At 41.2% G+C, this 288,358-nt stretch overlaps 1 protein-coding gene across 8 annotated transcripts; it reads right to left on the reverse strand.

Moving 5' to 3' along the window:
* Positions 1-41,705: 41,705 nt before the first annotated feature.
* Positions 41,706-163,553, reverse strand: FAM110B (family with sequence similarity 110 member B). 8 transcript variants are annotated; one of them, XM_072852443.1, is made up of 5 exons: positions 163,422-163,553; positions 132,967-133,094; positions 130,844-130,974; positions 59,010-59,076; positions 41,706-44,596 (listed from the first exon to the last, which is right to left on the reverse strand). In XM_072852443.1, exon 5 carries the CDS (start codon positions 44,292-44,294, stop codon positions 43,182-43,184), a length of 1,113 nt encoding a protein of 370 aa, XP_072708544.1. In that variant the 5' UTR covers positions 44,295-44,596; positions 59,010-59,076; positions 130,844-130,974; positions 132,967-133,094; positions 163,422-163,553; the 3' UTR covers positions 41,706-43,181. The 8 variants fall into 8 exon arrangements, with proteins under 8 accessions (XP_072708544.1, XP_072708549.1, XP_072708547.1 ...); XM_072852448.1 differs by lacking the exon at positions 132,967-133,094 and adding an exon at positions 73,821-73,994 and having other exon boundaries at positions 163,422-163,532; XM_072852446.1 differs by lacking the exon at positions 163,422-163,553 and adding an exon at positions 162,626-162,995.
* Between the last annotated feature and the right edge of the window lie 124,805 nt (positions 163,554-288,358).

The raw sequence follows: 288,358 nt of genomic DNA on the forward strand, positions 1-288,358 counted from the left end.
TGGGACCATATTTCCTTTGAGGACTCACTGCTCCCCTATGAGGTATGTCAGTTTGATGTTACTATTAAGTCCTGTGACTGGTACATGTCAAAATGTTAGTGCTCACTGTTATCATTTTTGTATTTCCCAGCAGAAGGCTGCTTATAGAAGTGACAGTGATTCCAACTTCTTGTATGTGAGACAAACATTGCTGTCTTACTAGAGAGGTTTGCATTTTTCAATCAGAAAAAAAAAATTAAGGGAGACTCTCTATTAGAAGGGCATTAGCAGAGCTTTCCCACTCAAGACTGACAGAAAAGCCCTAAGAATACAAAGGACAACACAAGGCAAACATCTGTTCAAATAAAGGGAGTTAGCGCACTGCCTTTTGTTGCATTGAAGTAATATTCCACCTATAAAAATTAACCACTGTGTTTCTCCTCACACTTTATACCCTATTCAGTTCTCCTTAGGATTATGTTTACTGAAAAGTTTTGCTTGTGTCATTTCTTTTCATAGCAAGCTAATTTGTGGTTCCATGTAGCTTAATCACATTTTCTTCAGCCTTCTATTGACAATACTAGCCTGGGACAAATAAAAAGCCATCATTCAAAGGAATAACATACTTTCTTAACACAAGCTGACATAGGAAAGCAGGCTAGGGCCCAGACAATCCCAAACCTGCTCCATTAAGAGATGACATTTTTAACAATCGATCTGTCGGACCCCACTGGAAATAATGGGCCCTCATCACGGTGGGAATTAGCGTGCGCGACAGGTGATTATGTTCTGGAAATGTTCCAGTGCCAGCTGTGTTGCTGCACATTATTTGTAACCTCTGTAATTGTGGCTTTTCAAAACCATTTTTATTTGGAAAGCCAGTATAGAAGGACAAAAAACCCTACCACCATTTGTTCAGGGAAGAAAAAAATCAGCATATCAAAGCCTGAACAGTAGTGCCCTGTTTTCTGAATTGCTGGCTTAGACTCCCTTATTCTAACAAAACCCCAAACCCTAATGTAATCATTGTTACATGTTTCCCCCTTTCCACACAGTCCAGTTACAGTTCCTGCTTACAAATGAATGGACCAGCAAGCATCTGCTTAATGCCTGCGAAGGCAATTCCTTCCGAAATATCAAAACGGTTGAAAAGCTGAGTCTGTTCACGAGGGTCGCTTGAGCAGTAAGTAGGCAGCCTTCTGTGTGTCTGGGGGTTGAACCAAGCAGGACACAGAGAAACGAGCCATCTAAAGTTGCTCCCAAACGAGCTTCATGTGTATATTCAGTTGCACACGCTTTTAAGTACACTGGCACCATCAGGCTTTGCCTAGGATGAGCCTGAGTAACTGCATGAGCCCACTACCACCAGCTCTGGCCCCTGCTGCTCCTCTGGTTAGGTCACTACTTTTGTCACACCTAGTCACCGTGCGATCAAAACCACCCACGGAGAGAGGATGTTAATTTGCTTTGCTCTGTACAGAGCAGAGCAAACTTTTGGTTGCTACATGAATAATAATTCTTTCACACTGTTCGTCTCGCTTGCCTTGGCACTTTAGGAAAATTCTAGTCCTTGAATTTCTTTCCTTAGATCATATCTGAATATGGATTTAGAAATTGGTGGGAGAGGGTTACTCTGCCCCCCGAAAATTACAAAAATTGCCTGCCCGTTATGCAAGTGATGGATTACTAAGGCAGTAATGTGGGTAGTTATATTCCTGGTGGAAGAGATAATCTAGGCGTGAATCACCTTTTCTCCATTGCTGCATATTCAGAGCAAGTACTTTTATATCTGCCATCCATGACTTCTGAAACCACCAGAGAAAAAAAAAGTATATAAAAAGAAGAAGTCACATGAGAAAGGAAGGAAGTTTTAAGAGCTTTCCTAGGTTTTTTTAGTTGCTGGGGTAACCATTTTACTGGGTAATCAATATGTTTGGCATGTTTCTATTGCTTTGTGACTACTCCCACAGACAACATTGAAAGGTGTTTGGGGAAAACACTGGAAGCGAAGACAACTACAAACTTTGAAAAAAACTGCTTCAGATATGAGAAAAGGAAATAACTTTTCCCCCAAACAGACTAAGGTTGTATCAGATTTTCTTGGGAAGTGGTGGAGTAATTTTCTTTAATAGTTTTGTAGGATTTAAGAGGATCCTTTGGAGTATGTGAGTTTCAGTACAATGCCTGCCAAGCTGAACAAAAACTACAATTTAGTTCTTTCCTATGTTAAATGTACTGCATTGTGCCAATTATTTTGTGGTAATCAGTGAAGCACTACCTTTTAAGTGAGCAACTCCTAAGTTTAAAAAAACACATAGCAAGCCCACCACCAAGCTACTTCAGCAAAATATCTGAGCAATGTTACTTATTTAACTGTATTTTTAATAAGACATTGCAAATAGTAGGCACTGATCCAATGTACATTATTAAGAAATTTAGGAATATCCCTACATAATACTCATGTAGTGTTTTCTATCCGAGCCTTTCAGAGTGTTTTTGTAAATACAGGTAAGTATTATTCTTATTCTAAAGGCAGACATATACTGGCAAAAAGCGGTAAAACTATTTCTTCAAAGCTTTCACAGCAAAGCAGGACGTGATTTGTTGCTACAATTATGACTTATTCCTTTGTAGACATATTTCCATCGTTCGTATGTCTGCAGTTACACGGAACAGAAACGTATGACCCAGTCCCTCTTACTCATCTCCTCCTGCCCTGTTTCTTTTCTTTCTTGGGCTGCTGCATCACAAGGACCACGTCAGACGTCTGTGATGAAGTTGACCTAGGTTAAGGAGGTTGCATGACCTAAAGCCCTGCGTTTCAGAAGGAAAACAGCAAGGGAGCTTTAATATGCTCGTCATTTTTCAGAGCCTCGTCCTACCCCCGCGTTCTGAACAGCTCTTATACCCATGAGACATCAAAATGTTAGAATAACTATTTATTCAGTTCAGCCTATTTTTTCTTGCAGCCTTTTTCAAACAGAGAATCTTCAAAAACTTCACAGCTCAAGATAAAATTAGAAACTGCTTTAAAGAGCTCACTGCAGAGATGGCGAGATTGCGAGAGAGAAGACGTAAGGAGATATGTCAGAACAGAAAAGGAAGAAGTTTTTATGAAAATGAACGTCTCTGTGGATGGGCATTTCCCATAGCTACAAGGCAAAGAGAAAGGTGAAAAATGCAAAAATACTGGGTGTTAATAAATGGAGTGGGCTATTAATTTTATCCATTGTCATTTGCTTAGTTCATAAGGCATTCTTCCATTTGTTTCTGGATGGTATTGTGCAGATTTTGTGGTGGCTGGAGATGCCCCATGTGAAAATTTCTCTGTACAATCAGTTCTTACTGAACTGATCCAAATTTTGTTTCTCTGAAAAATAATCAGAGGCCTTGGTGGTGAATTTAGTGCTCCTGAAAGGTGACAGAGGCCTCTGTCATTGATCATGCCCCTGGTAATCAGTGGTGTGGTAAAGGCTGTTCCCCTCCTGGGAAGTGCTGCAAGGTAACTTGGAGATACCCACGTCAGGTGTTTGCTTCATCTGTGGCACTTGTCTTCCTGCAGCTTACATTATCTGTAAGTAATAACTACTACTGTTTTTGTTTTCTGTTATAATTAATGACCCCTTTTGTGGCCATACCAGTGGGACCAAGAGCTCAGGTACCATTGCCTGAGGAAAAATAAGCCTGTGGAGCACAAGGCTGTCATACCAGTATCTGTTGTTTCTGATAAAGAAAAGGGAAACATTGTGTTTGCAAACCGAACTGTAAAGGCTTCCCATCTCTGCTTAGGAAAAAGGATGGACAGCATGTTCGCTGTGAAGCCACAGATGATGGTCTCAGTCAGCTCCCTCCAGGCAGGTCCACACTGCAGCTTCTGGAGCCACCCTGCACCCAGTGTGCATCCAGCTACGTGAAGTGGTGGGTAATAGTGGGGCTTTTACACGGTCTACTGCAAAATAACCCACTCAGGACTGCACTGAGACATTTGGCAATTCATCTGTGCTGGCCCCTTTGCTGTGACAGCCAGAGCACCAGCAGTACAGAGCTAGTTCCAGAGCTGGGTTGGATACATTCGTGGTGTTTACGGACACCAGCAGTGTTAGCCTTCAAGACCTTACCAAAGTACTTCTTTTTTGTTCCTTAGACCTGCAACTCTTAATGACATAAGATTTGTGAGAAGCCCATCTTGCATAAAGAAAAGAAGGCAAACCCACTTTCTTATCCTCACACTTGCAAACACAAAAAAACCCCAGCTCTTTCCCCCACAATATTTTTTTTTTCAATTGCATGATCAAACTCCTGATGTGGAAGCCTCATCTCATATTTTTTTACTTCTTCAAGTTGACAACGCTTTGCTAAAGTCTGTTCTACCAGCAGGAAGGAACTGGCAACTTAGTGGTACCAATTTTTTCAGGTCTAACCCCTCTTGGCCGCTCTTACAGGGAGGGCGGGAATGTGGACAGGGTACGTCTTTCCCTCAGAGACCCTCCTGATGTCTAATTTCTCTTCTGCACCACATGCTTGTCTATACTACATATCAATTATTTAAAAATACATATTAAACTAGAGTTAGGGTTGTGAATTTATACCAGTATGTTAAGGTAATAAAACCTTATGGGGATATTATAATTATCCCATAAAGAAACATGACAATCCCAGTGACTTGAGATGAAGCATAAAAGAAATGAAATTAGGTTAGAGATAGGGAAAACGTCTCCATATAACCTTTACGAGGCCCTCTAGTGAGATCATGAGAATTAAAAGAAGAAGAAAAACCAGTTTAAAATATCATCTTCATAAGCAAGCAATCATTGCTTCATGTTCCTATATGGCTGAAGTACAGTATACATCAACCAGGCTAGCTGGCGGTGGGCTATCCTTAATTAGTATTGCTGATTGCAAAGGCTGGGTCAGCTCTGTCTTGGTTTACAGTGCTTTTCAGAGCCAGGTTGCAACACACTGGAAGCTCCAGTGAAGACATAAACATGGCTTTTGTTTGGGTGAAGCTTTCCCAGGCTTGTTGAGAGTGTGCTCTGCTTGCTCTCTTCTCTTAGAAGAAATTTCATTGTTCACACTTGACAGTGTTCTGTTGTCTGCAGATGTTTCTTAATTGGTTTCAGTTTCAACGACACCCATATGAGACCTACAAAATGAAAAATAAAATGAAATTTGATTAAATGTTATGGAAAAAGAGCTAAGCATGAAACTGAAAGATTTCATGAGTAAAGCAAGGAAAAAATAAATAAGTCACAGTGGGAAGTAAGATGGCTAGATTATTATGGTGCACTTTCATTTCCATATTGCGCTTAAATTTAGCAGTACTGTGATACGCTGACTGTACAGCTGAGATAATAACAATATCAAACTCAGTCAGACTTCATGGGTTCCAACTTTTCCAAAGGCAGCTTGCAACTGGGACATGATCTAGTTATCCACGCCACTGCAAAGCAACCTGGATGTACGCAAAAGGTGCATAAATGTCACCAAACACCTGTGGTGATTGCCATTAAGTTGGAATTACAGTCTGGGTGGGATGCTAGCATCATGCAGAAGAACCACATGCAGGAAAATGAAAAAAAGGAGATGACTAAATCAAAATAACTTGCTTCTGTGTGTGTGTGTTTATGTACACATGCATGTGTGCCTGAAGTAATGAACAGCATGTTTGCTTGGAGGAGGAGGAATGGGCCAATGCCAACCCAATTTTGACATTGTATTCAGGTACCAGGTAGCTATCAGCTCAGGTTTAGCTAAGCTCAGAAAGCAGCTCAGTTGTAGCCACAGTTCAGTATCCCGACTGATTTTGTGTTAATCCCCCTCTTGTGTATTGATTGCCATCTATTCTCACTACTGTTTTCATGTTTATATCCATCCTTTATTATTCCACATTGCATTACTCTCATTTACTAGTAATTTCAAGATTAGTGTCTTCACAAGACAAGCACTACACTTCCATGACCACTCTCTGGCAGTGCTGTTCCTCTGGTTCTGCCCCATTGCCATGCTCACATATGTTGGAGTATAATTTTACTCATTCTTCAATTACTTTTGTTCTTAGAATGAGGCATCCAGTGAACTCCCTGGTTTATGTGACATATTACATATATTGTTCTTTATTAGATCATACCGTATGATGTAGTGCCTTGCAGCAGAAGGGGCCTCATCTTGATTACCCTTCTGATATTGAGTTTCTGTGTTGGTTTAATGTCCTAGATCAATTGAAGTGTGGCAAGGGGGTGATGGGTTTTACTTGCGTGTTGACCATTTATGCTGTAGGTACTATATATTTTGCTACAGGAGGAGTCTGGGCTGCTGCCCTTGAGGCAGGCAGAGCCCTGGCAGGGAGGGAGAGAAGGCAGCAGGGGAGGATGTTTCTGGAGCCCGAGCTGGGCTGCTCAGGGCCAGACGCTGCAGCAGGGAGCCTGCCATGGCAGCGGGGCTGGAGGCTCCTGAGCAGGGCAGGGAGGGCAGAGATGCAGCCAGACCTCAAAGGTGATGGAAAGAAAGAGGTTCTCCCACGGAGAGACACTGTGTAAAGTTTCTTGCCATTAGGAAGCCACTAAAAGTTGCTGGCCTGCGAGCAAGACTGAAGGAAAGGACCTACCCTGAAGAACAGGGGGTTGGGGATGTGGGGAGGAAAAGATTTGTTTACAAGACTTTTTGTTTTAATCTGTTTCAGATGCAGCTGATTCGGGTTTCCTTGGCTGCGACAGTGACTTTACTCTAGCTTGTCTTTTAGTGAAATGGAGCTGCAGAGATTGAAACAGTTTTCACGTGCCCACCAGAAGGAAAAGGTGTAAGCAGATCTACCTCAAAGCTCTGCTTCACGTTGGGTCGTGCAACATTAATTTGAGTAGAAGTCCTTTTTCCCCTTTTCATATCTAATTCAAAGCCCCTGTATTATGCTCTGCTCGAACAAAGCAGTTGAAATCCAGCCAGGCTTCCAGCACAAAAGCAGCTCACTGCTCCAGAAACCAACATCAGTCCTGGCACTGTTTTTCTCCTTTCTTGGTGGCTTGTGCATGCATCTAAGTACTTAAATCACCCTCAGCTCCCTGCTGAGGACGCTCGAACAGAGAGAAAGTCACTGCAAGAAATCAGTCTCCCTTTGGTTACATTATTTATTCTGATGTGGATACAGATGAGGATTCGCTACATATCCAGACTTTCTAGTGCACGTAAATGCTATATAGTGCTAGTGATGTCATCCACACAGTTTACTTTACTTCAGTCTTAGTTCAAGCTATTCACTGATAGGTAAGCTTCATTTTCCTTAGCCCAGAGGTAGCTGCCAGCTCATACGCTACAGCTAACTCCTGATTTTTCTTCTTTCTCTTCACATCAAAGCTCTGAACTTGTTTCTTTTCTATAACCCATATAGTTTAAATTTTTCTTTCTCCCTTCTTGCCCTTGCCTGAGATCAGCTTCAGTCTGGTTAGCAATATCCATATTGATCCTTCATGATTTCCAGTCACAAGTGCTAGTACTATAGAGGCAGTCTGTTCTCTTGGACATTTTAATAATCATTATCTATAGGAGTAGTTGCATTTTTTTATAGTACCTCTCCCATCTTCTTGTCACATGTAAATGTCAGTGTTGCTTCAGGAATTCAGCTGTCTTCTTTTTCCTGCTCTTCCCTTGATTTGATTTTTTGATCCATCTAAGCCTAGTCCAGACTCTTTCAGTTTGTGCTTACAGCCATTGCCTTTAGTCAGCTGTGGGCTGGTCCTCAGAGCTCTGATGAAAGCTACATTTTAGGTCATGACTGTTCTTTGTACGCCTTCAAATGTGAGGTTATTAGAGCCATCGATCAAAATGCATGGTAAATAAAAAGTATGACTCTCCCTGGTGCTAGATATAGTATTATTGTTTGCCACCGTCTACTTTGCCCTCAGCCAATTCCATGTACCTTTTAATCTCTGTCCTGCAAGCTTCATTCTGTTCAGGTGGCACGTCACATCGACGTGCTAATGAGCTTGTGGCTCAAACAATGCCACATATGTCGCTAATATAAATGCTAAGCACACACATTTGCATGCAAAGTATGTTTTGAAAAATGGGCTGATTATCGTGAAGAGAATGAGGAATGTGCAGATGGCAACTCCGTCCCGGTCCCGCTCTCGGCGAGGTGACCTCTGCTCTGTTGTGCCACGAGAGCCCATTATCCTGGCTAACAATGCTGATACAGCCAGAGTCCTTTCACCCGTATGTAGCATCAGAGGTTTTTTCCTCTGAGTGTATCAATAGCCCTGGATCCTCGATTTCAGAGGTCACTGTGGCTCAGACAACAGGATTTTTATTTACAGAATATGAATGAAAATCAGTGAATGCTTACACACCATTATAATCTCGTTGGGTTTAATGTATTTCCTGTGTGTTGTTTCAGAGATTGCCAAGATACTGGGCTTGGTATGAGGCTCCTGCATGTTCATAGGACACAGAACACTTGAGATCACACAGGCTTTTCTCATTAATGCCACTACGCATTTCCAAGACATGCCAACATATAATTCCTTCTCCACCATAGCTGAAAAGCAGAAGGGCTTGGAGCATCTAATCAAATTCTCAAGTAAGAAATGTGGGCTTTTTTGATTTCCCACTGTTCCATCCCATTCTTCTGCATCTATTTCACCTGCAGCATCCTTGCCTTTCTGGCTCACATGCTGCCCTCCTGCCACAGGTGGGTAATATCACTGAAGTACAAGCTCTCTCTCTTTCAGCCCTTCTGACTTAGGTATTGTGGCTACCTATCACCAGTCGGATGTTTCTTTTTTCTCAAGCTTTTATATTATTTAAGCCTCACATTCCAGTTTTTCCACATAATTCTCACTTCTTGTGCCTGTGAGGATGCTAAGTCTGCCTTCTACATCTTGCTTGAGACAGTATCTCAACTTCCTCTGCCAAAATCCATTTTTCTTCTCATCTGGACAAATCTACACTCTCAGGCTCTGAGCCCCCATTTTCTTCAAAGTCCAGCAGCTCCAGTCAGAGCTAGAAACAAGAGAGATGCACCTTCTGCCTCTGGTGTTGCGACCTTTCTCCAATCAATAGTAAGACCCAGAAAAATACCTCTGTTGCACATGAGCTTCCCAGAGCTGCCCTGCCCTCCTCTAGCCTTCTGGTATCATCTTCTCACCTTGTAAAATTTGTTATTTGCACTCTTTAGCCCCCTGCATTATAACTATTTCCTCACTTTCTGTCTTCAGGATGAACAGAAGATCGTCTGCACTTTCTTCACCATTTAGTACATGAGCTCCTATCCCCATATATTCCCATTGCGTATTCCCGTTGCAAAGACTAGGCTAGATCTGGCCATAGCTTGGGCGAGGTCTTGACACCAGCACAGCTTCTCCTGTCATGTGGAGTGGGGCAGATGCTGCTCAAGCGGACATTAATACTTCATACTGCTGGTGAACCTGTGGTGGTGAAGACCCATCTCTCTGCTCACATGCATGCCAGATATACCTTTCTCTGCACTGCCTGTGCTGGTGGGCACGGGGAAAGAACCAGGAGAGCGTGTCCAATTTAATTTAAATTTTGTGCATATTCCCTATAATAATGAGATTGCAGGTACAGGCATTCTAACCATTATGTTATATGAAAATTATATTTCCATACTTCCCAGATGAAACATCATTCAGATTCCATCTCTCTTTTTCCCCGGAAAGGTCTGGAGGAGAATCATTTTTATAATCTACTTTCAATTACTACAATTGCACAACCATAAAAACCCCACTAAGATAAAAAAACTCTGGAAACTATTACAGAGCCTCCAAAATGAACTCTTAAATTGCTGTGTTACATTCATTACCTAGCTCAGTAGGCTCTCAATGGTTTATTATCATTTTAAACTCAATAAAGAGTGCATCCCTCAGAGGGCAGAAAAATCTTCATACCATTATTTTGTTGTTTATCAAGTTAATGTAAAATCATTTCATAATGAATACACTTTCAGTTTTCAGAATTTTTCTGTTTTTAAAGCAATTTTCTGGGAAAATAAATGATGGTGAAACTGAAAATCTCCACTCTTCGACAGTTTAGTTTTATACTATTATTGTTTGGTTGTTTTCTTCCCTAGTGAGATACTGACCTGTAGAAATACTACAGTCACAAGCACATTTAATTTAGGTGTTCCTATCAGCATTTCTGTATACTCTGTTTAAAGTTATTATTGGAAAGATGATGTTTGGTTTGCAGAATATTTTATTCACAAAAAAAAACAGTTTAAATTGTCCCTCCACAATTAAATCTTTTTATTTTAATAGAATATTTCATTGGATCTGAAATGAAAATTGATTTAACTGAGGAATAAAGGAAGAGCTCATTTTGGTTTTATTTAAATTTATTTTTCTGAACCCAAGCTCAGCTCAGTTCTGTACCGGTGAATCAATCCTTTACAGTTTTACTTACAAATGATACTCCAGTATTGTTAGAGAAAACTTGTGGAGGCACAGTGGTCACATTCTCATATCAATAGTACAGATGCAATTCAGGGAGCCTAATGTACACAGTATATTTTCATGTATTTGGCGCATGTATAAACAAAATACCAAACAAAATACAAATACCAAAACATCTCAATGATGATCCCACTGATTAGAGTACACAACAGTTTAAAGTCTGGTAACTGCACTGCAAAATTTCCTACCAAGTTTCTGAATCAAATTAATCTGATACTGAGATCACTGTTTTGTGAGAAGTATTACTCAGTCTGTGGAAAATGGGTTGGTCTGGTTGTTAGTGGAGGATACACATGCATAGATGGGGAGGTTTCACATTTTGGGCAGGTTCAGCAGAGGAGTCCTGGACTGACTGTATGGATGGAGCCATCTCCTGTTCCACCGGTTGGACATGCAGCTTTCCACCAGGACCCACCCTGACTTGGGAGGAAGGGCATGACAGGCAGAGAACCTTTCCACCAAAAGAATAGATTCATTGTAGAATAAAATTCAGTCGATAGTATTCTATGGACACATCAAAAAATTGTGTGGGTTGATAGCTGAAAACGTCCTTTGAAAAAAGAACTAGCAAAGACAAACGTGCAAAAAACATACTTGCTTTGCTTTTGTCCACAACCAGTGCCATGAGACTGGCAATCCCTCTTGACAGGGAAATCTCTACTGTTCAGTCAGAAGCTTTTAATCCTCAGACATTCACCATGGTGCAAAAGGCTGTAGTCTGGTCTTTGCTAGGAAAGCTAGGGAAAACCATTGTCCCAAAGCCTAAGATGTTCTGCAAGCCTGTGTGCTTATGTGTATGTGATTGTGTGGATACCTACCTGAAAGGAGGTTGTAGAGAGGTGGAGGTTGGTGTCTTCTCCCAGGTAACAAGTGATAGGACGAGAGGAAATGGCCTCAAGTTGCGCCAGGGGAGGGTTAGACTGGATATTAGGAAATTTTACGTCACTGAAAGGGTTATCAAGCATTGGAACAGGCTGCCCAGGGAAGTGGTTGAGTCCCCATCCCTGGAGGTATTTAAAAGACGTTTGGATGAGGTGCTTATGGACATGGTGTAGTGGTGGACTTGGTAGTGTTAGGTTTATGGTTGGACTTGATGATCTTAAAGGTCTTTTCCAACCTATATGATTCTGTGATTCTGTGATGCTGGTGGTTGGGAGGTAGGGATGAGTGAGTTCACAGAAGCCTTGCTCCTGCATGCAGGGTTGATTGCTGATGAAGACAGAATTGACACCTGCAAAATAATCACGGTCGTTTCACTGTTATCCTGTGCTGTGTGCTGTGTTTCACTCACTTGTTGTAGCTCTTAAATCTGCAGCCAGTCTTGGTACTATATGTCAAGAGTGACTGCCAATGTGGGTCTAGAGCCTCATCGCAGCCCTGTGGTGCTGCTGTAGTAGTATCAAATGGCACTGAGCCCCTAAGAGGTGTACGCTATGCATTTGGATGTGTACAGTATAGAGGCTCAGAGGGAGAGTGCAGAACCCTCCTGGAGATGGTTCTCCAAAGGCAAATGCACAATAATAGTGAAGAAACTTTGTTCAGTCGATCAGCAGAAATGTGGATTGGCAAAAACTCACAGTACTTGCTACCCGTGAGTAGCTTTGAAAGTCTATAGGACCATCAGATGCCTTGCCTATACATTGAGAGATTTCCCATTTAAAAAAAAAAAACAACCAACCATCAAACAACAAACCTCTTTTGTACTGGAAGTTTGCTCCCAAAAAAGGGAGACTGAGAGTATCTAGGGGGCAGGGGGAGAAGAAGTTGAGAGTGCTTTTAAAGCAAAAGTGAAGAAATAGCTAGGAAAATTGCAGAGAAGAATAAAAGCTGCACTCTTCCCTCTGCAGGATAGAAGAGTGTCAGGGGAGCAAATACATAGTGAAGGATGGTTACTGCAGAACAGATGACTTTACAAAGTGAATTGCTAAGGGCTCACTACCCCATCATACTAATGCTCTAATTAGCCATTACAATTTCATATTTAACATATTTAATGATGGTGGAACCTCACCCTGCTGTCTTTTTATCCCCAAGTAGGATAAATCACTGGATTAATATTACATCACAGACATCCTCTTTTGGCCCAGGAAGAGGGCACTAAAGTGATATCTTGAATCATAGCTTCACTGCATTGTTCACCTTATGCTAAGCAGTTTTCCCTATGGTTTGCTGTAGGGCAACACAGGAAGGGCTCAGGAGGTTGGTCTGGCTACCTGTGAGCCTCGCCAGGCTGGGTTCTCCTGGTGTGGACTCTGAAGCTTTGTCCAGTCTAGTTTGGAAATGTGAAAAGTAGTTTAGCATAAAGAAATTGGATTAAGTGCATCCTGTGGTGGGTTGTCATCCTACAGCAAACATGTTAGCCTCATGGGAGTTTCTTAGTTGGGCCTCGCAGCAAGCTGTGCCCACCCTGACAGTGCTGCTGGAGGTAAGCCACCAGCCCTGTGCAGCAATGAGTCAGGCAGCAGGAGAAGTGAAATCCCCCCACCTCGTGCCGCGAAGTGACTCCCTTAGTTGTGGGAAGCAAGTTTAAAATCTTAGAAAAGGTTTCCTGCTTTGGAAAGGCTTTCAGGTGTCGGGCCTCGAAACTGGAGGTGACATGCTTTGGTGTTCCCCTCAGGCTAGGAGGATACTGGCGGTGAGAGGCAGGGGATCTTCTTGGGTGCACTTGCGTTTCCTACACAAGGAGGGTTTTTTATTTGTTTCTTTGTAGAGAAAAGATTTAAATGGAAGAAAATGTGACGAGTAACTGCAAGTGTGTTTTGATTATATGTGTTTGCTATGTTAGCTGCACGAAAGAAAGATGATAAAATAAACCTTTTCCTTAAAGGAAGATTTATTTATAAGGTGGGATGCCTGCACTCTTCCTATCTTGCTGCATACATCTTGGTCCTACCCCAGCTCTTTGACTTCTCTTTGTAATGCAATTATCAGAGAGGAAATAAAGTTATCAGTGATTGGTAGTAAGGAAAGTCATTCAGATCCAGATACCTGAGGAGGTTTGGGCATGTTTCTGCTTTACCCCTTATTATTCCATCAGGCTATTCTTTACCATTTACAGCTTCATTCTCAACCACTGAGAAGTGTTGTATTTTGCAGACCACAGATTCAATATCACCAAACAGTAAGGAAGCTGAATGGCTTTAGGATGTCTACATGTCATATAAGGCAAATACCATGGTTTTCTTTCAAACAAAAGATGTCAAATGCAAAAGGTCAGCTCAACCCTAGCAAAACCAATATTATCATGGCCTGTGTATACATATAGGATGCACTGCACATATTCCTCAGATCTTAGCAGCTAAACTGAGAAGTGAAAAGTGAAGAAAGACAGAGCAGTGGCCCCTGGCGTGCCATGATACCATTCCAGTGAGCTCTTGGAAGGAGGCTTGATGTTTCAGCTCACCCCAGGGACAGCTATAACTGGTTAAACTTATTTAGACTGGGTATATCTAGTTTTCCTGCACGGGTGCAATTTCTTTCTTCAACACTAAAAGTTTTCAAGGGGGAGGTCATGACTGCTGCTGCAGAAATCATAGACTTTAAGATGTCAGAGAGCTCAAATGCCCCATGGAATGCAATCAAGTTTCCACAGACCAGGTGCATAACTGAATAAAGAAGATACTGTAATAATTAGAAGAATCATGTAATTATAATCACAAGATGCTAGCAGATAAGAGATGAGTGTGTGCTGGGATGTGATGTCAAATGAAGAACATCTGCTTACTGGCCGTGGAATGTCTTATACTCCTGGATGGATCCTCTGCCTGTTCACAGATTAAAGTTAAAAAAGAGAAGAAGGAAAAACTGAGATGAGTGGATGCTTTGATGAAAGATGGAAAAGAGACGAACTGTGTATAGAAAGAGAGACTTGGCCATTTTCATATAAGTTTGCCTCTGGAAGGAAGAAATGTGTAGCGGATGGCTAGTGTTATGCTTTAATATGTTTACCCTGGTGAAAAGTTCAGTGGGTCTTCCAAATGTTAGAGCTGGTAAGACAATAAATCGCTGTGATGTGGAAAGAGTTTCGCAGGGTTGTCAAAGGAGAAGCAGCATGCCTGGCCAATATTTACAGGCAAGTGTCTCAGAAGAGACTTGTAAAATTGAGAATGCATGCAAGCGTGTACATGTACGTCTGTATGTGTGTGTATGTAAGAAGACTGGGGCAGGCTGTGATCCTGAGTCTTGACTCCAGCCATTGGCAATGCTGCAGGCTGAGCTGTCTCTGCATAGATGATGAGAGTAGCACGGTCTCACCTACTCGCATGGGATTTGGCACCTTGTTATCCCCTCCGTAGAAGATAATGGAAGCACAATCTCCCAGAAACAGCAGGCTTTACGGGGTGACTTGCAAGGGGAGAGGGCATTCAGCTACCCTGTGGTACTCCTGCCCTCAGACTGCTAAGCGTTACAGTTTAAGAAGAGCTCCTCTTTTACCTCTGTGCAGGATCTGTGTATTTATGCAGGCTGTGTGTTCAGAATCGAGATGCAATACTGAGTGCAATGAACAGTTTTCCAAGGCTCAGTGATAATGCTGAAAGCTGATCTTTTCCCCCTCTGGTGGTATCACTGATTCCACTTCCTTCCTATATTTCTTCAGCCGTCACTTTCCCTTGTCACAGAGGTTGCACCTCGGTGTGTCTGGCAAATTAAACTTAAAGGCTTTTTTCAAGCGTTAATGAGGTGAGCTGCTTTTCCCGCTATGAACGCTTGGTGTGTTTCTATATAGGAACCTTGAACAGCTTCAGCACTTTTACTAAGCTGCACTGTGTTATTGATTTCTCCAGCTTCTGCTGTGAGGGGTTTGTGGTAAAAAGCAGTGACTCAGCTGGTGTGCTCAGTGGAGCTGCTTTACATGCTTAGACTGTGCTGCTGTTGCTGCTGAGTGGTTAAAAAAAAATCAAAGGCAAGCCTTTTAATTTGTTTGAAGTAAAGTGCAGGCAGCAGCAAGGTTTTCTGGCAACTTTGCAGAGATTATTGCAAATACTTTTAATGGCAGGCCTGATTCTGGGTGATAACCCTATGTGCTTCTGCAGCAAGAAAAGGGGAGACAGAGACCAGGGCTCCAAATTCCCTCTTGGTCAGAACGTGGTACACTGAAGGAAAGAGCAATCCCACCCCACGAGCTGGGGCGTTTGGAAGGGGAGATGTCTGGAAATGCTGGCCCGTCTGCTGAAACAGTGCAAGGAATAGCGGGGCAGGCTTGTGCTGGTGATCTCAGCTCTCTACCTGAATCTCTTTACTGCCTGCCTGGCTGTGACAGTGATTTACTGAGGCTGACAACCATTCTTAATGCCATCCCACAGGAAACCTGCAGATGTGAAATGCTTGCCATCACAAGCCAGAACAAAGCTCAGACCTCTCTGAAGTTCTCACAGAGAGGAAATTCAGTAAGTGTGCAACCTGAGAAGGGAGAAGAAAAAAATACAGCTGTCCTGGGAGGAGAAGTGGGGATTGTTTATCCTTTTCTGAAAGATAAATAAGGTGTTCCTGCCTGTGATCCTGCTTATCTGTAGAGCAGGACTTCTAGAAGCTTTCAGATCACCACAGATTCACAGAAGTGTAGGTCAGAAGGCACCATTTGGAAGTCTCTAGTTCAGCCTCCTGCTAAAAGCACATTTGTCACCAACACTGCATGAAGTTATTCGTGGCTTCGTCCGATATTTTTAAATATTAAAAACCTCCAAGGATGGAGATTCTACAACCTTGCTGGACAAATTGCTTTGGTGCTGTCCTATCACCTCAGTAAAGATGTCTTTTCTAATGTCCATCCTGAAACTCCCAAGCCAGAGTTTGTGGCCATTGCCCCTTGTCATATGGTCCACCACTACCAAGAATTTGACTCTATCATCTTTGCAACTGTCTTCTGAGTAGTTGTAGCCTGCTATTAGATTCCCCCTAGCCTCCTCTTCATCAGACTAGACAAGCTCAACCTTTCCTTACAAGACGCATCCTCCAGGCCTCTGACTCTCCTGATAACCTTCCACTGGATTGTCTCCAGTTTCTCCACGAACAAACAACTTGGAAAGCCTGAGAGCCCCACCAGTGGAGCAAGACCAGGACTTCTGAGGGTCTCTGGATATGGAGCTGAAGCACTCAGGGCACTCAGACTCCCCACCACAGTGCTAGGAGACTGTGCCGTGAGACCACAGCTCACATCTCCAAATATCTATCTGGGATTCAGGGGTCTGTAGCAGGTAGCCAGATGTACCAATAGGCACTTAGGCAGTTGCACATAAGAGACAACCTGAGTGCATTGAAACAGAACTGTTTTTTTCACCAAGCTTTTATGTTTTGACACCTTGATGTTCTTCTATCCCAGTAAAACTTCTGAAATCATACGGGTTACTTCAGGGGAAGGGTGCTGGCTGGAGAAAGGACTACTTTTGAAGCGCTTAACCCATGCATGCACTCTGAATTGCTCAATGGCACTGCCTTGCAAAGCAGAAATGGAAAAAAACAGAGAACAGACTGACCTGAATTCAAAAAGCCTGACAACAAGGCCAGTTGTTGAAAGACCGCAACACAGAAAGCTCACAGTGGGATCTCTGAAGCAAGGAGACCTCAGACCTTGGGAAAGGAGCATGGACATACTGACTCATTGTTCGCAGCAATCTCTCAGGTATTGCTAGGTCCATTATACGTTGGTGAGACCTCGAACTGCCAAACGCATGAAAAACATTTTCAGTTATATTTAAGAGTTTTGTAATGGCAAGAAAACTCTCTCACCCTTCTGAGTCCTAAGAGAGCTGCTGTGGGGAAACAGCAGAGCTGCTCTCTTTCAAGGTCTGGACTCTCTCTGGATTTATGCATTCAGTGACCTTGGCAGAGGTACAGAAGAAACCCTTTACCATAGCAATGGACTGTTTTTCATTTCTTTCAAGATTAGGCACAAACATACTTTCCCTCATCAGATACAGAGCTTTTGAAATTCCACTTTTTTCCTCCCTCTTCAGTAAAAGGATTTTCAAGTGCAGAGAAAAACCACATACTCCAGCTGTTTGGTTTCTGCTGCCCTCCTACAGCATCCCAAGATAGTAGATAAAAAGCTGCTGTTTTGAATCCTCTTTTCTGAGTCCAGTATTCAAATTGCAATTGAAGTTACTATCTACATTGGCAATTTTAGCCCTCTCGTGATTGAAACCAATTCTTCTTAGCTAAACATGTAAAGATGCTGTATGTTTTCCTTCATCTGAGAATATGCAGGAATGGTATTGAGACGCAGATGATGGGAATTTGGAGGATTCCCAACTTAAACAGAGGATTTGCTATGCTGGATCAAACAGGTTTCCTATCCCACCGCTCTGCCCTCCAATCAGGACCACTGCATTTGGTAATGACTGTGATTCATGTGTCTGAGGGAAATGACAAAACCTACCCGTAACTGATGCTCCGTGCCAACGGTGCAATACTGTAAGTGGAGAGAAGGTGATTTCCTTCTGACCTTGGAAAAGAACAGCTTAAGCAATGAAGTTGCCATTATGCAGGCCAACAGGTGCTGTAGTAAGTTTTAAAAATCGATCCCTTCTTATGGAAAAAAGAAGCTAATACTGCATGTGAAGGCTATAATACTGTCAAGAAACATCAGACAGTACTATTAGTGATAATCAACCAGATTTTGTAGAAGCTTGTGTTTGTTATAAAATGCAGATCTTTTTCAAAGTTGCTTGACCATCATTCTAGCCTAATGCCTCCACACATTTCTGTCTAGAATTATTCCTTCTTGCTGGAAAGCTGCCTGTGGGATGTACCCTTGTGAGCATAACAAGAGCCATCTCTGGATACGACGAGTTCTTTCCCTAGTAACTTCCACCCTGGAGTTACTCTAAAACTCCTTGCAGGATTAGCCTGCAGTTATCCAGAAAGAGAGAGAACTGCACACTTTTTCAAAGGAACAGTCATGTAGCTTGCTCTTATCACTATATTAGTGAAAGCAAGCAGATTACAAAACCTCTCTTAATCTTGCACAGGCTATTATGGTGAATAGCCATATAAATGTATTCTAGATAACTGTGTTCATTCAATCCCTTAGCCCCACCACTTTTCTTTTTAGTCAAGCATTACAGTTACAATGTTAGTGATGGAAATACCTGATGAAGCCTTTAGATTAGAAATTAGGTGGCTTTGCTAAGTTGTCTGCTCTGTATTCATTGCCCTGAAAATGACTTAATTCCTTTTAGATAATCCTGAAAGTATAATTACTGCACTGTATTGTATAAGCAAGTTCATCAGCTGCAAAACAAAATATTGACATTATCCATTTTAGCAACATCAGTTTTTACTCCTCACCTGCACGCATGGCTCTTTATAGACAGTGGCATCAGCATCCACTCTAAGGTTTGTTCACAGAAACACGACTGATGCCAAATATTTACCCACTTCCAAAAGATTTCCTTATTTATCTTTTTGTTAAACCGTGTCAATGTGCTTTTCATTAGCCCCTCTTGAAGGAAGAATCAGCACAGTTTACCTGTGCACACATCGCACTGAGGGACTTATCGGTAGATAAAAGAGGTACCAGAGCTACCGTTACAACAATGCATATTTACAGCGAAGATGTGGTATAATACACGAACAAGTCAAAGCCTTTCAAATTATTGTATACCTCTTCTGGCTCACTTGCTCAGTGGTTTCGCTTCAGAAAGGGTTGCTCTTCCTTGCAAGTGGCATAGCAACATGAATGCAGAATGAAAACAGCCATGTTTCCCATACAGATAAACATCAATGATCTCCGGCCGTTCAGTGATACAGTAGTTCATGTGCGTGTAGCCTACTGTTTTTGTTCCAGGTCTGGCTCCCCCGTTTACCATGCCCCGGCTATTGCCATGCATGGGAGAAGGAAAGCAGGTCGTGGTGCCAGCAGCTTGCCCCACCAGCCTGTCCCTGGACAGGCTCCTGGGGCTTCACACACACCAGCACACCAGCTGAGCTGGCCGGGGTCCAGTAGTGGCTTTTCCTCTCCCTTCCTTCACGTCTGGCATCTTCTCACAAGAGTTTCTGGCAGGCAACGAGCACCGAGAGTCAAAATTCATCACAGAGATGGTTTGCAGAGAGCAGCCTGGCGATCCACGTCTTCCCGTGCAACCCAACTGCTGACAAGAAACGCAGGTGCTCGTTTGAAGCAGACCTGGCTTTAGCCATTCTCTCTCTTTCATGTCTGGTATTGCATTTGCTTTCCTAAAATGCTGTCCCCCCTCCCACGTGGTGGGGGAGAGAGCCATAGCAGTAAGTGCCATGCAAGGATGTGGGCAGAGGTGGCACGGCTGGGGCACGTCCCTGCTCATCCGGGCATGCCGCTCCCTGAGGCTGTCAGCAGAGCAGAGAGCTGTGAGCAATGGGTCTTGGAGCCATCTATAGAAAGAGAGAAGACTGTCAGTTATATAGATTGCTAGCCTTAATGAGAGGAGCGGGACTCAGCTTCCACTGACTTTCCCTGGGAAAGTAGTTCACAGACACTTGTGTATTTATTGTTTCCTCTCTTGATTAGGCCATAAAATAGAATAAATACCAGATAGACAGACAGATAGAGAAACAGGAAGATATTTTGTCTGGCAGGCTTTCACTTTACAAGCCATATATTGGGCTAAGGCAGCTGCTATTAAACTTCAACTCAAAATTCAATTGTAGCCCCATGATAAGAATCGACCTTTTTAAATTTTGTCTTCTGCAGAGGCATTTTTTTCTGAGGAAAAATATTCTGTAATGTCTTTAAGCCATCCAGAGGCAGACAACAAGAAAGCAAGGGGAAGGCTTTCCTCCTGAGCTGACTGAAAGCTCTACTTAAACCTTGCAGTGTGAGGCCTGTTCTGAGCTTGCAGGGACACACCATGGTCCACCTCCATTTAAAACCCCAACACAACATCTACCCAATGAAAATCTCTTAGACATTATATAGATACGGATGGGACTCTGCTAAATCTTCTAAGCACTGACGCAGTTCCGTCATCCTCTGAACACCTCAGCGAATTAATACTACCCTAGCCTCTTACAAGCAAACCGTGGTTCTCCCCATTTCAGGTGTAAAGCACAGAAACAATAAATGGCTTTACATGCATAAAATAATGTCTGGCACACACCTAGACTTTGCACCCAAACGGATGGTGTCCCAGATGAAAGTCTCTCCCTGGGCCCACACACTGGCTCAGTGGAAGAGTGGCCAAGAGCCGCATCCTGCACCTGCTGCTGGGCGCCGCGCCATTAAGCACAGGCCATCAGCCAGGGCTCCTCACCAGGAGGGCAAGGATTGCTGCAGCAGGTGAAAATAATCCTCTCCTGGAGCTCAGAACAACTGGAGTAATACCTATTATTCGCTACACTAGAGTTGTTCAAGAGTAAAGGGCCCAGAAGCCAAACCCATTAAAAACTTAGGAAAAGGACAACAAAACCCAGGGAAGTGCCATTTGCATTCATACTAAATATCATCAAGGAGTCTTAAATTCTTGGGTTTTATACACGCTGAAGCAACTTTGCAGATCTTGCACCCCCTTCCCCTTAGCAGAAGCACGATTAAAAAATATAATTGAGAGATTAAAAAGACCTCACCTTGCATTTTTTCATATATTTGTGTTAGGTGCTGAGTAACTTAAGCTCTTTCTTAACAAGTATCCTGTTTCCTCCAGCTGATCAGAGGCTTTCTGTGAGCACATTTGACTGATGGAGCAATGCTATTACTTAAGAACTGAAACTTTTCACAGCAGGGTGCTGGGTTCTGTGAGAAGCCTTTCAAGCAGGTTCACAGTTCTGCCACAGCATTTCTGCTTTGAGAGGTTTATGCTAGATAGCCCAGCCTCGTTTTACAGCAACCCGGTAGGTTTGGTACCCGTGCTCAAGGCTGACCTCTCTGGGTTTAAGCTGCAACCCATGACTGGTTCAGCTGGCATTGATGGGGGTCCATAGCCACTTGGATATTGTTTGCCTGGGAATAAGGCACTATCTGCTGTGTCTTCCTCTCTCAAATAACCTTTTAGGAAAGAAGGACTCATCTGCCCTGAGCTGATGCTGCTGTGTTTCAGCTGCCGCATCGTGTGAGCTGCAGTGACCTGAATGTACCCAATTCCTGGGGCCAGCCAGCAGGTTTTCTCAGGGTGTTTCTTTTCCCGCTAGCTCTTTTTCTTCCCAAGACAGCTTAGGAGTTTTCTTAGGGCCAGGTTAGGAGTGAGAAGCGGGTAAGGGAATGGGAAGAGGACAGAGCCGCGTTGGCATAGCCTTGCGGCAGAGCTTGGCAGGGGGAGCAGGGCAGAGCACTACAGTCTCTCAGTCCCTCTTCTACCCTACTGTCTTCACAGCAGATTTGGGAAAATTTCCTGGAGGAGGTCAGAAAGTTTCTGCAGGAGAAAGCAATGAAAATATTTAGAAAGTTTGCTTCAGTCAGATGTACTTTCTTTCTCTTTCTCTCCCTCTCTTTTCTTAATGGAATCTGTTGCCTAAACATTTCCGTGCTTTTGTCTCCAGTTCTATTCTGCTCTTACTTGAAGGCAGCAATTTTGCTCAAGAGATTTATAGCAATAGAAAATAGAAGACAAAAGTCTCATTGATGATTTCGGACAACAAAGGAAAAACTGAACAAGAAGGTAATTAAAGTAAAATCCTGAAAGCTCTTCATTCTACAAGGTAAAAAATTGTCTCTAAATCCCAGTTTAATTTTTCTTGTCATGTTGACTATCCAGCTCCAATGAATAGACAAAATGTTCTAGTGTACCTCCCTTTGTGTACATATTTTTAATTCTTTTTTCTGCACTTACATTACAAAAGGTTGAGAAGCTGGAAGTGGTTTTGTGCACAAAGGAAGTGTATTTGCTCTACAGTCTGATGCCTATTAGGTTTTAAACCTGTTTGAAATAATGAATTGCAATCCATTGTAATGAAATATAAAACATTAATTAACTGAGTATTATTAACAAAGCAAACCAAGAACAGTTTGTAAAGTTTATATTTCCTTTTACAGAAATTTCCCTACATATGAGAACAGTCTTCTAACCCTTAGTTAAAGACTCCAAGCCAATCACAAAAGGCATTTTCCAGTTTCAGATGGGAGAATTGCATTCCTTTATGCAATGTAATATTATATTATTATTTGAAGTGTAGAATTACTGTAGGAAGAGCTTTTGCAAGAGTTCTACCAGTAAAAACCATATTTCTCTCATTGCAGGTATATTTCTACACATCAGTTCCAGCAGAAAGATGCATATGAGCAGTATCATTGAATTACTGGAATACACGGAATATACGTCACTTGATAGTCTGGGTCTGAAAAGCCACACCAGAGACTATCTGGTCAAGCACTCTGGCACCAAGAAAATTCTTTCTTACAGCAAAATTTCCAGCGAGAAGGGAGTAGATGAATTTATTAAATGTTTCTCAGATTTTACTTCTTAAGAGTTAATTGATTCTGTCCCACATGGCACTTTGAAGGGCAGTTGATGAATTTTACTTTGGGGCAGAAGGTACTTGTCTCTGGGAGACCTTAATGAACCGAAAGGCTTCTGCAGTTTGGAGAAGCACAACATTGTCCAGGATAGTTATATGGTAGCAGATGATTACTGAGGCAAAACAACATCTTTGGCTGCGTGCTGTTGTGCACCGCCTATTCCCTTCTTTACCATCTCCCTGTTGCATGGAACTTGCTTACTATAACATATCACTGAGCTACAGGATGTGCCAGCCAGGATCCAGCACCCAAGGGTACAAACGCAGGTACAATTGCTCTTTCCTCTTGCACTCACAGTAAAGGCAGCCAGTTTCCCAGGGCCCCAAAGCAAATACAATAATCCCTTAAAACTCAGTAACTGCTGGGCTTTTGAAAGGAAAAATTTGTGAAGGAAAAATATTTCCTTCTAGGCCATGAGGGGAGCGAGAATGAACAATGGCTCCACTGTACCATGAGGATTTGCCTTGCAGCAGCATCCAAATGCCAGTATTCACCAGCAATGCAAATATTTTCTGCACCTTGTGTCAAGCCAGAGGTGGTAAATTAACATTTAACTTAATTGTTAAAGTAGATACTTGTATGAGGACACATGAGAGCACACCCTGCAAAAGTATGTCGACACCATAGCCTCCACCTTGCTCAGAGGACAGCATCCGCAGTACTTTACTAAGCTGTACCCAGAATTATGTCATTTACTCCCTCCTAAGGAGGGTTTTACAGGTTTATCCCCCTCCCTGTGTTAGTGCTATTTCTGCAACATGGACCAGGAACAAAGCCGAAGCTCAGCAATCTCTTTATCCCCTTTTCTCCAAACTTCTCAAGAGCCACTGTCAGGAAAAGATAGATAGGTTCAGGTTTATGTCTTTAGCTCCTAAGTGGAGGAGAGTGTTTGCATGGGTTTTGTGTAGCTATCCTTAACCAAACCCCAGTGTTCAACCTGGTTAATCCTCATAACTTCTCTGGGCACACATAATCCAAACAGCCATCTTTCACGATATTTTACTGTCTTCTTTTCTGTTTGCATAACCCCTGTGAGGTTTGCAGGCTGCATCTAGTTCCCTCAGGGAGGTGGCAAAATCACAGCAAATCAAGCTCTTTGCTCTGTAATTTCCCAAAGATCAAAGTTTAGTTATCATTAGAATGTAAATGTCACAATATTATGAAACTGGTGCATCAGGACACAACATATCTTCTTCTCTGAAAGTGTTTCTATGTGATGTGACATTTTGGTAACATTTGAGGGAGGACTTTTTTTTTTTTCCTTAATGATCTTTCTCAGCTTTTTTGGTCATGTAAGTATGCTACTCCCACCTGCTAAAATAACATTTAAAATAAAGTATTTCACAAAGTCTTTTTCTTTTTCAAACTGGGTCCAACATCCACCTTGTTATTTTATTTAATCTGTTTCTCAAGGCAAGAAAAAAGGTGTTGAGTTCATGAATATTAAGAAAGCATGGCTCCTAATCTGTTTATAAATATTCTCAATTATCAATATACCACAGCAAGAGTTGGGTTGCTGGAGTGTAAGGGAACAGGGGATCCACTTGAGAAAAACAAGAAGATAAACCCCAATAAAATAGTTATTCCTTTGAACAGTAAAATGATTTATCTTAAACTTGCCCCTGTGAATCCATTACAACTACAGCAATGACAGTCCATAAAGTATCAGCTTGTCGAAGGACACAAACAGCTGGTGATCCTGAAACAGTACAATTTCTTGGGCTTTGCTTCTGAACTCAGCCTTAGATTACATCAGAAGTTACTGTTTTCTAAAGCTCCTCTATAGGCGAATTGCATATTGTATACCATATATTGATACAAAATGTAATGTCAGAGAACAGCAGCTAGCATTCTGAACTATCATCAAGGAAATTTTACCAAAGCTACCATCCCCAGCAAGCATTCTCAATGTCTGGATTTTTCCCATTTTTTTCAAGCCCATCAGGGCAATGTAGTGCAGCTGAGATGTTTCAGGAGACAACAAGAGGCAGTTTTTACTAATTTAAGTACCAGGGTGATTTAGTGGGAATTCTTTTCCAAGAAATGGAAATGGAAGCAGAAATGGAAATGTTTCAAAGTGGTCTTCACTAGTCTGCTTCCCTTGTGTTGGAATAATTCACTGAGTGTTTCGAACCCTCTACTAACCAAAATCCCATCTGAAGCACAGAGTGAGGCATGTGTGCAAACATCAGTTGTCTTTGTTCAAGAGATGGGAGGGAAGGGGGAAAAACCCCAAATCTTTAGCTTTATTCTCTCTGGTTTTGAAGGAAAAGAAAGAATATTGCTTTTGTGAGATGCTTGAATCCTGACCTGCATACACCACCTCCAGTGAGATGTAGCACATGTTATCCGCTCATGTTTGTCTGTTTCTTCTCCAATAAGTCAATTAAACCAACAGGACTGAGGTTTCCAGAGATGTATTTCACAAAGCACTGACTGCAGGAACCATGTAGCGATTATATCAGGTAACGCCGGTACATTGGACTATTACTTAAACCCGGCAGCCTAGAAACATTCATCCCCACACCAGCCCAGTTTAATAAATGATTAATGGAGCTAGTTGGTTCGGCCTGAGGTAAGCACTTGTTTGGGGCCCTGGAGAGGCTGGGCAGCCAGTGCTGGGCAGAGGCTGGGCTGCGGACCAGCGTCCCGCCTGCCAGCCCCTGCGCGGTGTCACGGGTGAGCCTCCAAAGCACAGCTAGCTACCTCTCGTTTAGTACGTGTGTGTCCGGGGAGAGGCAGGAGCAGCGCCTGCTGCTGCCTAGCACCCCCAGACAGACATGAGACTGTGATCTTTTAAAAGGTATAGATATGTGTTTAAGTGTGCGTGGGCAGTACTGGCAATTATACTTAACTGGAGCACCTCAGCCCAAGAAGACTGTAAAGGATTACGTTAATACCTCTGAAATTAAGTATTTTGAAACTATAAATGATCCCCGTAATCAAGTGATGCTCTTCGTTATCAGCCAGTAAAAAGGTGACATACAAAGTATGCATCTTATGACAACTGGAAAAAAAAAGAAAAAACCCCAAGCAAAAAGTCCCCACGTCAGTAAGATCTACCAAAACCTTCCACACTCACAAATATCTCTTTTCCAAGAAAGCAGGATCATGCTTGGGATCGGAAACTATTCCAAACACCTTTGAAATTCATTGAATTCATGTTGATTATTTTAAGCTAGTGCACTTTTCCAGCCATAATAAATATGAAGGCAAAGATGGAAAAGGTCAGTGCAGGAAAATAACCTTAGGTGTCAGGAATTTCTCACTGATGGTCTTTTTCTGTAAGCATTAAAAAACATCTGTATTTTAAATTATACCTTTTGGAAAATCAAAATTTGCAAGGCTGCTGAATCTTGGCCTGGAGGTTGCGGTGGGGATATCCCTGCAGGGTCCTGATTCAGGACAAAACTCCTGAAGAGCAACAGCATTTTTTTTAACATTACCACTTAGAGACTCCTGCAATATTCTGTAGCTATGAAAACAAAGCATCTGGAAGCTGATAAAAATCAGCAGAGGATGAGGCGCTTACGGGTCATCCTCTTCATGCATAGTGTCTGGGATTGCATGCATAGTAATCAGAGTATTGCTCTAGCCATGTTAGTCTGGGCATACAGGAGAGACCAGGTTTGTAGAGATTGGTAATAACTTTTCTTAGGTCAACATCAACATTTTAGCATCTTGTCAGACATCATGAGGGGAAGGTTTTCTTTTCTCCAGTCGTGCCACCTGATCTAGCACCTACACGCTAGGGAGAAGGTAAATAATGTAAAAATAACATAATAAGTGTTATAACGTTATAAAATAACATAAGAAGAGTTTTCCCTGCACCTCTGTTGACTGTATTACTCCCAATAGACGTTTTCTAGGCATGCATGAAGATGTGAGTGTGGTCCACAAAGGGCAGAGCCTAAGGACATTTGAGAGCGAGAACCTAGGGCAGGGACACAAGCTACACAGCCTAGTATAAAAATCAACAAGATTAGCGACAAAAAGCAATGCACTGGCTGTAAGATAATTGAAAACTTAAAATTGACAGAGAAATCCCAACTCCACTGAAATCAGTGGTATAACTTCACTGACCTCAGAAGAACCACTATGTTCCTTGGGATGAGTAGAAGGCACCTCACTGAACTCAGGCTGGTCAAACTGTATTTGAAAGACCCTGCAGTACATTGTATTTACTGCCACTTAGAAACAGGCACCATATTGTTCTATAGTGCAAGCTCCCTATAGCAAGTGCAACAGAGTGTGAATTAGAGGGTCACTAAGGTAAATTTCAAGGCATTGCATGTTGATAAATTCTACCCTGTTTTAATACCAAAACCTTTAACCGGAGTGTCAGTGGCCATTAAAGAGAAATTTATTACAGAGCGGTTCTTGTAAAAAAGAAAACAAGTCCAGACTATACTTTTTTGCACATTTTGGCTTGGACATCTTGAGGAATACTTGCCATCTTAACTAGCTAAGGTTGGGTTTTTTTGTTCATTATAGTGCAGCCAGAATTACACCCTTTAACAACCCTGATAAGATTTGGAAAGGAAACAAACATTCAAATGCAGTTTTAACTTTGCTTGCCTTTTTCTTTTTGCTTTTTTTTTAAACCATCTTTCAGATTCTGCTCACCTTTCTGATTTTTTTTCCTATGCAGCTAAACACTATCAACTTACACCATCATATCATCGTTACTGTGCAGCAGGCAACTTACTTAAGTAAAGTCTGGTTTTCAGCCTCTGTTATTATAAACCAAATTCTGTTTTAATATGACTAAATTGGTATGGAAAGGTAGGAATATTGCCTGTTATTGCAGTGCTGTAATACATTGCATATGGAAAACCTAAGTGATAAAGAGCTTAATTAACTGTGATTTATATTGAACTATATGATCATAAAATCACCAGAGTTTGGAGCAACCTAATTTGTTTTTAAAAAGTGTTGCCTGAAAAACTAGTAATTACAGTCATAAACCAATTACTGAATTAAAGTCTAGTAAATTTAAAACCAAAAGCAGTTACAAGATATTTCATTAAGAATCCCACTAAGTAAAAACTAAGTGGGATTAATCCCACTAAGTTAATTTATGTTTATACAACACTGAAACTGCAGTAGCACCCGTGACAGGTGAATTTCCAAGTCTTTTCCCACTCTAAACTCACATTCTTGAGGTTTGCAGAAACATTTATGTTTTGGCTGAACAGTTGTAAGCGTGGTCCCAAAGCCGTCTTGTTGATTTAAGTGGACAATGTTAATATTATTTCTGTGCTGTGTGGGGGTGAGAAATCCTGAGCAGACCCAGAAGTTGGTAGCTGTGGCGAGTCCACAGTTGAAGAACTCTGGAGGGTTTGTGGGTTAAGAGAGTAAGAGTTGCTCTTGGCAGAGTCGACAGTTGTTGACCGATATATGAGCTAGACAGGTAAGAGGCAAAAAAAATTAATTTCACTCTTTCAAGTCAAATAAATTTCAGCAGGAAAAAGCTGACATGCAGAGGTCAGGCTGTCTGAGAGATGATGGGTTCCACAGGAACTGAATGCTCGTACATATATAACACTAGGTTTTGTCTCCCTTATGCTGAAAATAACTTTTTTTTCTTAACGTATTCCTAGGGAACCTCAGAGGAAGTTAAAATGGGATGGCAAAAAGATAGTGAAGACACAACTGTGTTAACATTTCCTCTATGACAACTCTTTGTGGTATACTAGAGGGGACCTAACCTCTCCTAAAAGCTTGTGCTCCGGGCACCATGACATTAGGGCTCCATTTCTGAGGGAAGTGAAGAGAAAAGGGAGCTATAAGGAGAAGGTAACTATTCCACTTGGTGAATGGAGACTGTTGAACACCCTAGCTTTCTTTAAGTGATCTCTGAAGACGACATTGGGGATTACAGATGCGACAGTTCCCACAAATGTACCACTAGGGTCCCCCACAAAAATTTGAAAAGGCCAGATAAAATAACTCACTGAAAGAGAAACTTGTAAAACGTTATTAGTAATAGATCATGCATCTTAAGAATGGCAATTGCTCAAGGACTTCAAAGAATCATTTGGGTTTTTTAACAGATAAAAGAATTAACAAAATCTGAAGATGGAGCAAAATGGTTTTGGTTCCTCCAGAGCAAGCAAAGAGCCTGATGAATGCTGCAGACTCTAACACAGCAAGGTGTGTGGGCAGAATGATGTCTGCTGAGGTTAACCGTCAACTAACCCAAGGCCATGCATATTTGAGGGAGGCCTTGAACATGCAGTTGGGTACTAAGACAGGTGTAAATATTCGGGAAAAAGTGGTTCCTACTAAGTACTGTTCAATGGAAACGTGCTCAATGCACAGCCTTGGACAAAGCAAAGCGAAGTTTTGGCTGAGCTCGGAGACTGTGTCTTGACTATAGGTGACCCAGTGTAGCTGCTCACATCACCTCTCTCCAACCCTGTTCTGTCACCATGATCTAGGTTAGCCTTAACACTCTGAACAATGTGTTGCTGTTTTTCTGTTGTTTTGTGGGTTGTTGGTTTTTTAACGTGGATCACTGCAACTGAAGTGGGTTAGGGGGAGACGGCACGTGGCGGTGTGCTGACTGATCTGGTGACACTCTGCCTCGTGAATGGCTGTGGTAAGGCTACCAGGGGTGACTTGCTTTAGACATGTCCTCTAAAGCTCAACCATTGCTCCAGCGTGTGCAAAGACTGCACAAAGACAAGAAAATATCATTAGCGCTACATCAACGGCATATGCATCGATAATGGACCTTCTCATTTTGACTATGCTACTCAGTTCTGCTAGGACTCACTGGAGCAGGTAGCATGAAAAATGGTTGATCTAAGGGTTGCTTAGGTTGCCCAAGAAAAAGTTAAGGGCAGACACAAGCACGGTCTCTGCACCTACACAGTGAGCAAAACTGTGGTAGTGGGCTCTTCAGCCTAGCAAACAAATGTACAGCAGGACCTCGGGGCTGCTGTTTGAAGCTGGACAAATTCAGACTGGAAAGGAGATTACAATTTATCTAAGCAGGGGGTTATTAACCACTGAAATGATTTAGTAAATGCTGTTGTGGGTTCTCCATCACTGCCTTTGTTCAATTCAAAATAGGATTTCTCAACTGAAATACAGTCTGTAATTCAAAGGGGAATTAATTCATGCCTGGTTATAATTGATGTTATGGAGAAAGTCAGACAAAACAATTACAGTGATCTCATCTGGCCTAAAAATTGATGAGTCTATTTAAAAGGAAAAAGAAAAAAAAAGCCCAACATAACAAACTCAGGAGGAATTCATTTCGGGAGATTGCGTTTCACAATGGCATATCACTTTCCACTAATGCAAATTCATACCTGGGGTGATAGTACTGCATTTCTCAAAAAAACCTGTTTAAGGAAGCAAACTACTCTTTAAAGGAAGTAGTTCTTGTAATTGTTGGGTGAAATCAGAGACTTGGTGGCAGTAATGGCAGGAGTTTCACTTCTACAGGAGGTCAGAACTTTATCTGGTTTTCCCTCCTTTCACAGCCATAAGCATGTCTCATTCCGCAGGATTCTACAGATGGATACAGGGAATTTTCTGCTCTGCAAGTTGTGGTATTTCTTTTGGAAATGAAAATAACCCAGCATACACTGGCTGAGTGGTTGGCTTTGATCTGATGATTTCTCAAAGTCAGGAATTAGATGAACAGAGAATTGTCACTGATATTTTTCAGCTACAGAGGATTGCAGTTACACCTGTGTGGCATCCTCAGCAATAATGATTTGGTGTTTTTTATAGCCTGTCACTGAGAAGGACTCAAAATCAAAGTGAAAAGACAGAGTACATGCAAAGAATCACTGCTACCAGTCCAGAAATTTAACTGCTGATGGAAGGGAACATGATGAGTTTTTAATACAATGAAAGAAAATAGATTAAGTGAAAGAGACAATGGTTAAAGTTTCCAAAGCAAAGGAAGGACAACAATCCTCTTTATAGCAAAGTTACACTATGCTTACTGTGCAGAAGTTGTCAGAAAAATGTTGGGACCTCAGCAACACAAAGCCTGCTGCATTTTGGTACACTGATACGTTATCTCAGTCCACATACTGAATTGCCAAACACATTTCACTCAGTATCCAAGTATCCCAAAGAAGTCTCCTGTTCCAAGCCTGACCAGGGCTGACTGCCAAACTGAAATGAAGCATTTCGATGCTCATGTTCACGTTTCAAGGTGGCATTTCGTTTGAGAAGGCAGTCAATCCAATCCCACCCCTCAGCGGCTGCCAACATGCAGTGAGCTGTTCTGCAATCCAAAACCTAATCTGTAAAAAGAAAAGTCAGTAGCCTCCCTTTATTTAGAGTTTTCAGTGGCTTACATATGACAAACATGTACATATTTTACAATATTTGGTATGAGCATGGACCCATTTTTTTGTAGCGTGAGCACTTCTGGAGAGCCAAAAAAAAGGAGAGGGCAAATAGTTACCTTTCCTAATTATTTTCCAGGGTCTCTATTCCTACATTTTACTATAGAGAACACATCTCTAGGTTTTGCAGATTTTTCTTGGAAAGAACTGAAAAAAGGAGGGGTTGTAACTGCTGTAAATGCCTGCTTGAGCTTACAGATTAGCCTGAAACAACAGCTGGCAGCTGTGCCAACAAAAGCAACCCTGTCTCAGGAAAGAGTCCGCTCCAGAAAAGACTGAGGTCTCAAAATTCAGTTTCCAAAGAATTTGGAAAGCTCCCACAGAGTAGAAAACACCAGCATTTGTGGTGCTGAAGAGCAGGGCCTCAGAGCACAGCATTGTCCACCGAGTCAACCTAACCATGGGACATGTTAATTTTGATGACCATGAATTCTCCAGGCTCCAAAGATCCACCCATTTTAGGCACAAGCCACTTCCTTCATGGCAGGTGTGAACTGGTACATCAGGGGCTACCAGCTGCTTCACTGCCCATCACTGACTGTGTTATCATATTGTGATACAGCACCTTCATGCTTTGCAAAGTCTATGCTCTTACAGGCCACGTAAGCAATTCATCGTGGTGCAAGGGTTGCCAAGACAGAGTGAGACACGTATTCCTAAAGATGACATGCTGTGGCGTGGTTGTCACCAGGTTGTCACCAGGAGAGACAACCATGCAACGGCTGCTGTGGCTTATGTTTTCTGAAGGAGAATCGTCCTTGGGAAGCAGGGCAAAGAGAACTTGGTAAAGCAGCAGCCATCTTAAAGCAGCAACTTGGACAAAAGCCCTACTTATTTTAAAGATGGAGCTAACACTGCTTGGGAGCAGCAAGCCCTGAGTGGTGCACTGGGACAGCGGGGGGGGCTGCAGGCTGCAGCCTCTTCTACCCTGGGTTCCTTAGAAACCACAAATCCCCGGAAGAAGAGATTTACTGCCCTTTCATGACTCACTTGTCAATCAAATTCTTTGCTACAAATAATGCAGAAGTGTTTCAACCAAATTATTTGATTTGGGGTTCCTCTGACTTGAAGGTGGCTTTTTTTATTTCCCCTGTTCCACAGAAAATTTTCTCAACGTCAGTTCTATTATGCACTTTTGAAGAATAAACAGGGATCAAAATGAGTTATTTCTGATGGGAAACTGGTCTGTTGGGAACACATTACACATTCCATTTACTAATCAGAATCTTCTGATAATTTTTACTGTGCATTGCAAATGCAGGCAGCCCGCGTTACATCTGCAGTGCTCAGATAGACTGGAACTGCTCCAAACTGCTTCTCAAAAATTTATTTCTAAAATTTCCCATACATTTACCGTTCCTTCATCCTGGTCACTAATGCATACATATTCAATGGACTAACTAGATGCATATCAATAGTTTAGTAGAGTTACATGTACCATAGTGTTAACAAATAACAGACTGTCTTTCAAAGTACACAGAAACTGTTGCCTACAGAAATAAATGCTTCAACCTGAGGAAACTCAAAGGCTAAAAATATCAAGGAAGAAAGATAAATGGCCTCAGATTACAGTAAAAAAAGCAATGAGAAAACTCAAATTTTAGTGATATGCTTCACAAAACAGCTTCATATGGCTGGTCATAAATAAAGTGGAGACCCAGGCTGTTGTCAGAAAAATTTCAAGGATGAGCCAAACTGGCAAAGAGCTGCAGCTCTGATTTCTGGTTTAACCACTCAACGTCAGAATGATGAGGTCCAGGAGGCAGGATCTTCGGCTCCTGAGTAGCTGACATGAAAACATGGGTCTGGGAAAGAAACAGCAGTGGTGAAGCGTAGGGGGAATACAGAGGCAAGAAGCATTGCTCTGCAGAAGTGTACCTTCCTGCAGCACGGTGGGAAGGGACACGTGAGGACACGGCTCAGCCAAGGAGCTCCTGAATCTGCCATTTCCCCCCCCACCTTACTAAATTGCTGTAGAAATGCTGCTTCTTTGCAGCAGCAATAACATTTGAGGTGCCATACAGGGCAGGACTGAAAAAAGTGGCAATTTGTTCTCAGCAGAAGCTCTGAGGGAGCCTGGGATTAGCATCTTGTTCAAAGAGGCCAGTAATTCCTTTCCAAAATGTTTAAAGGCGGCAGCTCCTGCCTCCACTATTGCACATCAGTGCCTCCCCCAAAGGGGGTGGTTTCTGAAGAGAACAGGCTGAGGATAATTTCCTGGGCTCCTGGACCTTTGGTATCACTCTCATCTCTGCTGTGTTTCACTGCTGAGACTACAAAGACCTCCAGTATTCTTATCTTGGCATTCTCCACTTAGGGGAATAAGAGAAGCGTTACAAATGAGTCTGTAGGGCTGTATCGTGAGAGTGGCAATAAAAACGAAAAAGCTGGCACTGGGGGCCATGGCCAGTCAGATCTTTTGGGAGCACTGAGGGGTGAAAATGTTCAACATCCCTGCTCCGAAAAGCTTGTTCATTTAAACACAGCGACTAGCTCTGCTCCTGCCGACTGTTCCTGCGGAAGACCTCATGGACCGTCACGGCTAATGTTATTTTCAGATCACATTTCTGCTCCTGCTTCTGTTCTCCTGCAGACCATGTGCTAAAGCAGCAGTCTCTCCCCTGGCTGTCCCCCCTCACCAGCCAGGACATGAGCAGGATACACTAACATCAAGGTCGCTCTAAAAATTCATGCTCGCTCCTCTGCTTCCTTGTGTAATGGTTTTATAGACAGCAAGTCTAACACTTATTTTTGGAACCTAACAACTTACTTGTAGCTGTAGCTGACAGCATCAGTCAGAAAAAGCTTCTGTGTGTTTTGTTTTTAATGAGTTTTTTTCTGAAGAGGTTCAATTTATTCATAACCCAGCTAACTACCCCATATTTTTATCTACATGACCTGCTATCATCTGGCACAGGGAAAAAAAGTGCTGGGTGTCAATAGCTGCCAGGTGTTCATACTGAACTGTTTCTCTGGCTTAAAATAATATTAAACAAGTAAAACAAACTGCCACCACTCACAAACACATTAAGCCAATGGATTAGATTTCCTGCGTATAAATACGAGGCCATAAATGGTTCTTAAAAAATGCTGGATTAAAAATATAATTAATTGCCTAGGCTTGGCTGGTGGCATGGTTTTATAGAGTTGGTCCCTCCTCCCAGTGCATCCAGCCTTCCCACGCCTGGCATGTCGGGCTATATCCCAGAAGGAGCTGATGCAGCTGCAGGACTTCATTGCTCCTTGAGTCACACAGGCTCTCTCCTTCAGTCAGCCAGTCGGACCGCTGACTTTTGCCCGGTATCTATTTACTGAATCCGAGTGCTCTGCCATGATTTCAACCATGTGAAATGCCATTTTTTATTCAGCGAAGCACGTGGTCAGGAAACCCCTTTCCATACGCTTTCAACACATTCCACAATTTCATGGCATTACACATCTGTTCACTCAGCAGCCCCCTGAAAACCTGGCGTGTCCCTGAACATCAGCTCTGTGTGGTACTTGCGTGGGAATAAGCCCATTAGAAAAAATCTCTAATTCCACACCACAACTGCATTTGTGTATTAAATCATACATGTCCCCAAGACCCGACAGTGCAGGAGTACCCTGCCTGTGGTGGGGGATTTGCCAGGACAGGGTCCCGAAGTGCTCCCCTTGCTCCCTCTTCCACAGCAGAGCTGGAAGTAGGACAACCACGGGAGAAGTGTACGCCTTTCAACGGTGACCTCCAAGGAGCAGGGTCTGTCCTGAACACTTCAGAAATGATGCCTTGAATAAATAACCTCCCATAAAGATTTTTGATATCACAGCTGACTGCTTTGCAGTTTATTACTTAAATGTGGTTTGTGGTAGGGCGAGTTTGTTTTAACATAGCACCAGTCATATATTGCTCCTGAAACACCTCATTGGTGTTTAGAGATGAGCGAAAGGGGCACCCCTGAGGCTTGAGACGAATATTCATGATGGCTCATTAGTTCCCAGTTTTTCCATAAGCTGGTCGTTAGCAGTCCAGTAAAATTTCAGAGAACATATTATAACATGTGCTACCTATGCGTAAAGAGACCCACCTTGTGCTGGGCAGGTAGGTCCTGACCTTCTCCTGATACCAGAACTAGTATTTTGTGCTTCACCAAACCTCTTCTTTGCCTCATCTCACAGATCTACATCCTGTAGAAAAAATATTTTTCAGTAAGATAGTTCAGTGCAGAACATTATACAATTCTTCTGGGGGTAAACACAGCAAAAGTAATTGAAAAATTAGTGACAGCCTAGGTGCAACACATGCCGCTGCATGTGTGGGCAGCATCTTCTAGGAGGCTGTCTGGCAGCCCAGATGGTCCTCACCAGGGGCCTGAACGGTGCCACCGCAGAGGAATACAGCACGAGGACAAATTTCTGGGCCATGGAGCAGAAGGAGCTGTATATGGGGAATTTCCACACACCTAGCTAGACCGAGGGTGGTTTCTCCTTCCATGCCAAAGGATGAGATGGTGACCTTGCAGCTGCTTCCTTGTGTTTAGATCAGGGATGTGACCTCGGGCACCCATATCAGCCAGGTATCAAGGGTCTGAAAAAGCCTCTTTTGGTGACTAATTTTACTAGACGCCATTTTGGCTACCATGGGACACACCTGCAAGCCAGGAAGATAAATAAGGTCAGAGAAAACGATGTCTTTTTACCCTCTGAACCAAGCCAGGCTGATGGCCCAGGCCAATACTGCTGCAAACAGCGAGTGCTCCAGCCACGCTGCTGTGGGTCTGTCTGAAAGCAAGGAGGGATCTCTGAACACCTGCGAGTGGTTTCACTGCTCCCAGGGCTCCTGCCTGAGGTGCCTGGAGGGATTTCCCCCTTGTGCTGCTTGGGGAGACAGAATAGGCGAGGAAAGCTCATGCACGAGATTTACAATAGGGAAAAAAGCCCACGCCCAAATAGGGCAAAATATTAAGCTCTGACAGTGGGTGAAATCCTGCCCACCCCGCTTCAAATCAGTGGTAAAATTCCCATTGATTTCAATGAGGCCAGAATTTGGGTATCAGTTTTTTCATGGTCTTCCCAAATGAAGCACCCAGCCATGTTTTAAAGTCTCCTCATGCCACTGTGGGAAAACCTGTAAGGTTTTATTAGCTTCTTTGGCTCTGTTTCACTGTATGGCATTTCAGGGAAAAAAAAACCCCGACCCTGCAATTTCATTAGGAAACAACAGCAAAAAAAATCATTTTACAATATGACTTCTTGCCTGCTCTCTACCTCCTGAATTCAATATTGGAGCGTATAGGGATACAAAGCTCCTATTTTCACTCGGTCCGTAGGAGAGGGTTTGAAAGGCCTCGTTTGTCGAACACGCTAGAAACAAAACCATGGGAAATTGAAAGCATTGATGGCTCTTTGTTCAGAGTCCTTCAACACAAAAGAAAATTCAGCAGATGGACTCAAACCCATAAGCTCACAGAAAGCATTTTCAGATGGGATGAGTTAGTTTTGTGCCAGATACATGGAAGCCGGTATGCTCCAAGATACGCAAAACATGGATAAAGGAAATGAAGCCTTTGCCAAAACCTAGTATTATAATTTTCATGCAGTCAGACACATTAACTGAACCTGTGCTTCCAAGTCTTATTTGCAGGCCAACATTAATAAATAAGACTATGTTAACTTTCTGCTGTCCCCCCCAATCTACTTAAAGAACAAAATCACCATCCCCAAAAACTTTAGTAAAATAAAGTTCACGTTCAGCCAAGCACCTTTTTATCCTACTCCTTAAGCCACTCCAAATCACTGCCAGTACATTTCTGAATGCTCTGTGCTGAGAGTAGCAAAGCTTTTACAGTTCAGAATGGCAAGACTAATCATAAAAGATTAATACACTTGAAAAGCAGGTCATTTATTAAAAGATCTTTTAAAAAAAGTTTCATTTCTTAAAAAGCAAAACTATCTACCTACCTCTGCATCTCATCTGAAAGCATTTGCATCCACAGCTGTTCAAATTTCAGCCTGTTCTTTTTTTCCCCTTCTTCATTTTTTAAGATATGACTAGCAGGTATTTATTGAAACAGTGGCATGCTTCACCATATGCCTTCTGCTTTCATACACTGATTTATCCCATCTCCCATATGAACACACAGACACCATTTTCCCGTACGCAGGGTTGAGGTGTCAGACCCTCAGCCACAGGGCTGCACGAGACAGCAGCCTGGGGATTTTAGCTTGCAAACCTGCTCTTCTCTGACCACAGCTGGAAGTCTCCTGCAATAGCCAGGTGAGGACAGACCTTGTCTCTCTTGGATCTTCCACTGTCCTCTTGTTTTACAATAGTCTTTTTAGGCAGTGCTCTTCGGCCAGCTGCCTGGGAACTGAGCAGGCAGTGCAAGTGGTCTGGATGCCACGGGTGTAAGACACACAGGTACCATGATACCGAGTGGGAGAAGGCAAAATTGTAACTATTGCTTGGATAGCAGGCCTGTATCACTCTTTTCACTGGAAATTGTGCCATTTTGCACACCATGGTCCTCAAGCCAGCATTTTGTATGGAGCTAAAGAAGTAGTAAGGGTATGCATTGAGCGAGATACAGCAGAGAAAGAAATACGGGTAATTTTGGACCACAAGGTGGATATTTCATGATATGTTTGGCATCCTGTTCTTCACGAGTGTTTTCAATCACTACTCCTTCCTGAAGAACCACCTCTTGCTGTTTCATCTTGCCTCCAAATTGCATGGCACACTGGAAAATTAAAAAATAATCCATTAAATAGACCACTATCTGTTCAGGACATGGCAGCTCAACTGCAGCCACAGAGTTACTCTCTTGGAAATAGGCTGCCATGAATATGGGGGTTGTAAAAGACAGGACAAGTTGTGGGAAAGTTGCTTTGGGATGTAGGGGCATTAACATAACTGAAGGATGAGGCTGCTTAAGAAGAGGCTAAGCAAGAAGAAGATGATGACCTTGGTCATACATTTCAGAGAAGAGAAGATGAAAACGGCAGACAAGACAAGGAAGGAACATGCAGAAAGAAAGAATGGAAGCTGGGAAAACTCAGAAAAGGCAAGACACCAAGAAGGTGGAGAAGACTTGCAGTGCCAAAAGCAGGAAACAATAATAGCACAGATACTAGCACTCTCTTACTCTTGTCATAAGACCATCATGAAAATTACTTTAAATTTAGAAGAATGACATTTAAGAGACTACAGTTTTTGTTATATAATTGATTGTTTTTCATGAAAACTAAAACAAAAAGTCACCACATTATTACTGAGTTTTGATGGGCAGCCACAACCAAATTCTTAAGTGATCAAATATAAAATATGCTTGAAGGCTGTTCATACCTAGCAGGGCAAGCCAGATGGTGTGGTGTAGGTGTCTCCACTTTATTGCACTGCGCCCCAAATGGACAGCATCCGAGTATTTTAGCAACAACGTACGGACTGTAACGAACGCTAGGACAAAGCTATTGATCACCACTTGGGCTTCCAGGGAGAAAAATAAAAGGTGTTCATGGGTTAATACTTCTGACTGAAATTTGCTTATTTACAGCTTCACTTAACAGATGCCATCATCAGGAGATAAAAGTCCTTACACTGAACAGACAATTTTAATGGCCTTTCCCATTAAGCTATGGGTGATATATTTCAAAGGGCAGATTATTGGAGTCTTTCTGCTGACAGCAAGGAATGTCAGATGAATTCAGAATATCAGTGAACATCTAAGCCTTGGTAACAAGGATTTTAATATAGAGTTATATTACAATTCAGGACAAAACACCTTGACCAATTTATTCTCTTGTACAGCACAAAGGGACCTTACACTATATCTGCATTTATATTCATTGCCAAAATAGGCAATGGACCCTTACTGTTCATGGGAACAAAGCTCCAGATGCTCTTATATTCTAAGCCTAATGTGCTCAGCTACTGGTGTGGCACCATTAATCACATAAAACATGAGTTTTATAGCCTTGGAAAACTGGCACCTCCCAGATTTATTGGTTTGACTACTCTGCTTAATGAAAAGTTTCTTATGAACAAGTTTAGTACTAATGTACTAAACATTATCATCCCATAATCAATAGGTATCAGGAAGACCGTTTTTAAGGTTTAGCTCCTTTCCTGTTCTCCCGCAGACTGAAATTATTCAGCTCTGTACTGCAGAGCTCCATTAAGCACTTTGTTTTTCATTGAATGACTGGAATCAAATGTGTATGGCCTCCATGGATGGATAAACTGCTGTAAAAAGGGATAAGTCAGCAATACTGATTGGCTCTGTTGTCTGAGCGTGTCTTTTGATTTTTGAATTTCTGCCAAAAGCATCATCATTCTGTGTTTACCCTTCAAAAGCCCTCGGTCACTCAGATGGTGCATACGCTCGCAGCACAGCGCTCTCCCTTGCAGAAACAGAATTCATAAAAAAGAAAATTTCAGTACTTGCATTTGTTGAATGTAAATTTGTGGCACAGATCCTATACCTCTCATCTTTCACAACATTGTTACTATAGAATATGAAGTGATTAAAAGAGCAGTTTTACTTTGCTGCCCATCTCTTTCACTCAGAGAAATGGTTTATCTCTGCGCAAAGCTGTACATAGATTTCAAAGTGTACTTTGCCACATCATTTTCCTCTTCCTTTCCCTCTCCAGCAAGTCAAAATAACAGAACCCCCATAAACCTCTGTGGGGGTTTCTTTTGTGTGTGTGTGTGTGTGTGTGTGAGTGTGAATTTACACTAACTACTGAAAACATACTGCGTTTTTCTTCACTTCTGGGGTGCTGGGCTCAGTCCTAGCTTCCACAGGATGCCACAGACTTTCATCTCCCTCAAGAGCTGCTCCTGCAACAGGAGCTGTTGTTTAACCATGGATGCTTGCTGTGTGCTTTGCACCTAGTAAATGCCTGCTGGAGGCAGCAGGAACAAGACCAGAACAGGTCCGTGATGAGGCGTTTGAGTTGGTCACAACTCTCTGCAAATTCAATGTTTGGCACTCAGGAATCTCCTAAGACAGAGATAAACAACAGACCCTCTCGATATGTCTGCAAGGGCAAAATGGTTATTCCCGTTTGAAAACAAAACCAGATCCGACACCAACGATGTGGCTTTTATGCAAACATATAGGTAACAGCAAGACTATAAATAAATAAATCGCATCTGCATAAACTGTAATCAAGTGACAAATGAAGGCAATTGTTATCTGCTTGTTCAAAGCCTTGTGGACATTTTGCAATCTTGTGATTTCTATTACTGCAACCTCACCAGAGTTGCAAGTTCAGCTGACTGCGAAGGTCTGGGTCCTGTAAAATCTTATTCGCGTGCATATTGTAAGCAGCCCAGATGGCGGAGTCAGAGCCTGTGCTGTGGCAAAGGTGCTGCTTAAGATCTCGGGTGAGGAAATGCTCTCTTACAGATAGCTCACAAGCCTAAACCCCTTGTGGCATTAAAAGGAAATGAAATTGATTTCTCAAGAGCCTATGGCTTCCTAACAAACCTTGGGAAACAAGTTCAGAATACTAGTATATGTTCGAACCCATTTTCTAGTTATAAAGGCTTCTTTATTACTGCTTTTGGCTGACAACAGTTGAGATAGCATGTTTATCATAATTCTTAAAACACTTGAGAGAGAACAATGTGAGTGCATTTTTATTTCAGTTTTAACGTCTTTATTTCATTGCTGTACAGCTGCATTACACTTGGCTTTAATCCCTTAAGCATTATTTTCCTTGGCAAAATAGTCACTGAACTGAGTAGAACTTACTATTGGAAAAATATGCTTGAAAAACCAGTGTGATGTCAATGCCAACTGAAACCCATGGAGCTTAAAATGTCAGAAATGTGCCTGTAGCTGAAATACATAGCTCTTCATTTTTTTGACTGAACTAGGAATGTTGTAAGTCTTAGGTTGTGAAGCCAACTGTAAAAACCATAGAGTAGCCTCCTGAAACTGAATGTGTGCTTTTTTTCCCCCCATGAACAACCATTTGGAAAACAATTATATAAAACTTGACGTAGGATAATTCCATAGGCAACAAATGACTGCGTGGCTCCGCTTCCACGCTCGCCTGCATTAACTGTGGCTATCGGTAAGAAGTTGGGCTACAGGCTTCTTAGAGAAAAGATAGAACCCGACTTTGTAAAACTTCTTTAATATTCAAATATATAAATAAGCACTACTGAGGAATAATTCAGAAGACTGCGGTGATTCATTATGAACAGATGCTATAAACGGGAACAGTAACATTGCTAGGTAAGGAAGAAGCAAGCTATTTTAGGAGTCTTGAAAATCTCTTCTAGTTCTTCAGACAGATCATGCTGCTATAGTTACTTTATAAAAAATTATATTCTGAAAAGCACTTTAGTAAAAGAAACCTTTTACTGGAACTATTATTTAACCAAGACCTTCTACAGCACTAAAACACACTGCAATTGAGTTCCCGATATAGTTTTAAGAATGGGAGGGGTAAAAAAAAGAACAAAAAACCTACCATACCTGCACCAGGAGCTATTTATTAGCATAACACTCTTCCTTTTAAAGATTTCGTAACAACTGAAGTATATACAAAGTCTTACAGCATTTACACAATAAAAAAGTTTCCTATTAGCTGATGAAGTATAAGGTAGTGCTGCAATTTACTTCAAAGCATGTATACAATAATAATGAAGCAGACCACTGTACTTTCAACTTCTCCGCTACCACACCACCACTGTCAGTTGAAATGACAGTTAATTAAGCCACTGGGAAGACACAGATTGTCAAAAGATTTGTAACAGGTTGACCTGCAGCACTAACCATCATAAGGAGGAAAAAAAAAAAAAGAAAAGCTACATACTGTCATGTTTCTACACTTTCCTAGAGCTGTAACAAACTTTCACAGCCTTAGATATAACATATGCAAGACAACATAATCACAATTTTTCAGATATAGTTCAGCTACTGAGTGTATTTACTTCTGAATAGGAGGCGTTATATTGATATGGCTGTGTGTTTCCATTTTTGTTCATTAACTGCTCAAATAGGTCTACAAAAGAAATTAAAAGACAGCATGGAGTTTGTAGCCATGATGTGTTTGACTAATAAAGGCATTCAATATCAGCTATAGGATCTAATAATTCCTGTCAAAAGTTTAAGACCAGGAATCTTTAAGTAAAAACCAAACCCGCAAAATCCCGCACCTACAACGTTTCCATCTGTTGACTCCAACCTTCTTTAAGCTTTTCCAACAGGGTAACACAAAATCATTAAAATGCTTATACCAACCCAAATGCAAGACTCATTTAGTTTATGAGAGGTCAAGCAGATTCACTAGACTACTTCTGCTGTAAAATTGAGGGAGCTTACCTAGAAAAAGGAAACCTTTACTGAACAGTCCCTTACTACAAGTAGGGATATACAGTTTAACAACGATACATAATTTAAGAACGTAACATTCTTTGCCTTTTAGAAACAGTTTTACATGTGCCAATAATGCACTTTCTACAAGAGATAAGGCTGCTTTGCCTATCGTCGTATGCCTAAACCTCTTATTTTGGCCAATTTTGCTTTTCTTCCCCCCAAAGGGATTCTGTTTCAACTTAGAAGCTAGTAACGTCAGTTGACAATATCTGTATTAAGACAAAAAGTGACATATAAAATCCACAAGAACCACATAAATACCAAGGAAGTCATATAACCTTTCCATGTAAACACTTTGATTATACTGAAGCCCTAATTAGATTCTCGTCTTAAACTTTTGGCAGATAATGTGTATGCTCAGCCAGGCTTTGTAGTTAGTTATTGTTCAAGTGGAAGCCAGGTCAGCTCACATGTTGACAGGCATGCAACTTGGAAACATTGCACAACAAGCAACACAAAGAGATTTGAGAAGTGTACAAGACTTCAAGTAGACTTCACAACCCTTCACAACTGAATATTCACAGACAAAGATACAGTCCTTGCTTTTTCTACGGTGGATTTTCTCTCACACATGGGACACTTTCTGTGACTCTCTAGCTTGCTTGATGCTATATAACCACTTGATGATTCTGGCATTCCTTTCAATGGCAGAAATGCCATATGGCACACGGTCATTGGCACTGTCATCGTTCCTAAGGTCACTGTTGCTGTCCTGAGACTGTTCACAGTCTGAGCTAATCATGCTTGCACTGCGAAAGTTGAGGGATATAATATCAGAGTTAGCCCTTGCAAAGTTTTCCATCCCGAGGTTTTCAAGCTCTTCAGGATCCAGTCCGCAGTAGTTAAAGAATCGCTCAACATCTGCATCGACACGAAAGTATCTGTCGCTTAAGTCTGATTTTGATCGCTGAAGGGAGGGTCTTCTACTAACTCCACATCCAGACTCGACTGCCTCAATCTCTGGGGATTTCAGGGTGGCAATGGCAGTGATTTTGGGCTTTGGAGGCAGAGGTGGGGCTGAACTACTGCAGGGTATTGCTTTTAAGGGCTTTGCACTAGTTACTTTCCTAATGTCTGAGGAGCTGTGAGAGACATGCAAGAAAGTCTCTGCCGACTGATCTAGGAGCCTTCTGCTGACGTTGGAGCTGCTCTCCTGCGGGCTGCTGCGGCCCTGTGTGGGGTAAACCTTCAAAGATTCGGCGAACGAGTGTCGGTTCAGCTCCGTCGAATCGGCTCTGTGGGGCGGCCAGTTTCGGGGACCATGCTTATACCCTGAACCCGAGCTGGAGCCTTCGGAGCTGTTGATGATGTTCTTCAAAATCTCGAGTTTCAGATTTTCTCTCTGGACGCCGCTCTCGGTCTTCGTGTTGTTGCTGAAGACTTTCAAGGTGGGGCTCCCCAGCGCTCGCTTGGCTGCAGGACAGACCGGCGGCTTCGCCAGCACTGCTGGCTTGACAGGCTCCTGCTTGGCGTTGATGACCTCCTGGCTCTTGACGTATTTCGCCTTGTCGGCTTCTAGCCTCTCCACCGCGCTCAGTCTTTTTGGATTAGGCTCCGCCTGCCTGCGAAAATAGTCGGGTCCTTTGTTCAGGATGCGGAGAGGAACGGCGGACGTGAAAGTGACGGCAGGGCTGACCGGCTTCACCATGCTACCTGTCGGTAGTGTTTCTGTAGGCATGTTTGGTGGTCTTTCCCCCGCAGCCGTTTTGGATTCTTCTCTGGGATCTCCTAAATGCACGGTGCAGAAACATGTACATTAAGCACAATGAATAGCCGATGAATCCTGGGATCTGAGCGTTAGCAGCAGCGCCTCATCTCACAGCTCATTAAATAACACTGCGTTTCTCTTTTAAAGGCAGCCTTTGTAGGGCAAGGCCACCCGACACAAGTCCGTATTAGTCTGCTCCGCCGACTCCTTTCTTCTCGCTGAAAGATGCGGGAGTCTCGCCGTTCCCTTTGTGCTCCGCTACCGGCAGCGATCTGAAACGCAGAATAACCAACCACACGTTAGCGAGAGCGCCTGACATCAGAGCGATAGCAACAGCCGCCTCCCAGCCCTCCTCTCCCACCGCCGGACGGGATGCAGCCGCCAGCGCCGGCGCAGGGGAGGCGGCGCTCGGGGCGCCCATGCCCCCCTCTCGCTCCGCACCCCCGAGCATCTTACGAGAAACGTGTTGCTCGTTGCTTACGGTCTAAGCTTGGATTTAACAAAATTACACTGGAAAAGAAAAAAAATAAAAAAAATTAAACCCCACCACGATACAGCCATGTATTTCTGGAGGGAAAAAGGGAAGAAAAATGTGTCGATTCAGAGACTTAGACCCATCTATCTCCCGAAAGAGCACTTTCAAACTAATATCTTTGGCTTTGATTAGTTGATTTGTGTACACATTTTATCTCTAAACCCCAAACATTCTTCTGCTTATAGGCAACATACTCTGTAAATCTAAGAAATTAAGTGTATTTTCCTTTTTTATGAAATGCTCCAGAAAACAATCTGGTCTAAAAAGCAGAGAGCAAACAGAGACATGTAGCATTTTAAGTGCAGTCCACACGTTTCATTGTTAATCTAATATAAAACCAACAATTAAAAAGGAGGAGGTCTTGCTAAAGCCACCTATTCCAGTTCAAAGTCTGTTTGAACATTAGTCCCCAAAGTACCAGTGCTCCAGCAGTAAAATAAGGATTTCCAAGTTCTTGTGATCACCTTACAGGCTTAACAGAACCACAAAAAGAGGCTTTGTTTTGTGATGAAAGATTTTGGGAGCACACAAAAACATTCTGACTGGGTTTGAAAGAAAAGAACTTGTCTTCACATTTGGATATAATCATTCAAGTTTTCTACCAAGCACTAAGTGCAAATGAAGTTTACCTTCATCTAAATTATTTTAAGATCCTATCACTTAGGATTGTCACAACAGTCTAAAATCCAACACCATGGATGATGTTACAAGTGCTGTAACAATTTTTCCCACATGAGGCACTGAAGGGCACTTATCACTGAATCTACTTTTCAAGCAGTGATTTAGCTAATGGGTCTCATTTGTTTTATTACTGCCCCATTAATCTATGCTGCCCTTTTTAATATCCCACTTCTGTGTTCTTCTGAGAGAGAAAGAAAAGCAGCTGCTACTTCTTCACTCATCCTAAGCAACACAGAGCAGCATCCTTCCCAGGGACGACCTGCTTTTGTGTGTACTGCGATGCTGTGCATGCTCATCCATCAATAGCCAACTTACTAATATAGGGTGTGCCATCAGTATATTGTTTAGACCAAAAAAACCCACCAAAAAATTAAATACCAGCTAAAGATACATTAACAATAAAAAGAAAACAACCTCAAGTACTGATTCCCAGGAATACATGATATATATACATTGAATATTCTCTCTAAATCATCCAAGGTCAAAGCAAGCAAATAAAATACATAAATGCTCTAATAAGATTATAGGAAAAAGCTGAGCTTTCTCCTGAAGGCTCACTGTCACAGCATTCTTCAAACATAAACTAACATATTTAGGTGGGTGATAAACCAGACACGTATTCAGTGCAATTGAAAGGGTAGTGAAATGTTAATTAAGCTTCCCTTTCAATGTTGTTTTATAAATCCTAGCACTAACTCCTCAGCAGTTTGACTTCCTGAATTTTAACTAAGTCCTTCTGAAAGAGAAAAAGCTCGCTTTCCTCATTTGAATCAACATATTTATTGGTACTATTTTGAAATTAAGTATCAAATTTCCAAATGTGCTGAAGGCAATTCCAACACGCATCTGCACACACACATTTCTCTTCCACACACACAAATCAAATCTTTCCACGTCGCCAGCTCAGAGCTTGATGGCTAAATGCTTGTAAAAATACCCCATTGGTGTGTGTATTTGATACTTGTATGCAGAAATCAAATCTATGCGAGAGCAGGGGTCTTGTCAGGAGGAAGAAAATCCCCAAAACAACCAAAACCCCAGTTCTCTGTACTAAACAACACTGTCACCCAACTGAGTTAATACCACTTGAATAAGCAAGACCACAACTCTCCCTTTCCTCCTCGGCCATTGTCATTAAAGGCCACCATGGTCCTGCCCCAGAGGACAGCTGCCAACTCCATTCTCCTCCTGGCGAGCGACTCCATGCAGCACTACGGATCGGAGCTGTGGGAACTGAGGCACTGGACTCGAGGCTGCTTTTGGAAGTCTTTCCCCAGCACTTAACAACTTCCTCACTCAGGACAGCCCTGATCAATGCCAACAAGCATTGCTTAGGAGGCTAAGCATCCATGTTGGCTTCAACACCACACTTAAAAGGAAAAAAGAAGGAGGGGGAAAAAAAAATCCCAGTGTGCATGCATGTTCATCCGAGAGAACAAGAGTGCTTGTTTGCAAGCACATATGGGGCCAAGTGCCCTGAAGTCAATGGAACTATGCTGTGACTGGCAATGAGCTCCAGGCATGCCTAGAAAGAAAAGCAAAGACCTGGTGAAGAGCCAGGGCAGAAATGTCCACCCGGGCCAGCACAGGGAGCCGGGGGAGTAACGGCCAGGTGGTTACGTGGCCAGACACAGAGGCTTTGTACCTGTGGGGCCGCTGGTATAAATTATGATACACGCAGCTACAAAAAAGGATCAACTAAGGCTTTGTGTGTTGTTTAAATTACCCCATTTCACCGAGGTGCTGCATTTAAATATCACAGGGAAGTTTATTCAGTACTCTTATCTCAGAGAGCTGAAAATTATTAACCAGACACTGTTAGAAAAGAAAGTGGGATGAAAGAGAGGTTGGTGAATGTAAAGTGCTAATGAAACAACTTCTCCTGCCTGTGCTGGTGATGGCTGCAGCCCAATTCTGCTGCTAGCAGGGAAAGGGAGCGCAATTCCTACCAGCCTCTCTGCTGTCCACAGGCACCTCAAACACAGCAGCGACACTAGAGAGCCTTGCTACTTATTAATTTCATTGGTAATGAAAAAGGCTGAGCAGCAGCAGTACAGTGTAGTCTCAGGAAGACAAAATCGTGCCACTTAGTTTCCAGCTGTGAAAATCATCATTGCAGCAACAGGGATATAGAAATGGCTTTCTTCTGGCTTAAACTCCAAAGAAACTCACTGCTTAGGCATCTCAAGTTCCTGTTGCGTACAGCTCTGGTACCAGTTTTGCACTGCAGAAATTCAAAGGCAAGTAGGTTTTCTTCACCCACTCCCAGGAAATGTGTGAAATACACTTAGGGACCTAAGAAACGTTCCTTTTACTCTGTTTACATCCAAATGTCTACTCTGTAGGTGTAGTTCTTCTATGGACTGAACTGTGTTTTTCAGGATTCACTCCGGATTTCCGTTATTGCTCTTCCTTATAACTACTGCTAGACTTAAGAGATTATTTAAAGAAAAACAAAGCTAAAAACTTATGCATACATTCAAACATAGTTCATTTTAATACTATGCATACATTAATAAAACGTTTCTTAAAGTTCTTACTAACTGAGCTCCTCTAACACCCAGCGACTGTTCCAGACCTGCTGAGTAGAATACAAAATGTACAAAGGGGTAGAGGGGTTTTGGTTTTTTAAAGCTGGATTTTCAGCCAGACACTTCGATTCAGGATTCCTTTGCGACAGAGGCAGAGGTCCAAAAAGCACTTATTCATTCTAGGCATCGTGCTCTAATCATTCGTAGGTCTGTAATATGTTTGTCAGATAGTCACATTTAAATAACAGACGCACTATCTGCATGATTTAGGGGAACACAATACAGCCTAGAGCAGCAGTAGCTATACAACTAACATTAACTACAAATAAATCCTCTATAAAATATTATTTCCCTGATTTAAAGCCAAGACAGTAGGAGGAGATAAACTATGCAGAAACTTTGGAATTACAGTTCCATATATTCTAAATATGCAGTTTTTTGAAATTTAAAATAAATTTATGAACTGGGCCCATTCTGGCAAGTATTTATCTCTAGTGCTATTATTAATACAGTGTTATTGTACAATACTCACATTTATTTTTTCTCTCATACCTAAAGCTGCATTCTAAACACAGACTGAATGATGCTAACTGACAGCAAACAATGCGCCGGTGCTCCCTGGTTCTGTGTTGCCCTGTAAGCTCCTGCACCTTGGCCAAGTTTCAGCCAGTCTTTGCCTAAGAGTATCCACAGAAGAGCACTACATATTTTAACAGTATTCAAGTTGCAACAAAGCAGCAAAAACCAACAGTGAAAATGTGGCCCAAATGAAATTAGAGGAATTTCTGCTCTTGACTTCGGCGAGGACACAGCTTTACCCGACAAAGCTACAATGAAGCTCATGCTCTTAATTCATCCCTCTGGGACAGCGGATGAAGGGATTGTACAGGAGGTAGGATGAAGCACAGTGGATAAATAGAATGAAGGCTGACAGCCTTTACTCTGCTTTCCTAAAGGCCCGTGTCAATTTTATTTTCCAGATGATAAAATATAACTACCACTACCTCAAGATGCACCATAAACATCACATAAATTCCAGCATAAGTAATCAACAAGTGATCTCAACAGGACTCAAAGAGATCACAAACCAAAATCTGCATAGGAACACAGGACACAGATGGAAAATGTCAGGCTCTGCTAGCGACTAGGTGCACTTTAGAGCTGCAGGTCTCATTATGAAGATGCTGCTTTGTTAACAGTCCCTGCAAAGCCTATAAATGAGGGCTTCACAGAGAATGACTTGCTACAGGTCTATGCACTAAGTTGTACTAATGTGTATGTCTAAAAGTGACATGAGTTCTTCTGTGGATAAATGTCATTATAAACCTCGTATATTTATATTACTAAGTTCAAAAATACAGGCTAAGCCTAAATAAACTAGGCTGAAATTGACACAAGATGATCCACATCCGGAATGGCAGCAGTATTTCATTTCTGAAACCAATTTTAGATAAACATGTGTATGGGTGTAGACTTGGTCTCACATAATATTAACTGTCAAGATAAAGCATGAGGAGATGGAATAATCTTTCAGATCTACCATGACTCAAAATACTAATGGAAGTGCTGATTTTCAACTCTGCTCCCCCCTAAAACATGAAACAATGAACAGTAAGTGAAGAGCAGGACCTGTTCAAGCAGACATTTAAGCCTTCAAAAGGTCATAAAAAAATGTGAACTACAGTGACCTAAACCCAAGAGTGGCAGAATTACGTAGACATGGGAAATCTCCATCAAGTGGGAAGGTAATAACTTTGGCGAGGGCAGCCACTTTTCACTGCTGATGTATTACTTCCAACCAAAAAACCCCAACTACAACTGGCATTAACTTTGTAATAACTTGCATAGATGAACGTACAATGAGGTGATAAATTTACGCTAATTCTGCTTTGCTCTTACATCACACTCAAAGACTTTTAAGATAAAACTTTCCATAAACAAAACACTGCCACCACTTCGCACTCTTTCTATTTCACTGTGCAGTTGAAACGATGAGGTTTAAAGCAGGATGCTGCCATAACCTGAAATGTTAACACTGTTACGGGGAAATAGCTTCTGGAAAATCCATGGAGGTACAAATGCCTGGAAAGCAGGAAAGCAAGTTAGCAGCTATACTTACATACTGCCCCTGTAATGTATGCTTAGTGCTCACTGGGAGCTGGATAGAGATGACTCTTTGAAAGAAAAATCTTCAGAAAGTATTTTGCTTCTTTTTAGTTCTGAAATCCGGCACTGTTACATTTCCTACCCAGCAGCAATAATCCACTCTCAGTGATACTTGCTTCTGGGTAAATACTGCCCTATAGATGGCTCCCAAACATGAAAACTCTGATTTCTTTCAAAAGGCGCTGACAGCCGCACAAATGCATAAGAAAGCTCAGAAATGAAATTTCCCTTTCTTCCAACTAGATAGTAAAAAAAAAGGCCATCTTATTATTTACAGCGATATTACATGTTGTGTTTGTAAAAGCTGTAATGGAAATCAATAGTTTTCTTTGGACCCCTGTGTTGATTACACCGTATTGTACTCTAGAATAATTTCAGTCTCTCATTTAAACAAAAAAAAGCCAGGAAAGGCCCTAAAAAGTATGGTAAGGAATGTAATTTTTTATTACATTTGGAGCTTTAGCTTTATGTGAATACTTCTATTTCAGTGTGCATTCTATGAGAATGACTCTCTAAACACTTTGCAAAGCCTTAGGAAACACCTCTACTTCTCGTTCATCAGCCAGTGTCAATGGTCTCAAGTCCAAACCACTTTTATCCTTTTAATTCTGCACCTCTCCATAACCATCACATTTAAATTTATAGCCTCCTCCCTACAACAAGATCCCAATTCCCAATTTATCCTGTGGTCTCCTGGGCCTACACAATTTCCCCAGGATCCTCTCTGCACTTTTAGAAATCAACACAGCCCCCTTCTTCAATACAGGATACTTGGTCCTGGTGCTCCATCACATTCAGAGGTTCATCAGACCCCGAGACAGGCCCCTGCTGCACCAGGTCGCAGCTGTTTGGTCCCTCTTCTCTGGGAAAAGGGGGATTCTTATCTCTCTGCTCCTTCATCACCTCCTCGTCAAACCGTTTCCCCATTGCACCATCCCATTTTTGCAAGATGCAGTAACTCCTGCTCTGCTCTGGTTGAAGGCGTAGTGCTGTCTGGACTACGCTTTTCCTTTCCTCTTCTCTACTGATAGGAAAAGCTGGCATCTCATCTCCTTATTCCTGGCAGCTGTCCTTCACAGCCATGCTTGGCATCCTGGAAAACCACTTTTTTTCCTAGCGGTAACATTTTCATGTGTAAAAAAAATAATAATTAATTGGGCAGCTTTATGTGTCATCACTGCACACTGGGAGAAAACAGAGGGAGGCAGAACAACAAAACAGTTTTAATTATGAAGCTCAGCAAAAAATGTTTGAAATGGAACACTATTCATTTTAGTTCACATCTCAAATCCGTGGTAATTCTTAACAAGCCCATTTTAAGTGTGAGCTGTATTTTAAGCTACCCAGATCTTTGCAGTAATAGGTTCAGTAGAAATCATATGCATTAGTGAAGAAGGAAATCAAAATCTACCTGCAAAAATGAAGAGATACACCTGTAAAGCACCCTCCTTCTAGTATTACCACACGGATATGCCACCTCACTAGCAGGATTTGCAGACTCCATACATCAGTCACCCGCGTGGCCCCTGGCCACAGCCAAGGCTGATCCTCTGCCCCACAGAGAACAACAGAAGCACAAGCGTGATCAGTAATTAGGCAGCTGGGCAACAGCTCAGTAACTTCTGCAGCATCCCTCACCAAAAAACTGATTATCATTAACTCAGCTACGGAACATACATTTAGGTCGCAATATTTTCAAAATGCCAATTCTGGACTATTTAACACACTGAGGTAAATAAAACGTAGTCCTAAATCCTTGGAGTGTTTGAAAACTTGTATGAATGTTAAAGCAGTCTACTGCAGCATACTCGTCATCACCAGTGCAACTACGAGATCAGACTTGGTCTTAACTTACACTGTGGAGTGAGCCCTAACACATAAATCACCTTGGCTTAGAGGAACTTCTGCACGTAAACTTGGAAATACTAAGAAATCAAGCCAGATTTAAATGGATAAATTGAAAAGTATAGATTTTCAGAATGAAAGTTTCTGTTAAATGTGCAGCATGTCTACCAACACGGCCCTTGTAGTCAGACTTGAGGACCCGCAACCAGGTGACTTCAGTAGGTTCACCTCCTTCATAGCTACTGCAGCAAGGCAACGTGGCTTCACTTTGAGATTTGGCAGCTCACTTGATGCAAACCTATAAAAGCAACCTCAAGCTGAGCAGTCAAAACTAAGGAACGCTGAAACACGCACACCTAAAGTGGCAGATTCTGTAGGGAAAGACAGTCTCTATGTTCACCATTTAAGTGTCAGCAGTCTTCATAAAATCTTGGGTAGCTGATGTTTAGGTTTATATCTCGCCTTGAAGTACATGTTCCTCTGCCAGTACTTTTTTGCTTAAACTAATAAATTGAGAATCACTTCTGAACACTTCTGTCTGGGTATAACATGCCAGCTATGTCCTGAACACCAAACCAGGTCAAAACCTGGACGCCTTCCCCATCTCCCATATTTGACTTCCATGGAAAGGGACTGTGAGAAATCTGGAAGGAACATGAGGATGTAGGACAGGAGGGATGTTCAGGGAAAAAGGCCCATGGGTACACCCTGCACACCCAGGCCACCCAGCATAGGTGCAGCCCTGTTGTTTCTACTAACAGGCATGCACACATCTAAGCTTGATAGCTAATTCCCAAGCTGTAGAGGAACCAGGGATTTCCTTGCCCATCTTGCTTGTTCACACCGCCTTATCCGGCAAGTACCTGCCGGCCCTAAAAATGCAGTCAGGGATGATTAGGATGACAAAGATAACACCTTTTCCTCTGCTTGACTTGGAGTGCAGACTGGAAGCAGCCCTCCAGGGCAGATGCTCAAAGTACTAGGCTATACCACATGTAGAGACAGATCCTTCTCCAGCACTTCTTTTTAAAACTAAATATTTTTATAAACACTTTTAAAAAATAAATATTTGCAAGCTTTCTTTAAATGAAGGAAAGAGTAAAAAAGCCCACATAGGGTACTTGGCGAGGAAATCAGGTTACTAACCCTGCTCCAGTGCAATTACGTCATTTCTAGCAAGTAGGACATTTCAGCCGAAATAGGAAGACCCACTCAATATTCTGCCAACTGGGTTCTTCCTCAGGAGGTGGGAAACTTGCCTCAATTCAGGGACTGGGGATTTGATCCAGTCTCCCATTTCTCAGAAGAGTGCAGCAATCTCTGATCTTATGGACATAAATGGCTACCTGCTACTGCTGCCAGCTCGTTTTTGTGGGAAAGGAAAAAATTTACCAGACTGTATAATAAGAAGCCAAAAGCCCTGAAATCTCAAGTTGCCATGTTTAGACTCCTGTTTATTGAGAAAAGTTTTCTAAAACTGTTTACAATGAGAAATATATTAAAGGAAAATAGTATCATACCTATAAACAGATTTTATTTGAGAAATAACAATAAACCCACAATGAAAATAGCTGCAGTTAGACATTCCCTTGCAGTCAGTATCCCTGCAAAACTCCAGAAATGTTCAAATACATGAAGACCCAAAGTAAACAAATATAGCCCAGAAAAGAGAAACAATCCCAACAATTTATGCTGTGAAAAAAAAAGAAACCATAAAGAGCTACTATAAATGGAAAAAAATCTATCACACCTAAAATTTCCTTTCCTTTAGTCAGAGATTTAATTAGTAAGAGAAACTTTTTAAATACTTATTTTCAAAGTTTCAAAACGAAGCTTAATAGCATCCTTCTGAAGTTTCTTACCTGTTGTGAAAATATATTTGAAAGAAATAGTGCACAAGTATATGGAATATTTCTTATAATACTTACCAAATTTTTCCAAGCAAGAAACCAGAAAGTCACAGAGATTATATAATTTAAATCTTTTCTCTCTTATTTTAACAGCTTACTCTTATCTTGTTATATGGAAAATTCTTTTTAATAAACTCTATACACAAACACAACCGTTTAATCCTTAGAAATAAATATTAAAATATAGCCAATGAACATCTGTTACTGACATTAAGAACCTACAAGACCACCTTTAACAGGCAGTACAGTAGGCACAATTGAAAACTGAGTATGCTAAACCCAGTACCATTAGAAAAATGATAACGTTCAGCCAGTGGAGTACAATAGAGTGGCCTAATTCTGACAACTGAGGACTTTGAGCCACTCTTCTGATTAGCTGTGGGGTCTTGTTTGTCAAAACTCTTTGTATTAAACAGCCTGTTCTGTAACATGAGATATTACTGCAGTAAGGTCAGCATGGCTATTTAAAAATAGTTTCTACACCATAATTGCCCTGAGTTAACCATTTCTAAGCATTGAAACTTTACATACATGAAATACTGCCCATTTATTTTTTCTTAAACACATTGTAAAAGTTTTGAATATTGTAAAAACAAATCAGTTTTTTTAAAAATAATAATAATAATAAAAACCCAAAAACAAACCACACATGATTTACAGCAGTGTTCCAGGGCACTGCAACCTTCAGAGCAATTCCATGAATGGTATCTTTTATTTTTGACTGGTACAGCTATATTTTCTCTAGATAAGCGGACATTTTCCCATATCACAGGATAGTTCATTCCCCTTTTCTCCAGCCTCAAGTCTAAAGATATACGGTGTTAGACGTCAAGAAAGAAAACAAAAGGAGCACATAACACTATGTCTTGAAGACATGTCTGTATATTTGAGACTTCTTCAAGCAGATGGTTAAAAATACCAATTTTGGCACTGGAACATAATCCAGGTTAGGTCTTCACTGTTATTACAATGTTGCAATCAATGATTGTGCTGGTTTTGGCTGCGATAGAGTTAATTTTCTTCATAGTAGCTAGGATGGGGCTATGGTTTGGATTTGTGCTGGAAACAGAGTTGATAACACAGGGATGTTTTAGTCACTGCTGAGCAGTGCTTACACAGGGTCAAGGCCTTTTCTGCTCCTCACCCCACCCCACCAGCGAGTAGGCTGGGGGTGCACAAGAAGCTGGGAGGGGACACGGCTGGGACAGCTGAACCCAACTGACCAAAGGGCTATTCCACACCATATGGTGTCGTGCTCAGCATGTAAAGCTGGGGAAGAAGGAGGAAGGGGAGGACGTTTGGTGTGATGGCGTTTGTCTTCCCAAGTAACCATTACATGTGATGGAGCCCTGCTTTCCTGGAGATGGCTGAACACCTGCCTGCCCATGGGAAGGAGCTAATGAATTCCTTGTTTTGCTTTGCTTGCGCGCACGGCTTTTGCTTTAACTGTCTTTATCCCAACCCATGCGTTTTCTTACTTTTACTCTTCCGATTCTCCCCCCCATCCCACCGGGAGGAGTGAGTGAGCGGCTGGGTGGTGCTTAGCTGCCGGCTGGGGTTAAACCATGACAATGGTATAGCTGTATAATCCAACACAAGTACTACATTGTATGTGCATGGCTTGATCACACATTTGCGTGTGTAACCCCTTAGACTATACCAGATGTATTTATTAGAGTTGTTGAGGTGTTACCTGTTAGAATACACTGAGTGTATTTTCTTCTTAATTGCTGTATTGAAAGCATGTGCCCATAGAGTCCACATGTTAAAACTACAGATCTTCACAAACTGTTCACAACCTATCTAACTGAAGATGAATATCCAGTTAGCTCCTTGTTAATGAGCATCCAAACTTTTGTTTAATATCCAAGTTTGATGCTCTAAGTGTGTTTTCGTATTACTGACATTTAATGTAATGACTCTCCACTAAAACAATGTTCTTAGAAAGATGCTTTTAAGAAGTCAGATTGCCCAGACAGCACACTGAATTGTTTTTGCATATCTGAGGGCTCTGATGAAGTTATGATGATGAAAATTCTTCCTGGCCACAACTTTTAAGAAACCATAAAAACCTCACTGTCTTAAAGAAAACAAAAGCTGTATCGAGTCATGAGCAGTACATTTAATCAAGTGGAGAGGGAGGCAGTGCAGGGAGGGTTGAAGCATCCCAGCTCCAAGAAAAAAAAAAAACAACAACCAAACCTGGAATTGGGAGCATGGGGATAGACATAAGAAGAGCGAGAAATGGCAAGACACAGAGAGGTAGAGGAGAAATGCAATTACCAGCAAAAAGAGCACAGAGGAAAAGGTGTTGGGAATAAAGAAGGGGGCACCAAACAGTGGGTTGGGAAGCAGAAATAGATTACAAGGACAGAGAGGGATTAGAGGAAAAAGGAAGGACAGTTCGAGTGCTCTTCCTCATCACCTCTCTTGCAGCTCCTACGTCCCGTAGAGGGAACTGAGATGGCGTAAGGGTACAGTGGAGAAGGGTATTGCCCAGTGAAGCTCCTCCTGAAGCAAAGCTCCCTCCAACCCAGGCCACTTTTGGGTTGCAGTCAAGAGATATGTCCTCTCCTTTCTCCTGCAGTCTCCATTCCCAGGGCAGGCTGTCCATCAAGCCTAGCAGGCTGGTGGTGGAGGAGCTGGCACCGGGGTGGTTGGCAGGAGGGGATCACAGAAGGATACCAGCCTTGGAGCCTCGCACATTTTCAAGAGGAAAATGAACAGTAGAGGAAATCCAGTCAAACAGAAACACCCGCCGGTCAATCGAACGAGTGCCGAGGTTTGCTGTAGCCTCCTCAGTAAATCCAGTTCTTCCTTTTCGCATCGCTTCAGCTCACTTTCATGTGCTGTTTGCATGCCGAGACACATAATAGGCTTGCCTCTGGGGAGTCCTGAACCCGGGATGCTCTCAACCCTGTCCTCAGAAGTGCCTTAGACTCTTGCTTAGAAAGACTGCTTAAATTATTTCTCTATTCCTATCCCCCATTATAGTATCAGACTACCTCACCGTTGCTATGTACCTGTTCTCCCCTCAGACCTGTGATATACAGCCACATTAATAGGCCTCCCTCTCCTGTAAACAAAGCGAAATCTCCAAACAGGGAATTAAATACAGGACTGAGTATGATTGCCCAAAGGAACAAAGGAAATTTTTTCCAAACTCAGAAATTGGATACAAGTATCCCAAGCTTGTAGCTACTGCTTTACCCCAATAAACTGTTACTTCTTTAGAGACAATTATCAGCAAACTTTTTAAGTAGGTGGACCTAGAGAAACTGAACTTGAACATCACAGGGCCAAGCTGCCTAAGCCAGACAAATCATGAGATGCAGCAAACAAGGTGCCGAGCATCAAGTGAGGACACGTGGTGTCTGTTTTTTCATCCATCCGTGCCTGCTGCATAAAGGTCACCTCTCCCAGCCAGCTGCCCTGCCAGCACACTGTCCCTGTCACTGCTGGCGAACCAAGTCCCTCCAGTGAAGATGTCCCTCACTCACTAGCACCAGCTCATCACTGATCTGGACTGGTTTCAAGACATTCTCTAAAAGCTAATAATGAGGGAAGGCTGGCTGTGTCACTGCAGCCAGGACCAAATGCTGCTTTCATCATAAATCACGGACCCAATCTTTTCTGTTTGTGAAACGAGCAATGTATCTCCAGCAAAACTACAGACCTCCTGGAGCATCTGTACGAACACCAAACACTGACTTCCCTTTTTAAGAAGGCAGAAATAAAACCCATACAGCATGACATCAGGAAGGTAAAAATACGAAATGTGACTGTGAAATTAGTGTAGGTTAACTTGTGACCACAAAAACTAACACAGATCACTTACAAGGCTTTGAATGTTCCTGGTGTCAGTCCTTGGCACAGCCAAGACAGTTTTGCTGCCTTTAATTTCATACTACAATGTATCTGGAATTTCAAGCTCCCAATTTCCTCAGCTGACAGAAACGGCTTCTGAGATGATTTCTACATTCTGGGAACAGATTTTTACCCTTAAATTAGCCATGCATACTCTCAAGACTTAACATTTTTGTCTTGAAATAAAACAGCAGCAATAATTGTTAATTTAAGACCCCACACAATGCAAATTTACGTTCTGGAGCCATATATGGTAACTGGAAACAGATGAACATGAAACACCTTCTACTGAGCGGAATTAAAACTAAATATTAGTGAAGCGTGTTGCTGATTTGATACATGATGCATCAGACATTGATTACTGATTTTTTCTTTGCTACAGCACAATACCAGAAGAGTCCTACTAGTCTTTCAAGAATTGTACAACCGTTGGTACAAAGCGCCACATGTACAGCTCCTGTCCCCTCCCGCCCTCTTGCGTTTCAGCTGGTTTCCTTGTACTCACCAAGGATGAAGCTACTTGATATATGACATTCTTTTCATTATTCCTGACACTGGATTTCCCCCTTTTGTTTAGGAGCTTTAACGATGAATAAAAGATTTTAAACTTTAATGCTCATCTCCTGCTCAGACCTTGAAATCAGGCTCAGAGTGTTGTGGATGGGCTCAGAGATGTTTAAGCTTTCTTCTGGTTTCGAGTGCATTAGTAATAACAAGATAAATAACAGAAGCTCTGGAAGACTAAGGCTAGAAGCGCTCACTTGCACTAACAGTCTCCATTATAAAAACTTAATGCAATCTACTGAATGGAAAGAATGTAACCGAAGTACAGGTTGGGAATAAAGGATGGGGAAAAGCCTGGAAGTACTGGACTATTTCCAAAAAGGATTCTGCCACGTTGACACATACATCGCTGTGTGACTGGGGCCAGCAAAAGCAAGCCTCAACCTTTCTTAAACAGTACTGAAGTATATATTTGCAACTAATGAATCTGCCAACCCAATTGATTAGTAAAGGTCAAGGAAGAGGAATTCATTACCAGAACATACCTCCCAGGACAGCAGAAGAGGACATGGTAAAGTCCTTCTGGAATTGCCCTCCTTTTATCAAATCCTGGGAAAAAAATGTGCATTTTAATTCAAAAAGGTACCTGTAAAAGCGCAATGCCAAAGTCTTGTCCACGCTCTGAACAGGGGAATGTAACACTCCAGGGGATTCTGAAAAAAAAGAAGAAAATGAAACATGAAAAAAGGCATTAGAAAAACCACAACAGAGCAGTAATACGGCAGGCGTGTACATGTCAGTGCTGCTGTGATGTTGGAGGTTGTGGAAACCAGACGCCAAGGCTGGTCCACGCCATGAGAAGGGAGGGAAAGAAACACAAGGCAGCCACAAGAGCAACCAGGACTATTTCACATGAAAGACCAGATAAGTGATGAAATCAACATGGCTGCACACTGGAAAACTACAAGCTGTGTAATAATAACAACTAATTAAAAAGTCATTTGGGAAGCCTCAGAACACAAGCTCACATATGCTGCAGTATGCGAGGTGCGAGACGAGATGCAGGCATGCTGTGGATCAATGTATAAATGCAAACAGGGCCAAATTTCAAAATGAAATTTTTAATTCACTGATGAAGGACAACACAAAATTCTGCATTTTAAGTTCTTGTTATAGATAAACAATCCCTTTTGTTTTGGCTTTTAGTATTTCCAGATGAAGAAGAGAGAAAATACTGTAAAAAAACCCCAAAACCACTCTATTTCCACGATACAGCTTTAGCAGGGCGTGGAATCAGTGTTAGCTGCTTTGCAAGTAACTGAGGAAAAATATCAACGTGTAAAGGTTAGTGTTATTTCAGGGCAGCTGCTAGCTGATTTTGACATGAAAATACGGAATCTACAGTGATGATCTGTTTTTAAGTGACCTCCCATATTCAGAGTTAAGGTCTCTTAATTTTTATATGTCTATTAGGAATTAGTCATTTACTTTTCAACACCTATTTGAAGTGATTATTTGTGTTATTTGTGGAAGAACTATAATGTTCAACTGGTGGCACAAAATTACTAAAAAAGTAAGAATTTTGCTTTTTTTTTTATTAGCCTCTTCCCCTTTCCTAAAACACTTAGACAATGCTTTTTTAAACTATGGCAGTAGTGTATTTACAAAACACTACTCCTATCTAGCCAATCAATACATGTTTCATTTCATATGCAATATCTTCTCCTTTTTCTCTCCAAAATTATTAGGTACTTTTTGGGGATTTAAATCAGTTATTAAAATCCATGCAGAAAAAAATCCAAACCTTTGTATTTTGTGTCACCTGCTAAAAATATTTGTAAATATCTTCGCAATACAATAAGCTGACAGAAAAGCACATAATTTTAAAATTTTGAGATTATATTCCTGTAATTAAGTATTCGTATACACAATAGTTAAGGGAAAAATAAATCAAGTGTATTCATTTGGGAGGAAAAAGGCTCTGCTGCAGGACGCAGCCTTTCTCTGCACGCTTTTATGTGCAGGAGGGCACTGATGCAGTACGAGAAGCAGCAGTTTTCCTAACCCTGCGATGAGGCCAGTGACACCCAGCTGAAGCGTAGAAATGCCAAGCTGAGGAAGACTCTCCAGCACAGTGTTTTTTTAAGAGAGCTCCAAAACACAGACACCATGTAAGGGCATGCACCAAAAAGTTTCCTTCTTCCCATATCAACACGTATATACCTTTATTTTTTTAATGACACAAGTATATAGACATAAAAACTCACATATATATGGTTTACTCCAGTACTAGTAATTCAAATGGACTTGAAAACTATTCATGAGGTAGTAGCTATAGACAAAAATAAATACTTTCAAAATTTTGGCAAGACTAGAAAAGTTTCTATCATTTCCTCAAAATATATAATGCTTATTTTAGATCGTTATTCAGACAGCAACAGGGATCAACACATTTCTGATGTGCCTGTTAGTGTGAACTGTATAGTGGAATATGTTCTTCTTTAGTGAACAGCAGTGTATACTATTTAAAAAATGTGTAGCCTACTGCACCTTCTAAGTGCTAGAAAGAGGTCATGGTCATAAAAAGTGCAAGTATTAATACTGGAGCAGCGCTCGTACAGTGGGTTGCCATAATCCTCTGGTTCCTCAATAAGCATACTGCTCCAGATCTCAAGTGTTTCTTGAGAGCATATGCATTAAACCGTGAGATCACTAGGAAAGGATACACCACATAGGCTTCACTGAGCTTGGATCTGGACCCAGGACAGCAACGACCGAGGACAATACACAAACACAACCCAAGCAGATTAACGTTCTGAGGAGCTTTTAAGCACGACTGGTTTCAACGTTCATGCTATGAAACAAAACAGCAACAACTCCATTTAGCATCCACAAAAGGAGTGTGCAGTGACAAAACTGTTAATGGATGAGGCTGATAGAGTAATATGGAGTCAGACCAAGTACTATGTAAGTTCTTCAACACGACAGCACAATATTCTCCAGTCTACGCATCTCATATGTAGATGGGACCAACCATGAAGCATAACGGCGGACAACCATCTGTGAGGGCTCAGGTGCCTCCACCAGCAGAAAAGCAAATCCTCAGGCAGGCGGCACTGGATTTTGTAGGTGCAGGATGAACAACCCAAGGCAGAACCATACATTAATTGCCCTGTTTTAAGTAAATGAACTGTTCTGGTAACAGATCTCCACTAGCACTTAGTGGAGACACAGTGCCCTTCAGTGACACATTTCAGACCAACTTCTTAATTAACACAACACCCTTAACACAGTTGAGAGGGACCAGGTACACTGCAGTGAATATTTTTAAACATAAACACACAACTGCAAGAAAAAGTAGAAAAAACATAGAATATACAGTAAATCTCAGTAGAAAACATGAGCAAGGACTCGTTGGGACAGCCAAAGGCACCAAATCCTCCTTTCTCAGTTAATTGTACTGTTTTAGAAAGAGGTGTCATATGAATATTTCTCAAGTTCTAATTGCTCACACAGGTATAATTCTAACATCTTTAGAAAGCCTCAACCCTTCTGCATGCACTATGCCAGATCTCTGTCACAAACTTTTGGTTGACCCACCTATCTACCTGTCCAGCTCAGCCCCAATGCAGAGCAACCCAGAAAGGCCACCACCAAATAACGTGTGCTTGTCTTCTCCACAAAGCAGAAGGAAGGCAATAAAAAAACAGCTGTGCTTGTCCCACACCTTCTGGGGAATTTGTAGTACAATATGTGGCCAGCCTTAGCTTGGAAGAGCCCATGTACTTGTGAGTAAACCACTACCAAATGCCTGGCCTCCCAGAAGGCAACAGAACATATAGTTGATTCTTTGGTGCTTCTTAATTCTTTCTTGGATTTATTCCTGGACCTCCAGGTCCAGGATTTAATTTCTCTTGCAGATGTACAATTCAGATGAAAATACAGCTAGGTATGTTGCCATATGGTTTTACATTGGACGCACAGTAGAGTTTGAAAATGTTTGCTAGCGTGTACAACTATTGAGAGCTCAGTGCTTCTTTCTGGTGATGCACAGACCTGCTCCCTGCAGGCAGGGTACAATGGGGCACCCCCCTCAGCATGGCTGCCACAGTGTGCACTGTCAGCTGTGCACAGTTACCACGCCATTTATTTCTCATTGCCACTCTTTTTTAGATTTTTTTTCCCTTTAAGTAACTTAACAAGACCAGGGCTAGCAGATACATATCACCTCAACAGGAAAGACTGGTCTCCACAATACTTTCTTTCAGGAACAATAAGTGGTCCCCCAGTACTTCTCTTAAAAATCAATAATAGATATGCTGATACAGTGCCAAAGACACGGTAGCTGAGATCTGTGCAAAGAACTGATCGGTCGCTGGCTTACTAGGCAGGTGCATGGGATGTAGTTGAATTCTGGCCTCAACGTGAATCATTAAAACAACTGTCCTTATCTTTCCAATTCTCTTTAAAAAAAAAAAGAGGGAGAAAAAAGAAAGAGAAATAAAAAAGACAAAATACTTTCAAACATCTCAGATCTAAAACAGCACAAGGAAAGCTGATGTCGGACTTCTCAAAATCACAAAAATCTATAAAACTGAGCCATGTACACAAGCCAGTTTTATCTTCAGCTGGAAGATTCAACCTCCTTTGTAAGGGCAGAAAATGCCTAACACCTAGACAGGAAGCACCCAAACCAAGACAAAAAACTCTGGACTAGAGTCAGATTGTAAAAAACATTAATTTCTTCAATATTTTTCAAATCAACCAATTATATGAGTGTGAAATATCACATTCTCCTCTGAACAGACATTTCTCTACAGTTTTTTTCTTATAAAATCCCACAGCCTCATTCAAATTTCTCTCATAAAAATTGTTTTGGAATGCCTAGAAAAAAACACTCCACAATGGCCGGGCAGCTGGCATACTGCTATTGCTTGTTATCCTAATTTCAACAGTCTCTCTCATCTGCTGGTGAAATCAAGGTCAAGCGAAAAACATTAACTACCACTATAAGGAGATCTGGGGATCTCAAAATTAATTTTGTAGCTAAATAAATTCTAAACATTTCTACCATTTTCAGATTTTTTTTTAATCATTTGGCAAGCAAAAGGATATGCAAACTGTTCAGGAAGGAATGATGCTCCTTTTCAAGACTGACTGACTTGAGGAAATCCACATCCAGGGTGGGTGCTGGCAGGACTGAAGCTCTCCTTCCATCTGTAGCACCAGGACGTTCTAGTAACACGCCACGTTTAGAACTCATTAAATAATATATATCTTTGTATATGGGGTTGATACCTTTAGGACTAAGACTCACTGAAATGCAAGAGTAACATATGAAAATAAGGATTTTCTTCTCTTTCTGGCTAGCCATCCCTACTTCTTTCTGTGGGTCAGCCTTATCTCTAAAGGTACCTGATGCTTCTGAGGTCATGTACACTTCCAATCAGTGGGGCCAGAAAACTCCACTTTGTCCCACCAGTGGTCCCTTTAGTTGGCTGCTTGTCAGTTCAGCATCCTTACAATAAAAAGCACTATGCTACGAGTAAAAACACTGTGAGGCCCAGATCACTGAGTATTGCGACTGATATTGCATATTTGAAATTTCAAAATCTCAAAGGAAGGAATGACCAACTTGTCTGCCACGCAAGCAAGACCCCGGTGAGGATTTTAAAAGGGACAAGAGGCCAGCCTAACATGTGGATTACTTATTTGAGATACACCTGAAGAAAGCAAGAGACATCTGGCCCTGGATACTCGTAACAAATTCTCAAAAAGGCATTGCCAAGGATGTATCCTCTTCAGCAGCTCTTAACTGAAGAGCATGATGAGCCCCGCACCTGGGGTAAGCGTACAGGCACCGTGGTGAGGATTCAGGGAGTGTACCTGACTCTTCCCACTTTTACTTGCTGGAAACCAGGCAGTTTGTTTACTGAGCTAGAACCTGGCTTTTACTTAGATATCCACAACCACAGAATTGCCAAAACTTATCTCAGTTTAGACTCAGAGATCTTAAAGAAGAAAAATTAATCTTAAAGAAGAATAATTAAAGCAAATAAAAGGAGCGTTTCCCCTTGCTAATGAAAACTGAAGCAAAAGAAAAATGGAACAAAATTATTATAAAACAAGTTTCAAGTATTTTCTTAGATAACATCATACCAGCTGAAAGCATCTTAGTGTTTGCAGTCTGCCTTCTTCACGAAAAGCTAAAATATTTATACCTAAATATACTTTCCATAGCTGTTCTGCTTTTTGCCTTCATCCAGGTTCAGTGAAGTCTTGACCCCGAACAGTAAAACCACAGAAATACCACAACAGGAAAAGTGAAAACCACACACGCAACTTTATTTGAACTACCTGGATGACAACAAATCTTAATCAGGATGCCACACACTGATGCGTGCAGACACACAGAGAGGAATGCTGTGTGCCCAAGCTGGCCAACCTATAAATGAACAGAGAGGGAGCTCAAAGCCGCAGCCCGTGCTTCGCTGAGGAGCACACAGTGCATGTACAGCGGGTGGCTGGAACCACAAGTTGTGTAACATATAACAGCTTGCTTACAACATGTTTCCCGTGATTGAAAACAAAAATTGGAAATTGTGTTAAACACCTCCCAACCATCTTTCTTTGTAAAAATATTCATCTCACTGTTTTTTTGCAACAATTACCATAATAGAGGGAAACAAAAAAAACCCAACCAACCCAAGACAGTTACAGAGCCATGAAAGCTAAATGGAAATTTTTAAGAGCATGAAATTCAAGTCATCACTGACCTTTGCCTGCATGAATCATGGGGAAACGCTGCTGGCTTTGGTACTGACAGAAAAAGGTGACTTACAAGGTTTGATGGTTTATGTGAAATACTCACATCTGGATGTGCCACTTTGTCATCTCACTCAAAAAGTGTACCTGGTGTTTTCCACAACAGAATCCTCCAGTTCTCCACTTGCATAGTTGTTTTGGTTTTGTTTTTTTTAAAAAAGGTCTTGCAATCATTATGATTAACAAAAAATTGCAGGTAGTGTCTCATTCTGAGAGTTAATGTTGAATAGACGTTTCAGCACATCTAATTGTACTCAATTTTGCTTAATCTACCACAAAAGAAAAACAGCCCTTGAAACAGTGTAGTTGGAGCAGTGTAACTGGAGCACATCTGAAGCATATTACCTTTCCCAACAGTTACTGTATATAATATAAATATTAAAACATTTTTATAAACAGATACTTTTTTGTTTTCTACAAAAGGTGAATTCAGGTACTGAAAAGGTTAGGCCTATATTTTTCATGGAAAAGGTTAATTAAGCCTAAATTCAGAGACTTCGTGTATCCTTTCAAGAGGTACTTAGCATCCACAAGTCAAACTGTGATCATGAAGAAGTAGGTGCTTGGTATCTCTGAAAACCAAGTGTAGCAATTCAAACTGGAACGTACAAAGTTAAAGGCTACCTTTTGAAAAATTGGACCTATGCACCTTTGCTGCACAAAGAAGGCACCATGCAAGATGTAAGGAATACAGTCCATTCCTCCTAATATCCCTGGTCCATCACCCTTGGCAGCAGATCATACATATCTGTCACTAACACCTCTTGGTGAAGAGGAGGAGGTGAAAATAGGACTCAGCTACATATGTGCTCTAGTACCAAAAGGGGATTCTTGCTTCCTCTCTACAAAAAAATCCCTTTCATTTTTATGCAGTTACCTAATTAAATTTCACTGTGCATATTAAGTTTTCTGATGTCTAGCTGTTTTATGTGCAGTCCAAAATCAAAAGAGCACACACTCATAAATGGCCCTTTCATTAAAAGAAACCAAACCAAAAATTAAGACAAGATTTGTCGTATCTAAAGATATCCCTCGCTCTACTTTTTGTTTCCTCAGTTCAACCAAGGAGAAGAGATCATGCACATAACTCCTAACTAGGTTACAAACTCTACCTTTCTAATGTTTTATTCATGTACCTTGTAAAGGGATGCACATTATGTCAAGTTCAAAAAGGAGCATCATGCTATGAGGAACAGCTCATCAAGAATGGATCAATATTGTGTTGGTATTTTGGCATTACTCTATTTTAGGGAGGGAGAGACAGATCCAATTTTTTCAGTCAGTGAGAAATAACAACATAAAATCAAGTTATCAACCTCCTGACATACTATTTGTTTTAACCTACAGTCAATAGTTCCTTGAAGAATCTGCGGATTATTCCAGAGGAATTTTCAAAAATACCTGTAAGAAGAAAACATATTGTGCAAAGTCTAAATTAGCCATATAGAATTCATACATATATTAGACAACATGTAATGGTCAGCACATCAAAAAAAAGTTGAAACCTACTGAATCACTCAGTTTTCAGAGTATTATGTACTCTGAAAACCATAATGCTTTTAGAATACATACACAGAACAACTGCATGTGAATTTTCAGCTGAGAGGTAATGGATATCTTAAAAAAATCACATGAGAATTCATCAGTTGCTGTAGCTCTCAGCTCATTAACCTGGATGTTTACAATATGCGTAAGTTCTGAAATCATAAGATCTAAACCCATGCTAACTCTCCTAGGAGTCCATCATTGGTGCTTCCAAGCAAGCATATAGCATCTAGAAATGAAGGCAAAAAGCAGAGACCAAATCTGTGTCTTCCCATACACTTAGATAGTTGACTCTGCACAGTCTTACAGAGGTTAAAAATGTATTATACAGATATATGGAAATTACATACTTTGATAACTATCAATTACAATAGTCTGAATTCAACCGCAAGCTCAGAAAACTACTGGCTAATGCTGGAGTAAGGAAGGCTATACTAAGAAAAGAATTACCCTCCATGTTCCCTGTTTATAATGTTCTTTTCCTAAGCATCTGCTCCTACTGGCTGCTATCAGAGACACTGCAATGGGACGGATGGGGCTGTCTGGCCCATTTGCCAAGTACTGTCTCCCACAGCATTCTCCTGGAGAAGCTGGCTGCTCATGGCTTGGACAGGTGTACTCTTCGCTGGGTAAAAAACTGGCTGGATGGCCGGGCCCAAAGAGTGGTGGTGAATGGAGTTTACTCCAGTTGGTGGCTATCACAAATGCTGTTCCCCAGGGCTCAGTTTTGGGGCCAGTTCTGTTTAATATCTTTATCAATGATCTGGATGAGGGGATCGAGTGCACCCTCAGTAAGTTTGCAGATGACACCAAGTTGTGCAGGAATGTTGATCTGCTTGAGGGTAGGAAGGCTCTACAGAGGGATCTGGACAGGCTGGATCGATGGGCCAAGGCCAATTGTATGAGATTTAACAAGGCCAAGTGCCGGGTCCTGCACTTGGGCCACAAAAACCCTACGCAGTGCTACAGGCTTGGGGAAGAGTGGCTGGAAAGCTGCCTGGTGGAAAAGGACCTGGGGGTGTTGGTTGACAGCTGGCTGAACATGAGCCAGCAGTGTGCCCAGGTGGCCAAGAAGGCCAATAGCATCCTGGCTTGTATCAGCAATAGTGTGACCAGCAGGAGTAGGGAAGTGATCGTCCCCCTGTACTCGGCACTGGTGAGGCCACACCTCGAATACTGTGTTCAGTTTTGGGCCCCTCACTACAAGAGAGACACTGAGGTGCTGGGGCATGTCCAGAGAAGGGCAATGAAGCTGGTGAAGGGTCTAGAAGGACATCCTGTTTCTTAGGATCTTTACAAACTGATGCCCTCTTTCAGGCCAATACTTGTAACATGTGATTCACTAAGATTTAGAAATTCTATCCTGAAATTTTCTTTTTCTCTTCCCTGGTTAGAAAATGTTGGATATCTACACCACATTCGGCACTGCTGAGAAAGAAAAGGGCCTTTGCAGAGGTTAAAAGTAGACTCTGGGCACTGAGCCAGTCTCCAACTGTGCTTTGCCCTGCTAAACTGTGTTTGGATTTGCTGCGAGAGTATACAGTATCTGTATAAAGGCTCTTGAAATACAAGGGGCAACCTAATCTAAAAAAAACCAGAGAAGCAGCAGAAGAGACTATTTAAGCACCATTTTTCCACTTCAGTCACTAACAGAATATGATTTACAGCCAGATCCTGGATCTGGAGTAGCATCCATCTTTTTGGGTTGGATGTTTGCATTTGACTGCAGAATATTTAATTTTATACTAGACAACACGTTTTAAGTTCTTCAAGAAGTCAGGATCAAGACTTGCTGGATGAGGATAGTTGTAAGAATGGACATTGCAAGAGGTAAAAACAACCGAGCTAAGAAATAACAATTGCTTTTCTCTTTTCTATTGCCATACATAGAATCTAGTGTGACATCATACTATATGCAACTATCTGAAAATGTTACTTTTTTGGAGATGTTGCACAAAAAGGTAGAAAAAAGGGAGAGCTTAAGGCCAGTTGATGTGAAAATAGGAGCCAGTCTCTGGAGTACATCTAGGATGCAGCACAGGAAAAAGAGAATTCGTCCTGTAGACACGCTGCCTGGAGCAGCGCTGGCTGCCCAGTGCCAGACCCATGTTGACCCACCAGAGCGAGCTGCGGGGCTGGAGCATAGGAGGAGAGGCTGAGCACTGTGTTTGCTCAGCCCGAAAAGAGAGGGCTATAGGGGCACCTGCCTTCTCACTACCTACTCTCACCTACCCACTCTCTGCTACTTTCTGATGGGAGGGGACACAGACTGGACTGTCCTCAAAGGTGCGCACAGAGAGGGAGGGGAGGAAGGAGAGGCATTGGCCAGAGCTGCAACATGGGAAATTCCAGCTCTATACAGGGGAAAAAAGTCTTTTTATTGTCAGGGAGGTGAAACACTGGAACAGGAGCCCAAAGGGTCTGCTGGACCTCCATGCTTGGAGATACTTAAAACTGCCCTGCGCACGGCCCTGAGCAACCTGACCCAATGGGACACAATTTGGGCAACAGGATGGACCAGGTGACCTCCGGAGGCCCCCTCCAATCTACATGATTCTCTGATCTCATCTTGCTACCTCTGTTTCAGTGGTACCAAAAATCAGTGTCTCTTCGCCTCACCCCATCCTCAGCAGTAAGTAATCCAAACGTGGGAGACACAGTAATAAATATTACAATGTACATGTTAAAATCCATCACTATATATATCCATTTCTTTCTATCACTCCTTTTTTCCATTCTTGAAAGACTAAGATATTTCCTTCTCAGTATGCACTGGGCATTTCCTCTGCTCTTCTGCCTTTTGCATCTCTCAGTGATTTACTTGTCAACAGCACACAAAACAGGATGACTTGAGGAAATCAAGAAAACATGCAGAGGCAGAAAAAAGACTACCTAGGAAAAAAAAATGCATGATCTCTCCTTTTTAGCAGCGGGCACCTGTAACATATTCAGCAAGGCAGTTAGTTAACAGGCAGTGCTGTGCAGGACTTCTTTGTGTACAGCATTTAGGAATCAGTTCAGGAAAGGGCTGAGAAGGACAAGAAGCTGCTGATGCCAGTGTTTAACTGTCAGTAGAGGCTAAACAGAAGGCTGATGGGCTGTGCCATTCTGTGCAAGCCTGGCTGGCATGCTGTAATATTCATTATGCTACAGGAGCCCCAAATATACTGTACTGGTGATACAGATATGCAGGGACATGCAGGATACGTTGGGACAAAACTATGTGGTGGGTATAACCAATACGGCTATTTAGAAACTGTCTAATCAGAGATCTTCTGGTGCCACAAAACACATACTAGGCAGCGAAATAACTGAGGGTCCCACACAAAGTTCTGTGGTACATATCACATGAACTGAACTAGTCAGTTTGATAATAATGACGTGATCTGCTCCTTCCAGCTCACAGAAGATCATGTTTAGGCAGAACTGTGCAATGATTTTGTCAAAAGAAAATAGATGATGTGCAAACAATCTTGATTTAAGCTGTTTGGCTCTCCCCAATGTTTCTGCCCACAGTACAGGCAGTAACACACAAATATTTGTAGTGATACAACTCTGAGGAAGTATTCCTAGCAGACATTGAGCAACAGAGATCACCAAACTCATTTTTTCTGTTTAGTGGAAATAAATAATAGCATTATTAGAAACTGACAGAGAACAAACAAACTAAAGCAACTCAGCAAACCCACACAGAAACTGGCTAATTAAATGAACTTCCATTTTTCACAGCAAGGATGCTTGGAATCTCAAGATTGTAAAACATGCAACTCTCTTCCCCCATGTCATTTTCCTTAAATCAGCTCTTTTTCTTCAGTATCTCAATCAAACACAAACTACATTTTAAAAACATCCATCTTAGAGACGTGCACAACTTAATAATGCAGCTACTAAAATCAAAGCGCAGTCCCCTGGTATTGTCACATAGCTCCTGGGAAACACTGCTGGGAGAAGGGAGTCATTAAAGAAGCAAGTCCTCTCAGTGGCTGCGCATCTTAGAGACGTTCGGTGCAAGATCTCAGGGTCTGGATTCATGGCTATCTTATCTGCTAATTGCTAACGCATATGAAGTGAACTTCGCAATGGTAATATCAACGTGCTCATCAATGAACCTCCAAATGGCTTTATGCTGCAGATGTTGTCCACCTGTATGTAAGCCATGGTATTACAAATGTGGTTCGGTGAGGTTTCTAACCAGTGTCTCTGCACTGCCAACAATCTCTTCTTCAGTTCATCTTCTCATCATGTTGTCTATGCTGACATTATCCAATGCAATTATCACAACAGTATACCAGGAACCCATTGAAAAGGAGTACTTACGAGGGAGGAACTGTTTTACTTTGAATATTTCCTATGAAATAATAAATTTATATGGCTCCCACCACTGCATCTTTGTTTTCAGGTTCTGAGCATTATTACCAACTCTTTTGATAAGGGAGTTATTATTATGTTTGCACAATAAGAGGTGATGCTAAGGATTAATAACATATATGTAATGTTTATTAATTGTGTGCTGACAACTTATTTGAATTTATAAGCTATACCTCAGTTACAAAGACAGCACAGCTGGCCTCCACTAGTCACTACAGCCGTGTTGCTTTCATCCTACAATCCCTCCACCAAAGCTCATGGTAAAGAAAAGCATGACAAACGTAAAATGCTTCACTTCTGAATTGCTGTTTTATAAGTTATGGGAATGCTATAGCATCCACAATGTATTAATTGCAAAGCACTGAACCTAACTACTGAGTTCTCCTTCAGCAAACTGCATAGCTGGTGGGGCCAAGCACCACAGCAGCAATAGTAAGGGGCAGCCAGAAGCAGTGTGTGCCCTCCCAGACGTTTCGGCTGTCTGGGATGGGGCGGCAGGTGCGCGATGCTGGTGGACGGCTCACCTGTTAGACGAAACCAGCTTAGGGTACTATTGCTGATGGATTATGACAGCTCTCAGCATAGCCAAACGCTGGAGCGCTTGCTTTGCAAAGGCACTCGCTGCTGTGACAAACCCTGGTGCAGCTCCCGGAAAGCGGGAGGGGAGAGAGGCAGGGCAGCCCAGCCCAGCTCAGCCGAAGCAGAGGGTGCTGCTTGCGCTGCAGGTCAGCTCCTGTTCCCCTGTCTGACAATGGCAAATCTCTTAGTCACTTCACAGTTCTGGGAACAGAATATCGTCTTGTGAAATTACAATGCCGTTTTAATGCTACCATTATTAGCATTGTCTTTAGACAATAAAATGTTCTGTCGCAGTCACTGTGGGATGACAGCAGTGAATACACACTGAGTCACCCCACATTAATTTAAATAGCACAACTGTGTGAACACATGTTCTTTAGTTAAATCCACACACACATACTCAAGAGTAAAAATAAGCAGATCTCCAAGGAAGAACTCACTTTCTACACAATGCAAAAGCAACCCTCGCTGATGTGCTTCTACAACCTCAACAAACATGTGCCAAAGGGCTTAGTAAGACTACTCCTATTTTCTGATCTGATAGTAGACAAGTACACAAAGCCACCCCCAAAAGGTTATGTCATTAAAAATGTATGTGCCTAAACCTGGCTTTATTTGGTGACCTCCACAATGCAAGTGGAGACGGTACCCGCAAGCAGGCACTCAGCATCACGATGTTGACACAGAGAAGCTTTGGGTTCCCCTCCTCCCCTTCAAATCCGAACAGCACCTCTCAAGAAGAAAAAGCACTCAGATGTTTTCTTGCTATATGTAATAACATACCTCCCAGTTATGTTCAATCCCATTCAGAGCAGGAGATATCCAGAAGATTCAAGTTGGAGCACAGGGAGGGTCTACTGCTCAGACATTCACTCTTATCACAGGACTTGCTGTGCTGCCAATTCACCACGCACTGCTGATACCAATGAACATTAAAAACAAAGCAAAGAACTGCTCTGTGTTCAAACTTGCCCGTGTTTCTGCGCCTTAACTAAACCGTGACTAGGAATAGAAACTGGATAAAGTACAGCTTCTGTACTTTGAAATGAAAGTACAGAAGGCACAGAGGGTTAAAATGAGCACTCATTTTTTTGTATTACACCTGTGAAACCATGCTCCACAGTCTTCCTCACACCAAAGCTGCACAGCTGCCTGAAGACACATTATTTTACACTTCCTAAAACAAAACCTCCTACGTCTAATGCTTCTAACATGCAACCAGATATACTCCAATCAGGTATCATCATTATGAAAGGATTTTGCTATCATGCACACTCCCAAGACTGGCCACTTGAACAACTGTCCTGCCTGATAGAGCATGACTTCAGTACAACATGGATTCAAAGCACATAAATTGAGGCCAATAGAGTATTCATATCACCAAACTTAAGATACCTTAATTCCCTTTCTCTAGAAGGAGCCCTGGTGTGCCCAGCTGGAGCCTGTCCCTGCCTTGCTTCTTGGGGGAACTTCTCTTCCTCTCCAGTAATTCCTTCTGGACAAGAGCTAGGGAAACAAGTGCCCGGCTGCCTGGCAGTTTTAAGCTCAAGTTAGACAACATGAGTAAACAATACAGCATGCAAAAGTGTTCAAGTAGATCTTGCTATAGTAAAAATAGTACTAATAAAAAGTCTTGGGTTTTTTTTCCATGGAGGATATCTGAAAGGGACTAAGTTTCACAGGCAAATCCCTCCCTCCCTCAAAACAAGTGTCTAATGGAGAGAAAAGGGATTTTCTTGCCTAACTGTGAAGAACGCTGTAGACCATAGCTTCTTAAATATACAGAATGTAGGAAATACCTAAAAATTTGAAGAATCATTCCCCCCCCCATTTGAATCCTTACACAAGTTTCTGCAACTGCCTACGGAGAACAACATTAGACAAACAGTTAGTGCATCTTAAACCATGCTTAGGGCCGTGTAGGAGCCGGACAGGAGGAGCTGGCAGTTGGTCACCTCACCAGGGACCAAGATGACAGCACACGCTATCCTTAGGAGTTGCTTTTATCCTACACTAATTTCCCCTTCTTCTCCTGGCAGGTCTCTTGTGCACCTGTGCAATGCAAGCCTAGTTACTTCTGCTGGCCCAGATAAGCACGGCACAGCCCACAGTGTCCCTTCCCAGCAGCTGAGTTACATACAAACTCAAAATAACGGTGTGCCGTTGTCCAAAATGTACGTTGTGTGCCACAGATTTCATGACTGCTGGGGCTCCCTCAGGTCCGCACGGTGTGGTTTATGTGGTGGGCAGAGACAACAGCTTCCCCAATTCTCTCTTCTTCGCCCAACAGCAACCAAATGCCACGCAACATGCCCTGTGCATGGAAATGGCGAGGAACAGCAATGTCAGACATGCTCAGGAAACCACGACCTGGTAAAGAAGGATAGCGTGCTACCGTCACCAACCCTTGACCCTCTGAAAGCTTATTATACCTCACTAAGAAAACTAATGTGACTTCAAGCCCACAGAAACAGGGGAAGGAGGATGGCAGAGAGAAATTTGTAGGTCCTTGCTCCAGGGTCCCTCCCACCCTTATGTTTATCGCTCTTAAACCTATTTCCTTCCCCAGAGGAGGCCACTGAAAGCCCTGCTGGCAGGTCACAGCTGGGCTGGCTGTCACCCTTGCACGTGGTATCCCGCTCTTTTCAGATGAGACAACCGAGCCAGAACCAACTACTCTAGTAGTGAACATAACTAGGGTAAATTACAAAGTAGCGTGGGGACTGAGGGTAATTTTAATACAGTATTCCTGAGCCAAAATTTTAATTGGTCTTGCATCACCACCACAAACTGAAAGGAGCAAAGTTTCTGAGAAGGGTGTTACAGCAGCCCTGCGCAGCCTTGCATCAAGATCACTTAAACGGGAAAGCACAGCACGCTGACTAATGGCTAACCTGTAGTGTTACTCACCTCTGCTTATGTGTAATCAAGACGTGTATTTTTAAGCACTCTGCCTAACCGTTCGCATTTTCTATTTATGTTGCCAAGCAGGTGAATCCTTCAAATGATACTATGCAAAAACTATGTAAAAACACAAAATTTCAGGTCAGACCATTTCCTCTCCTGCTCATCCCCAGACTTTTTAAACAAGGAGAGACTTGCAGTGCAGAGGGGCAGTCTTCCAGAAAAGCTAACTTTCTGAGACTTACAGCTCATCCTTTGTAGCTCATGGGGCTTGCGCTCTAACCATGTGAAAACGTTGTTAGTTATTATTACACTATGTTTCATACTAAATGTTTATGCCCTTTTCTCCAGTGCCAAATGCTCATGTTGATACTTTAAACTTTACTGTGCAGATGCCAGTCTTGTATTTCTGGGTTGTCTTTTTTTTTTTTCCTCCTCCTTTTCTTCCCCCCCGCCTCTTCCCTCAGACATGAAGGTAAGCTTTAAGATTTATTCCAAAATGCAAGAACAATGAAATTGTGGTGAAAAAACATCTAAGATGACAAAATGCCCTGAGCATTAAAATATATTAAAAACACCAATTTTTTTTATTTCACACATTCAATCCTAGAGTGATTTTTAGTAGCCTACAGAACACTAAAGCCTTGTAAAGTCAGATTTACAATAGAACTTGAAACAGCCCCATCTATAGCCTATGAAGTGCTGTTAGAATCCAAACTTTAAAAGTGTCAGACTTCAATGAATTATAAAACTCAGCAGTTCCCCTCTTTTTAGTTGTAATCTTATATGGAAAGTGGTTATCACAAAAACTGCCTGTCCTTGTGCTGTAAAGATTTTATTATTTTATTTATCTTACAGCTGTTATGAAATTAAAAGTGACAAACCATGCACTGAATCACTGATTTTGTGAACTTTTTTTAAAAGCCTGAATATCATTATGAGTTCTGGATTAAAATATGCAGATAAAAGCAAAAGGGATAAGATAAAACAGGAATAAGTAGAAACATAAAAAAGTCAAGTTTTTAAGTTTCATATTTTAGAATATATGGGAGGCGAAAGACAGAACAAGAAAAATCTGACTATAACACAAATTTGGGCAGTAATGATATGAAACTTAAATTGAACAACTGTTCACTCATTTTTATTCCTTCTTCCCCGTTTCTCTTAGATTTCTGTATTTGCTACAGGACTTCAGCAAAAACACATAGTATTCTGGTTTTTTTTGGACATGGTCTTTGGGTAAATTTGTTCATTTTATTCTCAGTGGATCAAAATAAAATTTAACAAGTATCAATTTATACCTATTTTCCAGGGTGCACAAAGGTGAACAACTACTGGAATTGCAAGACCTAAACATATATGTGCATTTCTCTTTAAGCATATAGAAGCACACTAACGTGGAGGGGGGGGAACACCAAACTGCTAAATAAATCTGTATGTACTACATTTTCACAGTGAAGGGCCAAATTACATCAATGTAGCAGACTCCACCTTTTTCATGTGACGCCATGCATGCACTGCAGGATAAACACATTCTAGTGAAAATTTCTCTTTTTCACTAGAAAAGTTTCTCTACAACTTTTTGATCTTTTTTTATGGTATCTTACTAATCCTTATAAAATAGCTTTTTTTTTTGCGCTTGAATTCATTTATCTTCTTTCATTCATCATCAGTAGCTATAGTAGAAAATGAATAATTGAGATGCCAAATGTTGCCATTAATTTCACTATTGCATGAGAAAAATAACTTAAAACTTCAAGAGAGATCACTGGAAATATAAACCTTTTGATACATTACATATATATATATATATATTTAAAATGTGTTTATAGTATTTATTTATATATTTTACCCTGAACTCCAGAAAAATCACTGCTTTCCTCCCCAGTATACTTTTCAATTCCTGCAAAGAAGGATGAAGATCCTAAGTAAAATGTCATTGTTTATGATGTAAAATATTTTATAAAGAGTAAGCAGAATTTACCTCACAGCAGGGGAAGAATAAGTGAGAAACGTCAGAAATACTGCCAGAGATAGAAAGTGAACCCATTCATTGAAGAAGTTATTTACCTCCTAGAGTAGGACACCAAAGAATAAAATAAACAGAGGATCAGCATCCCCACAGATTACTAGGATTTGGAGAGAGCAGAACAAAACACTTCTAGACTGACTAAAACGATAGGATATCCAATGTAGCCATCAAATTTCATGAAACTTTTCAGTTTTTTTTCTCTGTGATGCACATCAGATCCCCTTTCCCCCCGCAAAACCTTATCTTTCAAGGCCTTTTCTGGATCTGCTCCAGGGGAAGGGAGAAGTGCAGATGAGCTAAAACAAGTAACCCAACTTATTAAAGCCACTGCAAGACTGGATGCATATGGAAATGAAGTCTCCATTCCCAAGCAGATAGACTAGATATGTCAGTATGTTTTTGCCATCTCTGGTACAAAAATAGGTGTCAGCAAAACCCAGTATAAATTCTTGCAAGCCCATGCAGGAATGCTGCTGTTTTCCTCTGGACTGTTCAATCAGCACAACCACCCAGGAACTTCTCATAATCGAGGAAAAGAGGCTGGAGGCAGGGGGAGGAACCCACCCCAAACCCTCACTTCTGTTCTGTTCAAAACCCCTACCAAAACAACTAAAGCTATTTTTCTTATTGGTTAGACAGACCTTGCAAAAAATATTCCTGGGTCATCACTGCTGACCCAGGGTTTGTCCCTTGTCCAAGAGGGAATGACAGGATCTCTTCCCTGGGGTACTGGTGCCATCACTGGGGGTCAGGAAAGAAGCCAGGAGCATTTTGTGGCCTGGAAGTAAACCAAAACATATCTGCTTTTAACAGCAAAAGCAAAACGAGGCGTGCTTCTACAAGCTGCATCTTACTGTTCCTCAGGAAAACCTCCCTGGCTTTTTCTGTTCTGTACTTTTCTATGAGCAGACATCACGATCGGCATGTGCGGGGGCTGTTGCCAAGTGCTCCTAAAACTTGCACTCCTGCACCTCGTATGTGTGTGCCCGTGCTCAGGCACGCATGAAAAACAGCTGCAAACTGTGGCAGCCGTGATCTGGAGGAAGCACCGAGCACAGTCGGCCACCCGCTGAATCAATTAATGCAGACTGCAAAGATGCTCTCCATCATCAGTGTGGGCAACAGCAAAACATGCAATAAAAAAGAAGCTCTTTCAAAAAAAGAAAAAAAAAAGGAAATGTTTTGCCTTCAGGCAGCTCTTGGTTTCTCCTCGCTCTACAAAATGTTGCTTTTGTAACCCATTATCATCGTCCATATACACAAATATAGTGATTTCATGCCTGTTCTAGAAAGCGAACGAATTGAACTGCCGAAACACACCCCAGCATATGACCAAAATGCAAGCTCTTGTGCTTTGGTCAAGCTTCTGAAGTACAGCTTCTCCTTTTTTGCATTTCTTTCTCTTGCTTTCTCTAGTTCCCTCCATTTTGTCCAGATTTCTGATGTCCAAATTTCAGTAGATTAAACTGGCAGAGATCTTGCTCCTCTATAAAAGCACTTCTCAGTCTGCAACTGCAGCAGACAGACAGGCAGCAGCCTGAGGACACTGGATCAGCCACGGAGTATGGAGCATTTCAAATTTAGGTCACCCATGCCACTGTGATCCCAGGGAACGGCAACAGTGTGTTTTGCCACACTTGTCTGTTTTCCTGCTGACCTGCATCTCAAATTAGACAACAGTCCTGATGCAATTTAAAGAACAAAAGTCAGCATAGAAGATATTTAATGCTGAAGATGACAGGAAAGGGCTGAGGTGATTGGGAAGAAGAATTAACTTTCCTGAAGTTTGCTGCTGGAGGCTGAAGGCGCAAACACTAACACGGCATGAACGTGCATCCTTCGGCCGGGTTCACTGCCTGCGCGACCGGGACACACTGGGGGGACCGACGGCAGGCAGAAATTGTCACCATGTCAGGAAAAGCGGAGCTGAGCCAGCAGCACACACGATAAGAGTTATCTCTGCTGGAGGCTGCTCGCTGCTGTGCTGGCGCCTCGGCTCAGCGCTGACAAATGCCGGGGGGGAGCTGGTGCAGAGGCCGGACCTCGCTAATGATAAATATGGTGCTGCAGGCACTGAGGCTGTCAAACCGGCAGCCTACCCACATTTCTGCAAATGAGCCAACCCAGCCATATTCAAGAGAGTAAAGCTCCTTGAGGAAGTAACTGCTTGCTGCAAGAAGGTGAGAAATGTAGCCAGGTCCCGTGCTAGTGGAAGGTGAAAGGGGGAAAACCCTGACCCTCTTCCCTTGGGGCTCTGCTATTCCCCAGAGGGCTGGAGGGGGAGCAATCCCCAGCACCCAGCCTCCTGCCGCAGCTGAAGCCATCCCAGAGCAGCGTGGCAGGACAAGCTCTGACGGCTCCTCTGCACTCACACCTACTCAAACTGCTTTCTAGTTGTTGCATTCAACGTTTGCTGGTTTTCCCCCTGTAGTTCCTTAAAATAAAACACAAACAAACAAACAAAAAAGGATTATATGCTCAGCACAACACAGCAGCTAGCATGTTTTTACAGAAGAACGGTTCCTACATGACTGCGGTGTTCAACTACACGTGAATCCAGAGGGGAAAAGCTTAATGGATAGCGATATGAGGTATTTTAGCTTGCCCTGTAATTCTTATCCTACTGGTTCAAAGCTGCATCGCTCCCCCATGGGTGTCCCCAAGCACAGGCGGCACAGGCAATCCAAGGGAAGACGACTTGCAAGGTTTTTTGCCCACTGGCTGTGGGCTTACCCAAAGAATAACAGAGGGACCACCGGAGAAGCTATACCTACTGAATATTCACTAGCAACTAAAGCAGCCAAGCTTGTCATCAGGCATTGCAAATCATTCACAAAGAAGAAAAACAATTTGGATGGGTCACAGTATGAGAAGAAACTTTATTTTAAGGAGTTTTGGATGAATCTACAGATTAGCAGATGTTTTACCCTGAGGATGATTTCAAATTTTAGAAAAGATAGTAAGGAGATGTATCAGAAAAGATCCAACTTAGGGGAAAAAAACCCCCACTTTATGTAAATGGAGATAAGTTACACAAAAGAGATGAGAGTGAAATTATAAATGGAAGAAAACCCAGTACCATCTCTATATCATGACAACAGAAACCAGACCTGTCATAACAAGTAGAGTTCATATCGTCTAATTTAGTTAATAGGTTTTTAGAGAAACAGCAAAGTTCATTCATGGGATACAATTTTTTTCTCTGATGAGAGATTTGCAGGAGAATCAGTGCAACAAGCAGTCTTATTATAACCTTCACACATATAAAAGGCTAATAAGCAATTAGGAATTAAAGACATTAGGAAAAAGAGCTGATCCCTTCTCCAGTCCATTACCCTGCCAACTGAAGGTTATTCTCTACCATGTCTTAGCTAATGAATTGCTAGATCTAGTACTAGAGACCACAAGTGCTAAAGCCTCTTCCCAGTTTCTGTAGGAGATCATTCCCTGGGTTTATGCATCTACAAAATTAGTATTAAAGAAATTTTGTTTATATTTTTCTCTGTTAATCCCTGATTCTTGTTACAATCACCTATGTTGAAAATTTCTTTTGTACTTCAATTTTATTTCTTGCAGTTGTGCTTTTCTTTGCTGATATCCTTCCAATATTATTGATTTCCTCCAAGGGATAAAGCGTCTGCAACTGACTTCCCATTCGAGGTGTCCACGCAAGAGAAACACAGAGCTTGTTGCAATGCCAACCAACATCAATAGGGATCCTCCCCAACTTCAGTGGGGTCAGGATCAGGCCTTCAGAGCCACTACTCCCCCCTGTAGTATGCTCAGTTGGGCATCTTTATACAGCCAACAGCTGTAAAATCCCCCCCATTATATTTCAGACCCTTGCTGGTATTATTCCTAAGTTTTTTCCGGCATTACCCTTTTTGAAGTCTCTCCATTACTTGCCATAGTTTTATTTGGGATTATCTTTCGTAAAGTTAATTACAGTTTTGCATTTTGTTTTATGTTCCTGACCTCTTTAGATTCTTTTGAACTTTAAATATTTGTCCAGACTTGTATTTTCAGCTCTTCCTAATTTGAATGTGGTTCGTACAGCATCTGAATTCCCTCCATATCATCAGTTTAGTTTAGAAAGGACAAAACTAAAGTCTTTTGGAGACGCAAAGCAGGACAAAGCTTTTGAAGAAAGATGCAACAGTTAAATCCTGTTTTATCACACTACCCATTAGATCACCTTTGCTGAAGCAATTTTGACTTAAAGCCCTAAAATACTGGCACAAATGAAATATAACCTATTTTGAAGAAAAAAGCCCCAACAACCCAGAATTACAGTTATATAAGCTTAGACTGACTTCTTTAATAAAGCAATGGGAAGCAGCAAACTGAGGCAAAACAACAAGGAAAAACATCAGTAACAGACCCATGGTTCAGAGATTATATTGCCATATTTGAAAAAAATAGACACTTCAAGAGATGCCAACCTACTGGGAATATGAAACAACATTGCTGCTTAAAATGTACGAAGTAGTAGAAAATAATTCTTTATAGAGTTACAGTTAGGTTATCTTTAGCACCTGAGGAGTTATTTTTTTTTATTTGCTGGTCTAAGAACAACAGGGCCTCTGCACACATTATGCATGAACCTAGGGAAGAAAGAGAAACAATTTGCACTGAAGACTTGAGTTTGAATATAAAAGACACTTTCCAATAATTTTTCTGCAGTAAATAATGATACAAGACAAAGGTGATATAGACACCATATGGTATGTTAATTCCAGTCCTGACAACAGCTCTGTTTTCCATCTATTCCTTTGCTAGACTGCGAGAAAACATGCAACTTGTGTCACTGACACCAACAGCAAAACCCAGCCTTATCAGGCATGGCAAATATTAATGCATAGGTAAATAAAAGCTTGGGACACTGGGAACAAAAATTGTGAATGAGCAGCCCCGCAAGCCATCTCTCTTCTGACGAGGAGCATCGCTGGGTGGATAAAGTACCACAGTAACTTCTTCTTAGCTGTTCAGGGAAGCTAGGATAAATGAGACACAAATACACCCTGGACTGAGGAGCACGCATGCTACCTTTGCAGAAAAACATACAACAAAAAACCTATCCAAATAACATGCTTGGAAAAGGAGCCTGGGCCATTCTTCTATAAATCCAACAAGTCTGTACTGCACCAGCGCACAAAACCAAACCTTAAGCGCTGAACAGGACACTGGCACAGGGGCTGTGGGTAAGAGCACCTTTGTGGGAAGGGACAGCCCCAACACCCCGGTGGTGATGCGCCCACATCTTCCTTCCAGGGGAAGGGATGGGAGAGGACAGGGCCGAGCTGCCTGTACCAGCAGTTCACAAACTGGCCCACAAACAGCCTGCATCAGGAGGCTGTGAGCGGGCATTTGGATTTGGGGTGTGGAAAGAAACAAAACAGCCTCTGCTTTCACGTTCTGCACCGCAGCACGGCAGCAGGTGGTTGCTTCTGTTGGAGGCAGACCTCAGCTTTGTCTTCATGCATTAGTCCCCTTCAACTGGCAGGCAGGCAAATAGTACACTTCAAGACAAAAAAAACCCCAACCAAACAAAAACCAAACAAAAACCAACAACAACCCCCCCACTCACAAAACCAAAAGAAAAAAGGACACCACTCCACCCTCCCAAAACCCTCTGAAATCAATTAGACGATGGGTATCTGTGCCCAGAATCACTCTAATGCTATTTCAAACTTGGAAAACCTTGGGATACTGGTCCTCTAGCAACCACAGATGAGAAAAGCCTCTCAGACATCCAAAAAATACATTTAGTAGCAAAGGGAGATGGACCTGGGTAAACTAAACACAGTGCTCAGGCAGGACACAAGCTCTTCAACCAAATCACTGTTGTCAGAATACAGTTTAGGTAGATAAGGTCAGATAGACTTACAATTTTTTTTCATCTCCAGATAATTCCCAAATGCTATTGCTGCTGTTACTGAGTTATAAGGAGCGAAGCATGTGGCAATATGAAATTGTTCTTGCTAGGTGATGCAATTCAAACTCTAAATACTTATTTACTTTCGCAGGGGGAAGGGAGCAGTGGGCAGCTGAAACACAGCTGGGATGGCTCAGCAGCACGTGTCACCACGCGCTCCCCGCGCCATGGCGTCCAGCTGGGACAGCACGCTGCAGGGGCAGGGGGAGCACAGCCAAGCTGGAAAACACCACAGCTGCGGTCTCAGCGGCTGAGGCTCGCTCTCGCCAGCGAGCACGGAAACTCGGCCATTAAGACATGGTCCATGTTTCACCCATACTGATGAGGCTGAGGAGAGGAGGCTGGGCTCTTACCCGCTCCATCTCCCTCCCCACCAGTGCTCCCCTCTGCGCTACCTCCAGCATCAAAGTGCCCCTGGAAGGGGCCCATGGGTGTGCGCCCCAACCTCACCCCGGGATCTGGTCTGCAGCCCATCCCAGTCTGAGACCAGCTTCCTTAGGTACTGTTCCAGCACTGATCTGTTACCCCTCTCACCTAAAATGAGGCCATTTTGGCCTAGCAGCACATCACCATGACGCTGTAGATCAAGCAGCTGGGCAGGGTCAGGCTGCTGAGAGAAGAGGTATGGTGACGAGGACGGGTCGCTGCAGGCACCCTCTGCACTTGAGTAAGGCTGCAGGGAGCCATACTCCAGCAGGAACGTGGCTTTGCCTGCCTCTCGCGTGGCAGCGAGACCTTTCTCTCTCCTCCGAAACATCCCTCAGGTTACACTGGTACAACTGCTTGTAGGGGCACAGCAAAATCAGGATCGAAAATTGATCCAGGATGAAAATAATGTCCTCTCCCCAAAAGGAGGGGGGAAAGACAAGGAAGAGAAGCACCATTTATAGCCTAGCTCAATTCTGGGTGCATTTAATTGTGAGAAACATGGATGCTTTCCTGTAGGTTTGTTCAGTTTTTCTTTAAAAATCTTCATGTTAACTATTTTATTTAATGTAAGTATCTGCATCCAACATGCCCTACTCACAGCTCTGGCTACTGCTTATAAATTCATACCTGCACAGCATTAACCGTTATGGAAAAGCTTGAAATCCTGGCACGAACACAGCATGGCGTTGTTTTGGTTTGGGGTTTTTTCCCCTCGACCTGCAGAGGAGCACTGCAGGCAGGCACGCTCGCTGCATGTTCAGATGATAAGATACAGCAGCCTTCAGACACGGGCTGCAGTTGTTCTGCTTCAGAGTCAACACTCTCTGCAGCTGGTACAGCAGATGAAACATCTCCAAGCTCTGGGTAGTACAGAGACACGTGAGGATATGACTGCTTCAGCTGCATTCTGCTTGCAGGTTTAATGGTAATCCTTACAACCAGAAGAGCTGGAAATGCCTTTTTTCTTTTTCTTTTTTAATAAAAGCTCAGAATCTAGAACAGCCTAGATTTTGGCCAAGCTGGTGTTGCAATTTAATCCTAGCTGTTGATTTCCAGATCTGTCAGTTTAGTACCACTTAAAAAAATAAGATTAAAACCTACCTCTGCCCCCAAAAAAGGATGTAAGAAATTATCATGAAACAAGAAGCATACCAAGTCTCTACAAAGCAGATTTGGTTAAATATACTTCTGCAAAGGAGGTTACTGTTCAGTCAACTCTGTTTTAACTGTATTTCTTGATATTCCAATCTTCTTGTCACTTCTTTTCTGGCAAAAGTCTTCTTTAGTTAGACTGCAGAATCAATTTAACTGAGATCTAATAAATACCACTTATTTCCCGTGCTAAGATTGGCTTCGTTTAACATAACTGAGTTAGGTAAACAAGTGACAAATCCAGTTGTGTGCACATATATTGATATGCAACAGAAAAGCATGTGGTATTTTCTACTGTGAGTGAAGAAACGTTGCCAGAAATCCCCTGTGATGAGATCTGGTGAAAAGGCCATAACTTACCAGCACCCCAGGCATACACACCCCTCCCTTGTCCCACACAACCACAGTTCTCGCCAACCTCGGCAAGAAATAAGTGCTCACAGCAGCCTTAGAGGGTGTAATGAGAACGGGTTCAAGGAGTTGAGCCTACAAATTACTCCACTGTATAGGAAGTTACCCATGACAGGGAGTATAAGAGGTGATTTTGTTTGTTTATTTTTTTACAATAAGATAATGGAAATGATAGGTGTAGTAAGAAACAGTGACATTGACACATCTCATGGAAACCTTGCATTTGCATTCCCAGTGAATATTTCATCCTCCCTACTGCTGGCGATTTTAAATTTTTTTTGTTTATTAATTGAGAACAGGTATAATACTAGTTACATAGAGTTTCAATAGGACATTTGAATCACTAGCTTTGTTGGGTTTTTTTTCACATATGAAGAAAAAAAAAAGGTAGTAAAACTCCCCAGTATAAGTGCAGCTGATATAAATCAATACCATTGGAAAAAATCTGTGATCGCACGCAAATAAGATGATGCAGAACCTCTTAATATCCAGGAGTCGGAGTGTGATATACAGTCCACGTGTTGGGAGCAGGAAGCACGTACCCCTAATAACAGCCCCCTGTAACCAGGGGGCTAAGCAGTTGCACCTTCCATGGCTTTCACAATGGGACTCCAAAGGTCCAATTCCAAGAAAGAAATAAAACAAATTAATAAGAAAAACAGTGCAACCATTAAGATAAATGAATATTAATTTGGTTTTGGTCACAGATCTTTTTTATAATATAAACAATGTGAATCCTAATAGAAATTGAGGGGAAAAAAGTCCACATGTATCTACAGGGCTCATCCTAAACATTTAGCAGTTACTTTGACAATAAGTCTTTTCATGTTTTGGTATACTAGTGCAATGTTAGGGTTCTCAAAACCCCTGAAGGGTTTCTAAATTAGTAAGTCAATGTTACCATGGTAACATAATGTACTACCAAAATGGACCACTTTTTATACATCCACTATAATCAAGTTAGTGACCAAGCAAGTTCTAAAAATTCTTGCTTTTTCAGTTTTGGGGGTCTGGGTTTTTTGGGATTTTGTGTTTGTTTGTGTTTGTTTTTTTTAAACTATTCCTACAGCTTTTTAAAAATTATTAAGATACACACAGAATTTGTTTTGTTGATCATGCAGGAATAGATCCTGTGTAAGCAGAAAAAGAATCACCACCACCAGCAACAAAAAAGCAGTTCTTCGGACTTGCTAAGCATCTCTGTAGTTTCAGTTCCCAGCCATACAAAGTTTTAACACCCCATCTCTAGTTTTACTTTTGCAGACTGCTTACTAGCAGATGACACTCTTTCCTTGCCACAATACTATTTAAAACACAGTGACACTCTCAGAGCTTCTTACACACCAGGATCCTGCCCATCATACTGTCTCAAACGCCCTGGGGCATGTTAAATGGCACTAGATGCCCTAAAAGTCAGCCTGCCATCCTTGATCAGACAATCTTCAAACTGAGAATAAATATTCTAGTTAAAAACATTCTCATATAAAGTTCAATGTTCAAAAGACATAGAATCATGGAATGGTTTGGGTTGAAAGGGATCTTAAAGATGGTCTAGTTCCAACAACCCTGCTGGGGAAGGCAGGGACACCTTCCACTAGACCAGGTTGCTCAAAGCCCCATCCAACCTGGCCTTGAACACTTCCAGGGATGGGGCATCCACAACTTCTCTGGACAACCTGTTCCCATACCTCACCACCCTCACAGTGAAGAATTTATTCCTTATATCTAATCTAAATCTACCCTCTTTCAGTTTAAAGCCATTACCCGTTGTCCTATCACTACATGCCCTTGTAAAAAGTTCCTCTCCAGCTTACTTATAGGCCTTTAGGTACTGGAAGGCTGCTGTAAGGTCTCCCCAGAGCCTTCTCTTCTCCAGGCTGAACGACCCCAACTCTTTGCCCGTCTTCATAGGAGAGGTGCTCCAGCCCTCTGATCATCTTTGTGGCCCTCCTCCGGACTCGCTCCAACAGGTCCATGTCCTTCTTATGTTGGGGGCCTCAGAGCTGAATGCAGTACTCCAGGTGGGGTCTCATGAGAGCAGAGTAGAAGGGGAGAATCACCTCCCTTGAGTTGCTGGCCATGCTTCTTTTGATGCAGCCCAGGATACGGTTGGCTTTCTGGGCTGCAAGCACACATTGCCAGGTCATGTTGAGCTTCTCATCAACCAATACCAAGTCCTTCTCCTCAGGGCTGCTCTCAATCCATTCTCTGCCCAGCCTGTATTTGTGCTTGGGACTGTCCCGACCCATGTGCAGGACCTTGCACTTGACCTTGTTGAATTTCATGAGGCTTGCACGGGCCCACCTCTCTAGCCTGTCAAGGTCCCTCTGGATGGCATCCCTTCCCTCCAGTGTGTCAACCGCACCACACAGCTTGGTGTCATTGGCAAACTTGCTGAGGGTGCACTCAATCCCACTGTCCACGTTGCCGACAAAGATGTTAAACAGTGCCAGTTGCAATACTGACCCCTGAGGAATGCCGCTTGTCACTGGTGTCCACTTGGACATAGAGCTGTTGACCACAACTCTGAGTGTGACCATCCAGCCAATTCCTTATCCACCAAGTGGTCCATCTGTCAAATCTGTGTCTCTCCAATTTAGAGACAAGGATGTCGTGCGGGACAGCGTCAAATGCTTTGCACAAGTCCAGGTAGATGACGTCAGTTGCTCTTCGCTTACCCACCAATGCTGGAACTCCATCGTAGAAGGCCACCAAATTTGTCAGGCACAATTTGCCCTTAGTGAAGCCATGTTGGCCATCACCAACGACCTCCTTATTTTCGATGTGCCTTAGCATAGTTTCCAGCAGGATCTGCTCCATGATCTTGCCGGCACAGAGGTGAGACTGACAGGCCTGTGGTTCCTCAAGTCTTTTTTTTTTTTCCCTTTTTAAATATGGGGGTTATGTTTCCCCGTTTCCAGTTAGTGGGAGCTTCACCAGACTGCCACAACTTCTCAGATATGATGGATAGTAGCTTAGCAACTTAATCCGCCAGTTCCCTCAGGACCCACGGATGCATCTCATCAGGTCCCATGGACTTGTGCACCTTCAGGTTCCTTAGATGGTCTTGAACCTGGATCATCTTCTACAGTGGGTGGTTCTTCATTCTCCCAGTCCCTGCCTTTGCCTTCTGCGACTTGGGAGGTGTGGCTTGAGCACTTGCCAGTGAAGACTGAGGCAAAAAAGACATTGAATACCTGAACCTTCTCCATATCCCAGGTAACCAGGTCTCCTGTTTCCTTGCAGAGAGGGCCCACATTTTCCCTAGTCTTCCTTTTATCACCATCATACCTATAGATGGGGTTTTTTTGTTGCCCTTGACGTCCCTGGCCAGATTTAATTCTATCAGGGCTTTAGCTTTCCTAACCTGATCCCTGGCTGCTCAGACAATTGCTCTGTATTCCTCCCAGGCTACCTGTCCTTGCTTCCACCCTCTGTAGGCTTCCTTTTTGTGTTTGAGTTTGCCCAGGAGCTCCTTGTTCATCCATGCAGGCCTCCTGGCATTTTTGCCTGACTTCCTCTTTGTTGGGATGCATTGCTCCTGAGCTTGGAGAAGATGATCCTTGAATATTAACCAGCTTTCTTGGGCCTCTCTTCCCTCCAGGGCTTTATTCCATGGTACTCTACCAAGCAGATCCCTGAAGAGGCCAAAGTCTGCTCTCCTGAAGTCCAGGGCAGCAAGCTTGCTGTATGCCCTCCTCACTGTCCTAAGGATCTTGAACTCCATTATTTCATGGTCACTGCAGCCAAGGCTGCCCTTGAGCTTCACATTCCCCACCAGCCCCTCCTTGTTGGTGAAAACAAGGTCCAGCATAGCACCTCTCCTCATAGGCTCCTCTATCACTTGGAGAAGGAAGTTATCATCAACATATTCCAGGAACTTCACAGATTGCTTATGCCCTGCTGTGTTGTCCTTCCAACAGGTATCGGGGTGGTTGAAGTCCCCCATGAGGACCAGGGCTTGTGAATGTGAGACTGCACCTATCTGTCTATATATAGACCTCATCCACTTGGTCTTCCTGGTTGGGTGGGCTGTAGCAAACCCTCACTATAGTGTCACCTGTCCCTGTCCTCCCTTTAATCCTGACCCACAAGTCTCTTGCTCAGCTCCTCAACCATCCCCAGGCAGAGCTCCATGCACTCCAGCTGGTCATTGATACAGAAGGCGACACCTTCTCCTCATCTCCCCTGCCTCTCCTTCCTAAAGAACCTGTATCCTTCCATTCCAACACTCCAGTCATAGGAGCCATCCCACTACATCTCTATGATGCCAATAAGACCATAGCCCTGCAGGCATGTGCACATCTCTAACTCCTCTCGTTTATTCCCCACACTATGTGTGTTTGCATAGAGACATTTAAGTTGGATCCCTGATGAAGCTGACTTTACTGGCTGGAATTCCTTTGTGCTGCTCTTCAGGTGCTCTCCTGCTGACCTGTCTCCAGGCTCTGGGCATCTATTGCTGACACTGGCATCAAACTGGTAGGAGTGGGACGGACTGAGGTTCCCCTCCCCCGGCAACTTTAGTTTAAAGCTCTCTTCACCAGCTTGGCAAGCCTATGACCAAAGATGCTCTTCCCCTTCTCTGACAGATGGACCCCATCAGTCCCCAGTAGACCAGGTTTCTCAAAGTGAGTCCCATGGTCTAAGTAGATGAACCCCTGGCTGTGGCACCAGTCCTGTGACCATTTCTTGATTTGCCAGATTTGACTGACCCTTTCAAACCCCTTCCCTATGACCGGGAAGACTGATGAAAAAACTGCCTGCACTCCAGAGTCCCTTACTGCCGCTCCCAGGGCTCCGTAATCCTTCTTGATACTCCTCAGACTGCTCCTGGCTGTATCACTGGTGCCCACGTGAAACAACAGCAGTAGATAGTAGTCAGTGGACTGTACGAGGCTTAGTAGTCTCTCGGTGACATCCCTGACACGAGCTCCCGGTAAGCAGCACACTTCTCTAGAGAGTGTGTCAGGTCAGTAAATGGGTGCCTCTGTATGTCTCAGAAGACAAATCGCCTACTGCTATCACCCGTTGCATTTTCTTAGTTGCGTTGGTTGTTATAGAGGGAGCAGATCGGGCTGCCTTACTCAGCTCCAGCATTTCTGCTGGTGTGACGGGTCTTTCCTCTTCAGCCTGCAGAGTGGTGAAGCGGTTCTGCAAGGGCACCTCAGGCTTCGGGGGAAGTCTCTTCCTCCTGCTGGTCCTTGCTGTTGCAAGCTTCCATTCTTCTGCGTTATTGGCCCCCCTCCCTTCCGTGTGTGCCGGTGGGGAAGTTTTTGGCTGTTTGGCTGTGGGTCCACTGCAGACTGGGCTTGGAACCAGCTATCTAACTCCTTTTCAGCCTCCCTGATGTTAGGCAGCCTTCTCACCGTCTCCTGCAGCTCAGCCACCTCCTGCAGGAGGTCCTCCACCTGGGCACACCTTTTGCAGGCAGGTCTGACATTTGTCCCTGCCCCAGGAGAAAGGTCTAGGCACTTCATGCAGCTCGAGGTCTGCGCTGCACCTTCTCCCTTCAGCAGCTCCGTCTGGGTGGAGGCATCAGACACCGCTGGGTAGATGGTGCAGACCCCCCAGCCGGAGCTGCAGCCTTTGCTCTCAGACGAGTGCCCACCCTTCTGCCTTGAGGGTCAGGTAGGATGAATGCCCTTGACCTGTGCAGATGGTCACAGAACAGTGCCCAGTTGCTGGGTTATGTGTATTCAAGTCTCCCACTCGGCCAGTGGAATGGCTCTCCTTCAAAGAGGCACCCTCCTGCACCATGCCCTGTTTGCCCGCCCTGGTCGCAGTGCTCCCTGGGGCTGCCTTTTGTGGGAGCGGGGGTGGCTGCCGTTACTCCCGGTCCTGCCCGGGCCTCATCAGCCGCTCTTGTGAGAACTGCTGGCTCCTGGCGGGTCTCTGCGCTCTCCTGGGGTCTCCCTGGCTCAGGAAATGCCCCTGAACACCGTGATCCCCTGCTCCGCTGTGGAACGTGCCTGCACCAGAGCTGATGGCCTTGGCGATGTCATCTTCACAGTCATCACATCCACACAGACCAGAGTATCTACCCTACATTCACACAAATTATAAAGAAACTCATATTTTTATCAATCTCAAAAAAACCAAAAACAAAAACAAAAAACCAAAAACCAAACCTCATCACCCTGAGAAGAAATGCTCTCAGTACGGCCAACCCTCACCAATCAGCCACACCATGCAGCACACCTTCGTACAAGGGCTACCACAGGATCCCATGAGGACAAGGAGCCCCGTCCATCCCAGCAAGTTTTCACGCAATGGTCTTTATTCAAACAGCATCAAGTATTTGAATTAAAATCTTGAAGACTTATATTTGGATACTTTCTATTAAAAGATAGCATCTCATTGTACATAAATATTTTTTGTCATAAGACTGCTGTAACAATCTCCTTGGGGTATTCCTGTGGTCTTACCGTTCATAAAAATCTTTGGAAAAATATTGAGATTATATGAACTTTTTCTGACTCTTGCTGCGTTAAAATAAAAGAGAAAAAAGTAATTGGTTTATGATTATCAATGGTTATCAATAAGAGCTAGGTGTACTGGTTTATAATATCACTTGCCAATAGCACTAACATTCTAAGTTGATCGCTGAGTTCAATGATTTGTGAAATTAGAGATTTTTTTTATTATGAAAATTAATAGGAATTTTTATTAGCTTTTATTAGTGGGAGAATACGTCGAATATTCAACTTCTCTACTTTTGACCTGGCTGACTAGTTTTTATTCTTTTAGATGATGCTATTATTTATAGTTGAGAGGTAATGCCAAAGCATTTTTGATTAATTTACTGAAACAACTGGCTATAATTTATATTCCTTTCAGAAAACCGGAGGGAAAGGAGGAAACAGCGTCCAAAGATACTATGCAAATCCCTCCAAAGAGACTTATACGAACACAGGATTGCTCCTCGCCTCCCTTTGCCACACGAAGCAGCAGGAATTGAGCCAGGAACCTGGGATCCCTGTCCCCCTCCACCCCCAGCTTTCCAAAAATCACATCCAGAAGATGTAAAGGAGAAGCTGCTCTCCTGTTCAAAGGATCTTCCACTTGGGAAAATACATCAGTCAAAATATACTCTATATATGTGTAGAGTGGCATATATATATATATACACACACACTGCCTCTCTATGTGTGTATATATGGCACTACAGTTTAACTCATGTGATTTCCAACGTGGATGCACTTATTTAGGTATGAGTGATTTCCTGTATGTGTGGAGTTTGGGGGAAGAGTACATTATATTCTTTTCAAAAAACACACATGCGTGAATGGGCCACCAAAGTGAAACTACACATAAAGCTCTAATCTAGCACTGACCATCTTTAGCCTGCTTGACTTCCTAACTGTAAATGGCTGGTTTCGCATAGTTGTACAGTATGCAATACATTGCAATGATTTGTGTGAGTGGCTTTCTCTCCTGCTGATTACCATTTATAGGCTATAACTAAAAGAAAAGGTGGGTCAGGGATTTTTCACATACAGCACTGAACACGTTCCTCAGCAAAAAAAAAGAAGTCTAAAACCCTGCAAACTTATCTGTTCACTAAAAAGTAAAAAAGCCCTGTGTCTGAGAGTGCTCCAAATGTCACAAGAAAACTGCAAGTTCAAAGGCATTAGCAAATGTGCATTCCCCTATTATAAAAGTTGCAGTGTGAAAAATCCTTTAGGATAATCTTCTACAAATTATTAATTCTCTTCTATTTACATGAGAAAAGAAACACCAGATCTTTTTACATAGACTGTCACAAAAAAATCACAGCCCGGGGTGCTTCTCACTAAACTTTGAGGTCTCACAATCTGGTCTTTTCCTGGCTGTTTTGAAGGACAGATCCTTACTTTAGGATGACTCCCTTTACAGCATTAGGTAAGATAATCTCCCCACAGTCTAAAGGTCCCAACAGCTGCATCTTAATTGGAAATAAAAACTGATAAGGACAAGAACCAACAGTTGTTACTGCAAACTAATGGCTCTGGATCATCAAAACCCCATGCAGCTGCCTTTCTGCCAAACAACAATACATGAGTTGTACAACTAAGGTGCTTGAAAATAAATCAAACACCAAAACTAAATTACTGCCAACAAGGACATTGTATTTTAATGATAAAAATGCACAAAGCACCATCCAATTTCAAGCTGCACTAAGTTAACATAATCCTTACATGTAAGTCATAATTTATGGGAAATAATAATTTGAAACACCGGCAGTAGAATTTATATCTTAATAGCTGGCATGCTGACCGCTAAAATGGTTCACAGAGCCAGCTGTTTTTATAGCATGTGAACTGCTGGGGTAGTACAAAAATTTATTTTCATTGATTGCAAAAAATTTATTTTCATTGATGCCCATGCCGAGAGCGTACCCATCCTCCGAGGGCAAAGGGCACCAGAGCTCTCATTTTACATCCCTTTGCTGCACGTCTGATTGCCTGCCTTAAAATACCAAAGTTTTAGTGAAGAATTTCACTCCTTGTCAGAGGAACATTTAAAATACAGTGTCGTCTCAGTGTTGAGGATAATATTTATGCACATAAAAAAAAATGAAATTGCTGTGACTGTAAGAGTTGTGAATTTGCGAGGGGAGCGCGGTACAAATCTGGGCGCTTCTCCATCACCTTGGCAGTAACATGTGGAAGGAAGGACAGCGGCTGCTGAGCAGCCACCCCACTATGCTCCTCACTCCCCCTCTCCTCGCTGCAAGGACAGTCCCAGGGTAAGGAAGAAAAATACCATTTTGAAGTGTTTTGCAGTTGCTTAGCAACTGCTACAAAAACCTAAGAGATTTCAGTCGATGAACTGGCACGTACACCTCTAAACATGTCAATGGTGACATGAGGAGCACCACCATGCTGTTAGACATCGCAGCCCTGGGATGCCCCCAGCCCCAACACCAGCATGTCCCTCCTCACCTTTCGAACCTGCTTCCAGCCTCCGCTTACTCATCCATTCCAAAACTCCCAGAACCACAGAGAGGCACAGCAAAGCACCTGTGTGCTGGTAACAAGATTATTTTTAATTGCAAAGAGGCTGGCTACACCCTTCCCTTGGTTACTACACACCTACAAACCACAACTGCTTTAAAAAGGAATCGAGATTGAAAAGCTGCCCCTGAACTAGCCCTCCTGTGGTAGAGACTGGGTTTCTTCCCAAGCCATGCAATGTATAGGCAGTGACCATTACCAGCAATTCCCATGACTGTTACCAGTTTCAGTGGGAAGCGATGGCCAAATTGCATAAACCTTTTGACCTACGTGATCACACACCATCATCATGCCTGGTGTTTTTTTCAAACCTGATATATATGTGTATGCACAGATTTTGACGGGGAGCAAAGATTCTTCCACTGCTCTTCCGTAAACTTCCACTATGTCCACATAATTTATATAAACTTGAAGAGATCATACAAGGAAGCTACACTTGAAAAAAAATCTTTTCTGTTTCACAGGTGCTTCACTCCACAGAAGAGTACATGTGGAGGGGAAAAAAAAACCAACACACCACACAACAGTGCAACAAGTCTTAAGTTATCGGTATAGAATATTGTGCTAAGGAAAAGTAAAAATTTATGCTGGAAGTTAAACCATTTCTAACCACTGCAGCAGTTAGGTTCAGAAACAGCTTTCCAAGAGCAGCAACATGGCCAAGAAACTGCAGCCACGTCCGACCCCTTTCTATCCTGTCCCCTCCACAGCCAGCAGAGGAGGACCACCACCTTTACCACCCAAGCCGGTCAGAGAAGCTGTACCCACACCTTCCCATTTCTCTCCACGAACGGTAAAAGGCACCAGGGCGATGGCAACAGCTTAGCCCAGCCAAGTGGATCCCACCCTGGGGGCGAGCTGCCCTGGCGCAGGGGGATGCAGGGGCAGTTGAGGGACCCCTCTCCTGCCCAGCTTCCCACTTGCACCGACGGGAAATGGCCAGAGCTGGGAATCTGCCTGGCACTGGTGGTTTTGTGCATTTTCTGTGACCCTTCCAGTACTCATGCGCTTCTCTTGTGCGTTACCTTTACAATAAAATAATCTTTAAAAAATGCTGCCCCCACTGTAAGCCTAGAAGAAATATGCCACCATATTTCTAAGAAACAGAAATGCTTATCAGAGTCACGTTTGAATTTCAAGGTGCATCTTATTTCCTGTGCTTACTTCAATCCTTAAAACAGAAAATTCCTTAATTTCAGTCTTTTCCCCTCCCTCCTTTAAATTAGTACCCAGTACTTTTTCAAAATTTCTGCTCTAAGTTATCACCAGTGAGTTTTATTTATGACAGTGCTGTGGTACCAACTAGACCTCTGTGACGGTGTTTCATGAACGTCTCACCTGGCACTTCCAAGGGACCCATTACATTCTTTATCCTCAAAATTCTTAGTATACTGAAAAGAAATAATACAAATTCTTAAGGAAGCTACTGTTTTCAGATCTCTTCTAAATATCTAATAGCAGTTAATGTTCAGAAGTTTTCCGATTTCTTTTAACACTGTCCCAATGATTTTAATACCCACGCACTCCCAAGTGTTTTTATGTGAACACTGGAAATATAAAGCCCTCAATACATAAGTTTTGCATTATTTGGTTTTTTGGGTTTTTTTTTTTGTTTGTTTTTTTTTTTTTTTTTTTTTTTAAATGAAGTGACCACGCTGTAGCATTGCCAACTGCCTTCACTGGAAGCTAGTGAATGTAGCACAGTTTTGAATAATCTGGCAAACAAAACTGGACTTCAGGCTTTCAGGCATCTACTAAAAAAAACCCACCACCAAACCTGAAAGGACAACAACAAAAACCCCTTGGCTTTCCAGAATAGTATTAAACAGAATTACTTAATTAATGCTTGGAACCACAGTGCGGGCTGGACTCGTGTCACTCCTGGTTTGTACATGAAGAAAAGCGCTTGGTCAGTGAAAGAGAAGTGCAATTCTTATTGCAATTCCTGGCTCCTGACAGAAGGCCACTTCCCCTGAGAGGCTACAACACAATGCTTCAAGTCTTCCAAAATGACACAGCTACCTTTGCTCCCACAGCCACCGCACCTGCACAAATTATTTTGTGAAGCACCAGAAAATACATACCGAGTTTGTTTAGGACCTTCATACCAAAGAGCACCAGAAGAAGTTGTACATTCTTTGCAACTTTCTTTAAGCAGTCCTTTATCTTGTATTAACATTATTCTTTCTCTTCCTTCACAGGATACTTTGCTTTTCTAACCGATGGTAATTCTCATTGCATACAAATCCACTCATCTAGAAATGCCACTGTACTAGACTTGTTCTCTGTAATCAGGGAAGACACCTCAGCAAGTTTCTGTTGCGTTACAAGCTTTTGCCTACCATCTGCACAGAAAAGTCTTCCCAGCAGATACGATTCTCCAGATGCACTATTATAAGTACAAATGCAGGTCTTTCTGAAAAGACCTTTTTCTAGGTCTTAATTGAAAAGTTACTAATATTCATTCTGCAAGACTGCTTGGTGATACAAGGTAAATTAAAAGACCACCATAACACAGTGGAGCACACTGAATTAACAGTATTATCTCTTCCCAGGTGGAAAGGATGTAAAACAAAGCAAAAAGATAACTGTTTGAAAGCGTAATGACAAGGTGACTTAGGATGGCATTATGAAGACAGGAAACCAGCACTGTCATAATAAATGAGAGATGATAGATAAATACTAGGATATCTTATGAAGAGTTTCAGTACTGGGTACAACAGGGAAGAAGGAACCAACAAAAAGATGTAAAGAGGGATGATATGATCAAAGCCACAGGCCTGGGAAATGCTCTTTCAAGCAGTATTCAGAACTGATATAAGTGGGACAAGGCTGCTTTCATCCAGGCTAGAAAAGTGATGGCACAGTACTTCAGTAGTAGGATGAGAGGCACAGATGGAAGATTTCACAGTGCAGGCAGACAGGGAAGGCTGCATCTTAGACATGCCACACTGGGAAAATCTTCAAGATATGGGCTTCCCTTGCTTGTGAGGACCTTGGGAGAAATAAAACAGGGGTAGGAAGGACTGGTCAGTTTTTATTCCACTGATACTGTATTTGATGGCTGCTTTTTTTATGCATCCATTTTTCATTATTATTTTAAAAGATTAACAGGTTTAAGGCAGGAAGAGAAAGATATTTTCCAATTCAGGTGGACTGCAGAATTTTTACCTTAGGGAGAAATTATGAAACTGGTATAAGTGCTACTTTGTTGGGAAAGATCATCATAAACGCTCCTTAAGACATAAGGCTCTCAGTAGGTTAACTTAATAGCAATTGCACTAGCTACACAAGAAAGTGACCCTTATTGATAAGAAATATTGGGACACTTCAGGGGTTTAAAAGACCCTGAAAGCAAATTCAAGATTCCAGCTGAGCAGAGGACAACTTAGAAGAGAGACTAATGTTAACCTTGGTTTTATGTACTTAAAAATTATACAAACAAAAATCACATCTATACAGAAATAAAGGTTGTAATCTAACCGTATCAAGCATTCAAAACTTACGCAGACTATTTAAGGACTTACTTTCAAGGGAGAGTACATTTAAAGAAGCAGAAATCACCTCAGGTGACAGCTTATGTGAAATAGGGTTGTTAAAGAAATCCCCCTGGACTCCAAAATTATGCTAAAATCATGCTAGATACAATGGGGACCGAAACAGAATTACACCTAGCATGGTTTTTCTCTTTGAGAGGGAAAAAATCAATTATTTTTTTGAGGCTGTATCAGTTCTGCATTTGTAACTGGGCCATCTGACTTCTCCCACAGGTGCAAAAAATTGAAATGAACCAGTAGTAAAAATTAACTTCATCAGCCTGTTTCTCAGTATTAGCAACTTATTTTCTAAACATGATAAACAACTCCATTTTGAAGACAAAATGCAAACGGGGTCCCCATAAGCATCACTGTAACTGGTTTTCTGTCCCCTTTATAAAAAACGCACAGTGTTTCCACATTGTTCCAGAGCAGAGCAAGAGCGCTGATGCAGTGGCACAAGGTACAGGGTCGTGCTTTTGGTTGGTACTTCTGGCTGAAAGAAACCAAACATTGTAATGATCTCAAGCTATTATAACAGTCTCAAGAAGTCACACCTCTGCCCCAGTGTTCTTCTCAAAAGTACCTGCTGTGGATCTGCCTTTGTGCAACTTGCAATTGTTGTTCCAACACTACCGGGCTTGGTGTTACGGAATCCTCCAACTGGCAGGTTTCAGGAATAAAACATCCTAGAAAATGAGCTCATCCAACACCTTCACACTTAATGAAAACTCCTTTCCAGAGGTAAGGAAAAGCAGGAAACTTGCACACCAGTACACGTTGCTTCCAGAAGCAGCAAATTGCTAAAACCATTTTAAAGATCTGACATCAAGTCCCTACAAATAGTAAATTCTTCCTTGGGGAACACCATATAAATACTCCAAATAGCTGAACAGGAACTCCTTCTGCCACTTCTGTTACCTCATCCCTGTGGAGTTTGGAAGGACAGGACCATACGACAAAGCGATGGTCATGCCGGTAACAGCCTACTGCTTGCTGCTCGCAGCGCCGAGCCTGTCTTAGACTTGTGGGGCAGCCTGATTTATGGGCAGGTCCCACTTTTATTGAAGAATTTCACATCAAACGTTTGCAACATTTCCAGATATATCATGAAAAGGAAATGAAAAGCCAGTTTTACACTTTAAAATAGGGAACAGGACTTTTGCTTCTTGCTTCAGGTGGCCAAACAGTCCTTGAAATTGAAATTCACAGCGCATGCCAGCATTATAGACTTGGGAAGAAAAGGGGCTGGAGGACAGACAGAGGAAGGGACGGTTTAAAAACACACATGCGGAAAGGGAAAGAAGAGCAGGGAAGGGAGAGTCAAGCTGTCAGTACGAACCCATTCCTTCTTCATGCATGTTTGTGATACCCGACAAGACAATTTCTCCACTACTACAGGTTACCTCTAAAGGATTTTCAAAAGACAATTGCATGGACCAAAGAAAGTAATCTATTCAAGTGTAAAAGGCCTAGCTGCTAAACTAAAATGAAGCAAACAGGGAAAAAAAAAAAGGTACAGTTCATAAGGATTGAAGGATTTAGATCATAAGGATTAATTTTTGAAAATTCAACAGCAAAAAAGAGTTCAAAACTTCCTAGTGGCTGTGATTGAAGCTGATGTGTTAAGCATGGAACTAAGCAAGCTCTCATAAATAGAGATTGGTTTCTTTCATCTTCAAAACAGATTTTTTTAATTATTATTATTATTTTTGCAAGTGCTTCACTGTCTTAGAAACGTTTAAGAGGCATTTCTAAGATGTTATGTCAAGACCTATGAACAAGCAGGAAAAAGTAAATCCCATACCATATTTGAACACAGAGCATCAGAAGAGAAAACATGGCATTGCCATGTATTTCAACAATAAAAATTCAAATGCTTATGGGAACAGAGGTAACTGTTTCTGCAAATTCAAATATAAAACCTCATGTCTGCATGCTCTATCACTTGTCTTGGCCAAGATGCAAACAAAGACAACCTGTTCAACCACAAACAATATAATACTAATGATGGTGATCATTTAAACAAGGGGAAAATTGACTTTAATGAGGACTGAAAAGGAGAAAGAAACCGTGCCAATGCTATAAGGCAAGATTCATGGCTTCGAAGGGACATGATGAAGAGCTTTGCAAGTATCCCTTTTTCCCCACAAAGTTATCCAATTCATGCTGCAAAGCATGCTCACAGACAGCTTCCTCCAACACCGCCCCTGAGGGTCACCTCGTGCTTCATTTGTATATTCCAAAGAGACAAAATGTAATTTTAGTAGTCAGCCTTGTCCAGCTTCCTAGTTTTCAGCAACGTTGTCAGACCTACCCAGCTACCGTGGGCTGCAGAAACAGGGCTGAATACCAGCAGAGCAGTAATTATGCGTGTGTAGGACTCCAAAACGTATATGCATAAATATAAAGGGCTTGTAGAGAGTTCTCAATTCAGGACAGTTTTTCCATGTTTACTACTTAATTTGGACCTATGTTTGAGGGAGGAAGTCTTGCTGAGGGTGCTCCTCCCTATTCTGACCCAGAGCGTTTTGGTCTCCTCTCACGCAGATCTCCTTCTCAGCACTTTGTGCCCACTTAAACTTAACATGGGCCCTAACAAATATGTAATTATGTACAAGTAGCGCCCAACAGAAACCATCTAAGAAGAATAAAGCTTTCTTTAAATCAATTTGATCTAGCATTTTTGACTACACAGTCTTAGTATATTATTGTGGAAGGGAAAAATATCTAAGTGAGATTTACAAAGGCTGCATAAAGCATGGAAACCCAGTGTGGCCTGTATGAAATCACATTTGTATATTTAAGAAAAATATAAAAACAATCTCCTCCTCCCTTTTCCATCTCTGTTATCCTCCAGTTTGTCCTAGCCTCCAGGTATGTTTATACAGCAGCCAGAAATAGGTAGGTGCATACATACCTATACATGTGCACATTCATAACTAAGGATAGGTATATAATGTGAAGTAATTTTGGATAGCAGAACTAATACATAAAATCCAACTTGCCTAGAGTTGCAAGGCCTGCTTGATCTGCTGTCTGGAGACCTCTAGTTACAGAATCACAGAACAGCTGAGGCTAGAAGGCACCTCTGGAGATTGTCTAGTCCAACCCCTTGGTGAAAGCAGGGCCACCTAGAGCAGGTTGCCCAGGACCATGTCCCAGTTGGGTTTTGAGTATCTCCAAGGACAAAGACTCCACAACCTCTCTGGGCAACCTGTGCCAGTGTTTGGCCATCCTCAGGGTAAAAAAAGTGTTTTCTTATGTTTAAATGGAATTTCCTGTATTTCCATTTGTGCCCGTTGCCTCTTGTCCTGTCATGGGATACCGCTGAGAAGAGCCTGGCTTCATCTTCTTTACTCCTCCCCATCAGGTATTTATATACACTGACAATTCCATACTTAATTTTAGTGAGAAGCAGAAAAAAAAAGCTCTGCGTAGGATCCTAATGCTTCCAGTACTGTGTTCTGCAAAAGCCAGAAGAGTCGCTATAAATGGCAGATGTACATATTTCTTGGAGACGAGGCAAGCATCAATCCAGTTTCAGCAAGCTTGCAAAAAAGTCAATGGTAATTCAACACCAGATGGATTTAGTATTTGTAGATGTCTTCTAAGAATGGATTTGTTTTAAGAGTTAGTCGCAGACATGCTTTTGATGCAAATTTAGGCGAGTCATGCTGAAGTAAAATAAGAAAGTATAAGTTGCTTTGTAGCATGAGGAAAGAGAAAATACTTGCAGAAACTCTGGCTCTTTAGAGAGCTAAAAATCACAGTCGATAGTATAGAAGCATCCCAGTTTTTCTACACGTACCATAGGAAAAAATCTCACTGAGCCACACTACAGATGAAGAATCCAAATCACGTATTCTTTAGCACGGGATGGTGGCATGATCTGCTTGGCTGTTGCTCTGTGAGGATTTAATGAAGGCACTCTGCAAAACCCCCTCCCAGCACAGAGCCTCTAGCAGGATCCTTTAGGCACCCAGTGCAGCAAATGTGTCAAGTAGCCAGCACAAAAAAGAGCAAAATAAATGTGACTTTAAGGCAGTAAGCACCCATGCGGCTCGGAGCCCTGCAGGCAGCAGTGAAGCTGTCAAGATTCAGGTCAGTAACGTGCCACCGCTGTCTGAGGCATCTATGAAGAGCAGGAGGGGCAGAAGCAGCTCCTTGGGTCAAGCTCTTACAGAAGTACAGCTGGTGTGGGGTACCTGCATGGAGGCATGATGAAAAGGAGCCCCGTTTGCAGAAACTATCAGCAAAGCTCATTAATCACTTCGGAAAGGCCTGATCTAGGGATGACAGGAGGATGACAGGAAGATGAACAGAGATGCTTGCTTTCAGTAAAGAGGTAACAGGCTGAGAGAAAAAAAGCAGATATGTCAGACTTGGAAAGGTCAGGGGTAAGATTTGTATTTGTCAGAATGTGCTTTCCAAGCAGGAGCCAAGGACACCTTGCTCCAACAAATAAATAAATAATATTTTTAAAAAAATCAAGCACCTTTGGTAAGAGAACTTAAATTCTTCATCTGAGTGACAGTTCTTGGACACCTCTGCCTACAAGGTATTTTTGGATATCCTCCCCCAAGAAGGGAGCAGTGGCTGTGAAGATGTCAAAGAGCACATGGTTGAATGGCAAATAGAAGCTGAAAGGCAGAGAGAGATAGATTGGAGAAAGTGGAAAAAACAGAGAAGATAGATTTGAATGGGAAAATGGGGCAGACAAATTTAGAAAGGAGGTGGCAGCAAGGCAAGAAGAAGAGAACTGTGGGGGAGAGAGAAACAAGAGGCACCAAAATACTGAAGGACAATGACACCATCTGAGCTCCTGTTCTGTTGCACCCACCATGGTACCTGCCTTCCACATAAAATTAATAGCAGTCGTACCGCCTCTGCTGGGCTTCACCCAGTCCTTGGGGAGGTAGGGGCCAAAACAGCAATCTCTGCGCTCCACAATATGCTAAAGGAAAATGGGGGTGGGATGGGGAACAGACAGGACAGGACCATGGATTGCAGCAGGGTTGACGTACCAGTAATGGAAGAGGAAGGGATGTAATTTATCAAATCCCTCATACATCTTCTGACTAGACTGCTGTTGTAATGTCACAGTAGAAATATAAAGCTGCACACTCATTTCCAGATGACTGCAATGCCCAAAATACCCAATGCCAATTATGGCACTGAGACAGAAGGAAATCATCCTTACCCTGGGAAGTTCGTACTGTAAGTGCTTATACAGACAGGAATAGTTATACCGATCTTATAATATTTTTCACTCTTTTTAAAGACATTTGCAGTGATGGTTTATCTAAAGCACAGACTGTTCAGCCTACCTTGCAAGCCCACAGTCTGTGGTCACATAAAAGATATTTCACCTTTATTGTCTCTGTTTCTCCCTTCCTCTCTAGCCTTTTTCTGCCTAGATTATACAGGCAGGAAATACTTTGGAACAGGGACTGTATCATATTATGCATTTGCATTATAGGCCAACATACCACACTGTATTAACGTCCCCTTCAGTATCATTACCTACAAAACCAGTACACAGACCTTAAAAGACTCAATTATAACCATGGACCCTAAACAGATGCAAGAGCCAAATATTCCCAAACTTGTGAAAATGTGCATACCACTGCAAACCTGGATGTTCACATTTCTCTCCTGTTAAATGGCGCAAATAACCCATACAAGTTGTATTACACATGGCATAACTTTGCTATAGAATGTGTTTCTATAGACTTCCTAATCCAGGAGCAGAACAGCCTAACCCTTGGGTTAACTTCCGAAATGCTAACCTCCCTTAAAAGAGAGGCAGGAATTTAATATCCTTCTTTGCCATTAATTGGGAGTTTATAGTACGCGCATTCATATTAGGAAGGTATGAATGGATGCAGTAAAATCATTCTACAAGACCCAACAGATACGCAGCCAAAAAAAAAAAAACAGATGGCCACATAATCACCAGCAGTATAAATAATACGCTGTTTCACTTAATAAACCAATATACCACAGAAGTATGAGACAACTGCATGACAGGGCATAAAACCAAATAGTGTCTGTTATGGAATGAACAACTCATGTTTAAAAATGACATATTTACAAAGCGAGAATCTGGGTTGCAAACTTTAGCTGCTTCATGGAAAGGCTGTAGCAAGTAGTTGTGCCTACAGGTGGCTGAAGCACATCCATGAAAGACAATGCTAAATTGAGACAGGAATCTTGTTACCAGGATTACGCAGACAATAGCATCCAGGATTACCATTTGCCGGTTGTATGCTACATTAAATCTATCATGCCACACTTAATACCACAGGTAATACGTTTAAGAACAATTAAAATTAATTGTAACAGGAGATTAAATGTAAAAAAAAAAATTAGTAATATCCATTTTGTTTTCAACTCACCATACCACTGCAGCTGTGAGAATTGCAAGACAGACATTGCTGCTTCCACTCCCTGCTCTATAAAACACGACCTTCCTCTAAACATTGCAAGTGTCTGACACGCAGATGCCTAGAGCTAGGCATATTTCATCCGCTGTTTTAAGTTTCTGACTCCACATAGTTAATCCCCAGAATAACTTGTGCTCAGCAGGTGAAAGCCCTGTGGAAGGAGAGGGGCCGGGCAGGGCAAACCTTCCCCACCGCGGGCCCTTGCCTGTGCCCAGTCCCTGGGCATGGGAGAACCCATGCCCCCGAACTGGGGCAGCAGCCATCTGCATCCAGAGAACGTGGTCACGTTTCTGACCCCGTTAATTAGTGCTGCTGCATCGGTGTGGGAAGAGTGCCATGACAATAAGGCCTTCCCAACTTAAGGTACACCTTGCTGAGCCTGCAGAGGGAATCTCTACCAAGAGGGCTTACCCCACGCCTCCCTACCACCCAGCCCAAAAGTTTTAAGGTTTAAAGAATAAAAAGACCTTCACCCAACAAAACACAGATAACAGACTACTGATCTCCCATGAATTCTCCAAGTATTACAATGAGCATTTATACATAGGTTATTGAATGTCTTGACCATTTAAACAGACAGATATTTCATCAGTGAAGTAATAACTGGAGTTGGTTCCAAAAACAAAGGAAAAGGAAAAAGGAGCTTTAGGGCACAATTTCAGTTTCCTCATTTTAATGTAAACCTTTACATATATATCACTTACTGCTACTTGACTTAAAAACTGTAAGGCATGTAAGTGCAAATCCTGCAAAATAAACACTGTGGTAATACTTTAAATCCCTATGACTGTTTTTCAGGAGTATCTCTTTCATTGCTAACAGACTACAAAAAAAAAAAAAGCATTAAACTTAAGCATCTTCTTTCCCCTTTAGACTTGCTACGGTTTTAAGTAATCCAAAATTCACTTACACACATCACAGTAAAAAGACATAATATCTTAATAAACCAGAGCTAGTGTAGCACTGTTTATTGCAGGCACTCAGTTTACTGCATATATCCATCTTCAACTAGCAGCCAAAGCTAGTGTTTCTGAAAACACTACTCTTCAAGGAGTATTTATATTTCTGTTGGATTATAAGGAGAGTACTGGTATGACACTGAAAGTGTCATAAACATATTAATTTCTACACAAACATATATTAGTGTCAGATGGTATCGTGATTCTTCCCCAGCTATATATGTATATATATGAAACACTTAAGACCTTGATTTTTGTAACATACTTTTGTGCCTTTAACATACATACGCACACACACACTGCATTCCTGGTTGGAAAGAAAAGTTTCCCTTTCACATAACAAAGGACTTGGAAATTTATCTACAGGGCAACATACCAGAAATAAGAACAGTTCACAGAGGCGCATAGCAAACACGCTATGCATGCATCTCCTAACAAAGAGTAATTAAAAACTTTTACATCAAGAAACTCACTGGCAAAACTTGAGTATAAAATCTCATTGAGAATAGTCTGAAGTGTGCTACATTTCCCATAACAATAGGCTGGTTATAGTTAAAATATGTTTATAGCAACAAAGATGACAACTTTTTTAGAGTGTAATCCACACATACTGTTGCTTCAATTTGTTTTCTTTGTTTACCCAAAAGAAAAACAAGGTTATAACAAAAAGAGACGCAACGACAAAGTAGCTTATTCCTTGCTGTTAAGGTATTGCAAGTTTAAATTACATTGTCACCAGTTCTAGTTTCATGACTGTCATTTTTTCTGGTGATGCTTGCATAGAACATGACAGCTCTTTTTGGAGGTAGAGATGTCCACACCTAAACAGCTGCTGGTGCAGCATTTCAGTGCCAGTGGGTGGTGGTATTACCTGTATCCACCACCAAAAATATGCTAACTTTTACAGCATTTTTCCAGCTGTGCTTTATGTTACTTACAAATAATGATAGCTCAATACATGAAACAGAAAATATCAGGCTCTCATCTCTTGAAAATAAACTGTCTGGATATGGTAAATATATAATTCAGTTGTGGATATTACTTTCTATGTTTCTTTATTACTAACTTCGCCGTGATTTACTCCTTAATGGGATGCTGTTGCAAAGGTCATAAAGATGTAGATAAATTACTTCAAGTAAGCCTCTGTTAAAAAAGGCAAAAGACACAGATGAACTTAAAACCTCTTTAAGACACTTTTGGTCAGTAATTTGAAGCAACGAGGCGATATAAAACAGCCTGAAAACAACACACCTTCACATCCCAAGTCCTCCCTGTCCAGGCTTAACTGTTACTGTGCAAAAATGCCGTTTTCCAAGTCTGAAGAAAACAACTTTGGAAATAAAACCCAGGTGAATGTAGACACCACGGTAACTACTTTAGTCAACAGCAAAGATTCAAAGAAACTGGTATGTACCAGCTGTGATTAAACCTCCCAAATACTTTTCCTTTTGAATACGCTATCACAAATAATAAAGCATACATATCTGTTGTACCCACAGCCATATAAAGTTAGCAACCAAATAAATGTCCACTTTTAGAGGGTATCTACTCAGGAGGTAACACAGTTTCATACCACATAGTTTAAGAGTGAACAACTTAAACTTTGCTTTGGTTTATACAGTAGGAAAAACACCTTCATGGATAGGTGCGGAGGGAAGAGTGAAGACTAATACCAAAATAGCTCCCGTTCCTAACACCTTTCTGATCCTGGCTGAGACAATCTACTCGTACCTCAGACGCATGGTGGCAGCCAGCCAGCCAGATGACTGGTGACTTAATACACAAGTTCATGTGGGCTCTGGAGTCTGACACAGACAAGGGCATTAACTTTGAAGTCTTAACAGTCAGCCTCAATATTCAAAAGTCATCAAGTGAGGCATGACTATATTAAGAGACTTTTTTTTAATACTTCATGCTTGCTTCCTTCTGTTCTGAACAGCTTTCACTCTCAAATGTGCTCATTAAATATGCATGCTTTTTATAGGAAAAGTTGTGATCAATTGATGCATAGGTCAATATGAAAAGAACTTAAATGAGTGTGATGCTATGATAAATACTGTAACAGCCTCAGAATCACAGATGAAAAGATTGGCATATATATCTTGCTTCATTCTACTGCTGAAAGCAGTTCTGACAATAAACAAGGCTTTGGGCCAAAATTCAGCCTTTGAGAACAATACAGATATAGAGATATATATATATAAAATACATGTGCGTGCAAGCAAAGGATATACAGCAATCTACCAGGCAGGGTGGCTTTAGTTTCATTTTGAAAGCCACTTAAAATAAAACCCTGTGGATGAAACAAAGAATCCACCCAAACATGAAGGCTCCAGCATCTTTGTTGAAAGAACAATAGCATATTACTCCTCATCCTTCTATCTTGTTGCAAGAGAACCATCAAGACAGTTATTGCTGTGACCAAATTAAAGAACACTTCACAGAATTATTCTTTAAACTAATCACTATTTATAGAGATTTATCTTCATGTGCCAATAGTTATAAATGCTAATTCAATTGCTCTGCAGAAAACATCCCAATAACAGAAATATTTCCATTAGCATAACAAAAGGCAACCAGTAAAATTACTCACATGCACAGGCTCAAAATTTCAAATGAAAGCAATATTCCTGTAAAAATACACTCTTTTTTCATACTAAATCCACGCTAACGATATGTTTTGTAATCTAATGGCTCTCCTGCCGGAGTGCACATGATATTAATGAAAGCATGATCAAATTAAACAGATGACATGATTAACAGTATTCATTTCATGCATGACTGTTTTACCGGAGAGATAAAGACCTGAAAGTAATTACCACCAAGTCAAACTCCTTCACTGACCTCTCCCCTTGCAGCTAGCGGTCCTTAAGTACTGATGTTTTGCAACAAAGACCAGTGCCTTTCATCTGTGGGCTTTCTTTTACGCTACAAGCTGAGCACCTCTCCCGTTGCACGCACACAGTACCTCTGTATCTATGTCTGTAATGCAGCATAAAGATTACTGGGGAAACCTATCAAACCGGCAGGCAGCAACCTCGCCCGCCAATAAGCGCGAGGCACATGCAGAATCCAGCACATGCTCGCTGAGGCTCGCAGACTGTCACCGCTGCTTAGCAGGCTGCTAATCTAATTATAGCCCTTTGCCGTAGCACAGGGCTGCTGAGGCACCGCGCGCGAGGAAGTGAGAGCTGAACAGATTACACCTTTTAGCCAAAAGCATCAACGTTTGGCATTGTTATTTGTCTGGGCGCATAAAGATAAAATTCCTGGTTGGGTTTTGTTGTTGTTCTTGTTTTTCCAAATGATTCGCCTGCAAGGGGGTCTCTGAAAAAAAGGATATATTTAGGAGTGCTCCGTCAGAAGCAGATCACTTGTACTTTGCTAGGTCTGTTAGGAGGAGACAATAAAATGCAGCAGTTTATTCCACCAGTAGGAATACTTGTTCTGAACGTACACATTACCCGCGTCATATACACAGTAGATGTCAGATCAGTTTATGTACAGTACTTCACAATATACAACGTAGACCTCAGATCGGCGAGGCACCACACACATGCTTTCAGTGCACAGTAGCCCTACAGGAGTCAACAGGACCCCCTCTGTCCTTTACATTTACACGTGGGCAGATACTCAGATGACCCGAGGGCTTCTGTGTGCTTTGGCACATAAAGTCCTAACTAAGCTTTCATGAGGCTATGGTGGAAATGCCAAGGAAATTTTTGCCATTATGCAAAACAACTAAATTCATTTGGAAAATACTTACTGTGAGCAAACACTCCTTAGAAGTATGGGGAACTAACTCAAGTAAGACTTACACGCATCTTATAAATACGTAAGTCCACAAAACTAAGGAATGTTACGATCTAAGAGACCACTGTGTATTTGAAAGATGTTAAGAGCTTCTACAATATCAGGTAAATAATCATGGAAAAAGATACAGGCACCTGTAGTTTAGTCTTCCTTGATAGCATGTTTCAATTAATCTTCACTCTGATTAGCACAAATCAGAAAACAATCTTCTGAAGTTTCCTGTTCCCACATGGTTCATATAATCACCTAAGCTCTACACTGACCAAAAGGTTTTCAAACACCAGTGGCAAGGTGGAAGTACACAGCTTGTTTCTCTGAAGGGCCAGTGCCAGCTGTCTCTCATGAGATACAGTATATTTTTCATGATCGATATTGCCAAAATATCATAATGCTACAGCATTATGCATATACAAACTTTACAACACATTTTTAAGATGTTCCACTAAGTTACACATAAAACACATCCATAAACATTATACTCAGAAGACCCCGAACCCCACTGCAATAATGAGTTCCTATGTGCCCACAGCAGCATTTTTCCCTAATTCTTGACTCTTATCACCAGCACCATGCAGCATCAGGCACAGTCCAAGTGCATGATACTAAAGGTTGTTTATAAATGTTTTTATCTATCGTACTTACTTCAGTACAAAAATTTTATTTGCTACTACATAAAATGTTACTAATGGAACAAGACTTCCATGTGGTAACAGTGCAAGACCATATTTATTGACAATATGTAAATAGCTGTGTCACAGCTTTCTTAATCTGCCAGTGAAAATTGCTCATAATGAGTCGCTCTGTGCTAGAAGCAGACTTCATCTCTGTAAGAAAAATATTCTCAAAGCTATATATGGCTAGAAATAAAAATGAAATGCAGGAAGAGTGACATTTTACCCCTTGATTCAACTTTCAGTCAACATTAAGTTTTGTGTTGCAGTAAATGAAGGAGGCTATTTTATTAAGTCTTCCTTTTCAGATTGCATCATCTAAGGAGCTCATCGATTTTTATAAACTGTGCTTCTTTAAAATACTGTAAGAATATTACAAGTTTCTCAGCAGTACTGCTTGAAGCCACAAAACTACGTATTTCATGAATAAAGGCAGGAGGGGCAGTTGTACAAAGGTTAAAAACTTAATTTAAAAAGAGTTCAAGACACATGGGAAGAAGAGGTCCCTAATTATTTGATGATCAGATCCACAATGATTTTTCTAATAACATTTCACCAAAGGTAGCAACAGGGGAACACGACCAGTAGTCTTGACCCTAAGTCCTCTGATCCAGCTATTGGGAATGCTTAGTTTGCTAAGCAAAGGAAAACACACACAAATACACACACACAAAATAAAGAGAATCAGAGAGACGTAAATCATTCCTTTAATCTCATTCACCCTCACAGACCACTAAGGCACCTACGACAGGTAAGAAAACGACCAAGAAACAGGAATTAAACAGGCTTTAGCTGCCACAGGACTCTCAGTTTTGGCTCCCTCCCATGCAAGCTGCTAAGCCTGCGCATCCCCTGTCTCTTCCCAGCAGCTCCCCAAGCCCTCGCTGCTGCCTCCTGCATGGGTCCAGCACTGCTCCCCAGTGGTTCAGGTCCTCCATTAGGATGTTTCTCCATCAACAGCTGCAAAGTTGCATTTCAAGAGACACCTACTTGTCTCTACAACACAATCAACATTCACTAAACCTCTGTGCTTAGCTTAGGAGACCAGTCAGAAGAGTCCAAATGTCAGTCGATTTTAACAGTCATTTCTGACCATTGTGACGATGTGCTGGGCAAGGAAGGTGTGGGGAACAGCACCACAGGTCTGATGCTTGGAGCCTGCAGTGGTTTGCGAGGGTCCACATTCAGCAAAAGCAAGTGGTTAAAATTCCAACTGAGAACAACGCAGAGCTCCACCAGCCTGCCCCACTGCCCATGGTGACCACACGTGAGTGCCTGGACCACGCACCAGACCTGGGACAGGATACGGCCACACATAGGCATGCCAGCAAGAGAGGCCAAGAGAGGTTTCATGAGGACACAGTCACAAGAGACGACTCAGCTCCAGCAGGTCTCTGTTGGAAGTGAACAAATTGTGAAAGGTACATGAGTTGGCCAATATTCGGCAGACTTTCGTCGAAAGCAAAAGCCTGTCCCTGGCACAAGTTATCCGCCTGTGCTAAGCTTCAAGTTCCTGCTCCTCCACATAGAAACAGAAGGACTCTACAATGTTTTTAGAAATTAAAAGCAAGTTAGGTTTTCTCTAGCCCTGTTCCTTAACAGAACAGTTTCAATCAGGATTTTCCAAAACCATCTGGTCTGAGGCAGATGCCTATCACAGAGAGAAGGAGAGAGGAAAACCTATGGGGGTATGATGAATTCATCACATGACAGTGAAACCAGCATCTTACAGTGAAAACTGCCTAGCTAGCACATTAATGAATTTTACACTTCATTTAGGCATATCTAAGTGAATTAACAGACAGATTACTATTTTGGGAACAAATAACTTTTTTACTATGTTATGATCACTTTTATAAGTACTTATATATCCAATGCTTTCAATAAAAAAATATTTAAAATAAAAAATTTCTGACATGCCTTGCAACTAAACAAGTTTCACTCTGGATACCATTTAACCTTTGACTTAAAAATATACCGAATATTGCTTGGAAACTGCTACCTCAGTTACATAATTAGATTTTGCAAAGTATAGTAAACATATGGAATGAAAATGAGTTGAGCAAAAAGGTTGGTGAATCAACACGCTGCATTTCTAAAGGCAGTAGTGTGTATATTTCCAAGCTGTAGCCTTGAGAAGTTGAACTGAACCAATTACCATAATGAATATTTTACTTGGCTTGATGCATTCATTAGACTTTTAGAAGTAATCTAAACCATCCCATGGTTATGCATACATAACAATAACAACAAAATCTTAGGATTTTTGTATGGTACCTCTTACATTTACACAGATTAAAAGATGAGGGGGCAATTTTCTCTTCCACAAATTTTTCTACATTTCAATTTTCCTTCCCAAAGAAATTCATCTAGCACAATTTTCTTTTTCTTGTGAAAACTACCTTTGACTTTGCAATAGTTATTTGTTGGTCTCTTTCCTTTCCTAGCAAGTACCTGGTAGAGTTTGGGAAGTCTGTAGATTGGTGGCAAACTCATCACAAGACCCATCATCATTCATGAATGAAGATAAAACACGGGCCTACTGTTTGCCATATAAACTTTTCTCAGGAAGTCACAAATGTTGGGCTTCCAGGTTGGCACTCAGCATGGAAAAACCTATGTTCATTTTATGAAGCACTTGGATTGATCCTGATTTCAGTCTGGTAAGACAGCAGTTACCTGTACTTGTGTGCATATACATGTGTGTACATGTCAATGCTATCAATCATGTTTTGAAGTTGGTCAGCTAACCTGCAACTTTAGGACTTTTTTCCAAACATGCTAATTATATCTCTAACCACCCCAGACAGCGCTTCCTCTGGATGCTTAACAACAGGCAGAGACATCTCAATATTAAAGCCAGAGATTCTCTGCAGGATGGCACTAAGACCGATTCCTACAGAGTATTTTTTATAGCATTCATATTCACTTTTTTCTCAGAATCATAAAAACAAAAAAACCACACACCCCCCACATTCCAAAGGGCATTACCATCCCTCGCCTCCACAGACCTACACGTTGGCAGTATCTTCATCGAAGACCCAACTGACCGAAATGAAGATATCGGTCCATCACTGCCACCTCAGAGAAGCAGGGGAGGAGCAGTTAAGCAGTCACTGAGGTGTGTTCCATCCTACCACTGATGGATGCAGTAAACAAGGATCTTAAGTGAAACCTGCAGGAGGTTTACTATGCTGAGCACTTGTACTTTGCCCACACAAACAGATGTGGAAGAACACAGTATTATTCTGTTTGCATCCTTAAGAACACAGAAATCCCAAATTCAAGTGATAAGTCATTTTAAAGACTTCACATCACCCTGAAACATGCTTCCTGCCACATATCACTCCACATCTCCATCCCAATGTCAACCTTCCATTTCTCCTCAAGTTCCTTCCATTTCTCCTTCAATGCAATGTTTTCTTCCACCTCTATACTGTATTTCAGCAATCACCTCGAACTATACAAATATCCTTCATGCCCTCTCATCTTTCCACCCTACTTACTTTTCCCTCCACTACCTTTCCTCACAGCTAGCAGCAGAGATGCAGGATGAACCGTCCATTTCAGAAGGCAACACACCTGTCAGCACAACTGAGACCGTAGCAAGAGGAAAACATGCGTGCCTCCTAGCCACCACTTCATGACCTCTGGCTCACTAGCTAGATGGCCACAAAGTCAGTGAACCACAGAAAGGGACCACGCTGCTTATCAGTAACACAGTAAGCGTAAGAGATAGCCTTAAACAGCGCATCCAGGCCATGGACCCCATTATAGTGCATGCCTGACTCGCATAAGATCAATGATCATGACCCTAGTGAGCCAAAGATTGTAAAACATAGTATAGGAAAAGCAGCCTCTTGCTTCCAAACAGCCAAGGGAGAAAGACATATTAGCAGACCATAACAAACAGGTTTTAAAAGAGAGAGCAGGTTTAAAAAGAGAGAGCAATAAAAAGGGAAAAAAATCAAACATGAGTGATGTAAGATGCTGAAGTCCTAACACAAAGTATAATGGCAGCAAAAGTCAACTGCTCACAAGGACATGGGAGGTTAAATCTACATTGGAACAAGCCACAAGAGGGCTTCATAAGTGGAGATACAGTTTTTGTACTTGATGTGGTGGAAAATAGGATCCCGAGAGCATCCCTTAAGCCAGAAAGCTGACAGACAAGTACAGATTTTCCTCAGTGGAAGAGCAGAAAAAAAAGCTTGCAACATAGTAAGTATACTTCCAGTACCTCCACATTATTAATCTTCATCACCACTGCTGGCAGTTCTTTTTCCTTCTCTATTTAGTATCATTTTCGCTATGACCACCTTACTGCAATGGGTGACACAATCTGATGCTGAGTATATCTAACTGAGGTATCTATAGAGTGGCCTGGGAAAACTTTAAACGCAAGTCTTCCATTAGAGGACAGGTGTAATTTTTCAAAAATGCTATGCTGCAAGAGCGCAAAAGCTGAAGGATGAAGTGCAGTATTCCTCCCTTTGAAGGAGAAACTCCGTCAGACTTGCTCACTTCTGTAATTAAGAATGTTATTTCCAATTCTGAGTAGAAGGCGCAGCTCCTAGGCTTTCTTTGATCTTGTGTGATGACAATGAAGACCCATCAAGCTTTCTAAAGCCCATTGGTTTTTTAATTCTTCAAAGACTGTTTTCTGCTCTCTTACATCTCTCTATGCAAGAAGGTGTTTATGTTGAGCTGCAAGATGGAACTAGAAAGCAAGTCAAGGTGAGACTGTTGGAACATGAAGTGGTTCCTTGCAGACGCTAACGCGTATAGGCATTCGCTCAAAAAATCGCCCCACTGCCAGCCAGCTCACTGGGAGCTCAGAGAGTGCAAACCTTTGAGACTTCAAGTCTCCAGTCCACACCCATAATTCAGAGTTTCAGAGCAACTCTCAGATCTTAGTACTTTACACAAGAGTTGAAGATATTCAGCACAATGAATCCCACAAGAAAACTACCTTTGAATGCAATGGCTTTGGTTATCATTTCAAGGCTAACAAGTTTGAAGACAGCCTACTGAACTTCAAGCCTTTTTAGCCAAATGTAAAATAAATTGAGATTTTAATCTTAGAAAGATTGTTAATTTAATGACTAGAAATTGTCTCCATATAAAACCAGCAACTGTGACTCGCTATACCAGAACCCAGTCTCACGGTCTTCTTACACGAAGCCAGAAGCATTTTGCTGGCACAGATAAAAAGCCTCTCCAGGAAGAGAGGCTTAATTATTCAATAGAGCAAGCCAAAAGCCCTGTTATGAAAGAGTCTTCAGGACTCTCATTTCATATAATGTTCCTGAAGAAGAGCATACTTACATTTCAGGCGGCTTGTAGACCTAGTAGTTAAAGTTTGTGGGGCAGATAAAATCCCAGGCCCTGCTTCTGGGACTGCTTGTGGCTTTTAGCCAACCCTCTAATGCAAAATGAGCACACAAGTCACATAACCAGGGTTATGAAAAACTAGTATAAATGGGGACAGACGAGTGCCCACCCCTCAAGCCTAGAGCCTCCCAACTCCTTGTTTTCCGCCCTTTTCTGACCATTTGAGCAGACGCTCCCCTCTCTGCATAGTGCTCCAACCAAGGTGAGGGGGAGAGCAATGATCCTACCGAAACTAGCACGGGAGCTAGGGAGTGCTCTGAAAATGGGAAGTGCACCAGGGGAACTCTGTCACATCCTGGGGACAAATTACTTACTGGTCTGCCTTCTCAAACTTTTCTTGGGCAAAACAGCAGGCATTTCCTTCACCTTCCTTTCCTAGGCCCGGGGGCAAAAAATGCCCAATTTTTCCCCAGCACATGTCTGCATGGCATAGTAGCCTCACACAAGTCACCACTTGTAATACTACTGCCGTGGAAAACCAGAATTTCTTCAGGTGGCCATCCTCAAGAAGTGCTGGCTGCTCAGAGGATCAATCCTAAATCAGATGAAGCCTTTTATCGCCTTGTCCCAGCTGCAAATCCCCAGTGCTTCCAGAATAGCTTTCTAAAACCACAGGCATCAGGATCTTCAGTTTTACATTAAACAAAATGCAAGTACGTAACAACCTTTGTCTCACTGGCACTGTAATTTAACTCTGCTGACACACACATCATTTCAGTAGGCATTTATTATTCTGGCAAGAATTTATATCAACATAATATTAGGAATAAAGCAGGCTAATGGTTATAGGTCTGAACCTAGTCTTCACTGTGAACTGAAATATATTTTGTAAGCACAAATATGCAGCAAGCATGCCTCATCTTTTCTAATACTGTACTGTCCCATGAAGGACAGCACATTTTTGAGATCATTGGTTTCCTACTACCTCAAGCGGGTGATGTCTCAGTGGTGAGTCTAAAAGTTCCAAACATGTCAGAGGTGGAAAGGGAAATCAGTAATCCCTGCATACTGCACAACTGCATAACCTTAATAGCATAAGAATAATCCTTTTTTGTCCCTATAGAAATTAGGTACAATCATGGGAAAATAAGGTCAAAAGGTGAGCACTCAAAATTAAGTGAAGTCAGAACTGGAGCTTTCGGTCTGTCTCAAACATGTACCTCCTGCATGCTCTACAATAATGTAGAGTTTAGCGATCTGAACAAGAAAGTCTCTCCTTACTCCCCAAACTTCTGCCTTAATCAGGGTCTAAAGAAGCAGCTGCTCCAAAGCTAATCGGCAAATAAAAGAGACACTGATATTTTCAAAGCAAATTCCAGCAGTCTGTAATCAAAACGTAAGCAGCATAACCACAGTAAAAGGGCTGATAGAGAAGGGAAACATGAGCAAGTTTCAAAGTTGCATAAGTGTTTAACACTGACTTCACTGTACGTATTATGCATATTTTCTAACAGAAACTGCGTAATTATGAAAAACACTGCATAACTTAAAAACCATCATAATTTCTATCTTCAGTTGGACTGCCGCATGCAATGCCACCATATCCCACCCACTAGCGTAAGTATTCGTATTTGGAAGGACCAAGGGGAAGCAATGTAAATAACCCTGAGCATAGTACTGAGTTTTCACGCTGATCACTTCAGCACAAAGCTACAGCATACACATGGCTAAACCACAAAATCTAACCATTTATCTCACTTAAAGTATTCAAGCTATTCTGGGTACTTATAACTGCCCCATTTATATAATTCCATATCTGTTTCATTAAAAACAAATTGAAATAGCTTTGAAATATTGATGTTGAGAAGAATTTAGAAGGCTCGTTTTCTCTTCGGGTACATGGAACATAATAATCTCTTGTGGTAAATTAGTACACTACATTAGGACACAGTAGCTTCTACTGTTGCTTTGCATCTCATCAATATAATGAGACAAAAACCAAACAAGTTGATCTATGAATACTTTTTAAAAAAAAATTAATTTATAAGTTAAGGGAAAGATTTAACTATGTTTAGAAGCATCTACTCATTCAGAACACGGGATTTAAGTTGACATTTAGAGATCTAAGATTGCATAAAGGAAAAATCTGAAAATTATCTTTCACCTTTTGCAGTAGTCACAACTTTTTTTTAGGACTCTCTATACACATTTCTTCAACTGCCAGTGAAAGGAGAGGTTTGGAGTAAAACCAGAGACTCCTTCAAGTCTTCCCAATGATATCGTATACTAGAATATCTCATGTCTCTCATCTCAGGACATCCCTCCAGCCTTCCTGCAGCTGAAGTCTGAGTTAATGTTTGGCAGAACTTACAGATAACTTCCTCAAGTAAATAAAAATACAAGAGGAAAAAGTACCAAGCCAAACTAACTGGGGATATGTGAGATGGACTGGAGATTAAAAAAAAAAAAACACCACACAAACAAAAAAACACACAAAAAGCCTAAAATCTGTAGAAGCTGATAGCGGTGAAAGAGATGCAGGCCTTCACTTGACAAGTTCACTATGTCAAAAAAGCCCAAAAGAACAAAATCAAAAGGAAAATGAAAAAATCATGGGCCCAAAAGAAAGGGGCAACAAAATCCACACCTAACAGTTATTAATAGGCAGAGAAGTCCAGAAAACAAACTATGCCTTCTAGGTGGCAGTACATATTCGCTCACCTCATCAGCTTTCAAAGCCTGCTGGAGGCAGTTCTACAAAACTTGCGAGGAAAAAAGCAAAACTGTCATTGTTGTATACATTATTTGCATCTCTCCACTACCAATCTCAGGGGAACTTACCCATAACCACTTTAAAAACAAAATTATCCAGGCAAGATCCAACCCAGCAGCAACACAAGCAGCAGCTCACACATTAACTGTACTTCTTGCAGTGTGGACATAACTTTTTTACAGGTAAACAGATTTAATTTACATAGTCTTCAAGGCAGCCAGATGGAAAAAGAGTATTGATTTCATGTCTGAACCCCTGCAATTCATCACTTGGATCTAGTGAGCTAAAAAGGCAGACAAGCCGACCTGTGGTTAAATACTGCAGTCTGCGGCACACAACATTTTCTCAATGGACAAGGAAGGTAGTTAAGGCTGAGATCATGCCTTGGCAAAGACCAACCACCAAAACGAAGGCACTGCTGGAGCTGGTCACTATCAGGGACACCACCAGCAGGGCAGACCCCACAGCAAGTAGCAGAGAGGACACTTCATCTTAAATAAGATATCACCCCCAACTGAAAAGTGTTGCTTGTTGGCAGGTGGGGTTAAGTATTCTGTGTTTCAAGGTACTGTGAAAGATGACAGAGGACTTACACTCCACAAGCCCTGACCATCAGAACAAAGAGCTTGCGAAGAGCCTGCAGAGGCTGTACTAGTGAGAACGCTTCCCACGTTGTTTTGGGTTTTTGTTTTCCTAAACTTTAATGAAACTCACTGTAGCTTACAACTGAGAAAATGAAGATAGAAACAAGGATAAGATAGAACAAAGCTAAATATAGGTATAGTTACCTGATGCTTTAGATAACTGGTGACTCATTTGACTACTTGCACTAGAATTAAAGCATCTGAAAATTAAAGGCTGCTGGTGCGCAATCTATAAAAGAATGGAAGACTACATTACATGCATATCCAGGCTACATCTCATAGATCCTTTTTTCCCCCCTCCTCAAGATTACCTGTATTTTACTTTACAAGATTAATCCATTTTGTTCTTTATACAAAGTTCTTTAACACAACGAGTACTATTAATTTGAAGAGACTCAAAATATTAACTAGATATGAAGCTATCATCACATCAGGACTCTGTATAAACACCTTCTTCTGCTTCTCTTAACACTGAAATTTAAAACGTTGACTGTGACTAAAATAGGTGAGTGCAGTAACTTGGCATAATCATAAGCAATCATTCAAGAAAAATGTGATCTAATACTTGTAATTTAAAATTATCTTGCAATCTGACTTACAAAATAAAGAAAACAAAGATATGATTCAGGTGAGTCAACATTTTCATTACAGGCTGCCTATCACAGTGAAAACTCAAAAGTGAATGAGCATTGCAAAAGAACACGTTCTTGTAGAAATAAGTTATCAAGATGTAACTCAAAACAGTCACAAAGTAAGCGTGATGTATATAGATTTATTCATTTCTTTGAACATGTTCTTATTAGCAGAACACAGAAAGAAAAGACAGACAACAAATAGAAAGATCTACAGAAGACAAAACCGCGCTGGAATAATCCACAGGTAACAAAACTTCATTTAGAATTGATGCAAATATATCACGCTTGGATATCAGAATGATTACATTTTAATGCCAGGCAATTCTGGATAGAGATAACTTAAATCACATTGAAATGACTGACTAATTTTTGGCTGAGGTCATATATCTTACTCTTGCTTTGCTCAAGCAGTCCACCACAGAGTGCTTCTGATCAAATATTGTTTATATGACACATGAGAAAATATTTCTCTCCCCTGAAAGTTTACAGCACCTAACCTAATATAAATTACAAATTTGGCTGCAACAGGCAGCAGCAATAGAAGGGATGAAGTTAATCCTTTTTTTTTTTTTTAAACAATATTAAACAGATCTATGCATAAACATGTTTGTTTCTTGAAAATACCTTATAGATCAGAAAACTATTTTTGAGATGTTGGCACATACAAATCAGGGAAGGCTGATTTAGGTTCCAGATTGCACATTTATCTAGCATAAGTATTTATACTTATTAAGTCTACTAAGAACCCTATTATTAAGAAGCTTGTTAGTTGTCGGGGGTAACAAGCTCTTCTCATGCCATGGTGCCGTAGTAGGAAGACTCAGGGACAATGGTGAAAAAATAAAATCAGCTATGAATGAGTTCACTGAAAAATTGTTTTCTATTCTTTGTACTCTTCAGACTTCAATAAATCTGAGAGCCTAGTACTAGTTCCTCCGGAAAAATTAAATAGGGTTTCTTCTAATTCAACACACACTCCAAGAAACTCTAACAAACAGGCCTGAGTGGAAACATTTAATTTTATTGCATAGCAGGTAATTCTGAATGACCTACCATGACATCAGCTACCCCATGGAAAGATAAGAGCTATCTTGAAAAGCTACACCTGGTGGAATGATGCAACTTCTGGTAAGCTGGGAGACAGCCCCAGAACTGGCAGCCACAGTGGTAAAATTTCAGGAGGACTGAAGTCCTCCACTAGAAGTCCACCTAAGGCTCACCATGTTGCATGTAAAGAGAGCTGCTTCCCTCCACGAAGAGCTCTTCCAGGGCAGAAAACATGCAGCCTCTGCCTTCTGAACATCTCAATGCTCCATATTGCTACTGGTCAGCACTAGCCAGGGTCAAGTGAAAAATCCACGGTAGGCATTTAATGCTTGAGATTAGCAGTCAATTGATTAGTGTGACCTACGGGCCCCATTTCATGCACCAAGTCCCTTATGCAACCATATATGGTAGATGCAACAGAAGGGTTATGCCACCTAATGCCTTAATTCTGTAAACTTTCCCACTCGGACAGGGCCCCAAAAAACTGTGTTAAACAAAAATTAGATTCACCACAGGAGTTAAATTCCTTTAAAATGGAGAGAAGATTCAATGTGATCAGAACAGAGAAAACAATCTCTGTCCTGTATTACATGTTTTTGGAATATCCTTCTTCATAAATTTAAGTTAGTCTTCCTTTTAAAAATTTTACAAAGTCCAGAATTTGGTTGTTGGTGGGTTTTATGGCTCTTGCAGGGAAGTAATAAAATCACATACCTAGTATTTTGACAGTGTACTTCTGGTAATTAATGTAGCTGAAAATTTCATCATCTCTGAAAATGTACCCACTAAAGAAACAGCAGGAACACCTAGTTTGTTTAATTATTAGGGAGTGGCGTGGAAGAACTGTGCATATCCTAGGAGAATATACTTTACAGTTGTCACAACTGAAAGAAAAGCTTCCAAAAGAATGAAGGTTGTAACTCACCCTAAGTCATTTCTACATATCAACATTGACTAATAGCCAGGAGCTTATCAAACTGTTGGTCGTTGGTGTTTGTTTTTTTACAGATAAATTCTTTTAAAAAAAAAATCAGGAGGAAAAAAGCAGAGGCAATCCACACACCTCTGCCCCTCAAGTCATCTCCTCTAGAGAAACTGACTGCAGAAATTCAGGTCAACATGAGATGATGCAAAAGACACAAAACTCCTTTACGTATATGCGTGGCTTCCAGCAGTGAGTGCCCAGAGCCAGCTGGGAGACAAGGGACAGCTCCAGACAGGGACCACAAGGGTCACACCAATGAGTACTTCACTGGACACTGTACTCCAGTGTGAATGCAGCTCTCTTCTCCAGCTGGCAGCCATACAAAACATTGACTTTGATCCCTGGACAATCACATATGTGCTCAAAGATTTTCCCTCCCATCACCATCTTCTTCACCACCTCGGTTTGGAAAGGACTAGTGAAGGGTGGGACCTGACTACTTTTTTATCCCAATGAACTCTCATCTCCTTCCTTTTACTACATCAGAACTTCAACATGACATGATGGAAAAGGCTAAGACCACAAGGTGGTCCTCCTAGCACTGTGGGGCACCTTAAGGTTTGACAGCCACATACAATGCAGGCAAAACAGTGACAGAAAAGACAATTTATTTCTCTTTCTGCAGTTAATAACCTTCACGTGACTACTTCTCTGAGAAAATACAAACCACTGAATACAGGAACTCCAGCAAGGACCTAACTAAATGTCGTGGTTTAGCTTCAGCTGGCAACTAAGCACCACCCAGCCGTTCACTCACCCTCCCCTCGGTGGGATGGGGGAGAGAATCAGAAGAGCAAAAGTAAGAAAACTCATGGGTTGAGATAAAGACAGTTTAATAATTGGAACAACAACAACAAATAATAGTAATAATAATAATAAAAATAAATTGTAATGAGAAGGAAAACAACAAAAGAGAGAGAGGAACAAAACCCGGGGGGGGGGGGGGGGGGGGGGAAACACCAAAAAACAAGTGATGCAACTGCTCACCACCTGCTGACTGACCCCCAGCCAGTCCCCAAGCAGTGATCACTGCCCCCTGGCCAACTCCCCCCAGTTTCTATACTGAGCATGATGGCATATGGTATGGAATAGCCCTTTGGCCAGTTGGGGTCAGCTGTCCTGGCTGTGCCCCCTCCCAGCTTCTTGTGCACCTGGCAGAGCATGGGAAGCTGAAAAGTCCTTGACCAGTGTAAACACCACTTAGCAACAACTAAAACATCAGTGTGTTATCAACATTATGCTCATACTAAATCCAAAACACAGCACTATACCAGCTACTAGGAAGAAAATTAACCCTATCCCAGCTGAAACCAGGACACTAAAGCCCAGAAATATCTGGAGAAGCAGCAAGAAATAGTGAATTGATGTTTACAAAAGTTTGTGTAAACTGAATAGAAGTCTGAGACTTAAGATGGGCAGAGTTCCCTGGGTATGACCTCATGTCAAAGACACTTTCTTGTAGTTTTAGAAGTGCAATTGTATATAGCTATACATAAAGATATGATTGTCTTCATACTACTCACTGACCTCTCTCCATATCACAGCAAGCTTTGCAGTCCTCTTTCTCCCCATCATCAGCCTCAGATATAGTTGACCAATATCACAATAATATGGCTAGTTCTGAAATCCACTGAGAAGTGTAAAATAAGCAGACACCAAACAAAAAACAGGAGGAGATTGCTCTAGTGGTGAAAGAAGGATTCGTCTTACAAGATCTTGTCCCTTCTCTCTGCTTCTTGCAATTTTCCATTTCTTTGCACACTGGCCCACCCATTGTCAGGAAGGACTGCCAATTTTAGCTCATTATTTACCTGTCAGAAATGCCCTGCCAGACTCTCTCGTCTCACCACTTCTCTCACAAGCCCTCCACAGACCTGTATCCCCCTTCTTTTCTGGCCTTTCTGCAACGCTAACCACACTGCAGAGCCACAACTCAGAGCGCCTCATCTCCCTCAACCGCTTTACTTCCACACGCCGTCCAAGCCTGCCCCTCTCTCTAGTTTTGCCTCTCCACCAGTGTCTTTGCAATGCTCTCTCCTGAGCAAGCTCTGGCGTCCCTCCTTCCTTCCCACAACACCACTCACCCTTACAGGGATCCGCTCCCTCCATTCCCGCCCCATGCCTGTTCCTCCTTCCCCAAGACTTCCCCCATGTCCTGAGGCACTGACTGACTCACTTGCCCCAGCCCTCTCACCAACTCAAATTCCTTCACTAAGCAGCTTCCAAACACGGCTCAGCAGTGGTGCTGAGCAGCACAGGAACTTCAGTCTTGACACCAGCCGCTTTCTACCAGCACTCTCCCTCTTCCAGGGCAACTTCTTTCCTCTGCTGGTGCCCTGTCAACACCTCCTTCCTCACCATGCACAACCACTTTGCTCCTGCTGGAGGGCCACTGAATAGGGTTGTTGGATAATTTTGTGTTGGGTATATTAATGTGTGCCTAAGGAACAGTAAGCCCTTTATTCTCGCCTCAGGTATAAGGTTTTAGAACAATTTTGAAGACCAGAATAATGAAGGACACATCAAAAACTGGAAAGTAGAATGCACCGCAACATACGTTTGCCAAATGTATATTGGGCTAGACTAGTCCAGCACCTTTCCTTAGCACTGATTTTTCTAGCTAATGGTAGTGTATATATTTAATCTGTAGACTCTGCTAAGAGTAAGAATTAGAGTAGCAGAAATGGAAGGAATAGTAGCAGCATAAAGCACAAGTTCAGTAATCAAAAACTGCTAAAAATGGCAATCATCAGCTGGAAACAAGAAAAGAATAAAGACCACATGCATGTCAGTCTCAACTATGAGCTGCTGTTATGAAGCCATCTGTGATGAGGATCCTGGGCAAAGCCTATCCCAGGAAGAGAAAAACATTATGAATTATGAACTCTCAGTAAGCTGGAGATGCACTACCTTTTCCTCTGAGAAACAGAGTTAAAACAACAGCACGACATTTAAACCAGTTGAAGAAAGAAAACCACTAAAAATTTTAAGCCACATTTTCTTCTCTACTCCAATACCTTCAGCAGAAATACTTCAGCAGACAATCAAGACGAGAGCTTGCACCTTTCAGAGGTGCACACTCAGTGAAAACCATATTGTCAAGAAAACGCAGTTTATTCACCAAATTTCTCCTTTGAATCAGCAGGGACACAACTGTTCAAAACACAGATTGGAGGAAACAACCGTTCATTCTGAGGAACAAGATTTCTACAGCTCACAGAAAACAGACATCAAGCCTATCACATGTAACACGTAACATAGCATGTGTTACCTCTGGCATAATCAGTAAAATGAGTACACACCAATGAAATCATGCATCAGTATTCTTTTGCATAGGAGTACAGTCATATTTTTATACCATGTAGCAGAGCTGGAGCACAGCGTAAGAAAAGTTGGTGCCAGTAGAGGGAGGCAGTTGCTCTCCAGGACACACATCTCCACATTCTCCGATGCGCAGTAGGAAGCCAACGAGTTTGTTTTTGTGGAAGTGAACTCACCCCTCAGCCATTGTGTAAATGTGGCTTTAAATCAAGCTGTAATTAGATTTTGCTGTATTTAACAAAACCCCTCTTGTTGCTCCTCTTTTCCAGCTCTAGACAGGAAATAAATGTATTCGTAAACGAAAAAAGGAAAAAAGTTTATGCCTCTTCCCGGAGCATGTCCTGGCACACATGCGAAAGTTAAGTACAAAACACAAAACAATAAGCTTACGGGACATTCAATCTTCACATTACATAGGAACACAAAGATCTCTCAGGTGGTCCACTGTTAAATGTCACTTCACTTGCATCAATATTCTGCTTCACCACATTAACCTTGTTATAAGATACTAACAGTCCAACACTTGGAGTCTAGCTTTTCTTCATAAATTTAATTTACTTGGCAGAAAACACAAGTGGAAACCTTCAGCTAAAGACACTGGCAAACTAAGACTGCCACGTATTCATTTTAGAACAGATCTTTTCTTTCCCTCTTATTTTAACTATTATGGTCATAGCATTCCCATTTTTAACCAAATAGCTTTATGCCCCCTTGCAGTCTTTATACAGACTGGTATCCCTAAAATAAAACTGCGTTTTCTTCAAATCCACTTCACTGTAATACATGTTGCACAGGGTAGTTTTATTTTGTTGAAGTTCTTTATGGACTAAACTGCATACTTCCACTGCACTTTACATTGCTATATGAGGAACTGCATAGCAAATGAAGTTGAGTCCACTCAGAATAATAAACAGTTTTGACTGTATTTTGACTCCAAAGCTTACAAAGAACTTTATGGTGGTGGTGACAACAGTGGATACAATGGTAAACTGGTGCAAGGAAGTCAAGAGGACATGCCCAAGGCCACACAGCAAATTAGCTGCTGATCTAAGAACAAAAAGTTTCTGCTCTTAATCTAGACTTTCTTCCCAGTGAGTCAAAACCTACTGATAACTATCTGGTCATATAAAAGTTTCAGATTCTTTAGAAGAAAGGAAAAGAGACCAACCGCTAATTACTTACTTACATGCATGCAACCATTGCTTAGGGTTCATTAAGTTATTTACAGAAGTTACTCATTTTTAGGAGAGTCTGAAAAACATGCCTTTTCAAAACAAACTTGTTTCAAGAATATATGCTCTAATACCCCAATTCCCTACAAATCTTCTACTATGCTGCAAGTTTTAAGAAACCTAAGGCTCGTTTAGACGACTCAAAAGATAACCTCATTCTGAAGTCAGTTTGCAGTTTAATCTCTAAATGGAAAAGATCAAGGTAAAAGCAAATATTGGGAGTAGATTATCGTCCTACACCTGTAGGAGAATTCTTACATTTGTTTTTTTGAAATAGCCAATACTAGCTCTTCCTGAAGGCAGCACAATGAAGTTTGGTTCAGTACTGATCCAAAATGACAATTCAAAAATTCTCATTATGTGCACAGAATTTCTGCTTCTGAAACTGTAAATCACCTTGAGCAAAAGCTCACAAGTATTCAGCATCCTAATTCTTATTGTATCTCTACTGATACAAAAAAAAAGTTTAATTTTAAACATCCTGTATAAAAAAACCCCTAAATTTGCCATACCCAAAGAGACTATAGGTGCATTTATTTCTGCTCACCTTCTTTGACCCATAGAAAACAAGAGCTTTTTTTTTTTCCCTTCCTCGAAGTCTGGAAATTGGCACTGTATAGTGCCACGATCCACAACTGTGTGAAACATTATGAATATTAATGTCTATGCAAGCCAATGACTCAGAAAAAAAACCGGGGGGGAAATCCCTTAAGGCATGTAGCCAATGGTGTGGTGCCATAACTAGGAAAGGGAAGTTTCTACACTAACACCTAAAGTGGAAGCATAAATAAGATAAGGCCAATCCTATTGTAAGTTTTTTAACAGCAAGACTGCATCCTCCTGACAGCATTCTGTTTCCAGCAGGACTCAAACTCCAAGTAAGAGTCATTCTAAAATAAAGTAGCAATAGCTGTGTTTGGCAGAGCTGGAACTATGAGAACAACACAAACAGCCAAAACAGTTTATTCAGGTTTGACTCAAGAGGAAAAACCAAATTTCAGGCTAGATAAAAATAAGACACAACATACTCAAAGAAGCTTCAAGACTACTATTTTTAGGTCATGCCCTGTACTTTTTCCTGCTTTTCAATTCATACGTAGGAAGGTCAGATCATAAGTGGCTTCCACTGTGGCATTTCAATTCAGATTATTCTCTACATAATAATTAGTGTCTTTTGTCTTCACATCACTTACATACTGTTTTGCTAGTCTGAGAATGTTATTTGTATTTATTTCTTTCTGAGAAGCTTTTTTTAATCCCTTCAAAGTACCACCATCCTAAGTGTAGCTATCTCATGCTCCATGAACTTTAGTGCAAATACTATAAGCGTTTCTTTTCTTCTTAACAACTTCATTACAGTGTTTATACAGGAATACAGTGCTAGTACTGTAACCGTGCAAAGCAAATATGCCACAGTAAATGTAAGCTTTATTCAAATTGTAGCTTTAGAAGTGTTATGGCACACTCCAACCTGGACTGCCAGTGCTAGTGTAGGGAAAAAGGCAAAAGGAAAAATAAATGACAGACCTTTCACGCTAACAAGAATTCTGGAACAGTCAAACTGAAAACCTATGGGCTAAACGTATTGCCAAAATGTGTCAACCTGTTTGTTGAAGTCAGCTGCATTTCAGTTCCAGGTAGATAATCTGAGTAGAAATGGTTGAACATTGGAAAAATCTTACCAAAAAAAAAGAGGGGGGGGGGGGGGGGGGGGATAGCCTCTTTCTTCTTCTAAAGATTTGTGTGTTGTTCCTTATAATACCCTTCCTTGAAAGAGCATTGGGGGGCAGAACCTCCAGTAATTTGATATTCTGCAACACAAGACAAAATTTGCAAAATAGCAGCCAGGGGGAAATTTATAGCTGTACAAACACTAAAGATCCAGATTTGTCACTGTGACAACATGATGTTAATGCATTTTGTCCATCTTCAGAAAATAAATTTAAGCTGTTCAAAATTTATTGGCAACATCTAATATCCAAAATCTCTAAGTTAGCAGCTACTGGATATAAGCTGTCCTTATGTTTATAGGAAACATAATAATCACACTGTGACTGTATGCTCTCCCACACTACTATAAAAAAAGACTTTGTAGCGGAATATACATTCAATACATCTTAAAAATTCAGTATTTATACTATGAATAAAACTATTCAGTAGTTTGAAAATTTACAAAATTGTTTTAGAGAATGTTTGAAACTGTACTGAAATTTAGGCCTGTAATCTGATGTTTTCACCGTTTTCCTCCAGATAAGCAAAATTGTTAATATTTGTAATTTGGAGTCATGTAATTCTCTATCAAGTCTCACATGGCCTTTTCAAAGAAAATAATACAGCCATCAGCAACACTGCTCTCCTTCTTAATAGTATTTGTTGTCACCTTCTCAATGCTCTCAAGAAAAAAAAAAAAAAAAGTCCAAAAACTCTCCAACCCCAGACTCTGGTACAACTCAAATCCCCATCTTCCTCTTTACTAAGCCACCACTTCCCAAGCTACCTCAATTCCTCTACAGCATCTTCTCAAGATACTTATTCACCATGAGATAACTGTTAAGTATATGGGAGAGAAAAATGGCTAGAGAATAAAGAACCCTGGATCAAAGTTACTCGAGAACTGGAAGTAGAAATTCTCCTTTTAAAAAACAATGAAATGTACTTCTTGCAAGCTAGTGGGCAAGTATCAAGTCATGATTTTCCTTCTGGTAGAAGTTAGCATGACCAGCAGCACACAGACCACCAGCAAGGGACTTCCCAAGGAAATACAGCACTTGGGGAGAAAAGCAGTGTCAGAGACCCCATCCTAAGGGCTATTTTAGAAAATAATTTCTGCCAGAAGTAAAGTGCTTAAGCAAGACTGAAATCCCATTAAGGAAGAAAATTATAAGGAGAGAAACACCACCAGTGTCTTACAGTAGAGAGTTTAAATAAAGTCAAAGCTATTAGTGGGGGCAGAGGGGAACAGGAAAGGAAACAAAGGCATAAAAGTTGGTGTACTACAAAAATCTGCACTGTTGGTTTTACTTCTTCAGAAAAAAAAATATAGTTCTATTTTAAGAACCTTTTTTTTTTTTTTTGACTGAGACAAAACAACACCATTGCATTTTACCTCCTCTAGTAGGAGAAAATGGAAGAACATTTTTTGTTCAGAGCTTCTTCTGTACAAAATGGAAAATTATTATGCTAGCCCTTAACACTCCTGTTGAATGAAGGCCTGATTTTTGGTTTTGCCTTTTTTGTTTGTTTTTGAGGAAAAAAAGACTCCACTGAAAGGCACACACGGCACATACGTAGAACTGCTTTTGCTGATATCACTACCACAGAGCTAAGTACTTCAATTAGGGAAATGCAGAAAATAACTAAACAATTTGAGAAAAAAATCATAAGCAGACTGAACTTGCTATTTTGAAATTCCAATCTAGCATTAATGGCAATAAAGCAGAGAAAAGCCATGAATAAAATCCAACACCCTAATATCTCAGAGATACAGCGAGGCCTGAACAAATCAAAATCATCAGTTTTGGTTTGCGGTACAGAAGTTTATATTTGCATGCAGCTGGATCACAGTCAACTAGCCAGCTCCCATAGCAGCACCTTCAAGCTGTATTGATTTCTATGGAAGAAAGGCACCGTAAATCTGCTTGAGCAGCATTGCGTCATTCTTTTGGTTGGCTTGAAGAAGTAAATTAAATGTTTTCCATTAGTATGGTAAAGAAACTATACAATTTTGTTTTTATTTCGAATACAGTCTCAAGTTACGGAACACTTGAGCTAACTCTGCGGCAAGGACTACATGTTTCGTGTTTGTAAAGCCAGCAATTCAAGCTTATGTGAAACCAGATGTGTACGCTGTACAGTTCCCAGGGCTGTGGAGTTTTTTTTTTCATGTGTTGCTGTCGATTAAAAAAAGACCCTGCTTTTCAGTTAAATCATAGAATACACTGAAGCAAAAACAACACGCTCTTGCGGGGAAGAGAGGAGAGGGGGAGAGTGAAGGGGTGGGAGCAGAAGAAAACTTTAAGGGAATAAAAACCACACACACAGAGCAGCATATGAGCAATGCTGTAGTACAACAAAGAGCAGCACAGTTCTGAGAAGCAATAAGCATAACATTACTTGAGGTAACAAGAACTCCTTGATCAATTATTCATATAATTTACAACAACAGTTACAGCTGCATCAATAAAAAAAGAATCTAGGGCAAATATAAAATCTTCACAGCTATGAAGTACCCTTGATTTTCACCAGAACATTTGGCTGTCTGGTATCATGTGTTTCTGGTTAGCAACATACCCCTCCAACAAAGGGAAACAAGAGACAGAAAGGCACAGAACAAACTGCCTTGCTGGAAGTAGTGATAGCGTTCAAGGCTGCTTGGACGCTGCCCATCGCCAAAAGCTGACAGTACCTTACACTTCTGTACATGAATCCTAGCCACCACCACCCCACTTAGGTACATGCATGCACCCCATGGGATTATGCAAATACCTTCTATGAAGTCTTTACTCTCTCAATGTGTAAAATTGCACTTTTTAAATAACATTCGGAAGAAATACTCTGGTTTTTTTAGTGCATGGTTATCTCAACTTTTATTGTTTCACGTACTCCTAAGGTAAACGTAACAAAGGGAAACAGTAAGGAGAGAAATATTTCCAGATTGTTTTTTTTCCCCTCCAGTTTGAAATCACTGTATAATCATCATCAGGTTTTCTGCTCTGACAAGGTTTCAATACAGTATCCTCAGGTGCTCAAGACAACCTTGCTAGGGGACTGGAGTAACACAGTTGAAACTGAATTCAAAGAAGTGAGAAGCAGAGGGAAAGGGATGAGTGGGCCCAACCACGCTTGGTGGTCTTACTCCTAAGCACATACACAAATCATAACGGAAGGTTATGGGGCAAAATGCTGACCATGCTAATGAGAAAACTCATGCCAATTTTGATTTTACTCTACTCATGTTAGGACAATGAACTTTGGTCTAGTTCGGAGCCCTAATTCCAGCCTAAATTAGAAAGATCAATAAAGGATTAACAAGAAAAATCTGCAATTCTTCTCCAACGAATCAAGAAATATTTATCTAAGGAACCTTCCAACAATGAAGTTAACACCTTGCAACAGCTATCTTAAAAAATGCAGAAGTCTGCAGACCTTTAGAAAGACCTACGTTCAATCTTGAAGAAATCTGTGGAAAATGTTTCCACTACTACTTACTTTTTTCAGCTAACTCTCTACACAAAGTTCAATTTCCTCCATACTGACAAGGTCAAGATTCTGCACATATCGTCACTGCATTCAAAATCCTGGCTATCTAACAAAACTTTTTAAAGTATAGTCAAATCTCCCAAAGTGCCTGGGTCTGTAGCGCTGATAGGTTCAACAAAGTTCTTGGGGTCACATTTCTTTTTCATCCATCAGCATTTGTCCTTTACAAGCAAGAATGAATTCTGGACGACCATACTGAGAAATAATTATAGTGCTGGTAAACAGAAATTCATCATATGCAAACCTCATTCTCCTCCCGTCGCTGAAGACATCCGAGAGTGTTTCCATATTTTTGTGGCCGCTCGAAGCAAGCTCTGAATGTGGCAATTAAAGTGGGATACGTTTCTAAAAACAGAGCATGCTGTAGAGCTCTGAAACAGCCTGTTCCCTTGTCAACAAAAACTGCGGATATATCTTTCTACTAATATTATAAGGAATTACTTCTAGATCTAACCTAAAATGTTATTTGCCCCTTCCCCCAGCATTTGCTATGACAACATTTGTACCAGGTAGCAAGCAGCAATACACAAAAAAGGAGAACGCTCAGAGATGCATTTGTGTGGGTTTTTTAGTAAGAAAAGAAATCCTTATTTTGAAAATTTTATGAACCACTTCGATTTGCTTGAAAAATGAATCTCTTTACCTTGATGTAAGATTCCTGAGCTCCTGCTAAGGCTGCCTGGCCTGTTTGGAGGTCTTCACGTTCAGCAGAGGTGTCCAGACAGAGACAGGTCTCTTCACCCTGGAACTCCCAGAGGCTCCTTGCAGCAGTGCCTGGAGACACAGCAACAGGGAAGGCATTTAGCTTCATCATCGTGTGTCAAAGCCATAGTTTTAGGACAGACAACAAGTGTCCTTTTAGGTTGAATCTTTTGGCTTAAACAACCTAAATTTCAGAAATCGGAAACATATGTCTTCTTTTGGAGACTGAAAGGCTGCAAAGAGGTAGTTAGTGATACCAAACAAGCACTCAGTCAGCTGTAGATGGTCTCTAGCATTTATATTGCTAGTCCTAACAGCATAATCTCCAAGCTCTGAAATTTAACAGGTGACCTACAGGTATCAATTCGGAGTTTCTCGCATGTCATTATTTTCCCCATACTGAAACTGCTCAGCGACACGCTTCAGGAATGCTTCAGAGCAAAGAGCACAAGTGGGGAGACATCTTCTTGGGGGAGTCACAGAGCGCTGTGCCACTGCAGGCAAGAAACCCAGCCTGCAAACCACCTTACCTCTCTGCACATGACCCCCACCTAGCTGACAAAGTAGCCCTTGTTAAATATGCACTCCAGAATGCTGGGTTTTACTCAGAAAAATTCAAAATAAAAATCCTTAAACTCCACCATCAGAAGGGAAGGATAACAACAAGACTGCCTTCCTGAAATGAATGCGATTCACCATGGCTTCTTACATGCAAAACAGCCATACAGAATTTAGTAGGTTGCAAGATGTGACCTAAATCCCTGTTTAGGTTTACGTTCTTTTTCTCAACATGCCACCTAAGGTAAGATCAACTCTAATCATAATGCTCTAAAAAGAAAAGTACTTGGGTACTTCTCAGGTACTCAGATTTCTGGGGATTGGTTTTATTCGACAGTATGTGCTCAAGCACCCTTACTGGCACAAGCAGATGACACAGCAGCTTTTTAAGCAAACATTTCTGAGCAGTTTCAAATGATTTTAATTTTCTAATTAGTTATTCACTCTAGCAACAGGACCGCAATCAGGTTACAGACCGTGTAATGCAACACGGAGTTCCTTTAACAAAAATCTCAAAAATATTTGCAGAAACTGTTTAAGCACAAATTCAAGAAAACAGCTGTCTCATACAGTTAGCACACTAAACGGGCAGCAATATTTGTGAGATATCAATTACTTCGCGTTTCCCCACTCCCAATCTTTGGGGAACCTGCCTGAGTTTGAGTCCTGACATTAGTACACCTAAGATGAGGGTTCATTTGTGTTGGGTGGGTGGATGGAGCTTCATCTTGGAGACTGGCTGCCTTTGAAACAGTGGTACAACAGAAATGAGCAACAATGGAGGGATTTCAGAGACAGATGGGCACCTTTATGTAAGCGCTTATAAATTAGAAAAAATAACAAGAGGAAGATGAAGGCATAAGCATATTCAGAGTGACGTAGCATTACAGCTACTCAGGTATTACGGGCCTGCTGTAGTATTGTTATTCTGGTATTTGGTAAAAGAAGCAAAAAATATAAAAAGCATCTTAAAAACATGGGAGAAAAAAAGAGATGTTTTCCAACCTTGCCTTGTTTAGTACAACGAAGCCCAACAACAGATTAACAACCAAAACCACACTCTTGTATTATTACAAATTATTCTGATATTCCAAATTACTATATTTTAAGCAGTAATTCTGAACTGACACTCATTTCAGTCTCAAAACTAAAGCAACTTTGCAAGCAAAAGGATGGCAGCAACTCATAGTTGAAGATCCCTGTAAGTTCATATTTAACAAGTCAGAGGGAAAAAAGGGAACATGGCCATTAATTGCAGCTAGTAAATCTGTTCCAGCCATGCTTCTTGGCCAACAGCTTGAGCAAGTTCAAGTACAAGCACTTTTACCTCCAAGTTGAGTGACAATTTTTACCGCTATCAACTGGTCAGGACAGAAGACACCCCCAAAATCCCTAGAAGGCTGCTAGATGTACTACTTAAAAAGAAAAACTTCTGACAAAATACTGCTGAAAAAAAAGTTTGTGTCTTTTTGCATAGGAAAATACTCAGCTTCACGAATTCCTCACCTTCTGCCCTGTTGAAACTGGAGTCCCTTGCTTTCTGCTTCTCCACTAAGTTGCTGGTTTAGAGTCTGCAAAGAGTACAGGTTGTAGCTCCTGAATTTACATCTGGGGCTGGTAATGTTAGCAGTCTCCTATGGAAAATACATATCACCAAGTTGAATAGATTCATGTTTAAAGAAGTATGGTATGAGTCTCTGCATGTGTATGCCTGTACATAAATAAATATATATAAAAGTAGCTGCACAGTTACAGTCAGCTTCTCTGAGGCACTCAGAACTGCACTTGAAAAATATTTTTATGAAACTGTTTTGTATTTATAGACTACATCCTGAGTTTCAGCCTTTATCCAACAAGCTGGAGCCTTTTATGACACACGTCGTTTCCTGCTTTGCTGTCCAGTATCAACAAGTCTTTGGGCTTTCTTTCTAAAAAGACTTTTCATCCTCACTTGCTATGTTCTTCCTTTCTTTCATTCTCTTGCTAAGCATGAAATCAAAGTTTTAGTACTTACAGAAATACACATCTCAAGGAAAAGAAGCCAAACCTAATTCGGAAGGATCTGTGAATGAATGAATGGGCTTCTTATACTAACAATCCCAAAGGCACAGATTTAAACCTTCAAACCTCACTCGAGTCTACCAGGAGGTTTCCATAATCCAAACCAAAGTCTTTACAAATGTAGGATTTCTTGACAAAGAAGTAAGCTGATATGGAAACTCAGCAGCAGACGATTAAGCATTTGATAACTTGACGCTTTGATAAGGTGTTGTGCTGGTTTTGGCTGGGGTAGAGTTAATTTTCTTCATAGTAGCTAGGATGGGGCTGTGTTTTGGATTTGTGCTGGAAACAGGGTTGATAACACAGGGATGTTTTAGTCACTGCTGAGCAGTGCTCACACAGAGTCAAGGCCTTTTCTGCTCCTCACCCCACCCCACCAGTGAGTAGGCTGGGGGTGCACAAGAAGCTGGGAGGGGACACGGCTGGGACAGCTGACCCCAACTGACCAAAGGGATATTCCACACCATACGATGTCATGCTCAGTATATAAAGCTGGGGGAAGAAGAAGGAAGGGGAGGACGTTCGGAGTGATGGCGTTTGTCTTCCCAAGTAACCGTTACATGTGATGGAGCCCTGCTTTCCTGGAGATGGCTGAACACCTGCCTGCCCATGGGAAGGAGTGAATGAATTCCTTGTTTTGCTCTGCTTGTGTGCGTGGCTTTTGCTTTACCTATTAAACTGTCTTTATCTCAACCTATGAGTTTTCTCACTTTTACCCTTCCGATTTTCTCCCCCATCCCACCGGGGGAGGGTGAGCAAGCTGCTGTGCAGTGCTGAGCTGCCGGCTGGGGTTAAACCGCGACAGGCTGTACCTTAATCGCAGTCACTGGGGAGAAACTGAAGTCAGGAAACTGAAGCTAGGCAGCTGGAAGAATCTAGCTACTCAAATAAGTAAGATATACTTTCTGTGCCAAAAGAGATATGAATGCTGTGCCAAACAGATCACAGGTGCTGAGACAGAATAAAGTTATTTAACAAAGCAGATGAGGTATAGGAGATTTCAGCTGTACATATAACTAGAAACAAGGAAATATTTACTAATGGATATTATGCCAGAAAAAAAATCAGTCTGTTTAATGCATACCCTAAATTTTCACAGGCAGGAGGTGCTGAGTCACTACTCTCACATCTCTATAGCTTTCAGGTAAAAAGCTCACATCAAACATGAATTGGAAGGTGTAGTCAATTTAGAGAACATGATTTTCAGAAACATTAATTAGTGGAGTTTTGTTAGGAAGGGGCCATACCCACTAATTCCGGCAGTTTCTACTCCTGTAGACAGACACTTTTTCATTAAAAACAACAATAAAACTAAGCTGTAATCTGCTTGCTTATTCAGCATTAAACCACTGAAAAGATGGAGGAATCAAATTAAAGAAATCCAGAAAAATCAGAAGTCAGGCTTCCCACAATTAATGCTAACATGTTCATACTTCAGACAGTGCTACAGTATTACTATGTATCACCTTTGCTGGCACATAAATGTATAAGTATCTTCAATATTGGAGGTTTTATTTCTGAGCTAGAAACCTTAACTTTCACATTTTCTGACTTTATACACAGCTGTTAAAAAAATTCACCCCAACTTAGACCAAGAATAATAAATTTCATTGCAAAGACACCTATAAGACCTTACTCACCACAAAGTTTGATGAAAATACTTCTAATTTTCCTAAGCAAGAGTTATATCAACTGGAAGGTAGTAACATCTTTAAGTCTCACAGTTTCACTATCACTGTTCTTGCAGCTGTGAGCATCTCACTAGAAGACTCTGGATCAGCGCAGCTATTCAGCCACTATATACTGCCAGGGAAAGTTACAGTACATTTACAGAAGCAGAAGATATGTTAATCTCCTAAATGTTAATTATACTGACAGAAAGCTTCAATTAGAAGCAGATTACCAAGTCCAGCACACTATTTTTTTTGTTTGCTGGTTTGTACGTATACATGTTTGAAAAACATATCTAAAAGACAAAAAGCAGAGCTTCATTTTACCCTCATTAGTTTTCTGCGCACATTCTCAGATACTCTCTTTTCTAGTCTCCAAGACTGAAGGTTTCATTTAAGGTTTGTCTCAGTTATGGATTAAGCACTCTGTGTCCATGGAGATATACACAGGTACGGACAAGCTGTCATTTTATGATCCACATGCACTGTTGCACCATTTATCAGGAAAATAAACCAGAGTCCTTAATACAATCATATGATTACTTACAAAATCAGAGCTTCTGGCCTTCCAACCTTCCTCACTGGACTTCTTAAAAGTTTATAAAGGTAAATGATAAAATATGCATTTATTCTAGGAGCTTTTTAATGGAAGTCTAGCACTTTCCTGGAATGAATCACAGCCATGAAAGTATAATAGGAAAAAAAAAAAAGGAACACAGAAAAACAGGTTTTCTGGCCAGCATGCTACCTGGTTCTGCAGGATGGGTTTTCTTTTTCTTGAATTAAAAAATGAATGAAAATAGGTATAGACATTATGATGGAAATAATTAGGATTCTTAAGCATCAGTGGGCAACCCAGTAAAACAGGACTCCAAAGACGAGTAAAAAGAAGTGGTGTGTCTCTTGAGGAAGAAATTGTCTTGGAGGGCTATGGAAGGCAGTGAAATTACAGTACTTGAACAAAGCAGCAGTATGGATGGACCTTATGGGTTTCCATCCTGCCACTCTCTTTGTGCACCTGAGGAACAACAGTCAGATGCCAAGCAAATTAATGACAACAAAAAAAGCAGTCAGATTTAGGTCTTGTAAGACGAACAGCTAAGATAGGTAGTTACCAAAGAGGATCAACACAACTGTCATGAGGAACCATTCCTTCAAGAAACTCCACTGAAAAGCAGCAGATGATTGAAAGTACTCCCTAGTTGAAAGCACAAACACAGTTCAAGAGGTACCAACTGAAAACTGCAACTGGGAATTTATGAACTGAGTTTATATGCTCATGTACAATCTCCTATCTTCAGTCTCTGTGAACATACACATGTTGCCAAGGGACTTGAAAGAAAGAAGCCTGTATACCTGTGAACATTCCTGGGTTCGGTGATGATGGCCAAGCTAAGAGTTGAAAGAAAGGCTGTGAAACGGTGAGGAAAACAAGGTATATGACAAAAGGCAAGTATAAGGATTCAAGCGACAAGAGAAGATAGGCTTAAGAAGCGGCCTGGTACCATGATTTATTTTAAGTAAATATGACTAGGAAATTCAATCAGAACATCAAGTTTCTTAAGTTTTCCCTGTGAAAGGGAATAGAAATATACCACGCTGCCTTATTACTATAAACATTACAGAGAACCATAAAATAGGGAACGGAAGTTGAAATTAAGGCAAAAGAAGAGACCCTTTGTAAGAGTTTCTGGTGACTTCTCTAGCAGTTAAAAAAAAGTCAATTAAGCTCCAAAAAAGGGCATCATTAAAGTAATTAAGAATCACTCATTCAGGGATACCAATATATACGCCAATTAGATTCATGGCTTGGAGGTCTTGAAAATGGTTTAAGACTTGGACACAGCCCTGGAGATTTCCGGTTATAAAAACTAGTGTACTCTCTGAGTCTGTATTGATGATCCAGGGAACATGTCAGCATACATTATCTTAAAGAATTATGTCCAAAGTACAAATGACAGCCTGGGTATAACACCTGAAGTAAACCAAATTCTGAACTGTCCTTTTTTTGAGGTTGCAATTTAGCTTTATTCATTTTTCAAAGTCCCCACGAAAGCATAACCACTTTGTAGTTCTTGAGATGCAAGCTTAAGTAATTGGTTTGACTTTAGGACAGACATTAGAAGCAATCATATGCTATCACCATCCTTGCCTGCTATTTGGGAGAAATCTTAGACAAGACATTCATGAAAATATACATAAGAGTAATTATATGCAGCTGAAGAGGGAATCATATATGTTACACTACCTTGTCTGCATTCTCACAACAAACTTCCAAAAAATTAGCAGCACTTAATGGGTACAGCTGGAACTCTACTAAGCATAAGAAAAGCATGGAACTAAAAGTGTGAACTATGCATGAGACAGATTTTAGATCTGACAAAGGGGACACCTCTCTCTGGCTTTTAATAGTGACGCCATTATCATTTTGAGAAAGATACTCTGGAACGCACAGACACTTTCAAAAGTCTTTACAACATCAAAGCTAGACAAATGTTACTTAATGCCTTCAACAGTTTTGGACTCATGATTGTTTTTGTTGCAAATCCAGCCGCAGTTGGAGAAGTAGGATTTTTATGCAAATTATAAAACAAATTTGCTGTAGCCTCTCATCTTCCCCTCATCTTGCCATATCCGCATAAGACAAGCTGTGCAAGAGACATGGGAATCCTAAGCCTTCTATCCTGGTACTGAACCACCACATGAGATGTGTTAGTTCTCCCTTGGGTATGACCAAGGGACAATGATCCACATTCAAAACAACAGAAGTGACACCCAATCCCATTCAATGATCAGATCCAGACAGTTCTCGGGTTTTCAGGGCACAGTTAGACGCTGAGGTAAAACTTGCCCAAGCAATTTTGCCAGGGAACGATGCCAGGAAACTGCAAGAGTGGTTCTCTGAAGTACCTGAAGACTAGAGGCATTATAGCACTTTCATCAGAACTGTGGGAAGTCCAGGAAGTATGAAAGTGCCAGATGGTGACTGAATACTGAGCTATGCACACATTTTGGAGGAGTCTCAGATCTTGCTCACTGCCCAACACAACAAGAACTAGATTTACAATATAAGCTTGAGAACTAGAATAAGTACAAATAATTGACAGTGAGACATTTGCAAACACAGAGGACAAAAAAAAAAGTTATGCACTTCAGAAGAAATAAGAAACAATTGGCAAAAGGAATCAGCCAAGGGAAACAGACATCAATTTATTGTTTCATTAGGCATCACTGAAATACAGATGAACGTTACAGCCTGTAAAGGAAAATTTTCCTCTGGTCTGAAATACTCTCCAGCCCACACTTCTACATGCAAGTTTCCAGGTAAAGAATTTTCATCAGCAAGTTACTAAAACCCCAAAGCAGCAAAAATTTACTTTAATCTATATTCACTTGAGAACAGCCACTTGCTTACCCTGCGTCACAACCAGACCATGCAATTCTCCTGCAGTACTTCACAACTCAGCATAACCAGGAAGACTAGCCTGGTTCCTTGTTATTCAATTGTAATTGTTTCTCTTCAGATGTTTTACAGCTGGAGGAGGAAAGGATACAGACAGATGAATGCAGTTTTGGATTTTACATCAGTCAACAGATGAAATGTTAGTAATAAGAGACGTGAAACAGATACATTGCCCATGATAGGAAATACTAATCCTACAGCTGGGCTTCAAAAAAAACTCCACAGTCCACTTTGCTGAGAATAAGAAGATATGCAAAGCTTTGAGTTGGGGTCAGGCCACAGGGTCAAACACACAAAGAGGACATAAATTAGAGAGTATTTCCAAAACTTACTTTCCAAAGCACAAGAGAGCGAGCGCCAAAGTATTTATAAAACATACCAACACTGGAAAAAAACCCAGGTACAAGGGCAATATATAGTAGCATACAGAGCTCAGCCAGACACAGATGTGCTGCCTGCTGCAGTGATCAGTCCTACTCCCTGTCACTAGCCAAGCTTGGGGACCTGGCTCGACTCTTTTGGTTCTCACACCCAGGTTCCATCTGCATCAGACCTATGGCAGGGGAGCTCCCCAGGACAGTACGTAACTGGGGGATACCCCAGGACCCCGCACTACCGACCAAGCTGAGGACTCAGGTCAACACACCTCAGAGTACACACACCACAAACTACATTAAAGCATGACTGTTGTTTATTAAATATACTTAATATTGGACTACAAAAGACTACAAGCAGTTTAACGCCTCCCTTGGTGACCTGTTTCAATACTTCACTATCATCATTGATAGGAACAGTAAAACAGTATCACAACTAGCAGGAAAAAAGTGTGCTGGGTATAGGATATCAACGATCCAACTTTAATGAGGCAGTGGAAGGAGTCCTTGCATCATGCCCAGTGACGCATGGACACAGGATGTCTTATACCAAAAGCCTTTCTCCCTAGACCACAAGAAGTGGAGCCCACCCCTAGGCCATGGGCTCAGTGCTTAAGACAACCCAGTAGATGTTTACAAAAGCAGGGATTAAGCACAACATGCCAGCTCTGCAAAGACTACCTTCATCAGAGGCATTTTACCGTAACGTTCTTGTGCTGCACACCACAATTTTGAGAAGCAGAGAAAGAAACAGCTTCATATACTGATGCAACTCTAGCTTAGAAAGAGGCCATTTAAGGCACTTCCGTACAGAAGTAAAAAATATGCAAGATCCCATGACTGTTTACTTTTCTTTGTTTAAAGCTAGTTATCAAAATCTGGTTATTGGTTAAAAGATTTTAATGAAAATACAAATTATTGCTACCCAACATTTCAGTGCAGTGCTACAGCACTTCCATACCCCAGAGGAAGCGAATCAAGGCAACTGCTCTGCTCCAAGGAGCGGGAAGCTGGCAAACACAAGCAAGGGGCAAGCAGCCAAACCAACTACTAACGCTAAGAGCAGTATAAATCAACAGTTTGAATCAGAAGGTTTTACACTTCCTTTCTGAGGACTCAAGCCACTTATTGCTTCTTTTTATAAACATTTATCAACCTTGTATCAGGTCACTATGGTAAGGCATGAAGGTGGCAACAGTTGCAGAATACCTCCATCAGTTTGACCTTGATTTGGGCCACTTTTTTTGTCAAATGACAAATCAGGAACGAAGCTTAAGAGACTATATTCTCACATTATTCTTACAACTCATAAACCTAAACTTTTGACACTTTTTTTATTCCTTATAAATAAAATAAATAAATAAATAAAAATCGATCAGGACTTTCCTCCATAGTCACCTCGTATCACCAGATACAGCAGGAAAAGCCACAGATAGCTGAGAGGGCTTTTCCATGGTTTGCCACATGCACAGATTTCCTTTTATAACTCTTATGCTCATTTAACAGCACTAAGGTCAGGGAAGAAGTAAAGAGCATACAATATTTTAAAAAACCTTTCAAAATAGGCACAGAATTCATAAAGTAGCTAGTCATTTCACAGCAGCAGTCAGAAAGGAAGAGAAAGGACGCATGGGAGGTTGCAACTTGCCAGTTACATGTCATCAGTCCATAAAGCAAGGTCTCTTTTCTACCCTGAAGCCAAAGGGCAATTGAGTGCTCATCCTACCTTGTCACTCATTCTGCAACGACCTAGCAATTCTTTTTTAAATAATAGAGATGGACCACTTAACACTTGCACTGGTTAATCTTTGGAACTTCAAATTATCCCACAGCTAAGAAAATAATTCTGGTCATTTGGGTTACAAAAAGATCTCCAAAAATACATGCAACATTTTTGTATATCAAAATATGTATTTTTCACTGGAGGCACTCACATATCCCTAATGATGCGTATTTTGATGATTCCACCAGGCTAATAAATGTCAATATGGCACTCTCCCTTACAGAAGTTGATAACATTTGCTGTATCAGATATGCTGATACTCCTGCAGAAAATTATGTGTGAGTTATCTACAAAGATAGGGACCCAAGCAAGTATTAAACCCCAAACATTGAATTTGAACATTCTGAATTGTAAGCTCAAATATATGAGGCATCTGAGAAGGTGCTTATGTAACATAAAAAAAATAAAGTATCAAAAAGCACTAAAGACAAAAGGAACAAACTTTAAAATGAAGTCCAACATCTAAAGAGATTTCTACCTTGAACTTTACTGTAGTGCTATCATTTCTACTGCTACATTTTCATACTGCACAAACAATGCATTTAAGTTTCCAGTTATTATGTTTGTGTGCTAATAAAAAAGGGGATAAATTTTCAGAGGCATGCCTCCTCAGACCCTACTGAAGGGTTTCATATGATGCAATTCTAGACAGAATATGTTTCTATTTGCTTGGCACAAAATAGGGAATGATTATTTTATTACACTTTAAAGAAAAAGTAGTATACCAAAAGTCACCATTTGGTCACTAACTATAAAAGTTACAGTAAAATATGTGGGATGTGAACAGAATTTGATAGGTATACTTAAAATACATTTGACATTTTTCTCTCCTGTGTTTTATGTTTTTAATGATCTTGATCATCTTTGCTCATTTTACATGCAAATAACCTAACTACGCAAGTTAACTTTTTAATCCAGCAAATTTCAAGTGATTTTCAACATACGAAGAATTGTTGGGAACAAACTTTCTTCATATTGACACTACTTTAGCACTTACACTGCATAGCAATTTATTCAGGATGTTATAATTTAGTCCTGTGTGGGTGTCAACTGACTTGCTTCAAAAGTCTGCTTCACATCTACAGTAGTTATTCAAGAAGAAGATGCAATTATATTAGTCATGCAGGCTGACTACAATGTCTAAGGCTTCTGCACATCTCACTTTGGGAAGTTAGGACCTGCAGCTCCACACACTGGAAGACTGCCCCTGAAAGCAATAAATATAACATTTCTTGTCTTTTGTCAGCACAAAACCAAGTTTTGCAGGGCACATAGGTATCATTGGCAGGTCCTGTAGCAGCAGATGGGCAGGCTTTCTGCCCTCCTCCCGCATCCACAAGATCTTGGGCAGGAACAGGAGAAGAGGAAAGTGTCAATACACGAGTCCTGAACACAAACTTTTTAATTTAAAATTACCTTTTCTCCCTCAAGTTTGCACTCCTTGATACAGTGTTAGATATGGAAATACAGACTAGTTCTCTAAACCTTCATGTTTGAAGGAACTACTCCAGGAACAACTTCAAGATGCCAACACAGATGGCATCTAACTTACTTAACCTTTTTGTCAAGTACATCAGCCATAGCTCATAAACGGCATCTTTTAGAGAAGCCTCTTATCTTGATTTACAGAACTTGCAAACTGATGGAAAATTCATTACATCCCCTGTGTAAGTTGTTCCATGATTAATTATCCTAATTTAACTACCTTTGCTTTTGGTTCTAGGGTGACACAGAAGCTTAAGGGAAAATTAAAGGCTTCATAACAGCTGTTTTCCCTAAGTTTGTTTAAACCCCTAATACAGTAGATTACTGTAGCTGAAAGAGCCAAGAATTTCCCTGTTCTTCCAGTTTACATATTTAACAGCACTTCTCCCAATTTTTCCAGTTTACATATTTAATGCCAGGCCAAGGCTCTGGCACTGTAGAGCTAAATACACAGGGCAGCGCCTGCTGAGGAAGAGGAGCAGGAAAGCTAGACAAGGCCAAGGGAGAGATTTCATGTTTTAGTATCTCCCAATGAATTAACACAAGAATTGGCAAGCTTTCAAATTTATTTATTTTGCTGACATGGATGTTTTCCATGGAAGACAAAAATAATCTGGTCCTGTGGCCAGAGCTTGTTTCAACACCACGAGACCTGTTTTGGGTGGAATGCGATGACCCGCAGCCAGGAGGCCGAGGCAGCGCTGGGCCATGGCGTGGGGCCTAGGCTGGACAGCCGGAACGCATCGGGGGGAAACGTTGAGGGCCCCCAGCCCCAAGCAAAACAAAACCATTCCCACATCAGCTCTGAAGCAGACCAGGAGAGCCTGCACCTGTAAGCTTTTATGGTGGTGATCAAACACACATGGGGGAAGGCAAGCGTTTTAACGCCCTGATGGAAAGGGAAACACTCCCATGGATGTTTGAGGGCAGTGGGTTGCTCCCCCACCAGTGCTTCCCCAGTCAGGAAGCTTTCTAGCCACGGAGGATAATTTTTGTTGAATAAAGCCTTAAGTTATTAATAAAGAATGAAATCTCTTGACCTAGATTTTCTCCTAGCTTAAAAAAAAAATCCATACACACAAACATAACACAGCCTTCCTCTACAAACACTAACATACTATACTCATTGTACACCAGAGCACTTCAAAACAGATATTTCACAATGAAAACAAAAAGAGGCTTTTCGTGCCCCTCCCTTACCCAGCTTTGTGTAAGAACATGAATACAGATGATGTTTGATTAAAACAGAAACCTGAACCCCAGGTTGAATGTATTTACTTTTCAAAAGCATTTTACAATTTGATTTTCTTCTTGCCTGCTGTGATAATTGATGAAAACTACACAGGGATTAAAATGAGCACAGGTGCGTGTCTACACAGTTCAAAGAGATTTGATCCCAAATGAAAATAATAACAAAACAAAAAAGCTTGAGTATTTTTAGTAATGGATTTAACACAGCCTAACCAAATAAGCCTAGATTAAAAGTAGGATTTTACAGTGCAGACTGCATGTTACTGAAATTTAAAACTCCTGTTTCATAATGTATCAGAAACTTTTGCAAACAATACCTGATTTAAGCTGGTATTAACAGCCCTCCCTATCATAACTGTCAGAGTAGATCCAGAGGAAAAATAAAGGCACTAAAAGCAGTAAAGACCATTAAAATACAAACAGGCACGTATAACAACAGACCCTTGGCACTAAACCAACATTATTTTTAAACCTGTGAGAGGTAAAAGGAAAGCCCATGAGCTGAGAATATTTTAGTGCCAATATACAAATCTGCACAAAACCCGTGCTTGTTTTCTTTGCCAAATTTATACTGCTACAGCTGGATCACAACTTCCTTGCACCCATGAGGTCAGGAACCATTTGAAAAGAAATGCATGATACAGCTAATCTTTGTGCCAGTTAATCATACCTAATACAAAAAACCGTGAATTTCCCCATTTTTCTGTCCCAGCCTCCTTCAGCAAAGCTAACTAGCATGTCGCTAATCCCAAATTTGTTGCACTACTTCGTTAAACAGATTTAAATGACAAATACACACAAATCACACAGGATAAAGAATTTGTTCTGTGCTTAAGGCTTATTGCTGAGCTTCTATGAGAATCAAAAAAAACAGTATTCAATTATACAGAAAACAAATTAATTTGTCTCAAAGGCATGCCAATGAAAGACTACACTTATTGTAGGTATTTTTATACAACAGCTATTTTCTTGCATAAACTACCTAAAACACTGTTCCTACAGTAACATATATTCAATCTTCTTTTTGAAACAGCATCCAGTGTATTTTTAGGCCTCTGAATAATAACAGTAGGAGATTACAAATATATGGATCAGAGACGGAAGAATTCCCTTCCCTCCTTCCCCCTCCATGTAGGGGGGCAGCTTGTGGCTCCCTTAATGTGGGACATGAGTTAACTAGCAGTACCTCCAAACAGGCTTAATTTTCATTTAAGCTTCTTTTTAAGTAGTGAGAATGAGGGAACCTTGGCAATCATTTTGCAGAAAGGCATCACTGAAATTATCAACATCTGAAATCTTCCAAGCAGCCCTGTAACTACACTTACCTCCATATATTTTCATGCATGTTTTACCACAGATTTATATTTTTGTAGCAAACACTACAGTGGGTGCTATTGCAAATCTAAATTAACTCAATCTCCATGTCAAAAAATCTTATCGACTTAAGAGGTATTGAAACCTCTGAAGTTTTGACTTTACATGTTCTAGATTTTCACACCAACCCTCAGAGGTCTCACCAGGGCACCAAGCCCAGTCTTTCAACAGGCTGGTAAAGAGACTGAAATTAAGACATGAAATCCTGGCAAAAAAATAACACACCACAAGCATATGCTTCTAGTATTTTTATTTTTTTTTGCTTTAAGCAAAAAGCCATCATTTGCCATTACTACACAATTGAAAAATATTTCCTTTAAATTTCTTACAACACCAAGAAACTAGTTTTCCTATTGCTTAAACCAGCTTACATGCTAGATATTGTTTTAATTAATGACAACAGATGATTTTAAAAGTTCCCTAAATACAAAAATTTTTAGGATGAACAAAAAGAATTGTGTAAGGAAAAAACAGTCTTTTACCAACGTCTTGATCAATTAAATATATTGGTGAACAAATTTAGTTCCATGTTTTTGTCCTGGCCAATATTAATTTTAGATGCAGTTCAATCTGTGCACTGACATATTTAAAACTGCATAGATCATAAAAAGTACACAAAGCAATACCACTAAAAAAAAGTGATCAAATGATTTTTCACATTTCACAAAATTCTGAAGGTCAGTTCAAGCCCTGAGGAAGACAAAAACTGTGGGGTTTTTAGTACAGAATATCATTCTGTACATAAGAAACTATATATAGTTACAGAAGAGTTAAAAAGTAACAAAAAGTAGACTAAGGCATTCACTGAAAAAAAATTAAGACTTCGGATCCTAAATAATTTAGATACTTTGAAGTAACCTAAATCTAAAATTGCTATCATTTAGTTTTAATTAACAGATAACCAATTCCTCTTACTGCAAGAATTTGCATAGCACATGGCTAATTACTACCCTGTGAAGAGGTAGGGGGAAAAAAGAGGCAAAAATCTTAACATAGTTCATAAATACAAAAAAAAAAATCAAAATACCATTGTCAGTGTTTTGGGTTTTTTTGAGAGCAAATATTAATAAAAACATGCTATTTAACACACAGGCAACTAAACAGGAATAAGACTGTAAAGTGAATCTGCACAGGAAACCCAGGATTAGGGTTGAAACTCTATTCTAATCCTTCTGTCCACAGAGGGAGCAGTCACCAGGCAGCATGTGGTCTGGGCATGCACCTGCAATACACAGGCAGGATTTAAAATACTTACAAAAAGATCAAGCTTTGTCTGAGAAAAGTTTCTTTTTGGCTTAGAAGTAGAGTATCTGTCTTCCTCAAAAACAAACAATAACCACACGCATCAGCTCGTCCGTGATTTTGCCAGAATGAAACCTGGATGTGACACATGTACACTCAACCCATCATTCCTGGGAATGGACTCGATAGTGAGAAAAAAGCTCAAGAAAACAGAAAAAACCTCTCATTGCGAACATATTAAAAAATTCAAGCTGACACAGTCATACCACACCACTACTCTGCGAACTCTGCATTACCTTTCTGTAAATTCCTGGATTAACTGATGAAGTCTAAGCACTTGGTAAAGGTCTTCACAAACTGAGGAGGGGAGGAGCAATCCTTCAAACACAATGGAATTCCCCTAACAATGAAATAATCTTAAAAGACAGTATCATTTATCTGGTGCTGCAAAATGACTAGTAAAAGATCAAGGTTCATCTTTAAATACCATCTCCTTTTGCCTCACACAATCTTTTCTGATACTTTTATACTACGACATGCAGTGAAGTCGCATTAGGTGCTACAGCAGGAAACTTCCAGCTGGGCTCGGGACCTCAGGAATTCCTGCTGTGGCTAACTGGGAGCTCTTCTGGTGCACCTGGGAGCTAAATGAACGTCAGCCATTCAGAAGTCCATGGACCCATTCTGTTTCATGGAAAGATTCGTCCACTATTAAAAAGTGCATGGGGAGGGGTTTCTAAATCCTGTGATTATAGGTTTGACATAGAGTGCAATAAAAAAAGGAGAACCACAGAGAACGATATACTTTCCAGTGCAGCAGCTTTGAGAAGTCTCCATTTTCCACTGAGACTGAAACTACTGCTTTCAGTCCTCAGCCGTTTTGTCATAGGAATTTAAATACCAAAGCAGCAAGGGACATTTTGTTTACATTTGGTGCTGCTTCTCTTAAAGTGGAGCAGAATTTAATTTGGTGAGATTTATCCACAAACTGGGTTCAACTCCTACCCTATTTGTAGGCAACACTGACAATAAAACCACGATTTAACACCGGGAAGTGGAAACATTTGCAGGCTATTTTCTGACCCTTCCCCCTCAAGTATACATGACAAGGCGATTGCCACCAGGACTGGTTTAATATCACTTCATATTCTACCACTTGGTACTTTTCTTGCCTGAAGAGTCAGCTACAGTCCACCAGCAGGCATCACAGAGCAAGGGAGAACTTACTTCTTTGTTTCTGTATACCATACGCATGCTTGTTTGTTTGAAATGAAGCTACAGGATCACGTTACTAAGTATATAAAGAATTTTATGGTGTTCATTATTATTTTAAAGCAGCCAGACATCAGCTGCCATATTTGAGCTATGAAGAAACTGTCACCAGCAAGATAACAAGCTCCTAAAAACTGGCGTTCACTGGGCTGATACTAAAAGATACTTGAAGAAATAAAATAGCACTTCAGCTTCCAAACTGAAGACTTTTACATAATTAAGATATGCAAATAGGGATAAACAAACACAAAAGCAAAAAGTCTTTAAATGATCTGACTATATCTGCAACCGTTTTCCTACTAATGAAGGCACATCCTTGATTTTCAGCTTAGTAAGAAGAAAGGCTCAGTTATTTTGTATCTGCTAATTTCTGAATATTATTACAGTGTGCTGTTACTGACAATCAAGTACTAATACTAATGGTTATTTAAAAGTTCATGGTAATTACATAACTTATCCCTTTTAAACAGTTTACTGTATTAAATACTAAACAGCTTTATCCTGCATGAAATCGAGCCAAAAATGCAACACAGCATCTTCACTGCAATTCTCAGTTTTTCCTTTGAAAGGCAAACTCATTATGTTCTATAAAGAGAATAAAGTCTATAAAAGACGACTGAATTCTTTCTTTCTCAAAGGCAGGCTCTGAAGAGACTGCATAAAAAAAGATTTTATTCTTGGCTCAAATGCGAACATTTGGGAATCACTACTTTTGAGCAAGGACACACCCACTTAAAGGCAGAAGAATTTATTTTGAAAAGCAGTGTGAGATTTCAGGGGAAGAAAAAAAAAAAAACCACACGTATTTTGCACTTCCCAGCTTTTGGTAGTTCTCCAGATAAGACAAAATCTCAAAATAACCTCTTCCCCATATAACCATTTTCTCATAGATGTTGCCAAGTTATCTTATACCACCAGCAAGAACTTCTACAAGAAGTAACTACTTCCAGACAAAGCAGCTCAGAGTACAGTCATTAAGTGAAAATTAAAAGTATTTGAGGTATTTTAGAAGAGATACCCAAGATTGGGGCCTGGGGAATACATTTCACCAGGCGCCCACCTTGTGCTGCCTTGCCACCGGTCTGTTCAGCACCCTTCAGCACCCATCCGGGAGCAACACCGTAGCTCAGGGATTGTGGGCCACCTCTTCGAGGCCCAAGGCAGGAGATGAGTTTGAGCCCAGCCCCACCACGAAGGACTACATCTTACTGTAGCTAACAGTCCTCAGAGGAGCAACGCTTCTCCTTTGGATGCAGACCATGTACTGTAACTGCTTCCCCGGATTTGGTCCAAACCAGCTGCAGAAAGGGAAAGCTCATCTAGAAAATTACATCAGGTCCCTAAAGAAACATTTAGGACTTTAAACAAAGATTATAATTTGTGCATGTACACATGCAGACATCGTTGTGTTGTGGCAAAAATACCAAGGGATGGGGAGAAGGGTACAGTCTTTTGTCTCCAGGATGACTCAAGATTACCTGCAGACATCCACATAATGTTTCCTGGATGTTGAGGAACGCTGCAGGTCCCATGATCAGTGGTGCAAGTCATAAACCAAAGCTCCCCTGACAACTCCTTTTCCCTGCCTCATGCACATGCGCTTTCCTGGGAACTTTGTTTTGTGTATTTTCCTGGTGTTTTATGTGAAGGGGTTGCTACTTTCTCTCTATCTATGATGCAAAACCTTGACTTCGACCTGTGAGGGCTCTGCGCGGCCAGGCTCCTGGCACATCAGCCCTTGAAGTCAGCTGTGGCTCTCCTGTTGAGCGTCTCTCAACAGAACCAGAGGTAGGAGACACCAAAGGATCCAGGAGGGATGGCTAGGTAGACCCCATGATCCAACCCAGAGGCCAGCCATGCCCCGATCCCAGGGGAATGGCAGACCAGGCCACATACTGTTGGCTCCTGTGGGAAACCTGGACCTGCAGCACAATGGGGAGCCACAGTGCTTTCCAGAGGCTGCCTCTTCTCAAGAGCATCGGGGAGCACAGCCATGAGGCACGCCCCGCCACAACGACACATCCAACGCACGTGTCTTGCCATCAAGACTGAATGGAGGACTGCAGAAAGACTCTGCCCTGAGCAGGCACTCAGCCTCTGCCTCGCTGCTGATGTGTCTCTACAAGCTGCCTTTACAGCAGGGTCAGAGAAAACTGGCATCAGATGGCAGCTATTTTGACAACTGCACTCCCTTCACAAGTGTCAGTCTCCAGCTACAATTACTGCATCAGGCACCAGCTCATCTTTTTTTCCCCTTTTTATTTAAATACCCACTCCCTGGAATGTACACAGGAGTAAGTTAAGGAACTTTTATTACGTAGGTCAAGTCCTGACCTGTTCATCTACATACATTAGCATAAAGGTAAAAGTACTACAGACATCAAAAATGAAGCATTAATGGTTAAATACCTGTCCTAGAGATTCTTAGAAGGAAAAAAAAAATTCTAAATGAAAAAAAATTTAAGACAACAGAAAACTAATAACTGAGAAAGTGAGACACTACTTAATTTGAATCTTTTCCCCAAGAGGATTTTCCCTTGACACTAGTTAGTTGTATTTTACAAGCAGACAACATAATAAACCAGAGATCTTCATTTTACATCACTGTACATTTCATCCATACTCAGGCTGAAAACCAACTATATAGTTAAGATATTTCAGATCAGTTTTGAAATACACTTTTAAATTATCTGAAAAAGCTGTAGACAGGCTTCCATGTAGAACACATCCTTTTTCTTCCCAAGTCAGAAAAGAATTGGTTAAAACAAAAACCATCATGTAGCTGAGAACAATTAAGCAGGTACATTCTTTAATTTCTCAGGAGGGGAAAGAAGTTCTCCTACACTTCAAGCTGCCAAAAGGCTGTGAAGTTGTGATCAAAGACGTAATAATATTAAAAGAGAGATGCTGGACAACAACCCAATGGCACACTCCCTTCTTCCTCAGGAGCCTTCAGGGGTACAAAGCCCAGCAGCCAGAACTAACCCAGCCATACTCTAGTACTGTAATTGCCTCCTCCATATCCTTACCAACCCATGCCTCTTCCTTATCCTTGGAGAACACTCACTAGAGGTGCCAGTGAAGTTTGTAGGCCAGCGACCATGAAGTTTCTTACATTCTCATTTATACTTTGATTAACTGTCATGCCAATGAGCTATTTGATCATGGATAGCAATTGTAAGAGCTGTTTGACTTGATGAACAAGATAAACAGAACTAGGCTGAGGTATATCTCATTGTCAAAGACCGCAACCTTTGCAAGTATGAAAAAGTTAAGTTCTGCCATTGACTTCAGAAAAATCCCAGCCTAGGAAGGTCTGTGCAACTCTGTTTAACTCTGCAAAACAGCTTCAAATAAAGAAAAAAAAAAAGTTGTAACCATATGACTGCTCTGCAGAAGAGCAAGAGGATATTTGCTCCACTCTAACATACCAGTTATTAGAATAACACTTAAAGTGGATTTTAAAAGTTCAGTGTTCTATATATTGCCCAATAAGAGAAAGGTATTAAGGAAACAATGGTAAATCCACTGTTGCAACTCCAGAATTGTAATGGAAAAAGGACTAAGTGCAGAACTACTTTATTGCTCCTTTCAGTTCAGTATATTATGGTACCAAATTACACTTCACTGAAGGAGGACTTCACAGGGATTGCTAGCGCTCTTCAGTCTGGTTCAACGTTGAAAACAGCTGACTTTATTTTCAAATATTAGATGGCTTTCACAATTTGCACAAAGTATTCCATTAAAGCAAATCACACTGATTAAGGAACAGGTTTTGTTTCTCACTAGAAAATCAACTTTAAATTAGTGGAAGTTCTAAGCATGGGAAAGACATAGCTGAAAGACTGGAAACTCACAGCAGCCAACTTTGCATTAGACAGTATCTGTATCACAACTGCCATAATACAAACTGCCTCCTTGCCTTCCTGTCCGACTCACACTGCAATTCCTTCAGGCTTAAACTGCAGCAATGGGTGACATGCCACCAGCCTGCAGCACTGCAATACTAACGACATCCACTCCTAAGCCACAGCACAATCATTAGGTGCAAATCCTACCAGAGCTTTTCTAATACCAGTCTTTGTCCCTCTGGTCTCCACCTTGTCCCACCTCAGCTGCTACATCTACAGGAAACAGAGTTTTTGGCGAAAATATTTTGGCCCTGCAGCAAAATGGGAACAAAGGGTACTGAGAGAGTGAGCATTGGTCTATAGGGTGAGGAGCTCTTCCACTCCACAGCTCCACCGATCCCCTCTAACCAAAATATATAATATCATCCTGCTATTTAGCAGTAAGGCAAGCCTACTGTCATTAGTAGCATTTGATTCGTATTGACCATAGCGATAGCACAGGAGGCAATTACCCCTCTCTACCCTCTGGCTGAGCAGTGCAGCCCACGTGATGCAGTAAAATGTACGTAGGAGGTGGAGTGTGAGGATCTGATTTCATATTGGGGCAGCGCACCTTATAAAAAGTCTTTTCAGTAACAGTCATCCAGAAGTAATATGGAAATCAAATTAGTTGATTGCAACAATCTAAACAGCATCATTTGATACCTTCACAACAGTTCTTGGATAATGAGAGTTTAGAAGGATAAATCCTATCTTTTATTAAACCCAACATAGCTGGGGGACAGGGCCTCTCCCTATAGCTTTTGCCTATTCCATTTTAGGCCAAGTAATGAAAACATTAATGCTGCTTAGCCAGCAAAGCATGAGTTCATTCAGCTTCTATTTCCTCAAAGCCTATAATTCCCTGGTCTAGTCTTCATGAAGATCACTTTAAAAATGTTTCAAATATATGGTGAATATCCATATAATAATCTCTGCACGTGCCTCTTAATGAGTGGTAAAGATGCTACTCCAGAAGGCACTGCAGAATGTACAGTTCCCATCCCAGGCACCGGAAGGACAAGCAGGTGTACCTATGAGGTTAGGGTATAAAAATAAGTCCAGGAAGCAACACGCAGGTTCACCATCATGCTATGGACAAGCCAGTCATGAGGACACAGCTGTTTCATAAAATATCTCAAGCTGGAAGGGACCCATAAGGATCATCGAGTCCAACTCCCTGCTCCTTGCAGGACTACCCAAAACTAAACCATGACTAAGAGCGTCGTCCAGATGCTCCTTGAACTCTGACAGGCTTGGTGCTGTGACCACTTCCCTGGGGAGACTGTTCCAGTGACCAACCACCCTCTCAGTGAGGAACCTTTTCCTAATGTCCAATCTGAACTTTCCCTGATGCAGCTTCATTCCATTTCCTCGTGTCCTATCACTGGTCACCAAAGAGGAGATCAGCAGCTCCCCCTCCGCTGCCCCCCTTGAGGAAGCTGTAGACTGCCATGAGGTCACCCCTCAGCCTTCTCTTATCCGAGCTGAACAAACCAAGCGACCTCAGCCACTCCTTGTAGGTCATGAGCGCACAGTATCTAAGTTACAGCAATTGCAGAGATTGCGAATGCACCAAAGCCCAGCACATGCTGTAAATGTTCACGCAGCACGGGCTTCAGAGACAGAAGGAGGACAGTGGCAACGCAGGGCACAAACAGAGGGAATGTCAAGCAAAGTCCAAGAGCTGCCCAAGATGTGAGGAGATGCTATGTGAGGTACCACTGGATCCCAGGGAGGCCACCACACTCCACATTCTCCATATAATGCTTACAAAGGTGTCCTCCAGGATGGTCCTATACAACTGTTTTAGTCCAGTGTCTGATTTCCTACTCTACAGAAAGTAAGCCCTTACCTCCTGGCACTAAGGGAGGCCTTCTTATTTTTTCATTCACATTCAGCATTTACTTGGACAATTTTCCTTCAACCTTGATCTCTCTAGCCCACATAATAATACAGGTGATTGCAAATAGTAGGCCACTGACTCAATTTTGCATTTTTATTACATTTGGGAGAAAGTATGCTGCAATAATTTTGTTCTATTTCATCAGCACTCCTGTTCTTTAGTATATTTCTGGATAAAGCCCATGCAGACAAATTAGCAGGGTGATATTTCACGTAGTCCTTGGTCTTTATAGTTCATTCTCTCACTTAGCTCATGTTTGCTGTCAGTTGCCAGGTTCCTAGATCAGGAAAGGATAATTCACGCATCTGCCTACCGTAACAAAAAACAGAAAGGCCAGAAGGGAGCAGTTGATTTTCCTGTCTTGCAGAGCTTTGAAATACCCCATTTAAAGTTCCATTCCCAACAGTGACAGTCCAAAGAAGCTCCAAGAAAGGTACACAGCAAATTTTTTGTCCTGAATGCTACTAATTTTACGTTTGCTGAGAGAAAAGCATATGTCTATTTGTGTGCATTTCTGCAATTGCACTTTTTCATTCATTAAGATGAGAAATTGCTTCTTTTATGCAATCTGCTACTATTCAGATAGCAAAACATTGCTATGTCTGGTAGCAGGCTTGCTGTTTTTGGCTTTAGGAGGGTTTTTTTTTTCCCCCCGCTCTTCCTGTGAGAGGAAAGCTTTTCCCAAAGGATTTAAGCGATTTCATAAAACAAATGTAAAAACAAAGACACTTTTGTTTAAGGACTGAAGGTTTTGTTTTGTTTTAAGGGGGATGGAGAGGGAAGGAAGAGAGAAATGACACCGATCATCTTTCAATTAAACAGGGAAAAAAAAGCTGGTATCTCATTCCTAAAATAGTAACTTTGTGATAGCACAAACTTGCTATAATAAAAAGGTCATCAGAAAAAAAAATTGAGTTAAGATTTTTTTTCCAAATACACAAATTTTCTTTATTATAGTCACAAGTGAACACCTCAAACCATTATAGCAAAGATCAGAGGAGAACAACATTTTCTCTCCAAATTCAAGTGCTTACACCGTGCATTCCTATATGCTCTGCTTCATTAAAGTCAGTTTCTCCTTTCCCTCACAGTCTATCAAACAGGAAGAAAGAGGAAAAAAAAAAAGACCTGAAATGTGTGGCTTTAAATACAGAAAGATTTGAGAGATTCACTTCAACTAGAGCTTCTGAAACTTAACCTAATATGCAACATTTCATTTACCGAAATAGGACCCAATACTACAACAGGAGTAACCCCCTGAACGTGCACAGCAAATGTTGCAAGATGGGGACAACACAATAACAATTAAAAAAGGAAAAACTAATTAAAACATCTGAAATCCTTCAGCAAAGCACGTGTGGAGGTCTTGCAGGAAATCTGAGTGAGCAGACCTTCACATCTGCAAATATTCCCCAAGCATTTATACGAACGCATTGCGGAAATCTCACGTGTTGCAGAATTGGGATTCTAGTTTCTGATTAGCAGATATTAATTAATGGAATTAACCGATTTATCAGTAAGTCCTTACATTTTGTATCAAGTTTTATTACGTAGAGAGAAGTTCAACAGCCACAAGGGATCTTCAGTGAGAAAGTAACATTTGTCCAAACGGAGCGAAAGCAACCCATGAAGTCCCATTCACACTGACTAGCATTTAAGTTCATTCAGGATTGTCACTCACTGCAATTATCATTCAACATCCCAAATTAACACACTGGGAGAACTCAACAGCAATATACTTCAGTAATATCACAGGTCAGAAAGGCAAAACAACATAGATGATAAGAATCTTGCAATTAAATACAACATGCAAGTGAAATTGTCACATTTTAACTACTTGTACTTACATGACTAATTTACAAATGTTAGTATTAAATTCGATTTTTTCTAAATGTAGTCTTGAAGTACATGCACGCATGGGAAGTGACAAGATGTTCTTTTAATGAAGAGATTAACAAACAGGTCTAAAACCATGGGGGTGGACAGGAGGAGAAATAACATTCTGTCAAATAGATCACAGCAACATTACTTTTTATATATATGAAATAAAGTACAAATAAAATGTATACTATCATCATCATCATCTCAAAAGTGCTCTACCCAATCATTACTTAAATGATTCTCCTCCATCCTAGTTTAAGCTGCATGTGTATATATATATATATATATGCACATACACACACAAGAAACAGTTTCATTTCTAGTGGCCCCCTGACCTCCCAAATGGTAACATGCATAGATTAACTTGTCAAATAGAGAAAGACAACATACAAAGGTCACTACAAATCCAAAGGTCTGGGTCCACTCATGACTTTGGGTAGTTATTTAAAAATAGACTTGTCTAATACTGTGTAGAGGTACTGGACAAAGAGGAAGACACTGCTACCAATGGTTCTTTCACAACAGAAGGACATTCCTTCAGCTCCTATTCACACAAAAAACCACCATGTGGAAATCTGAAAGTTAAACCACTGAAAGGCTGCAGAACCACCTTTCTTCCCCCATTCTTCTGCCCACAATTCTTCTCTTTTCCCTTGCTTTTTTGAACTATGCAAGACACCGTGTAATTTATAGATGCTCACACCTAAAAGGTTCTCCTGCAGTTTGCTTTAAGGTTCTGCTTTGTTCCTTCCCCACTGTAACCTCTCTTCATTAAAAATGTGCTTTTCTAAACAGTGCAACCCCAACCAGCTAATAGATATCCCACAGTTACATCACAGCAATGAATAAAACATGAGCTTTCCAATTTAATTTGGACACAAAGTAATGTGCACACTCAGTTCATGTGTAATATATAAGCATTTCTCCTTCATTTCCCTGTTCACCAGGTTGTTCATTCAGTCTTTCCATAATTCTCATTTTCCCAATCACATTTTCTCTTGTATTCTTTCATGTGTGCTTGTTCCAGGTTTTACCTCCACCTCTTATACCGCTTGCTCCTTGCTCCAATCCATTTTTCTGCTTCCCATTATGACCATGCTCACCATGAACACACAGTTCCTTGACCTATTAACAAGAAGGGTATTCCTTTCCACTTGCTTGAGGTGCAGACAATACTGGATGCTGCTGTTATCTTCCCTGTCCAATAAAGTCTTAAAACATTTCCTCCTATTTCTTAATGCAGTCTTGGAAGAGTCCTCAAATTGTAACAGGAAATTGAGTGATTTTGTTTTTAAAGAACACAGCAAAGCATCAGGAGACAAGTGCTCTGCTCTCTGATTTGCTAGAGCCTGTTTGAATTTAGGTTGAATCTCTCCTTTGTAAATCTGAAATAACTTTTCCACGTCATCCATTAATATCTGGAACTTGAAGGCTGTCAAGCGAAAGATGCTATACAAATGCAAAGTACAGCCCTAGTCTCATCTTTTTTAATGATACACCCAACACTCATATAAAAGAGCAACAGGAGCAAATGAAAAAAATCACAATAAGCGAATAGCCTAATAATACATGCTAAAAGCTACCAAGACAATAAATTCAATTTTCCCTGGGATTGTTAAATTATTCTTTTGATGGCTCAACAGAATCTCTTCACATTTATTTCCTATGGGGCATGCTGACACATTGAGCTCACTACACAGCTCCTCTTTAAAGAAAAAACACACATGCATTTAAAGCAAACACATAAAATTTAATAGTTTGGATTTTTAATAAACTGTGCTGGAAAGGAGTTTGCAACTGGATTATTTCTAAGGAAGTTAAATGCCTGCCTTATAAATTCAAAACAAACAGACATAAAGCAATATCAAGACACTGATCTTGCTTTGATGTACAAACACACTCAAAGCATCTTTTTTAATTATTCTTCTCAAGATACCTCCACACAGATGACATGCATTCTTTTTCCTTTTTGAAGAGTCATCTTGAAACTTCCAGAAGTTTGACCGCACATACAAAGCCCAACTACAGGAGAGCTTATAAATGGACAGACCCTGATGCTCTAGCAAAGATCAAATTAAGTCGACATGGTGGAGCCTTCAAACCACATACACCATCATTACGCTTTCTATGACGCACACGCCTCTTCGGTGTGTACCAGACAAGTCTTCAATAGAGTTACTAGAGAAAGTGTCTGAACTGGCACATCTCATACCTCAATTGGCTCCCAGCGGTTAAGTTGCATTGGCCTTTGCGTAGCTCAGCACCAGCGCCTAGGTCAGCTACTACACCTGCAAAATGAAGCCATAGACAGGCACACGTCCTCCCAGCTGGAAGCCCCCACCCTGGGTCTTCATCAGTCCTGCACTTCACCTACTGTGCAAGGCTCTGTCCAAGTCCCTTCCCAGGTGAAGCCTCCCTATTCCTGTTCCCAGGAGCAAGATCCTCAAACAAGAGGATGCAGCCAGTGCCATGGAGCACTCCTAAGACCAGAGAGCATGAAATCAGGCAGAGGACAGATATGGGCACACACTCAACAGGAAAGCATAGTCCTTTATTTATTTATGGGTTCAAGTCAGCCATCCTGACCTCCAGCCTGCATGTCCATTTATGCATTTTCTGTTCCACACATATTAATTTGTGGTTATCTTTAATATTTTATGAGTTATACTTGATTCCACTCCATTATACACTAAAATAGAATAAAAAGCAGCAGCTACTAATGCCATAGATGAGCGTTTTACTTGTTATAAATTCCATTCACCATCAAGTGACTGGACAACACGTACTCCCCAAAAATAAGGATTTCTGCTCATCACACCTCCTTCACAGAAGTGTTTTCTATTTCTGTTGATTAGCAGTGATGATCGAAGCATAAAAGTTATGGTAACTTGAGTTACCCAAACTGCCTCTCATGGTTTAACCCACAGGCAGCTAAACACACAGCTGTTTGCTCACTCCCCCCACAGTGGGATGGGGGAGAGAATCGGGGGAAAAAAAAGTAAAATTCCTGGGTTGAGATAAAGACCATTTAATAGGATAGAAAATTAATAGAAAATAATAATTATTATAATTATAAAAGAACATACAAAATAAGTGATGCACAATGCAATTGCTCACCACCCGCCGACTGATGCCCAGCCGGTTCCCGAGCAGCAGCCCCCCCGGCCAGCTTTCCTCTAAGTTTCTATACTGAGCATGACATCATATGGTATGGAATAGCCTTTTGGCCAGTTGGGGTCAGCTGTCCTGGCTGTGCCCCCTGCCAGCTTCTTGTGCATTTCCAGCCTTCTTAGTCAGTAGAGCATGAGAAGCTGAAAAGTCCTTGATTTAGTGTAAGCACTACTTAGCAACAACTAAAACATCAGTGTGTTACCAACATTATTCTCATACTAAATCCAAAACACAGCACTATACCAGCTATTAGGAAGAAAATTAACTCTATGCCAGCTGAAACCAGGACACTGTCCATTTCCTTAAGTCACATGCAAACTTAAACACAAACTGGGACTTAAGAGAAGTACAGCTGGGAGGGCATCCAAAATCTGACAGTTCGGAAAATCATTTTGATTTCCCATGTAAAATATTCTAACATTCATTCAACAAGTCATCAAATCATCCTCCTGTACGTCAAGTTTTTAATCCAAAATTACAGGTGAGCCTTCAGTTTATGACCCTTCCTCTTCTCCAAGAATTTGCCCGAGGGAATTTATAAGCAGCTGCTATCTCCCCCTCTGCCGTTATCAAGCTACAAAAGCCAGCGTAGCTTAAGTTTTGATCTCCTGTCTAACTCCAGACTGTTCACACCCCATCATCCTTGTAGCCTGGATGGCCCTGTACATGTTCCACTAAAATTTAATATTTTCTGTACACAAGTGACCAGAACTATGTACAGTATTTGACATGAAGTCTCCCTAATGCCTTGCATAATAACTTGCTTATCTCCACTGAAGAGCTCTCACTGAGGATCACATTTGCTTTCATTTCATGTCCACCATCAAATAGAGTCATCCCTGTTTGACTCCATTTGGCATTCAGGCCTTTTCCTCCAGGCCTGTTTTAAGGGATGACCTGCCAACTGATAGCAGATGTGTTGTTAATAATCACTCAGTAGATAACTTCACTTTTAGAGCTATTTAAACTTCCTCTCATTCCTATTGCTTCAGTCATCACTGACATTCAGTTCTTCCTGTGCAATAACCTAACCCCGCTCGGTGCTGACTATGTTTCCTAACTTTGCCTCATCAGCAATCGTTCTTTGCATATAGTTATCTCAGCCAGCACGACGAAGTAAAAAGACCAGCCCTGATCCAGACCAATAATTCCTTCATTCATGCAGGCACAGTAACAATTTCTCCTTCAGGTTGCTCTTCCAAGCCACCTCACCGTTCTTTAGCCAAGCCCCATACTTCAGTCTTTTTCAGTGTTGTGCCATGGTGTACACACATCGAACTGAAGCCTTCTGCTCCTTTTGACTAGGACACTCAGTATTTAACCAGTAATAATATGACTCTAGTCTTCCATGACCCAATTGTAGCAAATCCGTGATGCATTTTATCCTGTTTTCCACTTATATTTGTATACTTAATTACTTTGTCCATTCCGAATTTGTTCTAAATCCTTGAATACTATTAAGACCAGAGTAAAATGTGTGAAGATTTCATTCTCTTCTCCTTTTAAAATAAATACAAGTATACTTGTTTTGCTATATTGCGATCGCAACTGCTACATTCAACTTGACAGATAACAACCAATCCTTTTTTTTTTTTAACCTGGCTCCAGTGTCCTGCGCCAACTCTTTCAGACCCCTAAAGCAGAGATCCTTTGCTTCCTTAGTTTGACTGCGTTAAATTTGGAAGCAGGCATAAGACATTTATTCTGCTCATTTCTGTTTGGCACCCTATCATTCTCCCATGTTCAAATCCTCATCCCTATCTAAAACTGGTCATAACTGCTAATTTCGGAGGCATTACACGTATTTTTCAACTATAGTCTGGTCCTCACAACAGCATAGCCAAGTTCTCTTCTCCTCTTCTTTTTATTTTTTCCTCTTCATCTTAAATTTCTTCATACTCTAGCTTTTGGCAATTCACAGGCTATCCCTGCAGTTTCTGCTCTCCGATGACCAATCCCCTCCTTCGCTTCATTCCTTACAGGTTTTCTAGTAACTTGCAGTACCTTATTCTCACAGCAAGGTCCACAGCCCCACTTGGCAAGCTTTTCTTCCTCCTTAAAATGCAGTTTCCAAGCAGCTGTTGTACCTTCCATTTAAGACAGTCCAAGTCTTTTTTTTTTTTTTTTTTTTAAATCTCCAACAGGTCTTCAGCCATGTGGACTTCACAAACTAGTTCCTCTAACTTCTCAGAACCTGCCCTGCTAAAATAAAGCTTCCTTGAAATAAAAGCACTTTGTAGTTGACATATACTTACGCTTCAGTTTAATTTAAAATAATTAACTTGTGGCTAATCAACACATGTGCTTAAGGCCTTGTGGAACGGAGCCGTGATCTAGCAGTGGCAAGAAAGACCCAGTGTCAGCCACGGAGAGACCAGAGACATTCCTTACACAGAGTTCAAAGATACGCCCTCCAGTTCTGGGCAGGCTGTAAACATGAGCCTTCGTTTACTCTGCATTCCACTACAATTAATGGCCAAAATCTACCCTATGATATTTCAGTGTACTGATTTCCAGTCTAACTATGGCACCACTGGGAAACATACTTACAAAAGCACATTTGAGAAACATTTTCCTCTTATACACTAGCACGGTATCTCAAATGCGCTCTGTAGCTCTGAGCAACCAGAACACATTTGCAAGGCTATATTCTATAATTTGACTCAGTTTTGCCTCACTAAATCAATGTTAGCCCTCCAGATTTTGGAGCATGACATGAACCTTTAACAGAAAGCCATGTCCCGTCCACTGGAAGACTGCACCCATATTAAGTGCCTCCAGCAACAATTTGAGATCTGATGTCTCCAGCGTGCGCACCACAAGCCTACAAGGAGCAGGGAAGGAGGGTGCTGATGGCCAAGTCTTACAGCAGGACACAGAAAGAACTGCTATGGCAAAGCGACAGCAAATGATGTCCATATGAATCTGGAAAACACCGTTTCCCTCTTAACTTTAGCTTGTGATACAATTTTCTTAACATGGATGCACTGGCATGAGGGCAGTCTAGGCCTTCTGTGCAACAGAGTGAACTTGTGAGCATAGGCTATCAGTTCCATCGAGGCAGTAAATCACACTAACCATCACATTCCTGGTATACCTGCATCTACACTGCGGCACACAGGCACCTGCCTGCTACCTCCTGCCCACAGAGGCCGAAACCCACAGAGGGGAAACTCCATACTGCAGCATGAAATATCAACTGATATGGTAAGCTACTAACACACATAAAACGGGGGCCCTGGCAGGGCATACAGCTCTGTCAGCCCCACATCATGGCAAGGGCTGCCCACCATCTCTGAAGGACTGAAGGTGGTCTCTGCACCCACCTCCCTTGGCTACCGTCACCAACAGGTACATCTCCCCAGGGAGCACATTCACACTGCTAGGTACCTTCTGCTCTCATGACCAGTCTCAGTAGCTCAAGCCAAACCTTTGCAGAAGCGGGGTGTTCAGCCACCCTCTAAACTGAGGAGCATGCCACCGGTCATTTTGAGAAAGCAATTAATTGTGTTAGTTGCACACAAGGAAATAACGTGCCACCTTTTACTCCAGAAGGGCTTAAAAGTGTTTTATCTCGTTAATTCTAGGTCAGTTGAGCGCACATGTGGTATGGATTACACTGACCCTTTTAGAACTCTCAACATTTTTAAATAAGTAGGACGCTTAACATTAGACACAAGCCAAGCTGTGCACCCCCTGTACACCACACACCAAGATCAGCCAGCAGGCTTTACGGGCAGAACCAAGGACAAGTTGCTTTACAAAGTATGGCTCTTATGGCACATAAATACAAATGTGAAATAAATTATAAATGCCAAATCTGAGCCAGTATCTTATTAAATCAATACAGGCGTTTTACAGAAAAAGGAAGTTGAACTGAAGTGACCTTTGCAAAGCCACCCAACAAATCAGTGGCAGACTTAGAAACAGAGCAAGTATTTACAGCTAAGTGATAAAAAGGTCTGCATTAAAGATAAAAGTTGTCTTGCTGCTTACAAAACACAATAGCATAGTCATTTTAAGCACAAAGGAAATATTTCATCCTTAAATATCTGAATACAGTAACTACAGACTTTAAGTACAAGCAAGGATCAACATGCAAATGACCATAAAATTCAAGTTTAAAAGAGTTAATACTATGTTTCACTGGAGATGTTCGTTTGCCAGTGCCAGGTCTTTGAAAGTTTTAACCTTCTCTGCCCTATAAACTGCCATATATATTGGACCCTAGGAAACAAATAGTTCTGTTGCTTTCCCTTCTTTTCACATATGCCTTGTCTGAGTAAGGGAAGAAGGAGGAAAAAAGAAAAGAAAAAAAAAAAAAGACATTTAAGTAAATTACCTTTTGGATAAGCCTTCCCCCCCTTCTCCCAGCTAAAGTTTTCTTTAGGTCAGATTAGCACTTTGAAATGAAACCAGGCGCCGGCAGGCCCGGTTTCAGGCGGTGTTGTGACAGATGCGGAGCAGACCCCGCGCAGGGCGAGGGCCGACCCAGGGGAGGCGGCCATGTGCTCAGCCCCGCATCCCCCCGAAAGGGCATCCCGGGGAGGAAGTTCACACTTCGCGCCGACTCGGGGAAATAACTCGGAGGAGTTCAACAGCTATTACTTCCAGCGGCTTTCTCCTGGGCCATATGTTTTCCCCTGACATTAGCGGGGAATTTCAGAGGAGCCAAACCGCTTCGCCCGCCCCGCCGCGGACCCGCTCGGGGCCGGATCCGCCGCCCCCAGGGCAGGGGACGAAGCCGGCTCGGCCCCGCTCCTGCGCGGGGCGCCTGCCCCACGGGGGCTGCTCCCTGTCACCGGCGGGAGCCGCCCGCGCCGCCGACCCCCGGTGGCAGGGCAGGGCAGGGCAGGGCTGGGCTGGGCAGGGCGGCTCCTGCCGCAGCGCCCGGCGGGGCCGAGCCCCCCGCCCGTCCCCGGGGCAGCGCGGCGCCGCCACCCCGCACCCCGCCCGCGCTGCCGGCCCCCTCGCCAGACGCCTGCCGGGGTGGGGGGTGGGGGTCCCGCCCGCCGCCGCTCCCCGGGGCCGCCCCCAGCAAGCGGGGGAACCGCTGCGGGACGGCGCCGCGCTCAGCCCCGGGCTCCGCCGAGCCCGGGAGCAGCGGCCCGGCCCGGCGCCTCGCCGCCGCCCCTTACCGTCCTCGCCAGCGCGGCGCGGGAGCCTCCCGGAGAGGAGCGAGGCGAAGCCCCGGGGAAGAGCAGGGAGCCGGGGCCGAGAAAGCCGCCGCCGCCGCGCGGAGCAGGAGGAGGAGGAGGAGGGGGCGGAGGATCGGCGCGGAGGGGAGGAGACGGGGGGCGGGGGAGCCGAGCGGCTGGCAGCCGCCCGCCCGCCGCGCGGCCGGCCCTTCCTCCCGACACGCCGCTGAGCCCAGCCGGGCCGGGCGCGGGGGCCGGAGCGCGGGGCCCGCCCAGCGCCGCCGGGCCCGGCTGGCGGGGCGGGGAGCCCCGGGCGGGCGGGGTGGCCCCTTCTGCTGCCCGCGCTGCGCAAAGGAGACCCGCCGCTGCTGCTGCCTTTGTTCGGCCGAGCGGCGCCCGGGAGGGGAGGGCGGCGGGGTGACGGGCTGGGCGCTTCTCCCACCCGAAGATTGTTCCTCCGGCCCTGGCAGACACCGGGTAGCTTCACTGAAGTTAATTTGGGTCTGTGATGAAAACCCCCTCCACCTGTGCCAATGCTGCTCGGCGTCCAGCATTGAAGTCAGCCTACACGCAGCGCTTCAGCTGCCTGTTTATGCCTCAGGAGCTGACTGGTGACTCCTGTTAAATTAAGTTGGCTTTTTTATGGCAGAGGGTAGATGGGATCGCAAAGACTGGTTTCTTAGCATTCTGCGCTTGGCAGTCACCAAGAACTAGTAAAAAATGACTTTCAGATACACCTTTATCCCATTGTCTGTGGTAGTTCACAGATTTCTTTCAAACGTTGCCACTCGTTTGCCTATCGATCTACACATCCAGTTGCTCACTGATCATTGAGGTACCTTTTGAAAGCACGTTTTTTGCCACAGTACTCCATTGCTGATCCTATAAACCTCCAGCCTTCCTCATTTCAGTCCTTCAGTTCAGGTGCTTAAGTCAACACATGCAGTCCTGTCATGCCAGCTAAAATAGGAGAAAGAGGAGGATTTCCCCTCATTCACTTCTCACTTAGAAGAGACTGACAGACTTGCAAATGCTCTTGTATGAGGCCTTCTCTGAAGGGTGGTTAGACTTCAGTCACTTGTATAGAGGTGGAATGAGCAAAATGACTCAACCTACAGGACCTTCTATCTACAAGTGACCTTTTAAGAAGGCAGTAACAAAACTAGATCATCCTAGGGTTGTTAAAACCAGGTGTAAATAGAGAAGCTCCTTAGCTAAGCAGCGTCGCCTAAAAGCTCCTTCCCCTAATGTGCATTAAGCCCCCAGCAGCTAAAGGTTCCCCTCTGGGAGTCCTCACTGTTTGCCCAGATCTGTTTCCCAGGCTGCAAGGGGCAGGGTAGCACAAGGCAGCTCCTTGAGTTTAGTTCTAGACCAAGTCGCTTTGATGTGCCACAGGCTCTTAAGAAACAGGTGCTTTATCAGTTCCTTTAGCTATTGCCTAGAAATTATCTGCAAGGCCCATGAGGTGCCTGTTGCAAGGCATAGGTGTGTGAGGAAGGAGGGGAAGCTGCAGCTCTTGAGCTCTTCCACATAACTAACAAGGACCTTCTGCTTCCTGCACATGTTAGCACGGCTGCATTAGAGAATGGGAAACAAAAGTACGTGATTTGAACCTCGACTCCTGTGGCTGTGTTGTGGGGAGGGAATACATTTTTGGTTTTATTTTAAAATTAGAAAAATGAAGTGGAATTGATATCCTCCCGAGTGTTGGGGGAAAAAGTCTGAAAATATAAAACAATGTAATAAATGTGGAGAGGCCTGCCTAAGCCATCAGGCAGCCTTAAGTAAAGCCAATGTGCTAGAGGCATAAGCTACATCATATATCCTAGATGCTGCCAAGACCTGCTTGCTGCATTATTCACTGGGGACAGAAGCCAGCCATCAACCCCGTAGCCTGTGCTGAAGGGAGCTCCTGCCACACAACAGGGTGCTCCTTTGTCACAGGCACCCCACCTCGTGTGACCACCTTTAACAGAAGGTGCATTTTCTCTTCATTCTTTAGGCTGGATGTCTATAATAGGGGGAGGAATAGGCAAATGCAGCTTATCTCCTTTTACGTGACCTGTTCTGGCCAGAAGATTTCCCCATTCCTGGGGAAAACAGAGGCCTCTGGTCAAAACAGAGGCTTACCATTATTTTAATTCTAGGTCAATATACAAACATTTGTTAAAGCCTAGGCATGTGTATAGCACTTCTGTTGTGCCCTTACTGACAAAACAAGAGCTATGGAGTTGTTTCTTACACTACTAACCGGTTAGTTTTTCACACCCAGGCATCACATGATGGATAGCTTTATTAAATTATGCCACACTGTGCAGCTGCTGCCTCTGGGAAGAAGTACGGAATAATACAATTAGTGTCTCACCTTTTAATTTTAATATAGCTACTAAAATACGATCTTCATTCTCACCATCAAGACCAATGACAGCCTAGCCTCTGCCTCAGACGGATGAGCAACCCGTTGAAGCAGTGGCTAGAGATCCCCTAGCTGCAAGGCAAGCCGCAGACCTGAGCTGATCGTGGACACCCATGGACTTCACCATGTTCCAAATCCCTTTAATGAAACCAGCACCCTGGCCCCAGGATGATGTTTAAGGGCACCCTAAATGATTATCCTTGTACACAGATCTTTGCATTTTGAGACACCATAACCCCTGATTTATAAATAATATCTAAGGCGAGAAACTAATTCTAGAAACATGCATATACCTGATTAAGCTCATCTAATTCAATAAGACTACTCAATAGGAGTAAAATAAAATGTGCATAAGAAAATGTGTTGTCTGGAACTAAGCTAACAACCTCTGGAGATAAACATAAAATTACCCAGTTTCAGACTTACTTCTTCTTTACACTTTCCTAAGAACAGATTATTATAAAACGCATTAATCTTGACAGTCCATTAAAATATTTCACAACTTTCAAAAGATTTTGAGATACAAAAATGTAAAAACCCAGCTATTGATCATAACTGTCTTCCTAAATCCGTATTCTTACAAGACCGAGAATAAAGCATTTGTTGCCCTAATCAGTAGGTTTACTCAGAAATGGCTGACACTACTTAAAATTGAAGGTCCTGTTCTAATGCAGCACAGCACACCAGCGAAGACAAGCTCTGTCCACCTTAAGCAATGTGTTGTTATTGTTCACGCTACTTGAACCTGCCATTAACAGTAAGTCTCCATCTCACAGCTGCTTCTAAACCTAAGGCCTGCTTGCATTCAAAGAGAATTTCAGTTGTATCTTGGCATTGCATGTGCTATGCACGAAGTCACCTGTAACTGCACGTAAGAACAACTGAGAACAAAGCAGCTCGTTTCCCTCTTGTTTAGCTCTAGAGGCCTGTCTGGGGGATGTTTGGGTTTGGGATCTGTCCTGCTTGTGTAAACTTACGTGTAATGATCAAAATACATTTCAAAACGCAGACTGCTGCCTGAATTACCACGGCACTCAGGCTGAATTAGCCATGGCAACTCAAGTACTGTAAGGTGTAGCTTCCCTCCCTGCCCTTACATCTGTAGGATGTATTTACTCTTAAGTCCCTCCAGTCTACTGACCAGCGGTGTGAACTGAGGTCAGCAACAGCCTGCCTTGACAGGCCAAGCTGTAACCTGCAGCAGCTACACCACCACCAAGTATTTTAGGGTACTCGTCCTTGGTTAAATCCATGAGTGACGCATGTGCGTGATTTCTGACGGTCAGCCTGGTCTGCCTGCTCAGCCCATCCAGCCATCATCTCAGCTACGCCTGCCGAGGTGGGGGCGAGATGACCAGAGAAAAGCACCGCTTTAGCCATCACAGCTGGATCAGCCCATGCCTGCACATCACTGAGTTGTGTGTGCACATTCAACAAAGCTCACTGAGCAGTATTTCACAAAAAAAGGCTGAGCTCTCCATTCCCACCCCCCATGTACATCCAGCTGCTTGCACAAACAAGGTGGTGCAGGACACATTTGTGCACTGGGCTGTATTTTTTTTTTTACTTTAATAATAAGCTCTGTAGAAAAGGTGTGAGCAACATGTTAGTGGGGGCTGTAAATGGTACAGGTATTTAGGAGTGCTGGGAAAAGTGTTTTCTCAGTATTGTTTGAAGGAGGAGACTGATGACAAAGGAGAGGTGTGAGAGGCATGCTGACCCGTTCTTCCGGTGCTCAAATGCCACGAGAAGCAAGGCAGAAACCCCCTTCTCAGGTCGCTGAAGGTCTCAGCACTACATACAAGGACTCGCTGTTGTCTTCCCTCAGTCACTGCATCTGAATTTGTCTATATTTAGGATCCAGCACAAGGCATTAGTTTTGTTCCTGTTTTTCTCTACTATGACCTTGGGCTTTACTTACAAGGTTGTTACAGTTGTGTTTACTTTCCAGTTTCAGAAGGTGTGTGGAGGTAACCCCAGCCGAAACGGAGGAACTGAAAGGCGTGAGGCCACAACTACGTCATTGACATCCTGCCTCAACCCATGCAAGCCGAGAAATAAAGACACGTCTGCTCCTTTTCCCTGCATACACCTATTTAGGGAACATAGACCCATTAAAGCTGAGCCAGACAGATATCAGTTCTTTAATTAGGCTTGTCCTTTTAAGTGCCCCAGGAAAATTATTGTAAGAAATACCATACGATTGCCCAAGAGCAAACGAGATATGCTTTTAAACACCCTTTATTACTAACATTGCATAAGCATTCCAACAATCAAATCTAACAGTTTGTTATCATAGTTGCAATCCCTTTGGCTTAGTAGCAGCAAGATGAATAGCTTGTCATATCTGTTCTCAGCAAATAGCTGCCTGCCTTTGTAAACACAACTGTCAAGACTGATTCTCCATACATATTTGCAAATTATATCCATTGGTTATGTGTCTTGCGGCATATTTAGTATGCTGCCAGGGGAATGTTACCCTCACATCACTTTTATATGTTACCAACATCATAATATTGTCAAGGAACAGGTACCTTGAGAACCATGGCTTGAATTCACTAATGTCTCCTACAGACCGCTGATGAAAAACATGCTTATTATCTAGTTTACAAACATTTGAACCTAACATGTAGATGCACTCCAAGAGTGATTGCTTGATTACTCCAATAAACAAGAATCACGCAACCTTATAGTAATTGATTATACACTTATTTGAGTCCTAAACCTGTTATAGGTAGTAGGAAACTTTTAGTTATATCTCTGAACATCCTATTTACTTTCTATGTGTGTACCTATCATTGCAAAACACCTTTCCACTAACAACAGGTAGCTTACTGTCCTTATCCTGAGTTAAATCCATGAGTGAGAAGTGTGTGTGATGTCCTGATATTCAGCCTGCTCTGAAGTGCAGAGCCCTGCGTCCTCGTCCCAGCGCCGGCATTTTACTTACTGGATGGCCAGGAGGAATTCACTTCAGTTCCTTGTCTCAGTTTAACTATATGTAATATGATAATAATATTACTTACTTCACAGAGGAGGAGGGTAAATTAGTTAATGTGTGCCCTATGCTCTAAGAATATAGAGTGACATATGAGCTTAATACTGTCATTTCAGGCCCCCCCTTTGGCATTTCATGTTTTTTGAATTTTATTTAATCTGCATAATATATGCAGAGGACAAAATCAATAGTCAGTGGCATTTTTAAACAGAAGAATTCCCTTTTTATGATTTTTATATGTCAAAACCTGTGTCTGTATCTCTTTAACAATTATATAAAACATCTTAAAATACTGATATTTGAAGTGCTGTAATTTTGTTGATTACACTTGCCAAAGTAGGCCCATTTCTCATATAAAAACATCTATCATGCTAATTTTGACATTTTATGTTAACGATACGTAATAAAGTAATGTCATTTCAACAGAGAGTTCTAATTAGGTGCCAGTAACACAATATAGTCTTGTATAATTACAAATTTTGTGTGTGAGGAGAACTGCCTTGTTCTCATTACAGGGACTAAAACCACAGAGCATCACATTTCTCATTATTGTACCAGAGGAATGTAGGAGCACACTCCTGACCGCATTAGGGAATGGCACGTAATAACAGAATCAGTAACAGAAAATGTGATGACACTAAGCTGCAATGCAAAATTTATCCGTGGAAAAGCCCCCACCCTATTTATGTGCTCACATCACCCTGCAGCTCTCTGGCTGTTACACAGCTCTCGAACACCAGGGCAGGCGTTTCTTCCCTTCAGCTAATCAAGCCAGCATGGGGAGTGATGCTGTTGAGGAAGGCTGGATCAGAAAGGGAGATGAGAAAGATCTAGCAGTTCCTATAACACACAGTAGACACTAGGGGAGAGTCACTACAGGAGTCATGGCTTTCTCCTTTAATTACCAGGAGCTAGAAGATTCAAGATCAAGAGAGATGGGTCAATACTGCCAAGTATGACTTAGTAGCATTCAAGCCAGCTGAGCTGCGGTGTGGATGTCAGAGTGTGAATAAAGCCAGAAGCTGCGAGTTCTGATTTCAGGGTCTCACTGGTTTTAAAGCTGATCTATTTTTATTTCAGGTGTTGTGTGAGGTGCAGAACTAGCTCAGAAACACATGGGGAAAAGGACAGAACAACTCACCTAGTTCTCAAGAACTAAAAATATTTTGGATTGGTAAAGCATTAATCCAGAGAGCAGTGTTTGCTTGTCTGGAAGAAAGCTTGCTATAGCCCTTTCTAAAGATGTATTTACTTAATTTTTCTCAGAAAAGAGGGTCAGCTTTACAAGGATCTCAGGAACGGTTAAGGAAAAGGAAGGAATATTAAAAGATGAGCGTGAAGTGAGTTATATGTAGAAACGAATAATTTAAACAACTATGATATATCAAAGATAAATTAACCATAATGTTTATTTCATAGTATCTATTGTATTTGTACAATTTTCTGAGTATGAGACCAGGCCAGTTATACAGAAATATTGGCAATCAAAGTAATACACTAATGTGCCAAGTGAAAACTTAATCAAAGGCTGAGGTATAAGATCAGACACATGAAACTTTGTATTGTCTTCATAGCTATGTGCATTTTTTTTCTCCTTTTCATTAAAGCACTCTGCTAGAAGGAACAGGTGCCACTTTCTCAAGAACTTCATCTGCAATAATTGCTGCCCTGAACCGGCTCTTTCCCATTTTTTGTCCAGTCTACATGAAGAGGGGTCCAGAAGGCTGATGGTTTTAAGTTGCATGAGAGGTTTCTCTTCCCCTTTGGCTTAGAGCTGGCAGCTCTCGCACACCCTCTCTGCACCACAGCTGGCGCAGGATCCTACCAGGGTGCAGGGTGAGTCGCATTAATGTCCCTCTACAGTGAGGCCATCAGAGAAAGGTTATTTAAAGCAGTTTTGCAGAATGTGAAACTACCCCACCTTCCATAGCTTGCTTTTTCATACTCACTTGGTTTCTGTGCCGGGAACAGCTCAGCAGGCAGCACAATGTGGCCTTATTCATTGTCTAACACCGAATGTACAATGCCACCCTGGTACTCACCCACGGCGTTCCTCCACCGGAGCTGCATCTGCGTTGCAGGCACTGCATCCCCCCAAGCCCTGCTTTCAAGAGTGCACCAAAACCCCTGGCAAGGGCAGATTAAAAAAAAAATATATCAACCCATGTTACTGCATCGGAGCTGCTCAGAAGGGGCTCGCCACCCCCCAGAGTTCTTAGCTCTTGCTGCTAGTAGTTACATGCCTCATACTTATATAGTGTGTGTGGGTAGTGACTGCATCCCTTTCTCTGCTGGCTAATCCAAGAGCTTCTTTTGACAGCTCATACATGAAAAGATTTTGTTATTTTTTGAAATGTAGTGGTAGAGGCTTTATAGTTTGGGCCAGAGTGTCAGTGGAGGCTCTTTGGGGACGCATGCATTAGAAGTGACAAGCAGTGAATAACTGACATCAGGCATAAGTAATATTTGTAGTCTGACTTTGGTATGTTATTCTTTAAAAAAATCCAGTCTGTAAATACAGTCTACGTTTGTTAGCTTGAAAGAAAGGAAAGGGGATGAGGGCAAATACAGATGAGAGAAATTAATAACCAACAAAAGTAGAAACGGCAAGCAGAAATAAGGTAATAAAGAGAAAAGGGAGTGGGAGTATTAAAAGAGAGAATATAGACATACAAATGGATCAAAACTAATACAAAATTGCAAAAAAGCAGGAGAAAAATTGAAAATGAAAGGAATCACAATGTAACAGATCAGGAAAAAAAACTGTGAAGAAACTGTTTGTAAACTTAGTCTGAATTCCTATATACAGTCAATAATGACTGCAACACACTATGAAATAAGGGTGCTTTTGTAAAACAAGTATGTGTTGAAGTTCCATTGATTGTGAGACACTCTAGTTTGCAAGTTAAAAAGGAATCTGTGAAGGTACTTAAAATATACAGCAGGAGTGGGTGGGGTGGTGGGTATGTGTAATGTAGAAGCAATTTGGATGGTGATGAAGTCGGGTGTAAAACAAATATTATGTTTCACCCCCATAGGAACAATGCAGTTATTTCAGCAAGAGGAGAGTTATGCAAGGGAAGACATTTGAATCAACTTGGGGGGCTCTTTCAGTGACTCCAGTGAAGCTGATGACTGTATTTTCATTCAGACTTTTTGCTTTTCTTTGTTAATTATCTGTGGACTAGAAATGGCGATGACAGCAACAAGCTATAAGGTGGTATGTACTTACGCTGTATTCTTTATTCACACATCAACCATTATTTTCTTTGAAAGCAGGAGCAGGTATAATCTAGCAGGGAACAAATCTATAAAGTCACTGAAATATTTTCTGAAAGGAAATATTTTACATCAGAAAACCAGAAGAAAGAAAGATGAGGGGCTTCCAGGATAGGTCAATGGCTGAAGCAGGCTATCAGCTCCCACGTGGTGGTCTCATTATCACCCTCAAACAGCACTTTTACATAGAAGAGTTGTCAGATAAAACTTCATGTCAGTCAGCACTCTTTTTCAACATACGGAACATAATAACAGGAAAAGTGTACAAGTCAGCTTGTTTAAATGTCATAAATCATGGAAGAGACACATTGTCTATCCATGAGAAAAAAAATACAGGATTTTAATATTGTATTACAGAAGTGGAGCATCAACTGCCTGCTTTCTGTACTTGGTTGTTCATAGGACTTAATTACAGCAGAAAAGCCATGCATTAAGCTTTTGGGAAGGGATGGAGCCAAGGTTGGGTACGGTGGGGTAGGGACAACACTCAGCTCCACTTCCAGACCAGCTGCCGGTGCTAAACAGCATCCAAATGCTCACGTTTCCACAGCTTGTGAACGGGGATGCTACCTTTGAAAATGTGCTTTCTGTGCTTCTGTTCCTGGAATTGAATAAACATTTGCTATTTCCTCATTTCACAAGGCCTCTGCAAAATGATATGATAAAGTGTGTAAATAGCAGGGCGATCTTGGCTAGAAGGCACTACCCACAGCTAGGCACTTAGTACCTTTATTATATAATAGATTAACTAAGGGAGTAATATATTGCTTAGTTGATTGCTATATGAAGCAATGCAAGTATTTATTTTACACCGAACAGATTTGTTGTAGATGTTTTGTGGAAATGGCAATGTCTTATAGAATTATCTTTAAAAGGGTGTGCAAAATAACTATAAAAGAGGTTTTTATGAGGAAAGGAATGCTCTGCAAAGCTATAGTACAGCATTATAGTAACATTACAGAAGCTGAAAGTATAACTTACAAGAAAGACTTGGCCATAAAAAATTATTTATTCTTTAAATACATTTATTTAAATTTTTAATTTTTATTTATTCTTTCTTTTCCAGGATTCCTGGAATTACTCCTAAAGTAATTCTCAGCTGTTCAAGTGGGAGGTGTTTTATTAAAGTTACCATATACTGGGATATATCCTACTTTACTCATCAACCACTTTCCACTAGCAACAAGGAGATTTTATATGAATGAAATGATGGGAACTGTTGGTGCATGTGAAGGAAGATTGGGTTCTTGCATTTTACAGCCCATTAAAAGAGCCCTAATACAATTCACAGCTGCAGCAAAACCACTGTGCAATATTTAATGGCATATTGTCACAAACTATATATGGAACTTTACTTACAATCATAATTCCTAATTTTACAGTGTTTCTTACAGATACAAACCACAACCTGAGTGCAGAACAGCATCCCTTTTCAGGGATGCCTCAAACTTAATTTGTGTTTAGTTCATGCTTTCAGTGATAGACTTCAACTACTGCCCAAGGATTTCCCTGAATTTTGACCAGGTATATGTAATATTCATAATCCATTTAAAAATATGGACAGAACACTGTTAGCTTTTTGGGAATGATTTGTTTGTTGTTAATGCTGCAGATTTAAATTTAAGCACATATTCAAGAGGTACATTCAACTTTAAATAGGTTCAGTGCTCCACTAAGGAAAGTTGCTTCAGAGATATGTAAAAGAGTTAAGAAGGCTGCATACAGCTGATTTCAAGGAGAGAGATAAACAAATATTCTTGCCTATTAAAGTTTATTTTATTTATTATATGCCTTAGTATGTTATGCTCTACCTTACTTAGTTTTACAAAGCTGTTATTAATATGTTTTATACATAAAAGAAAGTGACAAACCTATGTTGCTAATCCTCCTGACTCCATAATAAATCATTACTTGTTTGCTGTACTATAATATGTATTTTCAATAATGCAGAAGCAAACTTGTGTCCTTAGGTAATAAAAGTCTCCATGTAAAACAACTGTTCTTTGGCAAAAAGGGATCTCAAATCTTTCTAAAATCTCTAGCACTTTGAAAACTTTTGGAGAATTCACATGTGAGCTTTGTAGGTGCCAAGCTTTTCCCCTTGCACTCTGTGTGTTGCTGGGCAGGGTCATCATAGCAGCAAGGGATAGCTTGGGTCTGGACCCACAAAATGAAGGATGTGGGGAACAACATGTTCTGTCCTTTGCCTTTTCATTAAATTTGAGGTTGATCTGTAGCAACATCAACTTTGTTTCGCTGAAAGGAATTTAAATACACCAGGCAGGAAACGTCGGTACAACTGTCGAGTATATTGCATCTAGTCCCCGCTGGAGTTTTGAGAAGCATGAAGCATATAATATTAGATTGGATAATAAGCAGGCCCCAAACATTTGTTGGAGCTTTAATAATTCCCTTTCTTGAGCAAAAAGAAATTAACATTCCAGTATTACAGTGTTCTGTGCCTTCATGTGGCTGCCCTGATAGTGTATTAAAACAAAACCAACCAAAACTATTCTGTCGAGATACAGGTCTGAGTTACAAAGTGCAAGTCCAGACCTCATTGTGAACCATATGCAGCTCTTGGTTATAATCACTGGTCTCTTGCCAGTCAGAAAACAGAGAAGAAGAAGATAGAAGTCATAAATATTTTTTTAAAAAAGATGATTGTCCCAAAACTTTTTGTTTCTGTTATATTGCTATAAGGCTAAATAGATTTCTTTTTAAGAAAGGACAAAGATTCCCTTTTTTGAAATTTTATACTATTGACATATTTTTAAATTTGTATGGATTTATCTCTTATAAGTAATGGCAGCCATATATTTTTAGCGTTTCACTGTATATGCAGTGTAATGCGGTGTATGGAGAACTGTGTCTCTCAGCCAGCCAGAGAGCTGGCCAGAGGGGAACTTACACGGGTGTTAAAGAGTCAGAGAGCTCGTACTGTATTTACCCTTTCTTCTGGAGACACTGGATTTTGGTTGCTTTAATCAAACCAGAGGCAGACATCCCAAGAATGAAAGGATTTACAAGCGTCAAACGTGTTTCTGCTTCGGTGCTATGGGGGAGCCTGATCCTCGAGAGATTTCTTGTCCCCCATGACTCTGTCGTGGGTGCTGTGCCGGGGAGCCTGCTCGGCAGGGACAGGGTGTAAGCGGTCCTGTAGCTGTGGCACCAGTAAAGAATAATAAAAATATTGAAATTGGCCATTGACTTCAGCACTGTACCAAACAGCTTTCCTTCTGTTCCATGACACCTTTTAGGCTGTCCCATTTTTTTAATACATTCACTGGAAGAAAACAGTCTTAGTACAGATTTTTTTTCAAAAAGTTATGACTTATGTTCTATTTTATTATTTCTTTTTCTTGTTATTGTATTGTAAATATGGAGTGTATTAAACTTGAAGTATGCTCAAAGAATGTATGCTTGAAGAATGTTCAAAACGGAGTTAATCTGAAATTAGAACCACTCATCTCTGAATCACTGTCCCGCATTATGCTACAAATTGCTCCTGTTCATAAAAAATATTGTATTATAAACAACTATCCTCCTAGGCCTCACGTGACTTTATATGAAAGTATCTATTCCCCCTGTGTATTCTCTCAACATTCTTGCCAGACGGTAATCTTGACATTTTGAAGGGTTTCTTTTTTAAAACTTCAAAGTGTTTTGCACCATTGGCTGTATAAGAAGGTTTGTTGACTTTAAATAATCCATATTTCTAATACTAAGTCTTTGCCATTACATGTACCACTAGCAGGAAGAGTGATAGAAACTCTCTCCACTTGAATTAAGTTCAATCATAAAGTGGTGCTAAATGCAAAATGGCTTGAAACACAGTGTTTTCAATAAAAAGGAAATACCGTTTAATTTTTACACAGTTTAGTACTATTTTTGCGTTAATTTTTCCTGTCCAGTCTCACTTGACCAAAATGGGCTAAGAGAGTCTATTCTCCTGCACAATGAATCCAGGGCTATCTTGGGGTGTCATCTGAGTTTTTCTTGAAGAAAGGAATAGAACAACCAACTCTAGGAACACAGTTAATCAGATATAAACTGACTCTGCCTTCAAGGCAGTCACGTTCTGTAATTACCAGCAAGATTTCTAATGCTAAAAAGACTTTGCAGGCCAAACTGCTGGCATTCTGTATTTTACCCAAAGCAGCATCTGGGTGTTGCTACTGTTTCTACCTCTTTACTCCTGTCCTCTAGAAGCACTGTAGATACTTTGATTTCCTCTTCTTTGTTTCCTCTCTCTTAAGAGGAAGATAAGGAAGATATAGGAAGATACCCTGTTAAGATAACCTGTAAGGGGCTTCCCGCATTTCCCCAGGAGCGGAGCACGTCTGCGCTGGCAAACGTGTGTCCTCCAGCATCAGCTTGCACCAGTCCTTTGCAATTCGTGCTCTGGTCAAACAAAGTGACACTATGAAGCTGGCTGCTGGCCCCGCCTGAGACCTTATCACTATGGCAGCCCGCAACGAAGCAAAATAATGAAAGGGCAGAATAAAGAGTTTTCAGCCTCCATTCCTCTGGGGAGCGATTGCGAAGGTTATACTTATGGTTAAGGCATGAGCAAGCACCAGAACAACCCCCTGTCCCTCCTGAAAAATCGCAGTTGTACCATGGAAAATCAGGGAATGAGAAAAGTGCTACTTTCTGTATCTTTTCTTCATGAAATTGTAAGTAATGATCTGTATAACAGCAGTAAATATACTCATCTTTTATTATCTTTCAAATCTTGAAGAAATATTTTTTCAGGAGCTGCCATGTGAGCCCGGGTCTCACTGACTTGTAGGTGCTTAAGCTACTTTTGAAAACGAGGCTGCATAATAGATTTTCTTCTTAGGGATTAAAAAAAATGGTTATTAGGAGGTACGAGTCTAAGTAACATGACAACTTCTGAAAATTTTACCATGAAACAAAAAATTCATATTTATGAGATTAATTCACTTCTCATAACATACCATAATTCTCCTGGGAAATGATAAGAAATCTGAATTCCATAATGTTGTAAACAACAGAAACTGCAATTATTGTAGAGCTAAATAAATTCTTCATATATGTGTTTACTTCCAACATAATATGCAGTATATCTGGTTTGTAAGTAAACAAAAGTGATGCATGTATGTATGATGAGTCATATCTACAGCTAGATTAAAAGATAATAAATGGAATATGCTAATAATGTAGAAAAATATTCACTAACAGGAATTATTTTTTCTCATTTATGGAGTGAGTGTATTGTATAGTGATCATCATTAACCATTCACTGTTAAATAATGTAAAAACAAAAGAAAAATCAGCATATCAAAATGAAACCATACTTGCATGTTTCATTGGAAGCACCTGTTTCAATAGACCAGCTCTGGGAGTTAATGAATATACTTTCTTCTTATCTGAAACATTAATCTGATACTTGTTTTAGAAGTATTTGGGGGGAAATAACTCCATAATAATAAAGCTGTTGCTAGGAGGCCTGGAGAAACCTAAACCAATTTGGCTTGGAGAAACAGATAATCAGTATCTCAGTGCTTTCTTTCTCATGTGCCCCTCACCCCTTGCGCTTTTCCCCAGGAGCAGGAAATCAGTGAGTGGAGAATAAATCTCCATTCTGATTGTTTACAGAGCATAATGAGGGCCTCAAGCAAAGAAATGCGTCATTTGCTTTATACCTGCGGCTGAACTGCAACACATCCCATTAAATACATGCCGAATACCATTCGAGATGTGTAACAAAAAGCCGTCATTTTAGATGAACACGCCCTTATCCTGCAGAAGGTATAATTCTTTGGAGGAAAGTTTAAAACAGGCCATCCTGGAGAGCGTTTCTGGTTGTTTCAGATTTTATAGTAGTGGCCTCACATTTCAATTCTCTCATTTTCTTCCTTGTTCTTCTGTGTTACTCATTCTGAGTAACATCTGATCCAGATGTGATTTGCTGCCTTTATTTCCCTCGGCTTCCCCTTTTCCCAAATCCTGCTTCTTCTCTTCCTTTTTCTCCACTCCTGGCCTCCTTCTGGAGAGGGAGAACTGAGATTTTGACAGCACACACACCCCCCACACCCCCCCCCCCAATAAAAAATGTTCTTCCTTTGCTTTCAGCTTTGATCACTCAATAACTACATTTTCCTAGAAGCAGCCTCTCTGGGGGCTTCAGTGGCTCCCTGGGCATCTCCAGATTCCCACCCCGTATTGTTCACCGCTCCTTGCCTATGTCCTGGATTATTCTCATTCTCACCTCGGTGCTTCTGACCCTCAAATCCAGAGCACATTGCCTCTGCATCTGTTTCTCCACTCCCTTCTCTTGGATGTCCTGTTGCTTCTCACAATCAAGCAGCTCTAAATGGAGCTTCTCCTACTTCCTCCGAAAATGCCTTCCCCCCCCATTGCTCTGTCACCAGTTTTCTCTGCAACGTTGAAGCTCAGTATTAGCTTTGATCTTTTTCACTTTATTCTCCTCCTCACATTGAGACTTTCACTAAATCTTCTTGCTTATTCTGGAACATTCAAAATAACAACACTTTTTGGTAGATATATGATAAAAAAAATCTGACAGTGATTGTCTCATAACTGGTATTAACCATTTCCTATTACTCTCCTTGACTGGCCTTTCTTTAACCTATACAATGTACACAATTTCAAATAAACTTTACCCAAGACTCAGGTTCACTCACCAGAGTCCCATATATCTTCCTCACAAAATTCAGGCTTCCTTACCCCCATTTTTAAGACTCTTTGCAGCTCTTATCTGACAACATCTCATCTGTAGTTTCTCTCTACTCCCCTCATCTCTCTCTAGATATTGCTAAGATTTCCCTTCATCCCTTTTTTTCCTGGTAATCTTCTTCTGTCTCCAAGCAAGTTTATTTTTCTTTCCTTTTTTGTTGGTTTTCTCTTTGCACCTTGATCCTCTAAAAATTTTAAAAATTACTTCATATTGGACTCAACTATTAAGAACAAGAACAAAACACAAACCCAGTCAGATGTATGCCTTTGACTTGTGTCTGATCCTTACAGTGCAAAAGGACGGGAAGAAACTTATTAATTAAATTTTAAAAGAAGAAGAAAATCCATTGCTGTTTGTCTGTTGTTGTACGAGGTACCAGAAAGGATTTCTGTAAGTGGCATTACCTATGCTAAATTCACTACACTAGAGCTCTATCAGTGAGACTTCAATTTCTCTGTTGCAACAATAATTTTCTTAAAGTCTTGATCCAGCAAAGTACTTAAACACATGCTTTTGCTCAGACTTGTGAGTGACCTCACTGTAGATACCAGAATTGCACACTTCATATACTTGCAATTAGGCACACAAGTAATTATTCTACTCAACTTGTGCTTTAAGCTAGCTTAGTGGTTTATTACATTCATTTTGCATTCAAGGCATAAAAGAAGTCATTTAAAGAAACATATATTTTGCAAGATGCTGAATTTAATCGGATTTTTCATTTTTTAAAATATTTTTAGCTGAGACATTAACTTTCTTTTCCAGACTGAGACATTAGTCTGCTGACTTTTATGGAAGCTCTCAGATAAAATAAAGAGTATGTTAAAAAATGCTTAGCAGTTATATTTCCTTGTACTAACACCCGAGGATGAAAATGATTGCAATTTATTCTCTACCTCACATAAAGAATGCTTTACCATAATGACATGTTTTACAATGTATTTCTGATAATGAATACTGACTTCCTCAGAAATAAAGATATGGATAAATGGATATGGAAATGTAAAAACATATGTGAAAAAAAAAGGCTTGGTGTCCTTTCTCAGCTACTACTCCAAGTTATTATAGCATTAGTAATGGTGCAAATACTGCAAAGCCTAATGGGTTTGTGTCTGGAGCCAAACCAAAAAGGCCAAATGCATATAGAAAAGGAGAGAAAAAAGACATAATATTTATCTGGTACTAAAAAATTGATATATCCTTAAAGTATCAGGCAGCATAGGAGGAGTACTTGGAATATTGAGTAGAATTTATATACCTATAATAAATTTTAAGCTTACAAAGGAGAGAAACTTTTCTTTATAGATAAAAGCAACTCTTTTTCAGTCTTTTAAACATTTACAAGTCAGGATTTCCAATATTAATGAATAAAGCTTCACAATTTGGCTGTGATGAGAAATACTTACCACTTCCTCAGGGAAGGGAAGTTTCATGACTTGATCATACAGTAACGGTTCAACAAACTCACAGAGGAGCCATGAATGCAGCTTAAACAGCTTGGCTCAGACTCTTGGATTTTAACCAGTTTTTTCCTCCCAGAAAGTCCCCCTTTTTGGATACCTGCCTCCAACAAATGCCACCTTTACATATCTTCACTACTCCTTCCAGATACCCTTCTCCAGAAACTACTGCATTAAAACCTCAGAAGCTCCCACTGTTTCAAAATATATATGCCACTGAGACAATAGCTCTCAAAGTCACTTCCCAGAATCTTTTCTATTGATCAGCATTAAAAACAGGTTCCCATAAGATGTCTGGCTGGGTGAATGCCTGTTAGACTATTGCTAGCAGCTCCTGAGGGTTTAATCTGTTTTATGGAACAGCACATGTATAAATGTAGATCTTTTTCCTCCAGGTATCCCATCACTGCATTTAAATATTGCATAACGTATGGGCTGGGAGCAAACCAGGGGATTTTCTCACACAGTGCGCTGTCGAAGAGGAGCACAAAAGGCTGAGCTCTGCAACGCCCTGAGCGTGCTGGCCAGGAGTCAGCACGGCTCTACGCAGCCGAGGTAGTCCCTTTGATCTGCAGAATCAGAGGTTCAGCCTCTTCACCGATCCGACGGCTTTTAGCAGGGAATTTTGGATTTAGGTTCTCATTTTTAAGCATCCTGATCTATGCTTGCTGTCAGGTCAGGAGTGGCTTGGGTCTAGTGTTAAGGAAAGGTGCTGACTTCTCACACGTGTGGGGAGAGGTGCTGGTGTGTGTCTTCTGCCCTGCACAGGGGGAGATGTTGCAGGACAGTGCCCTGAGATCAGCCTCCTGTGAGCAGGCTCCCTGGCCGAATCCCATCTGCCTAGAGATGCTCTTCTCCCTAATCAGTTATGAAACCATTTTCCATCTTGCTGCGGTGATGGATGATGTGCTGTTTGGAATTTCTCAGTTTTAGTTGGGAGCAGACATTCCTGTGGTGCCACTGTATTCAGGCTCTGGGGAGGCTGACATTTCCGAAGAGAAGCCGTGTAGGAGTCCAAAGATCTTCTCTGTTCCTATCACGTGGGGAAAAATCTGCCATGTGGTTTGCTTTTCAGTGCCAAGGTTAAAAGCTGCAGACCCCGTTTGCTGAGCTGGGGCCCCAGTTCCATCCTATATGCATGCAAGTGACACTCATGCCCGCACATCTCACTTAATTGAGGACTGAGTCATTCCCTCCTACATTGAAACTCATGTTCCCAACAGCTGCTACACAGTGTCTTCTGTAGCTTTTTGGGTTTTTTTTCTGGAATTTTCTTGCATATACTATGGATTTCTTGTTAAATCCTGGTCACGGTCCTCCAAAATCCTGACATTCCCACTTTCTACTGTCAGGGCATTAATAGCTGTTCTTCCTGTTGTCAGTTCTGCTGCTGTTGCTCTTATAAAGATGTTTCTGGGAGTTTTGAGGGGTTTGATTCCTTTAGGCAAAGGCACCAGCATCAGCCTGGTTCCCATGGCTACCAACTCCTCAATCTCTCCTCAATACAGAGTTTTCAGCTGCTCTCATTCAAAAAAAAAAGGAAAATAAAAATCCTTCCCTTATCTTTGGACACTGCAAGTTGAATTTCAGCTTCCTCCTGTTATTCACACCGGCAGCGAGAAAACCTAAAGAAAAACATTAAAGAAATACGGGAGTATGAAGACCCACTTTGACCGTTCCATGCAAGGCCACTGCTGTCACAAGCACATCATACAAACCCATCTGTAAATCTATCAAGCTCCATTGTAAAATAACTCTTAGGGTTTTTTTCTTTCATTTTTTTCCAATTAGAGGATTGAGTGGATAATTCATTTTTCTGGTTTCCTTGACTAAGTTTGGTTAAATTTTTGGCACTCTCAAATCAAATAAGTAAAAAGAACATTTTGAACCAAAACGAGAGCATTTTGTTCCCTGTTTTCACAATGAAGAACAAGGCATGCCAAAATTATAACATTTCATTTTCAATCAGGGCAACTTTAACAATTGCAAGTAATAGGAAATATACGGGTACCTGTGAGCACCATTCACAGAATTAAGTGGGAAATTTAATTTCTGTTCTGTCTTCTTCAGGCAAGCCAAAGCCCACTTCCCTGACTGAACAAGAGCTTTTTGCCTTATTTCAGTAAGTCTTTAAGGACTTTGTACAAAACCTAACGTAGCTTTAACAGTTTTTCTTCATGCAACACATCGTATTCTCTAGTGGGGTAGTTAAAGCAGTCTCCTGAAGTGCTCTTATACCAGGAGAAAACATCAAATTCAGGCTTTTCAGGTCCAGAAAGAGTGTCCCAACCCATTAGCTAGTCAGTGAGGATTCCCTTACCTCTCTTACCTCTCTAAATCTAGTCATGCGCATGGGCAAAATTCACTTAAGTTTACAACTAGCTTTAAGATGAACAAGCTTGTGTTGCTTTAATTCAATAAACTGGTTTTAAAGCTCTAGTATTCTGGTGGTTCACCAAAACAGCATGTAGAATTTCAAAGGAGATCTGATTAATATCTTGCAGTCATACATTAGCATGTCATACAACACCTGGTGGCCCAAAAATTTGGGTGTAATTTAAACAGGAACAAGTCTAGAGTGTCAGGGAGCCTCACGCTGATTTAACCACTGTGTACATCACCCAAACTGCACAAAACTATAGAAAACAGAAAACCTTCAGGTGGCATAATATCAGTGGCAGCCAGTCAAAAGGTGGGGAGAAGCTGTCATTTTGCAAAACAGTCCTTCTTTTGAATTATGAAGTTAAAATAGTAGCACTGTGTATAAAATATAGTGCCTTGATTTTTTTCTTGGAACTGATGCAAAATGTTCGATGAACTGAGGAAAAACAGCCATATTTAGACACTAAAAATTGATTAGCTAACAGAAAAGATATTTAAATTCAGTGATAATGGCAGATCTTTCTAAAGACGTGATTCTTTTGGGACAAATATGAGGTGAAATTTCAGTCTTGTACAGGACTCCTATATGACTTTCTGGCTTGTTTTTTGTTAGGAGCCTGGATTAAATCAACCCTCCATGCATTTTTCCTGCAATGACACAGCTGTCCGCAGCTCTGCTACACCAAGTGTCTGCTGTCGTGGTAGTTTAGCTCACTGATCCTTTTGAGGGATTGCTCTCCTAATGACAGTAATGGTAGTGCTGTCTGGTGTCTGGATTTTCCCACATACGTCTCCATTGGCTTTCTGGAAGAGCTGTATATTGGTATTTGAGGAATGTGTACATTTGCCTGGGATTTACGGATAACAAAGAACCAAGCTGGAATAGTTTCTTCATCACAGGTTTCCTGCTATGTGAGGATCAACTTTTCACCACGTGTGCGATGAGTCTGATGTTTCTGGAAGGCTTCAAATCTCCTGCATATGTGCAGTACAAGTGGTCTCTCTGTGCACAGTAAATACCATTGGGGTTACTGTGGACCATCTGTGCGGCACACACGGGGAATCTGACACTTTCTGTCATCATTAAACATAATATTAGTGCACTACTCTGCACAGGCTTAAATAATGGTCAGAGCAGCTAAAACAAATGCAATCAACCCACAGCCATCCGCACTGATCCACGCTGGGCTCCTCTTCAGAAATCTCTTCTTCCCAAAGCTGAGAGTAAAGGTGGGTTTCCTGTGACCATTTGACAAATTCATCTGACCAGAAATACCCACTTCTGGGCAATTCACCCCCTCCTCAGCAATACATTAAAATAGGTCGGATGAACTGCCGCCTAGGACTGCCTATTTTTCTCTCTTTTTGACAGAGAGCCTAAAATGAAAACCTCTGTGGTGAACATATACCTGACAAAGGCCATTATAGCTGGGTGAGAAGCATTGTACTAAGAGACTTTCAAAAAGCTTTTAGCTAAATCTCAGTTCTTCTAAAATGCTTCGTGCCTTCCCAGGGCTGCCTGCCATCGCATCTGTCCTGCCTATGATCTGCTCGCCGCTTGCGGGAGGCCTTTCAGGCGAGCCAGAGGCCAACAGCAGGAATTAACTCCACTTCCACAGCTTTCCTATGCATCGACCCCGTGTCTCTTGGACTTCTGTGGATATACACCCAGACCTCGTATACCTCCTCAAGGTCTCCTCAACAAGTCTTCACTCCCCAGACCTAATTGCTTGATTAACAGTTCCCTTCCAACCCCTGCTACCAGCGTCGTGAAATGACTGACTGGGCACTTCTGTTCCTGGGCAGAGCTAAAGGCGAACAAATATGTTAAGAAGCTCAAAGAGATAATGAGGCTGGTTCGTGCTCTTGAAACAGGGAAACTAAAGATTGTACCTTCTAATGATCAAATACATCCTACATTACTTTTTAAACTTATGGGTGGAGCCTAACCATTGGTGATGCTACTATGTTCCCCCAAATTAAAAGGAATTTATCTTGTGGGGGCTATTTTGGCCTACTGCCAAATCCACGGATCTGGACCTTGGTTTGAATGTGAAAACTCTGCCATGGGCTCTTACACCAGCATTTAAACTGGGTGAACTGGAAGTGAAATTTCTCTCATAAGCCAAGCATGCATTAATATTCAACTGAAAACTTAATTGCTCTCTTGAAATGAACATTTACACTTTTCAAATCATTAACATCCCTGTGGATACCAACTGCAGTAAACATTTAAAATATGACAGTTTTTCTCAGAATTTTCATTACTATAAGATGTAACTCAAGGTGAAACTGCCTATAATTTCAGGCAGATTAATGAACTCCACTTTATGCTAATCTATTCAAGAAGATACTCATTGAGTACACTCGGAAAAAAAAAATCTTTAATTCTCCAGAATTAGGCTTCTCAAAATCTTCTGGGTGCTGCAAGATAAATTTTGTTGCTGCTGAAGAACAGACCTGCTCCCTGCTATATTTGTGAAACTCTACGGTAGCCTTTCATGTTGCAAGCGTGTAACTGAAGTTTCAGTTAGGACTATTAGGTACTCTCTAATCTCTGTGCAACACAACAGGAAATATTCAATGCTCTCTATGGCAGAAGAAGTACTAAGAAATCAGCAGGACTACTCACTACATTTTTCGAGCATGTTTTGCTATCAAAGGTATGTTAAACATAGTCTATTAAATCTGGTAACAACTTACCTCCCATTTAATTGTCCCCTCAAGAGCCATTGTCCTCTCATATGGTCTCTTAATAAAAATAATATACCAATAAAGTAATTAATATGTATAATATAATGTTTATTTATAAGATGTTCTCTCTTCAGTAAGCCATTCTGACATACTCCCCTCTGAAGATCTCATGAATTAGTAATTAATGAGGCCTTATTTTTAGAATACCTTCTGCACTGATAATTTTCCCACATCTCATGAACTTAACTGTGATGAAACTGTGCCCTATACTTAAACAGTCAGGAGCAACTAAGCCCAAGAAGCTGTCAGCTCCAAGGGGAGAAATCTCTCAATGCTTCTGGGATCACTGACAAGTGGGGTGTCAAGGCTGTTCCCCACCATGCCTAGCCAAGCTGTACATGTGTGCATGAAGAGCAAAGAGCACAATCCAAGAGGGGTGGTAGCTCTCCATGCTCTTCAGTAGCTCCAGATGCTCTAGGAGGCATTTTGTGTCTTCCAGCAGCTCATCTCTTCCCTGGGGATGAGCAGTTCTTGCTCATTCATGAAATCCTATTCAGCCCCTGAAAGTCATGTCGCTTTGGCTGGGGTGGACGCTTTCCTTCTGTGAAGGCCTTGGGTGTAGGTGGCATGGCTCATAAAGGCTTGGTTGGTACTCCAATATTTTTCTAGTCCTGATCTATTCCTCTGCACAACATCAAGACTACTCATAAATATTCAGAAACCATTTATCCGGTCCAAAGTTTTAGTCTTCTGCAACCAATTGAGCTATATCATTGAGATTAATATGCTAACTTTGGGGAACCCACTTTTTTCCCCAAACTTTTTCTTTATAAAGCTGGCATATATCAGCCTCATCTATATTACCCTACAGCTCCATGGTATTTTGTACATTTACTGTATCATATGTTAATTCAGGACCAACATCCTACCTTGGTGTTTTGCCTTAGAAGAGGGCTGACACAAAAGCATTGAGCCTCCCCAATACCTGGGTTGCAAATACCAGAATTTATGGGACCCCTGTGGTATAGTGACCTCCTCTCTCTTTCTGCACTGGATATAATGTGCACATTCATGCTTTGACTAACCTCCTAATCCTTGGTGTGAGGTCAAAAAAAAAGTGGGATTGTTCAAGAGATTTGTAGATGGCATGTAACACACTCAGAATTGAGCTTACACTGCTCACCACCACCACCATGCAGCCATAGCTTTGCTCTACAGGCATTCACACATTTTTTTTCCTTTTCTCTGTCCACCATGCCTCCATTCTGGCCTATTGGCTTATTTATCCCACAAAACCATGATATATTTCAAAACTGAAAACTTCTGTGTGAACAACTCTTCTTTTGATCAAACTTTTCCTGACTCCAAAATTACAGGAGGTGAACTTGGGTAAGGTAGTGGTGGGAAAGGATTTTGCACCTCTGACATTTTAAAGATTTGGATTATTGTTACTTTTAATTAGAATGCAAGTGTTATAAAAATGTTTGTTGAAGAAGCTATTTTGGCTTCTACCTTATTGCTCTGATGGTGCCTCCCACTATATAAAATTGTATTATATCCACCGAAAGACATAAATGGGGCATAAAGTCATATAGCAATGACTAAACAGCCAGGTTATGGATGCCTGAGAGATCCCGTCACATATGCCCTTCTTGATTCGCTGACATGGTTACAGGCAGGCGAGATGCTGATGTTTGACCTCCATTTCATAGGAGAGAGTGAACTGCTGACAGATGTTGAACTTATAGGCTTGCAAGTCTGCAATGCTTCCCTGTCCTTTGCCCAGAATAGCTTTGATTAGCTCATTTTCAGATTGTGCTTCAGTGCCCATTTGTTTTGCCTGGTTCTTGACAAAACACAGTACAATCAATCTGCAAAAAAAAAAAAGTATTCAGTTTTCTGTTAAGTAATTGGCAAATGATTGGGGTTTGCACACTTTTTATGTAGTGTATCAGAATAAGAAAAACAAGCACTTCATTTCTTATCAAAACATATGCTGTTTCTCATACTAAACAATGTTATTTCATATATATTCTGCATTTTTAATAATCTTTGAAACTGAGGCTCCCTCTTTTATTCTACGATTGCAATAATCTGGATTTATTTTGTTCCTAGTAATGAATGAAAATGGTGTGTAAATTCTATTCCCAGGCCAGCCAGATTAACAACTGTAAAACCCTTCAACCCTCTAGTTGGCAAATGATTTATTGACATGACATTCAAATGTGTTTTGCTTCAACATTAATGACAGGAGTTCCAGAACTTCTGTCACTGAGGTGATAAATGGATCCTTATACGTACAGCCTTGAAAAACTGGGAACGGTGCCATTTTTCCCTTCACTTTATTGAAAATCACATCTCTTTATGTTTACAGGAAGTAGCAATTCCTTTTTCTTTCTGTGATTATAATACATCACCATTTTGTTTATGAACGGTTAATCACTTTATTTGACCTAGTGTTATTAGGAGGGTATAGGTTATTATACAGGAAAAGTACACTGAAAACAGCTGTTGCAGGATGGATTTTTTGACCTTGAAGAAGATAACTGGAATGAATAAAGCAGCCTAATCAAATGCAACAGTAGTAAAACCACTATGGTCATGAAACGCATGGGTGGCACATTTCCTACTGTGTCTGGTTTAAGCATATCTATACAAGCTTATAAAAATGAGGAAAAGAGATTCCCAAGGACGAGTTGTTCCTATACTGAGATAAAAACATTGACACTGAAGTCTATTGCAGTTGCTAAAATATTTATGCAAATGAAAACTAACAGATTTAATCATGTTGTTATAAAAGTTGGAGCTCTCTGATATTTGCAAAAGGAAGATGTGAGAAACAGTGAGTTTCACTCTTACTCAAATAGCAAAGAGAAATTGGATGTATTTTTTATCAAAAGCTTTTACTCTGAAGAATCAAGTGTATTTATTAAAAAGGACTGATTTTAATGAATTTCTTATTTGGGATTTGGTTTTGTAAAAAGTTCTGAATTCATCAAAATGAATTCTATTTTCAAACCAAAAAATTCAAACTGTTCATGCTGCGATGGCTGTTATTTAAGCAAATTGATTTAACTCATAGGAAAGAAAAAAGAATTATACAATGTTCAAACAAAAATTAAACACTTTTGTGCTGAAACCTTTCAATAATTTCCATTCTTTCTTGTTATTAATGGGGACCAAGTTGAGGAATTTTCTGTATTGACTGTTTGACCTGGTTTGGGAGTGAAAATTAATTTTGAAAAACTCAGCAGTTTCCCAGAACAGGAAGACCATTCTCCGTTCTTTTGTCCTAATAATATATTATAATAAACTCAAATCTGTTAGTATGGGTCATTTGGTATTTTGAAAAGATTCTGTGTTCAGATGTCCCCAGAAGGTTCCTACCCTTTGCTAGCATTGCCAGACAGTGTTACACCAATTAAGTGTTTCACAGCTCAGTCAGTGCGTAGCTATCCGTGCACGCCGAAGGGACCCAGGTGTCAGACTGCAAAGACAGGAGAAGGCAGGAGTGAGAATCAGTGTTGGCTGCCCCAAATTCACTCCTTACATCAGGGGCCAGGCCAGTCTCCTCAGCTCGCTGTTTTAAGGTGCCTAAACTGAACGGTTGTTATTCAGATGAAAATTAAGGCTGCTCTGCCAGAGAAAGCAGGAGTAAGCTCAGTGTGAGTCAATCACTTGCTCTGATCTAAAGCTCAGTACAAAACACTACCCAGAATAGCAACAGCTTCTGCATCTCCAGCACAGACCATCCATTACAAACCCAAACAGTCCAGTCACTGGAATTAATACAGTGTCAATATTTTTTAAATGCGTCTGGAGTTTATCACAACTCTAATGTGAAAAATTGGGTTGAAACTCCTGGGACAACCAACTTCCCTTCCTCCAGTGGATCTGCAGCTCTTGTGCGTAGCTCTCCTCTGGCATATTCACGCATCTGGAAAAAGGGTAGGACGAAAGCAGAAAGTGCCCTTGTATGTAGAAAGCTTAAAAGTAACAGGGGGTTAAGTGAACTTTGATGTATCCCAAAAATGTTTAGTGAGTGTTTTTCTGTTGCATGAAATCTATGAGAGCATTGTTTGTTAAACTTTTTTCCCCCATCCTTCATAACAGTAGCACAGCAATAGCTTTATTAGTGACTTTTCTACAAAGATATATCTTTAGCTTTAACGAACTTGGTCAAAATCATAGCTGGTACATTTCTGAATGTCTATTTGTTCTGGAAAATGAGGGCTGTTCCTCAGGCAATTAGATTTCCTTGTAAAACTATCTATTTGCTATGATTCCCAGGAGCTTTATTCCATGTGAAAGATTAAAGGTAGATTTCCCAAGTTCATTTAGGTTTCCCAAGTCTTATAGGAAACACTCCTACTGCTCAATAGTGCAGAATACAGTTTAAGGTCAGCATTAGGTAAGAGGGAAATATGAGCTGTTTTGTACTTGAGCAGAAACCACAGGCCTTCCAAAATACCAGTAAAGTTTCAGTGCTGTGAGAAAAATGCTGATGCATTTCTTATTGTTATGAAACGCCTGATAAAGACTGAAATACAGTCATAGCAGTGATTTACCCAAAGTTTCTATTACGCTGCTTCCTGGCATTTTATCAAATCAGATGGACACGGACAACTTACAATATTATCAACCTCAATCCCACACTCAAACCCTCCAAAGCATCTGAAGGGATCTGTAGGAGGGCATGGATTTGTTTTGCTAATTTGTCAATACTTATGGTGTAAATGGGAGGCACAATGATGCTGTAAAGTAGCGTATTTTGATAATGGGTAGCACATTACCTGGCTTGCAGGCTGTGTTGCTCATCGTTGGCTTCCTTCAGAGTGCCTTGCTTTGAGGTGGCTGTGAAGTGCTGGTGTCTCGGCATGGTCCCCAGCAAAGCTGGCTGTAGTCTTCTGTTGCCTCCTATGACCTGTTTTCAAGCAGAAGAGCAGGTGGAGAAGCAGTGATAAAGACAGTGGTTAAGATTAGGATATGATACATCAGCTTGTTTAGGTATATAGTGTTTATTATGTATACGTATATATGACTTGGAAGGAGGCGTGATCACTGGGGAAAAGATGAGTCAAAGTGACTTAGAAGAACCAGAGGGCTGAGGAGTTAGCCCTCAGTTATCCAGATGAATGATGGCAAGTGAATTTCAGTGTTAAGCAATGTAAAGTCATGCCTGCTGAAGAGAAAAGCATGAACTACCCAGACATTAGCGAATTCTCAATTAACCTTATCAGCCCAGCAAAGAGGCCGGGTTCTCACCGTAGCACCATTAAGGCTCTGCTGAATGCAGCAATAAAAGACAGGATATGCCGCAGAGATAAGAATGGGGTGATAAACCCTGCAGAAGTTATAACGCTGTAACCAAGTGTGCAGCCCCATCTAAAATACAAGGAACAGTGCTGGGGAGAGGAAAAGAGCAAGTTCAGAAAAGAGTGGTGAAACAACCGACCTGCAAAGAGGAACTCACTACAACAGAAAGACAATGAAATCAGGACTTTAAAAAATATTTTAAAGTGGTTATAAAGAATGACAACAGTTTTGTGAAATAATAGCTAGAAAATCTTATGCATAGGCTAATCTTTATTGGATCAGGAGGAGACGTAATGATGAGGGACAACTACCCCACCTGCACTTACTGAGAAGTTCATACAACTTGCATTGAAACATCTGCTGGGTAGTCATTGAGAGTACTGGACTGCATTTCTAGTATAACAATTCCCACGCTCCTATATTGGTTGAAAATTAAAGAGGAAAGAATGGGACAGAGCTGCTAATGCAGTTGCTCATAACTTTACCCCCTAAAACTCCTAAAAATTATTTTTAAGAGCTCCCTTGAATTTCTATGGAAAGTTACTGTGCACATGCTTTCTTTGTGCCTGTTCAGCCATAAATCAAAAAAGAATCTTTCTGTCAAAAGATCAGCATGAGACCAACCTCTGAATGCTAACCTTAGAAAAGTAGTCTTGTGCTACTACAAAATTAGACACTTCTGTGTCTCTGTTCTGAATAAGTTGTTAACCCTCACCCTTTTCCCAGCACTAGCAGAAATAATTATTGCTGTTTACCATTGTTACTCAATCTTTTCAAAACATGTGGTCATTCAATGTCCTGCCTTGAGAAGATTTTGCCAAAATTGCATAGGCACAATTAAAACTAAAGAGATACAAATACATTGTAGTTAATAAGCCAGAAAGATCCATTTGAAAGAGGACTTTTAAGATGTGATTTGAACACAACGACAGAGAGCACCTGATGTGTGAAAAGTCCTAGATTCAAGAAAAAACATGATAAAAATAATGATAGCCCATTAGGAAGGGAAGCGCTGATGTATTTGTTCTGTACATGTACTTTAAAAGCTAAATTATCTATCTAATTCTACTCCCATTGTAATCAAAAGCCAAACATTATCTATTTCTAATTAATTTTCCTTCTCATGGTCCTTTTGAGTCTCCTTTCATGGAGACTTTTAACACCATATATTCAGTGCAAGGTTTGGGAAGTGCTCACATTCACAGTGTTACCTATTGTCTAAAAAGGGCTGGGTTTGAACCCATGTGCTAGGGTCTGAAGAAGACCTGTGTTTGGCCAGGTGCCCTCTGATGGGGAATTGCTGCTGATGAGCACAACTGTCAGCTCCTGTTTTAAAAGGCAAGGGTGAGCCTAGCTGGGTTTTGAAAGCAACACCTTGCTGTCTAATTTAAGAGCAGGTTTTGAGCTGTGAGTCCAGAGGTAGCATTGGTCACTCCTTTGCATCTCAGAATTAGGCCAAACAGAGGGAGAAATAAACATCTGTCTCTCAGTGTTTTCTAAGAGCTAGTTTAGGTATCTCCCCACTCAGTGTGCTGCCTGTCCTGAATCCCACCTGAGGTACCCGACACTCCTCACGCACTGCAGGGTGAGCTGCAATGTCCAACCCAGGACAGCAGATTCCTCTTGGGGAGGCAGGGGACCCTGGGCATTGCAACACCCCCTCAGAGGCAAAACTGCTTTTCATCCTCTAACTCAGCTGGGGAGAACCTGAGGGTAGCCTGGCACTTACTTGGGCTCTTGAGAACCCTCTTACTAACAACAAAAGTAGAACAAAATGTCAACATAGCGTTGCTTGCATTTTTTTACCAACCTGGTGTAGGAAGATCATGTAGTCCATAAATAGTCTGATAGACCAGAAGGAAATATAAAAATCATGTGGTCCAACATTCAGGACAATTCACCTCAGAAAAAAACTCAGTGATTTCTGCATAAAGATCAAAACTTCTGTTTGGATAGAGGAGAACAGATCCAGTCTTGATGTAAAGACTTAATGTCTTCACCACATACAGTGGCAAACTCTTCCAGTGGCTAATTATCCACCCTTGCTGCTGGGAATGTGCCATTTCTGGTTTGATTTTGTTTTGCTTCTGCTCCTATTTCATTTGCTTTTCTATTCTTTTTTCTTTTCTTCTGTTTTCTTCTTTCTTTGCAAAGTTAAAGAGCCAGCCACAGTCAGTAATCTTTTTCCTCATATTGGCACTATTTGACTGTAACTGAATTATTGCTTAGCCATACTAAGGCTATTATTGCTTAGCCAAATTAAGGCTGAGCACCTCAGATTTCAGTATCTAAGTCAGACTTTCCAGAGTACAAATTATTTTTGTTGCCCTTTCTGAAACCCCTTTTATTTGCCATTTTCTTTGTGGCACCAGGTTCGGACTGTTCCAGTGGTGAACTTTATCGTCTCGTACGGAGAGGTAATACCTCTTTCTCTGCTGTAGCTGTCTATTAACCTGAAGATCCCACTCGGCAGGATGAACAGCTTTTCTTTAGCCTGTGCTGAGTTTGGTGGAGTCGTGCCATCTTGGAAAGGGAAGGAAGGGATGGAAGTTTGTTCAGGGTAGTACAGGGAAAAAAGCTGCTGCTCCCTCTGGAAAGAGGTTGGGGATAGCATCCTGTATGCATGGGGCAAGGCGATTTATTGCCGGTGGGGTCTGGGCACTGACTATCACTGTGCCATGGGATCTGCTGCCTGTGAAAGCCTGGGGAAGGAGATCAGGACAGCACGGCAGGTTTTGGCTGAGTGAACTGTGAGGATGTGTCACACATGGTGCTGGACCTTCGGAGTGCCTCTAGCTGGCCCGGGCCACCAAAATCTCCTCAGGGAGAGAGTGCACCCAGAGTCAAAGGGAGCATCCTCCTCAGAAACACTTCATATTAGTGATCCTATGTCACCTCTCACTTGCTTACATATTTTCTCTCTCTCTCATTTCCCTAGTTCCTTCCTGTCCAAATATGTCCACGCAACACACAGTTCTCATCCTTCTGACCTCTACAGCTATCCTCTCCTTGGATGTGCAAGCTGTACTGGCTGCGTACAGCTGCTGGAGACAGCCAGCTTTCCACTGGATGAATGTCTGTGAACTTTGGTAACTCTATTGAATTGTGAACGTTGGTGTTGCAAAATTCCTGTCTGATGTGCAGTGACAAGGTATGTGAGTTCCTCGTGATTTTTAGGAAAAAAAGGGAAACGTGGCAAGCTTTAACTATCAGATACTACCTTTAACTACTCTCTATCAGAATTGGGAGATCCTTTATGAATATAGTCCTTTCCCTTTCTGCACGTTATCTCTGCTTTTCTTAAACAAGATTATTCAAAATTGTTCAACAGATACTTTCTCCACATATATTTCAACCTACCACTTACCTAAAAGAGAATTAAAGAAATGAGACATGTGCTGTCACTTATCCTCAGGTGTGAAGGTAGTGGGCTACTTGAGTCATCTGCTATTACTTCTGTTCCAGGATTGGATGAATCACATTTTTATAAACAGAAGGAAATATATCCAAGAGATTTCCAGATAGCCTCTGAGGTCATTAGAGCTAAGTACCTGGTCGCATTAGTAATTTCACTGTGTGTTATCTGCATCTTTAGGCTTTGAATCATCTCTGAGTTTGGCTGTATGTGCCTAAGCCAATTTTGAAAAAGGAAATTAGGCTCCTAATTTTGAAAGCTAAATGACATCAGAGTGAATTAGGCTCTAAAATCTGGCTTGATTCCGTTCACTATCTGTACCATGACTGCAAGGCAGTCCAAGGCAGCCATGCCTCCACCAGAATTTGTTGCTTCTTATTTCACACTGAAAAAGTTCTCCTAAATACGCAATATATTCAGCCATGAAATTTACTAATGTATTTATATGCTGTTATGACTAACATAGGCATTCTTAATTAATAAGTCACATTTTCTTATTAGGTCCCTACTCACTAAGTGGCATGCGACTCAGTTAAAAGGCAAAGCTCTAGTGAGTGCTTTAGAAATACTGTAATGGCTGCACTGCAATTAATGAAGTGTTAGAGATAATCCATTGCCATCTGTCTTTATTTTGCTAAGCCACTCAAGTAGAGACCGTATTTGAGGGGAGAAAAGAAAATCCAGAGCTAGAAGAATACTACAAATGAGTATTCGCCAACATTTGTTCCAGTTCTGAACAGCTGTTCAGTGTGATCGTGTTCGTACCTCCTTTTATTTGCTATTCATGATCATTCTCACAGACGAGGTTATTCTTCATACAAATACCTAATTGCAAAGGAGCACGTTCCTATTCTTCTATTCACAGTGCTTTTGCCTCCCAGCCAGGGACCCAGATCAGACCGTCTGACTCCACCGGTCGACAGCCTGCTGCTAACAGCGACCTGTGAGCAGTTCAGAGGTGAGACCTGCACAAAGAGCTTTGCTGCACAAGTCCCCGGGACTCCCTGTGTCTGAGCCTTGAGTGAAAGAGAGAATAAATGCAGAAAAGACTGAGATTGGCAGGCACATGGCTCGCTAAACCTTTCGGCCAGCTGTAGAGTTTCCTAAGCTCTAAGCTGGGCTGCAGCCCAGGGGCTTGTAAAGGCTGGTCTGAAGGTGGGAAGGCCTCTCCTTTGTCTTCTTTTTACCAGTGAAATGCAATGAGGGCAATGGACTTTTCAAATGGCCATACACATATATGTATATTCATATGTACGTATGTGGTGGCAGTGCTGCGTGGGAATACGGATGGAGTTCCCCTGTATCTGCGCATGTCATGAGTCTTAAATGATTTTGTTTTTCTGGTTGTGCTTTCTCCCCTTCATAGAGGGGAATCGCCTCTCTGCTCTACTTACCCACCTTGTGTTCATCAAATACAGGTACAGTTCAATCATTAGTGTACTTGCACCACTCCGAAGTGACCCAAGTCTTTTTTTTAAAAAGATTCCTTAGTCTTTGTCTGGGACACTGACCTACCGGTCAATCCTATTAATCCAAACAGAAAATACATGTTAATATTTGTAAGTCTGCAGCTCTCTCAAGGCAATGATTTCTATGACAAAGAAGACGAAAACTGTGGTAAAAACAGAAAATGGTCAGGGAACATCTGTGTGAAAAACACTGACCTTTATGAGTATTTATTCCACTCAGTAAAATTGTCCAAATGTAACACTGACAGTTTTATTACCTAGTGGATTGTAATAAACCAAAATTCAATATTCTTGTTTCACTACAACTGTTATTTTGGAGCATCTTGAAAGATTATGTTCTTCATGTCCAGAAACATAAAATGCAGTAATTCAAGATACACCATTCAGTTTGCCAAATAGGTTTTGACAAAGGTGCTTCATCAATATTTTACTGAGAATGAAAAATTAACGTCTCAATTTTATTTATTCTCAGGAGCCTAGCAACCTCTCGCTATGCTCCAAGGGAAAACTCAATGCTTCTGAAATGATAAAGTCTTTCATGCAACCTTTTAAGAGGGCTTCCGTGTCACATGTCCATTATTTTTCATTTATTGTTTTAACAGGAGCTTTTCCACGAACTCATATCCAGCATATTTTTGAGTAGTAACCATAGCAAAGCAGCACCTTGGCTGCGTAGGTATTTATTCCTGCAGAGATCTGCATTTTGATTTTACCTGTATGTGTGATGAATTCTGACAGCTCAGCCTGTCAGTAAAAATGAAGGCTGCTTTTAAAGAATAGGTCTGCTTGTGTGCTCCCCAGCTAAACATGCTACAAAAGCCTAACAGTTTAATCAGGGAGAGGAAGCTTTTGAATCTCTTTGTTCCCTTTTCTTAACTTCGCTTTATTATAACATTTTGTAGAGTGAAGTGCTTCAAAGTGCTGAAGAAACTCCAAGGAATGAAGTCCTCTCTTTACTTGTTGATAGCCAAACGTTCCCACCTTTACCATTCATGAGCTTTTTCTCCATGGTTAGTTCCTTCAGGGGGAATACGTGCACGTGGCAGAGGGACAGATGTTGCCTATTACAGGCTATTTCAGAATTGTAACTGAAATGCTCTGAATGGCTCCCTGGAGGCTCCTGACTCTTCGCTGACAAGCTGGGGAGAGGATACATCTCCGTTTTCTTGGAATTGCAGATGCCTAAAGGAGACGGGGTGGAAACCGTCCTTGGCACCATGAAAAGGACCTTTCATCGGAAACCTGGCAAACATGCCTGCCTACAGAGGCAATGCCAGGGCAGTGAAGTCTTACCTTCATCATCTGCGTGGGTCTCTTGGAGAAGGTACCAATGGGGACAGGTGATCACTCTTTCTCAGCTGTCACTCAGCCCTTGGCTGTCAAGTGATCCGCGTCACGGCCATGGGTGCCAGCTAGTGGTGGTTATGCTATTTGAGGCTCTGTGATGGCAGAAAGTAGTTGGACTGAAACTGTTCCTTCCTTTCTGGAGACCAGAAAATATCCTTTCACTGGCCTCAATCACATTTCTGTGAGTGATGTGAATTATAATGACACCTCTATTATTTTGCAAAGAAAAAGGTGCACTCCACCATAAACCTCTGGAAAGAGTGAACAAACCCATGGCTCAGTACTACTCAAAAGCAAGTTTTGGTGCATCATTCTGTAATGGAGCTCTGCCTGCATCCTCTTTTTGTGTAGTATTTCTCTTTAAACATTTTCTCGGCGTCAACATGTTGGTCATACCAGCACAGAAAAGAATCCTCATTTGTAATGTGTGATATAAAAGCTGCAAGCACACATAAAACATCTTAGATCGTGGAGATTTTCTCAGAAGTGACTGATAATCAGGGAGATGAACTGACAGGGAGATAGTCAATGTGGAAGTAAGGCCATGACATAAATCTTTCAGAGGAAAGAGAAAAGCCGGTTACCCAAAATGAAAGAGAATGTCAGATATTTGGCAAGTTGGATAGAAGTCTAGTTTACAGTGCACTTGCTCATCCAGAATATCTGCTCTTGGAGGACAGTGCAAGTAAATCAGAGCATCTGTTTTCCCAGCATGCATGTTTCAGTATTGTTTTGGTGTATGTTCCTGGTTTGATGAGGTCAGCAGTTCATTGCATCTGAATGCGTGTTTGTCTCCTTAAATGATCTTTCGGATCGTATTTACTTGTTTACTTCAGTACTCAGACGTGGATGCGTCTCTGTGTACCCAGTGAAAATGGGCTGCTGTGCGTTTTGATGTTACAAGATGCAGAGCACTGCACATCCCTGTGTCTGAGGGCACAGTTAAGCCCTTAGAACAGCTGAATTGTGTCTTTGTACAACAGGGGATTTGATAATTGTGCAGATGAAGCATGAAGGAATGAAGCTAGAGAGCTGGTGGCACAAATTCCGGTCTGAATCCAACAAATCGCATCATAAGAATTATTTTTTTTCTTTAAAGCATCCTTACAGCAAGGCTGTAATGGAGATAAAGCAAATGTTATTCACTGCTATAGTATCATTCAAGTGTCATTCTTTCAGCAGCATGCTATACTGTTCGTAAGCAGGCACAGGGCAGCAGCCGAAGGAGTCTCTTTGCTGTCTGCATTTGTAATTGTTCCCGCTGAGCAAAAACCTAAGGCCACTCAGTGTCTGCATGCCATGTAGCAGGGATATGTCAAAACCAGATCCTGCTATGTTTGGGGTGCAGTTAGAGGTAATCATTGGTTGGCTTATAGTTTTAATCAGCAATGATTAAATGCGTCTCTGCCAGATATGTAGAAAAAACATCTGTAATGTTCATGTCAGTGTTGCATCCACATTCCTTAGTCAGTCATACATGGGAAAAGACTAGGGAAGTATTTTGAAATGGTGCCAGCCCACGGATATTAGGTTATTACTTTAATTGACTACATCAGCAAATGCACAGAAGTATCACTTACCAGACAAGTTTCTCTTGGTTAGTCTCTGATAGTGGATTTCAGTTCACATAAATGGAGTTTCTAGAGCTTCCTAAGGAAAGAAATATGAGGAACAGACATCCCATTTATCATCCTTAGGCCAGTGGGGACATTGAATATTTTAACTAAGTTTTGACAAATTGTGTGCAAGTCAGTGATTTAGGAATGAAGTTCTGGAAACCATTGGCTATACGTTTGTGAAAACAAGCAGGAAATTTAATATGCTAGGAGCCAGATGGAAGGAGCACGCCAGCGTCATGCAGAGAGAAACTTGCACTAGAGACAGGGAATAAACTGTAGTTATAATTACGGAAAGAAATTTTGGCTGCACTGAAGGATGTTTTGCCATTGATTTCGGAGAGAATAGGATTTCATCCAGAGTATGTAGGAGTGAACAATATTTGTTGGGATCATATCTCTAGGACAGATGCAGGTATAAACTAAAGGACAGATGCCTCAGAGTGAGCAGTAACAGTTAGGAACAATAATACTTTCCCTGAACAGTGGAATGCATGTTTTTGTAAAGGCATTTTTATGTTCCACAGTGCAATTTGTGAAAATATGTTTTCAAGAAGTGTTTTGTTTCTTCATTGCTTTAAATTTGATGGTTTCGAGCTGGTTTACATGAAAGAAAGGAAGAATCCAATACTTAGGTAAGGACTTGCTTGCTGTAGAAGAAAAGATTTTGGCATCTGCCTTATGCATGAATGTAGTGGCACCAAGTGCCAATCCCTAGAAAAGAAGTTTCACATCAGCATAAAAATTGACAGTACTGCATATGTCGATGCTAACTTTGTGCAGGACTGTGATATATCACTGACTGTAGAAGAAGAGCCACACTGTGTCTTCTTTCCAGATGTGTCAGCAGGTCCAGAGGACACGCTTCTGTTAGCTGAGTGTTCCCATGGCATGCCGCTAAAAAAAGCCATTACTAGTTCCTGGCCTGAGATCTCAATACAATGCAAAATGCTTCTTCACAATACCTCTGGTTTAAAACCTGTAGGAAGCCTTCTCATTTTACTTGTAGTGCAGAGCTATTTTGCAGAAAGCAAGGCTGCAAGAGGAACTATGTGGACACAGAACATATTCTGCCAGTGGCAAAACTGACATTATGAACTTCATTGGCATATAACCAAAGTTTGTTTTTAACAGTGTGGAAAATACTAAGGGTACATTCTGCTCATTCCAGATCAACCTGGGGTGCCAGAGCTTCACAGAGGTGAAACAACAACGGTTCTGTGATGCCAGTGCTTGAGGGACTCTATTTGCCCAGCATGGCACCTCATGAAGAGGATGCTATCTTAACAGGATAATATCAGCTCCTGTGTAAACTCAAGACTTGAAAACTTCACTCTTCTAAGTGCATCACTAGAAATGGAGGAAACCTGGCATCTCCTGAGACACTTTTTGTAAGTTTGCAAAGTTTTTCACTTTTCTGCTTCCATTTCCATCCTGGAAAATCAAGAGTGGGGAAAAAAGATGTCTTTTACTCGATATTATGGTGTTTTGAATCCAGAAATTCAAGGAACATGGAAAATAAATGTGCAATGAAAGAACTGATCTGACTCTGCCAGAACCTCAGCCAAGATTCAGTGCAGCTGTGGCTCGGCAAGAGAAGAAGGGTCAGGAAGTCTCTGTATCATCCATATCGGTCTGGCTGTTCAGAATATCAATTCTACTCATTGCTGTCGGATTATACACTGAGGAGAAGAGGAAAATCAACTTGCTTTCTGGAATGCAAGAAGAAGAATAGTTTTGCTGCCCAGCCTCACATTTTTGAACCACGATTCTGCTGATATCAGCAGTAGCCTGCTGAATCATCTTTCTCTTTTGCTGTTGCCTTGGTCCTCTTAAAGGAAAACAAATCCACAGTAAAACAAGATGGAGTAAAATACAGCTGAAATTTAAAGGAACTACCAATTTTCACCAGGGACTGAAGATCCACTAAAAGACACAGTAAAGTAACACACTAATGTAATGTTCATATTACAGGGAACAGTGATGATTTTAACCATGGATTGGGAGAGGTATGTGCCCATACACTGGAGTGAGACTTACTTAGAAAAGCCCAGAAAGGTGGATTTTTGTAGGTTTTGGCTTCCACCCAAATTTTCAGGTGATATGTGTCTCTATTAAAATTGCTGGCAGCATTACCACTGAGCATAGTGGAGTCACAGGTTGAATGTGAATAGGGACATGCCACACTTCACTCTTTGGGGGAGTCCTCTGTATGCAATGAACATAAACAGATTCTGCTGCTCTAAAATGTGAGTTTCAATTGTTTTGCTAGAAATATTCCAACCAAAGATAGAAATGGAAGCTCCAGAATAACACAAAAATGATAACAGACACACACAAACAAACGACTTCCAAGCTTTCTGTTACAGTGCCAAACCTCGGTAGCGGGAGATTGTTAGGTCAGTTTTTCAGACTTTTTGGTCTAATTTTTATCTCTTTTCTAATGGAATAATTCCATTGACTTCAAGAGATATGGTCTTCACTTATCCAAGGAGGATACCACATTTAGGCCTGAGAAGTCCACGAAACTTAAACAGGCAAATTAATTTCCAGATGCTTTTCTTCCTTCAGTGAAAAATTAGGGTTTTAGTCTTGCCTATCTAAACATAACAGTAAAGATTTGCTTGCCTTCACAAATGAATAATATTCCATGTTATTATCTGTGGGTTTCAATTGCTATTTCTGCAAATATATATATATATTTATTTTATCTTTAATTTTCTATTTTTGTCAATAAATAACAACATACAAAAATATTACTGACAGTGTTTATTAAAGTTTACAAAAGGGTTTAACCCATATCATAGTTTTAAGGCAAATTTTCCATTTAGCATTAGTGAAGTAGGCCTGAAAATTGATAAAGTATAATTTAATTTCTAGAGCTGTTATTTATTTATCACAATTGAAGAGATGCACTTTCATATTATCACTTCAATTAATAAGCAATTCTCTCCTAATGGGAAATTAAATTTAAAAAATGTATCTTCTCTTGGAGGACTTTTTTTTTTCCCCAGGGTATTTTAGATAAAATATCTATATTTCAGGATTTTGGGTCCAATCATCTTCCCCTAGTCTTTGATAATATCACTGGGGTGGCAGGAGGAGTATTTATACCTAGCCTTCGTCTAGTGCTGCAAGGGAGTATTTAGACTAGTACTCCCTGTGCTTCCCTGGGACATATGTTTCTCCAAAAGCTGATGGAGGAAAGCAAAGTCGGACTTCTGCTCTGCACCTCTCTCCCAAAAGCCCATCCTTCTCTGTTGATACCAAGGTAAATTCAGCTACACTTTCCAGGGGAAGATTACCAAATGGATAAGCAAACGGAGCAGATGATTAATCTTCACATGTATTATCGTGGTGTCCATGGGCCTTGGTCAACTTCTGGCATGTAATAAGGTGGTGCACAAAAGCTGTAGAAGGCCCTGGCCCATGAGCGCATGACTGAGCGGAGCAAGTCTAGCTGGATGGCCCCAGGGTGATCCAGTGCAGCTCACTAAGCCAGCAAAACCCTGCTTTGTTTTTCCCTTAGCTTCTGCTGACGTAGTGAGTTGAGTCAGCTCCCTGGGAGGTCAGAGCAAGGTGAGAATGGAAAGGAGAAGGAAGAGGAGGAAAAGGGAGAAGGGCTGTCCCCTTCAGCAACACCAGTCTCTCCAACTGGGCTCAGCCCAGCTCAGCTTATCACTTTTTGACTTGATTCACATGAAATAGTGAGATAAATTTGAGAAAAACTGTTATGACTGACACTCAAGACCTACTCATTCACTACCTTCATACGCCAGTCAAGAACAGTTTATGCACGCACAATATCCAATCACTTCATATGTATTTCAATACTAGTATTTACATGTTTGCATCTTGGTTTTAGTATGGCTCAACAAGAAACAGATTCTCAGTCCCTGTCAGGTATGTAATTTTTCTGAGTGGGTGCCCTATACAGTGTGGTCCATTCAGCAGGAACTAGTTAATTTACTTGGGAGTTAATCCGGAAAACCTCTGTGGCAGCCTGAAACAAAGAAGGATTGATCAAAAAACAGACACAGCAGTCATTTATTTGGTGATGTGGTCTGAATAAGAGACGAACAGTAATGGGTTATTTAAACAAGCCTGCTTTATTGTCTTTGTGCTAACAAGGTTCTGTGACATTACAGAAGGAGATCATCAAAAGGTCCAGTAAAGTTCCCTGCCCTTTAGTGTAAAATTTCACCAATTTCCTCCAGGCAAAAACAATCTGCTGACTAGTGGCATCTGTCCTGTGCTGCACAGGCTCTTCTACTGTGAATGAGATGGTGCTTCCTTCCACTTTTAACAAAGGGAAGTGAAGGAAGAATTGCTTGCCAGATATATACACGTGTGCTTACATATAACACTATGTATATATGCACATACATATACTGGGATATATGTATGTGTGTGTGATCATATATGATAAGCATATATACATGCTTGTAAGTACCTATATGCATAAAAATGCCTATAAATGTTAAACTAGACATACAAAAGTATGGCTTAGAGTTGATCAAAACTGTAAGGCAGTAAGTGAGCTTGTACATTTCTGTTACTATAATCTCTCTTTAGGTCAACTATGCTGGCAGTAGGAAAAACATCACCGTGTCAGCCTGTGTCTGCAAAAAGCAAGTACATTCTGCTTGATGCCATCTGCCCCATTACTGTGACTTAGGCATGTAGGATGGGTAACACCTGGATGTTTTAGCTGGGCTGTCCTATCCAAGGCAAGTGAAGATGTTCAGTATTTGATATGTGGAACAGCTGGAGATAGGGCAGAGAAGACCAACAGAGAGAGATCTAGAAAACATGACCCCACTTGTGATCTAGAAAACATGACCCCACATGACATAGCAAAGATTAAAATACTTGGACTTGTTTATCCTACAAAAGAAAAGATTAAGGAGAAGACAAAATAATAGCCTTCAAGTAAAGATGAAAAGAGAAAAGGAGTAAATTGTCTCTATAACCACGGTGAATCAAATAAGAGGGAATAAAATAAGATTGTATCAAGGAAGATTTAGGTCAGAGACTACAAAAAGTTTCTGCTGGGAGCAAGTACCTATGTTTTGACATATGCAGGGAGGAGATGCAATTCCCAGCACTGAGGTCTTCAAGAATAAAGCAGAAGACGAACTATCAGGAAGGGCCTGCATTGTCCTTTTGTGCAGAGGGCTGGAACTCTTAAGGCTCCTGCCAGGCTTGTTTTCTGACTTTATGGTAATTTTCAAGGTATTTTATCTGGTCTAATGCTTCCTGACTAGAAAACTGCATCAGCATGTATCAGAGACTCTTAGAATATGCTAGGGAAAGACTAAGACATCTGAAGATTGTGCATCTGCTACAGAAGTCTGATGTGTTCAGACAAGAAGAGCACAGTTCAGGAGCGAATCTTTTCAGTGTATTACATATGATAGTTGGAGACACTGAAGTCGATTTTGTGTGCACATGCAATGGAGACAAATGCTCCTTTATTTCCCAAGACATAGAGAAATGCATTAAAACAAATGTTCTGGGTTAGGATTAAGCTTGTCAAATCCAGAAAACTGAGAGTTAAACTTCTCACTCTTTCCCACAACTGAAAGCTGTTGTGCTTGGTCCTTGATGCATAGCTTGAATTTTTGCATAGTTTAGGTAATTTAGAGGATTTAGGAAGGCTTGCTATAAATATTACATAACAGTAACATTCTGTCATATTAAGAATGAATACCAGGGACTTTATCAGTGACAGGAGGTGAAGTTTGAATCATGGCAAAGGGTCATGTAGAAAACGATGTTCAAATGGATGTAGAATCAGTTCAAGCATAATAAAATATGCTAATTTTTTATCTTCAACTCAGCCTGCTCTCTGCCGACCCCCATTTCCAAAAGACCAAACTATGTTGCAAAACCAGAAAACCAAGTACTGCAAAATACTTCTTGGACCTTCTTGGATGTGTTAACTCAAAGACTGCTGATGACTTCAGTGGATTTGAATCTTATGAATGCCTGATTGCAGTGCGTGGTGATAATGTAACCAGCAACATGATTTATGTTCATACCTTTGGAGCAGGGGTTGGAACCACAGGGTAGAATATGCTTCTTTGAATAGCAGTGCATTCTTTTATCATAGCATTTTACCCTTTCAACATCACTGTCTGTCATGTTTTGAACAACCCAGATAATGTAGAGTAGGGGAGAACATGCAAAACACACAAATGACAAGTCCCATCAACTGTTTTTCCCCAGCATGCCCACAGATTTCTCACAAGGTTGGGCTGCTATCCCTGTAACTTTCAAGTCAGAGATTTGCAGAAAAAAATAATCATTAGAAATAAAATCCAGTAAAGAAGAATGTGAACAACTTAGAACAAGGGAGAAACTGAGTCTTCAGGAGCAAGACTGCTAGCAGCAGGACAGGTGGAAGCCACTGAACGTTAGATGTGCTCTCCACACATACAGCAGTATATGCAGATTGTCAGCTACACTGATTGTGCGACCCAGATCCTAGATGCTATGGGTGTTAGCCACCTACAGGGGATGGTTAGCCATCATCAGGGGGATGAGCCAGGAGCTGAGGGCAACCCCGGTGTGCACAGTGCCCTCATTGACCAGGGCACTGTCCTGTAGCAGGCAGAGCTGGGTGCTGGTAACAGAGTCCATCAACAGCACCCCACAAAACAAGTGATAAACCATGTCCAGGGTCCATCCAGGGAGGCCAGTTGGGAGCAGCAGGAGAAGGGATCAAAGACAGGACTGGAAACAAGGCTACAACACAGATCCAAGGTCTATCCAGGAGACTGGACCAGAGGTAAGATCAAGCCTGAGGTGAAATGGGGCTCCTGGACCCATGGACAGAGGTGGGGAGGTAGGTCTCTGGTGAGGCCATTAAGGCCTGTTGGTGCACACGCAGTCCTGGCAGACACATAAGTACCATTAGGAACATAGGCTTGTGGTCATTACATGGTACTGTGAGATGGTGACCAAAATTTGGAGTTTTATACAGCACTGCTCTGCACAGTTCTGCACAGCCAGGGGGATTTACAGCCCAATCTTGAGGAGGCTTAACAAAATGAAGATTGGCCTACTGGGGATATGATTTCCAGGTGGACTTCATTAGTTCTTTGATTATCTATCCTTTCAAAACACTCCCTTTCCTAAGGAGGATGCTTTCAACAGTCATATTAGATGATGTCACTTATTAGATGCTCACCCTCCTTCTAGAACTCAAATCTTGCCCAATTACCAAAACAGACAGTTTGTATGAGCAGAAACCCGTTACTGTGCAATGTAAAAAGGGAGGGCATGGGGTGCTGGAAAGGTTAATATGTAAGTAAGAAGTAGTCCCTGCTGCTTCTAATTGCATGCCCCAATTCTGACCTGAGAGAATGGCAGAGAAAGGAAAATATCATTAAAAAACTACAGGTAGTGAATTTTGAGTTGCAGCTGGACTAAACATATTCAGACAGTGTTTTCTTAGCTCTTTCCATTTGTTTGAACCAAGCTGTGCTCCTGTGAATGTTTTTGGACAAAGCCAAGATTATTAATTGATATGCGGTATCCCATAACCTGACAGCAAAATTAGGTTTGGATTGGCTACTTAACACTGTGGATCAAGCTAAAACAAGCATTGCTTTGTTTCCTAATCACAGAAGTCAAAAGGTAGAACATGTTCTCGCACAGAAAGTCAAGAGAGGGCTATGTACCAGTCCTGTCTTTGGGTTTATGGTGCCAGCTGACACCATGCAAACACCAGCCTTTACCCTTGCAAAATTCAGATATCAGTGAAAAGCCACAAGACAGTTCAAGAACCATCCTTCTGTGGTCACAAGAATCACAAAAGTTCCCCTAACAATGGATAAGTTGGTAGAAAAGCAGTGACCTGGATTGTGAGAAAACAGAAACTGAGCTAGGTTTGTGGTAAATCCCATGCAATAAATACTTACCTAGTTCATTCATCTTTCAGCCAGGAAGTTGAATGCTGTGGCCCAAGTTGTGGATTTTTTACATTGGCAAAAGACCAGTGGGGTGGGTTAGATGACCACTGTGGCCAGTGCTGAGACTCCAGCAGTCTGCTGAGGGTGTTGCTGGGGCTATGGGTTCAGAAGTTGGACACTTTAAAGACTTCTCTATATTATAGTACTGGCTGGTTTAAATCTCCCATCTCATGTGAACTATGGCTAACAGTATAAAATTAGATAGGAAACCTTATGTTGTTTGCATCCCATGGAAAAGGCTTAGCAGGGCTGTAGCTTCTGGTTCTGCAGTCTTCTCAGGTCTCAGGTACTGTAGCAGAAACCTTCTACTGCCACATCACAGTCTAACTGTGGTCATCACAGCCTTGAGGACCAGTGAAGAGACACATGTGGGGGAGCTATAGGGGAGCTAGCTCCCTCAGAGATTCTCTTCTCCTGGAATTCTCCAGAGGGCCAAATGGGAGCAGCATCTCACTGGGTCACTCTCCCTCCATGTCCATGCTTTCCTCTACGCTAGTCAGGAGCAGGAATGACAGAGTCCAGTTGTAGTACAGAAACTATATTGCAGGAATAGCAGAGCCCTTTTTGTTCAAAAGGAAGATCTGCAGGGATGAAAGTTTCTTTCCACACACAGGACAGGATGTTACGTTTCTGCCATTCTCCATATGGACACATATTTCTGATTCAGCTAAAAGTGTCTGGTACATATTTCATCGGAATTGTGTCTTAAATAAATCACAGGAAAAAACCCTCTGAAGAACAAGCATAAACTGTCAGCAGCTGTTTTCTCTGACAGTGAGACACTACTATGTGTCCCACACTTTCCAGTCCATAGTAGTCTGTGAACGTATAAGGAGAAGGCATTTCGAGTGGTTCAGAAGCATGCCTTACAAAAAAAGGTGCCCGTGAGATCACAGGGCTCTTGTTTGTTTACGCTGAAGGAGATGGAAGCAACACTTCTATCTAAGGAGGCAAGAAATCTGTTTCACACCAGTGGCAAAAGCTGTCACCTCCCCAAGTAGCTGAGAGCACCTAGAGATGTTGCAGGACAACAGCCTGTTCACACTTCTTGGGTTGGAGCTCTGTGTTGGTGGCAGAGTGCTTGCTGGTAAATTCAGCTGCTCCCACGGTCTGTTTTCATGCTGGTTTTCCTCACTGCTTATTCCTTGACTTTTCAGCAGGCTCCATGGGCATCGGAGCATGTGCTCACCTGGCGCTTGCCAACAGTGTGTGCAAACAGTGTGCTGACTAACAGTGAAGCTGGCTGGTTGCAGGCTGGCCCCTGGACTCTGTAGCCACCTACATTGGGCTCCAAGCTTCCCAGCACCTTGATCCTCCTCACCTAGACAGGATTATGCACAGTGTTCACAGTACATTGTGTATTGCTCTCTGTGGGTTGCATCTCTAGCTCTTCTGATAGCAGCTGAGGAAGCTACTGACACCAGGAAGCCACCGGTCTGGGCTGGCAGAAGGGACAGGGAGAAGTGATGGTGATTTCCAGTGTCCCAGGCCATTCTCTTCTTTATTCCCTAACCTTATGCTCAACATACATCTTGTGGCCAAGGGTGACAGTTTCCTATTATCCTTTTTTTATTTCAGGTTGTGCTGGCGTTGAGGTCACCTTCTCCCCAGCCATTTCTTACTCCTGCCTTTCTGCAATGGCTCTGATTATGGCACCTATTGCTATTAGCACTGTCAGATATCCTGGAGAAGACTTTCAAGTCCTAAAAGTCCTGGGGCAAGCATGATTATCTTATAATAAGAGAGTAAGTGGTGCAGCCCAGAGAATAAAACTATTGACAGAGACTGCGACTCAAGGTTTAAATTTGAAGCTCACTTCGATGACCTGGAGCAAGTCTCTGGCCTCATTTTTCACCTCTTGTGATGAGACTGTAAACTTAGTAGACTCTTACAGTCTGTTTGCCCAGACAAACTCTACCAGCGGATCTTTTTTTCTCTTTGGGAAGAGATCTAAGTATGATTGTAATGCAAAACCAAATAATTTTATAAAGCCAGAAGAGACCACAGTAATCAACAGGTTTGAGATCTTGCCATATACAGTAAAATAAAGAAAACAATAAATATTTGACGAAGGTGAAAAAAGTTAGGTTTAATTGGACCCTATTTGTACTTCTCCCTTTGAACTGTGTGACATAAGAGTCTTGTTCCTCATATACAGTGGTAGAATATTTTAGGGAGTTTGAATGCAAAAAGCTGACTTACTGGTACCATACTTCAAACTTCACCTCAGAATTTGACCCTGGGCAGCCACTAGTAGTTACAGCTGGAATATTTCACAGCACAGCTGTCATAAAGTTATTCCTTAACATTTGAAAGTTGGATGAATGAAAACATTTGAAAATATTAATGTGCCTGCTTACTGTGGATCCCTCTCTCCTACGGCTGAAGGCAAGATAAGAACAAATAAGAACATATGTTGATATTTGTCTTTTGAATTTAATTTTGCCAATGTCCATTAAAAAAGCTGGTCATTTCCATGAATGTCTGAAATGGAGCACAGGACAGCAATCAAAACGACTTTGACATTTTAGAAAAATCCTTTTTAAGTATCCCTTTTTTATTGCTGTTTTCACAGTACTTTATAAGTCTTATGATACCTTGCTGACCTCTCCATCAACGGATAATTAGAAGGCCATCAAGTTCTCAGTGGATATGACTGTCAGGTGTCCTTTGAAACTCATGGTTGCTGGGTAACAAGACCTCGCGCTGCATTCCTTCCTTGAAATATTTGTCCTATTTTTTATATATTCCTGCCAGTAAGTATGTCAGCATTCAGCCAACGTGCTGGAGGGCAAAATGCTAGCTGGAGTTTTTTTGATATCATGTGGTACTTTCCAAAAGGAAAAATAATCGGAACAACCAAAGAGCTCGCATGCGTTGTGCTGCAAAGGGCTGCATCAACTTGACTTCCACTTTCATACCAGATTTCCCTGGCTGAATTGGTCTTTGAATGGAAATGCATAAGGACTTTTTCTCCCATTTAGTAGTTCTTACTCTTGAAAAACCACTGAAATCTAAAGCACAACTGGGTATACAAGAACGTGGCCTGACATGTCTGAATGACCTTTTGGATCATAACAAAGGATTTTTAAAAGTTCCAGTTCCTTATGATGGCGACCAATGTATTTTGCAAAAAAAAGTGAAGTCAAATGACAACCATGTGGAGCAAGGATTCTGCAAGACCCTGTTTAAAGCCTCTTGGGCATAATCCAAAAGCCCTTGAAACACCACCACCCCCCCCCCCCCCATCCTAACAGCCCACTATAGTGCTTTTTGTGTGCCTATCTTATGATAGTCTCTATTTGGCTGACTTTTAAGGAAACTTTGCTCCACTTACCTAAAAAAAAAGAACAACAAACAAGCACAGAGAAAATGAGAAAGCCCAGAGAGTGAAAGGCATTTGGGGACAGATTCTGAACTTGTTAAAATAATTGGGAATTAAAAAAAAAAGAGGTAGAGCTTTGTCATGAGATGCTGCACTTACAAGGATTAAGTAGCAAACTGTACATCTGCCTACCAGTAAAGAGAGAAAGAAATACAGTATCTATTCCAGTAATTCCCCCATGACTTTGTCTTTTTCAAAGATGTTTTCCTCTCAAGGATTGTTTTTCTGTTTTTTTCTCTACTCCCCCCTCAGCCACTAAGTGAACAAATGAGAACAAAATAAACAGTGCATAAAGGCTGAATACTGAATCTGTTAAAATATCCAGCAGATAACTGGATGGGATAGGGCTCCTGCATCGACTGCATCATTATGAAAAGCATAAGGAAGCAAATTAAAGTGGTAGCTTATTTCTGGCATTTTCTGGTTTAGGGGAGCTCTACTTTGTAACTTTGATGCTAAGAGTCTATTTGATTTAAATAATAATATGCAAATAAACATCACATGAGAGGGAGAATGGGTAAAAGAGCAAATGCATTTGCATACAAAGCGTATATAGTATACTCATCATCATTTAATATATACTATGAGCTAAATTCTCCTCTCAGATACAGTCGTACAAATCCAGATCAATGTTATTGGCTTTGACAGAATTAATCTGGATTCACTGTAACGAATGGGGGGAGGGAGAATTTCTCTATGAAACAGCTTCTTATGAAAATTGCCTCTAAGTTTGTGATATTTAATCAAGAACTTATGGGAACAAATAAATTCTGAGCCATTTCTACCAAAACCCTTTAAAAGACATGTTGTTCATTTACTTGTAATCCAATAATTCAGCAGGAAACCAGCAGACAATGAGAAAACCTTCTGCAGGAGAAAAAAAAGTTTTACGCACTAATGAATAGCTTTGGGCAATATATCTTACTGATGACTGCTTCCCCGTTCCTACTCTGAAGAAGAATCCTTGCCATAGCCCTCAGGGGCAGCTGTTCTGGACCTGGGTATAATGCAGTACTGGAAGAACACATTCTTCCTCCATATCTAAGGTATTTTTATGCTCTCCCTCCCCATGGAACTGGTCTCAGATACCATTTGAGATGCTTCAAGTGCTGCAAACACAGCTCAGGCCTTTCTCTGGCCTTCCAGGGAGGGCTCCTCCAGCATATGGCAATAATTTGAGCTCTCCAGATGTTAGCAGGTCCAGAGGAACCTGCAGGCAGCTCTCGGCTGGTACCGGCTGATAGCTGTTGCTGGGGGAGCGGCTGCCTGCAGTACGGATAGCAGATAACAGCCTCCACAGCTGCTCTGCAGATCCAGGATGAGGAAAATGAGGTATGAACAAAGCAGATGAGATGAGGGGGGGAGCTGAAACCAACCTCTCTGCTCTGATCTTGACGGTGATGTATTGCAATCTGAATTCAAACATTGACTATCTATTGGCATGTCTGCATTTCTTGGTCATGAAGGGAAAGCTTGCACAGTTTATGCCTGAAAACACAAAGTTTACTAGAATTTGCAAAGGGCATGAGATTAATAAATGAACTCTTGATGTGCTTATTTAATTAATCTCATGAACATGAACTAAAAGATGATGTCTAGAAAACAGTGATTAGGAAGAGGGTTGTGGGTGTGTGGGTAAATGATGTAATTAATTCCAGATTACTGGAAGTAATCTGGAACTTCAGTATTTGTGAAATCACCCTCTGTTTCCCCATGTAGGTTTAGCTAGGAAAAGATTGGGTGAGGGAGAAACTAGCTTTGTAGTTACTAAGGCTGATTTTACCGTCTGCTAATCCAGGGTATGCAAGACCCAGTTCAAATCCTTTCTCAGCTTTAAGGGAAGTGAGTTTGTATCTCTTATACAAGTGACCTAATCCCGGCATTATTGGTGTTTTGCTGAGCAATTCCTTGGACTGTCGCCCTTTCTGTTCCTGAGGCTGCTCAACAAACCGAGAATTGTCCTATTGATGTAACCCTGCAAAACCAGAAGCAGAATGAGAGGTGAGGTTGCAGTGTAGAATTAGGTGATGGTCCGTTACTGGAGCAGTGGTTTTTTTGACAGATCTTTTCCAAAAAGAAGTAGCAGTAGAGAATTTCTTCAGATTAAAAAAAGCCAGCCTTTAATTTCTTACTCTAAGGAACCAAGATGGAGATTGTAATGTTCCCTCTTTATATATTCAGGATTTGGTAAGAGTTAAAGGCTGGCTGTTTTAACCTGAAGAAACGCTGATTGGTTCACAAGTTTTGGCTCCACAATTTATTTTTCACTATGAGAAACGTCCCTTCTAAGAAAAATAATTTCAATCCTGTTATGCCTGGATTTACTTTGCCAATTAACTGAACAAAAAGTTCTAAAATCACCAGGATACATAGCCAAAATCTCCTCTCTAGTAACTCTTTATGTCCATTCTGCTGGCAATGGAGACCAACCTATTTTTCCTTTTTTCTTTCAATCTTGTCCTTACTTGCCCTTTTTTCCTCTGACATTTAGTTCTGGTTCCTCACTTCAGCTCTGTTATTTGAGGGTTATTCACCCCCTATTTTCCCTGCTCAGTAAGAGTCTTCATGCTTCTTGGGCTGCTGACAGCAAAGAGGTTGTAGCAGCTCAGCAGAGCCTCAGGAGAGCAGAAAAAAGACATTTGAACTGCAAGGATGCTGCATGCAACAATCTTTGGCCAGCTTCACTGCGTCAAGCATGGGACCAGGAATGAAAAGAAGGCCAGTTTTTTCCTAGGGACCACCCAGGGCTGAGCTTGCACCTGAGTAAGTACACAATTATTCTAATAATAAAAAGTTTTGGATTTACACGTTTTCCATCTTTTTGTTTTCTTTCTGGCTCACCCCCTTATAGATTCTTTTCCAATTACTGCTTTAGAAGCTTTTTTCATGTTCTACTTCTACAGTCAGTGGAAAACTTTATAATAAACACATCTGTTGGTTTTACTTCATTGTGTTTACTTAAATGATATGACTCCAAATGATCCAGTCCTATGGGGTGGGCTTTAATGGGTACATGTCTCTGCAGAAAAGTTACTGATTTAATCTTCTGGCCTTCCTGTAGAAAAGAGGGGAGTACTTCCATAGGAAATGAAGTATGAACTACATCCCAAATTATAGTGTGTAACGGAAGAATGTCTTGAGGACAATGCCTTCTACTCTGCACCAGGCATAATGAGACCCTTTTCTGGGTGGATCTTTAAGTTTTGCCATGAAATTTATAGAAGAGCTGCAGAAATATAGGCCCATCCATATGAAAAGCCTCAAAAGGAGACAGATAGCAGGGACTCCACAACTCCCTGTGTGTCTCTCTTCCCATGTTACAGCAGTTGTGGGTGGTCTGTGGGGGGAGAAAAAGCTGGAACTGCATCATGTCTTGCCTATGCATAATATCAAAAGGCCCACAAGAGCCAAAAGGAGTTCCTGCTTTCTCCCCAGCCCCTCTAGTTGGCTCACCAGGTTCCAGTTTTCCTAGGTGTATCTCTGGGTGTATGCCAAGACCTCAATGGGAGCAGGAGACAGAAATAAAGTGCCACGTACCACCTCCTCCTTATTAGGGGCCATGGGAAGGATTTGTGCATAGAAGCTCTCTCTGAGAGAGGGAATGGAAGGTAGGATCACAGTCAGCAAAACCAAAGGAGACCTGTGTTTTAAACAACTCCTTAGTTGACCACCTTCCAGCATGAAACTTGGGTATAAACTGGGGTGGATTATAACATATATGGAATAAACAGCATTGAAAATGATTGTTTCTGCAGGGAAAATGAGATCAAATATTTTTTCTTTTTAAAATGAATAGAAAAGAAAGCACTTTCAAGGATATCGTGAACTCTACAAAATTAAGGAATCTTTATGCAATTACAGTATTCCTTCAGTGCATGCTGTTCTTCTGCAACTTCCTTGCTCCTATTTGACCCAGAAAGCCCAAGAGATACATAATTCAGTGGGTGTTCCCTGTGGTGTTCTAGATGCAAATGCAACAAAGAACTGTGGCAGTGAAAGAGGCTGTAGGCTTTAATAGAAGTTAAGAGATTCATATAAGTTGACAGGGATACAAGTAACCCAGATTTGATCTGGCCTGCATACAAATTCAGCTTCTTAGAAGATAAGATATCTACATTGTTCAGATAATAATCACTAAAAAATAACAGTTAATGGCCGTAGTCCTAACTCTTCCTTGAGAAAATGTCATGAAACCTGATAATAGATCAGAGAGTATAAAACATGAAGTATGTACAGAAATCATGATGAAATAGCAAGGAAAACATGACAAATTCAAATTTCTAATTATTTGGTATTAACATTTTAGTAGGTGTACAGATAGAAGTGTGTCTGGTTCTGGGCACCTCAGTACGGAGCTACTGGAGAGAGTCCAACAAAGAACCACAAAGATGATTAAGGGACTGGAGCATCTCTCCTGTGAGGAAAGGCTGAGAGAGCTGGGACTGTTCAGCCTGGAAAAGAGAAGGCTCAAGGGGGATCTTATCAATGTATATAAATACCTGAAGGGGGGGTGAAAAGAGGACGGAGCCAGGCTCTTTTATGTGGTGCTTAGTGACAGGACCAGAGGCAATGGGCACAAACTGAAACACGGAAGGTTCCCTCTGAACATCAGGAAATGCTTTTTCACTGTGAGGGTGACCGAGCACTTGCACAGGTTGCCCAGAGAGGTTGTGGAGTCTCCATCCTTGGAGATATTCAAAAGCCAACTGGACACAGTCCTGGGCAATTGTCTCTAGGTGGCCCTGCTTGATCAGGGGGATTGGACCAGATGCCCTCCAGAGGTCTCTTCCAACCTCAACCCTTCTGTGATTCTGTGAAGTGAATTATAGCCCTACAGCTCATTGGAGCTGAACTGTGGATGAAGTGGTGGTTCAGTGAATGAGTGGAATGCTATGAAAAATATAAGGCTCATTTTCCAGTGAAATCAACCACATCTTTTCCACCTTCTTCTTCAGTGGAACTAAGAGTGTTTAGTAAAGAAGAGTGATCTGTAGAGCATTTTTGTCCCGAAGCTGGAGAGTAACGTGGCAGGTGAGGATGACATTACTTGTAGAAGGAAGATCGTACTTCATACAGATGGCCAATTTTCCACCCTGGAACATCAGATTTTATCTTGTTAGTAATTTCTATTATTGCTGCTTTCATAGTGAAAGATGTGGAATGAAATGCTGAAGCTGGACACTTAACATCTTGCAATGTATCCTGAAAATAGACTCCCAGCTGTTAAGCAACGGGTCCCAGCTCTGCCTTACACACATCATGCCACACACACAGCTCTTCCACCACTCTTCCAGCTCTCAAAGTTATGATTTGCATAGGCATTGGTTTCACTGCATTAGCTTAGTATTGCAATCTGCAGATGATTAAAGTCTGTAAGGGGAGATGGAAACCCTAGAGATAAGGGAAAATGGTGGGATTTCCTTTACAAGCATTGATTCTTTTACAAGATGCAGGCTGTAAAAGAGACACAGAGCCCATACACACACTCTGTAAGCTGCGTGGGGGAAATCATGGTCCAGTCTTTTCTGGACATCCCCTGGGAAAGCGCCGTCAAAATAATGCATAAACAGACCTGAGTTTTCCTCCACTTATTTTTGGAGACTTGCTTTATTGGGCAGAAAAGCACTTCAAAGGTTTCCTCAGTCTCCATGTGCTGTACTCCTGCAGCAGTAAGAAGATAATTATTCCACACCCAGGATGGGGCAGGGGCCTGGGTAAAGGGGCCTGGATGAAGGTTGGAGATGCACTCTCTACACAAAAAGGAAGGATCCAAACTTTTGCGCACTCTGATGTCTAACCCCACTATGTGGGTGCCAGGATCTCTGTGTCTGCCAGTACCTTTATCATGGGTTTCACAAGGCATGCAAGAATATTCGGGAAAATTACATTTGTTGAGTACTGTATAATCACAGCAAGAAGGCAGAGGAGTTAAGATTTTAAACAGGAGATTTCCAAGTTCTTTAAAAGTCAGATTTTTCTTTTCATCCAGCTGTCTGCTGGATTTTGTCTTTATTTGAATTGGAAGCAGCAGAAGTGTGATTCCCTGCACTGTGGGACTGAAATTGCAGGATGCTGTGGAATGAAACCCTATGGCCAAGAACAGACTGTGCTGTGTGAAGGACTGAGGATGTTGGTGGTTCTCACAAATGAAGACATTGTGATTGAGTTCCAGTCAGGTGGTGCACGGCTTAGGTAACATTTTCAAAGTATGCTTTGAACAGAAACCTACAGGCTTTCAGCTGGAGCGAACTGAAGATTTATACAGTGAAAAACAAATCATTAGTCTTGTACCAAGATAAATGGCAAAAAGGAACAATGTCAAACTCTTGACATTTTGGGCCATATTTTGCCCTTAAGTTACTGTCCAAGGGTGTTCCTCCTGCATCTCCAAGAGTACCAACTGGCACATTAGAAAGTGCATGTTATGGATTTTTATTTCACATAAGCCGTTTTTCCACTTGATCACAAAGGGAGCTTTAAGAAGCATAATGCCACACGAGAAAAGGGCATCTTGTGATCAGCACCTGGAAACTGAACGTAGGCAAGGGAGAGCACACACACAACGAAATTGAGGGGGATATATAATACCTGGTGGTATACAGCCTAAAGGTTCAATTTAGCCCCTTATGTTTTGAACAGAAGCTGTTTTGCAATACATGAATTAAAATGGCATAAATAATCCAAAACAGATGCTAAAAAAACCTTAAAAAGCCCTAATTTAATAATGGACAGATAACAGATTGTATTGTCAATTTGATTAAACAAAATGTTGCTTGCTTGCATTTCCTCTGTCTGGTTTCCACCTGAACTACCACCACATTTGTCACAGAAGCACTGATATCAGAAGTTGGTCTCGTTTGACGTATTGGCTTGGAATACAGGACACTGCAAATCAGTTCCTGGCTTTGTCCTAGATTTCCATAATCAGTGCATGCCTGAGTTCTCCAAAGGATACATAGAAGTGATAGTACCGATAACGCCGCCTTTGCCTGACCTGTCTTTACTGCACGGTATTTGGCACTGTGCAGTGTCTCACACACTCCACTCTTGCTAATATAAATAACAGCCAACAATTTTATCATGCCCCTAATGTTAATGAGGGAAATTTCTAGGGTGCCATTGTAACTGAAGATAAATTATGATCATTATAAAAAAGCAGGGCACAATTTCCTCCCCAAATTGCATCTTTGATTCACCAAAGGTATCTTTCAGTGGATCACAATATAGGGTCCATTCAGTCTGGAAGGAGTGTTTGCTGCAAATCCTCTAAACCCCCAGTGTGACATTTGCCCTGCAGGCATAGACTATGGACATCAGAGACAGTGCAGGCCCTGTAAAGGCATTTGTGAGAATAATAGGCTATTCATCAGACAGTAATTTTCCTCACTCCAGGGTCCAAAGCTGAGAAAAGGTTAGTCCTACAGGCCTAAGGGAAACTGCACAGCACAACAGAGTTCACACCACCGCATGATTGTTATAATTCCTTGAGTTGATAATCACTGATGTTGTTGATAACCATCTCAGTTTCTGAGGAAATATTATAAAGTGAGCTCAAGGCTTGGCACTGAAGAAGTTATTTATTTTTGCAGAGATAGTGTGTAGCTTTATCTGTTTTTCTGTTGCAAGTGCTAAATTAAACATGATAAAGGCAGAATCTTGAACCCTCAGGCATCTATGACAAAATGCAAATTTCCCGCTGCTTAGCTACAGCACCACGAAGCTCTTTGTTGGGAGCTCTTCACTCTATAGAGAATACAGAATATTTGATCCTCTTTCTATTGATGTCAATAGGGCTTTAACTTCATAGACAGCAGAGGCAGGCCCACAATAACCTTGTTTGATCAAGTTTTTCCTACCAAATTTTAGCACAGTGTCATGGGACTTCTCTGGCCGTGGAATACCACTAGACATTCAGGGATGTGCTAAGGAGCCCTCTCCAAGCCCAAGGCAGTTGTTACGGACAGAACTGCAAGGCTGGTCAATGAGATGCATAACGAACAGCTTTAACTCCTGGAGTAGCACACTAAATTGCTCTTACAGCCCAAGTGCCTCATAATCACTGCTACTTGCCTCTTTGCTCCATCTAGCTGGTTCTTCCCTGTCCTTAGGAGAGAACAGAGGGTAAAAGGAGTGAGTTTGGCAATGAAGTCACAGCTATTAGATACAGAATGATGAGTGCAATTTCCTATCAAATCTGGATCTAGGTGTTCAGGTCATGTCCCTCAATGTGATCAAGCTGCACTACAGGATCTGGAGCCTGTGGGTTTTGTTTTTTCCAAAGACAATTCAAAATCTCTATATATGCTTCAATCATTAATCTTGCTTATAGAGCTGTATGAATCCCGGGCATCGTTTTTGATTACTCATGTATGGCAATGTTTGGAATTGAAGCATTTTTTTTCACTTTGGGTTTAAAAATTACATTCGGGCAATATTCCAAGCAAAGCCTTCAGAAATAAAAACCATAATGTTTTGAGTTTTAAAACAGTTTAGCTATCACTATTTGCTAAGTTGACATCAACTCACAAAAAGTATAGCTCCAGTGAGACAGGCTCTTTGCTTATTTGGAATGACTGTGGTTTGTACATTAGCTCTGGGCACCTCTATTTCCTGATGGTTTTGACCTGGTAGATTTAAACTAATCTATTTAACAGAGCTGGTGAAATTAAAAATCTGTATTTTTTGTTTAAGGGTTTTCTTTTTGCTCCAGTTTCTTGCTTGTTTTATAGCACTTGTTATGTTATTTAAAAGCTCATCAGTATCATATAGCAATAAACGTCTTCAGCAAATCCAGATCTTCTGTGTTTCATGGTTGCTGAGCTGTGGCAGATGTTTATGCAAAGCAAATATTGAGAACATAAAGAAGACATATTACAAACAAGAAGTTATTTGTGCCACAGAATGTGTCGTTTTTATTTTACTCTAGCACACTAGAGGAGATACAGACACACTAAACTAGAATGTACTTGGTCAGCAAAGGTGATCAAAACTTCTGTTGTCCGTTCTTGTTTAGCTCCAATGGTTTACACCATGCTAAGTGCATTAAAGAACATTTCCTTTTTCAGTATACATTGGATGTCCATGATCCTATAGGCTTTCCAGTAATAACACAGACTAAAGGGTCTTTTTATTTATTAATACTTTGATGAAAATACATTTTGGATGAACATTTGTTTGGATTAGTCTTGTTGCAGAAAGCAACAAACCATATATCTGCTTTTGGCTTCACCTTTGCAAATCCCTGCTTAAAAATATACACAAATGTACTTGGCAAATGTGCTTGGACAGAGTTTTAAGAATTTATTCTCCAAATTTAGCAGTTACTTTCCAGGTGTGTGCATCCAGGATAAGGACTATTTCTATATCACAAGAAACAGCACAAAATGCAACCACCGTGAAAAGCAAGAAACTTTACATAAATCTTATGTGTGAGCATTTACCATATATGCTGTTACAGCAGGGGCTGTGTCTTCAGAGTTGTCTGGGTGGGAGCAAGCACAGTGAGGGTTCAATTTTATTGTCATCCTTAAGTACTGCTGTAACATTTGTACATAGTATTGATGAAAAGAAAGGTATCTCTTTCTTTAACTTCCGACAGCTCTGGCAGAGTAGATTTGAGTAAAGCAAATTTTGTCCTTCTGTTCCCTGTCAACAGGATGGATATTCCCAATCAATTGTAGTTGCATGACTGTATTTAAAGCAATAAGATTTCACAGGTATCACAGATAAAATCAGTGCCTGGATTCTTCAGTATCTGTGATGCTAATGTTCTTTCTCCCTGATGTTTTTGCAGCTTTGAGAGAAATCTTTTATTTCTATAAAGACATCTCTTTTGCCAAGAAGACTGGATTCTTGTTTCCCTCTCCACGAAGAACTCCTGTGAATTCATCATTGGCATCCATGAGAAGTAAGAGCAAATAAGGAACAGAGATCCAAGCCCTTTGTGAAGCTGGAAGGGACCTGCAGCCCTCCTGGTCCTTCGGAACTCAGTGGGATTCAGCATCTCTGCAGATTGTTTTGCAAACCTCCTCCCCTGAACATTGCTGTAGGAAACATCCAGCACCGCTGAGGCTGCTCTGGCACACGATGAGCGGCATCCTACGATAATCACTCTTTGTCCCTGGTCTTCTTTGGGACCTCCGCTGAGACTGCCAATAAGACCGACAGTGCTTTTTGTTATGTAGACCATCTGCCCCCTGAAGTTTGGATTGCCACGACCTAATCCATTTTGAGTGGGCTGCAGAGCCAGCACGCACTGTGAGAAGCCCCCCGAGAGCCACAGCCAGAGGCAGAGCAGACAACGTGTTCATGGGGCGGATTTGGGAAGTCCAGAATTAGCCTCCCCACAGACGCTCGCTCCCTGAGCATCTCTCAGCAAGGCAAGCAGGCCACCCCGGCTGCCTTTTGTTTGCTGCCATTGGAGCAAATCCTCTCTGCAGATGTTCAGATCGAGTGCTGGAATGATAATTTCAGCCGTTCAGAGCAGGGTTTACACCTCCTTTTGCAATGCTCTTGTCAGAAAACTTGGTCCTCAGATATTTCATTTTGGGAAAAATCGTACGTTGCCTTTTTAAATTTTAGCCCTTGTTAATGATGTTCCCTTTTTGCAGAAGGGAAAGGGGAGCATGACTTACACAGCTGAGCTGGCCTCTTCCTGTGACCTCCAGTGGCCAGCCACCACGGGGTTCACCGCAAGGCTTTCTATAGCGAGTCCTGTCAATCAAATCCCAGCTTATTCAGTCATATATTCAAGAGGCCCTCAACTTTCTTTCAAAACAAAATATTTCTAGTCTGCCCTTCTAAAGAGAAATTCAAAGCTCAATGCTGCTTGAATTATTAAAGTTATAAAACTGGAAAGCAAGTAAAAAAGACAAGTAAAGCGTTTGCCTCACGGTTATAGATGTTTGGAACTGGCAACATTTGCAGCTTTTTACTCCTCTTTTGAGAATAACAAGGTCTAAAGAAATAAGCGAACACCTGAATATCTGAAACTAGAAAGATTTTCAAGACCGTGTGTGGTGGTTAGGTCTCACCGGGTCCCTTAGGTTGTGTTGATTTCAGTGCTTTCAGCTTCAATCTGGAGCTTCATTTACACTTCTAATTGCTCCTGGGTCTCCTGCCATGGTTCCCCTCACCCCCACCAGTCTTTAACGCAGTCATGAGGCCTCACAGAAATGCCAGTAACCTCAGACTACTGGGGGTACAGGAAAGGGGATATGGAAACACAGGAACTGCTCCACACAATCAGTAGGGCTATTTTGCTTTCTTATCAGTATCTAAAAACTTTTGGCTGAGCATAGACTCAAGAGCTTTAGTAGTGTGGCTATTGGATCATAAAAATCTGCTTTCTGGCCTGTTCCTCCTATATAGTTTACTAACCCCAGAAGGCTTGAAGCAATTCTTGCCTTTCTTCTTCATGCTTTTGTTTTTTAAAGAGGTATCCAGTGGCATCTTTCTTAAAAGGAGCCAGAAGGATGAGGAGGGGAATGCAAGTGATGCCAGCAGAGGAGCCAGCAATAATCAGGGGAAATGATCTTGCAAAGAAATTCTCTCCTGTCTGTTACCACTAGCTGTGAGGAAGAAAGTAGAGCTAGCAGAAAACGACCTGCTAGATTGTTTCTGCTTCTAGATCAATAAGTAAAGGCTCTGCAGTTTCCCTGGAAGGTATTCTGCTGTCCTTGCAGACTGACTTTAACACATGCAAGTCAAAGTGAGATTACTTTCTAACAACAGACACTTAATCATGAGCAACAACAACAGAGTCATCCTGGCTGCTTTTGGATCGGATTCTTAAATCACAGAGCAGATAGAGCTGCTGAGCTCTTCACCCAGAATGCAAATGTAAGGTAATTTATTAACATGGAGTCAGATCTAGAAAAACAAAGAGTTATCTGAAATTTTTCTTTTGTAATGTAGAAGACTTCTGCTTTACAGCCACTTCTCCATTGTCCAAGGTAAAGAAAGGCTATTGTACAATGCCTGAACGCAGAATTAAATGCTGTAAAATATGAAATTAAAAGAAACCCCTGGTGTCCTGAGTTTCAGCCTAAAACTGTTCACACAGCTGGTGATTCCTATCGACATTGGTTGTTTACTGCCTCCAAGAACTTCCTGTGCAGCAAAACTCCGGGAAAAAAATGAAAGAAAGAAAAAAGGAAGAGAGAGAGAGGAAACAAACATTTAATCATTCAAATCTGCAGGCAGTCAGGATTCGCTGTGGTTGCGTATGTGGCAACAAGAAGAGTTTGGGAATCTCCTGGCTGTTGAATTTTGTTTCTTTTTTTAAGGTTTGAATAAATAACTCAGAGAAGTTTTCTTTGGTATCTCAACTCTTATTAATTCAAAACTTCCAGGAGAGTTACTCTGACAGTTCTGTAGGATTATTTAAATAAAAAAGGTGAGAAGTTGTCTTTTTAAGATTGTGAAGAGATTTATATCTTTCACTGGTGAAGTTGCTTGACGCCAAATGAACACAGTCTGGGCTCCACAAGCAGAATTTAAATCTCTCTGGGGAGTATGAATATTTGGCACCTAATTTGGTCAAGATATCTATTGCTGGTTCCTGCTAAGGGTCATTTAGAGCTGCAAAGTCATGAGTGTACTCTGACTCACTCTATGAACCCCCTCTCTTTCCGCAACATTGGAAGGTCATCAATAAGGAATAGCCTCCTAGCTTTCGTGTTCAAATCATGTGTCTAACCTGATGGCAGTCTGATGATGCCCTTCTTCTTCTCTTACTCAATTTGCGTTAATTCATTTTTAATCCTGTGTAATGGCTGGGTAATTTTATAGTCACTTTTTCAGTCAGATGATGGGTGGCCTATTCAAACTCATTCTGTTGCCCAGAGATCTACCTTTAGTTTCAGTGGAAAAATGACGGTTTGCACACATTGGAGGATCTGGGCCACCGCTGCATCAAGTAGAGACATCTGTGGAAGGCTGTAGAATAACTTACCTAATAAATTATTGCTAAGAATCTTGTCTTTTTTCTAAGTAATGTAAAAGAACAAAAACTGATCCAGAAGCTTTTTTTTGTCTTAACCTAGCTCTTAAGAGGTAGTTGCTTTGCTGTATTTACACGGCAATGATCTTTTTAGTATATTCTTTCACATCTTACTCTGTTTTTGCAGATATTTGCCAAGTGATTAAGCTCTTTTTTACATGCAAAGCAAGCTTCAGTTGCCACCTACCACATATCAGAGGTTGGATCTGTGGCAATGAAGGCTGGTGAATTTGGTAGGATACTCCTAGGCTGTAAAAAGCATTCCATCAACCTGGAAATTAAGCACTAAATTAAGGAATGAGAGATGCTTCCACAGACTGAAGAGAATTAAAAACCGAAGAGAAAGAAGTCGTTAGAGAACAAATTGAAGTCAGAATGTTCTAAGACTTATGTCAGCATTAAAATTCACTATGGGGTGGACTCAAATTTAAAATTGATCCCAGGCAGGGTAAGATGCTTCGTAACTGTCTTGTAAGATGGAGTAGTCTCTAAATTTGGACAGATTCCATACATTGTTGCAACCCCAGAAATCTGAGTAATAGAAGATGCACAATGTTTAATTGCAGCTGGCAGTTAAACAAAACATTGCAATGCTGTCATATTTAAATTGATGTCATTTTAAATGATTACATGGTAAAAGATTTCCTGCTGTTTATCTGCAGATATTCTGCAAAAATAAAGAAAAATAATGGCTCCCATGACCATGGGGCATAGATTGCTATTTTTTCCTTCTATTTGCAGCACAGACCATAGGAGGGAAATTATGCAAGGAAAGCAGCTCATCAGTTTTCAAGCCAGGGGTTTCAATCACAAATGCAGTGTGACAGCAGACATTTTCCTCTGTCAAAAAGTAACAAAGTAACTCAAAAGAAAGAAAATGGGGCCTGGAAACAAATCGGTGATTCAGGAAAAAAAGACAGAAGTAGGAGTCAGTGATCAGGAAGCCTGAGACATTGCTGTGTGTGATGCCCGCATACAAAATAGGGGTGCTCGGTCACTGGCACATTTTTGGTTTTAATTTGTTGACCAAATGGCTGTTCAGGGAGTACAGCTGCACTCCTCTCTAATGGGCTGCATCTATCCAGTTCCTGTGTCTTTTGAAGGGCTAGAGTATAGATGTGCCTGCATACTTAGCAGTGCCAGCTCTAATTGCTATTCAAGGTGATATAGGCTTTTAGAGACACTAGATCTATGGACTATCAGGGTGCCAGAAGGGAAGGGCACCTTCTGATCTATAGTGACGTGCTGGGATTAAGTGTATAGCGCTTGCCTGGCAGTAGGACTGCCTGGGAATAATACTCTGGAATTCAGTCTAGTATCTCAAAGTACTACTCAAGGGCTTCTTCAAATGTTTTCATGAACTTCTAGTGTCTCCTCAGTAATATTTGTGATCTCTTCAGTTACTTTCTTATTTGTGAATAATGCATGGCTCACCATGGCTCACCAGGTAATTACCTGGGAGTCTAAAATATCTATTTCTATTCAGAAGACGTGTTCGTTTTGCTGTTTCCTTTTGTTAGCATCCTGTATATATCTGAAATGGTTATACGCAGGCAGAAAAATGTTACTCTTGAGCCAACTAGGATGCAAATAATTGTCACTGGGTCAAGCAAACTCATGCTGCAGACAGCCACAGAAAAAAAGAGAAATGTCTTCCCTACTATTAGTTCATTTTTAGCAAGTGATAGCATTATAATACCACTTCACTGAAGATAATTAATGTTCTAAGATCTCCTCCCACAACGTACAGCCAAAATGACTCCACTGAAATGTAATTCTCATCAAGACGGTCAGAAAGGTTGAATGCATCTTTGTCAGGGAGTAACTAGATTTCTGTCCAGGTAAACACTGGCACTTCTAGAGTCTGATATCTGCTGCCTGATTGATTTGTACTTCAAAGCATTTGCACAGTGCAGTACCACACTGGCAAAGCCAAACACCTGATCAGCTTCATGATTTCTTTTAGACACAGAAATAAAAAACCACATCAAAGATCTTCTTCCCCTTGCCAATGGACAAAATACTCAGTTACCAAATTTTTTGAAAGATCTGGTTGTTCTCAAAGATCTGAAGGAAAAAGTCATCAAGGAAGAGGTCACAGTTTTATCCTTATCTGTTGAGACTGGGGTATGGCTGGGTAAGTAAGCACACTGCCTTGCTCTGTTGCCTTGCCTACCTGGTACAGGACAACATTCAAAAGACTTGTTTTGTAGTGGCACAGTCTAATAGTCCATCTGGCCTTTTAACAAGTTACAGAGGAAGAAGGTAAACATCAAGCCTTTCCCATGTCTGTGACAAAATCAGAAGCGCTCTGTAACAGTTTACAAATACTATGTGTTGACCTAGTTCTTGCCATGCTCACTGTACAATTGCATTGGTTTAGTTTACCTGGAAATGTGAAGAGAAAAAAAAAAACAAGCAGAAAGGGAAGAGTAGGCTGAGATAAGCCACCTCTCAGCAAACACTTAACAGTTAAAAGACAATGCCAGGACAGGAAAATGCCTGGGGATTCAAAGATTAAAAAAAAAAAAAAATCTGGCAGACTTCAAAAGGAAGACTTTCTCAAAATAAATATTCTTTGGTTTTAAGACAACTTTTTAGTTATTGAATACCCCTTGCCTCTGACTTCCAAAAGAAGAACTCCCAGGGCAAACATGGTCCAATGTGCTGTGTAAACACAACCGATAAACAGGACACTGAAGCAGAAGGAGTAAAGGAACTGCGAAATTTCATCTTGGCTTCCAATGTAAGTGCCAGGTCAGAGGCAGTCTAATAAGTAACCAGAGAAGGTACAACTGAACAAAAATAGCCTGTAAAAAAACCTGGATTTGTTGGTAAGCCAGTTACTCATTGCTTTTCAAAGGAAGGCTCAGCCCTCTGCTCCAGTTGATAGTATGACATGGGATGACCTTTTACTTCATGGTTTCACTTCATGATACAGCTTGAAATACTGGTATATAGAGATAAAGTAATAAACATATTCAAGTGTCATAAAAAAGAAATCTATCTTCCATTTAGCTTCTTCATTATCTTCCCACAATTAATTTATTCACTTATTTTGGTTCTAGTACACTGTAACACAAGAGTACATAGCACTTGCAACAAATTGAAAACACCACCCATCTAAGACACAAATAATAACAAGCCAATTGCCTTTCTTTCACAAGAGGAGCTATCCCACAAGGAACAACCACCACAACCTTCATCTCCCACCCGAGCAACCCCAAGGATGACTCAGTCTAGTTCAACCCTCTCCCTCCTCCCCATTGTCTGCGCAAACAGATGAGATTTACAGTGGATAGTGATAAGAGCCTGAAATAACCTGAGATCCCTCCTTTGCTGCCCATCTTCTCCTTGTACTCAATCTTGAAATGAAGTCATAGCGCTACACTTGTGACATCCCATTCATTTCCATGGAAACAGATTGCCAGTTCACAGGCACGGGCTTATGGCTTCACTGCTACATAAAGAGAAGGAACTGATCTCTAGGAAAGAAAACTCTCACTGGAAATGGCAGCAACACACGTGGTTTCTGGTAGAAATAGACATATTATCACATTTCTTACAGTATGAAAATTTCCCTTTAAATTCCAATTGACATGCCTGAGATGAGACGCATGGCAGCACTTACGTCTTTGTAATTAGTGATGCATTAGTCATAGTGATCCATACCCGCTCTGAGCAAGCGTTATTTCAAGGGTTATTTCAAGGCTCCATTCTAACCTACTTCCTCTTCTCCATTTTCATTTTTTCCTTTTGACTTTCACAAGGGATTCAAGTCACAAAGCAAGCATCCTTCCCCACCTTCCATCTTAATTTCTCTCCCGTCATCCATCTTAGCTCTCAGAATACTCTCCAGTGTTATTCATCTCTCATGTCTTTCAAGGACCCTTTACAGGTGTCTGTTTTAATCTTGCATCTTATCTTTTTAATCCTAGTTTACCAAAAAGCACTAAGATACGCAGAAGGAGGTAGAGGCCTGTCATACCAACCAAAACGGACTAGATTCTGCCCAGTTTGGCAGTTTGGAGTTTGACCCAAATCTTTCAGTCCCAGGGATTATCACCAGCACTTTCCTTGGATTTCTCTTTCCATCTTTCCATCACTTGGCTGGATTGCTGTAAATTAGGGCTGCCTTCAGGCAGTTCTAATTTGCAGTCAAGCTGCCACTAGCCCATGGAGCTATGCAGAAACGTTGATGCTGGCTGCAGCATAGGCTCACTCCAACTGTTCATCCACATCTTTTCATCTAGAAGCCACAGGACCCTGAATGGGGCACAAATGTGAGGTCATTTGTCTTCATACTTGCTTATAAAGGACCTTGGTGGCCCTGTGCAAATGTCTCAAAAAGATCCCCTCTTCCTGAGCAACTCTGAACCAAATGGCCTGGTGTGAGCTACACCTGTGTTCTCCCTCTGTGCTCCTTGGCTATAAGAAGTTCTTCCAATTTCCTGCTGCAGCTGTTCATGCTGCTGATGAGAACAGGAGAAGTTCAGCAGGGCAAGACCTGCTGTGATTTAACATGAGGCCCTAAGTGATCTACCCTCACTGTGAGGCTGTAGACAGGACCAACATTTTCTCTGAGATCTGACAGGGAGTGCAGAAGCAAGGCACAAGAAAGCATTGATTTAATGAGGCTTTGATCTGAGGAAAGCTGCCCAGTGGGGAAACGATGCGGGACGACACAGAATCAAACAAGTGTCTGTGCTCCAGTCAAAGGCAAGGGAAAGGGGATGTTTATAAACCAGGAGCAGCTGCATTGCACTCCCTGTGTCCTGGAGCTGGACACACCTGCCTCTGAGTCATTCACCAGGATGTAAAGCCAGGGTGATATTCTGTGATACTAAGTTCAGGGCAAGAATGAGGTCTGGCTGTTGTGCTACCTGCCTTCTAGATGACGACCTGAAAAACGCTCATTGATACAGTAAATGTGTCCAAAGAAGACCAACGAAGCTGGTGAAGGGTCTAGAGCACAAGTCTGATGAGGAGCGGCTGAGGGAACTGGGGTTGTTTAGCCTGGAGAAAAGGGGGCTGAGAGGAGACCTTATCGCTCTCTACAACTACCTGAAAGGAGGTTGTAGAGAGGTGGGGGTCGATCTCTTCTCCCAGGTAACAACTGATAGGACGAGAGGAAATGGCCTCAAGTTGCACCAGGGGAGGTTTAGATTGGATATTGGGAAAAATTTCTTCACCAACAGGGTTATCAAGTGTTAGAACAGGCTTCCCAGGGAAGTGGTTGAGTCACCATCCCTGAAGGTATTTAAAAGACATGTAGACATGGTGCTTAGGGACATGGTTTAGTGGTGGATCTGGCAGTGTTAGGTTTACAGTTGGACTTGATGATTTTAAAGGTCTTTTCCAACCTATACGATTCTATGATTCTATGAAATAGACTCAAGGGGACAGGGGTAAGAGCAGAAAAGGTGGAAGAGCAGAGAAAGTCACAAGCTGTGAATGTTCCACACTTCTCCCTTTGTTTCTCCCAGGAATATGTATTTTAATGCACTCAGTACCAAAGATATGAAGATCTGCTGTAAGGCAGAACACATTAAAATATTACCATCCATACTTTTTGGAAAACAACTTTAAACAGAAGATTAAATGTATACTAAATTAATATATACACAGAAAATGTGATAGCAAAATAAGGGACCATTCTGATGGTATAATGGTTTATCAGTGTGCTGTTGAGTTGTCTTCTGTGTAAAAAAGTGGCCTCTGGTCATATAAATTGGTCCCAGGGAAGGCAGTGGGACTACTTGTCTGTGCAATGATTGCAGGTTTGTGCTGTACTTCTGTAGCTGACTATTGGAAACACTTGTTTGTTTTATCAACTACATAATTCATGGATGTAACATAAAAGGCTCATTTTCATTTTGCTGGACATTGTGGAAGCTTCTCATGACAGCTTTTCACCTTACTTGCTTTTGTTAGAAGTTTCCATCTGCTAGTTTCACAAATGGCTTAAATAGTATGTCTAGCCTTGGTTCATCACACAGTCCTGCTGTGAGGCTGCATGTCCATGCCATGTCCTAAATACTTGTAGTGTCCCTTCCTGAATCCAGCTGTCCATCTGATAATGTGATGGCATGCAGAATGGCTCCCCTTGGCCCACAGACACCCATGGGAAAGACACCCATTTTCATGAGGGAGCTGTGAGCAGCCAACTTTCCTTTACGCAGGCTCAGGGTGTACTTCAATGTACCACAGAAGGGCCCTGCCCCAAGGCTTCTCACACTTCAAGCATGCTTGAAGTTTTGGATTAAATGGATCCAGTGTTTCCACATTGCACCGTGCTGCTCTGTGTGGACATACTGGCCTGGATGGGCTTTGTGTTTTCTAAAGGAACAACAGCAAAATCTGAGTGGTTAGATGAATGTGGTAGAGCTCACATGACACCTAACAGTACATAACATGCAGTTATACCACTGTTCAGACCACCAGTGAAAGCAGCCTGTCACAAATAACTACTTGCATTATGTCATTTCTGAGAAAAAATCCAGAGCTGTTGATGCTGTTAAGCAATTGCTTTTACTTTACTGAATTTGCCTGAGGCAAACGTTAACAGTGACATTGCATTATACATTGACAGAGATACAAAGATGTAAATTTCAAACTAAATAATTGTCTAAACTAATTCTTCCTCTTAAAAGCAGTCTACAGTAGCGTCAGAAAGAAGCACAGACCTGAGAGTGAATTAACGCTTGGCTCACTTGTACAAAGCAATCAGGCATTGTTACGCTCTTTTCAAAGCCAGAAGAAAAGCAAAGAGATCAAGACCAATGTTCTCAGGCTATGTTAACTCAGTTCAGGTACTTGCATTAGAAAGGATTAAACTGTTATATTTTCCAGATCTTCACTACAGCACCTACAATACTTTTCTGGAAACATGTTCCTGAGAACTTCTTGCTACTCAAAACACCTTGGCTATTCATCGTTAAGTATGGAAGCTATCTGCTGTCACCTGAAGCACCCTGTAAATACGCTGCTATGAACAGGAGGGCCTGATTTGCTCTTTTGTCTGTATCACTCATCTAAGTGATCTTCCATGACACCCTTAACCCAGATTTTTTGTTTGGGTCCTTACAGTTAACTCCCTTGAATAAAAGTATCTACATAAATGACCTGCTTTAGGAAAGTGTTGGACATCTGCGGTATGGAGTTCACCTTGGGACTGCCTGAACAATCCCCTCATTCTTTTTGGTCATTGGTGTCCCAGTTGAGGAACTTTAGGAATAAAGGCACATGTGATAAAGGTGACTGAAACTACACAAAAAAGTAGAAGGGCCATGTGACCAGGCACAGCAGTGGATCCCTGGTAGGTGGAAGCCCTGCTGAAACAGAGATCTCTAGATAAACAGCAAAGTCTGCTTTCTGCAACCTACAGCAGTTTTATTCTCCAAATCACATTGTCAATTCAAACTGTGGAAAATAAATATAACTGGCAAAATCTGAGGCCATGACTTCTCCCTCTATAGGAAGCATTAAATTTAGTAGAGTATTTTTTCATCCACATAAACACCTAGTGTACCAATAACAAAGACCCTTATGTGGTAGGAATTAAGCAGTTCTAGCTGCAATCTCTGCCATTCTGTTGCTGTGGAGCTAATCCTAGCACAGGAGAAAAGATCCTGCCTTTTTGCTTTATCTCCTGGACAACCATACCATATAAACAAACTGCTACCTCATTCCTATTGATGGAAAGTGGTCCTTACCAGTGGTGCCAGAAGGGCTCAATTGAGCCCGTGCCAAAAGAACAAATGGTGTCAGCACATTTCTTAAGAATCTGTATGACAACATCACAACAACACATTAGCCTTGATATGAAAACACAAAACTTCATTATAATTGTCTGACAGAAATGTGCACAGGGGCGGATTTGGATTCTGGGTCATGATGGGCACAATATAAAATGTTCATAGCACAGGCTGTTTTTTCCCTTCTTGTCCACTGCCAATGGCTTTCATTCCCTTTGACTTAAGTATTTGTCTTCCTCCTTTTTATTCTTTCTCCTCTGAGCTCCTGTCCTGTGCAGTTACCTCCAGCTTCACTAGCTCTTCAGTTCTTTCCATCCTCATCTCCCTTTCTTTCCATTTGGATAAATCTATTTGCCAGATCAATACTGTCTTCCTGCTTCCTTTCATATGTAGTGACACTTACCTTAGTCCCCTTCCTTTTTTGCTATCTTTGATTGCTATCTCAAAACTACTGTTCTTCTTTTCATGAAGGATCCCAACATCTTCAAGAGAAAAAGTAAAATACAACATGATCTTCCTCATCTTACTTCCATTCCATCTCACAACTCTTTCCTCCCTCCCATCCCACATTTCTCTCCTGCTCTTTTCTCCTCATACCTGCACAGCCATAGGAGCTCTGTTCCATGCCATGTCCCAGACCCCCTACTGTGGTTTTTTTTTCTTTTTTATTATGGCATTTTCACTTTCCTGTTGCTTTTCCCCCTCCTACTGCAAGGTTTATTGTCTTTCCTGTATTAAAAGCACTCTTGACTTCCCCTTGCTCCTCCAGCTACTGTTGTATCTTCTTTCTTCCTTTCATCTCTAAGCTCACTTAATAATCTCAGGTCACACATTTCAGTTCCATCCTTGACTCTCCAAGCTGGCTTCTTCCCCTTGCATTCATCTGCAGCCACACTTAATGAGGTCTTTAACAATGTCTTCTAATCAAAATTTTAGAGAAAAGTACTCCACCTTTAGATAAGCCAGATATTTTTGTCAGAGGCAACCCTAGTCTTATTCTTGAAATTGCACTTCCTCTCACCACTTTTGACTCTGGTGTCCCCTGGTCCTCTTACTCTCTTCAGCATATCCATCAGAAGCATGTCCTTGTCTTCCCTTAGCTCTCAGTGGGGAACCCAAATGTGTCTGTCCTTTCTTCCATTCTTGCTCATCTCTATACCTTACCTCTGGTTAATCTCATCAACAGAGCACAAATTCAATTATCCTCTCAATACAGATGACCTACAAATCTCTTTCTCTGCCCAAGACCTCTCCTTTAAAATCTTAGCTGAATATCATCGTAGCACCAAGTTCTCATTATCTGCAATTCTATTAACCCTGTTTGTGAGTTCTGCTCTGCATAAAATGTTAACTCTATCTCTTCCCAGAAGTCTCATCATAGGGTATATCTCCCCATTTTTCTCTCAGTCAGTGCAGCGTCTGTTAGCTCCCACTTCCAGCTGGTTCCTGGTATCACTTTGCAGCATTCATTTATTATTGGTTACACATATTGCAATTTAATTTTGCTGAGGATTAAAAATCTAAGTATTTTTAGAACCAGATTTAAACTTGCACATACTTATAAGTTTACTTCCCAGCTGAGCTGCAAGCTCTCTGGCATTTCAGAAAAAATATGATCTATTTATTATAAGGTATATATTAAAAATGTACATCCTCTATCATTTGAGATATTGTCTCTTATCCAACACAGATATTTATCATCATATCTCAGTCCGTTCAATGACACTTTCTTAAGCAAATTCCTATCATCCTCCAGCTGGAGCAGATGACCATTTTCCTGGTGCAGAGCTCTTCCTGTGCCAACCCTTACCTTGCTGCTATCTCTGTCTCCCTCTTTTGCAGATGTCCTACATATTCTGTCAGCCCACTGTCATCCTACCTGTTTGTTTTTGCTTCTGGCAGTGAGCACTGACCCTTTCATCATCTGCTTGTTCAATTTTGAAACAAACATTTCTATGCTGTCTGCTAGGCAGCCCCTTACACTCAACAGAGGCAATCTATAAGTATGTGCAAAGGAAATTAATTTTCCTCTAAAAGCCATCTTTGCCAGGTAGTCTTGGAAAAAAACCCCTGTAAAACAGTGCTTCTGCTATGGTAGGGCTACTGGCATGGACCCATATTGCTTCATTGTTTCTCAATTTGTTGACCTATTTATTGTGTTATGACCTATACTTGACTGAAAATTTTTTTGGGTCAGGGATCATCTGTTCTGTCCTGGTATGGTAACTACTAGATGTTACAAAACAGCATAGACAGCCACCACTTATCATGTGTAGGAACAGTAATTTTAGCATGTTTTCCTGAAATAAACTGTCAACTTCTGCTAATATTATTCTTCTTCTGTGGGGAAAGAGAAGAGCAGGTTTTATAGCAAGTTTATTTGCAGTCTTTGGTAAAGGAAAAAAATGTCTAAGCAATTTTACTGTTGTTCTCAGCAGGTTCCCCAAGGCAGCAATCCTTGATGTGCAGACACTGTCGATTAGGGGCTGAGAGTGCATTCCAGCGCTCTGCCTCATGACTTGCTCAGAGGTGAGAAAGGCAGGTCCCTGCTTATTTATGGTGCAAGCCGAGGTGATAATTTCATCCCCAATCCAGTGACTTTCACTTGTAGAATAATAAATAGATATTTAGAGAGAGAAATGCTGTTTGTAGAAATGAAATAGCTGGATATTAGCAGCAACGTGGGTGTTTTTCCACAAGGGCAGCCAAGTGTAACAGAGAAATCTTTAGCCTCAGTGCTTTTTTTCACACTCGGTGGTCTCCTGACATTCAACTATTGGACTCTGTTCCAATAACCGGGATGACAAATGGCATTTTTTCAAGTGTGTGTACCACTATGATCTGGCAGTATGCACAGCAGATTCCACCAAGTATAAGCTGCAGAACAGTAAAGATGGACCTGGATCTGTATTACGTTTTCAGATAACAAGAGCCATGATTCCTGTGATTCATTTCAAAGCATATAAAATAGCTATTTTTTCATTTAAACTCATTAAAAAGAAAGTAGGCTGTTCACTTGAGTTCCAAACATCTTTTTCTACAGGAGTAGAAGTTTAGAGGTACACACTTCCTCCCTCTCCCGTATAAACCCCCAAACTACTACCAGCGAAGTGCTAGTACCAAAGATGTACTACGTCAAGCAAACAGCCACAGCACATATTTTTCTGAACTGGTGATGATTCAACACTGATCGAGAATAGGGAAGAGCTGTGATGCCACCTCTGACACACACTGTTGAGCATCTCCTCTACTGGTAAGAAGTGTTTGTATTTCTCAAATTAAAAAAAAAAAAAAAAAAAAGTGAGAGAAAGGCTGGACATGTACCCATATATGAGATTAGATCTATAGGGTGAGACTATTTCAGTCATTTCACATTCCGGCCAAGTTGCTGGCAGCTCTAGCAGAGTGGAGTTCCAGCTCAGTGCGCACACACACACACTCAGATAATTGGTCAACAGAGAGAAGGACTACAATGATAATTCGATGTTTCATCATATTAGTTATTCAAATCATGCTTCTCAGTCCATCTTTTACATTACCTTCCATCATAACATATTTATAAATAATCCTGGTTTGTAAAATACATTTGATAACAACTGCGATGCTTTTTAATTGGGTTAAAGAACTAGTGTTCATTTTGGTGTTTCTCTGTGACAATTTTAGTATTAAACACTTTCAGCTTGGGATATCATTCATTTGAGTTCATGCTAAGAAAGACAATAAAGTTAAGCAGCAGCTGGTCATTAGAAGCTTATATATTTCACATTCAGTACACACGCGCCTCTTAATCCTAAATAAATTATATTAATCACAATTTAATTATATGGCTGCCCTATTAAATTAGAATTAGGGGCTAGAGTCAACAATGAAACTAGTCGGAGTTTCACCATCTGCAGATCAGGCTTTGTATGTCCTACTGGGTGTTTTTACAATATTTAAATTTTAAAAGTAATAATCACCTATGGATATTAGAACACCTCTGACAGCTGGCACTTATCCACTATTAATGGCTAACCAGGGGTCCCCTTCACTTGTGTGTATAATTTAGTCATCATTTAGTGATTAATTATGGAAAAAAATATTTTCTTGGTAGAGCAAAAGCAAATGGAGTTAGTTTCTGACATGGAAAGGTGCTGAAGAGTCATATCTTCCATTAGAAGTCTAGGATTTGCCAACATGCAGGAGTTCACAGAAGCCATCTCTAAATAACGCCCAGATGCTGAAGGTTGAAGTGGCAGAAGTGGGTGCATGTTCTCCATATACTGAAGGTCTGACCCTGACATCAAACAAAATTCCCATTCATTTAACTGGAATTTTCCTCAAGTGAAATCTGAAGGCCTAGATCATCCCCCTGCATACATATGACCACAGGAACCTCCATTGGCTGTGTGCCATTTTTTGTGGAAAGCATGGGTTTTTAACTCTCTGGAGATAGCCAGATAAAGATATTCATGTGGGAGTGGCAGATATCACTCAGGACCTCTGGGAGAGTGGCAGCTAGAGATGAAACTGCACACCTTGGAGCATATCAGCTGGCAGTAAACATCATTTCAGATAACTGAATCCCATCCCATCCACCGTGCATTCAAACATGCATTTTGAATGTGTAAAAGTATATAAAATAGGTAGACCTTAGCCATCCTCCTTGGAAACTGCACCTAGAAAAGTAGAGAAATTGTTTTGTGCAACTTCACCTACTCAGCTGTCTGTTTTGTGCAGTCTTGCACAACTTCACCCAAAATTTATTCCAACTTCAGTCTGGAAATGGAGTTGAAACTCAAAAAACTAAGCTATGTGTTAAATGTTCTTCAGAATTTTGGTAATTCCTGGTATGAAATGAACCTCACAGGTCAGGAAAAGAGTTCTCTTTCCCTTCACTGTATATCACTATTTCTATTACCACCCCCTGCTGAGTTATACATTTCCTTCTGAAAGGTTAACTGAACCTTGCACTGGCTTTAAACCATCTCTATCTGTAATGAGGGGATACTGTTACATTTCTGTATGGCAGGGAATATTTTCATTTCTCACAGACTGTACTTATCACAAAGGGGGAAACCAAATATAACTGGGGAGGGAAGTGGTACACATGTCATTACTCCAGCTCTCTTTTTCCATGAATTACCCTCAGGATCTCCCTGAGGTCAGGCACAACGATTTTAAGACTGCCTAGTGACTGGAATTGGGAGGGAGAATATTAGTCTAAAGCAGCTGAAAACCTGGAAACAAGGTACTTGGGAGCATCTTAATAGAAAATAAAGTGTATGGACACAAAGCATTAAATCATACGGCTGGGGATCTATAAACCTGCAGCCTTAGGAGCACAAAATAAATGGAGGCTGTAAGTAAGGCTATGGCATCATTCAGCAAACACTTGGCAGCCATTTCGGTTCGAGAGCCAGGATGTGATACTCGGGGAGTGCTCCAGCTGCACATGACTGCCTTTATTTGTATGGCTTTGGCAGTATAGCTTTAGCAGTCTGCCTCCCTCAGTCCTCAGTTTGGTTGCTACTACTTTGGTGGGTTTGTTAAGGAATCTTGTTTACTGCTTCCAAGTGCCAGAAGATCTGTCTTCAGTGAATGTCAAATCTCTTTTACTGTCACTTCAGGTTTTGTCCCTCACGTGACCATATAGTCGCATGTGGCTGCTCACGTATTTGTGCTGTTATGTTTTGAACCAAGGGAATACATTAGAGCACATCTAACTTGCAATATTTTTTTAAGCTGTTTACAGGAAATCGATTTTAAATGGTCAGGACATCTTGTAGCAAAATTTCCCTAGTATTGGCTACTTGGCAAATTTACTTGTTAGTTTGCATCTAGTCAATGGACAGATCAAAAGGAAAAATGCAACCACATAAATGTATAGACTACTGAGAGATTTAGGGTAACAATATATTGAGGAAGTATATGATTTACATGAAGAATATGACACTGCTACTCAGAAAAGACATGAGCTGCAGAATACATTTTAAAGTCTTGCATAATCATGAAACTGAGATACTAAGATAATTCATAGCTCCTGCTTATGTGATATATGGTACTTTCATGACTTTTCATCTTTCACTCCAGTTTGATGGACAGTCTTGGGAGATATTTCGAGGAACATGGGAGAAGAGATGTGGTATGTGTGGAAAAGGATCCTTCTGGGCTAAATGGCTATTACAAGGTTGCCAAGGTTGAAGATCTCAGTCCTTTTCAGTTTTGTGTTGTTGAGTACTTTTTCTGAGTTTGGTGGGCATGAATTGAAACAAGAGCAGTTTGCAATGTATGTAGAGAAAAACAGTTTCACTGTGAGGAGAAACATGCATTGGAACAGGTTCCCAATAAGGTTGTGCCATTCCCATCCTCGGAGACCCAGCTGAACAAAGCCCTGAGAGCCCTGGCCTGCCTTTATAGCTGACCCTGGACGGAACAGAAGGTTGGACTAGAGACTCTCTGAGTCCCTCCCAGCCTGATTTATCATGTGATTCTTTGAGTCTATGAATTGCTTCTTTGAGGTAACGTTTTAGAAGCAAGTCCTTTACAAAGTTTTACGTAAGACACCTGTAAGAACTTGGAGGAAAAGCACAGACAAAAAGCAGTTAGCTGGAACCAAGGAGTAGTTACAGGTGACAAAACTCTCTGTGTGAAGCAGGCACCTCTTCCCCCTTTCCATGTTACTCTTGCTTACCATTCAAATTACAAAGGGCATTTCCCCATAGACAAGGTAGAGAAGGTCCATAACCAGTAATTTAAAGACGCTGCTCAAGAAAAAGGTACTTTTTCTTCATATAAGTGTTCAAACACAGCAAAAGCATTTCAGCAAGGAAGAAAATGGTGAAGACAACATCTTTCTTTTAGTGGTATTTTTAAAGAGTGTCTTATAAATGATTTACAACAGCTATGATCCATGCGAGGATGGTGAACACAATTGAAAGTATGGTGCCAAATTTTATTCTTACATGCAAAAGGATGTCCATGAATCTTAGCTTCAGCTTCTGTCATCTGATGGGGTAGAAATTCTTTTTCAGCTTTTCAATCTGTTTGTCCAGGGCCTAGATCTGTTCTGTAAGATGTCCAAAGCTAAGACCCATCCCCAGCCAGGACACTGATTCAAGGAGCTGTCATTATTTTACCTGCTTGCTTTATAGTCTTTCTTTCCTTCCCTCTGTCAATCACCCTTTGACTTTTTATTAAAATTTTTATTATTATTATTACTAGTTTCACCATCATGCTTGACTTATTTGGTTTGAAAAGACACTGTGCCACAGCCTATATAACTGGTGTCCATTGAAAGTAGGGGGAATTAGCTCAAAAGGCAGAGTTCTTGCTTAGCATGTGAGAGGTAGTGGGATCGATGCCTGCATCTTCCATTTTGGACCACTTGGTGGATAAAGAATTGTCTGGATGGTCGCACTGAAGAGTTGTGGTCAACAGCTTGATGACCGGGTGGAGACCAGTAATGAGTGGTGTCCCTCAGGGATCCGTACTGGAACAAGTATTATTTAACATCTTTGTTGGGACATGGACAGCGGGATTGAGTGCACCCTCAGCAAGTTTGCAGATGACACCAAGCTGAGTGGTGTGGTTGATACTCTAGAGGGAAGAGATACCATCCAGAGGGACCTTGACTGGCTAGAGGGTGGGCCCCTGCGAACCGCATGAAATTCAACAAGGCCAAGTTCAAGGTCCCACACCTGGGTCAGGCAATCCCAAACATGAATACCGGCTGGGTGATGAGTGGACTGAAAGCAGCCCTGCAGAGAAGGACTTGGGGGTATTGGTGGATGAAAAAGCGAATATGAGCTGGCACTGTGCGCCCACAGCCCAGAAAGCCAATCGCATCCTGGGCTGCATCAAAAGAAGTGTGACCAGCAGGATGAGGGAGGTGATTCTCCCCCTCTACTCTACTCTTGTGAGACTCCACCTGGAGTACTGTGTACAGCTCTGGGGCCCCCAGTGTAAGAAAGACATGATGCTGCTCAAGAGAGTCCAGAGGAGGGCTACAAAGATGATCAGGGGGCTGGAGCACTTGCCTGTGAGGACAGGCTGAGAGAGTTGGGGTTGTTTAGACTAGAGAAGAGAACGCTCCAGGGACGCCTTATAGCAGCCTTCGAGGACTTAAAGGGGGCCTGCAAGAAAGATGGGGAGGGACTCTTTATCAGGGAGTCTAGTGATAGGACAAGGGATAACAGTTTTAAACTGAAAGAGCGTAGATTTAGATTAGATATTAGGAAGAAATTCTTTATTGTGAGGGTGGTGAGACACTGGAACCGGTTGCCAGCAGAGGTTGTGCCTGTCCCCTCCCTGGGAGTGTTCAAGGCCAGGTTGAATGAGGCTTTGAGCAACGTGATCTAGTGGAAGGTATCCCTGCCCATGGCAGAAGGTGTTGGAACTAGATTATCTTTAAGGTCCCTTCCAACCCAAACCATGCTATGATTCTATGATTCTATGGAAGTGCGTGCACCACGAAGAAAGGGACATTTGTATTCTTTATGAAAATGTGGAGATGCGTGATAGAGTCTAGTTAAAAAAGCTTCTATAATGCACCCATCAACACAGTTTGAATATCCACTAACACAAATGGTTAAGAGTTGGCTTCCTCAGCATGATAACCTTACAGGCTAAACCATTTTGGTCTGCAGTGGGTTCTACCTCTTGTGCAATCTGATCATCTTCTTTCCCTCTGATCCTGTGAACTGCGAACATATTTTACATGAGTGCTTTAGGTTACTTCCTCTTGTGAAAGATTTTCCACATGTCTTAATGCTGAGGATTATTGCTTTCCTGCTCCTTTAGTGTAAATCCATCATCATCTGAAGTGTAAGCTATATGTACTGTCTTCTGTAGTCACAGAGAAAAGAGGAATTTAATTTCCCTAGACAAGTTTTTTATACAGTCCCTCAGGGACAGTGCTGCTGAGTGGTGCCAAATGTGTTCTGTGTTTAATACCTAAAGTGGAGATTTGCAATCCATAGGCTGTGAGCACATAGACACTGACCGTAGGAAAAAGTGAGGCTTTCTCAGTGTTCCTCCTGGTTTCAAACTACCAATGCCACCCAGTTCTGCAAACAAATAGAGATGGGAGTTACAGATAGCAGGACTCCTTATGGGTCTAGAGTTCAATATCTAACACACATTAGAAAGAATGGGCACATATCAAGAAATTAGTATCTACAGAAATAAATCTGTGAATGCACAAATTGTTTGAAGTATCTGAACTTACAGGTGCAGTGCCCTTTCCTCCACTAATTGAAATGGAAACCTGAAAAGTGCTAGCTCTTAGAATCAAATCCTGAGAATCCAGGAATTCCTAATTGAAAAATAGTTTTTCTACTTTAAGCTTAAACATATTCACATCACTAACAAAGAATCATTGTTCTGCTTCCAGAAATATATTGGTGGTCAGCTTATTAGAGAAGCTGGTTATGCAAGAGACGCACTTCCCTGAGACTACTTCACAGTAACTGTACATAATGTAGCTGAGGAAATTGCCATATGGGGAGAAATCATTGGAAACCTGGCATTGAGTGTGAAGTTCTGGTGTGATATGATAACTGAGACAAATTCCTTTTGGGAGAGAGAGTCTTGCAAATAAAGGGTCAGAATTAATGATGCAAATAGCGAAACGCCTAGCAGTTGCTTAGTCCCTGTTTAGAGAATCTGTTTTACTAAACCAGGGTTAAGCTAGTGCAAAATCTTTACATAGCAGTTGACTTTTAATTAATTAAGGCATAGATTTATGTGGTTATTAATAAAGCCATGTATATATATGCGCCATCTGTACTTAATACTAAAATTGTTTTAAAGTGATAGGGTTGTGACTATATAGTACACTTGGTGCTAAACTTATCAGTTTCAAATTCAAACTGAAATCAAATACTTTAGTATTTTTTGTACTTAAGTGACAATAAATATCTAGAGAAATGTAATGCTAAACAATGCTGTTGATTTAGGCTTGACGCTGTTCTTAGCCCTTGCATCATTTTCATAGCTTTTTGTAACAGGAACAATCCATTACAACTGGGAAAGTGCTGGGTTTTGGATTCCACCCCCCCCCCAAGCACAATTTTCTGGAAAAATAGAATTTAATTACTTGAAATTACTATCTGGTTTTAACTCTGGTCTCTACATTTATTAAGCTACACGTTCATATGTGTGAGTTTAGGATGTGATAATATGTTTGAAATGTCCTGACTTTTCACGTGGTCTTCTTCAGTGCTGAGCATTTACCAATATGGGACTTCCCAGCAAAGTCCAGGAACTGTAGTTAGATCAAAATCTGTTGTAGAAAATAAAAATAATCTGATAATAAAAATTCCCTGCATTGAGATCCATGATGAAATCCTGCTCCCAATGGAGCTTATGTACAGTATAGATAAACTAAACTTCCAGAGATCTCAGTGAGGTCAGGATTTCACTCTAGAATGATCCTTTGTCAAAGGAACACATTTTCCAATTGTATTTTCAGCCATAGAAATTTATTCGTTATTTTCAACCAAAGGGCTCTCCTGAGGCCTAACAGACTTTTTTTTCTCTCTCTCTGTCACTCCATCTCTCTGTCCTTCTGCCTCATTGTCTCCCTGTCTCTCTTTTTTCATTTCGAATGGCTCCAAATATATACGAGTGAACATTTCCTACTAATACCCTGGAAGAATGCTTTGGACAGCAAATCAGAGAACAGAAATAACTGTATCTACTTGAAACTATTTAAGAACATGTATTGCTTGCAATGCCAGCCCCAACCCGCCCCACTGCCAAAAAAAACAACACCCCACCACGTCCCCCCAACTTTTGATTTTCTAATTAGGAAAGTCAGTAAGTTGAGTAAAAAGAGTATTTTCTAAATAGAAATTCTTTAGAGAGGGGTATTTTAGTATATTTATCATAAATTTGGAGTCCTAGATAACACTGAACCCTTAAAGGATTTCTGTAGTTCAGAAGTTAAATTCATCTCTATTAACATCTATCCTCTGGGATAAAGTAATCAGATTGCAGCTACAGTCATCTGAAACTTTTTCAGCAAAACCAAGAATCAGACCAAACTCAAATATCAGCTCATGTTTTCATACTTACCCAATACTTCAGCCAGGTTCCCCACAGTTTACAGAATTTTTAGTTAACTTGGACAAAGTTTTAAGCAAACCTGGGGTTAATTATGACTTCATGTAGAAACCATGATAAACACTGTGGTTTTGTAGAATTTTGATTCAAAACTAGGCAAGACTTGTGGGTTTTGGCTGAGCATCACTGAGTTTCAGTTGTGTGTTAACCCAAAACTGAAAACAAAAATTGCCTCCAGTAATATTTAAAAAAATATAGGGCATTGAAACTCCACACAACTGAGTTTAATACACTTTTATTTGCAGCTTGGCAAGCTGTCTCCCTACTTTCTGTGAACACCTGGTGACAATACTTCATGCCAACAACATGAACTGCTACGATATTACAGGGGTTTTTTTCCTTGTGTCTTGAATGTTACAAGGGATCACATCACGTTTTGGAATTGTCCTGTTAATCTCTGGACCTGTGACACACCAGCACGACACATGTGTTGGTCTATTTGTGCTTGACATACATGCCTTTTGAAAAGAGTGTTAGGTCCCTCAAGTTTCAGAGACAAAACTTCTTTCCTTGCTCTATGACAACTGTTAATACTGTGCCCAAACTCCTTAAAATTAAAGAAAAAGAAAAAAAAATCTCAGCATTCACAGAGCAGTTCCTAATATCTTGTTTCACCACAACTGCCTCCGAAAGAATTTGCTTCAATAAAGCTCCCAGCTGGAGCTGTAATCAAGTCCATCTTTTAGAAACAGACTAACTGACAAACTAACAAATAGCAAATGTTGGTGTCAGTAAGATTAGTGATAGCCAAAGGAATTATCCTGTGCAAATGGAAAACCAAGACATTACTTGTGTATAGCATTTGTCTAAGGGAATTTAGAAATACAGCAGTCACAGAGAAGCCATCTCTTGAGCACAGATCCAACTAGAAAAAAATCCCATTTGGGATAATATGCCTGAGTTACATGAAGTAAGTCTGTATCTCTATATCTATTTAGTACCTCAAGGCTCATTTGATAGGCATTCTCATTCCTATGAAAAGGCTGTGTCATGCTTGTCTTGCTTAAGAGCCTTCATAATGGTAGAATTTATTGAAATTTTACTTAGTGGTTTCATATCTACAGTAGCAACATCTGCTTAAAATGCTGATTTTTGTTTTATATGCAATGTTATTGCTGATATGTTCTCACATTGTTCTTGCATAATGTTAAGAGTCAAATGGCTTGGCTTTGCTCTTCTCTTTTCATATACTTGACAAACATCAGTAAGGTTTTCTAGCAGCAAAACATAGCTGACAGACTTTTGGGAGGTATTGTTCTCATCTCTGTGGCTGTGGCTTCATAGCACGTTCTCACCTGGGACAGCTATGAGGCATCTTGCTATGTTCAAATGACTCAATAGAATGCTAGACTAGATCCTAAAATACTTGCACTTACATTAGCATGGTGCTGTGATAGGGTTAGCACACCCTGGATTTTCTACATAAATTATTCTTCAGGGGCATCCCATGCTCTCAGTCTGACCCCAGTCCAACTGGGTATCCCTACACAGCTTTACATTGCCCTGCAATCTCTTTCCTGCAGGGTTACAAACATTAATTACCTCTTGTCATAACTGGTTTGACATCAGTGACGTTACTGTAACTCAGTATATTCTAAAGAAGTCATTAGTGGATGACTTTTATCTATGCTGTGGTGTCAATCTTGAATTAGAAAAATAAACGTGTAATATTGGCAAAATGTGAGCTAATGTATCAAAAGAAGATGTATTTAAGAAGGTTTCCAAGGATGTTTATTCCAGGAAGTGCTGGCATAATCATCTTCCACCATTTGATCTTACTGCAAAGCCCCCTTCTGTTCTGCTTACAACTTCATGCACAATCATGCATTGCCAGACAACATCAATGTATTAGAAATGTGCTTCTGGCTGCCTGGATTAGGACCAGATCTCATTTCCACTCCTTGACACTCACGTGTTTGAACACTGACTGGCATCGATACTTTGGCTGTGATTGCACATTGCTGGGTGGGTGTTTATGAAAAGTGGCCAAGAAGAAAAGATAAACAAAGGAACAAGAAAATAGGCAAACTGGTAAAAGCATTAGCAAAGACTTCATCCAACTGAGTAAGAGGCAAAAGATGTAGATATCTGAGTGGAGGAGCTCTGCAAGGCCTTGTGTCTGTAGGAGAGGCAAATTAATTTATTTATAAAACTATGTGTAAATGTAAGGAACTGGAATCATCAACTGATTTTTTTTCCCATTGCAAAGAATACTAACATGTTATTTGCCAACTCTTTTATTTGCACATGGTTCTTAACCTTGTCAGTTTTCCCATGTGTAACAGCTTTGATGAGGAGTTTTTTATATAACAAAATTTTTTTTAAAATACAGGATTGAAAATGTTGCTGCTTCTGTACCCTCTATTTTCACTGGAGAAACAGGCTTGCCTGAATTTAAAAATATTCTGTAAAACTACCTAATAATATTTATGAGACATAAAAAAGATGGGTTGGATTCAGATGGTGGTCTACTCTCAAGGAGCATTATCAAAGGAGAGAAACAAAAATCAAAGGCATATAGACCACCCACAACTCCAGCCTCTGATTCCAGAGACCGCACTCTCCTCCTCCTAAACCATGAGGAAGGGAGGCAAGGGGACAAAAGAGGACACATGGTAGCTTTGTTCTAGTTAACTTACAGAGGTAGATGGACAACTCACTTAGGCACCCTCAGATTTCAACCTCAGCTTTGCATTGACCAAGGTCAATGCTCTTCAGCTTTCAAGTCTTTGATTCAGTACAGCTTAACAGTTGAAAATCATAAGAAATCCTTAGAGGGTCAGCCCAGTCTTGGCTATAGGCGGTCCCTGCCAGCAGCAGTGGAAGAGAAATTCAGGGAGGGCACCAAACCTGGCTGCTTTCCATGGCTCATCCCCCTGGTACTTACTTACCCAGTACCTGTGGTCATGGTGGTATGGATGTTAGAGGATGCACCTTTGTCTAGTCCCTAACTGTCTGTTTATGTTACCCTGTCCCTTGTTGAACCTGCTGAAGATTGTGTCTCTGCCTTACACTCTCACAGGAATGAGAAAATTAGGTTTTATTTCAGAGTGACATGCCCCTTTTCTGAGAAAAACAAACACAAGATCTGCTTAAAAATTGTCAAGCAGGCATCCAAAAATAAAGGGTCCAGAATTGTCTCTAGTCACTTAACAGTGAAAGACAGTGAAATATGCACTGGAAGTAAAGGGTCCCAAGGCTGGGATCAGTCCTTTTTAATGCATTTGTGTACTGCTCAGCATAATGCTCGGCCCCACAAATCTCAGTCTTTTCTCCCTCCAATATAAACACCAAGGTAGTTTTCTGGGCCCATATCTCAAGCTTGTCAAATAAATTCTCCTGAGGACTGAAGGACCAACAAAAAACATCTTGCCTTTCCATCTGTTTTTTCTTTGTTTTGCCTTTTAACATACATACAACAGTAATGTATCATTTGTATTTGCACATTAATCCAAAAGGTACAATAAAATGTAGGAATTCACTGCACACACTGCTCCCTTTTGGGAGAGGATAAGCAGGCAAAACACACTTAATGCAGCAATTCTCAAAGCTTTGTCCTCTGAGCCCCCTTCTTTCTGGAGAGATTGCTCTGCTTGAGTGCTCCCCTCTCATCAAATACACCTATACCCCACACCCTGCTCTGCTCCAGACCCTGCTTGCCATGATCTATTCCAGCTCCCTTACAGAAATCCTTTGCAACTCAAGCTCCAGCAAAGCCGACTTTGAGCCCATCCAGCCTAACTGCCAATTCCTACATCCCAGCTTAGCCTCTTGCTGGCTGCTACACCAGCCCTGAACTCCCTCTGCAGCCACCGTCAGCCTTCCTCAAAACTTTCAAGGGAAAAATCTCTTCCTCCTTCACCCCATACCAGCTCCTTATAGCTTGGTTCCTGGCTTGCTTTAGCTCCCTCTGGAAGGAAGATGCAGTAACATTTTCCTCCTGCCCAAGCTCGATGTGGCCCACCATTTTGCTGGGTGTGAAAAAGGTTTGAGCTTGCAGGCAGCTAGTGACTGCCTTGCACACCCTGCATGGTCGAGCCCAAGGCACAGCCTTCAATCCTCCTCTATTCCCACCCCTCCATCGTGCTTGCAAAATATTATGCTCCCTGTAAGGCTCACAGATAGGAGGCAACTACTGCATGGGAGGAGAGGAGAAAAGGTGAGCAGACAGAATTGAGGGAGGAGGAAGACAAGAGATAGATGGACTTTTCTTGGGATGTCTCATTCCTCAGCTGAGGATACATTTTGGGCTCCCTCAAGGGGTTTGTTTCACCAGTCAGAAGACAGCTGGCTTGAAATATGCTTAGAAGGTAATTATCAACCAAGACAATGTCACAACTCTAGAGTACAATAAAGAAGAACAAATCTTTAAGGAACAAATACAACAAAAAGTTTGAAAAACCTTAAACAGAAGCACTTAAAAAGCTGCTCAGATTAGACTTAAAGAGGACAGGAATCACTCTGTAGCTAAGGCATGAATGGGGGGATATAAACAGTTTTGGTGGGAGATTTTTCATATGTTTTCCTATGAGCAATTTATTCTTCATTTGATACATGAATGAGATGTCTTATTTTATCATAATAGCAACCTCGATTGAATGCAGTGATCCTCAAAAGCTTGCAGAGAGGAAGGCAAGAAGATGATCAGTACTCTGCAGCTGAGACTCTCCTGCCGTGATGGCTTGTGCCCCTTTGTGGCTGACAAAGCAGGAGGAAAGGAGGATTGGCATAAGCTGTGAAATGCTTGAAGCCCAGCAGAAAGAGAGCACCATGCGTTGAAGTCCAGCTGCTGTTTCAGACATTCTATGACATCAGGTGTAATATTCATCCTTTCATTAAAATGGCCTTGCTGTTGGAAGTAATTTCCCCTGCACCAGCACTGCTAGGACAAGGCAAAAGTCTCCCAGAGCTAGCTGATGGGGTTCGGCAGCAGCTGGGAGCAGATTATGAGAGAAAGGGGGTGGAAAGGGGAGAAGCGTATGCGATAGCAGTCCCAGGATCCTCTCACATCTGCTGGCATGCTCCACTTTGGAAACATCCAAGCTGCAGGATGTATCTGAATCTCAGTCTGCAAATAGCCCTTATGTGTGCAAGGGTAGCAGTGAACAAAGGTTGTTTTTCTGTGGGTTTATAAAACATCATGGACACTTCTGTGAAAGTTTTCCTCACCCCCAGCCAGAGGAATTTCATCATAGCACTTTTTATCTTCTGCTAAAGCTTTGAGTTTTAGCTACTGTTGCAACACCATTGGCAAGGTTTGGGCCATTTGGCCTTCTATAACAAATCTGATATGCTTTTCAGGGGAATTTTTCCGCACATAAAAATGGTTGTTCCGGGTGAGACCAAACCAATTACACGGGGAGCTGTGTGAATGCAAAGAGCTCATGTAGTGCTACATGCCCAGAAAACTCCTTCAGCATTTGGTAATCTATAGCTCAGGCACTTCTGGAGATGGGAGTCTTTATATTTAATAATCCTCAGAGGACTTTTCTTCCATGAATTTGCTTAATCTCTTTTTGAACTCATGCAAACTTTTAGAGTCCACGAAGGAATCGTAGTTTAACTGCTCGTTGCATGAAAAATATTCATCTTGACTGTTTTGAGCTTCACTCCTGGCAGCTTCGTAAGATGGCCACCAGTCCTAACACAGGAAGAGACTGTGAGCCATTATCCTTGGCTTTTTCAGCAGTTTATATATAGGTCTTTATATGCTGTTTTTGTCACCTTTTCTCCAGGTCAAAGAGAGGGATCACACCATATCCAGAAACTTTTGAACATCCTTTCCCACCTCTATGCCTCTTTTCTAATCCTGTTATTTTCTTTCTTGAAAGAAGGGGTGAGTGGAGGGGACTACACAATGTGCAAAATGAGCGCACCACGGAGTTATACAGTAACATACTGATGTTTTCTAACTGCGCTCTATTCCTCCTGTTCCCACCATTCTTTTTGGTTTTGTTTGTTTCAGTTGCTGGTGTTTTTAACAGAATTATCTATTTGTATCCCAAAATCTTGTTTAAGCATGAAAACAGTCGGGTCAGAGCCTATTGCTGGGTAGGTGGTGCTGGGATTCTTCCTTCCCCACATGTACCACTTAAATGTCTGTTTATTCGGACAGCACAGGCTTCCATTTCTCAGGTGAGCTAGCCATTTCTTTTTTAGGCAAGTTTTTACAAAGGAAATTATCTGGAGTAAAAAGAAGCACACTCAGTCCTGTGTAAATGAGTGCAAATGGAGGCATTTAGCACTGCACTCACTCACTTCTTGTTCTGCCTCTCTAGGAAAGTCAGCCTTTAGGATCAAATTCTGATGCATAACGCCTATTAAATTGCAGTCCCAGCAGATGTCTTCCACCCAGCCCCTGAAAAAGCATTGCCTATAACTATCCCACAATATAAAATAGGACAGAATAAGGTGAGATGTTATTCTGTTCACTAAAGTCAATGTAAATATAAGACAAGAGTTTTTTTAAGATACCGTTAGAAATCTCTGTGAAGTTCATCCTATGGCCAAGAATGTTACCAGCAGTTCAGCACAGCAAATCCTAATGGTGCAAGAAACCCTAAATCAGAGGACTGATTAGGCAATCAGTCCTTGATTGCCTAACGATTTGATTGCCTAATGATGTCAATCAAGGTCATGATTGACACATGACCTTGATTGAAGGTCATGTGTCAATATTACAGCACTAGGTATAAGCATGAAAGTTGGAATATCTGTTAAAAAGAAGTAGAAATGGAAGATACATTCAGCTGACTTTCAGCTATTTACCGAATTCCTGTGCTGCATCCCTATTAGTTTTAATAGTAACTGATAGACTTATCTTCCAGTATTTTGCTATCTTAGGTGGTAGCAAAGTTTCCCATGATTTAAATTATGCATTTTATGACACAGTGCATTTCTTTGTTTCAACCCAGAGCTGATCATGTCATGGAGTGCCCTCTAATTTTTGTACTGAGCCATTACACTCTCACACTATCTGTGCCACCTACAAATTAAGTGATCGGAACTGCAAAAATTAAGATGTGGTTTTATCAGGGGTGGCATTCTGTGATTGCAGGACTGGAAGCTGAGATAAAATGAGTCTCATACACAAAAGCACAAAATCCACCAGTGGATGACCAAATAAAAGAAAGCAATATAGTATATTTAGTTGTTAACGGAAGTTGAGCAAAACCTCATTATTTTAAGAGGGGTATTTCAAAACACACCTTTAAAAATAAACCCAAGGACAGCAAGCAAAAACTAGGCTATGTTGTGCTTTGCATATTATTAAAATAGCCTGACTAATTTAATAGCAGTTCTCCTCACTTTCTCTTTTTTTTTTTTCTCTTTTGTGTATAATGGGTTTGCTTGGCTGAGTTAAAATATTAACCAAACTGAATATAGCAACCAACAAAACCGTCAAGTGAGAGCCATGATAATTTCTGTCCAAAACCTTCTTTTTCACTTTCCCACCATCTAAAAACCATAAAGAACACCTGAGAGATCCTCTGATCTTTATATGAAAAAGGTTGCAGATAGATTATAGAGAAGAGAGAAAGGGGCCAAGTGAAAACCTGTGCATCTGCCATTCATCACAAACACATGTGTTCCAGGTGGCTTTAATATATGGTTATACATACATCTAGAGAAATAATCTCGCCTCATAAACCCCCAAACTGAAAGACTGCCTAAGATATAGAATAATTTGATACTGGTATATGCATTTTTTACTGTCCAGAACTCATTGTAAATCATCTTGTAGTGTGCACTGAGAAATAAATGGTGTTCAAGGTGAGAACTCAGAGACATTAATTTGATACTGTATCTAAAATATTGCACCCTCATCGCCATTAAGTGATCTATAAAGGTTTGAATAGTTCAGCCAAATAACCTTGGTTAACGATCACAAATTGTCATTCATTCTCTCATCTTAGGGCTGAAAAATAAGGGTGAGTATCTTGCTAAAGATCATTAGGTTGTGGTCATTTTGCAGACCCTGTGCAAAAGGCCATTCAGTGGAATTCAGCAAACAACTTCTATGCTTATGAAAAAACCACAAGATCATTCATACCAATGCGTGGAAGGACTTTTTTTTGGTCTAAACTGAAAGACGGTGGGAACACATGGAGACGTAGCCATCAGGTCTTCACTCTACAGAAAAGGAAGTTTACAGTCTGTTAGTCCTTTACAAGCCATATAAACCACCAGCTTGGCTGGATGCGTGCTCTCGTGGGGAGGGGACACAGTGCTACTGACTGTCCGTTTCAGCCTCTTCTATCACTTATGTTCTCCCCAGTTAGCAAGTAAAATGGACACCCTATCCCCAGGCTGGCAATCCCAAGATCTAGGAGGCTTTGGAGTAAGGGAACACTCCATTTCCACTCCCTTCATTTCCATGGGAGGGAGTCCAAACTGCGTATGTATTGGTCAATTGAGTTGGAATGACAGTGCTTATTTACTATAGATAGGCAATTATTGGTGTGCATCAAGAATTTAAAGTGCCAAGGTATAAGGCCATGATTAAATGGGCAAATATTTGAAAAAAAAAACCAAAAAGAAAAATTAAAGAAATGCTGGAGAACAGATAACGAGTGACACACAAGTCATGACAGGAAGGAGGGAGGAAGAGGGGGAGGAAGGAAAGAAGGGAGGGAGGGAGGGAGGGGAGGAAAAGAAGGAAGGAAATTTTTGATCTGCTGTTAGAAAAAGTCTGAACAGATTGGGAAAAATAAACACCAAAGTGACACTCTGCTGGTGCTGCATGGGGACAGGAGTGGTAAGCAGCTGCTAACAGCTGAGGCCATTGTTGCATAGCCAGCACTGTACAATCATACCACCTTGTGAGGAATTTAATTTCCTTATCTCAGAAGGAAATGGATACAAACCTCTGGAACATAACTTTTTTTTTCATTTATGAATGCTGAGGTGAAGAGAGTATTAGAAGAACGATAATGTCACCAAGACCTGGATCAGGACCCGTAGGAATAGGAAATGAAATGTTTAAAAGGACTTTTACAACTGCATCACACAGTAGATTGAGCAGAAAGAGTTAAAGCTAGCAAAAGGACAAGATGATTTATATCCTGTAGTTCAAGAGGAGGCCGTGAAACTAATAGCAAGTTTTTGGCAAATGTTTTTGATATTCAGGAAGGACAAAGACAGTGGTGTTAGAGGACAAATAGCTCATGTTGCTGTGGGTTCCAGCAAATAACCACCGGACTGTGAGCCCAGCTCACTGTGGTAAACAGCAATAAAGAATGTGTTAAAGACCTCATACAGTATAAGACCTTATCCTGTATACAGAATATCTAATATTGGTAGACAATATTTGAGATGGCCTCAAGGAAGGACATCTATTTCAGAAAAATGTGACCAGCTGCCTTAACAAAAAATGCCTAACCATCACTTAAACAGGCACTGCAACATATAGATCAAGATCAAGCCAAGGCACCGAATTAACTCTCTTTCTTTGAGGCAGGTGTTGAACTGAAGCTGGAAGGGACCTCTGGTGGTCAACCCACCCTTCATCAAAACAGGGCCAACTCTGAAGGTAGAAAAGGTTCCTTAGGGTTGTGGCCAGTCAAGTTCTGAATATTTCCATGGATTGAGATCCCACAGCCTCTGTGGGTACCTGTTCCAGTATTTGACCTCCTTCTCTGTGAAGTGCCAGAAACCAGGAGAAAAGGCAATTCATTGAGGCTAGTTTCAAAGCCATTTGACTGGGAAGAAATTGATGAGAACTTAGGTCTGAAGGATACTGGCAGAAGGGACTGACCAATGTAAAGGCATTGTCTTTGCTGTTTACCAGTTTCCTGGCATTTCATAGGAGGCATTTGCGCTCTTTCAGAAATGATTTGGGGTACAGATTAAAAGAGTGTCTTAATCTGGAGCTTACTGAAATAACTTGTGAAATTTCCCCCTTTGCATTTGCCTCTTGATCTTATCCTCCCAGTAGTAAATAGCATCCCCACACAAGGTGAGATGTTTTCTCACTGTCTTCCAGCACTGGCACACCTGGAAAATGGTTTGCCACACAAGCAAAAATCCTAATGACAAGATGGGGCCAGATTCAGTAACAGATTCCATGGGAAGCAGAACTATGTGAAAGGACTTGCTTGGCTCCATTTTACAATTGACATAAAGTTGTCCATTTTGGCATAACTGAACTCATGAGAAAGCCAGACCATGCATGGGAAAAAACATTTAATGCTAATAAAAAAAGACCTCCCTGGTCAGAAAGCAATTTTGGACTGGGGACTGGCTGATTCAAAACTGCAGACCTGAGCAAATCTGGTGGAATAGAGTTTTAATGTGTATAAAGGGGAAAGCAGAAAGGAAATACACAAAAACCTGCTGCATCCTAGGTCAGTAATTTTTGTGAGCTAGGATGATGCTAACTGCATACCCTACATGCCTCCATTATACTTGATCCGCAGAGAGGGCAAATGTGCTGCATCCCTGACTGAAGCTGCTCAGTGCTTTCACAGAAGCAACAGCTGCCCAAATTGCCAGCCCTGCCATTGTTCAGTTCCACCCCTGGGGACTCACAAAAATGGCAAAAAATCAAAATAGCATGCACTGTAGACTGCTTTGTGAAGACAGTCTTATGGGACAGGGTGCAGGACCACAAAACATGGGACCTAGCCTTTACTGCGTGTCAAGCCACGCAGGTGATCCCGCCACAACTGGCAAAAAATGTGCACTTCTCTTTCCCTCCCCCTTCCTTGGTACCACACAGCTCCTCTGTTTGTCTAGTGTTAAGTGAAACAAGACCCCCAGGTCATATGAGGCACTTGGTCCTTCCTGTAATAGGAATGATAATATCCTGGGTATAAAATCTGCCAAATGAACAAAGGACAAAGCAGATTCTTTTGTTTCAGTGAAAAATACCAATTATTCTTGTGTTTCTTAACCACACATTTATCTCCCTCCTTTTTTTTTTTTTTTTTTAGTGAACTGCCATGCTAGTGGTTATTGCTTTGCCAATAATGTCTGGTTCTGCCTGATAATATCAAGCTATATAAAACAATGCAGTATTGTCTCCAGTCCCTGCTATTATAGTAAGTTAACAGTTCCTGTAAACAAAAGGGCTCTTAGTAAAGAAGATGAACCAAAGATATACTTTGAATTAAGCACAAGGCAAACACTTAAGATACGAGAATAAATCTTCTCCAGCTGGCAAACATTGCAGGAATAGTTCATTCTTTCAAAAAGACTGCATTGGGTTTGCACTGCCAATAGTATACACAGAGTCATTGTTTCAGTCTCAGCAAGAGAGTTATTTATACACTTTGAATGAGCACTGCTTTCTCTAGAGCTTCTCCTAAACTTCACAAAAATCATCCATCAAAAATGATACTAAAAAAATGAGGTTTTATCCTAATGTTTGAGATTCATTTTCTCTGGTGGGGGGCACTAAGGCTTATTTTTAATAGATCTTAAGGACAGAAGGGGAGTATTAGGTCACACAGTCAGATCTCTTGTATATCACAGGCCATAAAATTTCTTCCAGCTACTTCTGTATGGAGCCCAATGGCTGACATTTGGCTAAAGTGTGTGCCTGGAAGGTTTACAGTCTTGAATCTACCACTTTTCTCTGTAGCTGGTTCCAGCAGAAATCAAGCTCACTATTAAGCATTTGTGTTGTACTTCTATTTGATTTTCTTTGGCTTTGATTTCCATGCTTAGGTTCCCATTGTGCTTTTCTCTGATCCCTTAAAAAGCCCGTTAATAACTGTTATTTCTTTACCATCCAAGAACCCTGAACCATCTGAATACTGTGTGTTTTTGGTTCATTGGTAGTTCTGAATAAGGCAGGAGAGGGAAAGCAGAGAGGGAGTTTTGTCTGAAATCCAATAAAATTGTATTTGCATTGTTTTTTACAAAAAAAATTGTTTCAGCTTAAATGGGAACATTTTGCTGTTCAGTTTTGTTGTTTCAATTTGAAACAATTCTCAGCAACTTTCAACTTTTGCAAAATGTGTGCATCTGAAAAAAATCACCCCCAAAACCCAGAAGGAAGTTCAGCAAAATTCATGTTACTTTTTTGCATTATCCAGTTTACATTTTTTTGCTAGAAATCTTCTAGATTAAATAAACTTATCTTAATCAGCACTTACATATGATAAGCACTTCAATTTTTAGTATTATAGTAACTTCCCCAAAGTGTATCTGCTACAAAGCCTCTGCCATTATTCTTAACCTAATATATTTGATGTAAAACATAAAATGATCATTACTAAGAGAAACATTAGCTGTCCTTACTGTCTCACCAGAACTAGAAGTGTTTTCAGTGGATCAGGAAGGGTTTCATGAGGGTGTTATCCTGTATTTCTTGAATGAGGATTTTTAAAAGTTAGCTAACATGTCTTCAAGCCAAAAAAGTTGACTGAGCAGTGGATCTTACAAGTAAAAAATACATGTGTATTTGAATGTGTAAGAGTGTCTGTCTTCTCTGTATAGTCCTCTCGCACTGTATAGTATCTATACAACAATAACCAGGCAGAAAAACATAAGATGAAATTTGGCTATTATTTAACTCTAAAATATAGCTCCCTGTGATTTGCAGGCAAGAATACCATTAAGTAAATGTTTACATTCCAGAAGATCTCAATATCCCATGCTTCTGATGTGATTTTCATACATGTTGCACAAACCACTATGAACGTTCATCTTAGGCTTCCCATTCTCGCTTTCATCTAGGAGGATAAATGTAACTTGCATCGTGGGAATATTAAAGGGCAAAATCGCCACTAAAATGCTATCAATGGCATCTATGTCATTTTAATAGAAATATAAAGAGCAATTGCCATCTCTTCTGCACTCATTACGCAAATTATGATATTTTCAGCTCCACTGATCTGCTAGTATGCCTTGCTATTGGCATTACATCCAGCATTAGCATCCCTTTATTTATGAGGGTGATGGTGATATACGCCTAGTGAAGCTTTTATTTTAGCCAGCATCAGCACACTGCAATCAATATGGTCTTATTCCTTCTGCGATCCAAATACTTTTACTACTGAACTTAATTGGCAATGAACAAAAGTAACATGATCTTTGTTCAGTAGGGATCCTCATACGCCCTACAAGTATTTGCTTTAGGATCAGTGAAAAAGTAGGAAAGCTGCCAAGAGTTTTCTGGCTGGCAAGTCTTTGGGGGCTTATGAAACTTCCCAGACTTCTCATTTTTCAAGAAAAAAGGCAGTTTTGAAAAGTTTAAAGGGACCTGCAGGCTTTATGGAGCTTTGTGATAACTTTTAGAGGGAGCTGTTTCCTATTGGGGAAAGAAAAATTACACAGATAACTTTCCAGGTAACCTTCCTAGGTCAGGTAAAAACTTTCATTGTACCGACCTCAGTTTTGCCACCCTCTGACGTACAAGTGGCCAAGTTCCCATGTGGTTCATTAGAGGTGGACCCACCACAGACTTACCTGCCTGTGTTTCTCAGGGAAGACTGGCCTCCCCACCTGATGGTGGCATTAAGCAAGCCTAATGTTTCACCAGATCTGAGAATATTTTCAATGGTGAAGAAAAAGCTTAATAACGATGCTACATTGCATTCCTAAATTGTGGTCTTTTGCACATCATACAGTTTCTGTACGGAAATAAAATTGCTGACCAACAGAAAATACTGCAGCAAGAAGTGGAATAGGTATGTCTATGAAAACAAACAGATGCATTAAAAAAGTAGGAAAAAGATTATTGCAAGCCTCTTGCTAATGCTGTGTGGTGCATCTACACAGTTTATGAGCTTAATCTGATTAATAATACAAAAAGATACCAGTGAAACAGAATTCCCAAAACTCAGATGTACATTTTGGCTTTGTTTAGTGGGTTATATGTAACATCAGCTGTTTGCTTTTTTCAACAGGATGAAGCACCTGAATACACTCTAACTTCTACAAGCCCTTGAATTATTAAAGGTTTTTCTTATAGTCTCATGAACTGGATGCAGGAATCTCCGAATCTGGAAAATTCCAAGACCTCACAGCTGCCAAGAAGAGCTTGAAAAGATGAAACAGCTGAATGAAAAGATTTCAGCAACAGGAATGGAAATAAGGACAAATTTATTTCCCTCCCACCCGAAATAATCTTACTGAGAGAACTGTAGTAGTTTTTTCAGCTTTTCTGAATTCTGGATGGCAGCAATACAATGCAGCAGTAGGAAATGCCTCTCTGCCATTGTATACATACCAGGTAAGCAGATGAGCAGGCAATCTAACATTTCTTCCATCTCTCACTTTGACTGAACCAGGAGCCTGGCATGGCAAATTAAAGTCCCATTGAAACAGAGCCACTGTGAAAAAACAGAGGAAATCCACTCTCAGACTAGTTCTGTCAGCGCAAAGCTTTCATTTTTTATGTAAGATTTTTTATTAAGTGTTTTTACCTTATAAACAGACAGGAAAAGACACAAGGGAGACACAAGAACGGTTTAGTTATTCCTAAATAGTTTCTCTTCCCCTTCTTGGTTTTCCTGATCTACTCCCCCAATACCAGGCTGTCACTAACACTCAAGCTTTGCTCTGCAGTCAGATACGCTGTGCAGCACCATAGAGCACAAAGGCTTTTGATTTAGTGCCTGAGTCGGGAGGTGACCCAAGAGTAAGTCGTTCAAGTCTAATCTCCCCTCCTTGCAAGGTGCTCGTTCTTCTGGACAAATTGCTTTCATAGTCCAAAAGTAATTTCTCCAATTAAGAGCTAATTTCCCCTCTCCTATACCTCTTTTAGACTATCACACATGGTCCATTATGGCCCGTTAAGTATGATGGCAAAACTAGCAAAGTCCTTATCCACACAGCAGTGAAAGCAGAGTGGTAGAGCATTGCAAAGAAGTCTCCGGTGACTGTGTATGCCATGCCACACTAGTTCCAGTGGGATTGGGACAGTTCCTACAGGAACAGATCACAACTCTGTGTACCTTTCAGATCCGATAAAATACAACTGTTGTTTTTTTTCCTTTGTTAACCAGTAAGAAATTGTTTTACTGCAAATAAATGCACCCAGTGAAACCATTAGATAGCAGCAACTGATAATTTACTAGAACAGATTATTCGAAAAAGACAGAAAAAATTAATAGGAATATCTCTGGTGTATTGATTAGCAGACGAGTATCCATATTACCAGAGATACAAAGTAATTTAAGCAAAGGAGTAAGAATCGAAATGGATTGATGTCATTAGTTAAAATAGGTAGCACGATGCAAGAAACAAAATTAATTTTGAGCTCTTTAAAGGAAGTAGCTATGCATGTTCTAGTTTTGAAGTAGAAAGAAAATACGAATTTAAAAACAAAAAGTTTCAGTAAGCCTGTTTAAAATTGCTTCAGGTTCCTGACACAACATCACCAACAGTGGCAAGACGACACAGGGTGGTGGCCTTGGGGCAAAATTGTCTTATGCTGACTGCAACCAGTGTGGGAGGGCCTCGAATACGCTGGGGCTGTCTACTCTGAAGTGCGTGTAGCCCCAGCCGGGATCCCCTGAGCGGATGATGGGCTGACAAGCCAGCAGAGATGAAACTGGGAAGTGCAAACACTGGGTAGCTGGCCCCGACCTGAGTGGGGTCCATGCTGCAGATGCTGGGTGCTGAGTTCCTGCTGTGAGAAACTTCGCTTCCTCTGGTGAAGCAATCCACAAACCTCCATTTCAAAAGAGAAAAACTCTGAAACTCCCTCTCCGGGGGTTTCCCTGTAGAAATATGACAACCTAATAAACAGAGCTCTGATGAAATATGGTCCACATCTGTAGTCATTTTATAGCTGACCAAATGTGCAGCCTGGAGTTTGTATTTGCTAGAGCTAAGATAATAACAGGCCTGAGAACTCCCAGAGGTTGTTTGCTTTGATTTGCAGAATGTTTGTTACACCACATTATAATCAAAAATTGAGTATATCCGCTGGTAAAAAAATCTCATGAGTTACAAAAACAAGGTTTCTGCCAATGTTGCTTTATATTAGAAAAAGGAAAAAATTAACAGATTTTTTAATGAGGTAGTGAGGGGGTTTTTTTGGCTGAAATACCCTATGGCCTATGCTAGGACTCAGTAAAAAAAAAGTTTTTTTAGGTAATAAAGTGTAATACACTTATCACCTTGTTATCTATGATTCAGATCACCAGACTCTACAGTTTTAGGTAGGCATTTTGTAGTAGGGTAACTGCTTTTAAGTCACCATGTTCCACATTTCCCACCTGAATATGACTGAAACCTGTCACAAAGAATCCTTGTTTCTGAAATGGTATTTTGAGGACAACATCTCACATCTGCAGAGCTTGTACTACAGTATACAGCTGTGATCTGCTCACAGATGAATTAGCTTATTTAGATGTGGCTACATACCACTAACCAGAAACAATACTGACATTTTTAATTTAAAGGTATGATTGCAAGTGTGCTTGTGCACATTATCTTCTAGTGGTTAAATAACTTAATGCCAGATTAAAAGGAGCTAGTGACAGAAGCTTACAGGCGATGGCAAAAATGGGAGGGAATCAAATTAAAGACATGGGATGGTAAATTGCAAAAAAGATGATAATGCAGCAATCTGCTGAGTATCTGAGATGTTTATATGCAGGGGCACGGGACACAAACAGGAGAGCATAAGTTGGAGTTAAACCTAAGCATTAACTGGCACCTGAAATTTGGTGGGACAAGTGACAGCAAAAGAGGCGCCAGAGTCTTTTTCAAGGCAGTCACAGGACATCTTAAATAGCTTACCAAGAACGTATATGCTGCTTCTAGACATCAGATAAAAGTAAGAGTTAGATTTGTTGAATGAAATAAAGAAGAAAAGAGTCAGTTCCACCATGTAGGCTGATCAGAGGATGCAGGTAGGAACACCAGGCAATCGCAGCGGCAGAGAGAGGCAGTGCTGCAGAACTGGGCAATGGGAGATTTCACTGCCTGTCACTACCACAACCATCTGTCCAAAAAGCAACACTGACCCATCTTGCAATGTATTTACCCCAGTTTGTTTTAGAGAGGGTTTGGAAGTTGCTAACAGTACAGGCAAATTTTAAATTTGATTCTGACTAGTAATGAGGAGCTGACTGGAAATCTGATGGCGAAACGTGGGTCGAAGTGGCCACAAGAGGAGGTAATTAGTATGAGAAAGAAAGGCATGAAGACAGCAGAATAAGGAGCTGGGAGTCCAACAAAGTAGTCACAGCATCCAAAATACCACTGGTTGGCCATCCTTGTTCTATGTGACTAAAAGGAGCAAACCAAACAAATAATGAATAAAAAGCAATGAGGATAACTGCTATAGTAAGTGATGAGGATAATTCTTCCCCTGAGGAAAAAAAAAGCATGATAAATGTCAAAAGCAGGGTGAAAAGAAACGTATATAATAAAGGATGACTGTAAAGAAAATAATGATTAATAGAAAAAAACCCCACCAAACACAGTGAAAAGCTCAAGCTTTTTTTTTCAAAATGCAATCCACTAGAAGCAACAAGGCAGTAAGAAAAGGTTCAGGAACTCCAGCAAGTAGAAAAGGAAGACAGAGAAAAGCCTCAAAGAAAATCTATTCCTTAACAAAAAAGCGCAGAAGTCAGGTGATACAGTGAAAGCTGAAGTACTGGGTGCCTGGTTTCTTTCAGGCTTCAGGAAGGAGATTAGTCTTCACCAGACACTGAAACAAAGTAAATAGGGAAATGGGGCAACACAGACCAGAACAGGGTGAAGAGTAAATTAAAGAATATTTAGACTGTACAGATGTATTCAAGTCAGCAGTGCCTGACGAAATCCATGCCAGGGTACTTAAGGAACAAAGCAACTGGCAATGATCTGAGATCTCACACAGACCAGGGAGAGGAGGGGAGGTATTGGACGACATAGTCTTAAAAAAAGGAAAGGAAGAGGACAGGAATTACAGGACAGTCAGCCTAATTTTGATACCCAAGAGAAATGTTACTAAAAAATAATGCCTTTATAAAAACCTATAGAGTAACCCTTTCTTACTACCTTGTTGCTTCTAGCGGATTGCATTTTGAAAAAAAAGCTTAAGCTTTTAACTTTGCTTGTTTTTTTTTTTTTTTTTTCTATTAATAATTATTTTCTTTACGGTCATCCTTTATTATATACCTTTCTTTTCATCCTGCTTTTGACATTTACTGTGCTTTTATTTTTCCTCCAGGGAAGAATTATCCTCATCATTTAGTGTAGCAGTTTATCCTCATTGCTCAAACCTCCTCAAACCTCAAGATGAAGTTATCAACAGTTCACTTCGAACTGAAGGGCATCTCACACTGAGAGCTGCAGGAGGTCTCCATTGTTAACAGTTACTTTCCATTTTGTTTTTAAGAACTTGCTGCTCCAGCAGAGAATATGTATCTGAAATTCCTGAGCAAAAGCTCAGGAGCATTGCCAGGATCAGAATTCAGCTCATTCTTGATGAATCCAGGGAGGCGTGGCCCGAAATCTTTCAGATGAAATTGGATGAAGATAGATGCAACATGCTATGCTTCTTGAGGACAAATCATATGCACAAATACAAAATGGGGAATAACAGGCTGTGAACAACCTAGCAGAAAAAAAAAATCTGTGGGTCCTACAGGATCTCAGACTACATCCCAGAATGGGGAGGAATTCCTATCAACCCAAGATCTTGCTAACACCTTGCTAACATTTTTATTATCTAGCATATATGGAAGAAGGATGTTGAAAGTGTGGGCCAAGACCTTAGTACTGTGAAGAAATAGAAGTCTCCATGCCACATAGACATGGAGAAATGGTACAGAGCTTTCTTGCAGAGACCTCTCAAGGGTGTCTAGAAACACATCTCAGCTGGATGTAGCAGCTTCTTCAGCCATTGTTCAATCAACTCAGTAAGTGCAGGTAGTCTCTTCCATGACAGATCAAGAAGATGAATTTAAGCCATTGCACTGGAAACGTTTTCTGCATTAGAAACATTTTCTGGAAGTGCTGAAGAGCCTAAACCTTTGGTTTCAGGTAATAAGCAGGTCAGATCCTGCAGCCTGGGTACTGTTTCACAGCCTGGAGTGATACTACTGAACCCCTATAGCCAGACTGGTGTGCAATAAGAGGTCTGAACAGGAGATGCTGGAAATGTGTTGTGTTAGTACCCAGGCTGAGGCTTACCTTAGGATGAAGAGCTCAGTTGCCTAACTGAGTACACATTCCCTGATATTCAATATAAGGGCACGCGCAGGAAAAGAAAAACCTGAAAACCTTAGTGCGAGAGTTATTAGCAGCTGCTCTGCCTCGCTGTCTGCCTTGGAGATCTGAGGTGATCTGTAGGGTCCTCTCCAGGTTTAGGCACCACCACTGAGGAAGGAACATAACAAATCAGAGGCAGATGAACAAGAGGAGATGAACAAGAATGAAAAGAAGATTGGAGGGATAAGTTTTGAGGAAAAGGGAGCATAGGGTGGAGGTGTTTGGAAAGCAATTACACCATTTTCTTTCTTTCAATGGGTAAAATGCTTTAAAAAAGACAATGGAGATCAGTTGTATCTTCTGGAGGTAGGCGGTAAAGGATAAGACCTAGTTTTGCAGCAAAGATAACTGAAGCTGATTAGAGAAAGGTCAGAAAAACAGTAGGACAGCGTCTCACAACAGTTACCTGAAGAACAAATGATGCAGAGGGCCTTGCCCTCATTAACCAGCTTCCTTCTCCCACCCTTGCAATCCCTTGGCTCAGATCAATGCCAACATATGACATTGACTGAAGGGCTTCAAGTATTTGTCTGTCTGCTCAGACGATGTTTCTGTTGGGTTAGGGTACAGAGGGGGAGGGAAGAGGGCTGCAGCCTGACTGCATCCCTGAGCTTTTGGGTTGTCTGAGGGGGAGGGAGAAGAAGAGAGTGCAGTTTGATGGCAAGGCAGTCATCAGTGATACAGATGACTCATGTGCCTCTTTCTCAGGTGGTCACAGAATCTCCATCCTTTAGTCTTTCCCTTTCACTTTGTATTTTTCCTAATTCACATTTCTACCTCCTTTATCTTCTTCCTCTCTGTCTCTGTTTCCCATTCCTTTTTCTCTCTTCCCTCACCACTTTTTCCATTTTTTTGGCTTCTCTGACAGAGACTCCACTGTGCCAAGTCTTATTTTGATTGTCTAGTTGTGGTGGGTTTTCTCTCCTGCAGCTCTACTCTACAGCTGGGCTCTGCACACATTTATCTCTGCAGAGCTCTCCTGCCAACAAAAACATGGACTCCTCTGAACTGTTCAGCACTAGGAAAGACCAGACTAAGTCAAGGAGAAGCATGATGTGGGAAGGGAGAACCAGGGGGAAGTGTTCCTTAACGTGGAATATGCCTGATTCAAGCAGGAAACTTGGCAGACCTGACCAAGAAAAAGCAGGATCAGACTGCCCAACATCTGCTCAGAATTACCTAAGGGCCAGCAATCAAGAGGTGCTAACATTCAGCACACACCCTTTATTGCTTTTCAGCAAGAAACCAGCCCAAACCCGCTGGAAGGCACCCTTGGTGCCATGTCTTCCCACGAAGGCAAGCAACAAGTCACTAATTGGATCACCTGCCTGGAGGTTAGATAGATGCATTGATGTGACTATTTTAGGAACTTCAGTCTGAAGGAGGAATTTAAACACAGAAAAAATCATTTGAAGAGTGGTGTGGCAGCTACTGGGTCTCAGGAAAAAAGGAAAATGAGGAATAGGTACTATTAACAATGAAAGAAATCAGATATGCTATTACAGACCAGTTCAAATGGTCAGATAAAAAGGCTGATTATGTGGTCTCTTAGAATGAGCCACCATGTAGTTTTGATCATTACTAACCACTTTATGTCACAGCAGATAATTTCTACTTCTGAGACATGACTAGAATACTTTGTGACAAACATTTCTGCAGTCCAGGCTTCAATTTCAATCTTAAAGAGCTCTGTTTTCAAAAATAGCATGTCATTTCACAAAGTGCTTGGACACAAGCAAGTCAGCTGGTTAGATGGCTACAGCGTGAAACTGCTGCCTGCAACTAACTCGAATACTTTATATAGCCAGATAGAGAAAACCTCACAAGGTACTGCATGGCATTTTACTACTGGATGGCCGTCCTGCGTGAGGTAACAAGGCAGGCCACGCTTTCACAGCTGCAGAAGTGGTGACTCAAAGGAGAGGTAGAGAATAGTTTCACCATTATGCCTGAAAATGCATAGCCCAAGGTGATCTCTGAATGCTGATCATGAGCGGTTTCTTTGTTCTCCCACATTGACAGATGCATAAAACAAGTATCAGAAAACTGAAGTAAACTGCAGATGTTAAGAAAACCCCTTGCATATAGGATTAAAAGAATGCTTATTGAAAATATTGCAGGCATTTGTCATTAGATCAATATTTCTACTGGAGGAAAGAAAAAAGGGGCAAGGAAAAAAACCCCACTCTCTATTGAGCACATCTTACACTCAGTGCTGATAGAGAAAGGAGAAGCAGCCCCTCCTAAGAGCAGTCTCTTAGTCTATTTTCCATAAATCTGTTGGGCAACTTGAATCAATAGGGTCTTCTGGAACACCTGAGGTTTATTAGACCCCTTTTCCATCATATATTTTTTTATACTGGCTCAGTTTATTTAGGCCGAGTGTGTCAGTTTGCATATCTGTCCTTAGAACGAATCTGAAATAATCATGCAATAATGGTTTTAAGGATAGGCCTTTTTTGCCATATAAATCTTTTAGGTTTTAAATTATACAGTGGCCCAGTGGCCCTTTAGAGCTCTTCCACTCCCTGACTGATAAGATTTAAGTCCCTCAGGTCCAAAATGAAGTGTGCTGTAGCATGCATTATGGCTGCATCACAGAGCAATTTTATCAGGAGTAGGAGACACAGCAGAATTACACAAGTCTGTAGTGCTATCAATAGGAAGTGATGACTCACCCAGCTAGTGCTTTCAAAGTGGCAATATCCTATACAGTGAAAGCATGTTTTGAGGGTGATAAGTGACCCCACTGCCAGGAAGAGGTGAAGGAGTGTTAGCGGCAAGAAGAAGGAAAAAATAAGTCTTTACACATGGCATCCAGTACTTCTGATACCTGTGGAAAAAACTCATTTGTGTTGTGAGTTTGACCATCAAATTATGTTGAGCTTTGCAAGCATTATTGAAGTGATTTTTGAACTGAGATATCATCCTTACAAAACAGGTTCATACCAGTCTTCACAGAACTCACTGACAATAGTCTGATCATATAAACATAGGCTGATACAGGATCTGGGACATGTTCAGGCAGAGAGTGTTGTGATAAAAGAACAACCTGACTCAAATGAATGGTGGGTAATACTTAGAACAATAGGTGAAAGGTGCTCCTGGAAGTTAAAAGAAAGCGTTCTCAGTATTCAGAATGAATCCTAAAGAGGAATGACACGATTTGCTCGGGTGCAAGCCAATCTATTCTGCCATTCAAAGGCTTTGGAGGCTATTTATATGGAGCTCCAGAGACAGCGTTTGATAAGCTTAACAATCCATATGGCACCCTGCCAAATCTGCGTGAGGCAACGGAAATTCAAGTTGCTCTCAGCTTTCTAGAGAATAGATTGGATGTTAAGTAGAGCAAAGCGAAGTAGGTTTCTGCTATATGTCTAGACTTGGATAGTAAAAGACTTTTTTGAAGGTGCATTGATTAGAAAAATGACTGCTTGCCCTTGAGTCACTGCCAACCTCAGACTGGCTCTATATTGTTGATGAATACTGATACAAGAGGAATGAATAAACTTCTGCCATAACATTAGGTCTACACTGTCACTGAGAACTTCTTGAAAGGAAGAATAACATGGATAATCTACTTACCTAAAGAAAACGCAAGGAATAAAAATGCAGTTTAAGCTATCTTGATATACAATAAATAGTTCAGTGGGCTCTAGAGGTAAAGGCTTCTGATTTTCAATATATCTTCGTTAACAGACTGATGTTGATTTCTAAAAAAGTGTGGATTCTGACTAAAGGTTCTTGGGGTTTTGTGCTGTTTACTAGGGATTTGTCCTCTAAAGTTCCTCTAGTGTTTAGCACTATGGGTGCTCCATGGGAGAAAACCTTCCCCTAAGCAGCCCTTACTTTTCTTTATTACAGAGTCATTCTTTTTCTTCTATGAACCACACAGGGATTTTGATGCTCTCTTTGAGAACTTCAGACCTTTCCAAACTTGGCTGATGTTGGACAATGGATTCAAATGTCATCAAGTCCCTGGAAGGCCAAGCACATACACACAGACCGAGAGCAAGTACATTTTGTCTGTGTAAGAAGCCAACAACGAAGGGGCTTCTTGCAACGCTGGATTTGCCCCTAGCCTTTGCTGAAACTGCTCCTCAGCCTCTGGCTTTCTCCCTAGTGAAACAGCACAATGATTCAAGAGAACTCTAATTCCTAAACTGCAGCCGTCAGGAGGGATATATGTACAGGTTTTATGTCAGGTACCAATAAAGGTAGCAGACTTTTCTTTGGACTAGAGCTTTTACCAGCTTGCTTGTAATCCATTACAAAAAGGTCAGTAAAAAGCCACAGTGCTCAGGCCAGACCCACAACTCAGATCTGCCTCCTTGGCCTCTTCATGAAGGACAATAAAACAATAAAAGCTGAAGTAGTGGAAATCCAGGGAAATGGCAAATATATTTATTTAAGAAAGATGATCAGAGAGTGCAAGCAAGATAAGAGCAGTGTACCAAATAGAGATGAGGAAAATACTAGGCCCCAGCTCCTATTGAAGCCATACAAAGGGCAGGCTGGCACTGTCAGAGAGATTCACATCTCTCTTCTGATTATCTCCAGCTATGTGTTCCCATCACCAGTCCTGTGCCAATGTCTGTATGATACGAATGAATCATGAAACTAGTCCAGTCAGAAACCCATCACTTCTTCTTATTTTTGGGCTGGTTTTCAGGCAGATCAGTTTACTGAACCAGTTCATTGAGCATCAGGATGTGTAGTAGAGGTGGCAAAAAAGGAGAATTGGGAATGTATGGCCAAGGTTAAGTGGGACAGGCTCCACTTCAGTTGACTTAGGGACATCATAAAATCACAGCCTAAGCTGTAAATACTTAGCTGTAAATACTAAATACTTATGTGTAAATACTTAGTGTAAATACTTAGCTGTAAATACTAAGCTGTAAATACTGGAAGGTACTTCTTTCAGAATGCAGCTGTGCAGGACAATGCAATGCAGGCAGTGAAACGTATGCACATCTGGGTCCTAAATAATATTTCTGTTATTACAGAACAACACTTAAGCTAAAGAAATCCTCTTTGATATTAACATAAATAAATAAATTAAAACATCGGAAGCTATTAACAAAAAAGTCACTTAAATAAGTAGCAGCTGACTTCAGTTGTACTAAGGGAAAAAAAATCCAGAATAGACTTTATTCCCACACCTTGACAGAACTGGTCTAAATTCTCAACTCAATAGAGAAAGACAATAGCCTCCAAAAACTAATTTCCTGGGAGGTCAGTAGTGCGGAATTCAGAGCAGGTTTTCTCTGCAGCTTTAGGAAAACACTGTTTCCTGGGAATTCCAGCTAGTGGGACAGAAAACGTGACCTGAATCCCAGGAGTTTCTGGGGAACTGGCTGCATATGTACAAGTATTAGTGGGGTGAAATTAAGTAATTCTCTTCAGGTTTTTTAAACAAAACATTAGAGCAAAAAAAGGTGCAAGGCTCAGTAAGTTGTCCAAGCCATGGGCCATCTCCTAAATAAGTGAGAAAAAGCTGCAGCTGAGGATGAATTATTATACAGCAGAGCAATACTGTTTCTTTTTTTTCCTTTATTTTAAAATAACCCAACATATGCACATAGTTGATAAATTATATCTGCTGTTTAACAGTAGCATGAAGTTCTGAAACCAGGAAACAAAACATGCCTTGTTGTGGTGCCTCTCTAAAGCTTCTTCTTCATTGACATAGCTAAACTAATAGGTCAATTTTCCTGCCTATGATGCAGCTACCTTTCTTCTTTGACAACCAAGCTAGCATCCCTGACAAGGCAGTTTCATCCAACTTGCTATTTCTGAAGAGTGCATTTTTTTGATCTTTGGGTAGGGTCACATTTGACCAAAATGCTAGCTAAAAAAAGGGGCCCTGAGCAAAAAATTACACACTGCCACTGTTCTCACTCACCCAAATATGTTAGCTCTGCACTGTAATAGCCATGTGGTACAAGAGAAACATTGGTCCATACTAAGAATATATTCTATTAAGCAGAAAAGACAGTAAGAAGAGAATTTGAAAGACTAAAAAGATGAAAATGAAGAGCATACTACATACTGTTCACTATAGTAGTCTCTATCCAAAGGAACTCATAATTGAGGGCATTTATTGTAAGAGACAGCTGAGACGTTAATCACTGATACCAAGAAGTTTAACCAGTCAGCTTAACACTAGCATCTGTGTGAGATGCTGGGCCAAGAGTGCTCATGTAGCATCAAAAAAGAATATTACCTGTACATTTAGTGAGCTGAATAAACTAATGGAAACTGGCTGGGGACATGTACCCACATGAGAGATAAGTACTGAAAAAATGGAGACTGTTTGAAGAAGACTCCCTAAAAGAATGACTGAAGGATTGGATGGGATAACCAACAGCAAAAGTTTTCAGGGGTACAAAGCTTAGCAAAGAGAGGGTGAAAGGCTGTGATTAGTCACATTGCCACGCTTACACTTGACAGACATTTTCCAGCAAAGGGGTTTCACATAAAAAGAGAGAAAACAAGACACAATTCATTTTCTTTAAAAAAAGTACGAATGGGATTAACCAGTGGACAAGACACCAAGAGTTAGGACAGAGCTGGTTTCTTAGATGGACATGAAGAGGGTATTCTTCTGACCAAACATTTGGGCCTAGATTCAATGACAGAACTAGGCACTTTGAAAGTGTATCTGATCCATTTTAAGTATATGCTTTCAGAAGAGAGAGGTTGTGCCCTACCAGTGCCTGTTTCTTCACATCAGCTCTCAAAGTGTATCCAAATGACAACCTGGGAAACTAATGGCTACCACACCAGATGTCATTCTGTAGTTATGCTTCACTTCAGAAAAAAGATACCAGGAGATAAAGCCATATTTGTAAATTCTGGCTTTACATCCTGTGAACACTAAGAACTGAAGAGAATTGTCCTAATAGGGTAGTAGCAGCAATCTGATATCACCCATTTATTTCCTGTGTATGTATTTCTCCCATACATAGAAACAATTATCAAAGCAGGCTTAAAGAATATTCTAAATCTAAGCAGGATGAGAAACAGTATAAAGTAAGCACCTCTCTGCTTCAGGGGAAATACAGATTATGTGGCTTGATTTTCTTTCTTTTTTTCCGTTGTTTTCTATTTTGCTGTCTTGACTGGAGTGATTCCTAATCAATAAGCTATTTTGAGTTGGTGTTTTCAGTTTTAGTGTGTTGATTTAGGTTTTGCTTTTTTTATTCTTCTGAAATACTGTGCAATGTGTGTCTTAAAACAAATGTTCTTCCACTCAGGAAAGAACATCCTCAGAGACACAAACTCCTTATTTAAAACACATTACATTTTGATGGCTGATCTGCCTGGCTGATCTCGGCGCTGAAATACTACTTTGTGGACAAGCTTTGGATCTAAGTGTTGTTGTTTAATACTACTTTTTCCTTTGGGGAGGAGAAATAGGAAAACCTTACAAAACTCTTCAGCTCACCTTGAGAGGAGGTATGTTTTATCTTGGACTTTTTAAAACCAGTTGTATGACATGGAAATGATCTTAGATTTTGTAGAAGCTTTTGTTTTGTTTTGCTTTGTTTGTCTGTCTGCTTTCCCCATTTCCATTGTCTCCCACCTTTCACCTGCATAAACACTTCTTTCTTCTTGATAATCACATCCCATTTAACTACTAGCCTTGTCACCTCTGTAGTTAAGTGAAATGTGTGTAACAGTGCAACAACCCTTGAAAATAATGGATCTTTTTGCATGGAGGAACTCATAAATGACCTACCTCTGCAAAAATAAATAAATACGTAAATAATAGTAGGATGATCTGGTCTATGTGCACAGGAATGGCTTAATTCCAGTTTATTACAAATTTGTGCAACCTCATTGATTGCTTTCAGTGTCTAAAAAGTTGTGAGAGTCTAACTGAAGTTTCTCCATATTTGAATACTGATTAAATCTTCCTCTTAGCTGGATTCTCAGGTGTCTAAGAAAGCTCATTTTACAGCCTTTCTTTACAGGATAACTCTAGGGGGGTTCTCACTTTAGGAATTACAGTTAGAAATTGAAGAGTTCTGTTTTTCCCTTTGTGCTGCCTTTTTTCCCAAAGTGCAGATGAAGGTATTTATCTTAAGCAAGTATCTCTTGGGTCCTGGTCCCCAGTCATGCAAACTGGGATCTGTTCACAATTTCCTATGGCTCCCTTCTGCCCTTTTGCCTGGTTTTCCTTCCACAGGATACTGGGCTGCAGAAGAATATGATGTGCTCAGTTCCGAGTAGGGACTTCAAATGCATGCTTGGAGATCTAGGCACAAATGTTAGCAGTAAAGTGGCAAAGGAGAGGAAGGTGCACAAAGAGAAAAGCACATGCAGCTGTAGTGTCCACAATGGACATCCTTGCTTCCATAGGAAATGAAAAAGATATGAAAAAATCTAAGGGTATTCTAGAATCCAGTGAAGAATTGTCTTGAAGTAATCTGGGCAAGAGTGAAGCTGGTCAAAGAGGTAAATGTAAGAATAAGGGGACTGTTCTTTTTCTTTCATTATAAAGTACCTGCTACCTGTGCTTCACAGAGAAGAGAACAAAGTTATGGCCTGGTTATGGTTTCTGTCTAAATCTGTGTCACCAGAAAATGACAGAGATGGAGAACACAGCCTTCTTCCATTTCCCCAGGGAAGATTTGACCAGTCATCAAGTATTTATCACTTGCAGGTGAGGAAAAGGCAGGTTTTTGTATCCAGACTTACATCTCTCATCTGAACATGACAGTCCTCATTCTTGGTGGAGCACTGCATTCCCACACATGCAGCAGAAGATGAAGCAAGGTGCTCTAGCCTAGCTCTGAATAGATAGTATGCATTGTAAAACCACATTATCATCACTTATCGGCTTGGGTGCAGTGCAGATCTACTGCTTTCAGTTGCGCAGACAGCTCAGGTGTAGGCTAATGTCTTTGTTATATATACTTAGGGCTGTGTTTCCTGAACATCTCAAGATCTTGATCATAAAAAACCTTGTAGTCAAAATCCAATTTTCTTTAACAACTACAATTCTATCGAGAGACAACAGGATAACTCCAGTTCTCTGAAGTAAGACATATGAAAAAGTTACATGATAAAAGTCTCAACAGACTTGGGATATGGCAGGCTGCAAGTAGTTCAGAGGTTGCTCACAATTAGAACATGGGGTTTGCTCTTAGAGACATCTTTTGCCATTAAAATAAGATGCTTTTTAATTTAAAAAATCTTCAAAATCCATGTATCTATCCATCTATCTGCCTAACTGTGTATTTACCTACCTACTTACCAACCAGCCTGCCTATCAGTCAAACACATTATATTGCAGAGGCTTTATTTGTTATGAAGGCGAAAAATGAGCACTGTATGATGTTCTGAATCACTTGGTTCACAGAGGTCTAATCAGAGATGGATTCAGAACTGAATAGCAAAAAAATGAGCCAGTGAAATCAGAATGGCTTTGGTTGAATAACAGGATGAGGACTCAGCAAAGATGGCTATGCAACTAAAATGTGCATCAGCTTGTAATACTCTATCCTTCTCAACAGGAAGAGTTCTGCTACAATTATGGGTAGAGCTATATTTGAAAGGCTTGAATTTCCACCCACTCCCAATACATCAATCAGATTGTGCGATTTACAGAAAAGACAAGCCTGAATATCGTGTTTTGCAAGGGTGAGACAGCTTTGTTAAGTATCACAACTCTCACTGCATGATTGCTAGAACAGTAGTACTTGGGACAAATGCAACTGAAGGAGTCTGTAGGCTCTAGACAGCTTTTGATATATTGCTGCCCATCTGCTGCCCATCGGCGTACAAAGTCGCAGGAATGACCTATTCCTTACTGAAAGCAAGGACTGACAAAGGCAAGAAAGGCACAGGTAGACTTCAGCAAAGAGTGCTTCTATTCAATGTTCTTCCAGAGTGATGGTAGTACAAGTTAGGAGATGAGACAATAGGAAGTGGAGGGGGAATTACAATGACACTGAGTAAAGCAATAAAGAAAAGGAGCAGCAATGACAGGAAAACAATTCTGGTATGTGTATTTTATAGCCAGTGTGAGTAGGAGTGTTTCTTCCACCACACTGACGTGAAAGCAAGAGGAGTGTCTCATGCCAGAGGATTAGCAGATGAAGCCACTGTATTTCATATGAAGACTTAAGCTCTGGGACTGTCAAGCTGCTGTGAGAACTGCTCAAAATTTCTGTGTCAGCATCATTGGTGCAGTCCATGACTTATATCCCTAGGACAAAAAAGCATTTTGGGTTACTTTATCTATAAAAATACAAGTTGTCCTTTATTCTGCCTTCTTTACCCTGTGTTCAAATACTTTCTAGAAGCATTTTAACTAATCTCTGACATGTGTGAATCATTTTCTCATCCACTCTCCAGAATGAATTATGTGTGCAACACAGAAATTAGTTTCCTGTTAGATATAAAAATGCTGCTGTTAAGGAAAAGTTCCCTTTACATGATAAGAGGGATGTGGGATGTTCTGCAGTAATCCATGTGAGCTGGGGATTTTTGGGATTGTCCAGCAGATTTACGCTGCAACATTGCAATCTGACTGGGAAGTACCTATGACGGCTGTAATGGGACAGCTTTTTGGACAACCAAAAATGGCAGACACTTATTCACAGGTGCCTCTTCAATGTGGCAAACTAGAGTCTGTGAAAACTCCTTAACCTACATGCTGAGTCGACTGGTTTAGGAATTCATATTTGCACACAGTTATGTGTTATGGCCACAACCTCCCCAGAACACTCTCCTTTACTTTCAGCATAAGCTTCAGCTTCGTTTTAAATACTTGGTTTCTTTTCATCCACAGACTGAACTTATCCAAGGAATGGGTCACACTGGCAGTAGTGGTAGCCCATATGTGATGTAGATGGCAAACCACTGTCTGCCTACTAATTTTGGTTAAGAGCTGAATCATCCACATCATCTCACAGGATCTCCTAACAGCTGCTCATAAATTCTATACAGTGCAGGCTGGAGACACAGACTCCATTCGTGCACAATGAAGAATTGCACCTTTTTCTAGAATTTGGACATGCAACATCTTATTTCTGCTTTGCTTTTCACATTTTCAGTGTTTGAAATGTCCAGGGAAAGGAAAATAGAATAAACTCTTTTCCACGTAGGCAAGAATGCAAAAAAAAAGCTTTAAACCAAAAAATGTTTTCTAAAATACTGCCTGGCTTTTAAACCCAAATATCTTATGGACAATTAGCGGCTTCATTAAGAAAATACAGGACTACCTACAGCACAGGTCAATTAGCAGCTTCAACCTATCTGTCATCTTGCTGAAGACCAATTTTCACATCCAGTTCTTTGATGGATTATCAAATTATTTTTTCAAAGGAGGACTTTATGCATAATGATAATGGCTAGTCAAATGACATGAGCACAATTCATCAATGGCTCTTCTTCTTTTGTAGAGGACAATCTCAAAAGTCTACACAACTGCTGCAGCCACTTCAGTGCAGCTTGAAAATCCCATTGTCATTTTCTGCATCCAGAAAGAAAGATGCAGTCCAGTCTTCCAGTCCAGCAGGAAGAAAGGAGAGATGAAAGGTCACTAGAAGGGTTAAAATATCCTGGAGATCAGGAAGCAATTCTGTTTATTTAGCTCATTTTTACTATAAATATTTAGAAGAGAAATGTAGAGAGAACAGGATGAGATAAAATTCCCCATCCAGCTTAAAAAAGTTGAAGTGCAAATAGCCAATAACAAGATAGCAGAGTAATGATTGAGAAAAAGCTTTTACAAAAGCATAAAAAAAGCCTTTGCTGAATGTGATCATATTTCAGTCTTGGACACATGCTTTATTCTTATAATCCAGGAAGCTCCTTGTCATGCTGGCCTTCACACAAAGGCAATGAAAAGAGAAACATTGCTTTTAAAAGCTAAAAAACATTGTATTTAGTAATACAAAACAGCTAAGAAGAAAAGACAGAAATATCTCAAGCTCACATACAACTACAATTCTTCCTCAGCAAAAGCTCAATTTCAAAGAACAGTTCAAGACATTTAAAGAAAAGAACTGATCTGGAGAATGATTTTGTATTACTCTCGTAACGTGCATTCTATGAAAAATAATTGTGCTTCATGACCCACTAGTTCTAATAATGTAGCTCAGTCCAGAAATTTGCACACATATTATACATTAATATCAGAAAAATGAGGTACTACCACCAATTGGGAAAGCTGCAGATTTTTATTAGTATTGACAAACCATATAAAACCAATGCTATTTATATATATTTTTCAGATAACACAAGTATTTATCAAACACAGTAGTCTTAAGAAGACAGTGTTCATAAATGAACTCATTTCATAACTGAGTTATAACATATGACTGTCACACAGTAAGGTCCATTTTATTTTTTCCAGGCACTGACAGGGTATGAAACTCTTCCTTGTTTTACTCTTAAGAATAATTCCACTTAAACTAATGGTGATGTGTATAAGGATGAATTTGCCTCCAAGATAGTAACCTAGGGAGTGATCTTAAATTGACCCACTTTTGACTCTGTGAACATTGGATTAAAGCTTGCAAGATCATCTATTAGCTTTTTAAACAAAAAACAAAACCAAACAAAAAAAAGTTGTTTGTTTGTTTTTTTTTTAATCTGGACCTACAATAAAATTAGGGATATTTTCATCCTACTGGTCTTGTTGGACACTGCTTTTTATCATAACATTAAGACTAAGACAGGCAATTGTCAGCATCTTTCAAATCTTTTACCATCTGAGATGTGCACAACAATCTGGGAGGGCAGTTCTTCCATATGAAAATATTCTTAGCTGTTTGACACTTTAATGAAAGTTAAGGGGGAAAAAATCTGCCTAACATATTGAGCTTGGTTTTGTACCTTTGGCAACTGTACATTTAGGATGGGGCGTAAAGCCATAGATGGCCAAGTTCTGATGACAGCGTAAACTAGCTCTTGCTTCAAACCACTGTGCCTAAGGTCTGAGACTCCTTTCAAGACAGAGCAATGGGGCAGGCTCTGAACACAAGGCCACTTCAGATCCAAACTATTGCACCTGCATGCACAGCCTTTTCTGCTTATTTTCTCTGGAACCCATTTATCAAGAGCTTAAGCATCCGTTTATCTCCTATATGTATTAGTTTACACATAAGTTCTGGATTCTACGTGTAGTATCTTTGAAAACCCTCTACCATGTTTGGAAAGTAAAATAACTGTATTAAGGTTGCTTATCATTAATATCATATTGCTGCAGACTTACCAAAAGATTAATGGCAATGAGAAAAATGTATGGAAATCAGGATGGCCAGGTTGATGCTTATCTTCCTTGTATGATACAATATTTTGCATTCTGTTTGCACTACTTTCAGAGATTATTTTCTTTATTTTGTTTAAAAGGCTGTATGTTAGTCCTGAATCTCTGCATATTCTCCCCTCAAGGAAAAACTTTGACAAGTCCATTTTGGGTTTTCTTGTTTTAGTGTCTGGTGGTCTGGGTAGTTTTTTAAAGCTTTGTTCTGAAATTATCCAGGACAAAACTATTCAACATCCCTTGGAAATTAACACCACTGTTGAGAGGCAACTATTTCAGGGTCAGAACTGAATTGAAATTCGGAGATCAATTTATGTGAGTTAGCTGTTTTGTTGCTGAGCTTTAGTAGCTGATGCATTTGTGATGTAAAGTTAAACTATATTTCCATTTATACCTTTCACAATTGATCTAGAACTGCCAGTCCTTTTTCTCCCCTTATTTTCTCTTTGTTTTTGTCTTTGAAGGTACAGCTCTGTTAGAGAACATTAATGTAATTTATTCATGTGTAGCATAATATTTAAAATAAATTACTGCTTGGCATAGAGAAAATGGATGGGTTCTTAGCAACTCTGTTGAATTGGCACATCTGAGAGGTTACATAATTGATATTTACTATTATTGTCTGCACTTGCTTGAATTTTTCATATGAAATTTAATCACCAAACCAATAAATAAAATGAAATTAAAGCAAACTAAAATATAAATAGATCCACCACCTGGCAGCTCATGTCAAAAGGTAATAATAAAGGATGTTCTCAGTTTAAATATTTATACAAGGAGTTTTTCTGAGACAGCAAGTGTTTTTAAAAAAGGTCAATTTACAGCACATTTTTCCAAACATAATGAGGTTCCTGGAGCTTAAATAATTTCATGAATTACATTTATTTTGACATGTCAAGGAAGTAGCTTATAATGAAGAGATGCCCAAACAAATCCACCTACAATGAACTGAAGAAAGTATTAGCCTGGATTTGAAGAGATAGAAATATCTTTTAAAGTGTAAAGAGTGGCCTATTCATTAGTTATTTTCTTTTCATAAATATTCCTTGTGTGTCTTTAAAAGTGCAACCACTTGGTTGAAGACCAGCACATGTTAAAGCCCAGTTGAAAAGAATAGCAAAATTTCTTCTGATTTCAGTAAGAAAGAACTTATTTCAAGGCCTTCCAGTGATTTAAACTGGCTGAAATGATTTAGACAATTAACAAAAAGGTGGCATTTGCATATCGTGTCTTAGCAAGGCATGATACATTAATTTCCATGAAAACTTTTTAAATCCAAGAAGTACCTAAGTGAGAGCATGTTCTTGTGTATTCTAGAAACAGTGAAAAACACAAAAATGATAAAATTATATTAACATTTCAGAAATTACTCTCCTGCAGAAAAATAGAAGCAGAAAATGTGTTCCTTTACAAAATTCTTCCTCTTGGTTGCAAGAATAAAATGCAAACACCCAGCCCTTAAAGACAGAACAATTCATAATGCTTTTGTACTCCTCTTCCTTAAATGTCATCTGTGCCAAATATTAAGCAAGAATGATTTGGGATACATTCCCCCTTTGGAAACATAAAAACAGTTAGCACCCAGGTTTTCCCATCTTATGTTAGACATCAACTATTTCAAGATTCTTTAAAAAATGATGTTATGAAGAGGAAATGAATTGTTTGGAAGAAAGCTGTGCATGATAAATAAATGTAGATTTAATATCATCATACTAAGTCACAGTTTATAGAGTATATGTTTTATGTGGGGTTGACAGCACCAACTGGACACAGCTGTCTGGCACTTCCCTTCTAAGACTAGTTTCAGTTATACACAGGTCTCTCTATGTTACAGTTTGTGCTATGCTTTGTGTTGACCTTATTTTTTTATTTAAACAAAAAAATTATAGGGATCCTTTCAGTATACAACAAGCCACCACTAATGATCCTTCCAGACATTGTGAGATAATAAAAAATCATCAGCATCAACTTGTGAATACAAAGCAGACAAGGGACTTCGTCACAGTGGAGAGGTTGACTCGTTGGCACAAAAACATGAAATGTGACTGCAAGACTGGATGGGAAAATAAAGTCACAACAAACCTCCACATGTCGTTGACTGAACTAAAGACAGGGTGTCACAAGAGACTTTGTGGGGTATAATAGGCTTTGGTTGTGAGCTTTGGAAGAAAGGCCAGGTGGCTGCCTCTGTGCTCATTCTCAGCTCATGGGCAAGGGAAGATAAATGACAAGTTGTTACTAGCATAGATGTGACTTGGCTTGTTGGAACAAGGGACCATTTTACTCAGGAGAGAAGCTTCTTAGACAAGTAAGAGATGGAAGGAAGGGACTGCTAATGATAAACTAAGAAAAAACCCACCCATCTAATTGAGCGTACAATGACTTGCAAGGATATGAAGAGATGAAATGTGTAAGATTAACAGAAAATTTACCTTCTCAGGAAGAAAAAATACACTATTAAGCCACAGTACTAACAGCTTGTGGAAAACTCTGTGTGCTTGAAATAAAAGTCAGATGTAACTTGTTTAGGAAAGACAGAGAGGGTAAAAAGGCAAAACAATGCTACGTGGAGCCCTCAACATACCCTTGGTTGCCTTGGAGTTAGTAGTAGTAAAGGGAATATAGGACTTTGAGCATTCACAGATCACTTATGGTCCACTAATGAAACCAATGTAACATTTTGTAAACTACAAACCAGAGCAAGTTACTCAACAAACACATCTCAGTAGTATGTGAAAAAGAAATCATGTAATAAATGTCATCAGTCTAGGAAACCTTCCATGAGGGATTTGTGTGGGGCCCCGCTACCCTCCCCTGATTGTTTAACAAAGGAAATTATAAAGTAGGGATAAAAACTGCTTCTGCTAAAATTCAGGGGCTTTGAGAAACTGGTAAATAATAATGAAGACAGGGAATCCACACAACTAGATGTCTCTTAATAGATGGGATATACCAACAGAATGCAGGACCATACCCTGGAAAGCAGAGACTCTGAAAATAATTAAAATTCACAACAGGGGAGAAAACCTCATTAATACCTCTGAGTGACATGCATTAGTGAAAAAGGACTGTTTGAACCCTGTAATCCATGAAGTAGAAGTAATTTTATCCCTGTGTGAGACATAGGTGAGGCTAGTACTGCAATACAGCATGCAGTTTTGGTGGCTGCATTTATAGTGGGGTTTAGAAGCCCCAGGAGAGCTCCGGAGATAACCACAGTAGTTATTCTACTTTCTGGAGAAAACATCTTGCTGTTAAAAGCTTAATGCTCAAATCTGGTTAGCTTATTAAAAGAGAAGATTGAGGAGCGATTTGATTACAGGGTATAATGCCTTCATAAGGAGAAAACAGAGGGGAGTACCTATTCTTTTATTCAGTGAGAAAGGCATAAGAAAACCCAAGGAATTGAATCAGATAAATTCTAATAGGAAATAAGATACAAAACCAGTAACACTCTGACAGATTATTTCCTGAAGTAAACTACTTAGAAAATCCACCATCTCCTAAACTCTCATCATCCTTGAGTCAGAGCAGTACAATTTGCTTTAAAGATGTGCTATTCAAAACACGAAGGCCATTGGACCCAGTAGAGTAGTATGTGGTAAACATCAATGGCATGTGGTACAGATGATCAGACCAGCTGACTGAGGAGCAACTAGGGCTTATGGTATTGCTGGTTGGAAATCTTTTGAATTCAGCAAATCATCACTTTCTAAAACTCTCAGTTTATATCTGCTCATTAGGTACTGAAAGAACTTTAACAACTAACTGGCAGGAGCACCCCTCTGACAGTGAGTGTGCTCCATCCACACACAACCCTTTGGTGGCACCCCAGCCCTCACCCAGCACCTGAGTAACCCCTTCCTCAGGACTGCAGAAGTGCAGTCCTTGGACAAGTCTTCAAATTGCTTCCTTTCCTTGGAGGAAAATAAGATGTGGTACCACGCTGTAAAAGAGTGTGATTAGACACTTTGCTGCATTGCAACGGATTGCCATGCAAATGCTTCTGCAGTGAAGAACAGGAGGAATCAGCCCCTCTGGATTGTAGGGTCTTACGTGTGTGTGGTAAGAGAGCAGGGTGGGTGGACAGGTAAACATGGGAAAAGGGGCTGAAAATGTCAGAGGAATAAAGATTAAAACAAAAACTGAAGTGAACAGGAATAAATGCACTATGTGAAAGAAGAGAAGAGAGTCAGAAGATACATGGCTGGAAAGGTGAGGAGGTAGGAGTGCTGCATATGGAAAAGGGGCCAATTCCAAGTTGAGCATCCCAATGCAAGCCACAATGCCTACTAAAATTCAGGGTTGGGAAGGTGGCAGGAAAATCAATAATCTGTACTAAAAGAGTCCACAGGAATAGACATTAAAAGACAATGTCAGTGGACTATAAAATTGTGATTGAAATATATGAAAGCAGTATCATTGTGCACAGAAATGCTAGACTGGTGAATTGGTAAATACTGTGAATGAGAGAGCAATTCCACAGAAGGATAAAAAAGAAAGGGAAATGCTTCATAAAATATATTCTGTACATTCAGCAGGAACAGCCTCATTATTACTGAAATAGTGAATGCTGCAAGATAGGGTACCATCCATACAGTCACAAAAATGAAGTTAGCAATGAGATTGCTATTGCCATGATTGTTATTGCCATAGTTGCTATATGAGCAATAGCTCTGCTATTAAATCTCCAGGCACAGAGGGAAATTCCTGGTGGTGGGGTGTCAATGGGGGGTGAATATTGCATTCTGCCGATTCATTTTACATTTAGATTCACTGGAAGTTTATAGGGCAAAGGGATCATTCTGTAAAAAGCCTGAAGCGAAGAGGAAATGAGAACAGAAAGCCAGGTGCTGTGGAGACCCCTCCTGCCTCCTAAAAGATCAATGAGGGGTTTGAAATAATTCTCAGGGGGCAGTATAAAAGTAAATAGTGCCCATAGCCACCAAAATGTTGCCCTGCTTGTAAAAGCTAGGATGACTGCCCATCCTAACTCACATACAGCTTCTGTGTTCAGTTTCCATCTCTCGCTCAGTCGTTTTCCCTCAGTTCCTCAGATCACTTTACTTTCTGATCCAAACTGTGATGAACAGTTCAGACATCTAGGCCAAAATCTTAGTAATTTCGTTGGAGAAGTTTTGGGGTTGCTTGCAAAGACAAGGGGCCTGTACTTTCTGTAAAACCCTTAAGTGCATGCTTTTAAGGCTTCACTAGTTTTTAGAGTAAGACTCCTAAAGCTGACAGCCTTCACAAAGCAGCTGTTGGAAAAAAACATTAGAGGCACTTGGAAATCTGTAAAGAATCGATGAATCATTACCTATGATATTTGAGGAATTGAAATACCTGAAAATGTGACAACATGAATCATATTTCTCTTTGTCATCACCATGACTCACTGTTTCCCACTTGAAATAGGATGTTCTCTAACTTTCCTTCCTTTATAAATCTGGCATATGGGATTTATCCCTCAGGTAACTGGGATGATTTTTCCTGAAGAGAGGCGATCACACCTACTTAAGGAAAAGTTACACAGTGGCAAGAAAAGTTCCGAGATTAAGATTCCTCTAATTATCAAGTTGTATATTAATTTTTAAACATAACTTAAAACATACGTGTATACACTCTCACCCCGGGGGATGATAAGCATATGGCTTCAGAAATTATAAATACCAGGTGTGCAAAATCTCCTAAAAGCTTATTGAAAGCTCTGAAGAAACCGCCCGTTCCCAGCAGCCAGAGCTGACTGCTGCACCAAAGATTTGCAAAAGTTATACTGAAACTCCCTTTAGACATTACAAGAGGAGAGGGCAAAAAAAGCACATTTGAAAACAGATGCTCTAGCATGGGAACTCTGATGAGGGTTGAAATATATTGGGGATTCAACCTAGACATAACCACTGGAGGTAGTAACAGGAGTACAGATGCTTTGAAAATCCCATTTTTCCCAGCTCCAGGCAGTCTCCCTGGCAATGGAGGACAGCTCGCGCCCCAGTGCCACCATGCCGAGCTCCTCTCGCTTCCTCTGCAGAAATATTTTCTTGCTGTCACCTCTTGTGAAAGGTGAGATTTATCTGGGGAAGAATTCAAGAAGAAATCTCAAGATAAAAACATCTCTAACAGTTTTATAGGTTACCATGTACTTTGATATATTCACTTTCTAAAATATTTATTTTTCAGCTTCTAAAGGTTTTCTCAGATAATGTCTCCAATGATCAGTCTAAAGGTTTCCTCTCCTTTTTCATATTTACACTTTTCTTAGGTTTCCAGACAGGACTGTTTGAACACAGTATTTTTTCATTAAGCTTTGGTATCCATTCCTAGATAGTATTTTCATTGGTATCTTGCCCTCCTTTCAATCTTCTCAAAGCACCTTTCTCTTTTACACTCTTGTTGTTGATTTATAACGTAATATTTCTATATTTTCTCTTCAGAAAAGGTGTTTGCTGTTATCTAGGTCCCATACTACTTCTTGGAGGACATTATATCCCCAGAGGCCAAATGAAGTAGCACCAATTTATCTAGCATTTTGTCTCCAGAAACAAACTGAGGTGTGAAGTCTTTCTCAACAACTATAAGAAACTTTTTTTTTCTGGGATGTCATCCCATCCATTATGGGTATATTTAATTTAGCAATAGAAAGAAGCGCTATGTAAATAGCATTAACAGCGAGGTAATAACCTAATAGAGCTAGTCAAAGCATTTCTCAAAGTTTGTGTCCTGACTAATGATACCGCCGTGCCAGGGTTGTATTATGAACTAAAATCTGGCTCCTAGTTATGTCTTGTTAGTTCGTCACTCAAGACCCAGGAACCCAGGACAGGGAGATGGTGTCAGTAGGCTTTTTTCTAGCCAGGATGGGAATTACTTGGCACATTGAGGCTGTTCCAGTAAAGACAGATGTTACACAAGTGTTCTTGAGATTGCTGTTGAGTAAGTCAGTAAGTGCTCCCTGGCACATGGCCATAAACTCCACATGCACCCTACTGTACCAGAAGGGAGGAGAGCAGCTCTGGAGCACACTCTCAGGACACTTCTTGATTGCGTTAGGGTAGACTGGATAGACATTTAACTCAGATAATATATCACGGTGGGTTTTTTGCAGCAGGGTAGCAGGCTCCATCATTCACAGAATTCCCTGTCATCAATTGTTTTGGTTTTTTTTTGCTTGTGGAGCTCAATAATGTTGTTACATGGCATTTGATTAGGTTCTCATTCCATGTTATGGACTTTGTATCTTTATAGCTATTAGGAAACATTTTGCAGAGTTAATTAAAAAAATGAAAAGGTATAGTAGAAATAGGAAACAAGAAAACCCTCTTTAATCCCCACTAAGGAGATCTTTGAGTTAAATTTCAATGTTTCAATGACAAGATGTACACAATCCTTAAATAATAGGAGATATATCTTTTTGGAAGATACTAATCTCCTTTGGGATGTTTGTTTATACATCCCTTTGAATGACCTTTTGGAAGATAATTTAACCTGACAGTCCTGTGTCAGATAAATTTGTAACACAAGCACTAGATGAAAAGACATATAAAGCTAGTTTATTGTTTGAGAAAATACATAATGCATATCAGCCTGCATTGCAAATCACAGGCTATTTCCTGTGCCTTAATTGTAGACTACAAGTAGACACTGAAGTGACAAATTTCTGACACTTTAGCAAGCTCAGTTCACCATTAGGAAGATATCCAAAGATATAGATGATTTTTTGGAAATGACTGCTATAAATGCCAAAGCAAATTAATTTAAAAATGTGCCAGTCACATAAAGACCAAACAAATTGATCGGAGAGCCTGAAACTAAAGGTCTGATTGCTCATTACCAGCTCAGATCTGCATATGGCAGACCAAGATTTGTTATTGTAAAATCTCAGAAAGTTTATGAAATGGATTCTCTGCCCTTATTTTAGCCTTTCACAATAGAAGCGCTGATATTATTATCTTCCCTCTGCAATTTAGATTTTGTTTTTACTCATTTACTAAAACTGCTTGAACGTTATCTCAACCTTTGCTGACGTTTATGTCTTCTGAAAACAAGAAGATAGCCTTTTCTTCATTGGCAAGTAAACACAATCTGACTATTTATGTGGAAGGTTGAGTTAAACAAGCCCCAGGAGGACCTGAAATGTAGTTTAGTTTCTTCCACAAGCCATCTGCTGTCCCTATTTCTACAGAAAAGAAAACAGACTTCACCTTATGGCTGCTTTACAAAGAACTGTAGGCAATGTAACGCTGAGTCACTGTGGAAAAGGTTGGGTCATGCAGCCTGCACTAATTCCTGCCAAACACAACTTGAAGGTTAGGAGCAGGGAAGAAAGTTTCCTTTTAGGCAAATTGTGTCATAATCGTTTGCCATGAGTTTTTTCCACACATTTTTTTCTCCAGCATCCAATACCAGTCCCTTATCTTATCCACAAATGATGCTGGGCTAGGAGGGTCGAGCAAAGCCAGGGATTCCTGGTAATCGTGAGATCTGGATCCAGCAATGATTTTTGTCTTCTTTGCGGGGATATATTTTCCTGTGAGTGTTCTGGGCAACAAGCTGGCTGGACTTACAAACAGAGATTTAAACTAGGTTTAGCAGGGGAAGGGGATGGAATTCTAAGCACTTGGGAAGAGCCAGGGGCTGCTGAAGCATTAGGAAGCAGCAGGGAAACACCTGTGAATTGCCTCAAGGGAATTAGGGAGAACTTCTGTGAAAAGGTGGTGTGGCCAACAGCCCAGCAGAAGTGCCTCTATACCAACACATGCTGCATGGGAAACAAACAGGAGGAGCTGGCAGCCGCTGCCCAGATGGAAAACTACGACCTGATTGCTATCACAGAAACTTGGTGGGATGAATCACATGATTGGAGTGCTGTGATTGATGGCTATAAACTATTCAGAAGGGACAGGCAAGGAAGGAGAGGTGGGGGAGTTGCCCTCTATGCCAAAAACTGGATTGATTGCACAGAGCTATCTTTGAAGAACAGCAATGTGCAGGTTGAGAGCTTATGGGTGAAAATTAGAGACCAAGCCAACAAAGGAAACTTTGTGGTTGGTGTCTACTACAGGCCACGTGATCAAGGAGAGGAGATTGATGAAGAGTTCTTTCTTCAACTGCAGGAAGCATCACGCTCACAGGCCCTGATCCTGATAGGGGACTTCAACCACCCAGACATCTGCTGGAAAAGCGACACAGCGAACTGCAATCAGTCCAGGAAACTAATGGAGTGTGTTGAGGACAACTTCCTAGTACAGGTGATGGAAAGCCCGACCAGAGGAGAGGCACTGCTGGACCTGTTGCTCACTAATGCGGAAGAACTTATCGGAGAGGTCAAGATTGGAGGTAGCCTGGGCTGCACCAATCATGCTCTGGTGGAATTCTCAATCTTGAGGGGTATAGGATGAGCAAAAAGTAGAGTCAGGGCCCTAAACCTCAGAAAGGCACACTTTTGGCTATTTAGGGCTCTAGTGCATGGGATCCCTTGGAAAACTGCTCTCAGAGGTAAAGGAGCAAATGAGATCTGGGAGATATTTAAAGACATTTTTCTTAGGGTGCAAGAGCTCTCAATCTCGACATGCAAGAAGTCGGGTGGGGAGGCAGGAGGCCAGCTTGGCTAAGTCAAGACCTCTTAGCCACATTAAAACACAAAACCAAAATGCATAGGTAGTGGAGGCAGGGATACACATCCTGGGGAGATTATAGGGATGTGGCCCAAGGGTGCAGGGAGGGGATCAGGAAGGCCAAGGCACAGCTGGAGCTGAACTTGGCTAGGGATGTAAAAAATAACAAGGTTTCTTCAGGTACGTAGGACAACAAAGGAAGATGAAAGAAACTGTTGGGGTTGTTTAGCCTGGAGAAGAAAATACTCCAGCAAGACCTTATGGTGGCCTTCCACTGCTTAAAGGCGGCCTACAGGAAAGATGGAGAGGGACCTTTTATCAGGGAATCTAGTGATAGGACAAGGGGTAACGGTTTTAAACTGAAAGAGGGTAGATTTAGATTAGATATCAGGAAGAAATTCTTTACTGTGAGGGTGGTGAGACACTGGAACAGGTTGCCCAGAGAAGTTGTGGATGCCCCCTCCCTGGAACCATCCAACCTGGTTCAAGGTCAGGTTGGATGAGGCTTTGAGCAATCTGATCTAGTGGAAGGTATCCCTCCCTGCCCATGGCAAGGAGGTTGGAACTTGATGATCTTTAAGGTCCCTTCCAACCCAAACCATGCTATGATTCTATGATATTTTCACTAGACTAAAACGATAGACATGAACATGTTTTTTTAAGTGTGTGTGTGTCATGCTGGGTGATAAGTTATATGACAACAAATTGCAAAGTAACATATTAAAAAACCTGAAATAGTGAAAGCTCCAACTTGATGGCTGGAAAACAGAGTAAGTTAAATCAAAAGCTGAGTCCCATTTGCATTCTAGTCACACTACTGGAGTGGTCTAAAAGTGGGTAAAATCACAGAATCACAGAATCCCACAGGCTGGAAAAGCCCTTTAAGATCATCAAGTCCAACCGTAAACCTAACACATCATTAACCTCCTCCCACTAGAAGGCCCCTTTCTCTTGCCAGGAATATAAAATAGTGAGCATCAGAGTCCAAAGCAGAGCTTTTGGTCAATGCAGACACCTTAAGATGACTGGCAAAAAATAGCATAGCCCCATCCATCTATTTCATCTCTGCTTCTGTTGTGGCAGTCAAACACCATGGAAAACTATCTTGGGAAGGAAACTGCAGAGCCGCCCCTCTTCCCCATTTCCTTTGCCAAGAAGGCAGAACCACCACAGCTTTGCAGTTCCTGGTGATGCTGTGGCAGACTACAAGTGCTGGAGGTGTCACCTTGTGGTGGGTTGACCCTGGCTGGATGCCACGTGCCCACCAAAGCTGCTCTGTCACTCCCCTCCTCAGCTGGACAGGAGAAAGAAAATATAATAAAAGGATCATGTGTCGAGATAAGGACAGGGAGAGATCATTCACCAATTACTGTCATGGGCAAAACAGACTCAACTTGGGGAAAATTAATTGAATCTATAGAATCATAGAATGCTTTGGATTGGAAGGGACCTTTATAGGTCATCTAGTCCAACCCTCCTGCAAGAGCAGGGACATCTTTACCTAGATCAGGTTGCTCAGAGCCCCATCCAACCTGACCTTGAATGTTTCCAGGGATGGGACCTCCACTACCTCTCTGGGCAACCTGTTCCAGTGGCCTCACCACCCTCATTGTAAAAAACTTCTTTCTTAAATCCAGTCTAAATCTGCCCTCCCTTAGTTTAAAACCATTGCTCCTTGTCCTGTCACAACAGGCCTTGCTAAAAAGTCTGTCCCCATCTTTCCTATAGGCCCCCTTTAAGTACTGGAAGGCTGCTATAGTGTCTCCCCACAGCCTCCTCTTCTCCAGGCTGAACAACCCCAACTCTCTCAGCCGGTCCTCGTAGGAGAGGTGCTCCAGCCCTCAGATCATTTTCGTGGCCCTGCTCTGGATCCAATCCAACAGGTCCATGTCCTTCTTGTGCTGAGGGCTCCAGAGCTGGACGCAGTACTCCAGGTGGGGTCTCACCAGAGCAGAGTAGAGGGGGAGAATCACCTCCCTCAACCTGCTGGCCACGCATCTTTTGATGCAGCCCAGGATACGGTTGTCCTTCTGGGCTGCAAGCACACATTGCCAGCTCATGTCCAGCTTTTCGTCCATCAGTACCCCCAAGTCCTTTTCTGCAGGGCTGCTCTCAATCCCTTCATCGCTCAGCCTGTATTGAAACCGAGGATTGCCCCAACCCAGGTGCAGGACCCTGCACTTGGCCTTGTTGAACCTCATGAGGCTCACACAGGCCCACTTCTCCAGCTTGTCCAGGTCCCTCTGGATGACATCCCATCCTTCTGGTGTGTCAGCTGCAGCACTCAGCTTGGTGTCATCTGTAAACTTGCTGAGGGTGCACTCAATCTTGCTGTCAATGTCATTGGTGAAATTATTGAACTGCACTGGTCCCAGTACGGACCCCTGAGGTTCACCACTTGTCACTGATCTCCATCTGGACATTGAGTCATTGACCGCTACCCTCTGGATGCGACCACCCAACCAATTCCTCATCCACCAAAGAGTCCACCCATCAAATCCATACCTCTCCAATTTAGAGAGAAGGATGGCGTGGGGGACTGTGTCAAAGGCTTTACAGAAGTCCAGATAGACGGCATCTGTAGCTCTTCCCTTTTCCACTGATGTGGTAACTCCCTTGTAGAAAGTCACTAGGTTGGTCAGGCAGGACTTGCCCTTGGTGAAGCCATGATGGCTGTCTCGAATCACCTCCCTGTCCTCCATGTGCTCCAGCATAACTTCTAGGAGGATCTGTTCCATGATCTTCCCAGGCACAGAGGTGATGCTGACAGGTCGGTAGTTCCCAGCGTCATCCTTTCTACCCGTTTTAAAGATGGGCACAATGTTTCCCTTCTTCCAGTCACCAGGGACTTCACCTGACTGCTCTGACTTTTCACATATCGTGGAGAGTGGCTTGGCAACTACATCAGCCAATTCCCTCAGGGCTCTGGGATGCATCTCATCAGGTCTCGTAGACTTATATATGTTCAGGTTCCTCAGGTGGTCACGAACCTGATCTTCTCTTACAATGGGAGAGACTTTGCTCCCCCAGTCCCTGTCTTGCGGTCCATCCACTCGAGAGGTGTGGGAGAGAGGTTGACAGTGAAGACTGAGAAAAAAAATTTGTTGAGTACCTCAGCCTTCTCCTCGTCTATTGATACTAGGTCACCATTCTTGTTCATCAGTGGAGGTACGCTTTCTTTAACTTTCCTTTTCTGGTTGATATACCTGTAGAAGCCCTTCTTGTTATTCTTTGCATCCCTTGCCAAGTTCAGCTCCAGCTGCGCCTTGGCCTTCCTGACCCCATCCCTACAGAAGCGGGCAGCATCCCTATTCTCTTCCCAGGTTACCTCTCCCTCCTTCCACTGCCTGTGCAGTTCCCTCTTGCTCTTTAGTTTGACCAGCATGTCTCGACTCAGCCACGCTGGTCTCTTCCCTTCCTTGCCTGATTTCGTACATCAGGGGACTGAGAGCTGTTGTGCTTTATGAAAAGCATCCTTAATGCTCTGCCAGCTCTGTTGTGCTCCCCTGTCCTTGAGGACCATTTCCCAAGGGGTCCTACTGACTAACTCCTTGAAGAGCTGGAAGTTTAGTTTCCTAAAATTTAGGGTCCTGACTATACTCCTCGCCTGTCCCATATCCCTCAGGACTGTGAACTCCACCAGTGCGTGATCACTGCAGCCTAGGCTGACTCCAATCTTGACGTCACTGATGAGCTCACTTTCATTGGTGACCATCAGGTCCAGTATTGCGTCCCCTCGGGTAGGGGTGTCTATTACCTGGGTTAAGAAGTTATCCTCAATGCACTCCAGGAGTCTCCCGGATTGCCTACAGCTTGCCGTGCTACTTTTCCAGCAGATGTCAGGGTGGTTGAAGTCCCCCAGCAGGACAAGTGCTTGCAAGCATGAAGCTTCCTGTAGCTTGAGTAAGAAGGCTCCATCAGTAGGCTCTCCTTGATTGGGAGATTTATTACCAATCAAATCAGAGTAAGGTAATGAGAAATAAAAACCAAATCTTAAAACACCTTCCCCCTACCCCTCCCTTCTTCCTGGGCTCAACTTTACTCCCAGATTCTCTACCTCCTCCTCCTGCAGCAGTGCAGGGGGACAGGGACTGGGGGTTGTGGTCAGTTCATCACACGCTGTCTCTGCCGCTCCTTCCTCCTCAGGGGGAGGACTCCTCACACTCTTGGCCAGTGGTGGGTCCATCTTGGAGCTGGCTGGCATTGGCTTTATGGGACATAGGCGAGGCTTCTAGCAGCTTCTCACAGAAGCCACCCCGGTAGCCCCTGCCCTCTACCAAAACTTTGCCACGCAAAGCCAATACACACCTTTTTGCAAGCCAGCCTTTCCCACTGCTTCACTGTCAGATCTGTTCTTTACGTCTAGTTTCACTCTGTCTTTTAAGTGACACCTGCCCTATCCACCACACAGGTGGTGAAAGCATGTTTATCCACTTCACTACCAACTTTGAAGATAAATATTTCTCTGCTCCCATTCCACATTTTTTTGTGTTAAACAAGACTTTTCTACTTTTCTCTGAATAGTCTT

The sequence above is a fragment of the Ciconia boyciana genome, chromosome 2, assembly GCF_034638445.1.
Source record: "Ciconia boyciana chromosome 2, ASM3463844v1, whole genome shotgun sequence".
NCBI classification, from domain to species: Eukaryota; Metazoa; Chordata; class Aves; order Ciconiiformes; family Ciconiidae; genus Ciconia; species Ciconia boyciana.

Excerpts from the sequence above, each read along its gene's own strand:
- FAM110B (XM_072852443.1), bottom strand. The coding sequence starts at position 44,294 with ATGCCTACAGAAACACTACCGACAGGTAGCATGGTGAAGCCGGTCAGC.